Consider the following 288358-nt stretch of genomic DNA (forward strand, 5'->3'; position numbering starts at 1 on the left):
GGAGGAAGGAGAAGGAAAGCAAGAAATGGAGGGAGGAAAGGAAGGAAAGAAAGAAAGAAAGAAAGAAAGAGGGAAGGGACAGGAACAGAGGAAGGAAGCAAGGAAACTTATGAAAGGGGAGAGTAAGAGAGGAAGGACTGAAGGGAGGGAGGGAGGGAAGAAGGTAGGAAGGAGAAAGAAAAGAAGAAATAGAGGAAGGAGAAGGTAAAAGAGAGAAAGAAAAAGAGCAAGAAAGAAAGCAAGCAAGAAAGAAAGAAAATGAAAGAGAAATAAAAATAGAGAGGGGAATGAAAGAAATGGAAGGAGGGAAGGAAGGAGAGAAAGCAAGAGAAAGAAAGAAAGCAAGAGAAAGAAAAAAGAATGAAAGAGCAAGAGAGCAAGAGAGCAAGAGAGAAAAAGAAAGAAAGAAAGAAAGAAAGAAAGGCAACTTCAAAGAAAGGCTCACTGAGCATCTCTCACTCTCTCTCTCTTTCTATCCCTCTTTCTTTCTCTCTCTTCCTTTCTATCTCTCCTCTTCCTTTATCTCCTCTCTCTCTCCCTCTCTCTTTCTCTCCCCCCTCTCTCCCCCTTTCCCTCTCTCTTTCTCTCTCTCCCTCTCTTGCTATCTCTCCCCCCTCTCCCTCTCTCTCTCTTTCTCTCCCCCTCTCCCCTCCTTTCCCTCTCTCTTTCTCTCTCCCTCTCTTGCTATCTCTCCCCCTCTCCCTGTCTCTTTCTCTCTCTCCCTCTTTCTCTCTCTTTCTCTCCCCCCTCTCCGTCTCTCTTTCTCTCTCTCCCTCTCTTGCTATCTCTCCCCCTCTCCCTTTCTCTCTCTCCCTCTCTTGCTATCTCTTTCTCCCCCTCTCTCCCTCTCTCTTTCTCTCTCTCCCTCTCTTGCTATCTCTTTCTCTCCCCCTCTCTCCCTCTCTCTTTCTCCCTCTCCCTCTCTTTCTCTCCCCCTCTCTCCCTCTCTCTTTCTCTCTCTCCCTCTCTTGCTATCTCTTTCTCTCCCCCTCTCTCCCTCTCTCTTTCTCTCTCTCCCTCTCTTGCTATCTCTTTCTCCCCCTCTCTCCCTCTCTCTTTCTTCCTCTCCCTCTCTCTCTCCCCCCTCTCCCTCTCTCTCTCCCTCTCTTGCTATCTCTTTCTCTCTCTTTCTCCCCCCTCTCTCCTTCTCTCTTTCTCCCTCTCCCTCTCTCCCCCTCTCTCCCTCTCTCTTTCTCTCTCTCCCTCTCTTGCTATATCTTTCTCTCCCCCCTCTCTCCCTCTCTCTTTCTCTCTCTCCCTCTCTTGCTATCTCTTTCTCTCCCCCTCTCTCCCTCTCTCTTTCTCTCTCTCCCTCTCTTGCTATCTTTCTCCCCCTCTCTCCCTCTCTCTTTCTTCCTCTCCCTCTCTCTCTCCCCCCTCTCTCCCTCTCTCTCTCCCTCTCTTGCTATCTCTTTCTCTCCCCCTCTCTCCCTCTCTCTTTCTCTCTCTCCCTCTCCTGCTATCTCTTTCTCTCGGTGGTGGCAAGGTCGTCAGCTGTGAGGCGGAGCTCTGGAATGGAGCACTGACGGCGGCGGCTAGACGTGTTGCTAGACGCCGTAAATGCTGTCCAGCCGCTGCGGTCAGCGCCTCTGTTCCAGAGCTCAGCCTCCGCCTCACAGCTGACCACTCTGCCGTTGCCCCACGGCTACTACCCGCTGACTGCTGAGAGAAAGAGAGAGGGAGAGAGGGGGGAGAGGGGCCTACTACCCGCTGCGGCTGTCGCTGCCGCCGCCATCACCCTCCCGCTGCGCGCCGCCCTTCCACTGCCGCTACCCTCCCACCAGCCCCAAATCGGAGGAGGGGAGGGGAGGGAAAGGAGGAGCCACCCCGCCGTAGCGGCTTGTAGAAGAGGGGGGCAGCGGCGCGCCCAGCCGATTGGGCAGGTGTGTGTGTGTGTGTATGTGTGTGTGTGAGTGAGTTGCGAGGAAGGGGCTGGAGCAGCAGCCGCATCGCCCAACGCCGCCGCCCCGGGTATTCCAGGTTGATTTCATGGGGCCGGAACAAGGGATCACTTTCAAGCAGCAATCTCTTGGTCCCTGAGAGCAGCCTATCCCATGTCTCCAGCAAAGGGCAGCCATTCGTGTCCCTACTGGAATGCTCCGGTGGTGGTGTGTGGGTGGGTGGGGGTAAACACACACTCACTCTTCAGCTTTCTATGCATGTGCAATGTACCATGTTGCCAACCACAGATTTCCTTGCTTCTGCGCATGGTGCTCGGTTGGGAAAATTGCCCGGGAATCGAACGGCATGCGAAGGTCATGCCAGGACAATTTCCACAGAGAAGAAGCTCTGTGAAGGAATTTTGCTTCACTGCTTTTCCCGGGGGAATGCTGATACAGCAATGGGGGCAGGAAGAATGGAAAGGGGATCTGAAACTTTGTAGTGGAATGCTGAGTGGATCCAGGCTGCCCACACATTCTTAAACTGTCTGCTTCTCTTTAAGAAGGAGTCCCCCCATTTTTACGAGGCTTGGCAAAGCAGAGAGATCACCCGCCTTGGCTTTGATCTGTCCAGAAGGCAGGGCAACTGAGCTAGGTAGTGCTGAGTGGGGGCAGGAAGAACAAGAAGGGGAATAGAAATTTTGTAGTGGGATGCTGAGCAGAGCCAAGCTGCCCCTGCCTTCTTAAACGAAGCAAGTGGTTTAAGAATGTGGGGGCAGCCTGCCTACACTCAGCATCGCACTACACAGTTTCAGATCCCCTTCCCGTTCTTCCTGCCCCCATTGCCAAATCAGCATATCCCCAGGAAAGGCAGCAGAACAAAATTCCTTCATGGAGCTTTTCCTGCATGGAAATTGCCCTGGCATGACTTTCCTGGACTTCTACGGCTCCTTGGCAGGTGGGTGCAGCTGGCAGCAGGCAGTAGCAGATTGCCAGCCAGCGCAAGAAGCTCCGCATACGGCACCTGGCCATCTGCTACATTGGCCACCTCTCCAAGCTGCTCAGCCAGGAGACGCACCTGCTGTCCCACCTGCTCAAGCCACCCCGTTCCCAATCTGACTGCAGCGGGGCGGCTCAAGTAGGCAGGACAGCGGGCACGTTTCCTGGCCAAGCAACTTGGAGAGGTGCTGATTTAGTGGATGGCCAGGTACTGCATATGGAGCTTCCTGAGCTGGCGGGCATTCTGCCACTGCCCGCCGCCAGCCATGCCCACCTGCCAGGCCCACCGTAGAGGATATTTTCCTGCTGGCAGCTGCCAGCCAGGACTGATTGCTATCACGCCTTGCAGGACCTTGCAGTGCCTCACGCTCGCTGGACAAGGGCCATGCTCTTTGGGCCCACCTAGCAAGTGGTGCTGTTGTTGCTGGGTTGGGCGGCAAGATTCAGGCAGCCCAAAGTGAACGGAGCATTTTCCTTTCTCTGGGCCCTTGGAGAGGGAACAAACCACTTCACTTCCCCCCTCTCACCCACTTGGGTTTCTCTCTCTGGTGCAGTGTATGGGAGGCAGTCTTATGCCAGGTCTAAGGGAGGCAGGTGCTCCTCCTTGCCGCCTCAGAGTCCCTCTTTTTCTTTTACAGTCTTAAAATTTTGGATTTTTTTTATTCCCCTCACCACCGTTCCCACTAAGCTGCGTGCGTGCGCAATAGCGCAGGTGGAAATAGACCCCATGCACCAATCAAAATCCCCATGCAGAGGGAGGTACGCCAATTAAACTACTTCTCTCCTCAGCGTGGGAATTTTCGGACGCGCCTCCTTTTCAGAGAATCTGAAAAGCCTCGGCCGGCAGCCAAAGAGGCTATAGTTTGGGAGCTCCCCAGATCTGGTTAAGGTAGTAGGGCACTGCTGGAGTGCTGGGCTGGGGGTGGGGCCCTTACCCTTACCGCCGCCATGCCTGGAATGTCCTGTGGGCCCCCTTACGGCTGCTGCGCTGCACCACACCTGGAATGTCCTGGGGGGGCAGGCTTGAGCCTTGCCATTACTGCCACTGCGCCACGCATGTCCGGGGAGCCCCTTACTGCCGCCGCGCTGCGCCACGCCTGGAATGTCATGGGTGGGGGGGCAGGCTCGAGCCTTGCCATTACCGCTGCTGCGCTGTGCCATGAATGACCAGGGGGCTTACTGCCACCGCGCTGCACCACACGTGGAATGTCCTGGGTGGGTGGGGCAGGATCGAGCCTTGCCATTACCGCCGCCATGCCGTGAATGTCCTGGGGGGGCTTACTGCCACCGTGCTGCGCCACGCCTCAAATGTCCTGGGGGGGAGGCTCGAGCCTTGCCCTTACCGCCGCCGCGAATGTCCTGGCTGGGGGGGCAGGCAGGCTCGACCCTCATTCTTGCCACAGTGCCCACACACCCTCCCCCCCTGCCCTGGCCCTTACCAGTCCCGCCACACTTCTACTCACCTCCAAGAATCCTTTCATGGCTGGGGTGTGTATGGATCCGCCGGCCCCACCATCCCGATGTCCATCCATGGGGAGGGTCGCCGATGTGGAAAGGCAAACGGTGCGGCCCACCACCGAGTGCCTTGCCGTTCATGGGGGAGGGCGCCGATGCGGAAAGGTAATTGGCGTGGCCTGCCACTGAGCTCCTTGCTGTCCGTGTGGGGGGGGGCGCCAATGTGGAAAGGCAAGCGGCGCAGCCTGCCACCAAGTTCCTTGCCATCCATTGGTGGGTGGGGCGCTTTGTTTGTCTGTCTGTCTGTCTGTCTGTCTGTCTGTCTGTCTGTCTATCTATCTATCTATCTATCTATCTATCTATCTATCTATCTATCTATCTATCTATCTATCTATCTATCTATCTATCTATTTGTGTTCTATACCGCCCAGTCCCGAAGGGACTGCCATTCAGACACTATACTTTTCCACCCACACCGAAAAAAAATTAGAGGGAACACTGCCCCTCACCTCACCTTCTTCCTTCGGCAGCAACTGTCCTCTTCCTCTTCTTCCTCCTCCTCCTCACACCCAAATTTGGAGCTCTTATTTCTTTCCTAATGTGTTTGCATGCATTATTTGCTTTTACATTGATTCCTATGGGTAACATTGCTTCTACTTACAAACTTTTCTACTTAAGAACCTGGTCATGGAACTGTATTCTTGCCCTCTACCACCCCAGAGATAGTCTCCCCCACTCCTCCTGCCTCCAGACCACCAGGCAAACTGGCCCTTCTATTTATCTCACTCATCCCAACCATCCTCTCCTTCCAGACATATCCATTCATCTATCACTAAAATTAACCCATAATCCCCCGACCCCCTTTCCATTCCACCTCCCCTAAAACAGTAAACATAAAAACTTATTATTAATTAAAATCAGATTATAAACCCCCTCAACTCACTCATGCTCTCCATTCAGTCTATTCAGCAATCACCCATCCTTAAAAAGTTTAACCCCCCTATAAGTTAATAAAAATAATTAATTAAATAGCAACAATAAATAGGCACTGGCAATTAAATAGAGCAAGATCCCAGTAAACAATATTGTCCGCTCTGGTTAGAATTGTCCTCTCTCCAGTACATAGAGAGGAATAAAGTGCTAAGTGAAATGTTATCATTAGTATACAGCAGTAGTTCTTCTATCAGGGTCCCTTTGTAGGGGGAGGGGGAGTTCAACAAAGTTCATATTCCCATTCCCTCCCAGACCAGTCAAACGGAGATGTAACATTGCAGTTCAGGGAGAAACAGGCAGGGGTCGTTAGCATATTAGCATCACTAAGGATCCCCATCTGCAAATTTTTTGTCCTCCTCCCAGTGTTTTTTTTATATGGCGGCAACAGCAAAGCAAGTCTTCTCCTCATCAGGACCCACAGTATGTAAACTACCCTTGTCAGCTGCTCCCACCAAGGGCTAGCAAAAGCTTCCATTTGGACTCGTTCCCATCCCTCCAGCCACTCTCACTCGCTAGTGGGTCCCCAACACTGGTTTCTCTGTCCTCCCCCATGAGTGTAAGCGTCCATTCTATGTGTTCTGTTCCTGTCATCTTGCCTCTATTATCAGCTCATAAAAGCGCTGTCAGCTGCTCTTATCTGTGGTGGCTTGAGGCTCGCTTAGGCGTTGGTCTTTCTCCCATTCCTCCAGTCACTCTCACCCGCTGGTGGGCCAGTGACGCCGGTTCTTCCACTCTCCACTTGCTCAACAATACTATGGCAACAAACACCACTTCCCCCAGGCATCGGTCTCACTCTTGCCCCTCTAGTCTCTCTCACTCACTGGTGGGCCAGTGATACCAGTTCCTCCGCTTTTTGCTCTCTCATCAGCATGGCAGCAATACTGCTTCTCCCAAGTGTCTGTCTCACTCTCATCCCTCCAGCCGCTCTCACCCGCTGGTGGCCTAACGATGCCGGTTTCTCCATTCTCCACTCTCCATGCTCCTTCGTGGGGTCAGCAGTTCAAACAATCCAGGCAGCAATGGGCAGCGAGGAGCAGGGCAACTGAACACCAACTTAATTCCTCTCATCATGCTCCCCGCCCACCATCTTCAGCATCCACTCAGTTATCAATTCACAGTTCACAAACACTGCAACAGACTGGCCAAAGTTCCCAAAACGTCCCACACTAAACACACCAAAATTCCTGGTATCTTGCTTGATCTTAAAAGTTTTTTGCCAGTGCCGTAGAAGTTGTTAGAGTTGTTAAATTCACCATCATTCTCAGCAGAATCCATCCTCCTCACCTTTCTCCATGCTGCCTGAACTGGAAGGACATCTGGTTGGATGGAAAGTTTGTAAAACTTTGGCTCACAGAGGGACAAGGACCAGCCCAGCCCATCTCTGAGGGTGCATGGGTCTTTGTGGGCTATTAACCATTCTTCTTTTATGGTATTTCTTAGTTTGTCAAATGTTTCATAGGAAATGTCCGGCTCGGTTTTCATGATTACTGCTGCTGCCAATTGGTTTGATAGAATAACTGATTGTATTATTTGGGTCTATTACAGCTGGTAATCTGGACAAGGTATCTGCTAAAAATAATTCTCTCCTGGCAGATAGCGTAGGCCGCAGGGTATAATTAAATGAGTTGAAATACTGTGCCCAGGGGGCAGAACTGCATCTGGAGTGTGACGGCAGTTTTCCTGGAAGCCCTTTAAGATCTAAGTCCTTTAAGATCTAAGTCCTTTAAGATCTAAGACTTATTGAAGCCATACAAAGACACTTCACCTGGACCGACTGACTAACCGATGATTAACTAACTAATAATTAGTATTAAGATCTGATTTTTACTATTTTACCATTTTTACCATGTTATACTACTAATTATTAATTTTGTGAATTTTTCTATTTCTATTTATATGTATTAATATTGTGCCACATTTTATTAGCTTTTTACTTATTACTAATTTAATCTTTTTTAATATTGGGAGGGTTCGCTAATTAATGGATGATTGGAATGGAGTTAATCTTGTGCATGGAATGAATGATTGGCATGAGTGTGATGGTTGGGGTGGGTGGGAGTACAGTATGGATGAGATGATTGTGAGTAGTATGAATGATAGGTTTGGCCCACCTGACGCTCGGGAGACAGGAGAGGAAGGGGCACCGATCTCTGGGGTGGCAGAGGGCCGGAATATCCCTGTGTTGCTGGGGAGAGGCAGATACGGTGGGGGCCACAGAGTTAGCCGTTCCAGGGGAACGAGAGACCATTGCTTAATAACGGTCCCTTGTTCCGGCTCTGTGAGCCCAATCTTGGGTACTGGTGATGAGTGTAACTCTGGCCCTGGACTCAGGTTGCTGCTGCTCAATGCCAGGTCGGTGGTAAATAAAGCTCTCCTCATCCGGGATCTGATCTTGGATGAGGAGGCCGACCTGGCTTGTATTACTGAAACCTGGCTGGGCCCGGAGGGAGGTGTCCCTCTCTCTGAAATTTGCCCAGCCGGGTTTCAGATATGGCATCAACCTCGACCCCAGGGAAGGGGGGGAGGAGTGGCTATTATAGCCAGGGAGAGCCTTTGCCTGCGTAGACTCATTGCTCCGGAAATTGCGGGTTGCGAGTCTCTCTTGCTGAAGTTGGACTTAGGGGTTCAGGTGGGCTTATTTCTCACGTACCTGCCTCCCAGCTGCGTGTCAAAAGCCCTGCCTGTGCTACTCGAGGAGGTAGCCGGGTTGGCGGTGGAGTTCCCCGGACTCATTGTCCTGGGGGACTTCAACCTGCCGTCACTCGGCGAAACCTCTGGGCTGGCACAGGAGTTCATGGCCACCATGACAGCCATGGACCTGACTCAAGTAGTACAGGGTCCGACTCACAAGGGAGGGCACGCACCTGACATGGTATTCCTTTCCGAGCAATTGAGCAATGGTCCGAGACTAAGGGGCTTAGAAGCGTTGCCTTTGTCATGGTCAGACCATTTTCTGCTACGGCTTGACTTCCTGGCTCCAATCCTTCCCCGCAGGGAGGCGGAACCAATGAAGATGTTCTGCCCCAGACGCCTGATGGACCCAGAGGGCTTTCAGACGGCGCTTGGGGTTATTCCAGAGGCACTCGTCCACAGTTCGGCGGAGTCCCTCGCTGAGGCCTGGAACAGGGCTGCGGCAGGGGCTCTTGACCGGATTGCGCCTTTGCGACCTCTCCGCGGCGCTAGACCCCGTAGAGCCCCATGGTTCAACGAGGAGCTCCGGGTGTTGAAACGCCAAAAGAGACGTCTAGAGAAGCGATGGAGGAAGAGTAGGTCCGAATCTGATTGAACACTTGTAAGAGCTTTTATTAAGACTTACAAAGTGGCGCTCAAGGCGGCAAGATGCGCGTACCATGCCGCCTTGATTGCATCAGCGGAATCCCGCCCGGCTGCTCTGTTTAGGGTGACCCGCTCCCTTCTTAATCAGGGGGGAGTTGGGGAGCCCTTGCAGAGTAGTGCCGAGGAGTTTAACACGTTTTTCGCTGATAAAGTCGCTCAGATCCGGGCCGACCTCGACTCCAATTGTAAAACAGAGTCGACTGACAACGAGTCAGTCGAGGTGACTGGGGCACGTACTTGTCCACCTGTCTGGGAAGAGTTTGATCTGGTGACACCTGATGAAGTGGACAAGGCCATCGGAGCTGTGAGTTCTGCCACCTGCTTACTGGATCCGTGTCCCTCCTGGTTGGTCTCGGCCAGCAGGGAGGTGACACGGAGCTGGGCCCAGGAGATTACCAACGCTTCCTTGGGGAGGGGAGTTTTTCCATCACTCTATAAAGAAGCGCTTGTGCGCCCCCTCCTCAAGAAGCCCTCCCTGGACCCAGCCGTACTTAACAACTATCGTCCAGTCTCCAACCTTCCCTTTATGGGGAAGGTTGTCGAGAAGGTGGTGGCACTCCAGCTCCAGCGGTCCTTGGAAGAAGCTGATTATCTAGGTCCCCAGCAGTCGGGTTTCAGGCCCGGTTACAGCACGGAAACCGCTTTGGTCGCGTTGATGGATGATCTCTGGCGGGCCCGGGACAGGGGTTTATCCTCTGTCCTGGTGCTCCTCGATCTCTCAGCGGCTTTCGATACCATCGACCATGGTATCCTTCTGCACCAGTTGGAGGGGCTGGGGGTGGGAGGCACTGTTCTTCAGTGGTTCTCCTCCTACCTCTCTGGCCGGTCGCAGTCGGTGTTAGTGGGGGGGTCAGAGGTCGGCTCCGAGGTCTCTCCCTTGTGGGGTGCCTCAGGGGTCGGTCCTCTCCCCCTTGCTATTTAACATCTACATGAAACTGCTGGGTGAGATCATCCAAGGACATGGGGTGAGGTATCATCAATATGCCGATGATACCCAGCTTTACATCTCCACCCCATGCCCAGTCAACGAAGCGGTGGAAGTGATGTGCCGGTGCCTGGAGGCTGTTGGGGCCTGGATGGGTGTCAACAGACTCAAACTCAACCCGGATAAGACGGAGTGGCTGTGGGTTTTGCCTCCCAAGGACAATTCCATCTGTCCGTCCATTACCCTGGGGGGGGAATTATTGACCCCCTCAGAGAGGGTCCGCAACTTGGGCGTCCTCCTCGATCCACAGCTCACATTAGAAAACTATCTCTCAGCTGTGGCGAGGGGGGCGTTTGCCCAGGTTCGCCTGGTGCACCAGTTGCGGCCCTATCTGGACCGGGACTCATTGCTCACAGTCACTCATGCCCTCATCACCTCGAGGTTCGACTACTGTAATGCTCTCTACATGGGGCTACCTTTGAAAAGTGTTCGGAAACTTCAGATCGTGCAGAATGCAGCTGCGAGAGCAGTCATGGGCTTACCTAGGTACGCCCATGTTTCACCATCACTCCGCAGTCTGCATTGGCTGCCAATCAATTTCCGGTCACAATTCAAAGTGTTGGCTATGACCTTTAAAGCCCTTCATGGCATCGGACCAGAATATCTCCGAGACCGCCTCCTGCCGCACGAATCCCAGCGACCGATTAGGTCCCACAGAGTGGGCCTTCTCCGGGTCCCGTCAACTAAACAATGCCGGTTGGCGGGTCCCAGGGGAAGAGCCTTCTCTGTGGTGGCGCCGGCTCTCTGGAACCAACTCCCCCCGGAGATTAGAACTGCCCCTACTCTTCCTGCCTTCCGAAAACTCCTTAAGACTCACCTTTGCCGTCAGGCATGGGGAAACTAAACATCTCCCCTGGGCATGTTAATTATACATGGTATGCTTGTGTGTGTGTTTGCTATTACATGGGGTTTTCTTAAATCGTTAAATATTTTAATTAATTGGATTGTTGTGACTGTTTTTACTTGTTGTGAGCCGCCCCGAGTCTTCGGAGAGGGGCGGCATACAAGTCCAACTAATAAATAAATAAATAAATAAATAAATAAATAAATAAATAAATAAATAAATAAATAAATAAATAAATAAATAAATAAATAAATAAATAAATAAATAAATAATAAATAAATAAATAAATAAATAAATAAATAAATAAATAAATAAATAAATAAATAAATAAATAAATAAAGCTCCAAGGGAGGGGGGCAGCTGAAGCACGGCAGTTTGGGGACCCAATTTTGGGTCTAAACCAGTGATGGGCTCCTACAGGAATGGTCAGGAATGCGGTTCTGGTAGCAAAATTTGGAGCTCCACCACAGAGCACCCAATTTGCACTGAAAGATGTTGAAACAAAATGTATAAGCCATGCCCACAGTGTGGTAGCAAAAATTTTGGCAGCCCATCACTGGTCTAAACTGACCTGGAGGGTCGGGGAGGAGAGGGAACTGGTGCACCACAGGGTCATCCCCAAAATCCTGTTGGTAGCCAGTTCCCTGACCAGCAGCCATTTGGAGATGACATGTCACCATTAGCTCTGGAAGCGAAGCGGCAATAGAAAAGCTACAGAGAGATTCCAGGTGAGAAGTTTCCAGGTGAGAAGAAGCATCCAGGTGAGAAGTTTCCTTTTGTTGGTTTGATTATTAACTTTGGGAATTTTGACTGAAATGGAAGCGGCTAAAAATTAAAATTGAGTGGAATTTGATGAGGAAAGAGGTCTTGAAGCAGCGGAAGAGGCTGCTTCCGATTTGGCTGTGGGAGAAGCAATAGATGCGGAGACCTCTTTCTGAAGAGAGTTTTCACAAGGGAAAGCACCTTGATGAAAACTAAGTGACTATTGAGCAGCTTCAACCTTATTAGGACTATGGATATAATTTTTTCTTTACTAAATCTGGGATTTTCATTATTAATACTTTGAACTTTGCTATAACAATTAATAGTTTCTTCTTCTTTTTTGAAAATATTGCCATCTAGAGGCCACAAGTGCAATAATTAGCTGGAACTTTGTTGTTATTATTGTTATTATTGTTATTGTTATTGTTGTTATTATTATTATTGTTATTGCTGTATTTCTTTTCAACATTTTTGTACATAAAATAATATCTTGTTGCAAGTAGATGCTTCTTTTTACAAAAGTCAAATTAGACTGTCTCTGCATTTTGATCTCCCTTTTTTGGAAATGAATGGAAACTTTTGGCTCTCTTAGAAAAAATGTTCTCTTTGGAATTTTTAACTTTCTGGTTTTTTCTTCTCTTTTCTTCCTGATTATAGGATTGCTTTTTTATTTGAATCTATGGTCCTCATTTCATCTCAGGGGTTGCCACAAAGAAAAGGGAGTCAACCTATTATCCAAACTGGTAATGCAAGCTGCACAATGACCGGATTGATAACTTTGACAATGGGGAAAGGCCCCATGAATTTAGGCCCTAGCTTTTTGCTGGGAATTTTCAATCAAATGTATTTGGTGGATAAATAAACTTTGTCTCCCACTCGGAAAGGTTGTTTCTCTGCTTGCTTTTTTATAGATCTCTCCTGCATCAGTTAGCATTTTCTTGGCATTCTCCCATCCTTTCCTTAGTATCTCCATCCAGTCAGTCAGTGACATCAATTGCTGTAGGTAGGCCAAAACAGCACCTAGCTCCACGCTTGATTGTTGACATGGCTCCCCAAATCAACACAGACTGTGGAAACTTCACACTAGACTTCAAGCATTTGCTGTGTGTGCCTCTCCATTCTTCCACCATACTCTGGGTCCTTGGTTTCAAAATGAGATGCAAGTTTCTGCAGTTTGTTTTGATTTGGGGAGGCATGTCATCTGCAGGTGTTGGTCCACTGTGCTTCATTAAGTCCAGGGTCAATGCAGGAGACTTTGGATCACTTCATGCTTCCATCCACGTACGAGCTTTATGGGGATGGTGACTTAAATTTTCCAGCAGGACTTGGCACCTGCCTAGACTGCCAAAAGCACCAAAACCTGGTTTAATGACTGTGGGATTACTGTCCTTCATTAGCCAGCAAATTCACCTGACCTGAACCCGTAGTGAATCTATGGGGCATTGCCAAGAGAAAGATGAGAGGCATGAGACCAAACAATGCAGAACAGCTGAAGGCTGTTATTGAAGCATCCTGGTCTTCTATAACAGTGTTTTTCAACCAGTGTGCCGCGGCACACTAGTGTGCCGTGAGACATGGTCAAGTGTGCCGCGAAGCTCAGAGAGAGAAAAAAAGCAAGAGAGAAAGAAAGCAAGAGAGAAAGAAAGAAAGCAAGAGAGAGAAAGAGAACAAGAGAGAGAGAGAGAGAAAGAGAGGGAGGGAAGGAGAGAGAGAGAGAAAGACATAGAGGGAGGGAGGGAGAGAGAAAGAGCGAAAAAGAGGAAAGAAGGAAGAGAAAGAAAGAGGGATGGAGAGAGAAAAAAGGAAGGGAGAGAAAGAGGGAGGGAGAGAGAAATAGAGCGAAAGGGAGGAAGGGAGAGAGAGAATTTTTTTGTCCAAACTTTTTTTAGCCCCCACCCTCCCCCCGCTCAATGTGCCCCAGGGTTTTGTAAATGTAAAAAATGTGCCGCGGCTCAAAAAAGGTTGAAAATCAATGTTCTATAACACCTCAGCAGTGCCACAGGCTGATAGCATCCATGCCACGCCGCATTGAGGCAGTAATTGCTGCAAAACGGGTCCAAACGAAGTACTGAGTACAAATGCATGCTTATAGTTTTCAGAGGTCTGGCTATTGTTCTATGTACAATCGTTTTTTTAGATCACATGTAATATTCTAATTTTCTGAGATGGTGTTTTCATGAGCTGTATCCCATAAACATCACAATTCTGACAAATCATGATTTGAACTATCTTGCCTTGCATATCTCTCATATATTACGTTTCACCTTTTAAGTTACATTACTGAAATAAATGAACCTTTGCACAATATTCTAATTTTTGGTTTCACCTATTTGTTGAAAGAAACTTTTTAAATTACCTCTGTCTTTTGTTGCAAGTTCATTCTGAGCTATTGCTTTCCTGCCTTCATCTTTGCAGATTCAGACTATCTGCTGATATTCTGCCTTAGTTATGTATCCCTCTTTCTATTTCTTGTACTTAGCCTTTTTGTCTTTCAGTTTATTAGAGAGATCTTTGTGCAATCATGGTAGTTTCTTTTTGGATTTCTTGTTTTTCTTTTTTAATGGTATTCTGTTGGACTGGACTTTTATGATCATATTTTTAGTGCTTCCCAAGATTCTTGAGTTGTTTTCCTCTTTAGGTTTTATCTCTATGAAATTTTGCTTAGGCTCTCTTTGAGTTTGTTAAAATCAGTTCTTTTGAAGTTTAAGACACCGGTTGGATTATATTCTATTGCTTGTGTTTGTATATTTATTTATTTATCTATTTATCTATTTATCTATTTATCTATCTATCTATCTATCTATCTATCTATCTATCTATCTATCTATCTATCTATCTATCTATCTATCTATCTATCTATCTATTTATTTATTTTGCCGCCACTCTCTGTAGACTCGGGGCTGGAATTCCAGTATGACATGGTAACTCTCACCCAAGGTTCTGGTAACTTCAACTCCTTCTACCACTTCTGAATTAGTCAGCATTAGGTCCAGTATAGTTTTTCCTCTGGTTCCATCCTCTATCTTTTGGATGACAAAGTTATCAGCAAAGTTTGTTAAGAATCTGTTCAATGACCCACTTGCTGCAGAGTTTGTCTTCCAGTTGATATCAGGATAGTTAAAATCCCCTATTACTATTGTGATAAGTTTTCTACATACGTTTGTTAATTGATTAGCAAAGAGTTCATCTATTTCTTCTACTTGATTGGGTGGCCTGTAGTATGAACCTATAGCAATGTCACACCCCCACACCCTATTTTTATATTAACCCATATGGCTTCTAGGAGGTTTTCATCCTTGGTTTTGTATATTTCTGTAGAGTTATAGTGATCTTTTATATATAATGCAACTTCTCTTTTGTTAGGTCTGTTTCTTTTGAATAGTTTGCATCCTTCAATCACTACATTCTAGTCATGAGTTTCAGTAATGGCAACTATTTCATATCTGTCTTCATGTACTAATACTTCAATTTCATCCTGTTTATTCCCTAATCTTTGAGCATTAGTGCATAGGTATTTGAGTCCTGTATGTGTCTTAGATATGCTTTATATATCTCCCACTTTGTGTTCTGTCTGGGTTTTCCCAGACCTCCACACCCACTGAAAAAACAGCCAGACACTCTGGTAAAATCCAAAAGTATTTTATAGCAGGAAAAAATAAGCACAAAGGAAAACCTGTCTTCACAGCAGACAGGTTACAATACGTTACAACAGGGTCCTGATGTCCAGTCAATTTCACAAGCTTCTTGCTGGCACACCCCCCCAAGGTTTCAATAGTCCAAGGCACAAACCAGGATTGTAGCCACCAAAGTTCACAGACAGGTCTCACGAATCTCCAAGATAAAACTCCACAAGCCAGGAAGGGTGGGGCCGCCTTTTATCCTTTCCCAAGCACCACACCCAAACCCAGCTGTGACCTCTAATGCTGGAAATACCTAGCCAATTGAGTTCGTCTCTGATTAGCCCTCCTTTGTCGCATATCTATGATGTCATGAGCATCTTCCCCCAGGGAATCCAGGCTGCTTGCTGGGGAGAGCTCCCCCTGGTGGAACTCTGGCTGTCCTTCTTCTTCAGCCTGGGATTCCGCTTCCTCGTCAGTCTGCACCTCCTGGTCCTCAGCCTCTCCCTCTGAGCTGGAAGCCGACAGCAAATCAGCCATTCCCGGAGGGGTCCCAGGCTGAACCACAACACCATCCCCCCGCGGAAGGCCCCTCCCCACCTGCCAGCGGAGAGGACGCGGTTTCTGAGGGAACTGGGCGTGAAAAGCCCGAAGAAGATCGGGAGCGTCCAACAACGCCGCTTCCACCCAGGAGCAATCATCCGGATCCCCTCTACCCATTGCACCTTGTACTGGAAACACCCATCCACCCAACGGGAATCCACAACGTCATGTACCATAGCTTCAGGGAGGTGATCACGAACACACGGGGCAGGAAACACGGGAACATTGGGACGGAGCGGACAATCGGGAGGGACAGGGACTAGCAGCGAACGGTGAAACACAGGGTGAACCCGCAAGTTGTCCGGCAGGGTGAGCCGGTAAGCCACCGGATTAATCACCCGCTCAACGGGAAAAGGACCCAGGAACCGGGGATCTAGTTTGTGCCGGGGTAATTCAGAGGCTACATATTTCGTGGACAACCACACCTGATCCCCCACCACCAAGGGGGGCACATCCCGTCTGGAGCGATCAGCCACCCTCTTGTAGTCCTCCTTGGCTTTATTCAGGTATCTCTTCACCATCTCGTGAAGCGCCTGCAGCTCTGAGAGAAAGTCCTCAGCAGCAGGCACCGGGGAATCTAGGAGGGTCAAGGGAAAGAAGCGAGGGTGAAATCCATAATTTGCGAAAAAGGGCGTGAGCCGGGTCGATGAGTGACGGGAATTGTTGAAAGCGAACTCCGCTACAGGGATAAACCGGGACCAATCCGTCTGGCGATCCGCCACTACACACCGCAGGTATTGTTCCAATATCCCGATCACTTTTTCTGTACCACCATCGGTCTGGGGGTGCTGCGTCGAGGCGAGGCACATGGACACATTCAGGGCCGACATCAATTCCCGCCAAAACCGGGCTGTGAATTGTGTGCCCCTATCAGAGACCACTCGATCCGGAAGCCCATGTAACCGAAACACGTGACTAATAAACATTTGAGCCGTGAGTTGGGCAGTGGGCACCCTAGTGCAAGGGACAAAATGCACCATCTTGGTGAGCATGTCCATCACCACCATGACTACCGTGAAACGAGCAGAGGAAGGCAAATGAGTGACAAAGTCAATGGACACGGCACCCCAGGGTCTCTCAGGCGTGGGCAAAGGTTGCAGTAATCCCGGTGGGGCTCCAGTCACCCCCTTGGCCGTACGACACTGGACACAGGTGGCCACATAGGAACGCACATCATCTTGGAGGCGTGGCCACCAGAATGTCCGAGAGACTAGCTCCAATGTTTTAAACAGACCAAAATGCCCCGCCACTGGACAGTCATGACACTGGGTCATAATCAACCCTCTCACTGGGCCGGCGGGAACATACAGCTGCCCCCGGTACCGAAGCAGACCGTCTTGAAACGTCCATGGGGAATTGGGTGTTAACTCCCGCACTCTCTGCGCTACAAACCCATCCTCACGCTGCGCCTCCCGTAAACGGTGACGCAAGTCTACTGGGTCCTGAGTGGCAGCCAAAGCTGCAGGGGGTAACACTGTCTGCAGAGGGGCCAGCTCCTTCGGGTGCGTGTATTCTGGCTTGCGCGACAAGGCATCCGCTCGGGGGTTCTGGGCACTGGGAGTGTACCTGATGCGGAAATTGAACCGCGCGAAAAAGAAAGACCAGCGGATCTGTCTCTGGTTTAATTTCCGGGCCGTCTGCAAATACTCAAGGTTCCGGTGATCCGTCCGTACCTCGATTTGATGACGGGCCCCCTCCAGGTAATGCCGCCAATGCTCAAAGGCGGCCTTCACCGCTAAAAGTTCCTTCTCCCAAATAGTATAGTTCCTTTCCGAGGGAGACAGCTTCCGGGAGAAGTAGGCACACGGAAACAACATGTCACCGGGCCGATGGGCTTGGAGAAGCACTGCGCCATCTGAAGCGTCGGTTTCTAACACAAACGGCTGAGCGGGATCAGGATGGCGCAGAAGCGGTTCCGCCATGAATGCCGCTTTCAGGGCATCAAAAGCCCGCTGTTCCGCCTCCCCCCAACCAAATGGGACTTGTTTTTGTAACAACCGAGTCAAGGGCGTGGTTAAAGTGGCATACCCCGGAACAAAAGCCCGATAGTAGTTTGCAAACCCCAAAAGACGCTGTACGTCTTTCACCCGTCGTGGAGGTTGCCAAGACTGAAGTGCGGCCACTTTGTTCGGGTCCATGGAAATGCCACCTGGAGATAAAATGTGCCCCAGGAATTCGACGGTAGTCTGGAAGAATTGGCACTTCTCCAGCTTGGCATACAACTGCTGCTCCCGCAACCGGAGCAGGACCCGGCGCAAATGGGTCAAATGCAAGGCATGGTTCGGGGAATACACTAAAATGTCATCAAGGTAAATCACCACAAAATGGTCCAACATGTCCCGGAACACGTCGTTCATCAGATGTTGAAACATGGCCGGGGCGTTGGTGAGGCCAAATGGCATCACTGTATATTCAAAGTGGCCGTAACGCATGCCAAACGCTGTCTTCCACTCATCCCCGGCCCGCATCCGGACCAAATTATACGCACTGCGCAAATCGATTTTGGTGAATACCGTTGCCGTCCGCAACCGGTCCATGAGTTCAGGGATCAAGGGCAAGGGGTACCTATTCCGCACTGTGATGGCGTTAAGGCGGCGATAGTCACAGCAGAGGCGAAGATCGCCTGTTTTCTTTTTCACGAACAAAACAGGGGCAGACAAAGGGGACTTGGATGGCCGAATAAATCCCTTGGCCAGATTCTTTTCCACAAACTCCTTGAGAGCCACAAGCTCCGGCTCGGACATGGAGTACAAACGACCAGCCGGGAGCTTGGCGTCAGGGAGCAGGTCAATGGCACAGTCATACGTCCGATGTGGTGGTAGCCGATCCGCCTCTTTTTCGTTGAACACATCGGCGAATTCCTCGAGGCAACGGGGTAATTGAATCGCGGGAACTACTGGGCCGTGGGCTGCGCACACATGTCGGTGATGGTCCACGCACTGCAAACTGGAGAAGGTGACCAAGTTCTGATACCACACCACCTGTGGGTCATGTGCACGCAGCCATGACAACCCCAACACGAGGGGAAAATGAAGCCCCTTGGTAACATAAAACTGTAGGGCCTCCTCATGAGTTCCGATGCACATCCGCACCGGCAGGGTCTGGAAACGGATGGGACCAGCCAACAAAACCCGCCCATCGATAGTCTCCACAGTTAATGGCGGGGTAACAGGACAAAGGGGCAAGGAATGACGTTGGGCAAAGGCTTCGTCTAAGAAGTTCGTCATCGCCCCCGAATCCACAAGGGCCAACGCGGGGTAAGTCCGAGTCCGTTGCGCGATATGCAAGGTCACCGCAAGCGTCAGGTGTCGAGACGGTCCAAATTCGGGAGTCGTGGAGTCAGACGAAAGTGGGATCCCCGCCCGACCTAGTGTTGCCACCAAGCCGGGCCCCCCTCGTTTCCCGATCGTTCCGGCGACGGAGGACATCCAGACGAAGGCCCCGCCATCGGAGAGTTCAGGGCAGGAACGGGGACACCAGGGGTTGTCTCCTGTAACTGCACAGGGGACGCCACCTTGTGGTCATCCCCTGGGAAGTGCATCATCTGCGCGTTGATAAAAAGCTGCACCTGGCTCTGGAACGCAGAAAACAGCCGCCGGTCCCCCCAGAACTTTTCCGGCATCGCCACAAAACATTTCCTTTTGGGCAAAGGTGCTGGAGGTGGTACCACAGGTGCCGCCTGGGGTGGGGCCGCCTGGGACAAAACCTCCACTTGACGTTGTAATAACAAGACTGTCTGGGTCAAGTGAGCAATGTCCCCTCGCAACTCTGCAAAGACAGCCTGCATGTCAGCTGCAGAAACATCCATGGTGACAGGCAAAAACAGGAAGCCGACAAACAAAAGAAGTCCAACCAGGAACCAGCAGCAAAGAGCAAGGAACAAAACAACCAAACCACCCCTCCAAAATGAGCACCAGGTGTCTGGTGGTTGGTTGAGTTTTATTCTGTTCTGTCTGGGTTTTCCCAGACCTCCACACCCACTGAAAAAACAGCCAGACACTCTGGTAAAATCCAAAAGTATTTTATAGCAGGAAAAAATAAGCACAAAGGAAAACCTGTCTTCACAGCAGACAGGTTACAATACGTTACAACAGGGTCCTGATGTCCAGTCAATTTCACAAGCTTCTTGCTGGCACCCCCCCCCCCCCCAAGGTTTCAATAGTCCAAGGCACAAACCAGGATTGTAGCCACCAAAGTTCACAGACAGGTCTCACGAATCTCCAAGATAAAACTCCACAAGCCAGGAAGGGTGGGGCCGCCTTTTATCCTTTCCCAAGCACCACACCCAAACCCAGCTGTGACCTCTAATGCTGGAAATACCTAGCCAATTGAGTTCGTCTCTGATTAGCCCTCCTTTGTCGCATATCTATGATGTCATGAGCATCTTCCCCCAGGGAATCCAGGCTGCTTGCTGGGGAGAGCTCCCCCTGGTGGAACTCTGGCTGTCCTTCTTCTTCAGCCTGGGATTCCGCTTCCTCGTCAGTCTGCACCTCCTGGTCCTCAGCCTCTCCCTCTGAGCTGGAAGCCGACAGCAAATCAGCCATTCCCGGAGGGGTCCCAGGCTGAACCACAACACCTTGCAACCGAGTTATAATGGCATTCCTCATCAGTCACATTAGCCTGACATCTCTGATTTCTTCCCATCCTTGTAACAGCTATGAGAACATAGACTAACAGAATAACAAGGTTGGATGGGACCTTGGAGGTTTTCTAGTCCAAGGGTCCTCAACCCCTGGGCCACGGCCTACTACTAGATCGTTTATCCATTTGGAAACAGAGTGCAGAAGTGGTGGGTGAGCACATGCATGCATCCCCACTTGCACAAGGAGAGTGCATACTTTCAATTTGTGTAAGCAGTAGGCGTGCTTGCCTAGCACTCATTCAAAAGGAACTGTGCATGCACATGTGCTTGCCTGCCATTCATGCAGAATCCCCCTCCCCCCACTGGTCCATAAAGCCAGAAAGGTTGGGAAACCCTGTTCTAGTCCAACCCTCCGCTCAAGCAGGAAACCCTATACCATTTCAAGCAAATAGTTTTCCAATCTCTTCTTAAAAGCCTCTAATATGTTGGAGAATCCACAATTTTTGGAGGCAAGTTGTTCCACCAATCAATCATTCTAATTACCAGGAAATTTCTCCTTAATTCTAGGTGGGTTCTCTCCTTGATTACTTTCCATCCATTGCTTCTTGTCCTACCTTCAAGTGCTTTGGAGAATAGGTTGAAAGTCCAAAGCCATCGTTTTGAGTTAGAGACTTTGGCCAGCTACTCTTTTTCTTTGTGACAGCCCCTTAGATATTGGAACACTGCTATCATTTTATCATAGTTCATTTAACTAGACATACACAATTCTAGCAATCATTCTTTGTATGTTTTGTTGTTGTTCTTTGCATTATTTCTAGAGTTTCATAATCTTTTTTATATTATAATGACAAAAACTGAATGCAATATTCCAAGGCATCATAAAATGGTATTAATACTTCACATGATCTTGATTCTATCCCTGTTAATGCAGCCTAGGACTGTGTTGTCTTTTTAAAGAAGCTGCAGCACACTGCTCGCTCATATTTAAGGGATCGTCCATGGGGACTCCAAGATACCTCTCACAGTCACTACAGTGGCTGATTGAAGATATAATATTGTTGCATCATTCTTCTAAAGAACAGGATCTTAGAAAATAAATAGTGAGTAATTTTACAATTCAGAATTGCACCTGGTGGAACACTCTGATCTATTAAATCCCATTTGAAATGCAAAATAATTACTTTTTAGAGTGTAATCAATGATATTGTCTTTCTTTTACCTTAATTTATGCTTTTGCTTCTTCCAAAATCCTTCTCTGTCAGATTTGAAAACTGAGATTGCCCCAAGATATGTAATTTGTGCTTTAGTTTGTCAGAAACATAATGGAAGTTAAGATATACTGGTAATTCTTAAGATTTATGGCAATGCTGTTGGTTATAAAATGCATGACACATTTTATAAAATGAAGTCATTGGTATCCTAGAGAGGCTTCAGCAAATGTATTTGAAAGAAACTATTTTTGTAGCTTAAAATGATCATTGGCTATGGCACAATCTGTTCTGCTATTCAATTGCTGTGCAGTTCTCAAATACCCTTCTTTTCAGAAACCATATTAATAAAGTAGAGCATGTTTATCAGAGACATGTTTATCCTTTGATTTTTGACAGGAAAGAAATCATAGGTAGGAGGTTTGAGCAGCTGAGAAATGCATGAACTTCATGCAGATATCATCCTACCAAAAAAAGGATGGAAGAGATGATTGTGGTTCAGCAAGGTTTCTAAGTAAATCTTAACATTCTCCCTCAAAACATTTTGCACCTGCAGCGTATTTTTTATAAACTTACAAGAAAATAATTTACTTGAAATAAACAAGTTGCCCTATGTTTTTTGTTTAATTCAAGAAGCTAAATCAGCGGTCCTCAAACTATGGCCTGCGGGCCGGATACAGCCCGATGAGGCCATATATCTGGCCCGCGGCAGCGTACGAGATTTTACTGGTCTATAAAATAAGCTTCCAAATCTCCTATCCACTCTGCTGCTGAGCGTCTGGCGGTGGCAAGGAGGAGGAGGAAAGCCAAGGGGCGGGGAGGAAAGCGGGCCTGCAATTGGCCCCTTTCTTTGCCACCTTTAGGGAGAGAAACTGTTGCTGCCCTATGGCAGAGAAGCAACAGTTCCTCTCCCTAAAGGCGAGAAAGAAAGGGGCCAATTGCAGGCCCGCTTTCCTTTCCGCCCCCTGGCTTTCCTCCTCCTCCTCCTCCTCCTCCTCCTCCTCCTCCTCCTCCTCCTCCTCCTCCTCCTCCTCCAGGCCCTCAGCTACAGACCGTCTTGGTCCCTCCAGTGCCACTTTTTTGTTTTTTTTTTCTTCAGGGATTTTGCACCGGTGAGGTTTGTACGCGTTTGGGCACTTTTGGTGTTGGAGGGGGTGTCTGCTGCGGAGAGGGAGAGAGAGAGAGAAAGAGAGCTAGAAAGGGAGTGAGTGAGAGGGAGAAAAATAAAGCAAGAAAGAGGGAGAGAGAGAGTGAGTGGGAGAGTGCCGCTTTTTTGCTTCTTCACCGCCCCGCAGGGAGGGCACTGGCCTCTACCCTCAGCCTGGAATCCCTGCAAGAGTGGCTGGAGGTGCTGAAGGTGCTGCAGGGCCAATACCTCTGGGGCCATAAGCAAGCCATCAGGACCCCCCTCCGCGCACTAACTTGTTGACGGCCACGCCGTCTCAGATCGCGGGGAGGGGAGCTCATCCCCAGCCAGGTGATGGCAAGGCCCTCCTAATGCTTGCCCACTGCCCAGGCCCCACGCTTGGAGCCGGGGGTGACGGGCCTAGCCTCGGCTTACTTGGCCCTGGTGCAGCCGAAGCGCGGGGTGGAGTAGGCAGCGGTGGTGGCGGCTGCTGCTCCAGGCTCGCCCCTGAGCTGAGCTTCCTTCTGCTTCCATGGAGGCAAAGCTGCAAAGCTGCAAAGCTCACCTGCCACCTCGAAGGAAGCGGAAGGAAGCTCAGCTCACCTGCTCCTCCCCCTCCCCACCTCCTCCTCTGCGGTGAGTGGATGGGAGATTCAGGAACCCCCTGAATTTGCCTGAATGGAGGCAGCGGCAGTGACTTCAAGGGGCCAACAGCTGGTCCTTCTCGGGACTGCGTTGCTGCAGCCTCCGAGGTCATCGCCACCTCCATTCGGGTGAAGAGATCTCTTCAGTGGGCGGCCTTGGAGGCTGCAACAACGCAGCGCTGAGAAGGACCGGCTGTTGGTTTTTGAAGCCTCCACCGCTGCCCACTGTGGAGATCCCTTCGCCACCGCCTCCGTTTGGGTGAAGGGATCTCCATGGTGAGCAGCCTCGGAGGCTGCAGCAATGCAGCGCTGAGAAGGACCGGGTGTTGGTCCCTTGAAGTCGCCACCGCTGCCACCTCCATTCGGGCGAAGGGATCTCCGCGGTGGGCGGCGGCGGCTTCAAAGGACCAACAGCCGGTCCTTCTTGGCACTGCGTTGCTGCAGCCTCCAAGGCTGCCCACCGTGGAGATCCCTTCACTTCACAATGGAGGCGGAGGCGGTGTCAGCAGGGACCAACAGCTGGTCCTTACTCCATGCTGCATTGCTGCAGCCTCCGAGCTCCGCTGCTGTCCCCAGGTCATCGTAACAATGAAATGTCATAAGTCAGGGACCACGTAACCCGGGGACTACCTGTAATTGGAGAGAGAGAGAGAGAGAGAGAGAGAAAGCTGTTGCTGGAGAGAGAGAGGGATTGAGAGAAAGAGAGAGAAAGCAAGAGAGAGAGAGAAAGCAAGAGAGAGAGGGGGGGACAGAGAGAAAGAAAGAGAGAGAGGGGGAGAGAGAAAGGAAGAGGGAAAGATAGAAAGAGAGAGAGAAAGAGAATGAGAGAGAGAGAAAGCAAGAGAGGGAAAGAGGGATAGAGAGAAAGAAAGAGAGAGAGAAAGAGGGAGAAAGGGAGAGAGAAAGAAAGAGGGAGAGAAAGAGAGAGAGAGGGAGAGATAGAAAGAGAGTGAAAGAGAAAGAAAGTAAGAGAGAGAAAGAGAGAGAGAAAGGGAGAGAAAGAGGGAGAGAGAGAAGAATGGGGAGAGATAGAAAGGGGGAGAGAGAAAGAGAGAAAGAAAGAAAGAAAGAAAGAGGGAGAGATACAAAGAGAGTGAGTGAGAGAAAGAGAGAGAGAAAGAAAGGGACAGAGAGAAAGAGAGAGGGGGCTGAGGGAGAGATAGAGAGGGAAAGGAAGAGGGAGAGATGGAAAGAGAGAGAGAGAAAAAAGAGAAAGAGAAAAATGAGAAAATGATGAGGGAAAGAACGAGGGAGAGGAAAATGAAACATGAGAGAGAAGGAAAAAACGGAGAGGGAAGAGAGAAGTGGAGAGGAAGGAGGGAGGGAAGGAAGGAAGGAAGGAGAAATGAATGGAGTTTGTTGATTTAAGTTTAAATTTACTTGTCAATAAAGAAGTATAAATTCTTTATTACTTTATTACTTCTTTATTTTAAATATTGTATTTGTTCCCATTTTGTTTTTTTCTTTAAATATGGTATGTGCAGTGTGCATAGGGATTTGTTCATAGGTTTTTTTATATTCCGGCCCTCCAACAGTCTGAGGGACAGTGAACTGGCCCCCGTGTAAAACGTTTGGGGACCCCTGAGCTAAATCATATATTGATATAAAAATAGACTTAACATCTTACATTTGGATTGAAATAAAATGAAAAGACTGAAAGAAAAATTCGTTCCACAACCCATATTGTCAAATACCATAATACTTTGCTCCAAGCCTCTTTGCACAGATACATTTTTCAATTCTGTGTCTGAACTCTGTGGCAATGCTTTCTCAGAGTTGTCAAATGTTGTTGTTTATTAGGAAAAAAGTAACCTTTGAAATCTTGTAATCAAATGCCAGGAAACAGAGGCCATATTAGGATTCTGTCCATAACTGCTGGGTTGGCAATATATTGTCTGCAGGTGTTGCAGACTGCTACAAGAGGGAGCTAGAGTTTATAGCTTATTTCTCTGAGTCACCCTCTCTATTTCTTTTTGTCTGGCTATTCACTGTTAATGGCTACTCACTGTTAGGTTTGCTCTGCATTTTCTGTGCAATCTCTCTGTGTTGTAGTTATATATTATAGCTAAAATGTGTTTAGGCTTGATATCTTTGTTTGCTGATTATGACAAAGACAACTGGTAAGAAATGTACTTAATAATATTTAGATTGTTATTCTGACTTATTATGTGTATGACTTTAGACTGTTTATCTGAAGATGTTATTTCTCAAAGTAAATTTCAATTCAAGTTAGTATATCTGTGTGTGGCTGAGTAGTTTTTCACAACTAATCTCAATCTAAGTGCACAACCTTGATAAACAAGGATTACTCTGCTCATACATTAACAGGCCATGTGAGACAAACTGAGTGGTTTTTTAAAATTGCTTTAGCCACTTTTATTATTTTTTATAAATAATCCAAGGTGGCAAACATGCCTAATATCTTTCCTATTTTCCCCACAAAAAAGAAACCTTGCAAGGTGAATTGGGCTGCGGGAGAATGATTGTCTCAAAATCACAGCTGGTTTTCATGCCTAAAAGTAAGACTAGAATTCACAATCTCTTGGTTTCTGTTGTGGTTAGCTCTGGCCCAGCTCCTGCCCCAAGGACTGTGGATGTGGGGAAGACATCCACATGCTGTAGGACTGTTTTGCCCCCGGTGGAATCTGCTGATGAAGGCTCCTCTGACCAAGAAGACATGAGTGACAGGGAGGAGGAGAGTGTGGCAGACAGCTCAGAAGGAGATCAATTATCTAGCTCCTCCTTGGATTCAGAACAAGAGTTAATGATACAGCCACGCATGCGGAGAGTGATGCATAGGCAACAACAACTGAGAGATTATTATCAAAGAAAATGAGGCCACCTGTGGTTGGGTGGGGCTGTGGTAATTAGTGAGGCTGCTATAAATAGCAGCCTGTGGGTTTGGCCATTGTGGAGGATTATCTGATCGTTGTGTTTCGTGACTGCTTTACTGACTTTGACCTTTTGTGTGCTGATTTTTCCCCGCTTTGAAACTAAACCAGGGCAAAGTGTGTTTCACTTTGTGAAAGAAGGACTGTGAATTGCCTCACAGCTGCAAGCTAAGTATCACAGAACTGATAAGGGACTTGTACAAATTACCAGTTTGTTTGGAGACAAGTGCTCTTTGCTATACCAAAAGAGGGCTTGGTTTAAGTGAATTTTCATTATAAAGAACATTGTTTTGAATTTTCAAACGTGTGTGTGTCTGAAATTTGTACCTGTGAATTTTGGGGAGGAGTCTACCAGAGAGCCCGACAGAACAGTATAATCCTCCACCCCTTAGACACACACAGTTCCAGAGGGAAGTGTTTGGGATTGTTTGCTTCTCTTTTTTCTGGCATTTATCTGATCCTGGCTGCTGGTATGGCAGACATCCAAGCAGTCTTCAACGCTTTGCGTTTGGAGATTCAAGGGCTGACTCAGACAGTGCAACAATTACAGAACCAGGTGGAGGCATTATCTCAGCAGCCTGTCATTCCACCGGTGCAGCCAGCAGCTCCTGCCCCACAGCCCCTGCCAAGGAGGAAATGCTCTGTGGCTCTGCCTGAAAAATTCTTGGGCTATAGACACATGTTTGCAGCTTTCCTCTGTAAGGTGCAGTTGTTTATAAATGCACAACTGCCCCATTTTGCAAGAGATGCAGAGAAGGTGGCGTTCCTCTGCAGTTTGTTGGCTGGCCCTGCTGCTTCCTGGGTGTCTCCATTGCTGGACAGAGATGATCCTATACTGCAGGATTACATCGCCTTTTGCACCCAGTTGCACCGGCAGTTTTCGGATCCGGTGCGGGAGCAAACGGCCACGAGGGCGTTGAAACAGCTGAAACAAGGTTCGCGCCCCCTGGTGGAGCATTTAAGTGACTTTCGTAGCTTCAGTGGACAGGTGCAGAGAGCCTGACAGAACAGTTTTTAGCTTGTGTTTTAATCACTAAAACAAGCTGACTCTAAAACTTTATAGTTCAATCTGCTGGATTTGAGAACTACTGTTTTCAATTTATATTCTTCTTCTGACTTTATAACAAAAATTGTTTGGTGTTGTTGAACAGAAGGATTAATATATTTCTCTTTTTCCTAATTTTATAATTCAAATCATGGTGTTATAAAGCAGATAATTTGACTAGATCTTGATTAATTAGTAGCTATTTTCTGAAATACTGGTGTGTTTGGCCAGGCCTGATGGTGGGTTTCTCCGGGTTAGTTGGTTGGTGGAAAAATTAAACCCCCTATCTCCCACCTACCTGCGGTTAAAAGTGACTGGCTGGCTATTCTACGGTATCTTGGCATCTCTTAATACTTTCTCCAAAGTATCAAAATAAGCATGTTCACACACACACACACACACATATATACCCACCCAAAATAATTAAATATTTTGGGAGAATAGCCCAATACTATCTGGAAAAAATAATAAAATAATAATACAAATTTTGGTCTGGAGTCAGACAAGCACATGTATTTAAGTGAGAATTTAGAGTGAGGAAGGCTCTACTCTTAAATTAAGGCAAATTTATTTGGAATCTAAACTTGTTTGTAATATAACAATAGTCCTTGTGCAAGAGGTCTAGGCCCATCTAGCCATCAATAGCCCATCAGTTATATCCACAATGCTACAAATAGGAGATCAAGGCAGTCCTCCCATTGTTTTTCCTGTGTACCTAGCTTGCATAGGTAGACTGCCTCCATGCCAGGATAGAGTGCCTAATCTTCAAAGTAATGACCATGAATAGATTTGTCCTCTAGGAATTTGTTTTCTGAAGCCATCTCAACTAATAACCATTTTTTGGAATTATATATCATAGGTTGATTACATACCAAATGAAAAAAAATCCTATCAATTTTAAATTTATTAGTCAATTTCATTGGAGGCAAGGGCTTCAACTTCTGGTATTAACACTGTTCATAAATTCTATTCCAAAACAAAAGCTTCTTTCATGTGTAAATATACAAAGTAATCATCCATGTTTTAAAAGTAATGTCAACCTTGAAATTGTGAGGTTGATAAAAAAAGCTTAACAATAGAAATATAACAATATATGGATATATAAATATATTTTAAACGTGTGCTTTATTTTTTAAACCAGTATAAATAAATACAAAATGACAGAGGTTTATGTTTACTAAACATTGCATTTGATTGTATGACATTACACAGTGTCTGTCACAATAGGTTGACTGAAAATTGTGTCCTTTCTACTGTTGGTGCATAATTATAGAAGTTTGTTGAATACATTACTCCTGAAGCTGCATCCAGCCACCCTTTTCAGTGAAACCCCTGAGTACTTACAATTGAAAAAGAGTGTTAGGGGAGCCATTAAACCACAGTGGCTGAATTCTTGAAATTTTGCGAGAAAAATAAAATAAAGAAATCATTTCTCTGTTGATATATAAAACAAATGACAGACTTGCAAACATTCTAGTTTCTTGGAGTTTTTCTTCCCTCAGGAGAAAAATCTACAAAATGGTCTGAATAATAATAATAATAATAATAATAATAATAATAATAATAACAACAACAACAACAACAACAACAACAACAACAAAAACTAACAAATGACTGATTTCATTACATTACTTAATCACCTGAGATTCCTTAACTCTCCTCATGTTCACTGAAAGCTTGACAATGTTAATAGGCATTGAGTTTGTGATGCACATACATTATAAGATTTTCTCATTGCTTAAATCTTCATCCATGGATATGCCTAACATAATAGAATCTTAGCCAGTTTTATGGTGAAGCTGAGTTCAGCAATTGTGTAGGATGAGACTGATTAGAGTTCAATGTGGACTTTGTAGAGCAAAGGTACAGTAACTTTGCCAATAAAAACCATCTTTACTACTGTACTCCAAAACTGGCTATCATACTTCATGTTAGGAAAATCTATATCAGAAGATGATTATGCTTTTCACAGAGCATAAGGAGAAGATTGATGATCAGCCACTAAAAGGAGCTTTTGGATCTCCAAACACCTCAATATTCTTAACCATGGAAGGTCAACTGCCAAAGTTTGAATAGTGTACTTTTGTTAATGGGTATAATTAAAAGACACTGCCTAATTTAGACATTTTAGAAATAGTTTGTTTTCCAGGAAAAATTCTTTGCATGCCAGGAGATAATTTGCTGGAATTCATTTGAGAAGAAAAACCCACCACCTTTCAGTTCTCTTTCTGAATCACATGAAGCAATGACTAAGCAGTTGCAAACAACAGTAAATAAAGCAAACTTAGATGTGACTGAATATCTAAAATATCCAATAGCCACTCTGTCTGTGTCTGTTGTAATTGGGTGTGAATTTAATCTTGGTAGTTTAAGTTTTGTGAATCAAAGATTTCTTCAATTTTGTTAGTGAGGACCATTATTCTATTTCTCCTCTTCTTTCCACATATACTCAGGGCCACCATCAGGAATTTTGGGGCCCCATACAGCCTAAGTGTCTGCCCCCCCCGCCATTTAAAAACTATTTTAAGTCGCCAAGCCACTCCATCCCCCGGGGATCATTTCCCGCTTCACGCCAAGCAAGGTGGTCCCATAGGCCAGTGTTTCCCAACCTTGGCAACTTGAAGATATCTGGACTTTAACTCCCAGAATTCCCCAGCCAGCGAATGCTGGCTGGGGAATTCTGGGAGTTGAAGTCCAGATATCTTCAAGTTGTCAAGGTTGGGAAGCACTGCCATAGGCTATTTCAGGAACTGGGTTAAGCCGATTGTGTGGACTCATCCAGGAGAAAGAAAGAAGCGGGAGTGACAAGGGAAAGAAAGATCCTCCTGGCATCGGTCAGGCAGAGCGAGGCTTATTTACGGCTCCTTGGCACTTCTCCCTTCTTGTTGACAAAAAACCATGTGCTTTCTAGCGAGGGGAGAGGGGAGGGGGATCCCACACCCGGCAGCCACCGGTGAGGAGCTGGAAAGGACGAGGGGAGAGAAAAAGCAGGGTACCAGCAGTCAGGCGGGTGTCTTGAGGGGGCACTCCCATCTGGAAGGAAGGGAAGAAAGGTGAGGGCGAGCTAGGAAGGGAGGAAGGAAGGAAGGAAGGAAGGGTAAAAGGGGCGAGCAAGAGAGGAATGGGTGGATGAATGGACGGAGGGTGGGAAGGAAGGAAGGAAGGAAAGAGGGAAGGGACAGAAACAGAGGAAGGGTGCAAAGGAAGCAAGGAAAGGTGAAAGGGGAGAGTAAGAGAGGAAGGAGTGAAAGAAGGGAGTGAGGGAGGAAAGAAGGGAGGAAGGAGGAGGAAAGCAAGAAATGGAGGGAGGGAAGGAAGGAAAGAAAGGGGAAAGGGACAGGAACAGAGGAAGGAAGCAAGGAAACTTATGAAAGGGGAGTGTAAGAGAGGAAGGACTGAAGGAAGGGAGGGAGGGAAGAAGGTAGGAAGGAGAAAGAAAAGAAGAAATAGAGGAAGGGAAGGTAAAAGAGAGAAAGAAAAAGAGCAAGAAAGAGAATGAAAGAGAAATAAAAAGAGAGAGGGGGAATGAAAGAAATGGAAGGAGGGAAGGAAGGAGAGAAAGCAAGAGAAAGAAAGAAAGCAAGAGAAAGAAAGAAAGCAAGAGAAAGAAAAAAAGAATGAAAGAGCAAGAGAGAGAGAAAGAAAGAAAAAGAAAGAAAAGAAAGAAAAAGAAAGAAGGAAAGAAAGAAGGAAAGAAAGAGAAAAGAAAGAAAGAGAATGAATGAGAAATAAAAATAGAGAGGGGGAATGAAAGAAATGGAAGGAGGGAAGGAAGGAGAGGCTCACTGAGCGGATGCATGAAAAGAGGGACCTTGCCTCCCCCTCGCGCCTCACCCTTCCCACCCGGCCAGCCGCGCGCACTTACCTGCTACCAGCGCCAGCAGCAGGAAGGCGATTGGCTCCGGGCGGCTGGCGGTGTTCACGCCCCCCCCGAATCCCCGGCCCAGCACCTCCGGAGGCCGAAAGGTGCTGCTCTCTTGCCCTCGCAATCTTTGGGGGACACACAAGGCCGGCGGAGAAGCCAGCCAGGCTCAGTCCTCTCCCGGCTTCCCCAGCAGCGCGGCTTGGCTTCCGGAAGGCCAAGTCACCCCCGCGCTTTCTTCTGCAGCTGCGATCGGGGCTCCCTGCCTGTCTGCCGGCCTCCCTGCCTTCTTTCCTCGCGGGGGTGGGAAGAAGGTGCGGGCCGCGGTCAGAGAAGCTCCGCAGAGGCGAAGTTTGGCGAGGTGTCTCTGGTCCTTTTGCTTTCCTTGGCGTGCTTTTCCCCATCGCAATCTGGGTTGGGGAGTTTTTGGCGGGCGCCCCCCCCCATTTTCCAATTTGCCTGGGCCCGTGACGCCACTCCCAGTAGTACCGCCCTATCGGCGGCCCTGCATATACTTCTATTGCAATTAACTATATGGAAGTTGAAGTGGTGACTCATGAAAATGATATATTAAAAACCAGCTCTTTCTCATCTCAGTATATTTACATTGTATAGCATATTCAATATACAGTATTCTTGGGATGAAAGAAAGAAGCGGCATTGCTAGATAAGGAATTAAGGATTGTTACAATGTTTGCATGCTCACATTCTTTAAAATATTAGTAAAAAATTGATTGATCATGATTCTATTCACAATTGCTCTCTATAGTGTAGCTCACTGATGACGAAACCTTTAGGGACCGAGAGCCCAAACTGTAACCGAAAACTCACTTATCATATTTTTTGGACTATAAGACACACTTTCCCCTTGCTAAAAGAGGGTGAAAAATTGAGTGTCACTTATACACCAAATATAGCCCCGTGCATCCACTGGTCCCCACTCTTTGGTCTCCTTGCAAATCCCCCCTTCCATTTTCCCAGGCACTAAATGTGGCAGCCATGAAGCTCCAAAGAAATGATGGCCTTCAAGGATGACATATGGCTAAAAGGCTGTGAAGGTGGTTAGGGTTTATTAAAAACAGGGATGGAGAAAAAATGCCATTCGTTTCCCAAGGACCCACGGAAAGTGGAATTAAAATAGGTGTGTGTGTGTGTGTGTGTGTGTGTGTGTGTGTGTATGCGTGCATGAGGATGGTGGAGTGATTGGATCTTGTGATGAACTTGTTGGTGCAGGTGATAGGTCTTTGACTTTCTTTTGGGTGGGGAAAACCCAGGAACATTCAGATTCAGGTTTCTTCAGATGTGCTAATATGGCATCTTTAATAAAATGGATCTTTGAGGAATTGCCAGCCTCAGAGTTTTCCTTAGTTTGGGTTGTTACTTGGAATGCTGACATTAACCTGAATTGCTTTTTAAAAATTCAACCCAGCTGCCTGATCTCCAGGGTGCTTTCTGGGGTCCTGAACCCTGAGTGCTGATTTGACCCTCAGGCAGCGTAAAGACTCAGGGAAGATGGAGGCAAAGATGATGACTATGGAGGGATCCACCAGGACCAGCTTGAGGATTCTCCTCGAGACCATCTACTCCCCTTCTGAGTCTGTGATGCTGGCAGGAGAGGCTGCCAAAGCAGAGCACTGACAGGATATCCGGCCTAAACAGCCAGCACTCTGGCAAGCTGCTCAGCCAGATCATTTTCTGTCAGGTGAAGCCATGGTAGCCATGCTGCCCCAGGAATTGGAGATTGGAGCTGCACCACAGGAACCTCAGATGGGAGCAATCGGAGGAAAATAGGCCCATCCCCCATGAGTGGAGAACACTGTGACCTCCAGAACTCGGCAACTCCCAAGAATGGGTTCTCCAGCCACCATCATGGAGTTAATCACTTGCAGACCTACAGGAATGCTTTGATAAACTCAACATGGGCTGCATAGGACGATTGTCTCCCACCCTCCAGCCTGAGTCCTGACTCAGCCCATGTTCACCTTCCCAGGCCTGGGTCCTGCAGCAGCGCAGAGCGGAGTGTCAGCTTCGTTCCATTCAGTCCAGAGCCCATGGTTTACTGGAATCATAGCCTCTGTAGGAATCAGAGCAGCACAGAAGAAAGTTCTCTGGGGCAGTCCAGCCTGGCATGGTGAATTGCACCATTGGGGTTGCTGAAGCACAACACCCCTTTCTCCCCCAACCATCAGGCTGCCATCTGTTCATCAAATTCCCCCTTGCTAGGCTTTCTACCCTGGCTGGGAGTGGGTGCAATGTCAATGGATGCCTACACTGGCACCGGGTCCACTGCATGGCCCCCCAGCTGCTCCTCCCCATGGTTCAGATTGATGTTTGATGGAACTCTGGGGAAATTGGCCTATTTCCTCAACTGCATCTGGTCCCACACTGATGTTACAGAGATCAATGCCAGACTGATTGAGATATCATATCAGCTATCACTGACAGGATGAACGAAGAGGATGCAGCAGACTGGATAGCCCAACTGCACGGCAAAGCCATGCGTCCTGAGGGATTGGGCAGCATATAAGTCAAACAAACAAACAAACAAACAAACAAACAAACAAACAAACAAACAAACAAAGGGTCCCAGAATTGGATGATGTGGATGAATTTGTGCAAATACTCCAGCACCAATTAGAAGATATGGCCACAGACAAGAAGCAGAGCTCAAATCAAAGCCTTGAAACAAGTTGACAGAACATCGAAGCTGCTCTGGCCAGCAAATTGAGAGATTGGTCAGAGCAGCTTCTCATGCACCAATTCAGAGGCCCTAGACAATGACCTTAGGAAAGCTTATGGCATCAGAAAAGTTCCAGACCGCTTGCAGGACTGGTACAATTTGGTTGTGTCAACGGACCTACAGATTCACCTGCAGTGGAAACCCACTCCAGAAAGGCCTGTCAAGAGGACCCTCGGCCACTAGATCCTTGCAAGGCCAGCAGAACCACTATGGCCAATGCCAGCAGGGGCAGTCAAATGTTTCTGATGTGGGCAATATGCCCACAGGGCATCCAAATGCTTGGCTCCCACTCCAATCCCTCAACTTTGGACCCTATCTGCACCCAGGGGGAGGTAAAACCCTAGGAAGCCACCAGACCTGGGTAGATTCACCAAGCAAGCCATGGAGGTCCCTCCCTCCTCAGATGAGAGTGAGGAAACTGGCTCAGTGTCAATGACTCCAAAGGAGATGACTGAACTGAAGAAATGCATCAATGTGAATTTGACCGGGAGGAGGGGCATGGTCACTGGCCCAGCGAGACAGAATTCCCTACGCTTTTGAATTGGCCCAAAGTCTCCCTGCAGGGGAGGTGAAGAAGGGGACTTAGTGGACGGTCCATTTTTGGGTTGGCATACCCCACAGATTGCTTGCCTGCAGCCTCCACCAGTGGCATTGCGAAGTGGCCTCAGTCGCCATAGCTGCAGCTCCAGCCATGAAACAGAAAGAGAGTTTTTGGTAAGTTGGAAGTCATCTGGAAAGAAGAAATGAATCTTAATAGTTGTGCAGGAGGTTGAGTGGAAGAATTTTTTTTTTAAAAGTAGACCTGTTTTTTGAATAAGAGGAAAGAGATACAAGGAAGTTGGGGAAGGCGACTAATCAGTACCAGAATTGTTCAATGCTTATTGACTGGATTAGAAAGTGAGAGCTAAGAACCAGGTGGTGGCTTTTGGACTGCTAGATTGTTTAAGATCCGAATTTTAAAGAATTTAAGGATTCAAAACTTCAAATTTTTTTCCCCGTTTGGATTTAAAATTTAAGGTTTTTGGGACTAAATGGTGGTGCCATCTGTTGGCGGAAGATTTGCTGCTGGGAGAACTACTTGTTTACTTACCTCCCTTCTTAACCAGGGGGGAGTTGAGGAGCCCTTGCAGAGTAGTGCCAAGGACTTCAACATATTTTTCGCTGATAAAGTCACTCGGATCCGGGCAGACATTGGATCCGATTGGATAACAGAGTCGACTGACAATGAGTCAGTTGAGGTGACTGGGGCCCGTACTTGTCCATCTGTCTGGGAAGAGTTTGATCTGGTGACACCTGATGAAGTGGACAAAGCCATTGGAGCTGTGAATTCCGCCACCTGTTTACTGGATCCGTGTTTCTCCTGGCTGGTCTTGGCCAGCTGGGAGGTGACACGGAGCTGGGTCCAGGAGATTGCTAATACTTCTTTGCAGAGGGGGTCCTTTCCAGCTCCCTACAAGGAGGCACTTGTGCGCCCCCTCCTCAAGAAGCCTTCCCTGGATCCAGCCGTTCTCAACAACTATCATCCAGTCTCCAACCTTCCCTTTATGGGGAAGGTTGTCGAGAAGGTGGTGGCGCGGTCCTTGGAAGAAGCCAATTATCTAGGCCCTCAACAGTCAGGATTCAGGCCTGGCTACAGCACAGAAACTGCTTTGGTCACATTGATGGATGATCTCTGGCAGGCCTGAGACAGGGGTTTATCCTCTTCTCCTGGTGCTTCTTGACCTCTCAGTGGCTTTCGATACCATTGACCATGGTATCCTTCTGTGCCGGCTGGAGGGGCTGGGAATGGGAGGCACTGTTCTCCAGTGGTTCTCCTCCTACCTCTCTGGTCAATCGCAGTTGGTGTTAGTGTGGGGTCAGAGGTCAACCTCTAGGTTTCCTCAGGGGTCGGTCCTCTCCCCCTTGTGGGGTGCCTCAGGGGTCGGTCCTCTCCCCCCTGCTATTTAATATCTACATAAAACCATTGGGTGAGATCATTCAAGGGCATGGGGTGAGATATCATCTGTATGCGGATGATACCCAGTTATTATTATTATTATTTATTGGATTTGTATGCCGCCCCTCTCTGCAGACTTGGGGCGGCTAACAACAATGATTAAAAAAACAGCATGTAACAATCCAATTAATAAACCACTAAAAACCCTTATAGTAAAACCAATCATACACACAAACATACCATGCATAACTTGTAATGGCCCAGGGGGAAAGAATATCTTAACTGCCCCATGCTTGGCGATAAAGGTGGGTCATGAGTAATTTGCGAAAGACAAGGAGGGTGGGGGTCATTCTAATCTCTGGGGGGAGTTGATTCCAGGGGGCCGGGGCCACCACATAGAAGGCTCTTCCCCTGGGGTCCGCCAAACAACATTGTTTGGTTGATGGGACCCGGAGAAGGCCAACTCTGTGGGACCTTTTCGGCCGCTGGGATTAGTGCGGTAGAAGGCGGTTCCGGATGTATTCTGGCCCAATGCCATGTAGGGCTTTAAAGGTCATTACCAACACTTTGAATTGTGACCGGAAACCGATCGGCAACCAGTGCAGGCCACGGAGTATTGCAGAAACGTGGGTGAATCTAGGGAGCCCCACGATGGCTCTCGCAGCCGCATTCTGCACGATCTGAAGTTTCCGAACACTTTTCGAAGGTAGCCCCATGTAGAGAGTGTTGCAGTAATCGAACCTCGAGGTGATGAGGGCAAGAGTGACTGTGAGCAATGACTCCCTGTCCAAATAGGGCCGCAACTGGTGCACCAGGTGAACCTGGGCAAACGCCCTCCTCACCACAGCTGTACATCTCCACCCCATGTCCAGTCAACGAAGCAGTGGATGTGATGTGCCGGTGCCTGGAGGCTGTTGGGGTCTGGATGGGTGTCAACAAGCTCAAACTCAACCCTGATAAGACGGGAGTGGCTGTGGGTTTTGCCTCCCAAGGACAATTCTATCAGTCCGTCCATCACCCGGGGGGGGGGAATTATTGACCCCCTCAGAGACGGTCCGCAACTTGGGCATCCTCCTCGATCCACAGCTTACATTAGAAAACCAGCTGTGACGAGGGGGTCGTTTGCCCAGGTTCACCTGGTGCACCAGTTGCGGCCCTATCTGGACCGGGAATCACTGCTCACAGTCACTCATGCCCTCATCACCTCGAGGTTCGACTACTGTAATGCTCTCTACATGGGGCTACCTTTGAAGAGTGTTTGGAAACTTCAGATCGTGCAGAATGCAGTTGCGAGAGCAATCATGGGCTTCCCTAGGTATGCCCATGTTACACCAACACTCCGCAGTCTGCATTGGTTGCCGATCAGTTTCCGGTCACAATTCAAAGTGTTGGTTATGACCTATAAAGCCCTTCATGGCACCGGAACAGAATATCTTCGAGACCGCCTTCTGCCACATGAATCACAGCGGACGGTTAGGTCCCACAGAGTTGGCATTCTCCAGGTCCCATCAACTAAACAATGTCGGCTGGTGGGACCCAGGGGAAGAGCCTTCTCTATGGCAGTCCTGACCCTCTGGAACCAGCTCCCCCCCCAGAGATTAGGATTGCCCCCACCCTCCTTGCCTTTTGTAAGCTCCTTAAAACCCACCTCTGTCATCAGGCATGGGGGGGACTGAGATATCTCCCATTGCCTATGTAGTTTTATGTATGGTATGTTTATGTGTATGCTTTTTAAATAATGGGTTTTTAGACTTTTAATATTAGATTTGTTACTGTATATTGTTTTATTACTGCTGTGAGCCACCCCGAGTCTGCGGAGAGGGGCAGCACAGAAATCTAATTAATAATAAGAATAATAATAAGAATAATAATAATAATTACAACAACAATAACAATAACAATAATATCTGCTCTGTGTCCTTGGATGGGTGGGGAAGAAATTAATTGGAGAGCTGATATTTCTTGAAAAGGTGATAAAGATGAACAAAAGGAAACATTGTAAGCTTTGTGGTAAATTCTGAGTTGGCTTGAACTTTGAATGAACTCTTGGGAAAAAACCTTTGAAGTTACATTATATTTTATGAAATTGGTGGAAGCAATGTAATAGGCTAAGAGAATTATTTTCTAAATAGCTGAAAATATAAAAGTTGTATCTGCAAATATGGAGAAATAGGAGATTAAGGAGATAAGGGAAATGTTCAATGATATTTGTGGAATTATTAAAGAATGTAAAAAATCAATGAGAGACTATACTGGAATTACTAAAGAAATACAGGAAGTGGAGGATTTAAAAGAGAAAAGTGGAGAAGAGGATGCTGCAGAACCAGCGGACACGAAGAACAAGACACTGCTAAGATGGAGAATGGACAGATTAAAGGATATGCTATTAAATTGGCTGACTGTGAAACTTTAACAAATGATATTGCAAAAAGTGTTGAGAATTGTTTGGGCAGTGATTGGGCTATTAATCACATATTTTATTATGAGTATATTGTAACTAGCACAAGGGAAAAATTGAAAAGATGTGAGCAAGGGTATGGGTTGACCAGACCCAAAAAGAATGTAAAATTAAAAGTGAATTAGGAAAAAATATATAAAAAGTTGACATCTGCAAAAATTGAAGGTTTAAAGTGAAGAAAGAGAAAGAATAAAAAGGAAAAGGATATTAAAAGGGGATACAAAAAGACAAGAAAGAAAGTGGTTGAGTTCAAAGTTGTGCTTAGACTGGAGATACTGTATTAGAGTTTGAGAAGGGCTGATTAGGGCTTGTGTATTTTTTTAATTGTTTCTCTAATCTTAATTACTCTTTTTATTAGATATGCAAATTTAGGAATTGATGTTTAGTAATAATATGTATAAATAAAATGAATTTTAAGTATTATTATGTAAAAGGATGAACTTGATATAAGATTGATTGTTTCTCTCTCTTTTTTTGTGGTAATATGTAGTATGAGTTATTGCACCTATAAATATATAGGTGCAATAAAATTTAGAATTGTTTGGGAGATTAATGATGTTAATGATGACTATTAAGAATTGATAAGTATTCCTTTTATATGAATTGGCTAAGTATTAATTGGTTAAAGGGAGGGAGAGGGAAAATGTCAGAAATTTATTTGGTCTTATTTGTTCTTAATTTGTTAATATTTGATTGGCTATATAGGGTTTTCTTAGCTTACAGAAAAATGAGTAAAGAGAGGGTAGAGGCACTATGGCATAATCTTTAATTAGTCAGAAATATTGTTGATGTTATACTTTTGAAGGAATGTTAATGAGGGAATTTAATTAAAAGATAATGCATGTTACTACATAATATTAGAAAAAACTTTTGCATTTTTTTTTTTTTGATGACTGATATGAGTTACCAACAGAATATTGCATTTTATTTATGGAAAATAGATGGCATACTGTATTGTTTGAATGTATATTGACAGAAAAAACTTTTTTAAAAATTACACCTCCCACCCCCCCCAAAAAACACAATGTGAATTTGGCCAGGGGTTTTATCCAACCTGTAAAATCTAAAGTAGTGGTAGAAATCCCCATATTATTTAAAGAGAAGGAAGATTTGTGGGAAGAGGCTTCGCATGGATTTTCGCAGAATTAATACTGTGTGAGTGAAGAACAACCTATCCCCTCCCCTTGATGAAAGATATGCTAAACCATCTATCAAAGGGCAAAGTGTTCACCAAGTTAGACCTAAGAGAGGCTTATTACCAGATATGAATCTGAGAGGAAGACAAGTAGCCGCCCCGAGTCTATGGAGAGGGGCGGCATACAAATCTAATAAATAAAATAAATAAAAGTGGAAAAGTGCCTTCAACTGCTCCCTGGGCAGCTTCCAGTTCAGAGTCATGCCATTTGGATTCCAAGGGCCCCCTGCAGTCTTCATGAAGCTGATTAAATAAGTGCTGCATGAGCACCTGTAAAAGGGGATCCTAGTCTACCTGAATGGCATTCTCATATTCAGTGAGATGCTGGAAGAATACATAAAATTAGTGTGGCATATATTAAAAAAAATCCTGGCCTCCAAGTTCTATGTGAAACTTTCTAAGTATGAATTCCACAAGATCTCCCTAGACTACTTGGGCTACCATGTGTCAAATGAAGGAATCAAGATAGACCTAGGGAAAATGAAAGCGGTGCTAGACTGGCAGCCCCCTTGCATACGCAAACCACTCCAGAGCTTTTTGGGGTTTAAGAACTTCTATAGACAATTCATCCTCAGGTTTGCAGAGGTGGCCTTACCCCTGATGAAATTATGGAAGACAGGACCTCCTCCAGTTAAACTGCACCCGACTGAACTGCTGGCCTGGATGCTACACTGCCAAAAGGCATTTGAGAAATTAAAGCGGCTTTTCCCAGAAGAGCCGATCTCCAGCACCCAGACCCTGAGAGACAATTCATCATCCAAGCAATGCATGGCCATTGCAGCAGTGTTCCTCAGAGAGCATCCTCAGAGCCAGTTATTGCCTTGTGCATACATGTCCCAAAAACTGACTGACACCGAGTGGCAATGAGCAATTTGGGAGAAAGAAGCCTATGCAGTTCGCTGGGCACTCCTCTCATGGAGAAACTTCCTAGAAGGGGCCCAGGGGCCCTTCGAGGTCTGGACTGATGAGAAAAATCTCGAAGTCTTAAAGACATTCTGAAAGCTCTTTCTCAAGCAGCCCAATATTTTGACAATTTAATTTTGAACTGAAATTCATCCCAGGAGGAAAAAACCTGCTGGCCGACATTCTATTGAGAAACCTCAATTTGACAGTTGGCAGGTAGAGGTCATCCACACCATCATCCCCCCCCACAGCATGCAGTGCAAGTCACTACTAAGGGACAGACCAAGCAATGAGTCGACCCCTTGGAAGGAAAGTTGATAGCAGAGCTAAAAGCAGCATTGCCAACCAATCAATGGCTCAATGAGAACCGAGAGGTCCTAACTCATAGAGAGATTCCTTGACATCTTGCTTCCTCCTCTCCATAAAATGAGGCTAGGGAAGAAAGCTAGGAGGGAAGAATCTAAGGGGAGGGAAAAAGAGACCCCTGCAGATCCCTCTCTGAATAGCCTCCCACCCAGATTTCCTCTCCAATCCTCAGAACAGTTTCCACCCCCCTTTTTGGACTCTGGACCACTGGACCTTTATTTTTCCCATTTATTAGGAGAAATTGGAATTTTATTGGGTCTTCTCCCTGCACCATGGCAAAAGAAAAGCCAGCTGGGCTTCTCCTCCTAGAAGTTTCCCTTCTCATGCTCCCTTCCCCCTACTACCCCCCACTCAATTCCACTTCAGGACAGAGCAATGAACACTAGAAACATGTGTTGGGGCGACATGGGAGTGCACCTTCTGACCCTCCAGCACTCAGAAACTCTCTGTCTCCTCCAGGTCTAGCTTGCTGAGAAGGGGGGAGCAGCCCTGATGCCTCCACTGCCCCCCTGCCCCCCCGAGCCTCAAAAATGTGGCACGTTTCAAAGGTGGCAGCTTGCATCTGGATGTGCCGAATAGTGTCTTGCTGCAAGAGCTGGGCCAGGCCTCTCCACCCTCTGACTCACCAATGGGGACATTTCTGCTGGGCCCGCTGCCCCCCTCCCTCTGGGCTTTTGTGCTTGGTGCTCAGCTGGGGGAGGGGATTGCTGCCCCTTTTTTTCTCTTGGCCCTGCTGGTGAGGGAGGACGAAAACTAAGTTTGGGGGATGGCTCCCACACCACAATATTTGCCTCTCCCAGGCCTCTCTGCTGGCAGCAATAGTAAATGTAGCATGATGAAAGCAGAATGCTTTTGCCCTGCAAAGGCAAGTGCAGCGATGCTTTGCTCACACACTAAGGCTTTGCCCATCATCACTGCCAGGACAGGGCCACAGCTCTTTCATCCAGAGGTGAAATGCTACCAGTTTGGATCAGTTCACCCAAACCAGTAGTAAAAAATGTTACTGGTTTGGGCGAACTGATATATCTAATAATCAGTTGTGCCACACAATCTAGATTAGCCAGAGAACAGGATTTCCCGCTTTCTAGCTAATCTAAATTGTGTGACACAACTGATCTTCCCGTTACCATTCTACTTATTTTGTGTTTGGGGTTTTAATTCTTAACTTTGCAGACTCTGATGGCTTCAAAATGTTCATTTTTCAGTGCTGCACAGTAGTGCCTGTGGTGAACATGTGCACACAGCACATATGTGTGCTCCAAGCACACATGAAGCATACTGGTAGCAGACTTTAGAGGATTTCACTCCTGCTTTCATCCCTCTGCTGCGATGGGGCTACAGGGAGCTGCAGCAGAGGGTGAAAGAACCACATGGGTCGCATTGTGCCTCTGTTTTGTAATGGGTTTCAGGAGGGGGACGGGAGCCTGCTTCCCACATTATGAAGCATGCAAGTGAAAAAGTTCACTCAATCAATTCCATCTCCACAAGATCTTTTTCTTTCACAAGAAGTTGGAATTGATTGAATGAAACACGATGGAGAAATGCAATTGGAGCTGGGCTGGGGCGATGGCGTGCATTTCTACAGAGAAGGCTCTGCATGCCACATCTGGTATATATGCCATAGGCTTGTCATCACAGGTATAGCTAGTTCATGAGAGGACTACAGAGAGGCGCCTCACATAAAATGTCTTAAGTGCACAGCTCAAGGGGAAAAGACCTGAAATGAAAAGAAGTACCACTTCCCACAGACTATTTGAATGTACACTAAAGTTTATCATTTAGAAATCACTCATGTAGGTTGTAAAAATGTCTGAAGTCATTCTAAAGCAAACATCCCCAATCTGATGAACTCCAGATGTATTGGTAATATAATTCTCATGCATATGGCATTGGCATGCAGAACAATGCTCCAGACTGGAGAAAATAGTCCAACAATCCAAGACAGGATTTAATTAGTGGAAAGTTTTTAAATATTTAAAAAGTGGGCACTCCAAGCAAGAGTCATGGACTGTCTGTATAGCGATTATGTCTAAGGCATAGTCTGAGGATTATGTCTGCAGGCATTTATAAATGCTAACACAAATAGGGTATCTTCCTAGCTAAGTGACTATTGTTTTTGGTATCCATAAATACTAAGTTACTTGAAGTGAAAATAGAGGAAAATAGAGAATATTTACATTAATAATGCTATCCATTACAACTGAGCAGCAAAGGCATTTAGGGAAACAGAACTTATAGAATTTTGGGTTGGGGTTTTATTTCTGTAAGCAACTGAGAGTTGTTGGGAGTCCATATAAATTTTTATAAATAAACAGTGAGCAACCAGAATTCCTGCTCAATTCATTTTTGCCAATCTAGTTCTTAGACATTGGAAAATGTCTGTCTGTCTGTCTGTCTGTCTGTCTGTCTGTCTGTCTGTCTGTCTGTCTGTCTGTCTGTCTGTATCTATCTATCTATCTATCTATCTATCTATCTATCTATCTATCTATCTATCTATCTATCTATCTATCTATCTATCTATCAAACAGGATTTATATGCTGCCCAACTTCAGTGGGCTTTGGGCAGCTAACAAAATTTAAAACAGTATAAAAAGTTACAATATTAAAATAAGAATGTAGAAACAAATAATAGCCCTTAAAATAACATATATGTGCTCAGTCATTCATGATGCCAGGCCTGCCGGAAAAGTCAGGTCTTAACACTTTCTGGAAGGCCAGGAGGGTAGGGATAGTGCAGATCTCCAGAGGCATTTGGTTCCAAAATGTCAGAGCTGCCACAGAGAAAGCCCTTCCCTACAGTCCCACCAACCAACATTATTTGGCAGATGGGACCTGGAAAAGGCCAACTCTGTGGGCCCTTATTGGCAGCAGGGAAGCATATTTTAGCAGGAGGTCCCATAAATAGACTGATCCTAGGCCATGTAGGGCTTTAAAGGTAATAACCAACACTTTGAATTGCATCTGGAGACCAACTGGTAACCAATGCAGCTCACGGAGAGTTGAAGTGATGCAGGTGTACCTTGGTACATCCACTATGGCTCGCACAGCTGCATTTTGAAACAGTTGTAGTCTCTGAATGCTCTTCAATGGTAGCCCCATGTAGAGCGCATTGCAATAGTCAAGATGATGAGGGCATGAGTGAATGTGCGAAGAGCTTCCTGGTCTAGGTAGGGTCGCAACTGGTGCACAAGGTGAACCTGCGCAGAAGTCCCCTTAGCCACAGCTGAGAGATGTTGATCTAATCTCAACTGTAGATCTCTAGGAGGACACCTAAGTTGCAATGATAAATGTGCTTTGATAAATACAAAGCACATTGGGGTACAAAACGTTGACAAGTTTTGTAACAATAATGACAGTAATTTTAGTAAAATATGGAACAGCCAAAATTTTAAAATAAAAAGCAGCTTCCTTTGCTTTGAAAATATTTGATCCATTGGCTCAACAAATATTATATTCAACCTTGTCATGCTAGTAATATAACAATATTTTATTACTGTTATTCTTTTAATTCTACTCCTCCACAATAGATATTATTGGTTCTTACTAAAGTATTTTTCCTTTTCTCATTCAAATAAAGCATGTAGAAATGTCGCCTATTAGAAAAATACAATATTTATCTTATTTAGATCTTGGCTGCAAAAATCTTGATGACAAGAGTGGCAAAGAGCATTCTGCATCTCTTTAAGGAGTTCATAGGATTCTGCAACTCAGATACTAATTTGCTAATTTACAGTCACAGGAAAAAACTAGAGTAGCTGCCTCTTGCTGCCAGCTATTTGCTAACAAAGCAAATGCCCTAAACTATCAGAAGGCAAGCAGTAAATTCCTGATGTTAGCTGCTAGCAGCAGCAGCAGGGAGTTGTGAAGAGATAGTGCAAGCAATGAGCAACTCTTCATATTATATTTCCTAATGAACATTACTGCTTGCTCACTTGGACAGGTAAATTAATTGCAAACTGATTTTCTCTGGGCAGCAATTACTACTGCTGTCATCCGTAGGATCTACTGCTGCCAACCCACTATATAAGCAATTACCACCTGTTTTAAATGTGGTGGAGAAGTAGACAGAATCTTAATTGCATGGAAAATAGAAGTTGGGTTGGGAAGTGGAAGGCATCTCCTCCAACATTCCTAGCACAATGAAGTGAAGCTAAAGGTAAGGAACAAATAGGCAAACTCAAAAATGGGGCTAATTGACAATATAAGGAAAGTAACTTAGATGATCAATAATGTTTCTTGATTGTTGACTTTGTTCTCCGAGTGCAATAATTGGAGATAGCTAAACTTTTGTCCAAATTCATTATATCAAATAAACTATCATTCAAGCAATTTATGTAGGTCACTTAGATCGGGACTGGACAATGTGCACCTACCAGGAGTTTTGAACTCTACTTCCAACCATCTCGTCTCAATGGCAAATGATGAAAATTACAGTTCACTGACATATGGCACTGGTAATGAAAATTATAGTTCAGTGACATACGGTGTTATGGTTGGATTACAGCCAGGTCCCCTGGCAACAGACTGTGAGCCTGATGAAGTGGGGCCATCTGGGCATGGTCGGCCTGTGTGGCTGACAGAGGAGTCGGACTGTGAGGAGGAGGGAAAGATTAGGTGTGAGAAGCCTGCAGAGGCTATAGAACCCCCAACTGTGGCTTTGCAACATCTAACTGGGGCTTTGCCTGGATCTGATGAGGAAGAGGAGATGAGGGATTTGATACTGGATGTATGGGTCAGAAGGATGCGGGGGAGGCAAGAGCAGTTAAGCAGGCTCAGAAGGAGGAAGTGAGAACAGCTGTGCACAGTCTGTACTCTCAAGGTGTATATAAGGGGGAGAAGTTGGGAGGTTCCCTTTGTAGAAAATCAACGTTTGTTTCTTTGGAGGAAAAGATACCATGGTATCCTTCTGCACCGGCTGGAGGGGTTGGGAGTGGGAGGCACTGTTCTCCAGTGGTTCTCCTCCTACTTATCCGGTCGGTCGCAGTCGGTGTTAGTGGGGGGTCAGAGGTCGACCTCGAGGTTACTCCCTTGTGGGGTGCCTCAGGGGTCGGTCTTCTCCCACCTGCTGTTCAATATCTACATAAAACCGCTGGGTGAGATCATCGAGGGGCATGGGGTGAGGTATCATCAGTATGCAGATGATACCCAGTTATAAATCTCCACCCCATGTCCAGTCAGCGAAGCAGTGGAAGTGATGTGCTGGTAGCTGGAGGCTGTTGGGGTCTGGATGGGTGTCAACAGACTCAAACTCAACCCGGATAAGACGGAGGGGCTGTGTGTTCTGCCTCCCAAGGACAATTCCATCTGTCCATCCATAACCCTGGGGGGGAAATTATTGACCCCCTCAGAGAGGGTCCGCAACTTGGGCATCCTCCTTGATCCACAACTCACATTAGAGAAACATCTTTCAGCTGTGGCGAGGGGGGCATTTGCCCAGGTTCGCCTGGTGCACCAGTTGCGGCCCTATCTGGACCGGGATTCACTGCTCATAGTCACTCATGCCCTCATCACCTCGAGGTTCGACTACTGTAATGCTCTCTACATGGGGCTACCTTTGAAAAGTGTTCGGGAACTTCAGATCGTGCAGAATGCAGCTGCGAGAGCAATCATGGGCTTCCCAAAGTATGCCCATGTTACACCAACACTCCGCAGTCTGCATTGGTTGCAGATCAATTTCTGGTCACAATTCAAAGTGTTGGTTATGACCTATAAAGCCCTTCATGGCATCAGACCAGAACATTTCCGGGACCGCCTCCTGCCGCCCGAATCCCAGCGACCGGTTAGGTCCCATAGAGTTGGCCTTCTCCGGGTCCCGTCGACTAAGCAATGTCATTTGGTGAGACCCAGGAGAAGAGCCTTCTCTGTGGTGGCCCCGGCCCTCTGGAACCAGCTCCTCCCAGTTATCAGAGTTGCCCTCACCCTCCTTGCCTTTCGCAAGCTCCTTAAAATCCACCTCTGTCGTCAGGCATAGGGGAATTGAAATTTCCCTTCCCCCTAGGCTTATAGAATTTATACATGGTATGTTTGTATGTATGAGTGGTTCTTTAAATTGGGGTTTTTAAGATTATTTTTAATATTAGATTTGTTTACATTGTCTTTTTATACTGTTGTTAGCCGCCAATTGGACAATTATAGGATTAAGAATCTTGTTAGTAATTCTTGGTTTGGGAATCAATCTTAGCAATTCTGCCTCCCATTTTGAGCTTTCGCAGTCAAAAGACATTCCTTTGTCCCAGTTTGTGCTTTTCAAACTTTCTTGTAAATAGACTCATTTTGGAAACCTTGTGTCTGAGCCTTAATTTGAGATTAATTACAGGCCTTCGAGACCTGGAGGCACCAGTTGGAAGGAGCCAGGCATCAAGTCAAGGTTTGTACCGACCACAAGAATCTAGAGTTCTTGCACATTGCCAGGAAGTTAAACCAGGGGCAAATCCAGTGGTTGTTCTTCTTTGCCCAGTTCAATTTCCAGATCCAGTTCACCCTGAATTGGTGCAACCACCACAGGGATGCCCTGTCCCAGAAGCCCGAGTATCTTAATCCCAAAGAGCCAGCAGCGCTTCAGACCATCCTGCCCATGGAGTCCATTGCATGGACCTACGATGGTGGATTCAGGAGGTGCAATGGCAAGATAGATTTGTGGACCAGAGGAAACAGGAGCTCAGCCCTGACTCCCTCTGGATGTTCTCCAAGGGTCTGTTCCGATTCTGAGGGAAAATGTATGTCCCCGCAGGGCCGTGCTAAGGTTTGTTCCTGACTCAGTGTCATGACACCCCTGCAGCCGGTCATTTTGGTCTGTTCAAGACCTTCCATTTGGTCTCGTGAATGTTCTGGTGGCCTAGGCTTCAGCATGATGTCCATTCGTATGTCAACACCTGTGTCCATTGCTGTCAGGCCAAGGCAGCCACTGGGGTCCCTCCAGGACTATTGCAACCATTGCCAATGACTAAGAAACCATTGCCAATGACCAAGAGGCTGTTTCCATGGACTGCCCCTGTCCTCTGGGTTCACGGCTGTGCTGGTGGTCATGGATATGCTCACTAAGATGGCCCATTTTATCCCCTGCCAATGAGTGCCGACACCCCAGGCTACCGCCTGGTTGTTCATTCAGAACATCTTCCGATTACACAGCCTTTCTAATAAGGTGGTGTCAGACAGGGGAGCTCAATTTATGGCCAAGTTTTGGAAGGAGCTCATGTCGGCTTTGAACGTCCAGATTTGCCTGGCATCGACGCAGCACCCTCAGAACGATGACAGCACTGAAAAAGTGATTGGCATTCTGCAACAATATCTGTGGTGTTTTGTGAATGATCGGCAGAAGGATTGGTTGGAGTATCTCCTGGTGGCCGAATTTGCCTTCAACAACGCTCAGCATACATCCATGCAGACCACCCCATTCTTCACAAATTATGGCTACCGTCCTCACTTCTTCCTACTTACGTTCCTTGACTCTCCCATCCCGATCGCAGAGGACTTTCTGTCCGAGATAGAGTCTGTGCACAAAATAGCATAGTGCTATTTGACCAAGGCCAAGTATGACTATAAGCGATATGCGGACTGTTCTTATCGAAACATTCCCCCTTTGGCTGTGGGAGACTGTGTTTGGCTCTCAACCAAGTAGAGTCTTTGTAGTCTCCATACCACAAACTGGATCCACGCTTCTTGGGTTCCCCTCCCGGTTGAGCAGGTGATCAACCCAGTGATGTACTGCTTGACTTTGCCTGCCTCCCTTAAGTTCCATTCGGTCTTTCATCACTCCCTACTGGTTCTGGTTAGCCCTGATCGTCCACTTTGGCCTGTTATCCCATCCCCACCTGTGTCCTGTGTCCATGACTACCTGCCCAAAGTGGAGATCATCACCATCCGGGATTCCTGTTGGCTTCAGGACCATTTCCAATATCTTGTGCAGTGGACCAAGGGGGGACCAGACAATTGCATGTGGGTTGTAGCTCCTGACCTTATCCGTGCTTTCCATTTGTAGCATCTCTCCAAACCAAGTCCTCTGCGAAGGACCCAGGGGAGGGGCCTTCTGAGGAGGATAGTGTTGTGGTTGGATCACAGCCAGGTCATCTGACAACAGACTTTGAGCCTAATGAACCTACCAGGAGTTTTGAACTCTACTTCCAACCCTCTCGTCTCAATGGCAAATGATGAAAACTACAGTTCAGTGACATATGGCACTGGTGATGAAAATTATAGTTCAGTGACATACGGTGTTGTGGTTGGATCATAGCCAGGCTCTCTGGCAACAGTCTATGAGTCTGATGAACTGGGGCCATCTGGGTATGGTCAGCCTGTGTGGCTGTCAGAGGTGTTGGACAGTGAGGAGGAGGGAAAGACTGGGTGTGAGAAGCCTGAAGAGGCTATAGAACCTCCAACTGGGACTTTGCAACCCCCAACTGGGGCTTTGCCTGGATCTGATGAGGAAGAAGAGATGAGGGATTTGATCCTGGATGTATGGGTCAGAAGGATGCGTGGGAGGCAAGAGCAGTTATGCAGGCTCAGAAGGAGGAAGTGAGAACCACTGTTCAGAGTCTGTACACTCAGGGTGTATATAAGGTGGAGCAGTTGGGAGGTTCCCTTTGCAGAAAACCAACATTTGTTCCTTTGGAGGAAAAGAGCATTTGACTGTTGTTCAAACAAATATTGCTGCAGTTCTAGACAATTATAGGGTTAAGAATCTTGTGAGTAATTCATGGCTTTGAAACCACTTGTTTGGGAATCAATCTTTTCAAATCTGCCTCCCATTCTGAGCTTTGGCAGTCAAAAGACATTTCTTTGTCCCAGTTTCTGCTTTTCAACAAACTTTATTGTAAATAGACTCTTTTATTTTGGAAACCTTGTGTCTGAGTCTTAATTTGAGGTTAATTACTGGCTGGCTGCCGCCCGAGACAGAACATGGAGACCATGTTTTGTCTTTTACCTAGATTAAATATATACTTTAGAGGTGATAAAGACAAGTCCTAGGAGCAACTATAGTTATGTTTATCCTTATATTCACCCAGTACAGGTGAAACTCAAAAAATTAGAATATCGTGCAAAAGTTCATTTATTTCAGTAATGCAACTTAAAAGGTAAAAGATAATCTATCACAGAGACTCGTTACATGCAAGGCAAGATAAACGTGTAGCTCATAAAAACACCAAATCCACCATCTCAGAAAATTAGAATATTACATGCAATCAATAAAAAAATTATTGCACATAGAACAATATTGGACCTCTCAAACTATAAGCATGCATATGTACCCAGTACTTGGTCTGGGCTCTTTTGCAGTAATTACTGCCTCAATGTGGCATGGCAGAAGTTTTGGTGCTTTTGGCAGTGTGGGCAGGCAGGACTTAATGAAGCACAGTGGGCCAACACCTGCAGATGACATGGCTCCCCAAATCAAAACAGACCGTAGAAACCTTTACATCTCATTTGGAAGTATGGAGGAAGAATGGAGAGGCATACACAGCAAGATGCTTGAAGTCTAGTGTGAAGTTTCCACAGTCTGTGCTGATTTGGGGAGCCATGTCATCTGCTGGTGTTGGTCCACTGTGCTTTAAGTCCAAGGTCAATACAGCCATCTACTGAGAGATTCTGGAGCACTTCATGCTTCCTTCTGAAGCCGAGCTTTATGGGGATGCTGACTTCAACTTTCCAGCAGGACCTGGCACCTGCCCACACTGCCAAAAAGAACCGTTGTACGGTCTTCTCGATGCACTGGAAGGAGAGTCCAACATGGGTAATTCTCTAGTCCTATTGGTAGAGACTGAGTTTAAAATTAACATATTGTTAGGCACCGCCCCTTGCCTGCCCCCATGAGCTCAGTTTTAAAAATGAAGATAGTATAATCCAACACAATTTTATTGAACCAACACAGAAACAACAGTAACTATAATTTCCGAACCCAGAGTCCCTGAATCCAATCTAATGCTGGGTGGGTTTGGACTCTCCTTCCAGTGCATTGAGAAGACCGTTCAGGTAGGTACAATGGTTCTTCTCCACTGCATCTGGAAGGAGAGTCCAACATGGGATATACCCAAGTTCAGGTTCCATGGATGGGAGATTGTCATTTCAGGGTAGCTGGAGAGGAACTCACTCTCTGTAGAACCCTTCTCCCAAATGATGCCTCTGCTGAAACATAAGAGGCTAGTCTATAGTGTCTGATGAACGTAGAGGGTGCAGTCCAAGTCGCAGCCCGGCATATATCATCGATTGAGGCTTGTGTCATCCAAGCCGCCGATGTGGCTGCACTGCAGGTAGAGTGTGCGGTGACTCCCTGGGGAGGAGTCTGAGCTCTTGCCCTATACACCTCACAGATGCAGTCCCGGATCCAGTGACTGATTGACCTAGGAGATACTCTGAGTCCCATTTTCGGTTGTGAAAATGAAATAAACATCTCTGATTTCCTAAATGACTCTGTCCTTCTAATATATATTTTAACTGCTCGTCTGACGTCCAGTTTGTGCCACCTGAGCTGTGTGGGGTGGTTTCTGTGCTAACAAAAGTCAGGTAATACAAGTTCTTGCTTCCTATGAAATATCGAATTGACCTTAGGAATAAAGGTCGGATCTAAACGTAGAACAAATCTGTCCAGGTGGAAAATACAAAGGTCTGGACGGATAGACAGCACTGACAAGTCCGAAACTCGTCTAGCCGACGTTATTGCTACAAGAAAAACCATCTTGATAGAAAGAAATCTAATGGGAATTGTCCTCAAGGGTTCAAAGGGAGGGCCTATTAGTGCCTTCAGAACTAGTGATAAGTCCCAAGTTGGGAATCTATGAAGTGGCGGGGAGTGCTTGTTCATAGCACCTCTGAGGAAATCTCTTATCCAAGGATGAAAGGCCAAGGACCGATAGTCCTCTAGTCAAATAATGATCGCCAGTGCTGCCACTTGTCTCTTAAGGGTGTTTGGGGTGAGTCCCCGCTCAAGACCCGCTTGCAAGAATTCCAGTACCTTAATCACTGGAACCATTTCCGTGTTCATCTTTTTGTCGTTGCAGAATTTGCAGAAGGCCGACCACATTGTCTGATATATTCTAGACGAGGATGGACAGCGGGCTGCTTGCATCGTGGAGATGATCTTGTCAGGTAACTGATGTTCTCTCAGCCTACTCCATTCAAATGTCAAATGGCTAATTGGAGTCATTGAGGGTCCGGGTGACAAAGTGACCCCTGGCTGAGGGAGATCTCCTTGTCTGGGATCCTCCATGGGGGAGAGATCGACAGGGCCACCAGGTCTGAGAACCATGGGCGGCGTGGCCAGTGTGGTGCCACGAGTAGCACTTCCGCCTTCTCCAGTAGTATTTTGTCGATGACCTTCTGTATCAGGTTTGTTGGAGGAAAGGCATATAAGAGGTTGCGTGGCCAACTTGAGATCAGGGCGTTGACTTTCTCTGCTTTGGGCAAGGGAAACCGGGAGTAGAATCTGGGGAGCTGTGCATTGATGTGGGATGCGAACAGGTCCACCAGTGGTATGCCGAAGCGCAACGTGATCTCTTGGAACAACTGTGGATCCAGTCTCCACTCTGTCGGGTCCAAAGTGGTTCTGCTTAGCCAGTCGGCTTGGTTGTTGTTGACACCGGTGATGTGCTCCGCAGACAAGGAGGCCAAGTTGTTCTCGGCCCAATTGAAGAGGGCCATGGTCTCCTGCATGAGGCGCGGTGATCTCATGCCTCCCTGGTGGTTGAGGTAGGCCTTTGTTGCGACATTGTCCATTAGGACTAATACGTGCTTGCCCTGAATGAGCGTCACAAAATGTTGGAGTGCCAGGAACACTGCTCTGAGCTTGAGGAAGTTGATGTTTACAGGGTTGAGGGCCTCCCTGAACCAGAGACCTTGTGCGACTTGAAGGCCAATATGAGCGCCCCTCTTCCTGAAAACTTGGCAGTGTGCAGGGTGGCATCGGCCGAAAACTCCACAGCTGTCAACAACTTGCTAAGATCTTGCCTTAGTCTCCCCTCCTCTGGTCCAAGCCGGGATAGCATGTCTTCAATCCATACTATGGAGGCCCTGTTAAAGAAGGAGGCAGCGGCCGCTGCATGGAACCCCCAGCTGGACATCAGATGTGCCTTTTGCAGGAGGATTTCTGGCTTCAGGTTGTCTCCCATCTCAGTGGGAACCAGGGCATTAGACACTAGAGTGACCACTGGCTGGTCGATTGGGGGGAATTGAAGCAAGGCCTTGACTTCATCGTCAAAGGTGTAGAATTTCCTTTCCACCACCGATGGGCCTTGAGCCGCTGCTGGATGTTGCCACGGTCTTTTGATGCTTTCCACAAAAATCTCTGATGCCGGGATGTGGTCTGTTTCAGGTTTGGGTTCTTTGAAGGGAGAATAAAGAAGCATTATTAAGAGAAGAAACTCACTTAGAGAAAATATTAAAAGAAAAAAGGGATGATATAAAGGCACAAGCAAGTAATAAATACAGAATGTTATCACAGGCGGAAGAGGGTGTGGTAAAAGGATTAATCAGATGGTGGCAAAATGAATTACAAATAGACGAAAGAGAGATGAAGGATATAGTTGAAAATATACAGGAAATAAAGAATACAAGAGTTAGAGAAATGAGAAGGAAAATTTTATATAAGTGGTACTATACACCAACACAACTTGCATATTTTCAGAAGAAGGGGAAGGGCACCTGTTGGCATGGATGCCAAGAGAGAGGAGTTTTTATGCATATGTTCTGGGAGTGTTCAGTAGTACAGAAGTGCAAGATGAAATGAACAGAATGTTAAATATTAACTGGACAATCACAAAAGAAATGGCAGTACTAGTAAAAAAAGGGAGATTTAAGAGAATTTAGAGAAATAAAAGTAGCAGCATTGGAAAGCGCTCAAGCAGTAATTGTATTGGGTTGGAAAGAAGCAGCAAAATGGACGATACAGAATTGGTATCTGTACATGGTGGACCACATTCACTTTGAAATTATGGAGGTGAGGATGAATATGTACAATGAAAATAAATTGAAGAAACTAATGGATCGATGGGACATGGTGAGAGGTTATATGACAAGTAGTATTTGTGATTTAGTCATAAAGAATAAATTAGAATCACTCTTTGATATGTAAATAAAATGCAGATCCAAGCTTAGAAGAATGTTAAAGATGTTTGTACAGACCCTCCAATTGTTTTATGTTGTATGATGTGCAGTCTGTGTGTGTAACATTTAAAAAACCAATAATTTTTTTAAAGGTTTGGGTTCTTTGAACAGAGTGGTGGATCTGGATGTCTCGGTGGTCTGTGAGGGTTTCGCTGAACCTGGCAAGTCCACTGCCTGCTTTGCCTTGTGCAGCAGGGTTCTAAACAATGAAGGCTTGAATAGACCTGGCGCCAATGGTTGTTCTGGAGATGTCTCGTCATCTGACAGGCCATATTCTTTGTCACTGTCTTCAAGTAAGCCTGGTTCCTCTGCCATAGACCCTAGACCTGAAAGGGACGGTGCAGACCAGAGATCCCGATTTGGGGCTTGACGTGGTTGTTCAGTACCTTGTTGTACCCCAGCTGCCATGCCCTGTGAGTAGACATTCGTAATCAAGTCCTGTAAGGCTGGTGACATATCCTGCCAGGTGTCAGCCTGAGCCCTGAGTCCAGCAGCTGTAGGGGTGAATGTAGCAGGTGGGCCACCCTGGGCTGGGGAGAAAACCCCCACAATGGTCTCGCCTGACCTGCAGATCTTGGTCTGCTCATGGAAGGAGGGCAGTGGGATAATGTCTGATGGTCTGGAGACCAATCTCTTTCGGTTGTCACATCCCCAGGGCCTACCAGTCGTGGAGTTGATGACCAAGGGAAATGGTCAAGGCTTAAGGGTGGTCCTGCCTTAGTTAGGGAAGTTGTGTGGAGGGCTGCCTCCAGCTTCTGCTCCAAGGCCTGTATTCGTTTTTCGGCCTCCTTGAAGGCTGAGGAGGATGAGGCCTGTGTTGACTTAGTCTTTGACTTCCCCTTGTCCTTGGGTTTGGGGACAGGGGTAGAAGGGGCCGCCTGATCCCCACCGACAGTTGCCTGGTCCATGGTACTCACAGTTGTATGGATTTCAGTCAAATATCTTATTAGTAGCAATGAGTGTTCAGTCACTCTCCTTCCACTTTCCTCACCAAGATCTCATAAAATGGTCACCTGCCCTCTATCAGACTGTGCTTGTGTCTCTCTGCCCCCAGCCTTTATTTTCGCGCCCTTTTTTATTCCTTAAGGAAGTTCCCCAACTCAGCAGTGGTGGCGGTAGTTCCCAGCAGCTCACGGCCGGCCGCCGAACATAAGGGAGACAGTAACGTTCTCCTCGCCGAACCCACTTTGCCGCATTCTGCCTTGCTGGCTTCAGCAGTCCGGCAGTGAGCAGCTCCTCAGTTGTAAGGCTGACTTCTGAGGGCCATTTGATCTTTGGGGGACTCCGAGTCCCCAAGCCTCCCAGGAGGGGGGGCGGACCCCCCCCACCTTCGGCTCACAGCCAGGTTTGGCCTTGGAGGCCGGTGACCCAAGGCTGGCATCCCTTAAAAAGACAGTACCCTCTGAGGGAAGAGGTCTCACGGGGGAAATCGTAGGGAGTGCTGCCCGCAGAGGGCAGAGACCCCATCCTGATCTTCTACAGCATCTGAAATATAAAAAGAAAGGAACAAGAAGAAAGGTTAGTCAATGTACAATTTTAATTTATTTAACTAGCTTAAACTCATATGTCTCTTCAGTTGGACTGAGTTTTTAAAACTGAGCTCATGGGGGCAGGCAAGGGGCGGTGCCTAACAATATGTTAATTTTAAACTCAGTCTCTGCCAATAGGACTAGAGAATTACCCATGTTGGACTCTCCTTCCAGATGCAGTAGAGAACACCAAAACTTGGTTCAATGACTGTAGGATTTTTGTGCTTGATTGGCCAGCAAACTCACCTGACCTGAGCCCCATAGACAATCTATGGGGCATTGCGAAGAAAAAGTTGAGAGACATGAGACTGAACAATCCAGAAGAGCTGAAGGCTGCTATTGAAGCATCCTGGTCTTCCATAACACCCAAGAAGTGCCACAAGCTGATAACTTCCATGCTATGCCACATTGAGGCAGTAATTGCTTCAAAAGGGGCCCCAACCAAATACTGAGTACATATACATACTTATACTTTTCAGAGGTCTGATATTGTTCTATGTACAATCCTTTTTTTATTGATCGCATGTAATATTCTAATTTTCTGAGATGGGGGATTTGTGGTTTTCATGAGCTGTACCCCATAATTATCACAATTCTAACAAATCGTGGCTTGAACTATCTTGCCTTGCATGTAATGAGTCTCTCTCATATATTACGTTTCACCTTTTAAGTTATATTACTGAAATAAATGAACTTTTGCACAATATTCTAATTTTTAGAGTTTCAGCTGTACATCATTTTTATACTTTCAGTTTATCTGGCAGTTGCATTGATATTTTATACAGACTTTTCCCAATTTAATGCCCTCTTGTGTCACTACTACATACAGCTGCTCTATCAGGAGAGTTTCAGAAAATGGAAATTTTAGTTCTTCATATCTGAAAATGCATCCTTTTTTCCATAATTTTGCTCCTCTTCCTTCCTTGCTTTAAGGGTTATGTTTTTAATTTAATTTAATTATTCTTATAGTTTATTGACTTCATTGGTTCAAATTAACAGTGGCATGGATGTTATTTATACAGCTTTTGTAGTTCAGTCAATAATGTAATTTACAACTTTAACTATTAGTTTCAGCTGTATCTATCTAAATCTTCCCATCATATGTCTTTATTGTTTTGTGCTTATTTTCTTATCTCTTGTTCTGATGCCACCACTAACTCTCTTTTATGGCTTAAAAATTGTTTAAGTCTCTAAAATTATGGAATAGAGTAGAACATAGGAGAGAAAGATGATAATACAGACATTTAGTTAACATAAAAACAAAAGAAATAGCTTTAATTTAATAACTAAAATGATTTTCAAATAAATTCACTTATTTCTATATCTATATCACCAGTTCTAATCTACCCTGATATCTAAAGTAAAATTAACTCTGAGTTTTTGAGATAGAGGATCCACAATGGAGTTCGGAAAAGTCAAGCTGGCAGCCAATCAAAATAAAACAGTATATACCTAGGCTATGAAAATGGTCTTCCACCAGATCTAGCCTTCCATCTACATATCCCAACCACTTCCCTCAAGTTCCTATCTCCTGCTGGAATAAAATACATTCTTTGTGTTGCTATGTTTTGATTGGCAGTTCTCCCCCTGCCCCATATTATCACCTTTTCCAATTGTATTCATCCTTCAATATTGTTAGTGAATCAGCTCATGAAGATTTGCTTCATGCAAGAAACAGTTAACTTCAAGTTATAACTAAAATTGTCAAAACATAGAGTTTCCTCCATAATATTCCTAGCTGCTGCTTGAAGTTCTTAGTAGCTGTGAATTATCTCGGCTGGAGCTCTGTGGGAATCAATAGCTGATCAGTAACTAATCTAAACTATGTGTCTAGCATTTATTGAATAAACTACATATTGCAGGATTTGCACAGGATTTATATAAAGCTTTACATTTGATTTAATAAATTATAACAATTGGAAATTGGTAATCTGCTAAATGAAAAATCATTACAGTTAGTGCAACATCTGAACCCTGTTTGATCTGCACCCTCAAGACTTATGGGGAGATTACTGGGGGGAAAAAATCAAGATCTTTGCCTGAACTTTTTTGTTCCTAAACAACTAGACTGATTGGTAGAGGAGTGAGTCCAGTAGGAATTATACTTTTAGTAACTATGAGAATGATGTACCATGCACACTTAGAAATGACCCCCTTGCTCTGGAATTCAGACCTGACTCCAGCAGAATGGGATACTTCGCCACTACCAACTTATCACGGCCAACTTGCCATGGGACAATACAACAATTCAATTTAATTATTTATAATAATTTTAAAAAATATTTTAATTTTTGTCATTTACATTTCATTTCCCCCTTCTTTTTGCAACATTTAATTATTTTATTCCAGAGGCCCCAAAGATACCCTGACATCATATATTTGTGTTTTTAGTCCTTTGATTGTGTGAAGAAATTACAATATTTATTGAATGAAAAATCAGTTTAGCCAGACTGCATCAGATTGATGCTACTGAAACTTAAGTAATGCAGCTATACTCTAATATATTGTATTTTTGGCAGTCACTTTTCCATATTACAGCAACAATCTGCATGACCTTCAAACACTCATTAATAGATGCATGAAGCATTTCCGTAGCAGCAGATGTTTATAGTAAACATCTATATGGGTTATAGAAAGTTGGTTTTTTTTTCTAATGAAAGTGAATATATTAGGAGTTTTAAGGTTACAAAATAGCTCTTGGTTTTCTCTTTTGTTAGGGTTTTCACAGCAAATGGTAACATTTCCAAATGTTTCAAATAAAGTAATATAGTTTTCCTAATGTTTTCTGATTGTACCATTACTTGATTGGCTGGGGCAGGGAGTATCCCTTAGCAAGTGAATAAATATAGACTGTGCGGAAGAATAATCCAGTGGCAGTAGAAATAGTCTTGCCTTGTGGAGCTTCCCAGGATATAAATAGAATTTGACACATATCACTGTAACATTAGCCTCTTTGCAATATATTGACCTTTTACAGGTCTTGTTTCATTTAGTAAAATGGTTGGGATGTGGAAAAAGACATCCATTTGTTTTTGCCAGAGAACTTATTTTCTAGTTTCACAGCTTGTGTTTTTTCTGATTTCTACTGCTTACAATAAAATGCTGGGCATGTATTTTAAATATAGATAATTAAAAGTGAAATTGTTCCAGTTACTTCAGTTATTTTTCCTCTATTTCACTCTAAGGAATATTTAAGACAGATTTGTATGAACTTGCTGGACAGAGAAAAGTAGGTTTATTTTTTCCCTTCCAGAGTAAAAAAAAAATTGCTCTGATCAGTGAGTTAATTGGCTAGATGAATTATATTTCAATAAACATAAAAGTACTGTAGGTACCTTATAGGACTTTGGCTTCAAAATGTAATCAATTTCCACATGCATATAGTCCTTGACATATAGACACTTCCAAAATGTCCATAGCTAAGCAAGACAGTTTTTAATTTGAGTTGTGACTTATTTTATGATCTTTATTGCCACTGTTGTTAAGCAAATCACTGCAATTTCTAAGTGAATGATATGGTTATTAAGAGAATCTACCTTACTTCATTGTCTTTGCTTGTCAGAAGCTGGCTGGGAAGGTTACAAGTCATCACATGACCCCCAGACAGTGCAATAGTCATAAATACTGTACATGCCAATTGGTAAGGGCTCGAATTTTGACCATGTGACCATGGAGATGTTGAAACGCTTATGTGAAAACCAGTCATAAGTCACTTTTTTCAGTTCTGTTGTAACTTGAAACGGTCACTAAATGAATTATTGTAAGTCATATAACATGTTTATCCTATGCCTACCTAAACTACAGTGCTGTAAGAATCTTATTCAAGAAGGAGTTCAATTATGCACATCTTTATAGTCGAAATGTGAGAGCCAAATTTAAAGTACTTTTAGCATCCAATTTAGGAATAATATATAAGCAAGAATGTGTCTGAAAAATATAATTGAACATTTTTTAAAAAAATCATATCTACAAATTTTATCAGAACCTGCTATGGAAATGCGTTTTATGGACCCTTCTGGCTTAGTCCACTGCAGAACTTTAAATTGTTTGATTCGTTCCTCCCTTCTGGCACCACATCTTATACCTTTCAAGAGGGCAGTGATAAATGTTTACTATGTTTTATTATATTAGAACAGTTCCTTTAAAGATTATCTCATGAAAAACTGCAGCGTTAAGAATTCAAAACCACTTTTCTGAAGAGTTCAACTGATTTCCTTGATTTATAGTTTATAGTAGAGACTTCAGAAAGAGAAATTCTAGCTGAAGATTGTGCCTTATGTTACATATTATGTATGGCTACACATTGAGCCTCCTTTTGTGTACTAATAGTGTACAGCTTGGAACAATGGCTCATAGATTAAGACATTCTACAACATACACATTTGTGAGACAAAATTTAGGCATCTGAGGCTTGTTTCATGGATTTTGGTAGGACTTTCTAAACTATTCCTTTCCCAACCTGCCATTAGATCTCCTAACATATCATAGAATGCTATCAAATGTAGCATAGGGGAGCAGGAATAATAATAACAATAACAACATCAACAACAACAATACCTATTGAATAACATTAATAAACCCTACTGAAAAGTGATGTAATAGATAACTTGAATGTGTTTATATGTATTACTAATTTTGTTTGTTTTTTCTTTAAAAATGCTAGAAAATTATGTTGTATTAAAATATATAGGGGATTAATTCCACTTTAAAATATTTATTAATTCAGAAAAGAAGGCAACTGCGAAATGACCATAGATCAGGGTTAGGCAAAGTTGGCTCTTCGATGATATGTGGACTTCAACTCCCAGAACTCCTGAGCCAATCATGCAAGCTCAGGAATTCTGGGAGTTGAAGTCCCCAAGTCATAGAAGAGCCAACTTTGCCTACCCCTGCCCTAGATTAACAGTGATAACTCTATTTAGCCGTGCATAAATTTCAATTTCTTGGCCATTGTTGGTTTGCTTTTGTTTAACAGCTTGCATATATGTTTCTATTCAGAAAAAGAAAAAGAAGAAAGAAAAAAAGAAGCAATAGAAATAAAAGTTAGATGTAATGGCTACGATCCATAATAGCCGACACATGGAACTGAGTTATTGCTGTACTGAAAGGTTTATATAGCTTCTGTGTCCAAAATGTACACTTACTGCTTCTTCAGCCTTGACAGTTGACCTTTCAATGTGTGGGCACACACTGCCCCAGGGGAAGCAGCATTGACAGGGCAGACACGGCAGTATGCTATTTAATAACCCATCTCTATTGTCTTTATCTCAGGTAGCAACCCAAGTTGACAATATCATTGTATTGGGTGGATGTAAATGTCACTGTACTTTATATGTGAAGGCCAATCCACAAACAGTCACATTTCCCCCTTCACATGGTGCTCTGGATGCTCCTGGTTTTAATTTGAAAACAGACATCCAAATCCTATTGTTATAATCAATATGATTTTTTTCTCTTGGCAATATTTAGGGGTGATGATTTTTTTTTTTTTAAAGCAAGACAAACCAGCTAGTCAGACTGTTGTAATTTGGTCAACCACACGGGTACTATCCATATCCACCATTTCAACACATTCTATTTCCTCCCGATTCTCAGGAGTTTTCTTCTCTTTCCTTTTTTTCTTTGATGGTGGCAGAAAAGTTAGTATCACAGGTAAAATGGCAAAACAATGAAAGAAGGTGACTAATGCTATCAAAAACAAGCACCTGAACAGTGTACGGGTCAGATTTGAAGGCACAGTTGCAAGAGGAATCAGACCACCAATGTAGCAGAGGTAGCTCTGTAAAATGGCTACCCCATGCACTTCCAGGGCATTCTTTACCCATTTAGTTCTTGTAAAATCTTTGCCCAGGACAAATGTTGACAAGAGAGGTGCACAGTTGTCAACAGTATAATTAATTCCATAAATTAAACACAACACAGAAATACAGTCTAGCTCAACTTTCCACAGGGTCATAAAACCTATAACTCCAAATTCGACCGAGGCAACGGTGAGTGTGAGCCATACATTGATGAGAGAATCTGCCACAAGGAATGCAGAGAAGAAGAGCAGGAATAAAGCACTAATACAGGAGTTCTGAAGGGGTCCTCCCACATAGGAGGCATAACGATCCATGTAGACAAAGGATGGGTTGAAAACAATGAACTTCACTTTAGATTTGAGAGACAGCTTTCTTAAGGTTTCCAGGAGGCGATAAAGCTCTTCTCGTTTAGTATCCATGGTCTTAGCTACCAAGAACATTCGAGAAGCTACCACTTCAACTTCATTGTTGTATTTTTTGGAAAAAATGATATCCTCTGAAAAATGGGCATATTGGGGAGCTTTCAGAAAGGAGTTCCTCAGCATATCGGTAAAATTCTTTTTAGATAATCCAGTTGATATGTTGAGTTTTCTCAGATAATTCAAATAGCTCTCAAACCAAGATATCCTTACAAACCCCTTAGTATACTCCAGCATGTCATCTTGAACGGTCACATTCCAATATTCTATTGATTCATAAATATAAAACCCAATGACAGGGCTGTAATTGCTGAAGTATTTCTGCTGAACAGCAGTGTATTCCATGGTTTGTGTTGCAGTTGCTACAATGTTACTGAGGTCTGACTCTTCGCTGACCTGCAAGTAGCCCATTAAGGCAAAGGAAATATAAATAAGGTAAAAGAGAACTACAAAAGGTTTGACATATGTGTTTGTTATCCAGTCACAGTAATAACGCTTTAGGAAACAGACCAAAAGATGGCTTTCGTAACTGTTTGTTTCCTCTGACTCTGCTGTATCCTCACTAAATTTGGCTGTCAGAAGAAATCTATACCAAGCAGGCTTCTCTTGCAATACCTCTGGTTTTGGTACCTTTTGGCAGAAGATACTATGCTGGTAGTTGTTTTCTATGTAGCCAGTAAACACAAGGCTGGAACCATAAAAGGAGAGTACATAGAGGTAGTTGAAGAAAATTGCAATACAAGAATTGCAGCAGAAGATCCTGGCTGCTTCAATGTTGGTGAAAGGGCTGGCACCAATCCCAAAAGTCACCAGATACATGGCAGTGGTGAGAGAAAAGGAGAGCATGGAGTCTGCGAACACAGCTGCAGTTCTTTCTTTTACATGTTGGTCTTCTCTAGTTTTCCTCCAGGAGGACAACATTTCAAAAGTTCCATATAATCCGTGCCCTGGAATGAAGAAAAGAGCAACTGTAATGCTGTTATATAGTTAGAAAGTCAGATGATTCCTGCAAATAAAGATATAGCTAATTGTGCATTGCATGACCTGGGTAATTTAGGAAGAATTATTCTGGTGTAGGTAAATGTTCATATACACTGACATGAAAGTTATTTTTAAAAATGGAACCACAGTAATTATTGACGGAAATAATCTATGCCAGAAAATTTGTAGCCAAGAATTATTATGCTAACAAGTTATCCAATTAAAGCTAAATTATACATTTTTTATGTCATGGCTTTACTTTGTGATGATTTAAGAGCAACATAGTTAAAAAACCTTCAGTAATATTTTATTGATACTGCAGTTAAACAGAAAACTTAAACATGAAATTTATGTTATGTGGAATGCATTGAAGATTTATTTGAGCCATGGCACAAATATTTTTTCTTATTTGTTTTCTTTAATAAACATACTCAGAAAAAAGCCTTGTGGATGCTGTCAAAATGTACAGATGTGTCTTTTCACACAATGAAAATGCTTGTTTTTAAAGCGAGGGCATATTTTGACATTAATGTTTGAAAATGGATTTAGCTTCATATGATTTAGATGACTATGATCATTTAATCATTTTTAATCATTGGACTTGTACTGTATTCTGTTGTTGTGAGCCGCTCCGAGTCTCTGGAGAGCAGCGGCATACAAATCTAATCAATAATAATAATTAATTAATTAATACATAATAATAATAATAATAATAATGATAATAATGCTGATGACGATGATGATATGTCAATATTTATTTTCAAAAGTAAATTAAGGTTCTGCATCAGCCACAATGCTGTGTGAAACACAAAAACTTGTTTCTAAAAGTCACAAAAGTAGGTTAGATTGATTATCCCTTGAATTCATAATTCTGTGCAAAATTCTATACATATGGAACCAGGAGGTTGCCTGGGCTAGACAATAATTTAGATCAGTGGTTCTCAAACTTTCCAATGTTGCGACCCCTTCATATAGTTCCTTCTGTTGTAGTGAACCTCAACTATAAGTCTAGCACCAATTCTCCCAACAGAGCTTTAAGCTGATTGGCAGGAAAGTCAGAGGGACACCCCCACTGTAAACGCCTGATTGGTCGGATTGTAAAAATATGTTCCAAGGCGCCAGAATAGAAGCTTTGGTTCCTAACATCATGGGAAATAGTCTTTTCCCATGGTCTTAGGCGACCCCTGTGAAACGGTTGTTTGACCCCCAAAGGGGTCCAAACCCTCAGGTTGAGAAATCACATGAATGATGGACATGAATGAACTGAAATATTATTATACTTTTGCCATAAATAAACCTACAGAAGAAATATGCAATATATTGATCACTATATATAAACTTTTAAGATATAGAATGTATAGTCTGTTTCACTAGACTAGTTACATATATATTAGTTTGATTCTATAAGTAACTACTCAATACTAAATCCAATTGGTTTTTATGGCTAAATTCAGTGGGGTTAGTGGTGTCATGGATGACTTACCATGCACCCCTACTCTCAACCAGATAACAGAAACAGGGAGGGAAAGGATTGGAATTCAAGCACCCAGCATCGGAGATTCTGTCAGACGAAAGGACAGCATGGAGAGGCTGGGCTGGCTGTTGCCATTGAGGAGGAGACCCATGAGAGGAGTGAGGATGCTGGAGAGGATGTCAAGGCAATGCCGAGGCGGTGCTAAGGGTGTTTGGAGGCCGAGCAGTGCCATTTGGCGGACAGAGAACCAGAGATGCCACCCGGAAATCAGTGACATCACTAAATCTATCGAGGAGTGACCAGCGAGAGCCGGGGGTCTTGTGAGAGCTAAGAAGCCTATGACAGAGACAGTAAGAGGAGACCTGGGAGTGTCGACTGGTGGCACCGGCCAGCACCAAAGAGCCGGAAAAAGGGTAATTAACATCAAGAAGAGACTTTTTTACCCAGGACTAAGACATTCCCCTCGGAACTTTGAACATTCTAATTAATCCAGAACTTCGTAACTAAGAACTCAACACTATTTTGCTGCTGATCAATTTCTTACATTCTATTCTATATATATATATCTTTATTTTTAGATTTTTAGATTTTATATTCTCCATTTTGTGCTTTAATAATTAACATATTTTTAACTAAATTATTGGGGGGGTTTCTTAATTGATGAATAATTGGAATGAGTTTAGGAGCATATATGGAATGAATGAATATTTAAAATAATAATTATTTATTTATTAACTTCAGTATATATATTTCTTAATAATATTTAATAATTAATATGTTATTCTACTAAAATTCAGAAGTAATATAGCTGAATTGGTATTTTAGTATTAAGAGTAATTGGCAATTTAGTATTAATTATTAATAGAACTGTATTTATTAAGATTTTAGTAATCAACATTTTACCTAATTTATTGAGGTGGGTTTTTAATGATGGATTTTTTGGATAACTGGGAAGGTAGGTATGGAGTGAATGATTGGGGTGCTAAGTATGAGTCAAATGGAAATGGTATGAATGAGAATAGTCTACCTGGCGATAGAGAGACAGGAGGGATTGGGATATCTATCTCCGGGGTGACAGAGGGCCAGAATATTCCGGTCGTGCTGGAGAAAGGTAGATATGGCGGGAGTCACGGGGCGAGCCATTCTGGAGGAAAAAGAGATCGCTGCCTAAAAGCGATCCTTTGTTCTGGCCCCGTGAGCTCAACCCGGGGTCCTGGTGACGAGTGCAATCCAGGCCCTGGGCTCAAGCTGTTGCTGTTCAATGCCAGATCGATCAAAAACAAAGCTCTCCTCAGCCGGGATTTGATCCTGGATGAGGAGGCGTGTGTGAAACCTGGCTGGGCCCAGAGGGAGGAGTTCCCCTCTCGGAAATATGCCCAGCTGGGTTTCAGATATGGCATCAGCCTCGACCCCAGGGAAGGGGGGGAGGAGTGGCTATTGTAGCCAAGGAGAACCTTCACCTGTGTAGAGTCGTTGCCCCTGAGATTGCGGGTTGTGAGTCACTCCTTGTGAATTTGGACTTAGGGGTTCAGGTGGGCTTGTTACTCACGTACCTGCCTCCCAGCTGCATGTCAACAGCCCTGCCTGTGCTGCTCAAGGAGGTGGCCGGGTTGGCGATGGAGTTCCCTGGACCCATTGTCCTGGGGGACTTCAATCTGCCATCACTCGGTGGTTCCTCTGGATTAGCACCATGTCAGCCATGGACCTGACTCAAGTAGTTCAGGGTCCGACTCACAAGGGTGGGCACACACCCGACATGGTATTCCTCTCAGAGCAATTGAGTAATAGTCTGACACTAAGGGGCTTAGAAGCATTGCCTTTGTCATGGTCAGACCATTTTCTACTGTGGCTTGATTTCCTGGCTCCAATCCTCCCCCACAGGGAGGTGGAACCAATTAGGAGGTTCCACCCCAGACACCTGATGGACCCTGAAGGCTTTCAGAGGGCGCTTGGGGTTTTACCAGATTCACTCGTCCACAGCTTGGCAGAGTCTCTTGCTGAGGTTTGGAACAAGGCTGCAGCAGAGGCTCTTGAACAAATTGCGCCATTGCGACCTCTCTGTGGCACTAAACCCTGTAGAGCTCCATGGTTCAACGAGGAGATCCGGGAGTTGAAATGCCAGAAGGGACGTCTAGAGAAGCGATGGAGGAAGAGTACGTCCGAATCCAATCAAACACTTGTAAGAGCTTTTATTAAGACCTACAAAGTGGCGCTCAAGGGGGCAAGATGCGCATACCAATGCACCTTGATTGCATCAGCGGAATCCCACCTGGCCACTCTGTTTAGGGTGACCTGCTCCCTTCTAAATCAGGGGGGAATTGGGGAGCCCTTGCAGGGTAGTGCTGAGGAATTTAACTTGTTTTTCGCTGATAAAGTCGCTCGGATCCGGGCAGACCTCGACTCCAATTGCATAGCAGTATCGGCTGACAATGAGTCAGTTGAGGTGACTGGGGCTAAACGTCTTTGTCCATCTGTCTGGGAGGAGTTTGACTTGGTGACACCTGATGAAGTGGATAAGGCCATTGGAGCTGTGAGTTCCGCCACCTGTCTACTGGATCCGTGTCCCTCTTGGTTGGTTTTAGCCAGTTGAGATGTGACACGGAGCTGGGTCCAGGAGATTGTCAATGCCTCCTTGGGGAGGGGGTCCTTTCTGGTCCCTTATAAGGAGGCACTTATGTGTCCCCTCCTCAAGAAGCCTTCCCTGGACCCAGCCGTGCTTAATAACTAACGTCCAGTCTCCAACCTTCCCTTTATGGGGAAGGTTGTTGAGAAGGTGGTGGCGCTCCAACTCCAGCGGTCCTTGGAAGAAGCCGATTATCTAGGTCCTCAACAGTCTAGATTCAGGCCCGGCTACAGCACAGAAACTGCTTTGGTTGCATTGATGGATGATCTCTGGCAGGCCCGGGACAAGGACTTGTCCTCTGTCCTGTTGTGTTTGGCCTTGGGCCAGCTGCTGCCCCCACATCTTTGAGAGATGTGTCACAGAGTGATTGCGAAAGCATGGCTGACAGCCAGGAAAATGTGGCAGACAGCTCAGAGGATGTAGCAGATGGTTCAGAGAAGTTGTCAGACAGCTCAAAGGAACTGGCAGATAGCCCAGGGGACTTGGCAGGCAGCCCGTCGGATAGCCTCTCTTCTCTGAATTTGGATGCCGAACAGATAATCAATATGCGTAGCTGGAGAGCAATGCAACGTAGGACTCAATTAAGAGATTATCAATGGTGATTCTGGTGACACTTGTGTTTGGGTGTGGTTCCCATAATGAGGGCTACAGTTACAAAAGGGAACAGAGGCAGAGGCAAACTGTGGATGTTTATCTGTGTGGTTTGTGTGGCTTTGTGGTTCCTGCTTTGAAGTCTCTGCTCTGCACCTTTGGATTTCAACCCAGCATTGTCAGGCAAGTGGGAGTTGAAAACTCTGGGACTAGCTGCTGCTCTCATGCTTTGAAAATTCGGAGAACTCTTGGAACGTTTCTGCTACGTGAATTTTGTGTTTGTTTGCTTTTTCATGCACCTTGTATTTAGCTGAATTTTCACCTCAAATTGTGTTTTACTCCTGAAAATAAGGACAGTTTTCTTTAGCCTTTTCTTTTATGTTTAATACAAGTTTGCTGATTAGCAATGCAAGTGTGTGTCTGACCTTTTCTGGACAGTTAATTAACGCCTGAGCCCGGTCAGGCAGAACTTGTCCTGGTGCTTCTTCACCTCTCAGCAGCTTTCGATACTATCGACCATGGTATCCTTCTGCGCCAGCTGGAGGGGGTGGGAGTGGGAGGCACTGTTCTCCAGTGGTTCTCCTCCTACCTCTCCGGTCGGTCGCAGTCAGTGTTAGTGGGCGGTCAGAGGTCGACCTCTAGGTCTCTCCCTTGTGGGGTGCCTCAGGGGTCGGTCCTCTCCTCCCTGCTATTTAATATCTACATGAAACTGCTGGGTGAGATCATCCAAGGGCATGGGGTGAGGTATCATCGATCCACAGCTGACATTGGAACATCATCTTTCAGCTGTGGCAAGGAGGGCATTGTCCCAGGTTCGCCTGGTGCACCAGTTGTGGCCCTATTTGGACAGGGAGTCATTGCTCACAGTTGCTCATGCCCTCATCACCTCGAGGTTCGATTACTGCAACACTCTCTACATGGGGCTACCTTTGAAAAGTGTTCGGAAACTTCAGATCGTGCAGAATGCGGCCGCGAGAGCCATCATGGGGCTTCCCAGATTTGCCCATGTTTCTACAACACTCTGTGGCCTGCATTGGCTGACGATCAGTTTCCAGTCACAATTCAAAGTGTGGATTATGTCCTTTAAAGCCCTAAAGGCATTGGACCAGAGTACCTCCGGAACCACCTGCTACCGCACAAATCACAGCGACCGATAAGGTCCCACAGAGTTGGCCTTCTCCAGGTCCCATCGACTAAACAATGTCGTTTGGCGGGCCCCAGGGGAAGAACCTTCTCTGTGGCGGCCCTGGCCCTCTGGAATCAATTCCCCCCGGAGATTAGAACTGCCCCCACCCTCCTTGTCTTTCGTAAATTGCTCAAGACTTACCTATACCACCAGGCATGGGGGAGTTGAGACACCTTTGCCCCAGGCTTTTTATATTTTATGTTTCATATGTATGTGTTGTGAGCCACCCCGAGTCTTCGGAGTGGAACGGCATACAAATATAATAAATTATTATTATTATTATTATTATTATTATTATTATTATTATTATTATTTTGGCTGTAGCGAGGGGGAGCATTTGCCCAGGTTCGCCTGGTGCACCAGTTGCGGCTAGATTTGGACAGGGAGTCTTAACTCACAGTCACTCATGCCCTTATCACCTCGCGGTTCAAGTACTGCAATGCTCTCTACATGGGGTTACCTTTGAAGAGCATTCAGAAACTGCAAATTGTGCAAAATGCAGCCACGCGAGCAGTCATGGGATGACCCAGACATGTACATATCTCTCCAACACTCTGTGGACTGCATTGGCTGCCAATTGGTTTCTGGACACAATTCAAAGTGTTGGTTATGACCTATAAAGCCCTATATGGCATCAGACCAGAATACCTACGGGACCGCCTTCTGCCGCATGAATCTTAGCTATCGGTCAGGTTCCACAGAGTCAGCCTTCTCCAGACAGTGTTGGTTGGCGGGGCCTGGGGGGGGGCTCGGCCCTCTGGAATCAACTCCCCCAGAGATCTGTACTGCCCACACCTTCCTTGCCTTCCACAAGAGTCTTAAGACTCATTTAGGCTGCCAGGTTTGGGGCCATTAAGGTCCTTGCCCCCTAACCGATGAATGTGCTGAGAGAAAGTTGATTGAATGGAAATGACTGTTTTTAATTATTTTCAGGTTTTTTAAAATTTATATCTAATTAATTGGATCTGAAATGCTATACATATATGTTGTAAGCCACCCCGAGTTCTCAGAAAGGGGCAGCATAAAAGTTAAATAAATAAATAAATAAATAAATACCCCCCCTCCAATTAAGGAGGGAGGGAATCACCCTAAACAAGGCAGCTGGGCAGGATTCAAATTTCTTTTGGGACAATAATCCAACCATATAACGAAAAGGGACATAATCCAGAGAAAAATATATCATAGCTTTTCATTTCCTCACTTGCAAGAAATCAAGTTTAGAAGAGATTTTTCACATTGAACATGAAAAGAATCGAACTTTTTTTTCTTAGCACCTCAAAAAGAGGCAGCTTGATTTTTGCTTCTGTAGTAGCTATCGAGAGACAATGGATTTGTGATCAGGGCAATGCAATTAATGTTATATTTGATTCTCTGGTCTAAATCAGAGTTCTATGATTGCTTCCTTAGTTAAAGATTGTGGGTTACAGTTTGACTCAGATACATACTTGTTACATACTTATTATTACATACTTGTGCGTCATTATTTTTATCTAACTTTTTAAAGATAAACTTTTATCTATCTTATTTTTTTAGATAAACTTTTTTTATCTAACTTTTATCTATTTTTATCTAAATATTTAAATATTTTAAATTGTCTGATTGCTTATGATTTGTTACTACATGTTGTGAGCCGCCCCGAGTCTTCGGAGAGGGGCGGCATACAAATCTAAGTAATAAATAAATAAATAATAAATAATAAATAACTGGTGTACCTCATATAGCCGTGATGGCAAACCTATGGTATGAAGGCCACAGGTGGCACGCATATCCATATCTGCAGGCACATGAGCTGTTGCTCTAGATCACCCCTCACAGGAGTCTCCACGTGGCCCCTTTTAGATGCCAGATAAATACAGGGCTTTTGCAGAGGTTTTGGGCCTGTGGAGGTCTTCCAGGGGAGCAAGGAAGGCAATTTTTACCCTCCCCAAGCTTCAGGAAAGCCTCTGGAGCCTAGGGAGGGTGAAAAACGGACCGATCAGGCCCACCAGAAGTTTAGAAATGGGCCATTTCCTATGGATATTATTGACTGATGACTTAAAATAAGAAGATTGGTATGTTGGAGCAATCTCGATTGGATCGGCTGTTTTTCTGGATTCTCGGCTTTGTTTGCTAAAACCTGCTGCAAAAGAGGAACTTTTACTGGGTCTTTTTCACTATTGCTTTTGAGGATATATTTGAATACATACATCTGGATTTGGATTATAATTATTTTTATTTGACACTTTTGGATTAGAAGATTTTGGATTTTGGACTTTGGCTTGGCGTTTGAATTACATTTGGATTAAACATCGGAGAACTGAACTATATAAAATTGGATTAATTTTACCCTTGGAACTATTTCGACAATTTTTTTCCAATATAAGACATACCCCGAAAGTAAGACATAGTGGGGCTTTTGGGGATAAAAAGAAAGTAAGACACTATCTTACTTTCGGGGAAACACGGTAAGAGTAATAACAATAAATTTTTAGCAAGCTTGTTAAAGTAAAATAATATTTTTATAAATAAATATTTTAAAGTAAAGGAATAATTTTATAAATATATAGCCATTTGAATTAAAATTTCCTCCTTTTCCTTTTCTTACATCTAGCTATTTTCCCCCTTTTTCTGCCTTTCTTTGATATTTGGTAAATCTATTATTGCAAATTTTATATTAATTAATGTTTTTTTCTTTCAATGTGATTAATGATTATATATTGTTACCTTAAAAAAGGTTGAAAATTTTTAAAGTAAGATTTAGTGTATAAATTTTTAGTATTGATAAAGTATAAAGAATATTAAGTGGATCAAGTTGTAGCAAAGGAAATAATATCTAATGTATTCTTCTTAAATATATTTCTTTAGATCTTTTCCTTTTTTTCTATTACAGTCTTAACAATTTTGATATATTGTTTTATCTGTGTTATTTTGAAATTTGGGTAAATTTTTTAATAGAAATATAAGGAGTAAATATAAGCTTCAAAAGTAGGATTGTATTGAGGTTTACTGGAGTTTTCTCCTCTTTTTCTTAAAAAAAAACAAAGTATAAATTAAATTAAACCAATAAAAAATCAAATATTAGAAGGGTAAGGAAAGTCCACGAAGGAGTACTTTTTAAGAGCAAATTAGGATGTCGAGTACATCCACATATACAAAGACTATCAAAAAACAAACTTTAACTTCGGCTTCATCACCTCAAGTATCACCTCAACCATCTACTGTACATCAAAGTGTCTCTGCAACCATGTCAGCTAAAGAAAAAGAGAAAGAAAAAGCACAAGTGCAACCTACTCTCCAAACAATACAGGAGACACTGAATACAATGAAAGATTTTATGTTAAAATCCCAAGACGACGCAAACCAACAACGTGAAGGTCTTAAGGCTGAAATAGGGGAACTCAAAGCCGACATGGGAAAGATGAAGGAGAAGATGAAAGAAATACAACAGACTTTAAAAGAAAGTGAACAAAGAATAAAGGTAGTAGAAGAAAAACTGAAAAAGTAGAACGAAGAATGGATTACTTTGAAGATAGATCTGATTCTATAAATAGAAGATATGATGAATCAATTACACATCTTGAAATTCAATGAGCATCTTATGGTCCGAGATTTCAGAATATAATAGAAGAAAAAGATGAAGATCTACAAGCAAAAATGGGAGAAATAGTAGGAGGAATCCTTCAGGTGGATCCTATGGAACTGATAAAAGATATTGATGAAGTCTTTCAAGTACAAACCAGCTATGTATGCAGACATAATTTACCAAGAGAAGTCCATATTAAATTTGTCAGGAGAACCACAAGAGATAACATTTTGAAATGGACAAGAAGTGAAAAACTACAAGATAGAGGAAGAGAAATTACAATACTGAAACAAGTTCCAAGAAGAGTAAGAGAAAGCAGAAGGGATTACTACTTTTTGACCAAAATCTTGATCAAGGAAAATATAACCTTCCGCTGGCTTATTCCAGAAGGACTCTCACTATACTGGCAATCACAAAGAGTTAAAATAGGAAATATTGAAGAGGCAAGAGCGTTTTATGAAACTAGTGGAATACGCAAATTCAAACAACCAATGAAAGAACTACCAGAAAGAAAAGAAGACGAGTCAGGAGACACCACCTAGGGGAGAGAGGAGGAATCAGGGGCGAGAAGAAAACAACCTCAGCGCGAATCGGAAGACCCCAAGAAATATTACAAATGACCATGTCAAAAGACTTTAAAAAAATTTCTGTAAATGTTAATGGATTGAATGAACTGAGAAAAAGGAAACAAATATTTGCTAAACTTAAAAAACAAAAAGCACAAATAGTAGTACTACAAGAGGTTCATATTAAAAAGACAAATCGGAATTTATTATTGAATTCAAAAATTGGAAATATGCATGCCGCATTGGCAGATCAAAGAAAAAGAGGGATAGCTATGTATACTGAAAACTCCATAAATTCCAAACAATTATATGCAGATCAAGAAGGTAGAATTTTAATTGTCCAGATAAATATCGAGCCAAAACCGCTTGTCATTGTCTCTATTTATGCTCCAAATGAAAATCAAAGGTATTTTATAAGCAATTACATCAAAAAATAAATATTGAAAATATGATTTTAATTGGCGATTTCAATGAAATTTCAAATAGATTACTAGATCATTCAGGGGGGGGGAAACAAGAAAAAGAAAAATATATTACCCCCTACTTTTCAAAAAATGAAATCTGAACTATTGCTGTATGATATTTGGAGGGAAAGACACCCACAAATTAGGCAATATATGTTCTATTCAAACCCCCATAAAGTATGGACAAGAATAGACATGGTTTGGGCTTCAAAAGTAATTTCAGAACAAATAAAAGAAATTGAGATTGATGTAAATATATGGGCCGACCACAATCCGTTAGTGGTGTATCTGAAAAGTAATAAGAAATATCCAAATTGGCAGATGAATAGAAATGTTATAAGAGATTTAAAATATAAGGAATGGATTGAAAAAGAATTAATGATTTTCTTTGAAATAAATAAAAACTCAGAAACTTCCCCTCAAAATTTATGGGATACAGCAAAGGCGTACATTAGAGGATTAACGATTTTTTATACAACGAAAGTAAACAAAGAAAAAAAGATACAATATGAACAATTAACAACAGAATTAAAACAATTAGAGGAGTTATCGCAACATAATGCTAAAAATAAGGAGATCAAGGGAAAGATAGAATTGGCTAGGCACAAAATTAATCTTATAGAGCAAAGTCAAACAGCAGAAAAGATTAAAAGAGCTAAACAGCATTACTTCGAACATGCGAATAAACCAGGAAGATGGCTCGCATATAAATTAAGGAAACATAGACAATCTAAAATAATTAAAGAGTTAGTAGATGAAAATGGAATTGTAAAATATAATATAGATGAGAAAGCAAAAATAGTACAAGACTTTTATAAAGAATTATATAAAAAGGAGGATACTAATGAAGAAGAGATCTTTAACTACTTAGAATCTTTAAAATTACCACAATTAACTGAAGAACAACAGGAGAGTCTGGATAGTCCAATAACAATTGAAGAACTACAGCTAACTATTAAAAAGCAAAAAAATAATAAAGCAACCAGGCCCGATGCCATACCGGCAGAATGGTACAAAATAGAGAGTGATGTAATAATAAATAATATGTTGAAAATTTTTAATGAAAGTAGAATGAATGGTAAAATTCCTACGTCTTGGTTAGAATCTTCATAAATCAGGAACCGATAAAGAAAAGATAAAAAATTATAGGCCCATATCATTATTAAACGTAGATTATAAAATATTTACTTCTATTTATGCAGCTAGACTCAAAAAGATTTTGAATGGGAAAATACACCAAGATCAAAATGGGTTTTTACCAGGTAGACAAATTAAAAATAATCTTAGAACGATTATTAATACATTAGAATATTACGAACAACATTTTGGAAAGCCAGTTTCTTTAATGTTTCTTGACGCTAAAAAAGCTTTTGATAATATGAATTGGACTTTTATAAAAATGCAATTAAATAAAATGAGATTTGGTACAAAATTTGTAAATTTGATTGATGCAATATATTCTAAACAAACGACAAAAATTATATTAAATAATGAGCAATTAGAAAAATTTGAAATATTTAAAGGAGTTCGGCAAGGTTTTCCGATTTCACCTTTATTGTTTATTTTATCATTGGAAGCCTTATTGATAAAAATAAGAGCCGACCAAAAAATAAAGGGTTTGACCATTGGGAAAGAAATATATAAAGTCCAAGCCTTTGCAGATGATTTGACGTTTATTACGGAGGATCCGATTACAGCAGTTCCAACGTTGATTCAGATGATTGAACAATATGGTAAAGTTGCAGGATTAAAAATAAATAAGAGTAAAACACAATTCATAGTTAAAAATATGACTGAACTTCAAGAAAGAAAACTTGAAAAGATAACAGGTATGAAAATTGTTAAAGAAAGTTAAGTATTTGGGGATATGGATAACTTCTAAAACTATATTTTAAAAAAATGTTAATTATATGAAACTAAGTGAAGAAATTAAAAGAGACTTAGAAATATGGAACAATTTAAAAATATCTTTTATGGGGAGAATTGCCACAATTAAGATGAACATTTTACCTAAGATATTATTTTTGTTTCAGGTTATACCAATAAATCCAGGGGGGAATTTTTTAAAAAAATTAACGACATTAGTTAAAAAATTTCTATGGCAAGGGAAAAAGGCAAAAATAAAGATAAATATTTTAGAGGATATTAAGGAAAGAGGAGGATTTGTGTTACCAAACTTGAAGTTATATTATCAGGCAGCCGCCTTAACATGGATTAGAGATTGGATAGCATTAGAGGATAAAAGAACATTAACTTTGGAAGGACACGACCTAATGCTTGGCTGGCATGCCTTCATATGGTATGACAAAGATAAAATACACACATATTTTAAAAGACATACAATAAGAAAGTATTTATTGGAAGTATGGAAAGACGTTAAGAAAAACCACTTTTTAACTATTCCCGATTGGGTTTCTCCATTACAAACAATAACCTACCCCAATTTGATACAGGAAATGAAAACTATAAGATATAAAGATTTACTAGACGACCAAATGAAATTAAAACCAAGAAATAAATTACAGGAAGAAGGGATTAAAATTGATTGGTGGCAATTTATTCAGATCCAGTCTAGATTTCAAAGAGATAGAAAGGCATATATTTTTAATAAGAGTAAAAACTTAAGTAATTTATTGATTAGTAACCAGACTAAATTAATTGGGAAAGCATATAAATATATGATTAGACATAAAAATATAGATCTAACTTTAAAGGATAATATGATAAGTTGGTGTAAAAATATAGGTAGAGAAATTTATAGACACATGGGAAAATGTCTGGATTTCTAATTGGAAAATGACAAAGTTGGTATCGCTAAAGGAAAATCAAATTAAGATGTTCTATAGGTGGCACCTCCCACCAAGTAGAATAGCAAAAATGTTCCCAAATATGTCCCCACTTTGTTGGAAGTGTAAAAAAGAAATAGGTTCATATTATCACCAATGGTGGAGTTGAGTTAAGTTAAGATATATTGGAAAATGATAGAAAGAATAATAAAAGAAATAGTAAAGCAAGAGATAGAAAAAACTCCAGAATTTTACTTACTGGGTATAACCAAACAGAAATATAAGAAAGATATTTTACATCTAGTTATTCATATAACGACAGCGGCCAGGATAGTATATGCGCAAAATTGGAAAGGGGAAGGTATTCCCAAAGAGGAAGAGGTTATTAAGAAAATATTAGACTGCGCTGAAATGGATATGATGACAAGACGGTTAAATAACCAAGAAGAATCAGAATTTTATGAGATTTGGAATAAAGTGTATATATGGATAGATAAGAAGAAGTAAAAGTTAAAACTAGGATAGAACTGTAGAAGTATTGTGATGATTTAAATTTTGAGTTGTTATTTTGTCTATATAAGAAGGTTTTTTACATAAGGTTAAACAAAATTTCTTCTTTTCACTCAAATTAATATGAGGAAAGGAGCCCCCATCCCGGCAGCTTCAGGGGGCTGAGGAGCTCTTTAAGAGCTCCAAGCTGCAGGAAGGGTGGGGGCTGCTGCAATCTTGGCAGCTTCTGGGGGCTCCTTTCCTCATTGCTTCCTTTTATTACCTGTAAGCAGCTTCAAAAACGTTCTCCTTCCCTGTGGCTGCAACAGCAGCGATTTCCCTTCCAGTAGCAAGAGCGACGGGAACGTCACATAATGAAGGGAAGCTGCTTTGGCTCCAGCAAGTGTGAAGTGCATGCTGTAATATGCTACCTGAATGCTAAAGGCATGAACGCTACTGTGATGGACGCCCAAGATTTGTATATGATGAGTGCCCAAGATTTTTCTTGCCAATTGCTGAGTTTTGAATTTTCTGGCTGAAGGAGAATGGGTATTGCACTGACACTTGCTCTTTGGAGTACGGTGATAAGCCCAAGTTTCATCTCCTATCACTATATAGTTAAAAGAAGTCTTGACTTCAATCTTGAAACAGTTAAGAAATTCTCGGGCGGCACTGACTGTTGATTTTGTGCACTTCAGCAAGCGTTTATTCCCCTAGCATTCAGGTAGCGTATTACAGCGCATACTTTGCACTTGGCGGGAAATGGAATGAGGAGGTTCAACTCTAACCTCCACCACAATGCCAGTCAATGATCTACTGATCATTGGCACTGCTCATTTGCTTCTGCTGGCTTCCCGCTATACGATAGTAATACCAATTTCCACGGCAAACATTCCCTGTGAGAGCTAAGTGCCTTGTAACCTTACTTTCTGGATAACCCTCATAGTTTTAGAACACACACTACAGCTATTATCACTTTTATTCTACTGAAACTTACTTGTTTTAAGATGTTAGTAACTTGAGCAAGGTATTTGTTCAATTTTTCCTGCTTTTATCACTACTCATGTGATGTTCATGTTTACATATGTTCTTTATACGCATATTATTTCTTCAACTTAGGTAGTTTACATGTGCATAGAAATTGTCAACTTATTTATTGTGATTTTTTTGGTATTGATGATTTATCTCCATACAACCTCTAGGGAAGGGAATATGGCTGGAACAGCTATTTACCAAAAGGTTGACATAGCCATAGAAGAAATCCTGCTGAGAGGCAGGATGCAAGCTTGGCATTCTGTCTGATCTTTTTATTGCTTTCTGGGGGCATGTGATCTTTCCTTAAATCCTGCTGTTCTGTTCAAAATGACTATACATTTGTACTGTTCAGGTTGTATATGATCCGGAGCAAAAAAGGTTTAATTTAGGTACTTAAATTTGGTCTTTTTGAAAACCTTTTTTCACTGAGATAATAATTTGAACTTTTCTGAACACAATGAAAGTAAAATTGAGATGAAAAAATTAATGCTTATATTTTTATTTTGCTCGCAAAAGGCTGCCCCTAGCATTTTTGTGAACTTTTTTCCATTTATAGCCTACAAACTGCATCAAATTTTGCTATATTTGGTGTTGGGTTACTAGTTTGAACATTTCTGAACATAATGAAAGGAAAATTGAACTGAAAAATTTGATGCTTATTTGTTTATTTTGCTCAGAAAAAGCCCCCACCAGCCTGTGCTCATTTTTTTCAGTTTATATAAAAATTATGCTGTTAATTTCAAAATTACATACTTGTTTTTAGTAAAATGGATTTCTTTCATAAAGTTAGTTGTCTGGCCATCATGTAGTTGCTTTTCAAAAGGATATTCCAAATATTTTCTGCCAAATCTGTATAAAAACTGAAAATAATGGCACACAGCAAGGCTGAGGGGTGGTGGCCCTTTTCTGAGCAAAATAAACAAATAAGCATATTTTTTTCAGTTCAATTTTCATTATGTTCAGAAATGTTCAATTTATTATATAAATATCCTAGGGTGAAACATTTCTTGAGATTTGGAGCCCAAAAGAGAAAAAAACCTGGAAAAAATGCTCAAAATCATGGGGGGGGGGGGCTTTTCTGAACAAAATAAACAAATAAGCATTAGTTTTTCAGTTCAATTTTCATATCATTATGTTCAGAAATGTTCAAACTAGTAATCCAATCCAAAAAGTTTTCAAAAAAGCTGGAACCTTCAGGCTAAAAAAAAAAAGTAAAGTGGCAATGATTGCACACAGCCAAAATGTGGTTTTTGGCTTTCTGGGTGAAATAAAAATACTGTATAACCATCAATTTGAAACCTTAGAGAATATTTTTCTGATGACCAGCAATGTTCAGTTTAGTAAATCAATGCCTAGGGTATTAAAAATTTTTCGGATTTGGAGCCTTAAAAAAAAGGTAAAGTAAAACTGATTGCACACAGCCGGGGGGGGGGGGGGGCTATTTCTGAGCAAAATAAGCAAATAAGCATCAATTTTTCCACTTTAATTTTTATATCATTATGTTCATAACTGTTCAAACTAGTAATTCAATGCATAAAGTTTTAATAATATTTTGACTTTGGAGCCTGAAATATATATAAATTGAAAAAAATGCACACAGTGGAGGGGGGGACTTTCATGAGAAAAATAAACAAATAAGCCTCTATTTTTTCAGTTCAATTTTCATATTATTATGTTCAGAAAAATTCAAATTATTATCTCAGCCAAAAAAGGTTCATAAAAGGTGGAACTGGCAGGATTTGGAGCCTAAAAAAAGTAAAGTGAAAATGATTGCACATGGCTGGGGGGGGGGAGGCCCTATTTCTGAGCAAAAAACCCCAATAAGCATAACTTTTTTCAATTCATTTCTATTTTTCTAATGATCAGGGATGTTCAAAATAGTGATCCAACACAAAAAGGGGGAAAAAGTTTGAACTGGCAGCCTGAGCTAGATAAAAATGAACAAAATTGCACAAAAATGCTAGGGGAGGCCTTTTGTGAGCAAAATAAAAATATAAACATTATTTTTTCATCTCAAGTTTACTTTCATTGTGTTCAGGAAAGTTCAAATTAGTATCCCAATGGAAAAAGATTTCAAAAAGACCAAATCTAAGTACCTAAATTAAAGCTTTTTGGGTCTGGGTCATATACGACCTGAACAGTACAAGTGTGACTTTTTTTGCCCAGCAAAAACTAAGACCCCCCCACCCCCAAAAAAAATTTCTCAAAAAAAGAGCCCCTCACATGATATGATGTCATGAAATTTCAAGTTCTAGATATGCAGGGAAAATTTATTACAGGGTCTCAAACATGGCTTCGGGTCACATACGACCTGAACAGAACAGCAGGCTTTTAAGGATATATTGTGAGATAAGGGAGACCAGCTGGTGTGGTGCAAATGGATGTAATGATTACTTCTCCTGGGTGGGAAACTGTCCTTTGTCAATTCACTGAGCACAGGAGTCTTTTGTCTATAGGGCAGGGGTCCCCAAACTTTTTACACAGGGGGCCAGTTCACTGTCCCTCGGACTGTTGGAGGGCCGGACTATAAAGAAAACCTATGAACAAATTCCCATGCACACTGCACATACCTTGTTTTAAAGTAAAAAACAAAATGGGAATGTACTATTTAGAGGGGGGAGAAGGTCTGAAATTTATATATGTTTATATTTTCTTTTTAATTTTCTTTTGTTGACATCTGATTGGCTATACAAGGTTTTCTTGGCTTATGAAAAATGTATAAAGAAAGAAGGAAGCACTTTGGCATAATGGTTAATAAGTTAGAAATATAATTGGTGTTGCACTTTTTGAAGGAACATTAAGGAGGAAATTTAATTAAAAGAAAATGAATGTAACTGGATGACAAAATTAGAAAAAAAACTTTTGCAACTTTTTTTATGATTGATATTAGTTACTAACAAAATACTGCATTTTATTCATGGAAAATTAGATGGTACACTGTGTTGTTGGAATGTATGTTAATAGAAAATTTTTAAAAAATTACCACCACCCCTAAAACAGTCCTTCCTTCCTCTATCCCTCCATTCATTTCATTGTTCCTTCCTTCCTTCCTTGTTCCCTCCATTTCTCCTTCCTTCCTTGCCTCCTTCATTCCTCTCCACTTCTCCTTCCCTCCCTCTCTTTCCATTTTCTTTCTTTCTCTCTCTCTTTTCCCTGTGCTCTTGTCACTCACTGGCGGGCCGGATAAATGGCCTCAGTGGGCCACATGCGGCCCACGGGCCGTAGTTTGGGGACCGCTGCTATAGGGATTCTTCAGCCATCCAGGTCATGGTTTTCCCAAATGTGCCTTTTTCAAAAGGCAAATGGACTTTCTTGGTTTTCAGAAAGTCCAATTGCCTCTTGAAAAAGCACCATTGGGAAAAGAGTCTCTTGCATTGATTCAAGTGGGCAAGGCACATGATTGCTCACTGATAATAAGTGGATCCTCCTTCCAATTTTTTAAATTTGTTCTCATAATAATATGGCAATTATAGAAAGTTAGCACCTACCCAACTCCTAGAAGAATGAAATATTTTGAGTAATATTAAATAGGAAGAATATATTTCCCTGGATGAAGAATGGAGAAATATGTTTCCTTAGAGGGAGAAAGCACCTTCTTTAAAAGCCTGTAAAAATGTCAGTACAGTACTTAAGAGATAAAGACATAGTTATATTCATAGTCAAAAATACCCTGCAGCAAGGTCTGAGCAAAGGCAGAATGGGATTAGCCCTCACTCAAGATGTTAATTAGTCTAAAGAACTTGGTATTTTGTAGCCCAAATATGCCCCATCCACTTTCTGGAGAGTTTAAATGACCTCTCTACTAAAGGGTTTCACTTTATGAGCAACAGTAACTGATAGTTATCCTTGTATTTTAACTATTTTAATTCTTCAATGTGCTCTATCAATTTGCCTGATTTTAAAATCCAGGTTGCAGGTATTGCTGAAGAAAAGGAAGGAAAGTGACTTATGACCATTCTTCACATTTATGACAATAGCAGCACCCCCACAGGCAAGCAAGGCAAAGTGCCCCTCAACATAAGTGACATTCAGTTGGCCTTGACTACCCAGTCACACCCAACTAACCATACCCACCCACCCAGTCATTAGGGCAGAGCTGACAACTTTGTCATTTAAAAGTTAAAGGAAGGGATTAGAGTTAAAACTATACTGGGCCTCATACTGATTAACAGAAAAGTGATAGAGGGAGTTGAAGTTGTTAGAACCTCAGGCAATAGTGACTATGTAATACTGGAATTCAATATTATTTATTTATTTATTTATTTATTAGATTTATATGCCGCCCCTCTCCGTAGACTCGGGGTGGCTATAATGCAGACACAAGCAATAGAATATAATCCAACCAGTGTCTTAAACTTCAAAAGAGCTGCTTTTAAAAAACTCAGAGAAAGCCTAAGCAAAATTTCATGGATAAAAATCCTAAAAGGGGAAGACAACTCAAGAAGCTTGGGAAACAGTGAAAAATATGATCATAAAAGCCCAGTCCAACAGAATATCACTAAAAAAACAACAACAACAGGAAATCCAAGAAGAAACCACCATGGTTGCACAAAAATGTCTCTGATAAACTGAAAGACAAAAAGGATAAGCACAAAAAATAGAAAAAGGGAGGCAGAATATTAGAATAATGCAGAATATCAGCAGATAGCTCGACTATACAAAGTTGAGGTCAGGAAAGCAAAGCTTTAGGATGAACAAAGTGTTGCAACAAAACCCAAAGATAATAAAAAAGTTTCTTGCAAGATATAAGTAAGAAGAAAAAAGTCAATGAAGCAGTTGGTCCACTAAAGAGAGAAGATGGTAAGGAAGTAACAGGCAGTAGAGATAAAACAGCTGCTTAGCTCATTCTTTGCATCATTCTTCATACAAAAAGAAACTATACCCAACCTACCAAAATATAGCTATAAAAGACAGACTAGAAATAAAAAATAAAATAAGCAAGAAAATGGTAAGAGAACACCTGTCTGACCTTGATGAATATTAATCACCAGGACTTGATTGATTACATCTCAGAGTTCCGAAGGAGCTGGCAGATGTTATCTCAGAACCACTGTATTGTATCTTTAAAAAATCTTGGAGCAATAGGGAACTGCCAAAGAATTGGAAAAGAGCTGATCTGTTTCTGATCTTTTAAAAAAGAAGAAAAACAGACCCAGGAAACTATAGACCAATCAGATAATACTTGGGAAGATACTGAAACAACCTCCCCCAGACCTGTGAACATCTAGAAACATATAAAGTTATAACTAATAGCCAGCACGGATCTGTTAAAAACAGATCATGCCAAACCAACCATATTTCATTCTTTGACAAAGTGACTTCATTAGTGGAGCAGCGAATTGCCATGGACATAGTATATTTAGACTTAGTAAGATTTAGTAAGTCATTTGACAAAGTAGATCACAATCTACTTCTTGGTAAGCTAGAAAAATGTGGGATAGACAGCATCACCACCAAAAGGATTTGTAACTGGCTGATAAACTGGCTGTGATAATGGTATTGTCAACCCTGAAGTGAACCTGGGTGAGGCCATCCTTGTGGCATTACTTGGAATCAATGTTCCCCCTAAGCTGCGCTGTGCACTATAGCGCAGGAGGTTTGAGACCTACACGCAGCAGTTTACAATTCCAGCACAGTGGTCTGACCAATTGGCAATTAGAACTGTTGCTGCTCTGCAACCATAGGACAGCAACAGTTCCTCTCTAGTAAAGGCGGGAAAGAAGGGAGCCAATTGTGGGCCCGCTTTCCTCCCTGCCCCTTTAACTCTGGAGCGGTCTTTCTTGTTTAAGGCTCAAGCTCACTGGCTAAGGTAAGTAAGCTAAAACTGTTGGGAGGGCGCGGCCATGGAGCCTGATCCCCGCCAGCGGCCACTGCGGCCCTCCTGCTGCCGCCCAGTCCCTTTTCCATCTCCCCTTCATCCCTCTGCCCTGTCTCTGGCAGTCAAGGGTTGGGTGGGGGGATGGGAGGGTGGATGCAGGTAGGGGGGAATGTCCCCTTTTAAAGCCTAACCCAGTTGCACCAACAGAACTGTTCACCCAGTTGCGCTTTCAAGTCTTCCTCCCAGGCTTTTGCCCCAGAACAAAAGGGAATATGGAATGGTGGGGAGTGTCTCCCGTGTCCCTGTTCATCTCGCTCTATGGCACTTGGCAAAATATCTTCCCCCCATTCACCTACAAGAGGGGTAGCAGGAGCAAGAGTTTATTGTGAGGAGGAGGAGGTGGGCATGGGGGATAGTAAACTGGCCGCTGCCGTGCGCTCTGCTCTATTAACCACAGAACTGGTTTCTCCTCATGGCTTTGCCCTGATGTAATTCAAATACGGCAACAGTTCCAATTCAAAGTGGGCTCTTGAGCACAGAACCTCCCATAAAAAAAGAGCTGGCGAAGAGAACCAAGGGCGGGCCCCAAGGTTTCCCAAAACAATGATTCCCACTTTTGTAATTTCTTGCGAGTGCATGAGGGCTGCCAATTGAGTACTACTCTCACTTTCCCTGGGTCTATCTCGATCCCATACTTGGAGATATGGTATCACAAATATTCTAGTGAAGTCTTGTGGAATTTGTATTTGGAAAGATTCTCATATAATTTGGTGGCTAGGAGTTTTTTCAAAATTTGTTGCACCAGTTTCACATGCTGTTACAGCATCTCACTAAAGATGAAAATATCATCTAAATAGACAAAGCATCGCCTTGAATTGGAAGCTTCCCCGCAGGCAATTGAATGCAGTTTTACATTCATCCCCCTCCCTGATCTGGATGCGATAGTATGTTTCTTTCATGAGGGAAAGACTTGCTGAACACATACTGCATTTATCCTCTGGAAGTTAACACAAAATCTAACCCCCATCTTTCTTCTTCTTGAATAGCATGGGGGCATCAAACTTTGATTTTGCTGGTTGGATGAACCTCCTCTCCAAATTGGCATTGATATACCTCCTCGGCTCTTCCAGTTCCTTTGGGGACATGGAAAACATCTTTGGCTTCGGGAGTGTTGCACCTGGCTCGAATTCTATCATGCAGCCCATCAGCTTTTTTGGGGGAAGTTCATTATATTCTTTCTCGCTAAACACCCTAAGTCTCAATATTCTCTCATCACCTTCAAGGAACCTGGTGGAGTGCCGTCGCTCATAAGGGCTGCCAATTGAGTCTCAGTCAGGGTGGGTCACAGGCATCGACCATTCTTGGTGTTTTGTCAAATCTGGATCTTGAGCCTGTCCTCTAGGGCAGGGGTAGGCAAAGTTGGCTCTTCTGTGACTTGTGGATTTCAATTACCAGAATTCCTGAGACAATCATGCTAGCTCAGGAATTCTGGGAGGGTTTTTTTTTTCAATATAAGATTTTTATTTTTTTCTCCACCATAAAATAAAACAATATACAGTTATAAATACAATAACAATGCTTACAATCAATCATATACAAACTTTTCTTTTCTCATTACTCCCTCAATGGAGGTTCTTATCTCTCCCCGTGTAAATTTTTCTGTTAATTTTATACAATATTAGCAATTCTTAAGTTTCTAAATTAAATTTTCCCCTCACCGTCTTACTACAAAAAGTTACAACAATGTAAAGAATAATAAAATCTCTTTTATCTAAATTTTAATCTTATATCATATAGCTAATTAAAAATTATCTCTCTATATATATATATCTTTAATAAAAGAAACTATTCAAAATATATCACCTACATCATAAAATAAAGTTCTATATGTTTAAGTCTAAGCAATAAGTAAATGTTATGTTATATCATTATATAGTGCTACCACCATTTCTCATCTTTGCCATCTGGCTTGCAAAGCTTAAATCAAATTCTCTTGTTTCAATTTTTCCAAAATTAACCAATTATGTAATACATACATAATATATATCTTAATGTTCTATCCAATCATAAAACTTCCCCCAAATTTTATAATAATCCGAGTCTTGTTTATCTTTAAGTTTCAAAGTCAATCTACTCATCTCTGCACAATCCATAATTTTTCTCAAAACTTCCCTTACCGTTGGTATCCTATTCAATTTCCAACATTGTGCATATACAATCCTAGCTGCTGTAATTATATGTATAATTAAATACATCTCTTCTTTATCAAAATTATCTGGTAAAATACCCAGAAGGTGTATCTCGGGTCTAAGATCAATAGTCTTTCTTAAAATCTTCTGAATACAATGTTGAATTCGTGTCCAAAATTTATGTGTTTCTGGACAAGTCCACCACATGTGATAGAATAATCCAGTTAACTCGCTGCATTTCCAACAGTTCATCAACAAATTCTGAAACATTTTCGGTAGCTTTTGTGGTGATATATGCCACCTATAAAACATCTTACACATATTTTCCTTAAATGCAGTTGACATTGTCATTTTATAATTTCTCTCCCATAATTGCTGCCAACAATCTTTGTCTATCGTATAGCCTATATTTCTCATCCATTTTATCATTGTGTCTTTAACCTGCTCAAATTCTAATTCAATCGATAAGAAGTATAGGTAAAATTTTTTGATCAAGTTAACATTCTGACCCAATAAGATTTGATCTAGTTCTGGTTTTTTGTAAGTTAATACCTTCTGTTTTAATGTCTTTCTCAAATCTTGATTGTAACTGTAAATATATAAACCAATCCAATTTTATGCCTTGTTTTTCTATTATTATTATTATTATTATTATTATTATTATTATTATTATTATTATTAATTAGATTTGTATGCCGCCCCTCTCCGCAGACTCGGGGTGGCTCACAGCAGTAATAAAACAATATACAGTAAGAAATCTAATATTAAAAGTCTAAAATAACAAATCTAATATTAAAAGTCTAAAAACCCATTATTTAAAAAGCATACACACAAACATACCATACCTGTCTCCAGGTCTTGAACGTAGTTTTGATGGGAACAAGGGGCTGCCATCGTGGCGTGTCTGAAGGAGCACGGGCCCTACCCCGACATCTGAGGTGTCAGCCTCCACCACAAAGGGACAAGGGTCTGGATACTTTAGAATAGGTTCCTGCATGAAAGTTTTTTTCAGAGTCAGGAATGCTTGCTGCTTGGCATTGCCCCATTGGAACTTGACTCCCTAGGTCAGGAGTCAGTTGAGGTATACAGTCAGGGTGGCAAACCCTGGGATTAATGTTTGGTAATAGTTCACAAATCTCAAAAGTCATGGAGGTTTCCATGTTTGCAAGGTCTCGAGTTTTCTTGGGTCCATGGCAATGCCTTGGGGAGAAATAATATGTCCCAGGAACTCAATGATAGTCTGGTAAAACTGACATTTCTCCAGCTTAGTGTAAATGGTGGTGATCTCTTAGGCATTTCAGGACTTGTCGTAGATGCTGAAGGTGACATTCCTGCAAGGGGGAGTAAATCAGGATGTCATCAAGGTAAACCACCATGAATCAGTCCAATAAATCTTGGAAGATGTCATTCATAAAGTGTTGGAAAACAACTAGGACATTGGTAAGTCTAAAGGCATGACCATATACCCGGAATGGCCATACCAAGTCCCAAATACAGTCTTCCAGTCATCCTCCTCTCAGATGTGTAACAGATTGTAAGCACCTTGCAGGTCGATCTTGGTGAAGATGGCTGCTGATGGCTACCGATCAAAGTCCCTCCATGAGTTTAGGAATCAAAGGCAAAGTGTACCAGTTATGCACTCTAATGGCATTCAACTTCCACGTAGGTGCAAATCTCTGGTTTTCTGTTTTACAAATAGCACTGGGATGGACAAAGGCAATGAGGAGGGAGGGATGAAATCCCTAGCCAGGTTTTTGTCCAATGCAGGTTTTTAACGCAGCCAATTCAGGTTCTGACATTGAGTAAAGACATCCCCCGGGAAGCTTGGGTTTGGTAGTAAGTCAATGGCACAGTCATAAGCAAAGTCTGAGAGGTGGGCCAGTAGGGTGATATCAGGTTGGGCTGGCACCTGGGCTGCGCAGATTTGGCATATGCAGTCCATGCATTGCAGGCTGGGAAAATAAATAAAGTTCTGGGACCTCAAGATGTGAGGATCATGAGTTCTGACAGGCTAAGCCAAGGAGTAAGGGAAGACGAAGTCCTTTGATAATATAGAATTGGATGGCCTCCTATGTTGTCCAATGGCTAGGTGTACTGGTTGGGTCATAAATTTGATAGGTCCAGACAACAATACACACCCATTTATTGTCTTGACTATCGTAGAAACATAGAAACATAGAACATAAAAACATAGAAGACTGATGGCAGAAAAAGACCTTATGATCCATCTAGTCTGCCCTTCTACTATTTTTTGTATTTTATCTTTGGATGGATCTATGTTTATCCCAGGCATGTTTAAATTCAGTTACTGTGGATTTACCAACCAGGTCTGCTGGAAGTTTGTTCCAAGGATCTACTACTCTTTCAGTAAAATAATATTTTCTCATGTTGCTTTTGATCTTTCCCCCAACTAACTTCAGATTGTGTCCCCTTGTTCTTGTGTTCACTTTCCTATTAAAACACTTCCCTCCTGAACCTTATTTAACCCTTTGACATATTTAAATGTTTCGATCAGGTTCCCCCTTTTCCTTCTGTCCTCCAGACTATGCAGATTGAGTTCATTAAGTCTATCCTGATATGTTTTATGCTTAAGACCTTCCACCATTCTTGTAGCCCGTCTTTGGACCCGTTCAATTTTGTCAATATCTTTTTGTAGGTGAGGTCTCCAGAACTGAACACAGTATTCCAAATGTGGTCTCACCACTGCTCTATATAGCAGGATCACAATCTCCCTCTTCCTGCTTGTTATACCTCTAGCTATGCAGCCAAGCATCCTACTTGCTTTTCCTACCGCCCAACCACACTGCTCACCCATTTTGAGACTGTCAGAAATCACTACCCCTAAATCCTTCTCTTTTGAAGTTTTTGCTAACACAGAACTGCCAATACAATACTCAGATTGAGGATTCCTTTTCCCCAAGTGCATTATTTTACATTTGGAAACATTAAATTGCAGTTTCCATTGCTTTTTAATGTTTCCAAATGTAAAATAATGCACTTGGGGAAAAGGAATCCTCAATCTGAGTATTGTATTGGCATGGTAGGTTTAACTGGGCATGGTAGGTTTAACATGGTAGGTTAGTATGGTAGGTTTAACTGGGCACAAGCATGGAGATGAGCATCCATGAAATTGGTGGTGGCTCCAGAATCCACCTAGGCATGGGCTGGGAGGGTTAGATTGTGGATCTTGAGAATTATCTTGGTTGCTAGGATCAGATGTCTCAGGCGTCCAAGGTTCTCATCTATAGAACTGAAACTTGGCTTGGTGCCTGCCCGACCTTATGTTTCCACTAGGCCGGGCTTTGGTCATTTTCCGGCAGGGTTGCCTTGAACTGTTGAACTGGACCACGGGCTGGAACCAGAACAGGAACTGCGGCACCATGTCTCTTTTGGGGGTAGGCAATGGCAAAATGTCCCACCTCTCTATAGTACAGGAAAAAAACTTCAGCTCAGCATCTGGCTTTCTTAGCTTCAATCAGGCGAGATCTGGTGGTACTGAGATCCACAGGCTCATCTCTGGCAATGGGTGCTGGGCAATTCCAGGGTATGTGGGTGGCAGCTGGAAAACATGTCTTGGTGCAGGGATGGGCGGATTGACAGGTGTGGCCTGGATTCCCCGGTGAGGAGCAGGAACTGGTCTGTTGTCCTTGAAAAATTGTGTCTGTTCCCTGGGTAGATTGAATTCTGGTTTCAATTTCAAAACATAGCTGATACAAAGCATCTAGTGTAGGAGGAGTAGCAGAGTGCATGACCTCAGAATTTTGGCAGACAGTCCATCTTGGAACATCTCTATTGGAGCTCCTTCATTCCAATTTAGGTGAGCACTTGAATGACGGAACTCGGCTATGTAATCAGTTGCACATCTGGAACCTTGTCTTATCTTACGTAGTTGACTGGTGGCATTCTGGATGCGAAAGGAGTCAGCAAACTCACATTGCATCAGCTGGCAGAACCCTGCATAATCTTGTAGAATAGGGTCTTGTCATTCTACCAAAGGAGAGGCCCATTCTGCCACTGGTCCAATTAACAAACTCAAGATAAAAGCAATTTTCATCTCATCATGAATAAAGAAAAGGAGATAATTTTTTACGGTCTCCACTGAATCTCTCGGGCAGGGCCAGATGGCATTTTAATCTCAGAGGAGGCAGGAGTGCAGCAGCCACGGTGTGTGTGTGTGTGTGTGTGTAATCTGCTGCAAATTAGCTATTTGGTTTTGGAGGGCTGCCACAATCTGTTGAAGGTCTTGGATATCAGCTTGCATTTGTGCCATGACATCAAGAAGCCTGGGCAGTGGATTGAGTGGATGGAGAATTAATCTGTTCTGTACATGGGCCTCAGAGCGAACCCCAAGTCAGAAATCACTTATCTCATGATAAAATCAAACACTTTATTTGAACACAAGCATACATATTGATACACAGGGTCTTTTAAAATGGCACAAAAGAAGTTATTTTTCTCTAGAACTAGCTGTAATCTCTGTCTGGGAGGAACGCCAAAAAATCAGTCTTATCTGCATTCCTTAAATAAAGTCCATTCATTTACTTAAGCATATGCTTTTCCTCACCAAAAGCTGTCCCCAGCATAGCATCCAACAAAGAATGCCTTTTTGAAGCAGAAATCATGATTTTAAAGCTTTGTTCAAGCACACACCCCGTTTCATGTCTCTTCCATTGAACAACGTTGATTCTCCACACCCCATTTTCCCACAATCCTTTTCCTTTATACTGCCTGGAAGTGACATCACACCTCAAAGAGGCTAAGGCTGTAAGCTAATACCTTTTACTCTGTAACTCCTCTCGCCTTCGGAGCAATCTTCTATAGCAAGGCTCAATCCAATCTCTCCACTCTTATGTGTTCCTCACTCTCTGACTGGGACCACTCCCCAATTTTCACATCAGGCCCCTCTAGTGGTTTCTCAGTCTCACTTAAGTCACCTTCTGCTTCGCTCTTGCTCTTTGCTTCATCTGGCACCTCCCCTGGCCCAGGGTATCCAGAGGGGCCTGGCTCATCTTTCTCAGAATCTGACATGACCTGAAGTGGACAGGGAGCACTCACAACAGGTGTGGTCAGACTGGCCACAGGGCAGCTGAATGCTTGGCCACAGCACCCCATTCTCACCCAAGAGCCAAGCCATGTCAGCAGCAAAAAGGAAAGCTAGAAAAGCCTCATAACCGGGATGCTGGGCTTTGCAAAAAATGGAACTATTCCCTCCTGAGGACCCTTCTGAGGACCCAGAAGCCTTTCCTTCAGGACCTAGTCCCAACTGGGATGAGTGGCCCAGTGGAGAAGAGGATCTTATGGTGAGTGAACCAGTCCCTCCATCCCTCAAGGCAAAGATTAAAATAATAACCATGGGGGAGGAGGGGGATATACAGGCCCTGATAGATACGGTTGCTCAAGATACCTAATCAGCAAAGCAGTAGTAGATAAATTAAAAATACAAACTAGACCGTTAGCCAACCCCATCCATTTTCAACAGGTAGATGGGTCCCTCGTAGGGGAAGTGCCAGCCACCACCCTGACGGAGTTTGTAGAGTTGCAAATAGGCCGACACCATGAATTCCTTCACTTCATAGTCGCCCAGACGATATCAAAAGCAGTCATATTAGTCTGGCCTGGCTGGACAAATGGACCCCCACTGCAAGCTTTCCCTCCACATCGGGCCTACCTCTCTCCCAGAGGCCTACAGGAGAAAAGTCCCTCCAAGGAGGAAATGTTCCCAGGTTTCAAAAAAGTGCCCATTGAATACTGAGACTTGGAAAGGGTTTTCTGTGAGAAAGATTGCAATGAACTACCCCCTCACAGACCAACAGACTGTGCAACAGAATTTAAACCAGGGATAACTCTCCCAAAGCTCAGAATGTATGCCATGTCACATAAGGAATTGGAAGAGCTGAGAAAGTACATAGACACCAACATAAAAGGGAGATTCATTCAGCCAGCTAAATCAAAGGTAGCAGCCCCAGTTCTCTTTAAGGAGAAAAGGGATGGAGGGAGCTGACTAGTGGTTAATTTTAGAAATTTAAAAGTGCGTACAGAACATTCACCAAACTGGATTTGAGAGAAGGTTATTACCGCATTAGAATAAAGGAAAGGGATGAGTGGAAAACTGCTTTCAACTGCCCGTTGGGGAGTTTCCAATTCCATGCTATGCCATTTGGCCAAAAAGGGTCCCCGCTGTATACATAAATGAAGTCTTACACTCCTATCTTTACAATGGCGTACTCATTTATTTAGATTATATTCTTATCTATAGTCAGAATCTGCAATTGATGAGGCAAGTCTTAAAGAAACTTTTGGCTGCTAAACTCTAAATAACACTTTCCAAATGTGAATTTCACAAGACGTCGGTAGACTATTTGGTATATCGCATATCAAACAAAGGCCTATAGATGGATCCAGGTAAAGTGAAAGCTATGCTTGATTGGCAAGCTCCCCACATGAGCAAACAATTACAGAGTTTCCTAGGATTTGAGAATTTCTACCAACAGTTTATTCCAGCTTTCGCTGAAGTTGCCTTGCCCCTAACGGAGCTACTAAAGACCAGGCAAACCCCTATTAAGCCCAAACCATCACAACCTATTAGGTGGACAATGGAATGCCAAAAGGCTTTTGAAAGGCTCAAAAGACTTTTTGCAAAGGAGCCAATCCTGCAGGACCCTAACCCAGAGATCATGATCCAGTCAGATGCCAGCGATGTAGCAATAGCAACTGTGTTGTTACAAGACAATGGAAAGGGACAGCTACTACTGTGTGCATACCTTTCCAAAAAAGCAGGCCCCCACTGAAAGGAGGTGGGCCATTTGGGGAAAGGAAGCCTTTGCTAACACTGGTAGCACTGGTGATGTAGAGGCATTTCCTAGAAGGTGGAACATTTCCTTTCAAAGTGTGGACTGATAAGAACCTTGAGGCATTAAAGACCCCTTGGAGGCTTTCTCCTAAACAAGTACGATGGGCCCAATATTTCAGATGTTTCTACTTCACCCTCAAACATATTCCAGCCAGAAATAATCTCCTTGCTGACACTTTGTCACATAAAGGCCGCACCAGACTTCCGGGGGTGGGGCGAGGCCGGCGCGACGTGCAGACTTGGGGCTCCAGAGCTGCACTCAAAATTTTCCGTTTGTTAACCGTGATAACAGAGATAGTTCCTCACGGTCGAGCGAGCTAAAGAGAGGGGAAGTCTCAAGTGGGGGGGGTGGACATGCAGACCCCCCCAACGAGAGGCACAATCCCCGTGAACAGACAGAGGAAAAAGCTGAGGTTCTCCTTCAGCCCAAAGGCCCAGCACACCAAGCAATCATCGGGCAAGTCAAAAATACAAACGGTAGTATCAGCGAAAACGGTGAAGTACGACTGCAACTTACTTACGTACCCAAACTAGAGGTGTGATTTTGGTGATCTTTATTTTTGGTGCGTTGTGAGTCTCCTGAAGTGTAAAAAAGCGGTGAGCATTGAGAACGGAGCAAAGACAAGAGAAAGCAAAAGGAAGTTGAAGTTGGGGAGCGGAAGTGAATGGCAGATGGTGGATAGCGAAAGAAGGAGAGCAGAGAGTGCAGAGAGGGGTGAACGTAGTTTCCCGTGGCGTTTCCGGAGTTTGTTGGGGTGTGGTACAGAAGAGCTGTCGGAATATCGAGCATCCCTTGAAGGAAGGAGACAGAGATGGAGATGAAGAGACGGAGAGATGGAGTTCGGAGTGACGGAGAGTGGAGAGGCGGCCAGAGGTTAACTCAATGCAGTGGTGTGAAAGTAAAAGAAGAAGATATTGCCAGCCTGTTTTGTTTTTGTTGGATTTGGAAAGAAAGTCGGTGTGTGTGAATTTGCGAGGAGACAGCCAGGAGGGACAATGACGAGCCAACTGAACGGAAGTGTTTGATGACAAGAGAACTGGAGTTTTCATCTCTTTTTGTCTTTTATAAACCCAAATTGAACTTATCTTAATTACCTATTAGAGAATTAACCTAAATTAATTTATAACTGATTAGTATTACAATCTCTCATACATTAATTTACTACTAGAACTCCTTACTGTTTTGATTATTTGTCTATCTGATAAGTATATTCATTTAACTGTAGCATTTATTAGAATTATTGTGTTTAATTAGACAAGAAGATAATATTTATCGATATCTATTTATATTTATGATAATGATAAATTGACAAACTGATTTATTTAATTATATAAGCGATTTAACTATTTCATTGATTTATTTATTGGGCATTTTAATTTTAATTACTTGATGAATTGAAATTTGACAAGGAATTAACCTGATTAGCGGCCAAAGTGATTGTTTAATAGTGAATTATTTGAGGAATTGAAATTTTAGTCTGTGAAATCAATAGTGGTAATATAAGATTGTATAATTAGCATTACTTATGCTTATGGTATATTGTGATAGACACTATAGTATGAGGAAATAGGGGGAAAAAAGAAATGGTCTGAGACAGTACTGAGGGACGGTTCAAACATATAGATATATACAATTTAAATACAAACACAACCAAATAAATTTAGAAATACTGTATATTTAATATATATGATATTTAAGATTTAATAGCAAATACAGTTAGATAAATTTGTGAATATTATGTGATATAAGTGATTGGAGTGATAGTATAACTGATAATTTGTATGAATAATTTTATTAGACTTATAGTAATTTATATTTATAGATAATACCTATTTATATAATATTTATTACTCACCATATACTATTTAAAAATATTAATTACACTTTTGAGAATATTTTGTAGTCAGTGGATAAGAGGAAAACATCACTAAAATAACTGTTTTAAAATACTTATACCTTACCAACTGACAATTAACTAAGCACACGGTAGATATTTTACTTACCCTACAACTTTAAACACTAAACAACAAGGAGAACACATTAAGAAAGATGTGGAATATTCCTTTAAGTATGTCAACAACTTTTACCAAAACACTAAAAAAAAACCAACTTCAGCAGGAAGCCCAAACGTCTCAAGCTCGAATTTGAATACGGAGAGGACATCTACAGACAGAGTCAGTTACCAACTCTTCATTCAATACATGCCTCACTTGAACTTATACAAGAATTTATGGCAAGAAGCCAAGAATCAACAACCATAACACAGCAAACAATGAAAAGAAACCAGGAAGAAACTAACAAGAAATTTGATGAATTGGCAGGGAAGATTGAGGGATTAGAGGCAAGAATGGAAGGTGTCCAGGATGCGATTAATAATCATGAACAAAGGATTAAAAGCACGGAAGCTAACATAATTAAAACTGATGACATCATTGTACATGCTGAAGGAAGACTGAAAGCGGCAAATAAAGAGCTGGAGGGAGCTATTGTGGTGTTAAAGATGGAAAAATCCTCGTAATTTCTCCGTTTCCTAAACGTACCAGAGCAAACAGAAGATCTACCAAGTAAAATGGTGAAGATATTAACAGATAATTTACAACTAGATGAAGATGAAGTGAGAAACCATATAGATGAGGTCTACAGAATTCAGACTAACTATGCAAAGAAAAACAGAGTCCCAAGAGAGGTACACACAAAATTAAAATTGGACAGAAATCAGCAGTCTTGATGGTGATATATGCCCCAAACTTAAACCAGACAGAATTTTATCAAAAAATAATTGACCAAATAACACAATTAGGAGGAAAAAATATATGTATTATAGGAGATTTTAACGCAATTCACAACACACAAAAGGATTACAAAACAGTAAAGATAGGAAAACCTTACCAAACAAATTCTTTGAAATGGTGAGAGAATTTAATCTATTAGATTTATGGAGAGAAAGACACCCGGGAAAAACGGAATACACTTTCTTTTCACCACCACAATAATCATGGTCAAGGATAGTCAGGGCTTGGGGAGATTATGGTTTGGACAATTGTATAGAAGAAGTTGAAATTGGACCTAATATATGAGTGGATCATCACCCAATCATAATTAAAATAAAAGAACCCAAAAAAGATTTCCTAAAATGGTCTCTAAACCAGACTTTACTCAAAGAAAAAGATTATATTGACCACATAAAAAAGGAATTAATTTTTTTTCTTCATGACAATTGGAATGAAGAAACCTCCATACAGAACCTATGGGACACCATGAAAGCGTACATAAGGGGTGTGACAATATCACATTTGGCCAAATTAAAGGAGGCAAACACGCCACAATAGAGGGAAAAAAACAAATTGCTATCAATAGAAGATCATAAAACATATATAACAAAAACGGAGATGGGTGAATTAACAGATAGTGAAAGAAGAACACTAAACAAGGAAATTACGATGATAAAACTAGAAGATATAATAAGGAACTTGAAAAGCAACAAATCACCAGGCCCCGATGGTATTCCCAGTGAATTCTATAAAGAATTCATCATTAATTTAGGAGAACTTCTATTGGTGGTATACAATGAGGTGTTAGAAAAAGGATTAATACCCAACTCCAGGACAGAAGCAACTATGAGCCTAATACCAAAAAGTGAAACAGATAAACATAAAATACAAAATTACAGACCCATATCGCTACTGAATGTAGACTACAAAATATTCATGAGTATCATGGCAAACAGATTAAAATCAATTCTAAACAACAGGATACACTCCGACCAAAATGGTTTCCTACCCGGTAGATTTATCAGAAACAATACAAGGGCAATCTTGGACGTCTTAGAATTTTACGAAAAGCACTCTGAAAAACAAATGGCCCTCATTTTTTTAGACGCTCAAAAAGCGTTTGATAATTTGAACTGGGAATTTATGAAGGAATTGACAAAGCAAATGAAATTTGGCTCTAAATTTATTACAATGATTAAAACTATTTACCAAAAACAATACACAAGAATTTCAATCAATGGGGCCGCAACTGAAAAATTCCAAATTGAAAAAGGGGTCCGACAAGGATGTCCACTATCTCCTTTATTGTATATCTTAGCTACCGAAACAATGTTAAAGCAGATTAGATCTAACCCAAAAATATGAGGGCTGAAAATTAAAAACCAGGAGTTCAAATTGCAGGCATATGCAGACAACTTAGTCTTCATATTAGAAAATCCAATGGAACAGGGAAACAAATAATGGAGGAGATAGAGGAATTTGGTAACGTAGCAGGACTAAAAATAAACATTCAAAAAACCAAAATTATAACCAAAAACATGAATAAAGAACAAGAAAAAATTCTAGAGGATATATTGGAAATTAAAATTGCTAAAAAGGTTAAATACCTAGGTATCATATTAACAAAAAAATGTAGTACAATCAAAGAAAACAATTATGAAGCACTGTTGAAAACAACAGAGAAGCAATTAATCGATTGGAATAAACTCCAAATTTCTTTATTAGGAAGAGTAGCAATGATAAAAATGACAATTCTACCAAAATTCCTCTACCTCTTCCAAACGATACCGGTAAAACTAGATAATCATTTCTTCACCAAATTAAACAAAAATATCTCCAAATTTATATGGAACAATAAAAAGCCTAGAATAAGATTGATATGGTTACAGGATAAAACTAGACAAGGAGGACTGGGTTTACCAGATTTTAAAATCTACTATCATGCAGCCACCCTTCTTTGGATCAAAGACTGGATAGAAATTAAACGTGAAAGACTATTAGCATTAGAAGGCCATGATATGCTAACCAGTTGGCATAATATCTTGTGGAATCAAAACCAAAAAATCCCAACATATTTAAAAAATCATATGATTAGAGATGCCCTAATAGCAACGTCGCTAAAAATTAAAAAAGAACATTACACAAGAATTCCCAGATGGTATTCCGGCATGGAAGCCTTGACACACCCGAACACAACAGAACTAAAAAAAATGGTAACTTATAATCAAATATTAAACTCAGAAGGTAATATCAAATCAAGAGAAGCTTTAGCAGAACAAAATATCAAAATTGATTGGTGGCCTTACACGTTAATACATATTCAAAATGGCAAACTAACTTAAAAAAAGAAGGGATACAGGAAAAAGATAGAGATTTTGACAAATTGATATTAGGAGGAGAAAAAAACTTCATAACAAAAACATACAACTATTTAATACACTATGAAATGGAAACAGAATTAGTGAAAGTATCTACCGTGTTTCCCCGATAGTAAGACCCCCCCGATTGTAAGACATATGGGGGGTTTCAGGGGGGTCGGCTTATATAAGCCATACCCCGAAAGTAAGACATATGTCTTACTTTCGGGGAAACACGGTACTAAAAGCGAGGGAGCAGTTCGCAGCGCCCTGGCGGCGGTTCCCTCCGCTTTGACGGCGCTGGTCCGCTCGCTCGTCCCCGCAACCGACCCACATTTCCGGGTTGGCGAGCCTGGATTGTTTTTCCTGCGAGCGCTGGTCCCCGCTAAGCCTTCGCTTAGCGGGGACCAGCGCTCGCAGGAAAAACAATCCAGGCTGAGTGAGGCTTCGGACCAGCGCCGTCCTTCGCCTCACATTTCCGGGTTGGCGAGCCTGGATTGTTTTTCCTGCGAGCGCTGGTCCCCGCTAAGCCTTCGCTTAGCGGGGACCAGCGCTCGCAGGAAAAACAATCCAGGCTGAGTGAGGCTTCGGACCAGCGCCGTCCTTCGCCTCACATTTCCGGGTTGGCGAGCCTGGATTGTTTTTCCTGCGAGCGCTGGTCCCCGCTAAGCCTTCGCTTAGCGGGGACCAGCGCTCGCAGGAAAAACAATCCAGGCTGAGTGAGGCTTCGGACAGCGCCGTCCTTCGCCTCACATTTCCGGGTTGGCGAGCCTGGATTGTTTTTCCTGCGAGCGCTGGTCCCCGCTAAGCCTTCGCTTAGCGGGGACCAGCGCTCGCAGGAAAAATAATCCAGGCTGAGTGAGGCTTCGGACAGCGCCGTCCTTCGCCTCACATTTCCGGGTTGGCGAGCCTGGATTGTTTTTCCTGCGAGCGCTGGTCCCCGCTAAGCCTTCGCTTAGCGGGGACCAGCGCTCGCAGGAAAAATAATCCAGGCTGAGTGAGGCTTCGGACCAGCGCCGTCCTTCGCCTCACATTTCCGGGTTGGCGAGCCTGGATTGTTTTTCCTGCGAGCGCTGGTCCCCGCTAAGCCTTCGCTTAGCGGGGACCAGCGCTCGCAGGAAAAACAATCCAGGCTCGCCAACCCGGAAATGCGAGGCGAAGGACGGCGCTGGTCCGAAGTTGTAGAAGCGAGCCGAGCGGGCAGCCGGAGCTGCGCCCTCCTTCGCCCGCCTCCTTTCCGGCAGGCAGGTGGGGCTGCCCAACTGCGCAGAGCGGCTCCTCCCCTCCAGACGCGTGTCGGGGAAGCGGGTCGGTTGCGGGAACGAGCGAGCGGACCAGCGCCGTCAAAGCGGAGAGAACCGAGCAGATCAGCTGCTGGGCGGCCTCCATGGGTCTTCCCGACTTCACCCTGTCAATTTGGTTAGTGGAGGCGGGAAACGGCAGGGGGGGGGGTATGTAAGACATACCCCGAAAGTAAGACCTAGTGGGGCTTTTGCGGGTAAAAAGATAGTAAGACACTGTCTTACTATCGGGGAAACACGGTATGATTAGTTGGGCAAGAAATATTGGATATAACATCTACATTGACCAATGGGAGGCAGCGTGGAAAAAGAATTATAAAATAACCAAATCAGCAGCATACAAAGAAAATATTATAAAAATGTTTTACAGGTGGCATATATCACCATCAAGACTAGCCCAAATTTATCCCAAATTAAAACCAAACTGTTGGAGATGTACAAACATAAATGGAACATTCTTCCACATGTGGTGGACTTGTCCAAAAATCAGAACAACATGGATTAAAATTAGAAATTGGATATATGAAATTACTAAAATTAAACTACAATTCAAACTAGAGATTTCTTTACTAGGTATAATAGATTTAAGAGTTAAGAAAGAAGAATACGATCTAATACAACACATAATAACGACAAGCAGGATCATTATAGCACAAAACTGGAAGAAACAAGAATCACCAACAGAGAGAGATTTGATCAAAAAAATGCTTGACTGTGCTGAATATGATACATTAACACAAAAATTGAAAAACGATAAAAAATCACAAGATATAGACACATGGAAAAACTTTTATAATTGGGTCAATGATTGGGGGGAAAACAAACAGAGGTATGGAATGAAAACACAATAACAATCCAAATATAGACAAACATCACTTTATTTGTTGACAATTCTTTTCAACTGGGATATTATTGTTATTTCAATATAAGAATAGATATGTATATATGTACAATTTATAAATATATATGTATGTTATTTTGCTGATATGAATATCTGTAAAAGTATAATAAGATATGCTGCAAAGAGGCAGCAGGGGTAGGGGTGGGATGGAATTATATATTGTATTGTTCTTTAACAGAAAAGTTATAATTGTACTCACAAACTATGAACACAATGCTCTGTTTATGTGTGTCTTTTATATATGTATATAATTTAATAAATTCTATTTTTAAAAAAAGAAAAGAAAAGACCGCACCTGTCCGCAACAGAAACCAGACTAGGAGACAACCCTCACAAGAGGAAAAGGATTGGGAGAACAAACTGAAGTCAGCTTTGCCAACCGACTCATGGTTCAAGCAACCACAAGGAAATCCTAATGCTGAGGGAAGCCTTGGCTTGGAAGGGAACCAAATTATATGTACCTGCTAGCCTGCAATTAGAGATTCTCCAGCTATGACTCCAGACTAGGGGGCCACTTCAGGTACCTAAAAATATTGTACCTAGCGCAGAGGATGAGAGCAGAAGTCAAAGACTATGTAAGGAGCTGTGCCACCTGTGCCACTAGGAAACATAGACCCGGCAAACCTCTTGGGTTGCTGCAGCAAGTCGTCGACTCCTGTAGACCCTGGGAAAAAATAGTGATAGACTTCATCGTGGAACTCCCTGAGATCAAGGGTTACACAGTTATTTGAACTGTTATTGATTTATTCTCTAAACAAGCTCATTTAATCGCTTGTTTGGTACTACCCACTAACAGACATCTGGCTAAGCTATTCCTAAAACATATTTACAGATTGCATGGAGTCCCCATAGAATCATATCAGATCGGGGCGGGGGGTGTCCAGTTCACAGCCAGATTCTGGAGAGAATTTGTTCATGCCATTGGCTCCACCCAAAAACTTAGCTCAGCTTTCCACCCTTCCACTAATGGAGCCCTTGAAAAAGCTAATGCTCTAGTGGAACAATACCTCAGATGTTATGTGGGCTACCAGCAGGACAATTTGGCTTAATTTCCTTTTGTGGAAGTAGCATACAACAACCCAGTACACAGCAGTGCAGGACTAACTCCTTTCCAGATCACCAATGGACAAGATTTCATCCCCATGCCTAAACTACCTAAAGAACCTCTTTCATCACCTTGATGGAGTTGATGGAGAAATTAAAGCGAGGATGGGAGGACACCAAGAAAGCACTTGTTGAGGCAGTGGAAGCCTACAAGAAGCAAGCAGACAAGCATCGATCACTCCAACCCTCTTTTAGAGTGCATTCAGTTAAAACTGTCTGGGCCCAAAATTTCTAGGCTCTTTCCCAATCATGAAAGTGATCAACCTAGTCATGGTGCAGCTTGCATTACCTAGAATCCTAGGGAAAATGCATCCCATATTTCACTTCAGCCTGCGGGTCCATCATTTGGCCACATACACAACCACCCTCTCCCCCTATAGTAATACAGGAGGAAACCCACTATGAAGTAACAAAGATTTTGGATTACCGCTTTTTCTGGTACAATTGCAATACTTAATTCATTGGAAGGGGTACCCTTTGTTGGAAACTACCTGGACTAAGATTCAGGATGTCAAGGCTGATAGGTTAATTGAATGATTCCATGAAAAATATCCAACCAAGCCTAAGTGTCCCCTTGGGGGTGGGGAGAGGGGGTTAAAAGCGATACTAACCTCTGTGTGTTTATTCTGTTGTTTCAGGAGTTGCTTCTTCTTTGTGAAGTGGGATGCCTGTCAGGCTGAAGCCATCATTTGGAATTAGAGACTTTGGCCTGCCACAGTAGAATAGTATCATGGTAACTGTTCTGCCGGCGTGTCCAAACCACCCGTAACTACAGGGTAATTAGTCCAGAAAGACAAACACCACATGATAGAAGGAAAGCCAAAAGTCTTTATCAACAGAAAAGCAGAAAAAAGTCCCTTTTTAAATGTCAAAGGGATTTTCTGGTATACACAAGGCACAGGTTAATTGCAATCCAATTTCTCACCCAGTAACTGGGAAAATTGAGTCCACTTCCAAAGTGCAGAAGGTCCACACACAGTCTTGAACAGGAAAATAGCAAAAACCATGATCTTGACGAAACTATGAATCAGATAAACTTCCACAAGGCTAAACCAGCACGCTGTTCTTTTTATCTGTAGCACTAATTACATCAGCCCCACCCAACCACAGGTGGCCTCACTTATCTCCTGTAATAATCTTTCAGTTGTTCTCTCCTATGCATCACTCTACACATGTGTGGATCTGTCATAAGTTCTTGTTCAGAATCCAGGGATGTTAAGGATGATTGATCTCCTCCTGGGCTGTCTGCCAAACTCCCCCCTTCCTTGCTACTCAGGCTTCCTTCGTCAGAGGAGCCTTCATCGGGAGATTCTATCGGGAGCAAAACAGACCTGTGGCATGTGGATGTTTCCCCCACATCCACCTTCACATTCCTTGGGGCAGGAGCTGGGCCAGAGCTAACCACAACACCAACTGGGAAGGGAAGTTGCATGAGAGAAAAAATCACAACAAATTCCTTTTTTAGAGTCCAAGGTCATCCTTTGTTCTGCACCAGCAGATGTAAGGAGGAGGTCGGTGTAATCCCTGCACTCAGACTGGTCCTTATGATGAACTGTGGGTGTGGGGATGGAGGGTGAAGCTTAACCTGGGTGGGGTACTGGAAGTTATTATCGAGATGGCAGCAGTGTGACCAACATGACTGATAATAAATCAAACCTTGGATGAGAGATTTGGATTAGAATCTGATTTATTTCTCAAATGCTATTTGGGGTGCTGACAGTTGTAGTCTGTAGTTAGTGGTGGTGTTGGTGGTCTGTAAATAGAATATAGAGAATATAGTTTTGCTACAAAGAAAAAGTAAAATTCTTCTCAAAAGTTCCTGCTGTATTGTCTTCCTTCTTCAATGTATTCAGTTCTTGATATCTTGGCTGCTGTTGACCAGTAAGCTTCTGAATGCAACCCTGACAGGAAGTGCCCACTTCCATGTCCCTGACTGAATGATGAAAACCTTAAAGAAAGGATGGGAAACCATCTAGAGTGTCACACTGAATATTGACAGCCCCAGAGACATTCAGAGTCATTCAGTAATTAAATAGTTAACTGTGTGTGTATTTTATTAGATCCTCCCATTATGATGTAAAATCCTGCCATGTCATTATACCTCATATCCGTCTTCATGCTTTTCTCCATATTTGCTAGTTCATTCCTGTCTTAGCAGCCATAATGTGAAGATGTATTTTTCATTTGTCCCTCGTGACATGTTTAATTTTGTACTTTTATAATAAAAAGAAATCTTGCTTTAAGAACAAATGTCTGTGCTCTCAATCCATCACCTCCAGGATGATTTAAGGTTCAAATGGACTTTAATTACCCCCATTCTGACATGGCAGCAGAGGTCGGTTTAATCTCTCTTAAATATACAACTAATGAATCTCTGTAATGCCTGCTAAGTGTAAGAAAGAATTATTTACAGAGTCCTTCTTCACCCAAATGTCAGATCAATTAGATGATATTCAGTCTCTCATAAATAAAACCAAAGAAAAATGGTCTCCAACCATGGAAGGACAAACCTCTGATGAAACCGAAACTCCAGCAGAAGCAGCCTTCTCTGCAACAGATAATCCAGAAACACACCAAAGCGTGAGTAAGATTTACGATCCTATTTCAAGTGCCGATATGGAAAAGATAACTGCTATTTTGGTTCTGTAAAACTAGGAGACAGCTCAGGTCAGCCGATTTATGACCCAAGCAATCTAGAAGGTGTTGTAATGAGCTCTTCCGAGCCATGTAGCCAGGCAATTTCCGAATGCAGTGCGTCCATTCAACATGGCGCCTCACTAAAGGCAAAAATGAAACTGAGACATTCTGATGTCCGAGAGTCTGTAAGGAGTTCAGTTAGCAGTCTGGATTCAATAAATGATATTGGCAGAGTAAGTAGCTTAATAGCACGCTTAGAACAAACCCTTCAAGATACCCAATCCTTTGTCTCAGACTTCTATCAGCAGAGTGGAATTAATCTAGATGAAAAAGAGAAACAAACAATGCACTGTTGTCTGGATGACATTTTTAAATATACAAAGAAGTTAAATAAATTAAGAGATATTCAAATGACTCTATTAGAAAAAGAACTAGAAGCAGAGATTAAGGGGGATGCCAGAGCTGAGATAATGGAAGGATCTCAGAGTTTAACTGCCACGTATGCAATGTCTGCCGAAGCACAGGGAAATATAAACAAAGAAGAAAATCTCAAAAGTTATCCTGTTATCTGGTGGCCAAATAAAGAATTGCAGCCTGTTCAAAAATAAGTTCAAAAAAATCTAAAAGTTATCCTGCAGCACCATCTAGTGGAATACAAGATATTAAATATAAAACTGTTTCTCATCTAAAGCAATTGCCAGCTTCTATTCCAGATCAATCTTTGAAGTATGGAGAACATGTTGTTCATTATTATCCTTCAATTAAGCCACAAGTACCGCAAGCAAGCCAAGGTGCGCAGATGCAAAAGGACCAACAACCACAAGTTCCAGTTCTTCAAATTCAACCACCGCGGGTCCAAGCACCCCAGAGGCCACAACCAGTAGCAGTACCCACTGCAGCTCAAAGGCAAGTCGTTACTTTATCACCATTGAAAGGTGAGTCAAGATTAAAGAATAATGGACAAAATTATAAAACTTGGTTGCATGAAATAAGATTGATTTTACTTGCTGAAGGTGTTGATCATATGGCTTTTAATCCACCCAATAGACAGTGGACTGAAGAAGAAAGAGCTTTAAATACAGAGCGACCATTTTGATATTTATGTCTCTGGACACAGATCTATCAGTTAGATTTTCACATGATATCATTGCAAATGACTTGATCACAGCTCTAGATGAACTTTATAGATCAGTTTCAGAAGAAGGAACATGCTTGTTGTTTACTGACTTTTTTACTGCGAAATTAAAGCCTGGAGAGAAAATTGCTCCACACTTATCTAAACTTCTAGCAATGCAAAAAGATCTGATAGAGAGAGGCTATCAGATAGATCAGATACAAATGAATACAGCAATAATCACGTCCCTCAATTATGAATGAAAAGATGCTATTACAAAATATAATAACATACATTTAGCTCAATGCACAACTTTGAGAGTTTGTAAGCTTTTAACAGAAGAAAAAATGATTATGCAAAGTACACTCAAAACTACAGCACCTGTTTACAAACCTACAATGAGTCGTGGCTACCAACAAAGGGGCTACACTCCAAGATATCCACGGCACAATCAGCCTAGAAGAACAGATTTTCAATGCTCTCAATCTGGTGATTCTCAACGTTCTCAATCTGGTGATTCTCAACGCTCCCAATGTCCTGCTCAGCCCAGAGGAACAGATCCTAGGGGTTCCAGAAGCAGAAGCTCCAGCAACTACAGATCATCTCAACAAAGTTCTAGAGGTGAGCCACATCCTTACATCAATTCTTTGGTCCTGAACAATGTTCCACAAAAAAGTGAACAGTATGACATTCGACATTTATGGACATTAGACAGCGGAGCAGCTTTTCACATCAAAGAGAATTTTTCACAGAATTTCATAAGACTGATATTAAAGAATTACATGCAGTATCAAATCACTTATGCAAAGTTGAAGGAGAAGGAACTGTCTACATAAAAGAATTAGACCAAATGATTCCACATGTTCTATACGTTCCATAAGCTACAAGCAACTTACTCAGCACATATCGCTTAAATGAAGATATAGATTCTGAAGTGACTTTTAAACTAAATGAAGGCTACATTGTCAAGAACGGAAAAGTCATTGCTACTGCTTTTCCAATTAGAGGTGTTTACTACTTAACGCCAAAACCTCCAGTAAAGGTTGATGTAAGTATAAAAGTTCCAAAGAGCGAAAGCACAGGTCCAGAGAAAAAACCTGTTGCCACTATAGAAACAAAGGCTCCTAAAGCCAATGAGGTTCAAGAAGTTCCGCTTGATATTGCAAATGTTAAACCTGTATTAACAAACAAATCTTTTCATTCCAGGTGTGTTCACTGATGGCACCGTTGTTTGGGCCATGCATCTTATCCAGTCCTATCCAATATGCTTGAATTTGTGAATGGTTTTAAGGTTGATAGTAATTGCAAAATTCATTTAGACTGTTCTGTTTGCAACTCTTCTAAATCTAAAGCAGCACCTATTGCTAAGCATGCCACACGTTTGTCTACACGCATTTTTGATTTGGTTCATACCGACATTGTCGGTCCATTTCGGCCTACTAAAAGTAATTGTAAGTATTTCTTGACTATTGTTGATAGTTATTCTAGATATGGGTATGTATACCTAATGAAACAAAAATCTGAGACTTTTCAGACTTTGCTGCAGAGGTACTAACTCAACATGGTGTCCGCATCAGAAGAATACAAAGTGATTGTGGTGGAGAATTCATGTCCCAGCAATTCCAAGGATGGATGAGGAGAAATGGAATCCATCATCAAGCTTCAGCCCCTTACTCGCCAGCCCTTAACGGTATTGTAGAACGACGGCAAGGCGTTTTACAGACTATGTTCCATTGTCTTCTAGAAGATGATGATCTCGACAATTTCTACTGAGGTGAAGCACTCAGGTATGCTAATTACATTGTTAACCACACTTGGAGCAGTGTCTTAAATCAAACTCCTTACTACATGCTTTATGCAAAGAAGCATGATATTCAAAACCTCCACATTTTTGGCACATATGCCATGGTTAACATTCTGCTGGTTCAAAGAAAGAAAGGAGGTCCAGTAGCGGAAAGACTGAGATTTATAGGTTTTGATGAAAGTTCTAAGTACTACAAATTTGCTGACAGTAATCACAGAGCTGTTATTTCCAATTCAGCTAAATTTGAGGAAGATACAAACTGGTCCAGAATACACAGTAATGATACTTCAGTTTATTTTCCTAAGGATGATGTTCAAGGTACAGCGCAACCTGATCCACAGGCAGCTGTTCCAGATGTTGTTTCTACAAAAGGTGATACACAGTCTTCAACAGTCGCAGATGATATTCCTAGTGATGCAATTGGAGATGGAGATGACCAAGATGAAGGATGAACCACAGTTCCAAGACGTTCGGAGAAAACCACAAAAGGAATTCATCCAAAGAGATACCAACAGCAAGTATTACTCAAACCTTTTCCTTTTCTTTGTAACAATGTTAGACTTCCTCCTGAGAACTTTTCTCAAATAAAACATTTACCTGAGTCTGAACAAGAAAAATGGTATGAGGCTATGGAAAATGAACTGGACAGTTTAAAGAAACTTAAAGTGTTTCAATATGGTGAGCCTCCAACGAACAAGAAGATTATTGGTACACAATGGGTCTACAGAATTAAACAAAAACCAAATGATGAGAAAATATACAAAGCAAGATTAGTATAGCACAAGGCTATTCACAGGTGTATCCCGAAGATTACACAGATACATTCTCCCCTACAGTTAAAAATGAAAGTATCAAAATTGCCTTAACCACAGCTATTGCCTTGAATTTAGAAGTTTATCAATTTGATGTTGAAACTGCTTATCTGAATGCTGATTTAAATGAAGAAATCTACGTGAAGAGCGCACCCGGGTTCCAGGATCGAAAAGGGGATGTCTGATACCTGCAAAAAAGTCTATACGGATTGAAACAGTCTGCCTTCATGTGGCACCGTAGTCTCATTGACAAGCTAAATTCAATGGGCTTTATTAAGTCTGACTCTGATGAATGCGTGTTTACAAAAGGGCAAGGTAACGTTTATGAAATTATACTTGTTTATGTTGATGACATTGTTTACATTGGTCCTAACAAACATATGAGTGAAGTTTTTGCAAAAGGTTTAGAAAGACATTTCACATTGAAAAGCTTAGGGCACATGCATGATTATTTAGGGGTTCAGATTGAAAAAACTGAGAAGGGGTTTTGCCTTTCACAAGAAAACAAGATTGATCAACTTTTGCAAAATTGCAACATGACAAATGCACACCCATGTCACTCTCCAATGCAAACTTATTTTTATAGGTTGACACAACAAGATAGTCCTCAATTTGAAGACCAAACACTTTATCGGTCAGTCATTGGGTCACTGTTATACATTAGCAAGACCCAACATTTCACTTAGTGTGAATCTTTTGTCAAGATACGTTGGCAAAGCAACTGCATTTCACTGGACATGCATAAAGAGACTGCTGAGATACATGAAGCACACGAAGAACATTAAGTTGTTCCTAGAGCCGAAACACGACAAGTTTCCTGAGTGAATTTGTTATGCAGATGCTGATTGGGCAGGTGATAAAGAAACACGAAAAAGTACTTCTGGTTATATAATGTTTTTGAATGGTTGTCCAATTTATTGGAAAGTTAGAAAGCAGAATTTTATTTCTTGTTCTTCCACTGAAGCTGAATATACTTGTGTTTCTGATTGTTGTAATGCATTAACCTGTGTTTCTGCTCTCGTTGATAGTATTTGGGGCGATCCCATGAAACCAATTGTTATTATGGAGGACAATGTTTCAGTTACGTTCATATCTGAAACTGAATATGTTGGATTGCGTTCACGGCACATCGACATAAGATATAAGAATGCAAGAGAATACGTAAAACAAGAATTCGTGAAATTACTTTATGTGTCTACAACTGAACAAATTGCTGACGTGCTGAATAAACCACTGCCAGCTGACCAACACGAATACCTATCCAAGAAAATGTGTCTTATGTGAACCAATGTCCCTGATGACTGCCAAAGAAGGAGTGTCACGCTGAATATTGACAGCCCCAGAGACATTCAGAGTCATTCAGTAATTAAATAGTTAACTGGGTGTGTGTTTTATTAGATCCTCCCATTATGATGTAAAATCCTGCCACGTCATTATACCTCATATCCGTCTTCATGCTTTTCTCCATATTTGCTAGTTCATTCCTGTCTTAGCAGCCATAATGTGACGATGTATTTTTCATTTGTCCCTCATGACATATTTAATTTTGTACTTTTATAATAAAAAGAAATCTTACTTTAAGAACAAATGTCAGTGCTCTCAATCCATCACCTCCAGGATGATTTAAGGTTCAAACGGACTTTAATTACCCCCATCCTGACAAAGAGATCACTGACTAATGCTGCCTACAAGAAGCAAGCTTACAAGCACCAATCACTCCAACCCACTTTCCAAGTGGGGGATAAAGTTTTCCTATCCACAAAATACAATGGTTCCTCTACTTACGAACTTAATTCATTTTGTGACCAGGCTCTTATGTAGGAACGTTCGTAAATAGAAGCTATTTTCCCCATAGGAATCAAGGTAAAAGCAAATAATGCATGCAAACCCTCACTGCCCCTGTCCCCAGTCACCACTTCTCCTCACCGCCCGTCTCCACTCTATTCACCTCAACTTGTAGGGAGGTTCTCCTTTGCCTCCCCCCACTGGGATTCTCTTTGTGCTTGCCTGCGCCGCTGGGATGCCCCACCCCCAGACTTCCAGCAAGCACGAAATGAAGAGAATCCCAGCGGGGGGAAGGAAAGGGGTACCCCAGCAGCTAGTCGGCAAGCACGAAATGAAGAGAATTACAGTGGGGGAAAGCAAAGGGGTATCCCAGTGAGGCAATGACAGGCGCTTCTGCCAGCAACATAAGTCTGGAGGTGGGGCATCCCAGTGGCGCCAGCTCGGGTTCATAAGTAGAAAATGGTTCATGGGTAGAGGCAAAAAAATCTTAAACATCTGGTTCGTATCTCGAAAAGTTCGTATGTATAGGCGTTTGTAAGTAGAGGTACCACTGTATATCTGATTGAGATTGCCCAGCAAAAAGCTAGGGCCTAAATTCCTAGGTCCCTCCCAATAGTTAAAATAATAAACCTGGTCACCGTACAGCTTGCATTGCTCAGAATATTGGGGAAAATCCACCCAGTGTTCCACTTCAGCTTAGTAAAACCAGTGACAAGATCTGAATTAAGACTATAAACCCTGCCACTGCCTCCCCCCCCCCATGGTGATACAGTGGAAGATGCATTATGAGGTGAAGAAAATCTTAGACTCCCAAGTATTTAGAGGCCAATTACAATACCTCATTTATTGGAAGGGGTACCCTTACCTGTCTTAATCCACATGGGTAAAAAATTGGAAAGTGAAAGCAGACAGATTAGTCAAACAATTCCATGATAACCATCCAGATAAACCCAAGGGTCTCTCTGGGGGAGGGAGGGGTAGTTAAACTGATTAACCCCTTGTGATCTCTCTCCACTGCAGGATATATCTTTTTCTTGAGGGGAGGCCAACTGTCAAGACACTGCAGAAGTTGGTGATAAATTAACAGCTTGCCACACTATCTATACAAGATCTGATGTGGTGGGAGAAGTGAATATAAGGCATTCTTCAATCGCATTCCACCGTGGTGGAAGTGAAGAAAAGGCTGCCACACTGACACACTCTGTATGGACGATGTGTCATGTTTGTGGGTGGGGGGAACAAGGAATGTAAACTTTCAATTGAGTGAGGAGCTAAGATTCAGGTTTCCCTGTGTGGTACCAGAATGACTCGGGAAATAAATTGGAGCTTTATTTATTTATTTATTTATTTTATTTTATTTGACTTCTATGCCGCCCAATCCCAAAGGAGTCAGGGCGACTTTGAAATACTTTGACTCAGAGTCTGACTTAATTCAGATGTTATCTAGAACATTGACATAAAGTGGAAACAAGCCATGGACAAGGAAATTAAATCCATGGATGAACATAAACAAACTCAAAGCAATTAACAAGTAGCTGTGAAGTCGTCACAGCTACTCTCCTTCAGACATTGTCCAACTCACACGTTTAACTATGATTTACGTTCAGAGTCCTGATATCAAAGCACTGATATCAAATCCAGAGAGTCAAGCCACATCCACTATCACAAACAGATAATCTCCCACACTGAGAGGCCGGCACGCTGCCCATTTAACAGCAGCCCTAATTAGTTGAACCACACCCAACCACAGGTGAACTCTCTTATCTCTTGTAATACCTACGTAGCTGCTCTCTTCTATTCATGGCCCTTCGCATGTGTGCGTCTATAACTGCTTCATCAGAGTCCAGCGAAGATGAGGAGGAAGAATTGCTTCCTAATCGGCTGTCTGCCATGACCCCCTCTGAAGTTCCCATTTCACAGTCATTCCCTCCTTCTGATGATACTTCGCTGTCCGAAGCAGTCAGCAGTAAAACAGGCCTTTGACATTGGGAGGATTCACCCACATCCACCCCCAGAGTCCTTGGGGCAGGAGCTGGCCCAGAGCCAACCACAACAGTATTGTATATAAAGAAGTTTCTTATATACCTGTATAATTGAATCCTATTGAAGTTCATTTATTTGTGTGCTGGTCAGTTGTGTGCTGCAAACTCTGACAGATTAGTATAATACTAGCAATTTGCTGTGCCTAAGAAAACCAGGTGCTGCTACTAACAATAGAGGCAACAGGTCCAGAAGAGATAGCATTATGTGAGAGGAGAGACATTAGCCCCCTTTTTTCATAATTTTCTTTCCTCTCTCTTGAATAAGCTGACCATTGGACAGGGAAACTTCTGCATCAGGTGGGAATTTCTCCGGAAGGCCTAAAATCATAATAGGCTCAGACTCAATCCCAACAAGACAGAGTGGCTGTTGGTTTTGCCTCCCAGGGACAATTTCAACTGTCCATCCATCACCTTGGGGCAGGTCTTTACCCCCTCAGAGAGGGTCCACAACTTGGACATTCTCTTCGATCCACAGCTGAGTTTAGAAGACCATCTCTCAGCTGTGGCAAGGGGGGCATTTGCATGGGTACGCCTTGTGTGCCAGTTGTGGCCTTATCACCTCGAGGTTCGATTACTGCAATGCTCTCTACATGTGGCTGCCTTTGAAGAGTGTTCAGAGACTACATATTGTGCAAAACGCAGCTATGCAAGTTATAGTGGGGCTACCAAGATCTGCCCACATTTCAACATCACTCTGTGAGCTGCACTGGCTGCCAATTGGTGTCTGGGTGCAATTCAAAGTGTTATTATGACCTATAAAGATCTACATGATTTAGGACCAGACTACCTTCGGGACCATCTTCTGCCTCATGCATCCCAGTGATCGGTTAGGTCCCACAGAGTCGGCCCTCTCCAGGTCCCATTGGCCAGACAATATTGTCTGGCAGGACCTAGGGGAAGAGCCTTCTCTGTGGTGGCCCCAGCCCTTTGGAACGAACTCCCTCCGCAGATACATATGCCCCCTCCCTCCTGGCCTTTCATAAAGCTCTGAAGACCCATCTCTGCCGGCGGGCATGGGGGCCATGTGCGATTAGATTGTCTTTAGCCGATATTATGAATGATTGAATATGATGAATGTGTATTTTTATATATGGGGTTTTAAATACTTTTTGTAATCTGTATCAGTCTTTTAAAGTAAATTAGATTTTTTAATATATTGTTGTATTTATAATATTGTGTGCCACCCTTAGTCACTGTGAGAAGAGCAGCATAGAAATCAAACAAATAAACAAATAAACAAACAAACAAATAAATAAATAAAATCAGCTGGCCAGCACACACATGCACGATAGAGCTGTCATAGGGCAATGCCTCACGTGCCCTCAGTTATGGCTCTTCGTGCCACCTGTGGGATGCATACCATAGGTTCACCATCACAGCAGTATATCGTAGACACTATCATCTTTCTAACTTTTATTACATTATGTTCCATAGAGGTCTGAAATAAATCCACAGCTAATCTACAATTAGAGTATTATTACCTCTTCAGAACAATAAAGCAACAGAAACCTAACCACTTTTCAATTTCCAATGATGAGAATTACTGGAAGAAATTATGTAAAATTTGGAGTTAAATTTTGATGTATTTGATGCTGTCTGAGTTCGGATATTTTAGTTGCATTTCATTATCCAATTATTAACATGGGGTGATGATGATGTCACCTACCATATTTTTCGGTGTATAAGATGCACCTTTTTCCTCCCTAAAAGAGGCTGATAACTGGGGTGTGTCTTATACACTGAATGCAGCTTTTTTCTAAGCTTTTCCCCCCAGCCCTAACTAGCTGCTAATGATCTTCCCAGCTCTTACCTTGGAGGCTCTTTCATTGTTCCTCTCTGTGAAGAATGTTTTCCAAGCCCTAAGTCTTTGCAGGGTTTTTCCCCATTATTCTAACTTGCTCTGAAGAAGTTTCTTTCCAGCCCTAACCAGGTACTAACAATGTTCCCAGCTTTTACTGACTTGCTAGCTATTTCATTTCCAAGCCCTGTCTTTGTAGGGTTGTTTTTTCATTGATTTACTTGCTCCAGATGTTTCTTTCCAGCCCTAACTAGGTGCTATTAATGTTCCCAAGCTATTTCATTTTCTCTCCATGAAGAATGTTTTCCAAGCCCTAAGTTTTTGCAGGTATTTTTTACCATTGGTCTAATATGCTCCAAATGTTTCTTTCCAGCCCTAACCAGGTACTAATGATGTTCCCAGCTCTTATCCGCTCACAAGCTCTTTCATTGTTACTTTTTGTGAGGAATGTTTTCCAAACATTGTCTTGGTAGTTTCCCCCCCATTGCTTTACTTGCTCCAACCCTAGCCAGGTGCTAACAATGTTCCCAGCTCTTACCGGCTTGCAACCTCTTTCATTGTTACTCTCTGTGAAGAAGAATGTTTTCCAAGCCCTATGTCTTTGCAGGGTTTTTTCCATTGCTCCACTTGCTCCAACTGTTTCCTTCCAGGTGCTCCCAGCTCTTACTGGCTTGGAAGCTCTTTCATTGTTACTGTCTCAGAATAAAGTTTTTTTTAAGCCCTTAACCAGGGGAGAAAATAATGTGCTGAAGCTGACCAGACTAAGGATGCTAGCCAGATGAATACCTGGTAAACAGATTCCTTTCCCTATTTTCCTCCTCAAAAACTAAGGTGCGTCTTATACTCCAGTGCGTCTTATATTCCAAAAATACGGTAGTTGGTTAATATCAGTAAACAATCAAGCTTAGATAGCAACATCTAGTTCTGATATTTGCTTCTACAATAATCCAGCCCCAATCCATCTATTTCAATTTTCTCAGAGTTCAGTGGGTGGGCATATTTTTGGCAATGAGAGATAACTTTTGCAATACTCTGTTCTACAGTTCCTAATCCTGAGGGTTTGTGAGTTTGTATTTTCTAAAAAGCATATATAACAGCTGACCTAGTTGAATGCTTGATTTATTTAATGGAAAAGACAGAGAATCACTCCTTTATACTTTCAATGTAAGTTTCAACAATATGTTCTACAATATTTAGTAAGTCCTTTTCAATGCACTTTCCTTTAGAAAATTACTGCAAGTGTTTCACCATAAAATATTTTACACTCTTCCTTAACACAACATACTTGGAGGCACTTAAGAAACAAAACATTTAAAGGAATGAACTACAATTCCCCGCATCTGTCATGAAATTTGGATGCTTCGTCCCATTTAGTTTGCTTATGAAAAATAAAACAAACTATAGCATTTGTGTTCTTTTCATATTATACATTCAATGAATAGAGCTCTACTTTTTCAAACTTAATTCAGATCTAAATTTTAAAGTGAAATGGATTAGACATATCTTGTACTTGAACTTAGCTAGATTGGATGGTCTTGGTATATCTATCCCATCCCACTTATTAAACTCCTTGTATTTTAATGTTGAATATACCATAGCAAAGTAAACATAGATACTGATAGACAATTTCTGAAGATTTATTGACTACAAAATAAGCATAAATAAGGTACCCCAAATCTGAATGATTGCTAATGATTAAACAAAATGAGAGGGCTAGCAAATTGCTAGAGTTATTTTGTCATAATAAAGTAGATCAAATAAATATTGCAGATAAATCCAAAGTAATAACAGAATGAGATATAGTTACCTAACACGATGAAGGGAATTCCCAGGAAGGTAGAATTATATTTTCCACCAGTCAGATTAATGATTCCAGCTGCAGTGAGAGTGGCCAGAGTCACAGTTAATAAGCCAAGGAAGCCAAGCCAAGGTTTGCTGCGAACACAGTCTTGCATGGAACAACAGAGCATTGCCAAGATCACCACAAGGACTAGGCTTGTGGTTAGGTAATGTTCTGATATCCTACTTGTCTTCTGGAAGTCTTTTTGAAGGGATGATGAAGTGAAAGGATACATTGTGACATTATGGTTGGATTTCTGGAAACCTTCTACTATGTCACAGAAGTTGGATTCCCATTTTTCTGCTACAATGTCATTTAAGGAATTGATTGCCTGCAAGTAATAGGTAAGCTGAATGGCTTCGGCAGACTTCACCCGATCTTTGCTGTGCACAGTGACTCCACCAAGCTGGTGCCCATTGTATACTTCCCTGCCATCCTTTAAATGTGTGGTTGGATATCTGATAGCAAAATTAGTTTGATTAGACAAGCGAGCAGCCTTCAGTTCCTTCAGGATATGTACAATATCATCCACTATGCAGGACTTGTCATTATTTAGGATGCAGATATGAGCAAATGTGTAATTGAAACCAGGTCTTTGTACTTGGATTTTGGTCACAGCAGAATGCAACTACAAGGGAGAGAAAAAACCCCCCACACATGTTATTTATCATCTGATAATCTTGCATTATATCAACAGAATAGGAGCGGCAACTAGAACACTATAATGTTTTTTCCCCTTATATATCCAACCAAGAAGAATTTAATAACCAAAACAGTAATAAATACCCTCTGAAAATAAAAAAAAATGCATTCAAGTACAGTGATACCTCGTCTTATAAACACCTCTTCATACGAACTTTTCATGATACGAACCCGGTGTTTTAAGATTTGTTTGCCTCATCTTAAGAACCATTTTCATCTTACGAACCCGAGCCTGGGTGCGTGGGCTCTCTTACTGCCGCAAGGATTCCCTTGCCTCATGACTGCTGCCGGTGGGATTCCCCAATGGACAGCGGCGGCACCCCGCCTCCCCCTCCCGCAGGCTTGAGAACTGTCTTAATTGGAAATAAAAGCTGTGAAAAGAGAAGCAGAAGCGAGGAGGAGAGACATGCGCCCTCCTCCTCCTCCTCCTCCTCCCAGAACATACAAGAGGCCAAAAAAAGTGAAAAGGCTTCTCAATCAGCAGGAAAGAGCACAGCTATTGGGGATGAGGGTGTGCAAGAGCGGTGGGGAGAAGAAGGAGGTGGCAGAATGAATGCCATGCAGCTCGGGGCCACAGAGCTGCCCCCAGACCCAGTTCTGTAGTATGACCCCCCCCTTCCAAACTTCATGACCAAGTTTCTTTTTTTTCCCCTCCCTTGGCTTCGGAGGCATGTTAATGGAAGGATTTTTCAGTCCCTCCCACCAGGCCTGTGTGGAAGTCAGGCTGATGGGAAACCCCACCGGCAGCTGTGCTTGACACGGGACCAGAACTCGGAGTGCTCCTGGCACACGTGAGGAATTAGAAAGGGTCAGTATGGGCAGAGCTGGGCAGAGGAGGAAGAGAAAGAAAGGAGGAGGAAGAGGAGGAAAGGAAGAGGAGAAAGGGAGGAGGAAGAGGAGAAGGAGAAGGGGAAGGGAAGAAAGGAATCCCCTAACCAGCCCCTATGCCCCTCCCCAAAGTCCCTTCATTCCTTCTTTCCCCAAGCTGTGCCAGCTATGCCCTGCGCTGCAGAACACACAGGGGAAAAGAGATCGCTTTCTTCCCAGCCCTGCATGCCAGCAAAGGGGGAAAACAGCGGAGGAAGAGGAGGGGGCAGACGTTTGGACAGTGGTGGAGGAGGAAGAGAAAGAAAGGAGAAGGAGGAGGGGAGGAAGCGGAGGAAAGGAAGTGGAGAAAGGGAGGAGGAAGGGAGGAGGAAGCGGAGAAGGAAGAGGAGGAATTTCTCTGCCTTCTTCCCAAAGCCCCTTCGTTCCTTCCTTCCCCAAGCTGTAACAGCGCTGCCCTGTGCTCTAGAAGACGCAGGGGAAAAGAGATCACTTTCTTCTCAGCCCTGCATACCACCCCCCACACCTCCTCTTCCTCCGCTGTTTTCCCTTGCTGTTTCCCCCCCTTTGCTGGCATGCAGGGCTGGGAAGAAAGTGATCTCTCTTCCCCTGTGTCTTCTGGAGCGCAGGACAGCGCTGGCACAGCTTGGGGAAAGAAGGAACAAAGGGACTTTGGGAACGGGGAGGAGAAATTCCTCCTCTTCCTTCTCCTCTTCATCCTCCCTTCCTCCTCCTCCTTCTCCACTTCCTTTCCTCCTCTTTCTCCTCCTCCTCCTTTCTTTCTCTTCCTCCTCCACTGGCGTTCAAAGGACCGCCCCCCATGCCTCCTCTTCCTCCGCTATTCCCCCCCCCCATTCCCCCCATTTGCTGGCATGCAGGGCTGGGAAGAAAGCGTTCTCTTTTCCCGTGTCTTCTGGAGCACAGGACAGTGCTGGCACAGCTTGGGGAAAGAAGGAATGAAGGGGCTTTGGGAAGGGGATGGATAAATTCCTCCTCTTCCTTCTCTTCCTTCTCCCTTCCTCCTCCTTCTCCTTTCCTCCACTTTCTCCTCCTCCTCCTCCTCCTCCTTTCTTTCTCTTCCTCCTCCACTGGCATTCAAAGGACCGCCCCCATGCCTCCTCTTCCTCTGCTGTCTCCCCCGTTTCCCCCCTTTGCTGGCATGCAGGGCTGGGAAGAAAGCAATCTCTTTTCCCCTGTGTCTTCTGGAGCACAGGGTAGCGCTGGTACAGCTTGGGGAAAAAAGGAACGAAGGGGCCTTGGGGAGGGGGGGAGGGATTGGTTACAGGATTCCTTTCCTCTCTTTTTCCTCCGGTGGGAGAGGAGGTGGGGGGCGGTCGTTTGGACACTGGTGGAGGAGGAAGAGAAAGAAAAAAGGAGGAAGAGGAGAAGAAAGAGGAGGAAAGAAGGGGCGGAAAAAGAGAAGGAGGGAGCAGGGCTGTCAAGGAGTGTGGAAGCTCTGCTGGCTGACAAACCACCAGGCAGCTCCCCACACTGTCAATCCACCCACGAGGCTCCTTCCTGGCAGCCTACACTGTCTTCCCCCCCTCCACCCGTCCCTGAACAAGGATCTGAATGCCAGCAGTAATGAGGCAAAAGGGGTGAGTTTTGGGATTGCACGCATTATTCGTTTTTACATTGATTTCTATGGGAAACATTGTTTCATCTTACGAACTTTTCTACTTACAAACCTTGTCACAGAACAAATTAAGTTCGTAAGATGAGGTATCACTGTATTGTTATCATTCTCCAATACTATTTTGCACAACTTAATTAACTTATGGCAAAGGAAACACTCTGGGTCTCAATTTGTTGGTCTGTCTCTTTTAACATCCAAATAGACTTTCTCCACCTTTAAGAAAGCAAACAAATTTCAGTTTAGAAGTTATCTCTCTATAAGGAGCAAGAAACAATTTTGTTGGAATCTGATGAAAAACTGCTTTCTTATCTAAAAGAAAATGAAACACATCAATAATATTCCCTGTTCTGCCGGCGTGTTTCAACCGCCCGTAATTACAGGGTAATTAGTCCAGGAAGACACACACCACACTATAAAAGGAAAACCCAAAAGTTTTTATAAACAGAAAAACAGAAACAGCTCCCTTTTTAAATGTCAAAGGGATTTTCTGATACACACAAGGCACAGGTTAAATGCAATCCAATTGCTCACCCAATAACTGGGAAATTTGAGTCCAATTCTAAAGTCCAGAGTCCACACACAGTCTTGAACAGCACAAAAACCACGATCTTGACGAAACAATGAATCAGATAAACTGCCACGAGGCTAAACCAGCACGCTGTTCTTTTTATCTGTAGCACTAATTACAGCAGCCCCACCCAACCACAGGTGGTCTCATTTTCTCTTGTAATAATCCTTCAGTTGTTGTCTCCTTTGCATCACTCTACGCATGCGTGGATGTGTCATTAATTCTTGTTCAGAATCCAAGGATGATACAGATGATTGATCTCCTCCTGGGCTGTCTGCCAAACTCCCCTCTTCCCTGTCACTCACGCTTCCTTGGTCAGAGGAGGCTTTGTTGGCAGATTCCATTGGGAGCAAAACAGGCCTGCGGCATGTGGATGTTTCCCCCACATCCACCTGCACATTCCTTGGGGCAGGAGCTGGGCCAGAGCTAACCACAACAATTCTCATTCCATTAACTACAATTGTGTTTGAATTGAAATAAATCCCTGGTTAATGCATGGTCAAATCTGTGTATTTTTCTTGGCAACAACATACTAATTTGTCCAAGATGTTTTCTGACTCTCCAATCCAATCTACAGTCCTGATACTTTATGATAGTCTCCCATCCAAGGACAAGCTAGGTCCAGTGGTCACATTACTATGTGGTTGCTGAATGATAGATTGACCAATATTCAACCCACCTTTGGAGGTGGATTATTGCATTTAGGATACAGTGATACCTCTATGTAAGAACGCCTCTACTTATGAACCTTTATAGATAAGAACTGGGTGTTCAAGATTTTTTTTGCCTCTTCTGAAGAACCATTTTCCAGTTACAAATCTGAGCCTCCAAAACTGTAACTGGAAAAGGCAGGGAGAAGCCTCCTTTGGTCCTCTCTAGGAATCTCCTGGGAGGAAACAGGGCCGGAAAAGGCAGGGAGAAGCCTCCTTGGGGCCTCTCTAAGAATCTCCAGAGAGGAAACAGAGCCTGAAAAGGTGGGGACAAGCCTTTGTGGGGCCTCTCTAGGAATCTTCTGGGAAGAAACGGCCTCCACCCTACCAGTGGTTTCCCCAATTGCACACATTATTTGCTTTTACATTGATTCCTATGGGAAAAATTGCTTCTTCTTACAAACTTTTCTACTTAAGAATATGCTCACAGAACAAATTAAGTGGGTGGGAGGAGGAGGTGGAAGAAGAGGAGAAGGACAATCACTGCCAAAGGAAGATGGTGAGGTGAGGTGAATAAAAAAAATCCAAAACTTTAAGGCTTAAAAAAAAGAAGGACTCTGAGGCAGCGAGGAAGAGCACGTAGCTCCCTTACACCCAGCGCAAGACTGCCTCCCATACACTGCACCAGAGAGAGAAACCCAGGCGGTGGATGATGGGCGAGGACTCCCTGAGCCTCTTCCTTCTTGGGCCACGAGGGAACTGCAGCTCCAGAAGTTGTGGCACCCCCGCCATAGTTCCCTCTAAGCTGAGCAGTGAGCAATCGCTCACTTAAAAATCATCATCAACTCAGAGTTTTCCAAACCTGCCCAGAAGACGAGAGGGAAAGAGTGAGAGGGAAGGAGAGAGAGAGGAAGAGAGGAAGAGAGAGAAACAGATAGAAAAAAGAGAGGAAGGAAAAGAGAAAGAAAAAGAATGGGAGTAAGGAAGAGAGAAAGAAAATCAAAATCTAGTTTGAAACTAGCTCAACTATTTAAGTGGCAGTTTGATATTGATAGAGTTGCCCTATTATGAACTCACTGTTATAGACACACAGTACAGTATTTTATTTTGAAATTCTCTGAGGCAAAACAGGGTGGGTTTTTTATTTATTTATTTGTTTGTTTGTTTATTTATTTATTATTTCTGTGCCGCCCAGCTGCCGCTCAGACACTATACTTTTCCGCCCACCCCCAAAAGAAATTAGAGGGAACACTGACCCCCGCCAACTAGTCAAGGAGAGAGAGAAGCCGTCAGGCAGGTGGAATAGGGCAGAAATTATTTGTTTAATAGAGTGATGGTATTCAGGAAAAAAACTGTTCTTGTGTCTAGTTGTCTTGGTGTGCAGTGTAATAGTAACCTCTCCAGCCACAAGGGTTTGTGGCTCCTGGTGTTTTCTGTGGGAAATGTTTTCCTTCCTTCTTTCCTTCCTTCCTTCCCTCCCTCCCTTCTTCCTTCCTTCCTCTCTTTCCCTCCCTCTCTTTTTCCCTTTTCTTTCTTTCTTTCCACTTCTCTCTTTCTTTTCCCTCTCTCTCATTTCTGTGTACCTCTCCCTCTCTCTCCTCCTTTTTGCTCTCATTTCTCTCACTTTCTTGTCAGGTTTCTCTTTCTTTCCTTTTCCTCTCCCCTTTTCTTTCTCTCCCGTTCTCTCTCTCATATGTTTCCCTCTTCTCCTTCTCTCCTTCTCCCTCTCTCAATCTTTCCCTCATTTCTCCCTCACTCTCTCTCTTTCATTTCCGTTTTTCTCTTCCCTCCCCCTCTCTTTTTCCTTCTCTTCTCTTCCCTTCTCTATCTCATTTGTTTTGTTCTTCCTCTCCCCCGTTCTTTCCCTCCTTTCTCATTTTTCTCTTTCTCCTTTTCTCTCACATTCCTTCCCCCTCTCACTCCCCCCTCTCTTTCCCTCCATCTCTGTCTTTCTGGGGACAAGCCAGCAGTCTACCCACTTCTTCTTAGCTTGTCCTCTGTTTCACGCAGAAATTGCAGCACTTCCGGGTTTTACGGCCAGCCAAACAGGATCACCTCTTCTGCACTCTGCGCTGTGATCTGTCTCTGGCCAGGTTCTGCCCCCCAAGATGCGACAAGGGGAAGCTTTGCCTGGTTCTCCACAGCTTAGGAATATTGCGAGTCTGCCTGGTAGCCCCTGGCAGGAGGCAGGTGGCTCAGCCCTGGGGATGCCCCCGAAGGTGGGAGATTGGAGTGGGGGCTGATGGAGCTGAGTCCCTTCCTGCGGGACAATCAGCATCACATTGAGGACCTCCTCTGCGTCTGGATGTGCCGAGGGGAATACTCCACGCGAGCGGCTCCCTCTGGGTGGTAGAAATGAGGGGACAAGCCCCTGAGTTAGCAGGTCCCAGCAGAGACACTGGTGGAGGCGGTGGTGGTGTGTGTGTGTGTGGACGTGATATTCCCGGTGCTGCTGCTGCTCCTCGAAGGGAAACTGCCGCCTCCACCACTGTCCCCACATCCTGCCCAGAGGGATGGAATCTGCCAGAATGCTGCAGCCCCCCCGGCGCCCCTTTGGGATAGTAGGGCTAGAGCAGAGGGGCAGCTGCAGGAGACCCCCCGCATCATTTGGGAGCTCAGTCCCAGTCTTGAAGTGCCCCCCTGCTTGAAGCCACCCTCAGATTAAGAGTCCGAGGCGACTGGCACATCCTGAGCCTCCCTCGGGTAGAGGAGCTGCGCAGCCCTGGGGGAGGAGAACTTTTTTAAAAAGCAGGACATTTTTCAAAGGCCCTGGGACATGGGACAAATAATCAAAAAGCGGTTCTGTCCTGCCAAAAGCGTGATGTCTGATCACCTAGGTTAATGGCAATTACTGTACACCATATACATACTTCCTTGGAACACTAGCAGTGTTTTCAGATGTAAATTCTACGTAGAGTTCTCCAAGCAAGTCATATTAAAATCAAATGACACTGTGTTAGATCCTGGATCAAAGATTTTGTTTAGTTTTGACATAAATCACATATAAAGCATAATATTTTATAATAATTAATTTGTTGTTGAAAGATTATTTGTTGTAGATTTGAAAAGGTATAGATCAGGTCAGATATGGTATCTCCCTTTCATCAACACAGTTTGTAAAAGTCTATGCTGAGTAGAGCAGTAGTTGTAATCTAAATTATAAATAATAATAAAAAAAACCCTTTACCATAACTAATTAAAAACATTCATAATAAGAATATCCAATAAAAAAATCTAGAGAAGTTTAATCTCTTCACAGCAATAGCATGAAAAGTGAGTTCATTGAATCCTGGCACTCCAGAAGCAATTCCATCATTGACCTACAACTAGCCTACAAACCTCTCAGAATCCAAATCAATTGCGCAATCAACCAGAGATAGCACTGACTCTCAACCAACCCACGCAAACTCCCTACCAGCAGTTCACCTCCCAATGGCCCTGGCCAGATGTACAGATGAAACTCAAAAAATTAGAATTGTTGACTCTCTGAGAGAGGGTCCACAACTTGGGTGTCCTCCTTGATACACAGCTGACTTTAGAAAACCATCTTTCGGCTGTGGCAAGGGGCACGTTTGCCCAGGTTTGCCTGGTGCACCAGTTGCAGCCCTATTTGGACAGAGAGTCTTTGCTTATGGTCACTCATGCCCTTATCACCTTGGGGTCCGACTACTGCAATGCTCTCTACATGGGGCTACCTTTGAAGAATGTTTGGAAACTCCAAATCGTCCAAAATGAAGCCGCGCAAGCATTTCCAAGGCATACCCATATTTCACCATCACTCCACAGAATGCACTAGTTGTTGATTAGATTCCAGACACAATTCAAAGTGTTGGTTATGACCTACAAAGCCCTACATGGCATTGGGCCAGATTACCTCTGAGACCGCCTTCTGCCCAGTCAGGTCCCACAGAGTCGGCCTTCTCAGGGTCCCGTCAACCAGACAATGTTGTTTGGTGGGGCCTAGGGGAAGATCCAGCTCTCTGGAATCAACTCCCTCCAGAGATTTAGAGTTTCCTTGCCTTCCGTAAAAGTTTAAAGACCCATTTGTGCCGCCAGGCTTGGGGCCATTAGATCCTAGCCCCCGATCGACAAGTGTATTAGTATGTTTTGTTGACTGAACGGTGATTAATGTTTTTATATCATAAAATATTTATATTAATTATATCAGAGCTTTTTAAGTCTTTTTAGCCATATTAATTGAATTTTTAGATGTATTTGTTATATTGTTTTGATATATTGTGAGCCGCCCCGAGTCCTCGGAGAGGGGCGGCATACAAATCCAATAAATAAATAAATAAAATAATGCAATTTAAAAAGTGAAACATATATATGAGAGAGACTCATTATACGTAAAGCAAGATAGTTCAAGTCATGATTTGTAATACTTGTGAGGAATACGGGGTGCAGCTCATGAAAAACCCCAATCCAGTCTCAGAAAATTAGAATATTACATGCAATCAATAAAACAAGGATTGTACATAGAACAATATTGGACCTCTGAAAAGTATAAGCATGCATATGTACTCAGTACTTGGTTTGGGTCCCTTTTGCAGCAATTACTGCCTCAATGCGGCATGGCATGGAAGCTATCTGTCTGTGGCACTGCTGAGGCGTTATGAAAGACCAGAATGCTTCAATAGTCACCTTCAGCTCTTCTGCATTGTTCCATGTCATATCTCTCATCTTTCTCTTCACAATGCACCATAGATTCTCTATGGGGTTCAGGTCAGGCGAGTTTGGTGCCCAATCAAGCACAGTAATCCCACAGTCATTGAACCAGGTTTTGGTGCTTTGGGCAGGTGCCATGTCCTGCTGGAAAATGAAGTTAGCATCCCCATAAAGCTAATCTGTGAAGGAAGCATAAAGTGCTCCAAAATTTCCTGGTTAGAAGACTGCATTGACCCTGACTTAATGAAGCACAGTGGATCAACTGCAGCAGATGACATGGCTACCCAAATCAAGACAGACTATAGAAACTTCACACTGGACTTCAAGCATTTTTCAGTGTGTGCCTCTCCAGTCTTCCTCGATACTCTGAGTTCTTGGTTTTCAAATGAGATGCAAAAGTTGCTCTCATCAGAAAAGAGAACTTTGGACCATTGAGCAACATACCAGGTCTGGTTTTTTTAAGCTCAGGTAAGACGCTTCTGATGTTGTTTGTTGTTCAGGAGTGGCTTGACAAGAGGAATACGACATTTGAAGTCCGTGTCCAGGATCCATCTGTGTGTGGTGGCTCTTGATGCACTGACTCCAGCCTCAGTCCATTCCTTGTGAAAGACCACAACACTTTTGAATGGCTATTTATCTATCTATCTATCTATCTATCTATCTATCTATCTATCTATCTATCTATCTATCTATCTATCTATCTATCTATCTATCTATTAGATTTGTATGTCGCCCCTCTCCAAAGACTTGGGGCGGCTCACAGCAATAATAAAAGAATATACAGAGAACAAATCTAATATTTAAAATCTAAAAACCCATTATTTAAAAGAACATACAACACAACCATACCATACAAAAAAGTATATAGGCCTGGGGGGAAATGTCTCAATTCCCCCATGCCTGATGGCAGAGGTGGGTTTTAAGGAGTTTGCGAAAGGCAAGGAGGGTGGGGACAATCCTAATCTCCGGGGGGAGCAGGTTCCAGAGAGTCGGGGCCACCACAGAGAAGGCTCTTCCCCTGGGTCCCGCCAGATGACATTGTTTAGTCAATGGGACCCGGAGAAGGCCAACTCTGTACGACCTAACCGATCGCTGGGATTCGTGCGGCAGAAGGCGGTCTCGAAGATATTCTGGCCCGATGCCATGAAGGGCTTTATAGGTCATAACCAACACTTTGAATTGTGACCGGAAACTGGTCGGCAACCATGCAGACTGCGGAGTGTTGGTGTGACATGGGAATACCTAGGAAAGCCCATGACTGCTGTCGGAGCTGCATTCTGCATGATCTGAAGTCTCTGAATACTTTTCAAAGGTAGCTCCATGTAGAGAGTGTTACAGAAGTCGAACCTCGAGGTGATGAGGGCATGGGTGACTGTGAGCAATGACTCCCAGTCCAAATAGGGCCGCGATTGGTGCACAGGCGAACCTGGGCAAACGCTCCCCTTGCCACAGCTGAAAGATGGTTCTCTAATGTTAACTGTGGATCGAGGAGGATGCCCAAGTTGCAGACCCTCTTTGAGGGGGTCAATAATCCCCCCCCAGGGTGATGGATGGACAGATGGAATTGTCCTTTGGAGGCAAAACCCACAGCCACTCCATCTTATCAGGGTTGAGTTTGAGTCTGTTGACACCCATCCAGAGCCCAACAGCCTTCAGGCACCGGCACATCACTTCCACTGCTTCCCTGACTGGACATGGGGTGGAGATGTACAGCTGGGTATCATCAGCGTACTGATGATACCTCACCCCATGCCCTTGGATGATCTCACCCAGAGTTTTCATGTAGATATTAAATAGCAGGGGGGAGAGGACCGACCCCTGAGGCACCCCACAAGGAGAGACCTAGAGGTCGACCTCTGACCCCCCCACTAACCGACTGCGACTGACCGGAGAAGTAGGAGGAGAACCACTGAAGGAAAGTGCCTCCCACTCCCAACCCCTCCAGCCGGCGCAGAAATATACCATGGTCGATGGTATCAAAAGCCGCTGAGAGGTCAAGGAGCACCAGGACAGAGCATAAACCCCTGTCCCGGCCCGCCAGAGACTATCCATCAATGCGGCCAAAGCAGTTTCCATGCTGTAACCAGGCCTGAAAACTGACTGCTGAGGGCCTAGATATTGGCTTCTTCCAAGGACCGCTGGAGCTGCAGCGCCACCACCTTCTCAACAACCTTCCCTATAAAGGGAAGGTTGGAGACTGGACGATAGTTATTGAGTTCGGCTGGGTCCAGGGAAGGCTTCTTGAGGAGGGGGCGCACAAGTGCCTCCTTGTATGGAGCCAGAAGGACCCCCTCCCCAAAGAAGCATTGACAATCTCCTGGACCCAGCTCCGTGTCACCTCCCTGCTGGCCAAGACAAACCAGGAAGGATACAGATCCAGTAAACAGGTGGCGGAACTCACAGCTCCAATGGCCTTATCCACTTCATCAGGTGTCACCAGATCAAACTCTTCCCAGACAGGTGGACAAGTACGGGCCCCAGTCACCTTGACTGACTCATTGTCAGTCGACTCCGTTATGCAAACAGAGTCGAGGTCTGCCCGGATCTGAGCGACTTTATCAGCGAAAAATGTGTTAAAGTCCTCGGCACTACTCTGCAAGAGCTCCCCAACTCCCCCCTGGTTAAGAAGGGAGTGGGTCACCCTAAACAGAGTGACCGGGCAAGATTCTGCTGATGCAATCAAGGCAGCATAATAAGCGCATCTTGCCACCTTGAGCGCCTCTTTGTAAGTATTATTATTATTATTATTATTATTATTATTATTATTATTATTATTATTTATTAGATTTGTATGCTGCCCCTCTCCGAAGACTCGGGGCGGCTCACAACAGCAATAAAAAACAGTATAACAATGGGACAAATCTAATAATAAAATATATAAAATCCCCAACAATTAAAAACCATACAGCACATACACACCAAACGTGAAATATAATAAGCCTGGGGGAGATGTCTTAGTTCCCCCATGCCTGGTGATATAGGTGGGTCTTAAGTAACTTGTGAAAGACAAGGAGGGTGGGGGCCGTTCTAATCTCCGGTCTTAATATGAGCTCTTACAAGTGTTTCATCGGATTCGGACTTACTCTTCCTCCATCGCTTCTCTAGACGTCTCTTCTGGCGTTTCAACTCCCAGAGCTCCTCGTTGAACCATGGAGCTGTACGGGGTCTAATGCCATGGAGAGGTCGCAATGGCGCAATCCGGTCAAGAGCCTCAGCAAGAGACTCTGCCAAACTGTGGACGAGTGTATCTGGAATAACCCCAAGCACCCTCTGAAAGCCCTCTGGGTCCATCAGGCATCTGGGGCGGAACCACCTAGTCAGTTCCGCCTCCCTGCGGGGAAGGATTGGAGCCAGGAAGTCAAGCGGCAGTAAAAAATGGTCTGACCATGACAAAGGCAACACTTCTAAGCCCCTTAGTCTCAGATCATTACTCAATTGCTCAGAGAGGCATACCATGTTGGGTGCATGCCCCCCCTCGTGAGTCGGACCCTGTATTACTTGAGTCAAGTCCATGGCTGTCATGGTGGCCATGAACTCCTGCGCTAGCCCAGAGGTTTCTCTGAGCGATGGAGTTCCTCTGGTGGGATATGCATTCTTATAAAGCAAGAGTTGCAGTGGTAGGGGGAGAAACTATAAAATGAAGATACAGGGTGCGTTCCAAAAGTAATGCAATTGAATTTCCTGCACCGCTTCTATTGGTCAGAGTGGGACTGAAGCACTTGGACTAGGGGGGGGATGCTAAGCTTTGCCACGAAACCATTCTCAGTGCTCTCCAAGCTGTAGAAGTGGCAGGACATCAGTTATTGTAAACCTCTGCGCACCGACCATGTCACCAAAAAAATGGAATCAACGATCAAGAAATGTTATGTGATTAAGTTTTGTGCTAAACTGAAATTGAACCTGATTATTTGGACAATGTCATCATTGATGATGAAACCTTGGTTTTTGAATACGATCCAGAAACAATACACCAAAGCTCTGAGTGACACACCAACCAGTCTTCCAAGCCCAAAAAGGCAAGAATGAGCAAATCAAAAGTGAAAACAATGCTTATTGTCTTTTTCGACAGTAAAGGAGTGGTCCATAAGAAGTTTGTTCCTCAAGGACAGACAGTTAATGCTGCCTACTACTGTGCATGTGCTGGAAAGACTCCAAAAAAGGGTCATCAGGATGAAAAAAGCCATCTCCGCTACCTGGCAACTCCATCATGACAATGTGCCTTGCCACAACACGCTACGAGTCTGCGAGTTCCTAGCCAAACACCAGGTGCCAACGCTGCCCCACCCCCCTATAGTCCTGACATTGCCCCAGCAGACTTCTTTTTGTTCCCTTGGATTAAGGCAGCCTTGAAAGGACCCCATTTTTCTCCCATAGAAGAGATCCAATCAGCCGTGATGAAGACCTTGCGAGAGGTCCCTGAAGACGCAATTCAGGGCGCTTACCAGTCATGGCAGAATCACTGGAAAAAATGTATAGTGGCCCAAGGACAGTACTTTGAAGAATTTTAAGTGTTTGTGCAAATCTGTTCAATAAATTACTTTTTTTTAAAAAAAGTGCATTACTTTTGGAACGCACCCTGTAAGTATTTGTACTTTCTAGCTGTCAAATTTGAATATGAAAAGTTCAAGTTAATACTGGTAAATGTGTATATCCCTCCAAACACATCCCGGTATTATAACTCTGAATAATATATATCTCTCTTGTACCCTCAGTCCATAGTTATATTACTTGGAGATTTAAATGCTAGGTTGGGTCCCTCTTTGTATGAGCTCACCTGCAAGAAGGGAGTCCCAGGGAAGTTTTTTGTTAACCATCCTCAGTGGCACTTGAGAGATTGCAAAAATAGTGCTGCTGGCCTGTTCCCAGTCTCCTTCATTTTTAAGGGTAATTTCCAAATTCTGGGAGGTAAGGATAAGAATTGCATGTATCCATATACATACCACTTGGCCAATTCAAGCAGTGTGCTGGATCTTTTTTGTGTGTCTAGAAATAAATTCGACCTCTTCGGAGGTCCCAGTACATCTTATTGACAATAGCAGTCATCAGCTTGAACAAGCATGGAAAAGTGATAATATACTGAAGGAAGTAGAGGTAACTGAAAAAATAAGAGCCTGTGCTGAAATTGATAAATTAACATATGAACTTAAAAATAAAGAAGATTAGACTGGAATAGATTTTATTGTTGGATTGAAAAATGGAAAAGTTCAAAATAGATAGTTAAAAGAAAAGATGTAACAATTAAGGAGAAAGAAATAGAAGTTTAGGTATTGGGGGAAAGAAAAAAGGGAGAAAGAGTAAAAGACCTATTTGAAAGGATGTTTAGGAATTGTAAATGAATTGTTAATATTCATTTACAATAAGTATTAAGTTAAGTTATGTCTACTACAGCAAATAAAATTACAATCACAAATCCCCTGGTTCACCAAACTAACAAATTTTGTAAAAAGCTGTGGCCTTTCTGTTTCTTGTGTAACAGGAGAACAACTCAAAAAAAAAAAAGAACTGCCCCCCAAAATAAGGGTATAGAAGCACAAAATGATATACAGTAGCTATCCTTAGTAACATAATGTGGATAACGTGAAATAGCTGAATAAATCAAACATACTTTTCAAGTAGACAGCTATTTGATGTTACAACTGCCAAAACATCTTAGTGTTGTGGCTTGCCAGAATCCCATGCAGCTGGGAGTGGATCCCGCCCAAGAAGAGAGTGATGTAGTGATGCACCTGCAGCCAGTGCAGTTGGTACCTAAGTTGTACAGTGAGGAGGCTGGAGAGGACTTGGTGCTAGAGGCAGAGATTCAGCTAGAATCTCCCCAAAGGCCCTGATGGAGGGCGATAAAGATGAGCTTAAGGTTGACATCTTTCAGAGCTGCACCTCCAGGGGAGCCCCTCAAGACATTCAGTGCTGGATGGTGTTGGTCCTTTCAGAGGGTGCACAAGATGTATCATTAGGCCCTCAGCAGTGAGGATTCAGGCCCGGCTACAGCACGGAAACTGCTTTGGTCGCGTTGATGGATGATCTCTGGCGGGCCCAGGACAGGGGTTTATCCTCTGTCCTGGTGCTTCTCGACCTCTCAGTGGCTTTTCATACCATCGACCATGGTATCCTACTGTACCGGCTGGAGGGGTTGGGAGTGGGAGGCACTGTCCTTCAGTGGTTCACCTCCTACCTCTCAGGTCGGTCGCAGTCGGTGTTAGTGGAGGGTCAGAAGTCGACCTCTAGGCTTCTCCCTTGCGGAGTGCCTCAGGGGTCGGTCCTCTCCCCCCTGCTATTTAATATCTACATGAAACCGCTGGGCGAGATCATCCAAGGGCATGGGGTGAGGTATCATCAGTATGCGAATGATACCCAGTTGTACATCTCCACCCCATGTCCAGTCAACGAAGCAGTGGAAGTGATGTGCCGGTGCCTGGAGGATGTTAGGGTCTGGATGGGTGTCAACAGACTCAAACTCAACCCTGATAAGACGGAGGGGCTGTAGGTTTTGCCTCCCAGGGACAATTCCATCTGTTTGTCCATCACCCTGGGGGGGAATCATTGACCCCCACAGAGAGGGTCCACAACTTGGGTGTCCTCCTTGATCCATAGCTCACATTAGAGAAACATCTTTCAGCTGTGGCAAGGGGAGCGTTTGCCCAGGTTCGCCTGGTGCACCAGTTGCGGCCCTATCTGGACCAGGAGTCACTGCTCACAGTCACTCATGCCCTCATCACCTCAGGGCTCAACTACTGTAACGCTCTCTACATGGGGCTACCTTTGAAAAGTGTTCATAACAAACATGACAATAAAATTAAAAACCAGAGAGATCTATTAAAACATAACTGAACACACTCAAAACTGTAGAAATGGTGGTAGACTTTAAGAGAAACCCTTCCACCCTTCCACCTCTCACAATACTAGACAACACAGTATCAACAGTAGAGACCTTCCAATTTCTAGGTTCTATTATATCTCAACACCTAAAATGGTCACCTAACATCAAAAACATCATCAAAAAAGCACAACAAAGAATGTTCTTTCTGCGCCAGCTCAGGAAGCTCAAACTGCCCAAGGAGCTGCTGATACAGATCTACAGAGGAATCATTGAGTCTGTCATCTGCACCTCTATAACAGTCTGGTTTGGTGCTGCAACACAACAGGATTGACACAGACTTCAGAGGATAATCAGAACTGCAGAAAAAACAATTGCTGCCAACCTGCCTTCCATTGAGGACCTGTATACTGCACGAGTCAAAAAGAGGGTGGGGAAAATATTTACTGACCCCTCACATCCTGGACATAAATTGTTTCATAGAAACATAGAAACATAGAAGTCTGACGGCAGAAAAAGACCTCATGGTCCATCTAGTCTGCCCTTATACTATTTTCTGTATTTTATCTTAGGATGGATATATGTTTATCCCAGGCATGTTTAAATTCAGTTACTGTGGATTTATCTACCACATCTGCTGGAAGTTTGTTCCAAGGATCTACTACTCTTTCAGTAAAATAATATTTTCTCATGTTGCTTTTGATCTTTCCCCCAACTAACTTCAGATTGTGTCCCCTTGTTCTTGTGTTCACTTTCCTATTAAAAACACTTCCCTCCTGGACCTTATTTAACCCTTTAATATATTTAAATGTTTCGATCATGTCCCCCCTTTTCCTTCTGTCCTCCAGACTATACAGATTGAGTTCATTAAGTCTTTCCTGATACGTTTTATGCTTAAGACCTTCCACCATTCTTGTAGCCCGTCTTTGGACCCGTTCAATTTTGTCAATATCTTTTTGTAGGTGAGGTCTCCAGAACTGAACACAGTATTCCAAATGTGGTCTCACCAGCATTCTATATAGTGGGATCATAATCTCCCTCTTCCTGCTTGTTATACCTCTAGCTATGCAGCCAAGCATCCTACTTGCTTTCCCTACCGCCTAACTGCACTGTTCACCCATTTTGAGACTGTCAGAAATCACTACCCCTAAATCCTTTTCTTTTTCAGTATTTGCCAACACTGAACTGCCAATACAATACTCAGATTGAGGATTCCTTTTCCCCAAGTGCATTATTTTACATTTGGAAACATTAAACTGCAGTTTCCATTGCTTAGACCATTTATCTAGTAAAGCTAAATCATTTACCATATTACAGACGCCTCCAGGAATATCAACCCTATTGCACACTTTAGAGTCATCGGCAAATAGGCAAACCTTCCCTACCAAACCTTCCCCTATGTCACTCACAAATATATTAAAAAGAATAGGACCCAGAACAGATCCTTGTGGCACACCGCTTGTAACCTGACTCTGCTCAGAATACTCGCCATTAACAATAACTCTCTGATGTCTACGCTTCAGCCAGCTGCAAATCCATTGAACTATCCAAGGATTAAGTCCAATCTTCACTAATTTATCTATCAGCTCTTTATGTGGAACCGTATCAAAGGCTTTGCTGAAGTCCAGGTAGCTAAAATGCACGGCACCACCTTCATCCAACACCTTTGTGACATAGTCAAAGAAATCAATGAGATTAGTCTGACATGATTTGCCTTCAGTAAAGCCATGCTGATTTGGGTCTAATAAGTTATTGTTTTTTATATGCTGATTTATCCTCTTTTTGAGTAGAGTCTCCATCATTTTAACTACAACTGATGTCAAGCTAACTGGCCTGTAGTTACCAGCTTCTTCTCTACTGCCCTTCTTGTGAATAGGCACAACACTGGCCATTCTCCAATCCTCAGGAACTTCTCCTGTTAACAAGGATTGGTTAAACAAATCAGTCAGGGGGGAAGCAATGACAGATCTGAGTTCTTTAAGAACTCTGGGGTGGATGCCATCTGGACCCATTGCCTTATTTATCTTTAATCGTTCAAGTTCTTCTAAGACATCGGCTTCTAAGATCACTGGAGCTGAATCCGTACAGCTGGAAGCAATGCTATATCCCTCTATAGTATTATTTTGTAAGGTGTCTTTTGAGAAAACTGAACAGAAGTAGCTATTGAAATGGTCAGTGATCTCCTTATTCCCATAAATGCATGTATTATTCCCGGTACTAAGCTTCGTGATGCCGCAGTTTTTCTTCTTCTTATCATTAATATATCTGAAGAAGGTTTTATCCCCCTTCTTTACAGATTTGGCAATTTCTTCCTCTTTTGAGGCTTTAGCAGCATATATTATCTGTTTCGCCTCCTTCTGTCTCATTTTATATACCTCCCTATCAGCTATACTTCCAGACTCTTTATACCTCCTATAGGCAGCCTTTTTTTCATTGACTATAGCCCTTACATCATTGCTAAACCATAGCAGTTTCTTCTTCCTTTTACCTTTAGTTATTTGTCTTACATACAGTCCAGTGGCTTTTAAGATGGCCTTTTTTAATACAGTCCACTGGATGCTCGCTCCTGCCATTTTATCCCTCCCCTTTAATTCATTATCTAAATATTCTCCCATTGCATTAAAATTTGTTTTTCTGAAATCCAATACTTTGGTTGCATTATAGGATTGCTCACAATGAGTTTTTACATCAAACCACAAACATAGATGGTCACTGCAACCTAAATTTTCTCCCACCTTGACATGTGAAACCCAATTCCCATTCGTAAAAACTAAATCTAGAATATTCTCCCCTCTAGTTGGTGTCTTAACCAGCTGTGCCAGAGCTGCTCCTGTAAAGGCCTCTACTATATTCTTACTTTTGCATGTAAGGGCACTGGGGATATTCCAGTCAACATCAGGCATGTTGAAATCACCCATAACCACAATATCTCCCTTTACTGCCATTTGGGTAATTTCATCCACCATCTTGTTGTCATATTCCTCGGATTGCCCTGGAGGCCTATAGATCACCCCAATTCTAATGACAGAACCTTCTTTATTTTGCATGCAAATCCAGAGAGTCTCTAGATCTTGACACGTGTTTTGAATTAGTGTTGTTTTTAGACTTTCTTTAATATAAATGGCTACTCCACCTCCCCTTCTCTCTATTCTATCCTTCCTATACAGTGTATATCCTGGTATGGATATTTCCCATTCATTAGAATCCTTAAACCATGTCTCAGTTATGGCAACCAGGTCCAAATTATCTCTAGTTATTATGGCCATTAATTCACAGAGCTTGTTGCTCAAGCTTCGAGCATTTGTGCACATTACCTGAAGAACATTATTTTCGTTATTAGTTTGCCCCTTATCATCAACAACTACATCTATATTATTTGCAGCTCCCTTTTCATAAGCTTCCAAAAACTGCTTTATCCTCATTGGTCGGGGACAGAAATCACCCACATCAGTTACATCTCTGTCCCCTTTACCTAGTTTAAATGCCTGTCCAAAAAAGTTCTGAATTCCTCACCGAGCACCTGGGTACCTCTGTATGATGGATGCAAACCATCCCTCTTAAACAACTCCCTATTAGACCACCTACTGACATCATGACTTACATAGCCAAAACCTTCAGCTTTACACCACTGCCTTAACCACACATTAAACTCTCTGATACACGTTGTTTTATCCTCTTGGCCACAAACCGGTAACACCTCTGAGAAAGTCACTGAATCAGTTATTTTACCCAGCTCCACACTTAGACATTGAAAATCTCTTTTTACTACATTAACATTTCTCTGGGACAAATCATTTGTGCCAAGATGCACCACCACATCAACGTTATTACCTTTACTCACAGTCTTAACAATGTTTGCAATCCGTCTCCTGTCCCTGCTGGCAGTGGCCCCTGGGAGACACCTCAGCACCTTAACCACATCCTTGCTCTGTCCCAAATCAACACCTCTAACGGTCGAATCACCCACAAGAAAATGTGTCCTCTTTTTATTTCTACTAACTGTACTTGATGGTTTGGTGACATTTACGACAACTTCCCCTTTGAACATCCCCTCATTCTCTGCCTGAGGGACCTTGCTAATATCTCCAACATCCTTACTATTTAAATCCGCAAGAACACTATAGGAATTCGATACAGAGAGACCAAAATTGCTATGTTTTTGCTCAACTGCACGCAATCTTCCTGAACCGACAGTTGTCCACACAGCCCTCCTCCTCGGGGGGCGCTGTGGAAGTGGAGGCTGGACACATGGCTGCATTACAGCACGTGGCTGGGACAATCTTTCCACTTCTAACTGCAAGCTACAAACTAAGGACTGCAATCTACAGATCTCGCCATCTAACCTAGATGTCCTTATGCAAAGAGGGCAGTACCCCAAGTTCCACAAGGTACTACGGAAGACAACAGCCAAACAAATGTTACACTGCACCAAGCCAGTCATCTTAACAATGTATTGAAATACAAGTACTTAGCAGGAAAATCCACAACCCCTATTGCTACCAAACTTTGCTGATTTTGGTTTATAGTTATATGATTTGCGCGCCGTTAGGCGCACGGGCCACTACCTTCCTCTCCTTCTCTGTGATCTGAAGTGCAAATTAAAATGGCTTTTTCCTGCCTTTTATACTTCCCAGTCTAATCCTGCCCCAGCCTAATCTGATTGGTCTGTGTTTGAAAACAAACTGCTAATAAAATTGTCTGTAACAGCCAGTTATAAATGCCCCTTCTCCTTGAATTCAAAAAATGCAAATGCAAAAAGTAAACAGCACTACCTTCCTCTCCTTCTCTGTGATCTGAAGTGCAAATTAAAATGGCTTTTTCCTGCCTTTTATACTTCCCAGTCTAATCCTGCCCCAGCCTAATCTGATTGGTCTGTGTTTGAAAACAAACTGCTAATAAAATTGTCTGTAACGGCCAGTTATAAATGCCCCTTCTCCTTGAATTCAAAAAATGCAAATGCAAAAAGTAAACAGCACTACCTTCCTCTCCTTCTCTGTGATCTGAAGTGCAAATTAAAATGGCTTTTTCCTGCCTTTTATACTTCCCAGTCTAATCCTGCCCCAGCCTAATCTGATTGGTCTGTGTTTGAAAACAAACTGCTAATAAAATTGTCTGTAACAGCCAGTTATAAATGCCCCTTCTCCTTGAATTCAAAAAATGCAAATGCAAAAAGTAAACAGCACTACCTTCCTCTCCTTCTCTGTGATCTGAAGTGCAAATTAAAATGGCTTTTTCCTGCCTTTTATACTTCCCAGTCTAATCCTGCCCCAGCCTAATCTGATTGGTCTGTGTTTGAAAACAAACTGCTAATAAAATTGTCTGTAACAGCCAGTTATAAATGCCCCTTCTCCTTGAATTCAAAAAATGCAAATGCAAAAAGTAAACAGCACTACCTTCCTCTCCTTCTCTGTGATCTGAAGTTTCAACTCCTACCCTCAAAACGTCACTACAGAGCACTGCACACCAAGACAACTAGACACAAGAACATTTTTTTTTCTGAACGCCATCACTCTACTAAACAAATAATTCCCTCAACACTGTCAGACTTTCTACTAAATCTGCACTTCTATTCTACTAGTTTTTCTCATCATTCCTTTCACCCATTTCCTCCCATGTTGACTGTATGACTGTAACTTGTTGCTTATATCCTAAGATTTTTATTAATATTGCTTCTTCATTGCTTATTGACCCCTATGACAATCATTAAGTGTTGTACCACATGATTCTTGACAAATGTATATTTTATTTTATGTACGCTGAGAGCATATCCACCAAGATAAATTCCTTGTGTGTCCAATCACACTTGGCCAATAAATTCTATTCTACTCTATAAAATAAAGTTGATAGAAGAAGAACAAATGGCAGAAAAAATAAAAAGAGCGAAACAAGAATATTTTAAACATGCAAACAAACCAGGAAGATGGCTAGCTTATAAATTAAGGAAAGAAAGAAAAATTAGAATTATTAAAAAATTAACAGATAGTAAAGGTGTAATAAAACATAGAATAGATGAAAAGAAGGAAATAGCATTAGAGTATTATAGGAAATTATATGAAAAAGAAGAAATAAATGAAGAGGCGATTTCGGACTATTACCTAAATTAACTGAAGATCAACAACAAAAATTAAATAAACCCTTTACAGAAGCAGAATTACAGCAATCTATTAAAAATCAGAAAAATAATAAAGCTACCGGCCCTGATGCAATACCAGCAGAATTTTATAAGCTAGATAGTGAAATACTTTTTTGAAATATGTTGGAGATATTTAATGAGATAATAGCAGATGGTAAATTACCTAAAATATGGACAGAAACTTTAATAACATTAATACATAAACCGGGAACAGAAAAAGAAAACATTGAAAACTACAGACCAATTTCATTATTAAATGTAGATTATAAAATCTTTACATCAATATATGCATTTAGGTTTAAAAACATTATAAATGAAATAGTACATGAAGACCAGAATGGATTTTTACCAGGTAGACAAATTAAAAATAATTTGAGGACAATTATAAATACCTTAGAATATTATGAGCAACAGCCCAAAAAACAAAACAATATTTTTTCCACAATTAAAATGAATATTCTGCCCAAAGTATTATTTCTATTTCAGGTAATCCCAATCAATCCAGGTGGGAATTTTTTAAAAGAATTAAACAAGATTACTAAAAAAATTATATGGCAGGGTAAGGAACCAAGAATAAAACAAAGTTCATTAGAAGATCGGAAAGAGAGAGGTGGGCTAGCCCTCCCAAATTGGAAGTTATATTACCAAGCATCCGCATTGTCGTGGATAAAAGAATGGCTAACCCTGGAAAATAGAAGATTATTAAACCTAGAGGGCCACGATTTAATGTTAGGCTGGCATGCCTTCGTATGGTATGAAAAGTCCAAAACCCATTCATACTTTAACAGTAATATAATTAGGAAGACATTAATAGAAGTTTGGAATGAGATTTTAAAAAATCACTCTTTAGTAATGCCGGAATGGATCTCACCGATAGAAGCCATCTCCCATCCTAATTTATTAAAAGAAGGGGAAATATGGAAATATAGAGATGTACTTGAAAATCAATTAAAACTGAAAACAAAACAAGAATTACAGGAGTCAGGGGTGGAAATAGATTGGTGGCAGTACACCCAGATTAACTCTAGATATCAAAAAAACACAAGAATATTCATTTTCAAGAAGGATAATAATACAGTTGGGAAATTATTAATCCAAAACCAAGGAAAATTGATTGGGAAATTATATAAATATTTAATAATTATAAGACGATAGGTTGGATATTGAAAGATAATATGATTAGTTGGTGTAAAAATTTTGCAAAAGGAAATAAATTTAGATACATGGGAAAAGGTTTAGCTATATAACTGGAAAATAACTAAATCAATTTCCTTTAAAGAAAATCAAATTAAGATGTTTTATAGATGGCATCTCCCACCAAATAGGATTTCAAAGATGTTTCGAAGTGCCTCACCTATTTGCTGGAAATGTAAAAAAGAAATTGGCACATATTTTCATGCGTAGTGGACATGCCCAAAATCTAAGATCTATTGGAATAAGGTAGAAAATTGGTTAAAGGAAATTACAAAGCAAGAAATCAAGAAGACCCCAGAATTTTTTAAATTAGGCATTACTGATGTTAAATCTAAAAAAGAAATATACTACTTAATAATTCATATATTAGTAGCGGCAAGAATAGCATTTGCACAAAAATGGAAAGAAAAAGAAACTCCAAAAGATGAAGTCTTTAGAAAAATTATGGAATGTGCGGAATTAGATATTATAATAAGTGAGGCCTCCGGTAAGTCAGAACACTTTAATCAGAACTCATGCCAGGCTGGCAGGTACAGGCTTAGAGTAAGAAAAACATTACAGAAGCTTTTATACACATAGCTGCCTGAGGCAGCAACCAATTAACAGCAGAGAAACTTCCCACTTACAGTGTATCCAGGGAGGCGCGCCAATCAGCACCTTGGATAGCCCGGCTCGCTGAACTCCTAGCGGCCGGCTGTTAATAAACAGACAGACATAACACTCCTCTCCCCTTGGCTCGCGCATACATAATCCTTTAAGTAAGATGGTCTGCGGCTAATTCTCTCTGAACGACTTGGCTCTGCGCCGCGGGGCGAACCTAGAATTAACCCTTCCGCTTTCTGACTTAACTCAGCACTTTGGGGTAGCTCTGCCTCTCGCCCGGCTCCAGCGGTTGCTTCCCTGGTTCTGCAAGCCTCGATAGAAGGCTCCTGGAACCCATCTTCGAATTGGTCCTCGTTTGTCCGTTCTTCCCCATCAGCACTCTTATCCAGGCGTACCTGATCCAGGTGCCTTCTCCAGACCCTGCCATCTTTAAGCATCACCTCAAACGAACGGGGCCCCAATTCTCTGCTAATAATTCCTTTTTCCCATGTCTTGTCTCCGGAATAAGACCGCGCATACACCACATCTCCCACCTGTATGTTCCTTCCTGACTTATCCGGCCATTGCACCCCCAAGGTGTAACCAGGGTGCAACCTATCCAGAATAATCCTCAGTTTCCGGCCCATCAATAGCTCGGCCGGGGTTCTACCCGTGGACACACATGGAGTCGAATGCTGGGCCAGCAACACATCTGCCAATTTCTCTTTCCACAAGCCCTGTGGCATCTTCTTCAAAGCCTCCTTAACCATCCTAACTGCCCGTTCTGCCTGACCATTACTGGCCGGATGCCACGGCGAGGACAAGGCATGCCTAATACCCACTGATGCCAGGAAGGACTCAAACAGAACTGAAGTAAACTGTGGCCCATTGTCCGAGACTATCAGATCCGGAAGGCCATGCGTGGCGAAAAGGCCCCTTAAAACATCTATCACTGTCTGAGCCTGAGTGGATCCTAACTGGGCCACTTCTACCCACTTGGAATAGGCATCAATTGTAATTAAGAATGTCTGGCCCATAAACGGACCTGCCAGATCTATGTGCACTCTAGTCCAGGGTCCTGATGGCGGCTCCCATGCCAATGGCTCCGCCCGCGGTGGAAACGGTCTGCTCTCCTGACAACTCATACAATTGGCCACTCTCTGTTCTACTTCCCTGTCTATACCAGGCCACCAGACGTAGTCCCGGGCCAATCCCTTCATCCTCACAATGCCTGGGTGGCCCTTGTGTAACATAGCCAGCACTTCATTCCGTAATCTGCCTGGCACGGCGACTCTCTCACCTCTTAGTATGGTGCCCTTCTCCACCGAGAACTCCGACCTGCAGCGCCAGAAGGGAACGAGAAGATCGGCGGGGGTCGAATTCGGCCATACCCGCAGCACCCACTGCCTCACCTGTGACAAAACACGGTCTCTTCCTGTTTCTCTGGCCACATCCCTTGCAGACAAAATTGAAGACCCTTCAGATAAAGCAAAAACTGAGCAGGACGGGGCGGGGTCGGACAATAATTCGGCCAGGGGGCATCGGCTGAGGGCATCAGCATGGGCTATGTGGCAACCCGGTTTGTAAATCAAGGTATAATTGTAATTGGCCAGGAACACAATCCATCGAGACATACGTGGTGAAAGAACGGTGGGACTCTGGCGGTTACCAGCTAATAATCCTAAGAGGGGCTGATGGTCAGTAACTAACTCGAAACTCCGCCCATAAAGGTATTCATGGAATCGACGGACTCCAGCGATGAGTGCCAACGCCTCCTTGTCTATATGCCCGTAGTTCCTTTCGGCCTGGGCAAGGGTTCGAGAAAAGAAGGCTATGGGCGCCTCCGAGCCATTTGGCAGACGATGACTTAGGACAGCCCCGACGGCGTACTGCGAGGCGTCGCATGTTAAGACCAAGGGTAACCCCGGGGAGTATTGAGCCAGAACATCATTTGACAGGAGAATTTTCTTGACCGCCCCAAACGCGGCTTCCTCCCTCGGACCCCAATGCCAATTTGAACGGGAGTCCAGCAGCCTGTGAAGGGGTTCGGCCACGGATGCCTTATGCGGAATAAAAACCGCATAGAAATTTTAAAGCCCCAAGAATGCCTGGAGTTCAGCTTTTGAACGGGGCCTGGGGGCATCCTGGATTGCCCGAGTTTTCTCCAAAGTCGGGTGTATTCCTTTTCCATCTACTCGGAATCCTAACAACTCAACCTCCGAAACTCTTGGGTTTGAGCTTCAACCCCGCCCCTTGGAATTTAGCTAATACCCTTCGAACTCTGGAGAACAGTTCGTCCATGGAACTCCCCGACACCAGGACGTCGTCAAAATATGGTACAGTTCCCTCTAGCCCATACAATAACCGTTCCATTAACCCCTGAAATATTCCCGGCGCAATGGAGACCCCAAACTGAAGGCGATTACATCTGAAAACCCCCCTATGGGTAACGATAGCCTGGGCGTCTGCTGTTTGGGGGTCCACGGGAAGCTGCTGATAAGCTTGGGAAAGGTCAAGCCTCGCAAAGACCTTGCCATTTCCCAGAGTGTGGAGCAGCTGCTGCACCACCGGCAAAGGATAAGAGTGGTGGGCTAAAGCCCGGTTGACAGAACATTTGTAGTCCCCGCATAGTCTTATACCCCCATCCCCCTTAAATGCAATGACCAATGGGGTCTCCCACGCTGCTTGGTCCACAGGCTCCAGTACACCTTGAGATATAAGACGGTCCAGTTCCGCGTCCACCTTTGGTCTGAGAGGAATGGGGACCCTGCGGGCTTTCAGCCGCACCGCCGGTACCTGGGGGTCAAGGCTGAATGAAATAGGGCTACCAGTGTAACAGCCCAACCCTTCGTTGAATACTGAGGGAAACTCCTTAGCAAGTTTCTCAAAGGCTGCAACCCCATGTACCAAATTAACCCCCGTGACAGATAACCCCAATGCATTAAACCAATTTAACCCCAAAAGAGTTGAGAAAGGTCCATCCACCACTATTAAAGGCAGCTTGCCCACAAAAGATTTGAATTTAACCATAAAACGACCCTCCCCCAAAATTGGAATTGAAGAGCCTTGGTAGTCTCTGAGAACTGAGCTGCAGGGCTGAAGGTGATTCTTGCTTAACCGAGGGAAACAACGCTTCAAGGTAGACCATGAAGCCAAAGAGTGCGCTGAGCCAGTGTCAACTTGCATTGAGCACCAAGTGTTTCCCAGACGAAAATCAACAGAAATTTTCTCTGTGCCGCTCGACGTCTTCCTGACATACGAGGTAGCTTGACGCGGAAAACTGTAGACGGTGTTGCATTCATCCCGGCAGTTTGATGAAAATTGCTTTTGCCAGCGAGAGTTGTAATTCTGGGACTCCCTCTGCTCCCTTCTCGGGGTTGGTGGGGATCTACGGGAACGGCAGACCCTCGCAATATGCCCCCGGGCACCACATCGCCTGCACGCAGCGTCCCTGAACGGACAACTCGATCTAAAATGGCTTCCCCCGCAGCCCCAACACGGAGACAGCGGAGGACGGGGACGGGCAGCAGGCAGATTTCGGCTGCGGTTAGCTGCCAGCCGGCAGACCTCTTCCTCCTCCCCGGCATTGGAATCCTCCTTGTCTGCCACAGGCGGGGGCTTATCTGGAAGCGGCAGACCTTTGCTTGTGACATTTACCGAGCTGTCCATGGCAAGGTTGACAGCTCGAACGCATGGGCTTCTGCCAGAGCCGTTTGAAAAGTTAAGTCTTGGGTGGCCAGGAGATGCCACTTAAGGCGTCCATCCCTCACCCCAAAAACCAATCTATCAAGTAAATAGTCATTTAGATCGGTGAATTTGCAGTATAAAGCAGCCCTGCGGAGAGCGGCGACAAAATCATTGATTGACTCCCCTTCTGCCTGGTTCCTCTGGTAAAACTTGTATCTCCGGGCACAGCGGGACGGGGCAGGGGCATAATGATCCTGCAGCGTAGACAGGAATTGCTGCCACGGAATGTCATGTATTGAGACTGGGGCGAACAGAGCCCTCGCCGTCTCAAACATCTCTGGGCCACAAAACCCAAGGAAATATGACCTCTTCCTATCCCCTGATATTTCAGTATATCCATTAGAAATTAGAAAACAATCGAAGCGGGCCACGTAGGAGTCCCACGTCTCCCCTTGAGGGTCGAAAGGGGGAAAGGTCAGCTGTACGGACATCCTCACTTACTGTATATTACTTAGTAAGACTTCGCATGGATTGCTTGCCTCTCGTCGCCAGTATAATAAGTGAGGCCTCCGGTAAGTCAGAACACTTTAATCAGAACTCATGCCAGGCTGGCAGGTACAGGCTTAGAGTAAGAAAAACATTACAGAAGCTTTTATACACATAGCTGCCTGAGGCAGCAACCAATTAACAGCAGAGAAACTTCCCGCTTACAGTGTATCCAGGGAGGCGCGCCAATCAGCACCTTGGATAGCCCGGCTCGCTGAACTCCTAGCGGCCGGCTGTTAATAAACAGACAGACATAACAGATATGATGACAAGACGGTTGAACAATCAAGTGGAAACGGAGTTTTATAAAACTTGGGAGAAAGTATACAATTGGTGGAATGAAAAAAAGGACTATTAAAGATATTAAGATAATGCATGGAATAGTTAAAGTTATTAGGTTGAATATATTTTATAGTGATATTTAATGGATAAGTTTAGTTTTATTACTTGATTATAATTATCTTAATTACAGTTATATAATGAAATTGTTTGAATGTCTAGATTCATGCATTATTGTAGTATACCAAGAGATATTTTACTAACAAATTTTACTTTTCTGTATTGATCTAAATTATAATTAGTCTTTCTTTTTTGTATTAGGAAGACTTCTATGCTTAGCTCCTTTACATGTTAAATGTTGTTTGTCTTCTTTTGTGTTATATTTTTAAAAATCAATAAAAATTATTAAATAAAAAAATGAAAAGTGTTCGGAGACTTCAGATCGTGCAGAATGCAGCTGCAAGAGCAATCATAGGCTTCCCTAAATATGCCCATGTTACACCAACACTCCGTAGTCTGCACTGGTTGCCGATCAGTCTCCAGTCACAATTCAAAGTGTTTGTTATGACCTATAAAGCCCTTCATGGCATCGGACCAGAATATATCCAGGACCGCCTTCTGCCACACGAATCCCAGCGACCAGTTAGGTAGAGTGGGCCTTCTCCGAGTCCCGTCAACTAAACAATGTCATTTGGCGGGACCCAGGGGAAGAGCCTTCTCTGTGGTGGCCCCGGTCCTCTGGAATCAGCTCCCCCCAGAGGTCAGAATTGCCCCCACCCTCCTCGCCTTTCGTAAGCTCCTTAAAACCCACCTCTGCCGTCAGGCATGGGGGAACTGAGATATTCCTTCCCTCTAGACCTATACAATTTATGCATGGTATGTTTGTGTCTATGTTTGTTTTTTAATAAGGGTTTTTTACTGGTTTAAAATATTAGATTTGTTACATGCTGTTTTTATTATTGTTGTTAGCCGCCCCGAGTCTACGGAGAGGGGTGGCATACAAATCTAATAAATAAATAAATAAATAAATTAGCCCCAAGGTGTTGTGGTTAGCTCTGGCCCAGCTCCTGCCCCAAGGAATGTGCAGGTGGATGTGGGGGAAACATCCACATGCCACAGGCCTGTTTTGCTCCCTCTGGAATCTGCCGACGAAGCCTCCTCTGACCAAGGAAGTGTGAGTGACAGGGGAGAGGGGAGTTTGGCAGACAGCCCAGGAGGAGATCAATCATCTGTATTATCCTTGGATTCTGAACAAGAATTAATGACACATCCATGCATGCGTAGAGTGATGCATAGGAGACAACAACTGAAGGATTATTACAAGAGAAAATGAGGCCACCTGTGGTTGGGTGGGGCTGCTGTAATTAGTACTACAGATAAAAGTGCAACCTGGTGTTTTAGCCTCATGGCAGTTTATCTGATTCATTGTTTTGTCAAGATCGTGGTTTTTCTGCTGTTTTGTGCTGGACTTTAGAATTGGACTCAATTTCCCAGCTATTGGGTGAGCAATTGGATTGCATTTAACCTGTGCCTTGTGTGTACCAGAAAATCCCTTTGACATTTAAAAAGGGAGCTGTTTCTGTTTTTTTGTTTATAAAAACCTTTGGGTTTTCCTTTTATCGTGTTTTATCGTGTTTTATCGTGTTAAAGGTTTATAAAAACCTTTGGGTTTTCCTTTTATCGTGTGGTGTGTGTCTTCCTGGACTAATTACCCTGTAATTACGGGCAGTTGAAACACACAGGCAGAACACAAGGTAGCAGAGAAACTGGCACTGAAAACACTGACGGTGCCAATAGCATTTTGCCAGCTGGATGGGTCAGTATCTGGGGGAGGTCCAGCTCACTTTGTAATCAATGGAGATTTGAATGAGGGATCACCAAGAGACACTGAGTTTTATTGTAGCCCCTGGAAAGGAGCAACCCCTCTTGCTTGGATTACCCTGGCTCAAAAAATGAAACCTTGTTGAAAAAGGACATAGAAATTTCTGTGGCCTGTTGTCTTGTGTGTTCTTCGGTTAAGAGCACTGTCGAGAATCCTGATGGACTTTTCCAGAGTTGCCAGTACTAGTGGCTCATGGAAGGAAATATCCATGGACTTCATTGTCATGGACACCTGAGAGCAGGAGGAGCACAATCATTTAGGTGATCACAGACTTATTTTCCAAGCAGGTGCACTTTGTACCCTGCTCCAAAATCCCCTCAATATCACTCATGTCAAGGAGTACCTCACCTGGGCCCTCCCCTCCCAGCCATTCCTTATAATGCTCAGCCTCAACATATCTATAGTCCTGTAAAAATGTTGTTTACCTTGTTTCAACTTTATTATCTACATAGTATAGATATACTTTCATGGACCACTGAAAGGAGGAAATGGCTCACATGCTTTGCCCAAGTATGTGACAGACAACAGGCTTTTAAGGGACTGCCACAAAGAAGGTTGGGGCAATGTATTTTCCAAAGAAGCAGAAGGCAAACAAGAAGCAATGGATAGAAACTGAAGAAAGAGAGAAGCAACCTAAAATTAAGGAGAAACTTCCCGACAGTGAACAAAATTAACCAGTGGAATGCTTGTCATTGGAGGTTTTAAAGAAAAGACTGGACAGCCATTTCTCTGAAATGGTATAGGATCACTTCCAAAGTCCCTTCTAAGTGTTATTCTGTTATTCTGACACCTTTCCCAGGCCCCCCACTCCAATTCAAAATGTGGCTGTGATAGTTGATCAGAGCTTCTGTGTTTTTATGTGCAATAGTTTAGGATCAGAGCTAAGTTATCAGCCTTTCTATTAATACTTAAAAGTGCTCTCCTGTAGGAACTCTGCATGATCAAATTCAGAGATACCCAATCGTTCTGGCACCAGGGACTGGTTTCATGGAAGACAACTTTAACTGGATCTGTGTGTGTGAAAGAGAGGTGAGGAGGGGAGACAAGTATATAGTTTGGGAAAGATGCACAGAAGTGATAGATTAAACAGTTGGTGGGCCATGCATGGAGTAAAATAAATGTGGGATTGTTACTTAAGGCCTGCCACCAGATGATTTAGCTCCAGTCCAGATGAAAATCAGAATAAACACCCAGAGAATACTTCACTAGAAAGAGCTCTCTTTTGCTCCAGGAAAAAAATCAGAATAAAGAACTGAAAAAGCCTTCACATGAAGAGCTTGCAGCTTGCAACATTTTAACGAGGTGATATTTGCTCTTGGTTGAACACCCAGACATCTCATTAAAGCTAGTATTCCTTTCCCTGCTTGGGGGATTGGAATGGTGAGGAAGAAAATGGCACACAAAAAAATCTCATTTGCTGTTTCTTAGCTCAGCTGAGGCTCCATTCTAGTGCGGGAATCAGCTGAGCTAATAAACAACAGAATATATGAAATGTGAAAGATGGGGGAGGCAGGTGGGTGGGGCCAATCAAAATTTTCCCTACTGATTCTCCAAACCAATTTTAAAAAGTCCCTACCTGGACACCAGAACTAGTTTGAACTGGTAGCATTTCCCCCATCACCTATATAATTTCAGATAAATGACTAGTCACTTTTTAAAAATCTCCAATGACAGAATAGCCATGATTTCTGAAGGCAAGCTGTTCCACTGGTTAATTGTCCTAACTGTTAGGAAGTTTCTCCTTAATTCCAAGTTGCTTCTCTCTTTAATTAGTTTCCAACCATTGTTTCTTGTCCTGCCCTCTGATGCTTTGGAAATAACTCCTCTTTCTAGCAGCCCTTCAAATACTGGAATACTGCTATCATGTCACCACTAATTCATCTTCTCTTTAGATTAGCCAAACCCAAATCCTGCAGCCATTCTTCATATAGTATTTGGCTTCATCTTAGTTGCTTGTCTCAACATCTTTTTTGTAGTATGGTGATCAAAACTGGTTGCAGTATTCCAGGTGTGGTCTTATTATGATTTTATAAAGTGGTACTAATATTTAATATGATCTTGATTCTATGCCTCTTGTTTATATAGGTGAAACTCAAAAAATTAGAATATCATGCAAATGTTCATTTAGTAATGTAACTTAAAAGGTGAAACTTAATACAGTGATCCCCCGTTTATTGCGTCCCCAACCATTGCGAACAGGGTACTTCGCTATTTTTCAACCCGGAAGTCAAAAATACCATCTACGCATGCGTGCCGGGCACGCATGCGTAGATGGCAGCGGCTTCCCTGGGTCTTCCCCCTCTTGCTGGCGTCAGCGAGGAGTTTCCCCACCGCCCACGCAAACTCCTCGCTGCCGCCCGCCCTTCGCCCGCCCACGCCGTTCATTCTCGCCGCTTTTGAGCTGAGTCCGGGAGCGAATTCGCTTCCGGACTCAGCTCAAAACCGCCGATAGCAAGCGGCAAGGAACGGCTTGTCTCGGCGCTTTCGAGCTGAGTCCGGTCAGCTCGAAAGCGCCGAGACAAGCCGTTCCTTGCCGCTTGGTATCGGCGGTTTTGAGCTGAGTCCGGAAGCGAATTCGCTTCCGGACTCAGCTCAAAACCGCCGATAGCAAGCGGCAAGGAACGGCTTGTCTCGGCGCTTTCGAGCTGAGTCCGGTCAGCTCGAAAGCGCCGAGACAAGCCGTTCCTTGCCGCTTGCTATCGGCGGTTTTGAGCTGAGTCCGGAAGCGAATTCGCTCCCGGACTCAGCTCGAAAGCGCCGAGAGCCAGCACCCCCCGGACCCCCAACCCGGGTTTGGGGGGCTGCTAGGAAGCCCTCCATGCCGGCGGCAAACAGCCGCCCCGCCCCCAATCTTCGGCTCCTCGCTAGCGCTGTGGGAGTAAAAACGCCATCTGCACATGCGCAGATGGTGTTTTTACTTCCGCAGCGCTACTTCGCGAAAACCCGCTCGTTGCGGGGGGTCCTGGAACGGAACCCTCGCAACGAGCGGGGGTCTACTGTATATGAGAGATACTCATAACATGCAAGCAAGATAGTTCAAGCCATGATTTGTCATAATTGTGATAAACTTTTGCATCTCATTTGGAAACCAAATGAAACCAGAGTATGGAGGAAGATTCTTGAGGTCCAGTGTAAAGTTTCCATAGTCTGTGTTGATTGGAAGAGCCATGTCATTTGCAGGTGTTGGTCCACTGAGCTTCATTAAGTCCATGGTCAGTACAATCATCTACCAGAAAATTTTGGAGCACTCCATGCTTCCATCCACATACAAACTTTATGGGGATGGTGACTTAAATTTTCCAGTAGGACTTGGCACCTGCCCACACTGCCAATAGCACCAAAACCTGCTTCAATGACTGTAGGATTACTGTCCTTCATTGGCCAGCAAACTCACTTGACCTGAACCCCACAGATAATCTATGGGGCATTGCCAAGAGAAACATGAGAGACATGAGACTGAACAATGCAGAAGAGCTGAAGGCCGCTATTGAAGTATCCTGGTCTTCCATAACACCTCAGCACGGCCACAAGCTGATAGTGTCCATGCCACACTGTATTGAAGCAGTAATAAATGAAGTACTGAATAAATATACTTTTATTATGCTTATACTTTTCAGAGGTCTGATATTGTTCTATATACAATTCTTTTTTATTGATCACATGTAATATTCTAATTTTCTGAGATGGGGGATTTGGGGTTTTCATGAGCAGTACCCCAAAATTATCACAATTATGACAAATCACGGCTTGAACTATCTTGCCATGCATGTTATGAGTATCTCTCATATATTAAGTTTCACCTTTTAAGTTATATTACTGAAACAAATGAACTTTTGCACGATATTCTAATTTTTTGAGTTTCACCTGTGCAACCCAGAATTGTATTAGCTTTTTTGGCTGCTGCCACACACTGCTGGCTTATATTCAAGTGATCATCCACTAGGACTCCAAGGTCCCTCGCGCACTTGTTTTTGAACCATGTCATGCCTAATTTGTATTTATAGTTTTTATTTTTCCTACCTATCTGTAAGTGTAAAAATGTATTTTTCACAATATTAAAATTCATTTTGTCAGATAGGGCCCATTGTTCAACTTTGTCAAGATTATTTTGGATCCTGAGCTTGTCTTTTGGGATGTTGGCTATTCCTACCAGTTTAGTGTCATCTGAAAATTTGATGAGTTCCCCTTCTATTCCCTCATCTAAATCATTTATGACGATATTGAGGAGTACTAGGCCTAACATGGAGCCTTTTGGTACACCACTGGTTACTCCTCTTCATGTGGATGTAGGATTAAGGACTACTCGAATATGGTTTATCAGCCAACTACAAATCCATCTGATGGTAATGTTATCTATTCTACATTTTTCTAGCTTAATTGTGGTCTACTTTCTCAAATGCCTTACTGAAATCTAGGTATGCTGTGTCCACAGCAATTTATTTTTTAAAATTTATTTATTTATTTATTTATTTATTTATTTATGTTGAGAAGGGTGGATTAGAAGTGTAATAAATAAATAAATAAATAAACAAACAAACAAACAAACAAACAAACAAACAAATAACTGTCCATCACTTAACTGGACCCTGTAAGAACAAGGTCTAGTTATCTTGGAAATCCAGCCCGGTTCCCAATGCAGATCTCCTCCCCCATAATTTTGGGCATAAATTAGATCTCCCTGAGAAAACCCTCACAAAGGACTGGAGCCATCCTTTCAGTACTAGGGGAATATGTAGGAGGAATACGATCCAATTTTGTACCAATACGCTGGCCCATAAGAACCTCTGCAAGGCTTCTGTTTGTACTAGGACAGGGGGTTGAGTGTTGAGCAAGCAGATAGACATTTATTTTACCCTGCCAATCTTACCCCCTTAAATGGCCCAGGGCCTCTTTGGCCGCCCTTTCTGCCCTTTTTGCCTGGCTAGGATGCCAAGGGGCATTAATACTTGCCTGATGCCCTAAGGTGCCAAAAATAATTGGAATTGGGAGGATGTAAACTGTGGGCCATTGTCACTCACTAATGTGTCAGGCAACCCATGGGTTGCAAAATACCTTGACAAGGTATTAATAATACACTCAGAGGTGGTGGACCTTAGGACATCTACCTCAACCCATCCAGAATAGGCATCTACAAGTACCATAAACTGGTGACCATGTAAAGGGCCAGCTAGATCAATATGAACCCTAGACCTCCCATGCCCTTGGGGATGCTGCAGGTGGCATGGGCCTGGAATTTTGGCAGTCCGGGCAGAGATTAGCCCACGTCTGGATGGCCTGCTCCAGCCCTGGCCACCAAACATAACTCCGGGCTAAGGCCTTCATGAGCACAATGCCCAGATGTCATTCATGCAGAAGTTGTAAGACTGTATCTTGGAGTGTAGAATAGAATAGAATAGAATTTTATTGGCCAAGTGTGATTGGACACACAAGGAATTTGTCTTGGTGCATATGCTCTCAGCATACATACAATAAAATATACATTTGTCAAGAATCATGTGGCATGACACTTAATGATTGTCATAGGGGTCAAATAAGCAATGAAGAAGCAATATTAATAAAAATCTTAGGATATAAGCAACAAGTTACAGTCATACAGTCAACATGGGAGGAAATGGGTGATAGGAATGATGAGAAAAACTAGTAGAATAGAAGTGCAGATTTAGTAGAAAGTCTGACAGTGTTGAGGGAATTATTTGTGTAAGAGGAACTACAACTCTTGATTGTAGGGTAAAGGAGGCACCCTCTATGGGTCGAGAGCTTACACTGGCAAGCACCAAACATCAATACAAAACAATGTACGCACTGTGCACTGTTATATGTTTGTTTTATGTAACTATTTTATAAAAATCAATAAAAAATTTATTTTAAAAAATCAATACAAAACAATTTATACTGAATACAAAGAGGAGCTTAGATAATTTTGGAGGCTTAGTGTTTTTAGCTGGGGATTTTAATATACAATTAACAACGGGATGGCAAATAGAAGAATGCTGCACTTAAACAAATTTAATATGGTGGACCTTCATCGGCATCTTCTGAATAGAGGTACCTTTTATTCTGCAAGACATAACACGTTCAGCTGCATTGATTATATATTAATGAGTAGGACAGGGAATGTGCAAGTTAAAAAATCTGAAATTAAAAGCATATGGTTGTCAGATCATGCCTCATTAATAGCGGTGGTTACAATGGGTCAGGCAAAGAATAAAAGAATCTGGAGATATAATACAACAGTAACTGCAAATGAACAAGATAAATTTAAATTGCTAATGGAATTATATGAGTAATAAATTATGTACGGCAGACTAAGCAATCAATTGTATGGGATGCATGTAAGGCAGTTATGAGGGGACATTGCATAAGCTTAGAAGCTGATATAAGGAAGAGATGGGGAGAGAAAGGGAGGCTAAGATAAGGGAAATAGATTTGATACAAGAGCAATTCAGAGTTACTAGAGGAAGGGAATCAAATACTTTATTGAAATTAAAGAAGAAACAGTTGAAAATGTTTGATGAGCTACAATGGAATAAAATGAGAATGTCACTGAGACAAGGGATTATGGGATGGGGGACAAAATCAATGAAACAAATGGTAAGATATTTAAAGAAGAGAAAAGAAAAATCCTGTATAATGACATTAAGAGACTTCAGTGGGGAGGTGAGATATGGTAAAGATCAGTTGGAGAAAATAATGAGGAACTACTATGAAGATCTTTATAAAGAATGTTGAGTGAATGTTGGAGTCATTAATGTTGGGGGAAAAGTGAATGAGGAAAATAGACAAATGATAAATGCAGAAATTACACAAGAGGAAATAGCTAGAGTAATTAAAGGGTTGAAACCAGCCAAAGCACCGGGCTCTGATGGGTATACAGGGGAATTTTATAAGACTTATATGGATGAATTGATACCGCATTTGGGGAAGTTGTTTAATAATGTACTTAAAACTTATAGTATCCCACAGACTTGGAGAACAGTAGAGATTATTACCATCCCAAAAAAGGATCGAGATTTAAGGGACCCGGGTTCCTATCGTCCTATCAGTTTGGCAAATCAGGATTACAAAATGTTTATGAAGGTATTGGCGAACAGACTTGAGAATATTTTGCCGAAAATTATTGCGGAAGATCAATATGGGTTTGTAAATGGAAGGAAGATAAGTGAACCAATAAAAAATGCTAATGTGATGCAATATGTTACTGTAACCAAGAGGAAGTTGGGCATTTTGAAATTAGATGTGTATAAAACCTTTGATAAAGTCAATCACAGTTATTTATATAAATTGTGTAAGGAGTTAAATATGGGGGATATATTTTGTGAGATCATAAAGGCAATTTATAGTGAAAATGTAGCATACATAAGAGTGAATGTACAAAGAACACATAGTTTTAAAATTCAAAATGAGACCAAGCAGGCTGCTCGTTATCCCCAATGTTATTTGTAATGGCAATAGAGACATTAGCCAATATGATAAGACAAGATAAGAAAAGTCTTCGGAGAGGGGTGGCATACAAATAAAAATAAAATAAATAAATAAATAAATAAATAAATATATATATATATATAAAAATAAATGGAATGGAATGGAATGGAATGGGATATAGAATTGGAGATTTAAAAATAAAATTAAATCTATTTGCAGATGATGCAATCATATTGACTCAAACTCTGATAGAAATGATTAAAGGAATAAAGAACATATTACAAGATTTTAAACAACAACCGGGGCTATCAGTCAATATGACAAAATCAGAGATTATGTTTCTGAATGTTGGTCCCAGAGAACAGATACTTACTAGGAAAGAGTCTGGATTGAAGTTGAGACGAAAGAAAATGAAATACTTGGTGTTCTGTCTGGGTGCCCCCAGACTTCAACACCAACTGGAAAAAGCAGCCAGACACACTGGTAAAAGCAAAAGCACTTTATAGTTTGAAAAATAAACACAGAGAAAAACCTGTTCTTCCCAACAGGCAGGCTATGAGGCTTCACAGCAAAGTCCTGACGGCCAGACAATACAGCAGACTTCTTGCTGGCACACACACCACTGTAGAGAATAAGCCCCCACGCCTTTTTCCCCAAGGTTTCAGCCTTCAAGGCCACAAGTCAGAATCAGAGACGCCAAAGATCACAGCCAGGTCCCAGGACTCCCAAAGATAATACTCCACAATACAGGAAGGGTGGGTCTGCCTTTTCAGCCTTTCTGGGGAGAACCACACCCAAACGCAGCTGTTACCTATTTAGGACTGGAAGTACCTGGCTAATTGTCCCCTTCGTTGTTCTGCTCTTCTCTGCCTGTGATCGATGATGGCTTGAGCATTTTCATCTAAGGACTCCAGGCTGCTTGCTGGGGAGAGCTCCACCCCGGGGGACTCTGGCTGTTCTCCCTCTCCCTCGGCCTGATATTCCTCCTCCCCTTCTGCCTGGGCCTCCTCCTCCTCCTCCTCCCCCTCTGAGCAGGGAGCCGGCAGAGGTTCAGCCGTTCCCTGAGGAGCCTCAGACGGAATCACAACACTTGGGAATATGGTTATTAAGGAATTTGGAGAAAATGGTAGAGGTTAATTACAGACAGATATGGATTAAAATGATAAAACATATGAAGAGCTGGAAAAAGAAAGGGTTAAGGAAAATGGCAAAGGACATTAAAAATGATGATAATCCCAAAGATGATGTATCTGTTTCAGGTAATGCTAGGTGCTTTACCTGGGGTAAAATTAAAAGAATGGGATAGAAGACTAAATTTTTGGATAGAAGAGGATAAAAGGCCAAGAATAAAAAAGAAATGGCTAATTGTAGTAGAGAAAGATGGGGGCTGTGTAGCCCATGCTTAGAATTATATAGTGATGCGTTCCAAGTTGAAAAATTAATGGACTTGCAAGTATGTGGAACTAAATGGGTAAAGTTGGAAAAGGAGATCAATGGGATAAGTAATAGAGAGTCAATATTTACAAGTTGGAACAAAAATGATGTAGATAAATTAATAGGCCCTTTGAAAGGGACCTTAGAAATCTGGAAAAAGTGTCAGGGGAAAATAGGATTAAATAAATCTAAGCTCACAGCATTGTATGTTATAAAGAGAGATAACAAAACAAATCTAAATAAGATAATAGGTGGGCTGAAGAGTAGGGGCATAAATAGGATAGAAGGATCATTGAACCTACCTGAACGGTCTTCTCGATGCACTGTGAGAAGAGTCCAATGTGGGTAATATTTCAGCCTTATTGGTAGGGACTGAGTTAAAATTTACATATTAGAGAAGTCCTGCCCTCTAGCTGCCCCAATAGGCCAGTCAGAAAAAACAAAGACATGGTGTAAAAGAACAGTAACTTTATTAACCATATGCAATGGAAAGCACAACTGAACCTCAACTAAAACAGCACTCCACTGCCTGGAGGGTTGGGACTCTCCTCGCAGTGCATCAAAAAGACCATTCAGGTAGGTTCAATGGTCCTTCTCCAATGCACTGCTACAGAGAGTCCAATATGGGATATACCCAAGTTCTAGTTAACTGAGTGGGAAGGCTGGACAAGAGGTGATGGAGAAGTGCACACCCTTTGTAAAACCTGCCTCCTAAAGAATGCCTCAGCCACCCAGCAAAAATTGAGGAGAAGAATTATAGATTAATATGGAGGAAAATGTTGAAACAGATGAGGAGCTGGAAAGAGAAAAAGTTAAGGAGAATCTCTAAAATAAGAGCTTTAAAAAAGATGATAGTTCCCAAAATGATGTACCTATTTCAGGTGCTGTTAGGGGGGCTATCAACATTTAAGTTTAAAGAGTGGGACAAAAAACTTAATTACTGGATTGAAGAAGATAAGAGAACAAGAATAAGGAAAAAGTGGTTAATTGCGAATGAAAAAGTGGGGGGATGGGGAGTTCCTTGTTTGGAGCTGTATAGGGAAGCTTTTCAAATGGAAAAGTTAATGGAGTTGCAACTATGTGAAAACAAATGGGTGAAATTGGAAAAACAGATAAATGGGATGAAGAATAGAGAATTAATTTTTTTATAAAGTGGAATAGGAGCGACTTAGGTAAATTAATAGGTCCCATGAAACGGACTATGGAAATTTGGAAAAAATGGCAGGGGAAAATAGGATTATATAAATCTGAACTATCATTGCTTTATGTAATAAACCGAGATAATGAAACAAATTTGAATAGGGTTATAACAGAGTTGAAGGGAAGAGGGACAACCAAGATAGAACAGTTATACAAGAAAGACGGCAGGCCAAGTAGAAATCGTATAGAATGGTGGTTAGGTAAGGAAAGATGGCTACAAATAAATGCAATATGTAAATATCTTAATGAAAGGGAGAATAAAGAAGTAGTATTGAGGGAAGAGACAGGGTTAGAGAAAATAATAAGAGAAAAAAGTGAGGATAAAAAGGCACAAGCAACCAATATATATAAGCCATTAGTGCAGTCAGACGGGGACATGATTCAAGGATTGACCAAATGGTGGCAAAATGAGATACAAGTAGAGGTACAAGAGATGAAAAATATAGTAGATATAAGGAAAATTAAGAATACAAGAATTAGGGAAATGAGAAGGAAAATATTACATAAGTGGTATTATACTCCCGTTCAACTCGCACACTTTCAGCAGAAAGTTAGGGGTAATTGTTGGCATGGCTGTCCAGATAAAGGAGTGTTTATGAATATGATTTGGGAATGCCCCATAGTGCAGGAATTTTGGCAAAAAGTGCAAGAGGACATTAATAGAATGTTAAATATACAATGGACAATCACTAAGGAAATGGCAGTATTAGTTAAAAGCAATGCGATGGGAGAATTTAGAGAAATAAAACATGCAACAATAGAAAGCGCTCAGGCGGTAATAGTTTTGGGTTGGAAGGATGCGACAAAATGGACAATGCAAAATTGTTACAGCTACATGGTGGACCATATTCAATTTGAAATGATGGATAAAAGAATAAATTTGGATAATGAAACTGAATTGAAACAACTGATGGGATGATGGGACAAAGTAAGAAGATATATGACAAGTAGAATCTGAGACCAAGCTACAAGAAATAAATTGGAATCACTCTATAATATGTAAATAGATAATTTGCTCTTGGCTTACAGTAGGTTATATAAGAAACACCCCCGATATGGTGGTGGGGTATGTGTGTGTCGGGGTGGCGGGCATTTTTCACCATGCACTGTTTTTTGTTGTGTGTATATTAAACTTGTTAAAAATCAATAAAAATATATATATTTTAAAAAAAGAATGCCTCAGCTGAGGCAAATCAGTCAATGTGGTAATGCCAAATAAACGTGGATGGAGCTGCCCATGTTGCAGCTTTGCGAATGTCTTCAACAGATATTTGGGTGGCCCATGACGCCTTAGCTGCTGTGCTGCATGTGGAATGGGCAGTAATTCCAGTGGGTAGTGGGTGAGAGCCTGCCTTATAGGCATCTACAATGCAGGCTCTAAGTCAACAACTGAGAGTCTGTGTGGAAACTCTTGAACCCATGGACGATGGATGGAAAGACACAAATAAAGTCCCTGTCCTCCTCAATGAATCCCTAATGCCCTGTGAACATCTAGCTTGTGCCATTTTATATTAGAGGGATGCGTGCCGTGGGTGCAAAAGTCTGGCAAGACAATATATTGTGATCTGTGAAACACGGTGTTGAGTTTCAGGATGAAAGCCGGGTCCAGACGTAGCACGACCCTGTCGGGGTGGAAATGACAAAGGTCTGGGCAGACAGAAAGTACAGACAATTCGGACACCCTCCTAGCTGACATGATGGCCACCAAAAAGGCCGTTTTGATGGAAAGGAAGAGGAGGGAGACCTGTCTCAGAAGTTTGAAAGGTGGAGCCATAAGGGCTTGTACAATCAATTGGAGGTTTCAAGTAGGAAAATGATGAATGGCCAGGGGATGAAGGTTAGTTGGCCCTTTGAGGAAATCTCTGATCCATGAATGATGAGAAATGGATCTAAAGTCCTCCAGTCTAAGTATTGTAGCTATAGCAGCTACCTGCCTGTGCAGGGTATTGGGCACCAATCCCTTGTCCAGCCCTGTCTGCAAAAATTGAAGAAGCAGGACTACAGAAAACTTCTGAGGATCCAAAGACTGTGCCCTTTAGAAATTGCAATAGGTTCCTCACGTGGACTGATAAATCTGGGCTGTGGGTGGGTGACAGGATGCCTGCATGGTTGCGATGACATTGTCCGGCAGATTGGCATGCTTCAAATGGTCCCCCTCAAGTGCCAGATGGCAAGTTTCCACCACTGAGGGTCAGGGTGCAGTATTGATACCTGACCGAGGGAGACTCTGTGACCCGGAATACGCCACAGTGGGGATACCGACAGGCCCATGAGATTTGCAAACCAAGGGTGTCGAGGCCAATACAGAGCCACTAATAAGATCTTTGCTTGTTCCAAGAGGATCTTGGCCACAACCCTTGGAATGAGGCACATAGGAGGGAAGGCATACATGAGTCCCTCCAGCCAAGGGCTCCACAAGGCATTGATTCCTTCTGCCCCTGGAAATGGGAAACGGGAGAAGAATTTCAGCAACTGGATGTTGTCTTGTGTTGTGAAGAGATCTACTACCGGCCTTCCAAATTTGTGAGACATTTCCTGGAATATCTCTGGGGCCGAGTGCCACTCTGCGGGGTTGATCATTGAGCGGCTCAGCCAGTCTGCCTGAACATTCAACACACCTGAAATGTGTTCAGTCCAAAGGGACCTCAGGTGTGACTCAGCCCATTGGATCAGTGACTCCGCTTCCTGCACGAGTCAGTCTGACCTCGTTCCCCCCTGGTGATTGATGTGAGAATGGGTCGCCACGTTATCCATTAGAATATGGATGTGGCAACCCTCCACCAGGTGGGCAAAGGCTTGCAGGGCCAAGAAGACTGCCCTTAGCTCCAGCAGGTTGATATTGATGTCGGAAAGGTCCTCCGCAGTTCAGAGGCCTTGTGCTACCTGCGAGTCAGAATGGGCAACCCAGGCCAATAGGCTGGCGTCGGTGGTTATAGTGACTTCTGGATGCCTCTGGAAGGGAGAGCCGCATTGTAGGGCCAAGGATGTCCACCATGGAAGTGACTGCCTGACCTCTGTAGCAGGAGACACCAGTCGGTGGGAATGACTGGTTCATGCCCTTTGGAACGGGAGCAGGTACCACTGTAGAGGCCTTAAATGAAGGCGTGCCCAGGGAACTATGTCGAGGTAGGAGACAAACATTCCCAGGAATTGAGAAAGTAAGGCCAGAGATACCAGTCTCTGGTGTTGGATGAAAAACACCATTTGTCTGATTTTCTCCTGACAATCAGGAGACAGGTATATGGTACAAGTCTGAGTGTTGATGAGTGTGCCCAGGTGGGGCAGGCTTGTAGTAGGAGTCATGTGACTTTTTGGGTGATTTACTGTAAAGCCATCCAGCTCCAATGTATTGTTTGTGGTCCTGCTGGCAGCTGCTGGACAAGATGACAATGTCGTCCAGATATGCCATGAGACGTAACAAGCGGGTATGCAATTTTGCAGTTAGCACATCGAGGAGTTTGGTGAAAGTTCTTGGGACTAATGAAAGCCCAAAAGGCATTGCCTTGCATTGGAAGTGATATCCATCCAGGCAAAAATGGAGAAACCTTCTGTGGTTTGGGTCATGGAGGTAGGCCTCCTTCAAGTCTATCAATGTTATCCAGTCTCATAGATGAATAGAGGCCAGGATAGTCCATAGCGAATGCATTTTGAAATGCCGATAATGGACATAGAGGTTTAACTGTCTCAAGTTCAAAATCAGACAGCATCCGCCAGAGGCCTTCAGGACGTCCTGAACCTTCTGAATCAGGTTCTCCACCTTCTTGTCCTCTGGCTTCAAGCCATCAGCCAGATCAGATGGAACTAGTGCGTTGGACACCAGACTTGCCACGGGCGTATCAATGGTAGGGAGTTGAAGCAGCTGTTCTACCTCTGGATCGAAAGAGTAGAACTTTTGCTCTGAGGATGAAGGCCTCAATGCTGCTGTGGGATGCTCCCAGGGGTGCTTGATGTTATCAACAAAAATCAGAGAGGATGGAATGGTGTCGGATTCTTTTTGAGGTTCAGTAGAGAGGTGCACTGCCAGTTGGATCTTTGAGGTAGTCCCCAGATCCACGATTTGCTTAGCCTTATGTAGCAAGATTCAAAACAAGGAAGGCTTGAAGAGACCAGTAATATGGGCTGTTCTGGTAGGCTGCCCTCATCTTCTGAGAGGTCATCCTCAGGGTCACTGCCCATGTCCCTCAGTCTGGGGTCCTCAGTGAGAGAATCTTGCAATGAGGGTGGTAGAGCTGGGGCTGACCACAGATTTTTTTGGAGAGGTGATTGGAAGCAGGTGAAGTGCATTGTTGAACTGCAGTGTTGCCCTGGGAATATGTGCCGACAATCATGTCCTGGACAGAGGGGATATGTTATGTGTGGGTATGATTGCAATGTTGAGTGTTGATTGTGTATTACTGTTTGTTTTTAAGATAATGGGTTTTAGCTGTGCCGGTGGTAGTGTAAACTACTGGTAGGTCTAACCTTGCCGGAGTGGTCAAAGCAGAGGAGCCAGACTAAACATACCTAACCCATTTAAACTAATGGAGAGACAAAACAAAAAGAAGTCCATACTGGCTCGGTCGTCACCCAGGATAAAAAGGACCACGGTGGCTACTGTGAAACCTGGGCAGCCATCGACAAATGAGCTACAGGAACAAAACAAACAAATCTTACAAATCAAAAAGCAGCAGAAATTCTCAATGTCAGAAAATTGCACAATCATGAAGTGTTATTACAACTCGGAGCCTGAAAAATGTGGATATCAAAGACGATGTACCAATTATGGAAACAAGAACAATGGAACTTCGACTGGCCGATCAGCGACGACTCATAATCAGAAACCAAATGTTCAGTGCAGTCGAATTAGAAGAAATACAGAAAATTTGTAAAATAGAAACACCAAAATCTGATCTGGCACCAATAGAAGCTCCAATAAGATCTGGAGTCACTGCACAACTGGAACCTGATGAAAACCTGGAAAGGCAGCAAGAACTGAAGGACCAAATACTTGCTCATGCAGGGTCCAACGCAGAGCGAAAGAGACTGCCAGCCTTAAAAAACATAAGCAATAAACGACTTGTCCCACTGATGGAAGATATTAACTCTGCACTTGCAACTGTCAATGTAACTTCAATTGAACAATTGAATCAGCTTGCCTACAGTACAGCTGTGATAGTAACTGAACAACTAGGGTTACTGCAACAGAAACCAATCGGAAAACCAACTGGAAAACCAAAATAGAAAATCCGACTAGAACTGAAAATCAAAAACTTGAGATCAGATGCAAGTGACTTGAAGAACATTAAGGAGCAGAAACTTAACAATCAAAAGATCAAAGACTATTTGACAAAAAAGTACTGGCTTAGTACAAGAAAGATCGAGGAAGCTCTGGAAATTGTAAAGCAGCAGATAATAGAGACAGCCAGGAAAATTGAGCGATATGAAGCTAGGATCACCCAGTACAGGCAGAATCAAACATTTCAATCCAACCAGAGGCAGTTCTACCAGAAACTGCATCAGCAAACAGATAAGAAAATTGAAAAGCCAGAGGTGAAAATAACAACAAAGTTCTGGAAAGATCTCTGAGAGGTCGAAAAGGACTATAACAGGACTGCTGGGTGGATAAAGGAGTTTGAAAAGGAATTCTCAGGGAGCAATATACAACAGCTGGAGATAACACCTGAAATGATTGCAGAAAGAGTGAAGAGGGTAAAGAACTGGACATCCCCTAGCACTGATCAGGTGCATGGTTTTTGGCTTAAATACCTGACCAGCCTGCATGCAAAAATGGCCGAATTGTTCAACAAAATGCTGCAGACAGGAAATATCAGTGAATGGCTTACAACTGGCCGAACATATTTAATACAGAAAGACGCAGCGAAAGGAGCCATACCAGGAAACTACAGGCCAATAACATGTTTGCCAACCATGCTCAAACTTCTGACAGGTATCATAGCTGACAGAATTCAGGACTACCTAGAAGAAAATGACATCATGCCAGTGGAGTGAAAGGGCAATAGAAGACGAATCAGAGGTACGAAAGACCAGCTCCTAATTGATAAAATGATTTCAGAGAACTGTAAGAACAGGAAAACAAACCTATACATGACCTGGATTGACTACAAGAAAGTCTTTGACTCATTGCCATGTAGCTGGATCATAAAATGCCTGGAAGAGATTGGAGTTAATGAAAACATCAGGAAATTCATAGAAAAGGCGATGAAATATTGGAAGACTGAGCTTTTTGTTGGGAATGAAAGCTATGGACTGATCGACATCAGAAGGGGCATCTTCCAGGGGGACTCTTTGTCCCCATTGCTATTCATCATTGTTATAATCCCGCTGCCACTCATCCTACAGGAAACAAACCTAGGCTACCAAACCGCTAGGAATTCACCAAAACTTTCACAACTGCTGTATATGGATGCCTTGAAGTTGTACGGAAAATCAGAAACTGAGATACAGTCACTAACCAACACTGTGTGAATCTTCAGCAATGACATCAGCATGGAGTTTGGCCTGGATAAATGTGCCACAGTGGCACTGAAAAGGGGGAAAACACTGAAAGTGAGGGCATTGAAATGCCAAATGGTCAAACCATCAAGTGCCACCAGCCAGAAGCCTACAGATACTTGGGCATCTTGCAACATGGTCATGTGAAAACTGTGATCAGCAAAGGGTACATCCAGAGGACCAGAAAAAGTTTGAAGAGCAAACTGAATGGTGGCAACACTATCAAGGATATAAATACTTGGGCCATATCTGTCATTAGATACATAGTGAACTGGACTCAAGCAGAGCTGGACAACCTGGACAGGAAAACCAGAAAATTAATGACAATCCATCATGCACTACACCCTCGCAGTGATGTTGATAGGCTGTATTTACCAAGGAAAATAGGCAGCAGACGACTTTTGCAATTGAAGCAGACAGTGGAAGAAGAGAAGCATGCATTAGCTGACTATGTGAAGGAGAGCAAAGAGTCAGCGTTGATGGAGGTCAACAATAGGAAGCTTCTCAAGGTGAAGCAAACCAAGGACCAGTATAGAAAAACTGTAACTCAATGTCGTATGGACAGTTGGTGGAACAAAGCATTGCATGGCCAGTTCTTGGAGAAGATTGAAGGCAAAGTGGATAAAGAAAAGACCTGGTCATGGCTTACAAGTGGAACACTCAAAAAGGAGACAGAAGGACTAATACAAGAACAGGCCATTAGAACAAATGCTCTCAAAGAGCAGACTCTGTGTAAAGAAACAGACGAAACAATCAATCACATACTCAGCTGCTGCAAAAAGATCGCACAGACTGACCACAAGCATCGACATGATGCTGTGACACAGATGATCCACTGGAACTTGTGCAGGAACTACCATTTACCAGTGGCAAAGAACTGGTGGGATCATAAGCCTGAAAAAGTGGTCAAAAATGAGCAAGCAAAACTACTGTGGGACTTCCGACTTCAGACTGACCGAATTCTGAAGCATAACACACCAGACATCCTGATTGTGGAGAAAAAGAAAGCATGGATCATTGACATCACAATCCCAGGAGACAGCAGAATTGAGGAGAAGTAGCTAGAGAAATTAGTTAAATACAAAGATCTAAAAATTGAGCTGCAACGACTGGCATAAACCAGTGAAAGTGGTCCCAGTGGTACTTGGCACGCTGGGCGCAGTGCCAAAGTATCTCAGAGAACATTTGAAAATTGACAAAATCTCCATCTGTCAATTGCAAAAGGCCGCTTTACTGGGATTGGCAAACATAATTCACCGCTACATCACGCAGTCCTAGGTGCTTGGGAAGCGCCCGACTGGTGATGAAATACGAAATCCAGCATAGTGATCTCGTTTGCTGTGTTGTACTGACATAATAATAATAATAATAATAATAATAATAATAATAATAATAATTATTATTATTATTATTATTATTATTATTATTATTATTATTATCATCTGACAGGAGCCCTGGGGTGTGTGCAAACCAGCTGCCATCGAGGTAAAGGTAGCCGAAGCGGTTTGAGCCCTTTGGAAATGCTGAGGCGGCTGAGCCCAGAACTGGGAGGCTGTCATGGATAAGCCCGGTCTGGCATTTCCTTCAGGTGGCACACCAGGAACTACTGGATGGTAAGGAGACCAATCTCTTGCAATGGCAGAGCCTGCCAATTCTGCAGTCAATAAATAATCATAATAAATAATAAAGTTATTGTTCTTTTACACCACATCTTCATTTTTTCTGACAATGCATTTGAGAACAGTTATATGAGAATGATGGAAGAGTTAGCAGAAGTTGTATAAAATGGTGATTGGGGTAAGAGAGATGGTTGCAGACAAATGCAATATATGCATATTTGAATGAAAGAGAGAATAAAGAAGTACTACTGAGAGAAATACAGAATTAGATAAAATTTTAAGAAATAAATATGACAATATAAGGTCACAGACAGGTAATATATATAGAACGCAGATAGATGAGTTTGTAATCCAAGGGTTAACCAGATGGTGGCAAAGTGGCAAATAGATGTACAAGAGATGAAGAATATGTGGAGAGTATAAGGAAAATTAAGAATACAAGGGTTAGAGAAATGAGAAGGAAAATATTACACAAGTGGTATTATACACCTGTACAGTTCGTGCATATTTTAAAGAATATTAAGGCAGCCTGCTGAGACAGATGTCAGGAGAGAGGAGTGATTATGCATATGTTTTGGGAGTGCTTGGTAGTACAGAAATTTTGGGAAAAGATGCAAGATGAGATTAATAGGATGTTAATTATAAAATGGGTGATTACAAAGAGATGGCAGTATTAATAACAAGGAGAGATATGGGGAATTTCAGAGAAATTAAAGAAGCAGCTACAGAAAGTGCCCAAGTGGTAATAGTTTTAGATTGGAAGGATGCAACAAAATAGACAATACAAAATTGATATCGGTACATGGTGGAATACATTCAATTTGAAATTATGGAAATAAAAATGAATATGATCAATGAAAATAAAGTGGAAAAACTGATGGGAAGATGGGATAGGGTCAGAAGTTTTATGGCCAGTAGAATTCGGGGCCGAGCCATAAAGAATAAATTGCAATCACTATATTTTGTAAATATGTTGATGTTCCCGGTTTTTAAAATATTGGTGGAGGGATTGAATGATTGATGTTGGGTGGTGGGAGCACAATTTAATGTGCACTGTTTTTGTGTTGTGTGTATTTGTTTATTTTTATATCATTAATTTTTTTTTTAAGAGACTACATGTATTTGCTATGTGTTGAACCAAATGCAGAGGACATTTCCCTTTTTAATGATTAACCTGGATATATTCAGAATGCCTTTTCAGAATGACCAGTTATCAAGAAATGATTCGGTGCAAATTGTGAAGTAAATAGGCAATAGGCCACTGGGAGGTAAACAGGGCCTTGACAAATGAAACTAGAGTTTTCTGTATTCTATGTAGCAATGGAAAACAATATACTAATAGTTTTTGTATTAAGGATTTAATTACAACAGTGAATACAAATTAACTGAGTTTAAAAGAAATTACTAAGAATATGATAAACTAATACTAATGTAACTGACAGGTATGGTATAATAATTGAAACATACCGGTATGTGGTTCTTAAAGTGTGCTGTTTATCCTTCAAAGTCATTTGCTATTTTGTTTTTCTAGTCTATGGGTTTCTGACTTTGTCAATTCATTCTCTTATCCCATGGCTACTGAGGAATCAATAGGCCTAGACTTGAAATGATGGTCCTTTGCATTAGAATGATAGGCCCAATTCTAGAATGATGGTCCTTTGGGAGAACCCAGGCAGGTTAAACTTTGGATGATACCTCTGCTACTGAATGACAGGCTTGAGAATGAAACAATGACTCCTGAGAAATGAACAGCAAGAGTAGGACTACAATAATAGACCCAGGCTAGAAAGGACTTTTACTCCACTGCACATTGTATTGTTTCTGTTCTCTATTACATAAATTTCCTTTGTATAAACTATGTTTATATAATAACTGTCTATATTGGGGAAATGAAAAAATATGGAATGACTACCGAATTTTTTGGTGTATGACACACCTTTTTCCTCCCTAAAAGGGGGTGATAATTAGGGTGTGTCTTATACTCTGAATGTAACTTTTTTTACGGCCCTAACTAGCTGCTAATGATCTTCCCAGCTCTTACCTTGCAGGCTCTTTCATTGTTTCTCTCTGTGAAGAATGTTTTCCAAGCCCTAAGTTTTTGCAAGGTGTGTTTCATTACTCCAACTTGCTCTGAGTAAGTTTCTTTCCATCCCTAACCAAGTGCTAACAATGTTCCCAGCTCTTACCTGCTTGCAATCTCTTTCATTGTTAATCTCTGCCAAGAATGTATTCCAAACCCTGTCTTTGATTTTTTTTTTCATTCTCTATTTGTTCCAAATGTTTCTTTCCTGCCTTAACCAGATGCTAACAATGTTCCCAGATTTTACCGGCTTGCAAGCTCTTTCATTGTTACTTTCTGCCAAGAATGTACAGGGGGTGGACATAAATATGGAAACACCTTGAAAAATAATCAAAATATCTTTTAATATAGTATTGGTCCACCTTTTGTGGCAAATACAGCCTCAATTCTCCGAGGTATCGATTCATACAAATTGTGAATTGTTTCCAAAGGAATTTTAGCCCATTCTTCAGTTAAAGCACCCTCCAGTTCTTTTAGAGACAATTGTGGTGGAAATCGACTTCTTACTTGAATCTCTAAAATCGACCATAAATGCTCAATAATGTTGAGGTCTGGTGATTGTGGTGGCCAGATGAAATGCTGAACTTCAGTAGAATGTTCCTTTAACAATTCTTGCTCTATGGATTGGTGCATTATCATCTTGAAAAAGGCATCCCCTCTGGAAACAGTTCATGAACCATAGGATGAATTTGGTCGGCCAAAAAGTCCTAAATAGTGATGGCTATTAATTCTTCCATGAAGGGAAATCATTGGCCTGGTGGATTTCCAAGAAATAGCACCCCAAATCATCACTGAACCCCCGCCATGTTTGATGGTTGGGAGAAGGCAGTCTGGATGAAATGATTCTTTTGGCTGTCTCCAAACGTAAACACGGCTGGAGGTCGGAAAAGGGTAAATGATGATTCATAAGAGAAAATCACATTTTGCCACTGCTCGAGGGACCATTTCTGGTGGTTTCTATACCACTCTAAATGCTTTGAAACATTTGTCTTTGACAGCAGAGGTTTTCTAATTGCAGCTCTTCCGCGGAATCCAGATTTGTGAAACTCCCTTCAAACAGTTTTTGTGGAAACTGGGTTCTGTACATGTCTATTGAACTCTGCAGTGATTTTAGGAGCTGTGGTCTTGCAATTCGCTCTAACAATTCGCTTTAGAGTCCGACAGTCTCTCTTAGACAACTTTGACTTTTGACCAGATCTGTGCTTGGCTGAGGACGTTTTCGCTTCTCTTTCAAAAGCAGTCATTACTTTTGAGATATTACCTCTTGAAATGCCAAACATTCGGGCACTTTCTGTTACCCTAGTCTTTCTGTTACATTAGTCTCCGAGTCTTCGGAGAGGGGCGACATACAAGTCTAATAAATTATTATTATTATTAATTATTATTATTATTACACTAGCGCCTGCCATTCAAGCACCAACAATTAAGCCTTTTTGAAAGTCTGAGAGGTCTGCCATTTCTAGAAGGTTATAACCAATTTCCTTAAATTTCTGTAAAACAAAGGTAATTTTAAAAAACATATCAAATAACAGAACTAAAAAACATTAAAATATGTCAAGTTTTGATTGATTTGAACATGTTCAAACATTATGATGCCAAAAAATCAAGTGTTTCCATTTTTCTATCTACCCCCTGTATTCCAAACCCTGTCTTTGTAGGGGTTTTTTTCATTGCTTTACGTGCTCCAGATATTTCTTTCCATCCCTAACCAGGTGCTATTAATGTACCCAAGATCTTTCATTGTTACTCTCTGTGAAGAATGTTTTCCAAGCCCTAAGTTTTTGCAGGATTTGTTTCATTGCTCTGAGTAAGTTTCTTTCCAGCCCTAACCAGGTGCTAGCAATGTTCCCAACTCTTAACTGCTTGCAAGCTCTTTCATTACTCTCTGCGAAGAAGAATGTTTTCCAAGCCCTAAGCCTTTGCAGGTTTTTTCCCATTGCTCTACTTCCTCAGACTGTTTCTTTCCAGATGTTAATGATGTTCCTAGGTCTTACTGGCTTCCAAGCTCTTTCATTGTTACTCTCTCAGAATAATTTTTTTAAAAACCCTTAACCAGGGGATAAAATAATGTGCTGAAGCTGACCAGACTAAGGACGCTAGCCAGATGAATACCTGGCAAGCAGTTTCTTTTCTCTATTTTCCTCCCCAAAAACTAAGATGTGTCTTATATTCTGGTGCATCCTATACTCTGAAAAATATGGTATATCAGTGCAGATTGCTCTCCGATAAACACAATAAAGACTTTAAGACTGTAAAACAGATGTTCTATACATTCCTAATTTATCATATGGAAGTTAAATCTTGTTTAGGAAGGATGGAACAAAAGAGGGAGACATACCATAGACCTCTTTCAGGAACAGAGCCAATGAAAAGGGCTGTTTTTGTCAGCGGTAAGGCCAAACCATCAGTTACAATCAGTTGGGAAAATAAAGTCTTAGCAGGGAGAAGATAAATGAAAAGCAAAGCACTGAGAGGAAGAAAACTATTTGCTGATTGTCTGTGAGGAGTTTTAGGACAGAATGAAAAGCAATCTGCACTGCTTCCCTCAACATCTTGAATCTCCAAAGACCTATGCAAGGGTTCCCTTTGTAGACTTTAGTTCAGCATTCAATACCATCATTCCAGATGCGCTCCTAACAAAGCTAAACCAGATAGTGGTACCTGAACAGGCTTATAAGTGGATCACAAGTTCCTAACAGACAGGAAGCAGCAGATGAAGCTAAGCAGAAGCACATCAGATACCTGTACAATTAGAACAACTCCCGCCCAAGGTTGTGTGCTCTCTCCACTTATCTTCTCTCTTTATACCAATGACTGCATCTCAAACAATTCATCTGTTAAACTACTGAAGTTTGCAGATGACACAACAGTGATTGTTCTCTTTTGAGACAATGATGAATCTGTATACAGATGGGAGAGTGAACAACTAGCCTTGTGGTTCAACCAGAACAATCTGGAACTGAACATACTCAAAACCATAGATATGGTGGTAGACTTTAGGAGAAGCCCTCCTATACTACCACCTCTTACAATACCACACAGTATAAAAAGTAGAGACCTTCAAATTTCTAGGTTCTACCATATTTCAAAATCTAAAATGGGACACCTAACATCAAAAACGTCATCAAAAAAGCAGAACAAATAATGTTCTTTCTGCACCAACTCAGAAAGCTCAAACTGTCCAAGAAGCTGCTAATATAGCTCTACAGAGGAATTATTGAGTCTGTCATCTGCACCTCTATAAGTGTCTGATTTGGTTCTGCAACCCAACAAGACAGACACAGACTTCAGAGGATAATTAGAACTGCAGAAAAAACAATTGCGGCCAATCTGCCTTCCATTGGAGACCTGTATACTGCGCGAGTCAAAAAGAGGGCTGTGAAAATATTTAAAGACCCCTTACATCCTGGACATAAACTTTTTTAAAAAATTTTTTATTAAGTATTAACATTAAAAAGGAAAACAAAAAGGATATAATACATGGTATAACAATAGTATCACGTATAGAAAAGAAAGAAAAAGGTGAGGGAAGAAAAATATGGGGTTAAAGATAGGGAAATTGGGGGTAGATAAAAGTGGGGGGAGGATGTGTCAGCTATAGGCTGGCACTTTGGTGTCATATGACCAGTGGTTTCAAATGGGTGGTATGTGTAGATATCCTCTCAATTATATTTGTTAAGATGATGGTACACAATTAATAAAAGTTAATATATCAATAACAATAACAATTAAATACTATGATTATTTTATGTTTGTAGTCAGTAATATACAATTGGTAAAGGTTAGTACTGTATATCGATACCGATTAGATATTGTGGCTATTTTGTCTTTGTAGTCAATATCAAGGGTTACATTCATAAGGTTTAGTAATAGTGTTCAGTTTGTCATGATCAATGCCTTTTGGGGCAAAAATTATAAAAAAAATTCATTTCATTTTGTATTGAAGGTGGGGTTTTGACTAAGCTTTTTGTTCTTTTTTTATGATGGTTAGATTTTTTTTTTGAGATAGTCAATGATACTATTTCTCCCAAGCCTTGTAAAAGTCAGATTCATTCCTATTTTGGATCTCCATTGTCAGTTTGGACATTTCTGCACATTCCATGTTTTTAATTAAGAGGTTTAAGGTAGTTGAAACTTTTTCTGCTTCCAAAACTGAGCATATTCAATTATCATGGCAGTGAGGATGTGTAAAATAATATACCAGTCTTCTTTTTTGACATAAACTGTTTTAACTCCTACCCTCAAAATGATGCTATAGAGCACTGCACACCAGAACAACTAGACACAAGAACACTTTTTCCCACACGCCATCACCCTGCTAAACAAATAATTCCATCAATACTATCAAACTATTTATTAAGTCTGCACTACAATTAATCTTCTCATCGTTCCTATCACCCATTTCCTCTCATTTATGATTGTATGACTATAACTTTGGTGTTTGTATCCTTATGATTTATATTGACTGTTTCCTAATGTGATTTGATTGCTTATTTATACCCTGTGACTATAAGTGTTGTACCTTATGATTCCTGATGAATGTACCTTTTCTTTTATGGATACTGAGAGCATATGCACCAAGACAAATTCTTTGTGTGTCCAATAACACTTGGCCAATAAATAATTCTATTCTGTCTTGTCCTGTCCAACCCTATCCTTCCCTACCTTATCCTATCCGGAACATGAACCTGTTATGGTCTAAATATATTACCCCCCATTTTGCTCACAAAATTTTCCCATTTCTCACAAAACATTATTTTTTACCTGAATGCCCTCAAAAGGAAAAACATGTCCATTGTACATATGACATACTTCTGTATAAAAAGGCATTGTATCTGTTTATTTAATACACTAGGGGTCTAAATAAAGATAATCATCAATTTGTAATAATATATCATGCATCTGGCCACAGCAAAAAATCGGATAAGAATGTGGACAAAAAAATAGGCGAATATATGTGCCCCAGGATAATTTTCAGGATCCAATCTGGGTGAATCACCGGCGACCCACCCAGATTAGATTCTGTAAAAAAAGAGGATAAATTATAGTATAGAATATGCTTAAGGATATACTGTACATAGAAACTTACTTTCTAGGTATATAACCATATTGTATGAGATTTCTGAGACCCCCTGAAACCACAGTATAATCAAGCAGTAGAATACAACACACAATAGCATAGAGAAGGTAGCAAAGACTATTGTCAATTACCCTGTCATTCATTATGGATGATGGCAGTGGTGAATTGCTACTGGTTTGCCCCAGTGCAGGCAAATTGATAGTGGCAGTGACAGAAGGCTCTTCCCACCCACCCAGACATCATCACAGATGATTTGCACATGTGCAGAAGCTTCTGTAATTGTGCAGAAGTGGCACATGTGCGCACATCTCCAAACCAGTAGCAAAGGTAAATGGATTACTGGATGATAGTCTCACTGGTGGTAAATTGCTTGGGCTGGGACAGGCACCACTCTAATTAGCAGTGAGGTAGATTTTGAGAGATATACCTACAAATAATCAACATTGCTAACAGAAGAGGGTTTTTTGGTATTCATAACGCAAGGGCTGTCAAGTTGAAGAAGAGAAACTCCACTATACTCCCAGGCACTAAAGAAAATATGCATATTTATTTGCACATAATAGGGCCTGTAGTACTTCAAATTCCACCATACAAACTTTTTTTATACATTTCAAAATACAGTGGCACCTTGGTTCTCAACCACAATTCGTTCTGGAAGTGTGGTTGAGAACCGATTTGGTTGAGAACCGAAACAATTTTAAATAAATTCCCCTCCTCAGTTGTCCCTCCCTCTGGCTTGCCTGCTTCTGTCCCCATGTCTCTCTCTTTTTCTCTCTGTAACTTGCCGGCTTCAGTTCTCTTGCTCGCCCCTGGCTCTCTCTCTCTCTCTCTCTCTGCAGCTTGCCCACTTCTATCTTCAGCTCTCTCGCTCGCCCGCTACTGTCCCTGGCTCTCTCTCTCTCTCTGTGTAGCTTGCCGGCTTCTGTCTTCAGCTCTCTAGAGTATTCGAGTTCCAAATATTTGTTCGGATTCCAGGGCAAAAGTTTCTTGAATTTCCTGGGTGAATACTGATTTGTTCGAACTGAGAAGCGTTCGAAAACCGAGGTACCACTGTAATCGAATTACAATAAAAAACAGCATTTGGTTAGTAAATCAAATATAATTCCCCCCCCCAAAAAAGTCTAATAGTTCCAAATTACAATATTTTCGATATCAATCATACCCCCCAACTTTGATTTTTAATTTTGTCATCCGGATGTCCACATTTCTATCTAATTGAATTCCACATTGATTTCCTTTAACCTTATTGCAATAATTTCATCTTATTCTTTCAAACACAATTAAACCATTGTGTTTATTCCCCCTTCTCATGTATTCTGAAAACCCTTACTATCTAAGTAAAGCTAAAGAAATTATGAGCTAATAATAAAGAAGAAAAGAAAATATAATAGTAAGAAAAAGAAAAAAGAACCAAACACAATTACTATTTAAAAAGTTGAAACTAATCAATCTAGAAAGGGGGGGGGGAAAGAAGGGAAAAAATCCATTATTTTAGTTAACGATTTATCGTAATATTACATTCATATAGCCTATGACTTCTTATAAAATTAAATCAATACTTCAGTACATACATTATACCTTACCACCTTAGCATTTCTGTATGTATTTCAATATTTCCAAACTTAATTAATAGTAAAAAAGGAAAAATAAAAACATGGAACATTTCAAAAACATTAACTCGCATCAGTCTTTTACTATTATAAATGTAAATTTAACTATAAATTATTCATATAATTTTATCCTTCTCATACAATTTTATAAATTCATTTGTCATTCATTTATTTTAAAAAGAACAATGCTAATTCTAGTTGTAACATTACACCATTTCATTTAAGTATTAAATCATCCACCCTCAAATTTCCATTCCTCTTGCCAAACCCCAGTTGTTTTATATCTAATCTTTCTTATCTTTTTAAAATCAGATACTTTCTTCCCCTCTCTCTTTCTGCCAAATGAAACAATTTTTTCAGGTTTTCCAAATTCCATCCCAAATTCTTTCTTATTTTGCCCATTCGAAGGTGTCAGATCACATATATTCTCAATACAAGTGCTTATTTTCATATAAACATCAAACCTGTGACCCTCCCCCCTCTTTAATCAAACCACCTTCTAAATCATTTATCTCTTGGGATTCCTTCCTTCCTTGTTCAATTTCATGAATAAATTCAATTGACAGTACTTTTATATTAACACCATTATGTTGCTGTTGAGGAATCTTTTCCATCTGATCATAACTCCTCTCTTCTTTCTCCTCTCCATCATTTTCTATGTAATCTTGGTTCAGCCTTCCAATTGAAAGTACAATATTAGGATTTCTGTATTCATTTCTCCAATCAGAAATATCTTGCATACAGTCTTTAAAAAGATCTCTTAATTCTTTCATCTCGTCCAAATTTAAAAAGACCAATGTATCTCCAATGAAACCAACTATCTATCCTTCTCAAGAAAATCCCAGCTGCTCTTTATCACTTGTTATGGAAACAGTCAACTAAGCTCCATCACATGAAGTTCATAGTCAGTGAATAAGAAAAACAAATCCAACCAAATACTACTTCAGCTTCGCCAGCAGATGTCTCCAGTACAAAATCTCACAATCACTTTCGATTATTTTAAATTCTTTTCAGATTTTTCCAGTTTAAATTCTGCTAGTCTCCAAAAACAAATTATTAGTCCAAAACGTAAAAAAACAAAGCAGATGTATAATTCATGGGTTTACAGTGGTCCCCCGAGTTTCGCGATCCCGATCTTCGCTAAACGCTATTTCGCGATTTTTCCACCCGGAAGTAAAAACACCATCTGCGCATGCGCGCCCCTTTTTTCTATGGCCACGCATGCGTAGATGGTGGAGTTTGCGTTCCCCCGGCAGATCAGCTGCTGGGCGGCTTCCCTGGGTCTTCCCCCTCTTGCTGGCGGGAGGGCGAGCGGCGGGCATCAGCGAGGAGCCGGGGTTTCCCCTTTGCGTGGGCGGCCAGTAAGACCCCAGCGCCGCTTCCCAGCTGAGTCCCGAAGCCAAACGCGGAAGTTCGCCTTTGCCTTCTGGCTTCAGGACTCAGCTGGGAAGCGTCGCGAGCGAATGGCGTGGGCGGGCGAAGGGCGGGCGAGCGGCGGGCGCACGGGCAGGCAGGCGGCGGACAAGCAGCGGGCAGACAAGCAGCGGGCGGACAAGCGGCGGGCGCGGCAGTAGCGAGGAGTTTGCGTGGGCGGCGGGGAAACCCCAATCTTTGGCTCCTCGCTGCTGCGGCGGAAGTAAAAACACCATCTGCGCATGCGCAGATGGTGTTTTTACTTCCGCACCGCTACTTCGCGAAGAATCGATTGTCGCGAGGGGTCCTGGAACGGAACCCTCGCGATAATCGGGGGACCACTGTACTTGATTTTTTAAAAGCCTTTTAGTGTTGAATAAAAAACCTTTTGCTAGTCTGGCTGCTTTCACACTTCGTTCTAACTTAATAATGCAACAATAGTAAAGTCGGTATCAAGGTTTTCTTCCAGTATAAAACAGCTCACCTTTCCATACAATCCCCTTTCTACTCCACCTCCAGCACAAAAACTTGATTTCTTCTCCTTCCAGATGACTCCTGATGCTTTGTTTATCTCTTTCTAGCACGTAGCCGCTGCGACTATGGCATCTGAGGCCGTTTCACCCACTGCCGGTCGAGGTTGGTTGCTAGCCCACCGTGGGGAATGCTGTCCCCAAAAATGGTGGGCGGCAAAGATCCCTTGTTCACCCCCCGCTACAGAGGGGTTCTGGGCCGATCCAAACAGGAATTGGCACCCTCAAACAGTGGGGAATCAGCCTCCCCCCACCAGAGCACAAGGGTGTTGTCTTGTCGCGGTGCCGGCCACGCCCCTCTCCCCTAGTACTTCAAATTAAAAGGAGGATACTGTCTGTAACTTCTTAAAACACTGTGTTACTTCTCAGGATTAAATGTCTGCTCTCTGCACTTGTTGCAGAATCCTAAGAAAAAGCAGACATGAGTACACATAACCAAGATAGATGTTTAGAGTTGATACTTGTACTATTCATGAGATAACAACCTTACATTGTTTTCATCAATAATACAAACAAAACTTATAAATTTACTAGAGAGAGTAAGTACCACTTGGATTAATCAAACATTTGAACTGTGAATTAAAGCCTAGAGAGAACATATCTGGCCAGGAATTTGAAATGAGAAACGGTCACTTTGACAGTTAGTACTGTTAATTAGTTAATGTTGGCAACATTAGGAATGGATCTGTGCCTGAAACGATGCTGAATTGAGAGAGAACCTGGTTGGGAAAAATCCTGATAAGTTAGAATCATCAACTGCAGCAAACTGCACAACGATGTCCCCGAGGGATGATAGAAATTGAAGCAGCAGCCCTGCCCAGAAGGCTTCAGGATGAGGTCTTGCTTTGCTTTGAAGGTTGAAGTCACAGAACAGAAAAGGCCAAATTCAAAGGGCAAGAGCTATCTGAACCAGGGTTGTGCAAGGGAATAGTATGCATGATCTGCATATAGTTATATCTGTTTAAAATAGGAAAGGTAGTGCCTTTGGGATAAATACATCCCCTATTAAATATACTAATTTTGTTCTTCTAGAAAGTTTATTTCTAGTGGTAATGTTAAACTGTATTTTTGTCCCCAAAGCAGATTACAGTACTATGGTTCTTCCAGATTAAATCCAGGATTTATTTTGGACTTTAAAACTGTCAGATTTTAAAAAAATCTTAAGTGTTGTTTGGGAGCTTAATTAAAACTATGCCATGGAATTTCAGAGTACTAAACTATATATTTTAATAAAAGGCAAAACAGGAAGACTTTACAGGTGGCAAAGTGCATGTGTATCTGTCAGAGTTGTGGGAAGCTGTAAATTAGCTGATGTGGTCATCTCCTTTACAAATATTAAAGCACCAGCCTGTCCCCATAAGCACAAATCTTGCAGTCCAAGACTAATTCCACAGTTAAATCTATATCCTAATTCCCACATTTAAGTAAGAATTAAGAACTCAGTTATGATTACTGCTGCTATTAATGATTACTATAGAATAATTCTAGGGTAATTTCAGTAATAGTTGTAGAATGGGCAATATTTTCTGTATTTCAAAAAACAGCTTGAGAGTCCTCATTCTTTAGTCTAACTGTACTTGAGATTTAAATATGTTTTTATTTGCTTTGCGGTCCTTTGTGCAAAATATTTTAGAGGGAAATATGGTACATTGTTACTCTAAATTATGGTGTGTCATTAGACATGTGGCAATAAATAGATCATCATATAAAATTAGGAGTATCTGATTTATTTTTCTCCAGCAGAATGAGTAATCTGACAAGAATAGAAAAGCATTGTTGATATGACAGTCTGACACTTGTGACAGCCCTGTGGAACTATAAATTTTGCCCTCTAGTTTACAGACTGACTTTGAGGCCGAGGACAAAGAGCAATCTGTACTTAGAAGAACTATAGAGGATGCTCAATGTGGTCAGAGTTAAAAACTCTCATGATGGAACAATTTGTTTCTTCACAAAACCAGAGCCATGTGATTATATGAAAATTGTCACCAGAAGACTTTAGGTTCTCTAATTCAGTGTTTCCCAACCTTTTTTGAGCCGGGGCACATTATTCATGTTTTCAAAATTCTGGGGAACACTGAAGGGGGGGCGGGGGGGCTAAAGAAAAGTTTGGACAAAAAAAAATCTCTTCCTCCATTTCACTCTATTTCTCCCTCCCTCTTTATCTCTCTTCCTTCCTTCCCTTCTTTCTCTCCATCCCTCTTTCTTTCTTTCTTCCTCTCTTTTTTGCTCTCTTTCTCTCTCCCTCCTTCCCTCCCTCTATGTCTTTCCCTCTCCCTCCTTCCCCCCTTTCTTTCTCTCTCTCTTGTTTTCTTTCCCTCTTTCTCTTGCTTTCTTTCTCTCATTCTCTCTCCCCTCCTTTTTCTCTCTCTCTCTTTCTCTCTCGTTCACCACGCCAGCAACAGAGAGAAAAAGAAAGAGCGAGAGAGAGCCGGAGAGAGAGTGGAGTGCGCAGCAGCCATCAGCCTCCTCGCCCTCCCAGACGTCCCCAGCGCCCGGCCTCACGCCGCCTCCCGTTAACCCGGCCGAAAGCCACACAGTCCCGGACTCCCGGATCGCTTGCTTCTCCGGCCAGCGCGGCACTTTCCTGGGCAGATGGTTTTGCTGACCGGAGAAGCGAGCGATCCAGGAGTCCGGGACTGTGTGGCTTTGCGCCATGAAGAGAAATCGGCAGCAGGGAAAAGTCGGCCGTTTTCTCTTCATGGCGCAAAGCCACACAGTCCCAGACTCCCGGATCGCTCGCTTCTCTGGTCAGCAAAGCCATCTGCCCAGGAAAGCGCCACGCTGGCCGGAGAAGCGAGCGACCCGGGAGTCCGGGACTGTGTGGCTTTGCGCCATGAAGAGAAAACGGCCGACTTTTCCCTGCTGCCGTTTTCTCTTCATGGCGCAAAGCCACACAGTCCCGGACTCCCGGATCGCTCGCTTCTCCGGCCAGCGCGGCGCTTTCCTGGGCAGATGGCTTTGCTGACCAGAGAAGCGAGCGATCCGGGAGTCTGGGACTGTGTGGCTTTGCGCCATGAAGAGAAAACGGCAGCAGGGAAAAGTTGGCCGTTTTCTCTTCATGGCGCAAAGCCACACAGTCCCGGACTCCCGGATTGCTCGCCCCAAGGCAGGAGGCGGTGGCGGAGGAGAGTGGGCGGATCGGGCGGGCAATGGGGCAGGGCGGAGAAGCCAGGGGCGCGTTTGGCCGGAGGCACCGTGGGGAGGCAGGGGCAGGGAGGTGCGGCAGTAGGTGCCTCCGGCCAAACGCGCCCCTGGCTTCTCCGCCCTGCCCCATTGCCCGCCCGATCCGCCCACTCTCCTCCGCCGCCTCTCGACGCGGCACACCTGACGATGTCTCGCGGCACACTAGTGTACCCCGGCACACCGGTTGGGAAACGCTGCTCTAATTAAACAGAAAATTTATCTCCTTGGGGCTTTGAAGGGAAAAATGTTGCAAATGTCAATGGCACAAGTCCCAGAAGCAAAATTTAAGAGGTTGTTTCAAAACAAATCCATTTTCCAGATTCTGCTCTGATTGTTTATCAACAACTGAATGTAAAAAGTGACCAATGTGAAGATGAGAATACATCATAGATACTGTAGATTGGTTCAACTTTAGAGGGAATGTGTTACACTTCAACAAATCCACTGATTATTGTAATAGTGACATTGCACAAATCTGATTCTGTATGGCTATCTGGTACCTGCAATAATAAAAAAAAATCCATCCCACTGTCATAACCAAAGAATTCATTGCAAGATTACAGACAATCTGGAAACGAAGCATCGTATTTTATTCAGCTATGTATTTGCATGTGTGGTGTAGAAAAAAACTCTTAGTAAAAAAAGATGAAAAGGACTTCTTATTTCGCACTACTACTTTCCTGAGGCTTTTTCTTTCTAAGATATGCAAAGTGAAAGGGTTAATGACTGGTAGTCCATAATTTGAACATTTTCAGCTTTAGTGGAGTGAATGTATATTAGGAAAGTGGAAAATTAAATAAAACGTTGTGAATATGGTATTACTTAAATGTAACAGCCAAGATTTGTGACAAAAAATTCATTTAGGTTTGTCAGTACTCTTTTATGTTGACCCTTGTCAAATGTGGCACAATAAAATATAAAGACTGTGTTAGTACATTGTACATAACCTACTTGGCCATATAGTAACTAACAATGTTAGTCTGTAAAATATAAAGACTGTACCTTTAAGGAAACATCACTGGTTGGCCATAAGAGAGCGCCAATACCTTCCCTTTGTGGGGAGTTATGTTGTTAGAGATACATTTGTGCCTGTGGGCTGTATTCTTGCTGTGTATTCCTTTTTAGCCTGTTACTAATTCTATAATGGCTATATTCTGCAATAAAGCAAAAGGAAATTGAGGTCTGATCTATTTTTATATTGCATCATTTTTAGGTTTTCTATTTTAAATTTATATTTTTGAACAGATATCCAACATAGTTATAGTACAATACACAAAGTTAGGTTGAAACATGTTTATTCCTTTAAAAAGATTATGCATACCTGAATGTTGTTTTTTATTCTATTTATGATTTAAGTTTGATTGTACCCTTCAAATAGAAAGAAAAATCCCTGCATTATTTATGGTAATGGTATTTAAATATCATACATTTTATCAGATGTATGTAGTTTATGAAAAAAAGATGCAATATAATTATGATAGAGTTTTGAAGCTTTGGGGTATAATATTTCCCTTTTTTGCTGTCCTAAACCATTATGTTACATGCTTCTACAGTATATAATATGAACAAATGTTTTCATCACATTAAGAAATTGTTAATTTATCTGATTTTGCTATTCTATTACTATTGATTATGTGCCATCAAGATTTTGTTAATTCTTAGTAATCACACAAATAGTTTTACTCCAGGATGGCTGTTCTTTACCTGATCTTTCAGGTCTATGCTAAGTATCAACCATATCTTAATGATTGACTGATTGATAAACTATTAGAGTATTATATGGTTGATTCTGTATATTTGTAAATATTAATATTGTTGTATATACATTGATACTAAGTCTAAGTTATTGTCTGGCTAACCCACATTACTTACACCCACAACAACTCTACTTAATGTATGTTGAAGGTTTCGCAACAAGACATACTAACATACTGTATATTTTATTTATTTATTTGTATTTATATGCCGCCCACTTCAAAAGGACTCAGGGTGGCTAATATTCCAATACATTAATTATAAATATTGTATATTTATACATATAGATATGCAGGGCTTGTTGGTTTTTGTAGTTCTTGACAGTGTAAATAATGATTCTAGTAATTTATAATCATATAATTTCAGAGTGTTTTGATATAATGTTAGCACTGTTTCCCCTAAGGTGCGCTGGGCAGGAGTCGAGTGCTATTCCGCCCACCCATGCTCTCTCCTTGGCTAGTTGGCAGGGGCACCACACCTTCTGGAGCTGCAACTCCCACATGGCCCAGAAAGGAAGAGGCTCAGGGAGCCCTCACCCACCATCCCTGCCGAGACAGAGAGAAGCTGAGACAGAGAGAGAAGCCAAGAGAGAAACACACTCGGGGGGATGCGGAAGGCAGGCAGGAAAGCAGGCAGGCATGGGGCTGCGGGCAGTACCTGCCGGTCATCTGATCCCAGCCCAGCCCCAGAGCCACGTCTGGCAGGATTCGAGGGAGAGAGGTAGGTAGGTAGGTCAACAGCCTTCCAGCACCACCTGCCAGCCACCCACAGGAGACCCGCCCATTGTGAGCAAGGGTTTTAGGGAGGGGGAAGCATAATGTCCCACGTACTCCCATGCTTTAGTTCACTCTAGGAGCTGCTCAGCAGGAGCTGGAGCAGCGGAAGCTCTGGGATCTGTAAGAGAGAGAAAGAAAGAAAGAAAGAAAGAAAGAAAGAAAGAAAGAAAGAAGGGGAGAGGAGAGGAAGGGGGGAGGAAGAGAGAGAGAGGGAAGGAGGGAGAGCGAGAGAGAAAGGAGGAAGGGAGGGGAGGGAAAGAAATAATAACTATTTTGGAAAGCTAAATCATAGTTAGTAAATGAGAAAATTATATGGAGGACTAAGTTGATAGAGAACCCAGAAGACAAAATATTTTTTTTTTACTGGAGGTGGCATTATATACCTAGAATAAAGACTTATTTTTATGAACAAACTTTTATAAATAACAACAATTTTTGAGAGAGTTATGGATAGGCTTAAAATTTAAATACACAGCATCAGTGTGCAAACTATGAGATGAACTAGTCTAGAAGGTTAAAGAGGGTAGAAGAGGAAGTAGAAGGGGAGGAAGAGAAAGAGAGAGAGGTAGAGGAGGAGTGAAGGAGTAAGTAGATAGGAGGAGGAGGGAGAAGGAGGGAGGAGTGCAAGAAAGAATAAGAAGAGGGGCAAAATGTGTTATTATGTGGTTTGTAATATTGGAAGGTACTGTATATACATGTGAATTTGTTTTGTGGAGAAAAAATTAAAAAGTGGAAAAAAGATCACTCCCTGCTGAGGCTGTACTTTGTGGGGACAATCCCCTGCTGCAGGGAGGGGGAGCTGATTAGGTGGTTCTGCCCCAGGTGCTTAATGGACCCTAAAGGGTTTCAGAGAGAGCTTGGGGAAATACCTGACTCGCTTATCCGCAATCCAGCTGAGTCCCTGGTGGCTGCCTGGAATAAGGCTGCATCAGGAGCTTTAGACTGCATTGTGCCTTTGCAGCCTCTTCATGACAGTGGATCTTGGAAAGCTCCTTGGTTTACCAGGGAACTCCAGGAGATAAAATGCCATAAGAGATGCCTGGAACGACGATGGAGAAGCAGTAACTCTGAATCAGACAGAACACAGGTAAGAGCCTTTAAGACTTACATCTTTCCACTTTTATTGCATCCGCAGATTCTGCCCAGCCACCCTGTTTAGGGTGATCCATTAGCTTTTGAACATGGAGGGAGCGGTGGAGCTCCTGTTGCTGCCTCCAAGCCTTTTCACAGCTTTTAGCAGCTCCAGAGAGGTGAGAAGCCCCTGCCTCAGAAGATTCGCTGCAGTTTCCCCTTGTGGTGTTTTAGATTAATTTTTGTTGCCCCAGAGGTATGCATGAGATGAATGGGATTGGTATGAATGATACATTTGACCCACCTGGCGATGGAGAGGCAGGAGAGGAGGGGGCACCTATCTCTGAGGTGGTGGAGGGTCGGAATATTCCGGTGCTGCTGGGGAGAGGCAGATATGGCGGGAGCCACATAGCTAGCTGTTCCAGGGGACGGAGAGATTGCTGCTTAATAACGATCCCTTGTTCTGGCTCCATGAGCTCAACCGAGGGCACTGGTGACGAGTGTAATTCTGGCCTTGGGCTCAGGCTGCTGCAACTCAATGCCAGGTTGGTGGTAAATAAAGTTCTCCTCATCCGGCATTTGATCCTGAAGGAGGAAGCCAACCTCGCATGTGTGACTGAAACCTGGCTTCTTGAGGAGGGGGCGCACAAGGACTCCCTCCCCAATTGGTAATCTCCTGGACCCTGCTCCGCGTCACCTCTTGGCTGGCTGAAACCAGCCAAGAGGGACAAGGATCCAGTAAGCAGGTGGCGGAACTCACAGCTCCAATGGCCTTGTCCACTTCATCAGGTGTCAAACTCCCCCCAGACAGATGGACAAGGATGGGCCTCAGTCACCTCGACTGACTCGTTGTCAGCCAACACTGCTATCCAATCGGAGTCGAGGTCTGCCCGAATCCGAGCAACTTTATCGGCGAAAAACAAATTAAACTTTTCAGCACTGCTCCGCAAGGGCTCCCCAACTCCCCCCTGGTTAAGAAGGGAGTGGGTCACCCTAAACAGAGTGGCCAGGTGGGATTCTGCTGATGCAATCAAGACAGCATGGTACACGCATCTTGCCACCTTGAGCGCCACTTTGTAAGTCTTAATTTGAGCTCTTACAAGTGTTCGGTCGGATTCAGATTTACTCTTCCTCCATCGCTTCTCTAGACATCTCTTCTGGCATTTCAACTCCTGGAGCTCCTTGGTAAACCAAGGAGCCCTCCGGAGTCTAGTGCCATAGAGAAGCCGCAGCGGCGCAATACGGTCAAGAGCCTCCGTTGCAGCCCTATTCCACACCACAGCAAAAGACTGCCAAACTGTGGACGAGTGAATCTGGTAAAACCTCAAGTGCCCTCTGAAAGCCCTCTGGGTCCATCAGGCATCCGGGGCGGAACCACCTAGTCGATTCCACCTCCCTGTGGGGAAGGATTGGAGCCATGAAATAAAGCTGCAGTAGAAAATGGTCTGACCATGACAAAGGCAACACTTCTAAGCCGCTTAGTTTCAGACCATTACTCAATTGCTCCAAAACGAATACCATGTTGGGTGCGTGTTCCCCCTCGTGAGTCGGACCCTGAACTACTTGAGTCAGGTCCATGGCTGTCATGGTGGCCATGAACTCCTGAGCTAACCCAGAAGGACCGCCAAGTGATGGCAGATTGAAGTCCCCCAGGACAATGAGTCCGGGGAACTCCACCGTCAACCCAGCCACCTCCTCCAGCAGCACAGGCAGGGCTGTTGACACATAGCTGGGAGGCAGGTATGTGAGCAACAAGCCCACCTGAACCCCTAAGTCCAACTTTACAAGGAGGGACTCACAGCCCGCAATCTCAGGAGCAACAAGTCTACGCAGGCAAAGTTTCTCCTTGTCTATAATAGCCACTCCTCCCCCCTTCCCTGGGGTCGAGGCTGATGCCATACCTGAAACCCGGCTGGGCAAATTTCCAAGAGAGGAACTTCTCCCTCTGGGCCCAGCCACGTTTCAGTCATACATGCCAGGTCGGCCTCCTTATCCAGGATCAAATGCCAGATGAAGAGAGCTTTATTTACCACCGACCTGGCATTGAATAGCAACAGTTTGAGCCCAGGGCCTGGATTACACTCATCACCAGTACCCCGGGTTGAGCTCACAAGACCAGAACAAGGGATCACTTTTAAGCAGCGATCTCTTCTTACTCCAGAACGGCTAGCCCCATGACTCCTGCCATATCTGCCTCTCCCCAGCAAGACCAGAATATTCTGGCCCTCTGCCACCCCAGAGATAGACACCCCAACTCCCTCTGCCTCTCCACCGCCAGGTGGACTATTCTCATTCAGACTATATCCATTTGCCTCATACATAACATCCCACCCACCCCAATCATTCATTCCATGCATACCTTCCCACCCATCCAAGAAATATGTTAAAGGGTTAAATGAGGTTCAGGAGGGAAGTGTTTTTAATAGAAAAGTGAACACAAGAACAAGGGGACACAATCTGAAGTTAGTTGGGGGAAAGATCAAAAGATCATGAGAAAATATTATTTTACTGAAAGAGTAGTAGATCCTTGGAACAAACTTCCAGCAGATATGGTTGGTAAATCCACAGTAACTGAATTTAAACATGCCTGGGATAAACATATATCCATCCTAAGATAAAATAAAGGAAATAGTATAAGGGCAGACTAGACGGACCATGAGGTCTTTTTCTGCCATCAATCTTCTATGTTTCTATGAGATGCCCTATTATAAACATGTTTAACAATAAAAAATAATCATTATAGAAAAATCCCAGAATGGTTATCACTTATGGAGGCACAGATGTACCAAATACATTGAATATTGATAAAATCAAGAGATACAAAGATTTATAAGATGGTCAAGGGAAACTGAAAACAAGACAGCAGATTAAAGAACAGGGTACAGACATTGATCAGTGGCCATACTATGCAAATACAGTCTAAATATAAAACAATTTGGAAAAATATGGATTTCAAAAAGAAAAATACGAATTAGATAAAATTTTACAAGGTAAAGGAGATAACCAAGATTTATAATGATCTATTGAGATACAAATTGGAAGAGGAAGAGGAAGTAGAAAATATGACAATTTGGGCCAAAAATATAATATAGATTTAGATAAATGGGAGAAATTATGGAATAAAAATTATAAACTAACGATGTCTGTAGCCTATAAGGAAAACATGTACAAAATGTTTTATAGGTGGCATCTTCCACCTGCATGTGTAACTAAAATGTTCCCAAATACAACATCAAATTGTTGGAAATGCAATCAAAGCCAAGGAACGTATTACCACATGTGGTGGACTTGCCCAATATCTACAAATTATTCTATGGATGTTTTCATTATTAATGGCTACTAAACAGAGAAATTTTAGTTTTTGGAATCCAATTGTGGAGTGCTGGGAACATGATTTAGAAGGTTTTTCATATCTGATGAAGATTTTAACATTTTCTTTACATGATTTAAATTGTTAAGATACAGTTAGTATTTTAATGTATTTATTGTACCATTTTATTGTCTTCCATGTTCTATATTGACCGTTTTAAAAAGTTCCTGTGAACAATCAGAAAACTATTTTTGGTAATCAGTTGTATAAATGACATCTGTGATCCAGCTTCAGGAAAAGCAGGGCTGAAATTTTAATACTAATGCTAATAATAATGAAATGGAAGAGGATGTACAATTCCCAGGGGGAAAAATTAGCATTTTTTCTCTCATCAAAGATTCATTGTCTACATAATATTTCAAGAAATTTGTTTCTTGAAATCTGTTTCTAGAAATCTGTTTCTTTCACTCCCCGAGTGCAATTTATTAATGTAAATTAAGTGTAAAAAATAAGATTTGCATCATATATTTATATTCTAGCAAAAGCTGCTATCCAGAGCCACTTGAGTGCATGAAAAATGGGTCTCTTTTTTGCAAACAGTGTTCAAATTCAGGTGGTTAATAACTCTGTATATCTATATTTTTAAAACTGAAACATGTATACGTGGCCAAAAACACAGGAAGTAGAGTACAGTAAATATTGCTGTTTTCCCTAAAATTTCTGGACTTTAGTAAAGGGATTGGGTTCCAGTTCTAGTAAATATGTGATGAACATAAATATGAACAAATCTTTGGATTAAAGATGAATTCCATGCATAAAAAGCTTCTGTGGAAGAAAAGATGAAGTAATTGTTGGTTAAGGGAATCAATTATCTTAGATGAATACTTTGAAATGACACAAACAATTAATTTACTTTTACTGCCAGAGATGCTTTTGGAATTATCTGTTCTTGTGCCAAAATAACTTCATTGACTTGATCCCTGTCCATCTTGATTTGAGTAGAATGCAGCTGTCATCTCCTGGGCAGCAAAATATCTAGCACTTTTCAGGAACACCAGAACTAGTATCATGCAGCAGAACTTGCAAACTGGTTTCATACAGGGAGGGTACAAAAAAGGGCAACAAGAATGGTCAAGGAAATGGAGCACCTCCCTTATGAAATCAGGTTGCAATGCCTTGGTCTCTTCAGTTTTGAAAGATGGCATTTAAGAGGTGACTTGATCAAAGTGTATAAAATCATGCATGGGATAGAAAAGGTGGATAGAGAAACATTATTTTCTCTATCACATAATACTAGGACGAGGGGGCACTCCCTAAAGCTGATAGATAAGAAAGTGAGGACAAATAAAGGGAAATACATTGCTCAAAAAAATAAAGGGAACAGTTAAACAACACAATATAACTCCAAGTAAATCCAACTTTTGTGAAATCAAACTGTCCACTTAGGAAGCAACACTGACAATAAATTTCACATGCTGTTGTGCACATTCAACTTTGGACAAAACAAAGCATTCAATGAAAATATTTCATTCATTCAGATCTAGGATGTGTTATTTGAATGTTCACTTTATTTTTTTGAGCAGTATATTTCTTCATTGGTTTACTTCCAGAAGAGGTCGTGACAGCTGTCAGTCTGGATAGCTTAAAGGCAGGATTAGGTAGCTTCATGGATGCCAAGTGTATTGGTGGTTATTGAAATGGATGTCCATTGCCGCCTCTATGTTGATTGAGGCAGGTAGGATCTCCTTGGGTACCATTTGTTGGGGGTCAAGGGAAAGAGGAGGTTGGGAGGGGGAGGGGTCAATTACCATGGCAACATGGGGGTGCCCTCGTTCCCTTGAGGGCAGCCCCGGATCCCCACCGTCCGGGGGTTTCGGTTTTGCTGAACCGAACCCGACCCTCCCTGAAGGGGAGATGATGCAGGGGACGCTATCAGGGGCCTGATAGTGGGTCGGCAAACCCCCGCCAGGTGAACCGACCTGGTCTCACGCCGGCGGTGGTGGGAGACCGGACAGGCAGCCATGCCTGAGCCAGCACCAGCCATGGGAGACAACGCAGGCGATTGAAGAAGACAGATAACATCTGGAAAGGGAATAAAGGTGAAGAAATTTTAAGTGGTGTGCTGGTGAGTTGGAGTGCTAAGGAAGCTAATTGGATTCATTTGAGAAATTGTTATGATCAGAACTAGGAAAAGCCAGAAATAGATTGCAGTGGCTGCTGGTGAATGGAGGCGCATAGCGAGAGCATAGATCAGCGAAAATGCCTAACTCTCTTTCTTCTTTTTGAAGAGTTTTATAGGCTGTTAAAGATGAAGTTGCAATCGGAGCTAATTTGGTGTGTATTTTGACAATGGTTTAGGGTTTTTTTCATAAGTGTTCCCATTTATGTTTGAGGAAATGACGTGTAGTTTTGGAGTCGACGTGTTGTTTGGGAGCTGATTCGTCATCTTGGAGTTGAGAAGCAAGTGCAGTGGGAAGGCCTGAATAATATCATTATGTGATGGAGAAGCTGTGTAGAGCTACTATTTAAGAACTTGCTAACAGAATAAATCACCACATACTTTGAGACACCTACGGAGAAGATCTGAAGTGGGAGCTTGACATTCTATATTAAGTTTAACATCTATAGTATCATCCTAGGAAAAGAAGAAGAAAAGAAGAAGAAAAGGTTGTATTAATAGAAGAAAAAGAATCTGTTAGAGCCATGGACATACTATTTGATAAGAGACATTATACTGTATATTTAAAAGCTCAAATACATTAAAGTTATTAAATTTATTAGCAGGTATACCTATGGAGAAAAAAATTTGGTTTTGAATTTTGTTTGATAATAATATGGATTTGACTATATTAACATGATATTTTATGGTATTAACATCATGTGTGAAAGAGCGTTTTGAAAGGTTTATATTATATTATATAAATGCTTGTTTCCTTTTTTATCTAGGCTAAGATGGTGATTATATGAAATTTGATTGGCACAGATTTTAAAAAAGGGTGATATAATGGTAGAGGGAATGTTTTTCGTTTTGGAGATAATAAGGTTTGAGGAAAGGGAAATTAATCATTATAATTAAAGACATTTTTGTTCTATATGATATTGGGTACAATGAAGTTTTGCTGGAAAATAAATTTATTTATTTATTTTTCTTTATACTTATTGATAATTTGTTTTAAAATAAATAAATAACATTTGAAAAATTTTTAAATTTAAACTTAGGCTTTAAGATATAAACATTGAAATACTGGAATTTGGAACTATTTAATTTAAGAAGGGAAAGGAATAGGAATATTTCTTTTTATCTTTCATTTTTATTTGTGAAGAAGGCAGTTAAGGTTTATGAGAAATACATGGTTATATGGAAATATATGGATATGAATGGGAAAAAGGAGTGAAATATTATAAGCGATGGTAAGAATATAAGAAGGTAATTTTAAATTTTTGGGGCAGATAATGACTTTCTATAAGATTTAAGATATAAGTAGCACGAAACAAGTATTGAAAATGGAACTAATAATGAAATAATGGAATGAATTTACATAGATAAGAAATGAACTGATTTTTTATTTAAGTTATCTTCTAATGAAAATATGTTATTTACTTTATAGACTTAAAACTATTAAAAATATGGATCGAAGAAGGGGATCAATTTAAACAGAATAGGGCATGGGAATTCTTCTGGGTTTGCAGTGATAAAGTTAGAGTAGGGCATAAAAAATTTAGCTGGGCATACGGCATTATATTTATAATTAGATCCCGGTTGGATATTGGAGGGCTTTCTTCCTTCACTTTAAATTTTTTCTTATGAATAATGATGGAGAAATTACCTCAGATATTTAAATTTCAGATAATGTGGATCACAAATTTTGTAGAGCATATTATTAATTTTTGAAAGGTTATAAATTGGGTCAGGATTAGGGAAGGGGAAGTTTCTTTTTTGTTCACTGGGATCAACAACTTAACTAGGACATGATTCCGCTGGGTATGCAGCCACAAAACTAGACTAGGGCACGATGATTCAGCCGGGTATGCAGCTTTATATATAAAAGTTGACTCCAGTGGGCTATCAAGGAAATTTCTTTCTTTTCTTTTTTTGCTCAGGTTGGAGGATTCTGATGAGTATGTTCTTCTTTACAAAGCAATTTTAAAACTTTGCAAATTTTGGAAAATGATATAAGGAGATAGGTGGAGAAGTCAATGAGAAGAAGGGGAAAGTTCTTTGCTCTTTCCCCCTCTTCCTTCTTTTTTTTGTTTTGCGCTTCTTTTTTCTTTCTTTTTCTTTTTGCTCTGCTGTGTCTTCACATCTATATTTATCTTATCTATTTAGTGTAAATTTCTATTTTTTTGTCTTATGCTTTTTGTTTTCTTAATTCTTTATAGAGCTAATGTTATTTTGTTTTTAAACCTTTTATTTTTAATTTTTTATAAAAATGAATTAGTAATTAGGTTTGTAATTGGATTCATTTGGCAATATTTGGTGATATTACTTGGTTTATTTTTTCCCCTTTTGACTACGCTAATGCAAGATTTTTTAAAATTGTTTTTTCTTTTTTTCTTTTTTCAATATTTTTTTATTAATTTTCTTAAAATTGACACACAGACTTACAAACATTCAACATAAAGTGTGGGGATGTATCTTCCCCGCTTTTCTCAAAAGTATAAGTGCAGATACAGAAAAAGGAATACATAGTTAAATACATAATTCAATATTACTAATGCAAAATTACCTAATAAGGAAAAATTGATATTATAAAAGAGAAAAATAGTTGTAACTAATATAAAACCAAACAATCTTATCAATTCTATGTATATAAACTAATTCTAGTATTATTCTTAAAAAGAAAAAGGAAAATTTAAACCCAAACATCTATATTTATTTTTAATTTTCTGTTATTTTTTTTTCTTATCTATCCATACATAAACTTTGTTCCATGTTTCATAAAATTTCGTTTCTTCTTGATCGTTTAAGCGTCTTGTCATCATATCCATTTCCGCGCAATCTAATATTTTTGTGATAACTTTCTCTTCTTTGGGGATATTTTCCCCTTTCCAGTTTTGCGCGTAAATAATCCTTGCCGCTGTGAAAATATGTATAATTAAATACAAAATTTCTTTTTTGTAATCTTGGTTAGTAATTCCTAGTAAGCAGAACTCCAGGGTAATTTCTATGTTTTGCTTTACTATCTCTTTTGTCATTTTCTCTATCATTCTCCAGTACATTTTAGCTTTGTTACATGTCCACCATTGGTGGTAGCAGGATCCTATTTCTTTCTTACATTTCCAACACAAAGGTGATGTCTTGGGAAACATTTTTGCTATTCTACTTGGTGGGAGATGCCATCTATAGAACATTTTAATTTGATTTTCTTTTAAAGAAACTGATTTTGTCATTTTCCAGTTGTGCATCCAAACTTTCTCCCATGTGCTATTTCTTTGCCTATATTTCTACACCACAGTATCATACTGTCTTTTAAAGTTAAATCAATATTCTTGTGAGCAATCAAGTATTTGTATATTTTCCCAATTACTCTGTTTTGATTTATAGTAATTAAGTCACTTAATAAATTTTTATTTTTATTAAATATGTAAAGTATGCTGTCTTTCTGGTATCTAGATCTAATCTGTGCGTAGTGCCACCAATCGATTTGTATCCCTTCCTCTTGTAATTTAATTCTAGTTTTTAATTTCATTTGATCATCTAACAAGTCTTTATATCTTATTATTCTTGTATCCTTGATAGAATTTGGATGTATTATTGCATCTAATGGGGCAACCCAATCCGGAATTGTTAAAAAGTGGTTTTTCTTTATATCTTTCCAAACATCAAATAAGTATTTTCTTAGTGTATGTCTTTTAAAATAAGAATGGTTTTTATCTTTATCATACCATACGAAGGCATCTGTTTTAGAAGACACTTTTAGTATAGGTTAAAAGAAGGTCCCGTTGATTTAAAGAGTAAAAGCAGTAAAGTTTAATCTTCTCAAAATTTATAGAATCTCAGTTTTCCAAACGATTGCAATTTAATTATCCAATGTTGGAATGAAGTCGATCCGTCTCTCGCAGCCTAAAGGAAAATATAAAGCCTCTCCGCTACGAATCCGACAGAACAGCCGTTAATCCAAACAAAATGATCCAACGAAGTAATCCAAATAAGGTTAATCAAATAATCCAAATGTAGAAAAATCCAAAATAGAAGAAAAGTATTTTTTATATATTTATTCAAGTTTTATGACTAGATAGTAAGCAGTCTTAATCCTTCCGCTAAAAAAATCCGAGCCCGGACTTCATTTTCTAGTATTTTTTTGTAACCAGTTGCTTCAAAAAAGGAGAAGAATATTCAGTCAAATAATGTCATTTTATATATGTTAAAGCTTTTAGTGTCTCATTTTGAAATCCTTTAAATTCCCCTTGTTTTCAAACGTTTGACAGTTCAAGTCCAAATTCGAGACAATAAGTGAAAGTAGTGAAAGTAAGTTCCGGCTGTTGTTTTGCGCCTGGATACAATGTTTTTAGACAACTTTCTCTTTCGCCTTCTTTTAAAACTTTTTTATTCTCCACTTTCTTTTACTCAGATCTTCTTATTTAACATGAAACGTAGGGGGAAAAAAAATCTTTTTACCTTGGTTATGCTTTCTTTAGTGTATTCCTTTTTCAATAAAAGTAGCTTTAATCTCTGCTTTCACTTTTCTGATTCTCTCTTGCTTCCCGCTGGTTTGGTGGGATCGCAATGGCCGCATCCTCTTGCGAGAGGACCAGTGCTCCCTGTTCCAGAGCTGCAGGACAGACCCCCTGCATCCGGAGCCTCGGCGACCGCCCCTCGGACAGAGGGAAATCCCCTGTTCTAGGATCGAGCCATCCGGACTCGATCCGATCGCGTTGGGGCGACCTCTGGAAGGGTGGAAGGAGTCTCAAGGCAGAGCCCTGCCAAGAGACTCCGCTGCGGTCCTCGACGAAACCGGAAGTCTCAAAATTGTTTTTTCTTTTAGGGGTATTTTATTAATAGGCGTTAATTATATGTAAAGGGTATTGACTATACATGAAAATTGATATGGAAGCGATTAGGAGAGATTTGAAACATTTCAGCCTATTCAATGTGAGACACTAGAATTTGGAACAGCTTAAATTGGGTTTTAGTATATTTGTATAGCATTTAAAAATTGGGCAGATATTTTTATCCAGATGTCAAAAGTGAAGGTGGTAGCACTTGGCTTGTATACTATAACTTCCTGAAACTGATTCATTGTAAAGCAATTTGATGTTGTCGTTATACTTTTTACTGTATTGTGATTGGAGAGAAAAAATAAAAAAATTCTTTGCCAAGGGAAAGAGGAGGTTTTGCCTTCTCTTTCTGCTCACTTTCTGGGCCACCGTGTGACACAGAATGCTGGACTCAATGGGCTTTGGCCCGATTCGGCATGGTTCTTCTTATGTTCTTAACTCAGGGTAGTATTTTGAGGATTACAGCTTGAGAATTTAGATTGAATATCCTGGTAGTAATAAATGTGTAAATAAGCAAAGGAAAACAAAACACTGCTTTAAAAGTGAATTTACTATTATAGGTTATAAAGAATCTACCCTGTATTTGATACTAACTGATGGATGGATGGATGGATGGATGGATGGATGGATGGATGGATAGATAGATAGATAGATAGATAGATAGATAGATAGATAGATAGATAGATAGATATGGACAGACAGACAGCTGGATAGACACAAGGCAATTGTTTTCAGAGCACACTGGTACCTATACTTACGAACTTAATTAGTTCCGCGACCAGGTTCTTAAGTAGAAAGGTTTGTAAGAAGAAGCAATTTTTCCCATAGGAATCAATGTAAAAACAAATAATGTGTGTGATTGGGGAAACCACAGGGAGGTTGGAGGCCCTGTTTTCTCCCAGGAGATTCCTAGAGGGGCCCCATGGAGGCTTCTCCCCACCTTTTCTGGCCCTGTGTCCTCCCAGGAGATTCCTAGAGGGGCCCCACAGAGACTTCTCCCTACCTTTTCCGCCCTTGTTTCCTCCCAGGAGATTCCTAGAGAGGCCCATGGAGGCTTCTCCCTGCCTTTTCCAGTTGCAGTTTCAGAGGCTCGGGTTTGTAAGTGGAAAATGGTTCTTGAGAAGAGGCAAAAAAATCTTGAACACCCAGTTCTTATCTAGAAAAGTTCGTAAGTAGAGGCATTCTTAGGTAGAGGTACCACTATATTTTGTCAAATTATCTCTTATTTGTTTGGGGCAACTATGCTCCCTTTGTTGTCCAAGATAGATTATAGGAAAGAAGATGCCAATTCTTCAACTAGTTAATATTCAAAAAAGCATTTAAAACAATAAACAAAAAATCCACCTCATCCTTATTGACCAGTTGCTTCTAACAGCAGCAGCAGCAGTAGCAACAGCAGCAAAAAGTTTCCTAGACACACAATAGTGAATTCTAGCAATTTAGTTCTATTGGGAAGCTACTGCTCAGAAATTCTATTGAGGTTCCATTTTTAAAATAAATGTATTATTGTACTAAGCACACTTTAATTAATAAGTAAGAAGTATATTCTACCTAACACAAGGAGACCTTTGTGTAAGTATACATACAGCCCCTGACTTATGTTCACAATTAGGAATGAAACTTATGTGACTATAATTGATTTTACATCCATTTTTACTGTGGTTATTAAGTGAATCATGCAGTCATTAAGTGATTTGGTTTTCCCAAATCATCTTTGCTTGTCAGAAGGTTGTAAATGAGAATTGGTTGCCAAATATCCGAATTACAATCACCTGACTGTGAGGGGTTAATTTCGAGGAAGGGTCATAAGTCATTTTTTCTGAAGCTTTGAAAAATCATTAAACAGTGACGGACCATCTGTAACAAGAAATATGATCATTCATTTAAAAACAAAAAATGGAATCATTTGCCAAGGAGTTACCCCCAAATATCTGCAAGCGAAGGTGTAAAATGTATCTCAATATTATATTGTTGTATGAAGATTTTAAAAATTAATTACATTAACTTGGACTCAAAAGCAAAAAAATGCAAAATAATTTCTTCACTTCTGCATTTTCAAACAATTAGCAATAAATAATTAGAAATATTTAAAATGAAGCCAGAAATTAACAACCAGCATTCCAGAACTGTTCATGATAGTTCTACACATAAAATAATTTCATGGACTTTTATTTAACACTGGAAGATAAGCAGCAGATCTAACATTAGTATCTGAGATCCACCATGACCTGGGAGAGCTTTCAATATAGTTTAGCTACTGTTTCATGCATTAGCTTTCTGCCAAGTCTGATTCATTACTTCAAAAATAGTTCTTTGCTACATCCCAAGAGCAACATCCATCAACAGGAAACTGATCTGAATCAAAATGTTTGCACCAATTAGCACAATTTGTCAATCAGATAAAACCACAATGGCTTGACATCTAAAAAATGGGGAGATGAATTTTTCCTTTTAAAATTTAAAATACTGTGTGGGTGTGTGTAAGCAAGACATTAGTAACTTCTGGTTTTGGTAAACTAAATCATTTTCACATCTTACAAGTGAGATATTTCAGATATGTTCAAATATTTGGTTACAACATTGGTGCCAATGTCAGCTTTTTTGACATGAAAATTGATAAAAAAGGGAAAAATGGTTGCTGAATATTGGAATATATACTTTTATATAAATATATTATAGAATGGACATTTATATTTAATCTGAATAATACTATAAATCAATTTCTATTTGGACCATCTTTTCTAAAGGAACCTTTTTTCACAAGTGTAACAGAATCCTATGCGTGTTATTTGGAAGTAAATTCTACTTGTTCCATGTGATTTACTTCCATTAATAGCATTAGTTATTACAATTTAAGTTCATATCATTCTTTGCTATATTGCATAATTCAGCATCATTTCTTTGCAATCTATCAAGAACTGCATTTTTTTTTCTGTCTCTACTTGCTTAAGTCTAACCTACAGCATCTTTCTGAATTAGGCCATACATTTGATAGAACATGGCACTAATTTACTAAAAAAGCAATTAAACCAAGCTTTTAGACAATTAAGACTACAGAACAAGAGGTAACATTTAATGTACCAGATGACTTCAATGATTTCAAGAGCTGATGGTATTGAAATAACAATGGTGCATAGTTGACTATTATATTAACAATAACTATTTTAAATTATGTTGAATATGATGCAATTTTCAACAAATCAATTTTCTTTTCAATAATTGTTTTATTGCAATATTGTTCATTTGATAAGATAGTTATTTATTGCTATAATTGTAATTGAGATTCTAGAGAAAGCACACCAGAAAAAGAATCTCACCTCTCTTTACCGGCATCTGTTTGCAATGTATTTCAGAGTAAATATAAGCACTGATATTTCTGAGGGTTTTTCTAGTTGACAGTTTTTTCCAGGTGAAAACATTAGTTATAACTGCTACGTGAGATTGTGTGTGTGTGAGAGAGAGAGACAGAGGGGGGGGGGGGAGAGAGAGAGAGAGAGGAGAGAGAGAGAGAGAGCTCTGTAAAGGCTGATAATGAATTCCATTGCAAGTTTTTTTGGTGGAACTGGCAGGACTCTATGAATATGTATTTTCTCATTGCAAGAGATACTAAAGGTCCAATGAATGTGATTACTTTGTCATCAAAGCTTATCAAAATGTTGTTTAATGCTAAAAAGTAAATGTGGATGCTTAAGGCCATCTCTCTCTCTCCTCTATCTAATCTTCCTTTCTTTTCATCAACTTGAAATCCATTCCATCCATGCATTTTTTCATGTTTTTATCTCAAACCTGTACTGAGAAGTAAGTCACAGTTGTAAAATAGACAATATTGACACAAATATTGCAATAGGGAGGACTTTTATACAGTTCAGGAACAATTCAGTAAAATTTCCTGAATTACATTACATAGTAAATAACTACACAAGGAAACTATATAAACAATAATTTCTTCTGATTTCAAATCTTATGTATGTAAAAGTAGCATGTATCATTTTTCAAAATGATGTGATTAGGATGCTATGAAATAAATATTTTGGAAATAAAGCCGCTCCTGTATTTAATTTTCAATATAGCCATTGTAATCAAAGGATCGTCTTTGAGTAAGTTAAGAGTAATCTACAAGTGTTACCCATCAATGTTGAAGTTTTGGTTGAACTCCAAATTAGCAAAAGTGGTTGTCACTAAATCACCTTGTAATGGAGGAGCAAGAGGTGGGGGGAGTGTCGTTCTTTAATTCATAACCCCCCCATCACCTCTAAAGGTTAAGGAATCTGTACAGGTATTTTCCACTGCAACCATAGTTAACCCAACTGTTGCAGAATTATGAACTGCAAATCAGAACTACTCCAACAGACATGCATGATTAATATTCAATTGACATTCTACACATTTTAAAGGATCCAAGCAGGAAAGCAAAGAAAGGATTTCAGCAAGGGGTGGAGAAGAAACGGATGACTCATCAAGAACGGCTGGTCCTTACCTTTAAGATCAGATCCGTGTGATGTTGGTCCAGCATATTCGCCTTGACAAAGGATGTGATGATGACTCTGCCGTATCTCCCTGGAGTCTGCAGATCGGAATATAGTCGGTGCTTGGAACGGTTCACCGGGAAGAGGCTATTGACTAGGTTCCTCTCGATCTTGGCCAAGCTGTGTTTGGGGGCCAGCAGGTGTTCCACGCTTTCCTCGATTTGGTACTTGCTGAAACTGGCCCCCAGCAAGATGGAGATAAGCACGGGCGCAGAGGCAAAGAAGACCGGGTGGCTGGCAACGAAGTGGCCGAGTCTGGCGAAAGACGTTCTCAGCCCTCTATGCAAGACCTGCCGCAACATTCTAGTGCAGAAGCAGCTCAGGAGGGCGAGGTGCGCACGACGGAATCTGAAGCTCTCCCAGAGCCCAGGAAAAACCATCGAGGAGCCCAGGCAGGCGGGAGCTTCCCTTGTGGGTTGAAATTGACCGAGCAGACAACTCGCACTCCCCCTTTCTGCGCGTTGGGTGCTAAAGCTCTTCGTCTTCCTCCTGGCTGCCGAAGGGAGTTTCCCGGCGCCCCATTGTCTGACTTTAAACAACAACAGGGATTCCGAAAGGGAGGAGGGCGAGGGCGAGGGCAAAAAATAAAATAAAATATAGGGAGAGGGGGTTGTTGGTCAGCGAAGAAGCTAAGATATTATTGATGGCAAAACCTTTTTTCCCTGCACTTCTTATGGTGGTAGCATTTTCTGCCAAACCAAGTGGGTGGGTAAGGATTGTTTACCCGGGAAAGATATAGGGGAATACACAAGTGTGTGTGTGTGTGGAGGGGGGGGGGTGTTTGTCAGGAGTGGGTGTATGCTGACTAACCCAGTTAAGCACAGAACAGAGCTCCCGAGACCCTGGGGCTATGGTTGACTACACACCTGCAGAATTGAATGGGTGGCTTTTCTCTCCCATCCCTCCATCCCCTCGCGTTTCTAATCGAGGCCAGGAAAGAGACTCGCCCCTTCCGCAGCCCCGAAAGTAGGAGAGATTTGCCGTTTCAAAGCCCTCTTCGCCGCCGCCACCGCTGCCACTAAGGCTGCACCCGAGTTAAGGGGCAGGGTTTTTGCCGGCTTTTTCATGGCAGTTATTGATCTATATGAGAGACTGGTGGTTCAGAACGGCGATTAGGCGGAGGAGCGCCTTCTAGCCCCATCTTCCCAGGCTAATTTTCGGCACTGGGATCCGGACAGTCGCACCGGATTAATATTAAACGAGTTAGCACAACCCCTCCCCTCCCACAGTGTAGGCAATTTAGCGGGAAATCCCGGCTGGTGACTGTCAATTACCGGTGGCCAATCCCTTAATCGGACCTTACTTGTTCGTTCAGGATTGCAGTTTCAAGGAAACTATCCCGCAACTAGGATGGCTGTAATTGTTATTACTTTGAAAAACGACCTGATCCTCCTTCAGGTGAGATCCATGTCAGCGCCGCCGGCATGTCTCATCCAAGCGAAATAGCTGCTGCCCATGTGTCGGAATACCACCAAGGAAAAGAGGGGAGCGAACAACCAACCGATCCCTGACGCACGGCAAAGTTTTCGAGTCTCACCTTTGAAGCAGTCCCCGAAGAAGCCCGTTTGGGAGAGGTGGATTTATCCGCACGCAAGCAAACGTGGCTCCCATTGTTTCCCGACCGGAGCAGCGCAGCGATACAGTTTTCTGTATTTAATTGGTTTCAAGCGATTGCTTTTCTTTGTTAACGCATGGTGAGGATTCGGCGGTTTAAATGCCAGGGATCAGAAACGTCTCAGCAATTCCATGAATTTCTCTTATTTCCCTCCCACCTGCTTCTCTCACTTGCTCCATCTGTCTCTTTGCTGTCCCCCCCCCCCTTTCTTTTCGCACTGATTCTGTCTGCCTAGTTTCGGTGCGTCGCGGGTTCAATGATCTTGCTGGTGCTAGAGGAGAAACTACCCAATCTCTTGCCTAAATGGGCATGTGCGAATGCTTTGCACATGCCCATTAACAAGATGACGCCGCACAGAAGCCGGTGCCCTTAATACTTTGCCCGAAGCTTGTCTAAAATTCCCCCTTTTCTCTCCAAGGAAAAAGGTGCTATCAGGCAGACGGAGAATGGAAGTTAATATTTGTGTAGCTCAACGTTTCTCAATGCAGTAGAAATGGGGGCTTGAGAATTACCAAACAAGTAATACTGTTACTACTACTACTACTATTACTATAAAACAACAATATCTAGTGTCCTTGGGAAAGACTCCATAAGTGAATAAAATGCTCAATCTAGTCTAAGCATCTGGCTGACTGTGCAGTGAACCATAATAATATAAACTGTGGTTAAAAAGATTCAATATTACATTCCAGGTTTGCGGAAAGAACTCAGTGTGTATGAAGGTGAACACAAGCTAAAGAATCGGCAACTGTGATTTCACATTTTTTATAAAATAATAATAATAAATAAAAATAAAAATCACAAATATCATTGACTGGCACTGATGGCTGATACAGCTTGCTGCCAGCATGCTAGGCATCAACCAAGTATTTTCTTAAAATATATGATGATCCGAATAACACAGTCTTTTTTGCAGTTCCATTGGTGTTATTGCAGGAAGCTGCAATTTATTGATGTATTTTGTAAAATTCTTGGACATAGTAACAAGTGCCACGACCCAATAATACTGTTAGATATTTCATCCATAATCACATGGTTTTGGTGGCTAGGTTACAATATTTCATGATTTTTTCAAGTTCTTTTTCTTTGACTCTGGTGTCTCCTGGTAAAGTGATATCAATAAATTATATGCTTTGTTTTTTGACAACTTTAATATCTGGTGTGTTGTGTATTTGATCCGTCTGTATTTGATCAAAAGGTATATAAAAAAACCCTTTTCATTTCTTTCTTGATGGTTTCCATCTTAAGTTATTAAGATGCCCATGTCAAGTTATTATCACATTTCCTTCAATGTTTTTCAAGTGCTGTCCAATGCTCTCTCTAATTTTTTTTCAGTGCGTACGGAAAAGTATAGTGTTTGAACATCTTCATGCCTGAGCACCTGAATATTTTTCACAGATGTCACCCAGGACAACTTGTTGCCTAACAAGCCCAGCATGGGGCTCCGTGATGGGGTCCTTTCCCACTATGTTATTCTGTTATTCTGGTTGCCTAATTATTGACATCACTAGCATACAAAGATTCCAACTGAGATTAGCATGATCAATAATTAAAAGAGCAGAAGACTACAAATAGGCAAACTTAGATCAGTGGATTTGCAAGGGAAAAAACTATGTTAAGCTTATTTACATCTTATTTGTTAACTAAACAAATTTATGAGTGGAATTAATAGATATTAAAAGATACAGTATACAGTATTTGCTCCTGACTAGTATATAATGTTCACAGAGGCTTCATTTTAATGGAAAGCTACAATTATTTGCATGTTTCTTTGGATATAAATGCCAGCTATCAGTGAAATATACTAATTATCTTGCTAAATAACGGTCTAGTCACTAATGTATCATACATTTGCTGATTCCTCCAGTTCAAAGTTTTGAAATGTAAATTAGCATATTACTTAATGTTCAATTTTAAGTAAGTTTTAAGAGAACTGTCTAAAACAGCTTATCTGCAATTTTGTTCAGGAAACAATCTTTATTGCCCAAAAGCAATATCAGTAAATCTGACCAAGCCCAACATTTATTAGAAAATCTGAGTATCTCAATATACCTTTTTGTGACAGTTTCTATCATTTTCCAACCATAGTTGATAAGGGGAAAAGTTTCCTACTGTTTTGAGCCTGGAAATGAAATCTGTGGCATCTCTCTGCTTACCCCATCCCTCCCCAAACAAACTCACTTAGTGCCTTTTTTACATCTTATTTGTTAACATGCAAAGAATTGTAGCTTTCCATTAAAATGAAGCCTCTGTGAACATTATATACTAGTCAGGAGCAAATACTGTATACTGTATCTTTTAATATCTATTAATTCCACTCATAAATTAGTTTGGTTAACAAATAAGATGTAAACAAGCTTGCAGTCTCTCTGGCTTCACATTTTGTGCCTGATTCCAGCTAAAACAAAGAGACCCTATCATTATTAATCTGAACTGGATTGAAGGGTCATCCAGATTGCAATACAGTAATCTGAACTAATGATGGAAACATATTGGCTATTTACAATGTAAATAGTCAATATGTTGGCTACTTTAGTTGTGTTTATTCAATTAAACAAATGGTTTGGCTCCCTAGGAAACTTGGAGCAACAAAGCTACTACATAGCCTGAGCAAAATTGGGGGGGGGGAGACAGCTTTTAAGGCAGAATACAGTAGAAGCAGTCCCATAAATTGGGATCTATTCCCAAAAGAAAGTGACTGCACCTGGAAATTTCTCATTTAGCTGTGAGACAAACAAAAAACAAAAAACCAGTCAGCGGGACTTCTGCTTCTAAGCAGGAGAGAAAGCCACAGTCACCTGAAGTGGTTCCCCTTGAGTGTGGGGAATCTCCTTTATCAGGACTCCCCAAATGTGGCAACTTTCACATTTGTGGACTTCGACTCCCAGAATTCTGGGAGTTGAAGTCCACAAGTCTTAAAGTTACCAAGGTTGGTGACTCTTGGTCTAAGGAGTTTCATGTCACTTTAATAATGAATTGGAACTCTGCATTCAAACACTCCCTTCTCTGACTAACTGCCAATCCGGGGGCACTTCGTCTCTCAGAACCCTCCAAAGGAAGCATTTTACCTAGGTAGCATCGTGGGGACATCGCTTCAGGAGAGACCAAAGTTAAGTGACAGAGCAGGCTGACCAATGGAGTCCAAAAGTGATCTATTGGTGGAGTTTCCATGCTCCTTTGAATCAATGGATTAAGAATCTCTCAGTGTTAGAGGTGGGGTTTCTGTTAGGGAGAGAAGAGGTGAGTGGGTAGCAGCAGCTGCAATATGGAAGCGACCACGTGATAAAAGGCACTTGGGCCACCTGGAGTTCTTTGCTTGGTGGGAGTGCAGGTAAGGTGAGTTGGTGCTTGTCTAGTTCTGTCAGGAGCTGGAAGGGAGTCCTCCCCACAGAATTTTTGCTCCATCATGGGGAGCAAAAGAGTCATGAAGAGTTGTACAGCTTTGGTGAAGCACTGTTGTTTTGGGGGAACAGTAGTTTGAGCAGAGAGGTTGCATTCTGAGGAAACTCTTTTTTTCTTTCTGGAAATGGTGCCTCACATTTCGGTCCCAAAAAAAAACAATGGACAAACTGGAAGTACATTTTTCTGAACTTTCGGTTTGCCCATTGGACATTTTTTTTACCTACCAGGTTTGCTATCACTGCTCTAGGTCTTCTCTGCTTTCCTTACTTTCTCTGCTAGTTTGTGTTGTGAGTGAGCCTAGATCAACTTTGATAATGTCAGATGATGAAGAAGATGAACCAGGCCCACCTGGGTACACTAGGCCCATGGCCTTGCTAGCCAATGCAGAGGGTAAAGAGGAGATAGACAAGGGTGGAATGGGAGTGCAAAGAGAGAAGGCTCAGAAAATCTTGGTCTTCTGCTTTGAAAAACTGTTCACCTGAAATGTTGAGTGGGGCAGGAAGCAGAGTGGGTGGTGGGTGGCGGGCGGGCAAATGTGCAGGGCAGGCAGTGAGGCAGGCAGTGGAGCAGGTGACAGGCAGGCAAATGGGCAGGGTAAGAGGCAGAATAGGCGGTGGTTGGCAAATGGGCAGGGCAAGCAGTGGGGCAGGTGGTGGGTGGTGGAGCAGGTGGCGGGCAGTGGACAGGCAAATGGGCAGGGCAGGCATCAGAGTGGGCAGTGGATAGGCAAACAGGCAAGGCAGACAGCAGAGTGGGCAGCAGGCAAATGGGCAGGGCAGGTAGCCAGTGGGCGGTGGGCAGGAAAATGGGCAGGACAGGCGGTGGGTGGGCAAACAGGCAGGGCAGGAGCTGGGCAGGCAGCGGAGTGGGCAGTGGGCAGACAAATAGGCAGGGCAGGCAATGGGGCAGGCAGCAGGCAGCAGAGCGGCGGCAGTAACTTACCTGATTTTTGTTGATTTTCAGCCATTTTTGCTTCTGGGAATCCTGTGGTGTGTGCATGCACATGCTCCTCCCAGCTCATTCCGGTAGTGCTGGGAATGGTGGTTCATTGCTGAGCTGACTGGACTTTTGGTAAGCTGTCAGTGATAATTGACGTATTGGGGACTTATCTAGTTGGGACTGGAATGATTTAATCTTTGGTGCAGCTCCCAGAGTAATTACTCAGAGGCTTCAGCTTGGAATGCCATACTACAGAGATCTAACAAAGCTGCCGTAGGATGAAATGATGTGTTTTACTTTTAAAATATGCTGTGAATAAAGTTTGTTTAAGAAGTTGAGAGCATTTCCATTCAGAGTACGCCCAGCACAGAACAGTTTATTCCTTTCCTATTAAGCTGCATTGTTCACAAATGTCTTGTGCTTGTTCTATTGAGTTAATTCTGACTTTCTTCTCCTGCCATGTTATCAGGAGTCCCTCCAGCATCAGCCATCTAAACATTATAGTATCCTTTATTAGTCTTTTGATTAGGAATTGGTATTGTTTCCTATTTTCTCTAATTCTGCGGGGGACTTGTTTCAGTATAATTATTTTCTGGTCCTTGTAGAATATTGCCTCATTCCTAGACCATTTATAGATATCATCTCTGACCGCTCTCCTCACAAATCTTACATGCATCTCTCTGGGCACATGATGTCTTCTGGCATAATTTGTGTGCATGTGGTAGATTTCATTGTTTTCTCCCCTTGTTTCCAATCCTTTTTTGCTAATATCTCAGCCATCTTTTCACACAAATTTTCTCCCTTATCTTCTACAATGTTTTGGAATCTCAAATTATATAAGGCACATTCCGTCTAAATGAGTTATGACTTCTTCCAAATTTTTAGAGGACGCAGTGTTTTTCTCTTTTATACCATTGATCCTTCCTTCAATCCTTTCTATTTTATCTTACATTATTTTATGAATTATTTTGTTTAAGTGGACAAAAATGTTTTGAGTTTAATCAGGACAGTATCAAACAAAAAAAATATTTTTGGTAACACATTCATTTTCATTGATGCAATTTTCCCACACGTGATAACTGTAGTTTGGACCATCTTTCAAGATCATTATTTTCTGTCAAATTATCCTTCTTTATTGAGCTTTACTTTGCTGATAATATTAATCTTAAATATTTTACTTTTTAAACTATGTTGATATCTAATATAGTCTCTAATTCAGAATTTTGTTTAGAAGTCATATTTTTAGTTATTAAACTGAATGAAGCTTTTTTTGCCCACTTAAACAAAATAATTCACAAATTCATCTGGACAAAAATAAAATCGAGAATCAAACTCAAAGACATCAGGACCACAAGATGAGGGGAGGATTGGGCCTCCCAAACTGGGAATTTTACCATTTAGCTGGATAGTGCTCAGAAATAGAAGAATACTTACACCCAAAGGTTTTAATTTACAATCCGGATGGTACCTTTTTCTGTTTGGAGGGAGAAATAAAATGCACACCTATTTTAGACATCACTACATAAGAAAACATTTAATAGATTCATGGTGTATAATAAGGAAGCAACATTACGTACAAATCTCTAAATAGTTATCTCCCACAGAATCAGTATGCAAATGCATTGGACACAAGTAAATGCATTGGACACAAGTAAAATATTAACATACGATCAACTACTGGATGAACACAATCAATTTATCTCAATACAAAATCTACAAGAAAAAGGAATTAATGTAGATTGGCTGCATTACCTGCACATTAAATCTAAATATACTGAGGACAAAAGTAAACAAGGATTTAAAAAATACAATTTAGATAAAATATTTTTGGGCACTGATGATAAACTAGTTTCCAAACTATATAATTATTTACTACAATATGAAATGTCAGAGGAGGAAGTAAAAGGTAATATGATTATGTGGGCCCATAAGAATGGGGTAAAATTTGGACTATCAACTACAAATTCACTCTGTTGACAACATACAAACAAAACATTTTACCGGTAGCACCTCCCCCTGGCACGTCTGGTCGAAATGTATCTGAACATCTCTCCAAAATGTTGGAAGTATAAAGAAGGTATAGAAACATACTACCATCTATGTGGCCATGTCCAAATGTGAAAAACTTCTGGACCAAAATTAAAAATTACCTGGAACAAATCACCTCCAAACCAATCCCATTCAAACTGGAACTATTTCTTCTCAGCATATTAAAAAAAAATAGCAAAAGAAGATAGATACTTAATCCTGCAGATATTAACAGTGGCTAGATTAATTTATGCTCAAAATTGGAAAATGGATATAACCCCATCAACATTAAATCTAATTAATAAGATACTAGAAACTGCAGAAATGAATAAGATGACCTTAGAACTTCTAGACAAAATGGGACAGAATTCTACAAAACCTAGGACAGGTGACATGTCTGGCAGAATTTTAAAAAACCCTAAAAATTATAAAACAGGTTTAACACAAATTATAATAAAAAACAATTGATAACAACAATAAACTGGTTAGTTACTCCACACGATTCGAAAGAAAGATGAATGAATATATACATAAGTAATCTTACAAGTCCTATAGCCAACAATCTGAAATGAACAGACAAATCGATGTTAAAACCAATCTTTATTAGTCTAAAGATCTAAAAGATCTAACAATCCAATAATTGAATAGTAAAAGGAATATATATAAATATTCAGGATAGTTATACTATCCTGTATAGTTATACAGTTATATAGTTATACTATCCTAATATGCTGTAGAAAATAATAGTCAACAGGATGGTTGATGTTCATGTTAATCGTTTTGTATTCAAGCTTTGACACAGATTTGTACATATTGAACTTTTTATGTATGTATATTTTGTATTGTATTTGTCTTTTTATGTAAATATTTAATAAATATATATTTTTTTAAAAGTTAATTGGCTAAGTATTATAGATTGTAATATTAAGTACTGTATATTAAGTATATTTATCAATCATACCACTATAAACTTAGTCAGATAGATAGATAGACAGACAGACAGACAGACAGACAGACAGACAGACAGACAGACAGATAGAATTCTTTATTGGCCAAGTGTGAGTGGATACACAAGGAATTTGTCTTGTTGCATATGCTCTCAGTGTACATAAAAGAAAATACAGTGTTACCTCGTGATACGAACCCCCTGTGATACGAACATTTCGAGATACAAACCGGGGGTTCAGAAATTTTTTGCCTCTTCATACAAACTTTTTTCGACTTACGAACCCACCGCAGATCGCAAAATGGCGCTCTGCTGGGCACCGCTGCCCGGCTGTCACCTTTTAAAACAGCCGGGGGGCTTCTCGGCGTTCTCCTGAACCTGAACCCGAACCCGAACTTTTCGGGTTCAGGTTCGGGAGGCCACTGAATAGCGCTGCCGCCTGGCTGTCACCTTCTGAAACAGCCGGGGGGCTTCTCGACGTTCTCCCGAATGCCAAACCCGGAAGTTCGGCAAAAGTTCAGGTTCGGGTTCCGGAGGCCGTGGAGAAGCACCCGGCTGTTTCAGAAGGTTACAGATGGGCGGCACTGTCCAGCGGAGCGCCGTTTTTGTGATCGACAGTGGTATTTTGGGCCGATCTGGAGGCTGAAATGGAAGTGGGGAATCCCAATAGGGAATTACATGTGCGGAGCTTTGACGTCACGAAGACGTCCTTCCTGGTCGGCCGAAATGAAGCGAAGTGTCATTTTGCAATTTCCCCCCCTTGCACGCATTAATCGCTTTTACATTGTTTCCTATGGGAAACATTGTTTCGTGTTACGAACTTTTCACCTTATGAACCTCCTTCTGAAACCAATTAGGTTTGTAAGACGAGGTATTACTGTATAGGTTTGTCAAGAAGAACAGTTGAACTTATCTGAACGATCTTCTCGATGCACTGCGAGTAGAGTCCAACAGGGGTTATTCTTCAGCCTTATTGACTGAGTTAAAAATTAGCATATTTAAGACTACATCCTGCCCTCTCAGGCCAGTCAATAAAAAACAAAGGAATAGTGTAGAACAACCAAAATTTTTATTAACAGTAAACCAAGTGCATAATGTGAACCATGAAAGGAACTTGTGCCCCTGGGTCAATTTAGGCCGGGAGGGTTTGTACTCTCCTTGCAGTGCATTGAGGAGACAGTTTGGGTAAGTTCAACGGTTCTTCTCCAATGCACTGCTCCGGAGAGTCCAATGTGGGATATACCCAAGCAAGTGAACTAGGGCGGGACAGGCTGGACCAGGAGCACTGAAACACACACCCTCTGCAGTACTCTATGTCCAAACTCAGCTTCCGAGCTTCCGCTGAAGCAAAGGAATCCAAACAATAATGTCTCATAAATGTTGTAGCCGCTGATCAGGTTGCTGCCCTACAAATGTCCTCAAATGGAATCTGAGTGGTCGAAGCCGCGGAAGTAGCCACGCTCCTTGTAGAATGAGCCATGACTCCGCTTGGCAAAGGGGTACCACTGACTCTATAGGCCTCCATAATACAAACTCAGATCCATCTGCTAATGGTTCTTGCAGAAACCTTTGCCCCCATGGAAGATGGGAGAAATGAGACGAATAGAGCCTCAGTCCTTCTGAATGTCTTAGTGCGATTAACATATATTTCTAATGCACAATGAACATCTAGCATATGTCCCTTTTGCTCTAGTGGGTCAGCACCATGCACATCGAAGTCTGGAAGAACAATGTCCTGGGACCTATGAAATATGGTGTTAACTTTAGTTAGAAAAAAAGGGTCCAACCTTAGGATTACTCTGTGTGGATGGAAAATACACAAATCAGGACGGACTGATAATGCCGCCAATTCTGAGACCCTGTGAGCCGAAGTAATGGCTACTAGAAAAACCACTTTAAACAACAAGATTCTCAGAGCAACCTCTGCTAAAAGCTCAAATGGAGGTTCCGTTAGCGCATTTAGGACTAAGGGGAGATCCCATGATGGAAATCGATGAGCAACAAGTGGAGACAAATTTGCTGCACCTCAGAGGAAGTCCCTCACCCATGGATGATGCAAAATGGGACATAGGGAGTCAGGCTGCAAGACTGTGGCTATGGCTGCCACCTGCCGGCGCAAGGTATTCAGCGCCGAACAATTGTCCAGACCTTTCTGAAGAAATTCTAGGACATGGATGACTGAGGATGATTATGGCAATAGTCTTTGTTCCATGCAAAACCTTCCATTGTAGGATTTGAAGCTGCTACCCTGTGGACCACCTCTAGCTGTCCTTCCAAGGCTTTGATACGTTTCTCTGCCTCTCTCAATGCAGTGGAGGCCTGAGAACTCTTGCTCTTGGATTTAGAGGCTGTAGTTTTCTCCCTTGCCAACTGGGGATTAGCCTCATTTGTGCTGGTTGGTTATGCTGTGACATGTTTATGACAAAGTACTCACAAATTGTGGTGCACCAAACAACTCAGCTGCTGTAGCCAAAAGCTAGCCAGAAAATGGCTGACTGGGTGAGCGCACCCATGAGGCATTCCCCTCATAGAAACAAGGCAGATCTGCCTGGCTACAGGCCTTTGTCCAATGCCTGAAGGCAGTCCTGGCTGGTTAATGTTTTTCCACCAACCAAACTGAGGGACCTAGGATCCCAAAGGTCTTCTAAAATTACCCCGGGGGGGGGGGGCAGAGCTTATCCAAAATGGCGGGTGCCAACTACGGGGGCCTTGAGGAGCTCTCTCTTGCTCTCTCCCCTCAGGCTACACCTTCATGAGGCCTGCTAGGCCTATTGGTGACAGTGGAGATCGTAAGGAGGTTATCTGCCCTCCCGATTGTCACGCTGAATATTGACAGCCCCAGAGACTTTCAGAGTCATTCAGTAATTAAATAGTTAACTGTGTGTGTGTTTTATTAGATCCTCCCATTATGATGTAAAATCCTGCCACGTCATTATACCTCACATCCGTCTTTATCCCTGTCTCCCATATTTGCTATTCATTCCTGTCTTAGCAGCCATAATGTGAAGATGTATTTTTCCTTTGTCCCTCGTGACATATTTAATTTTTTACTTTTATAATAAAAAGAAATCTTGCTTTAAGAACAAATGTCTGCGCTCTCAATCCATCATGTCCAGGATGATTTAAAGTTCAAATGGACTTTAATTACCCCCATCCTGACACCGATCTCTCATACACACACTGATCTTCGGGAATTCCCCTCTCCTCCTTTTCTGATGTGAGGGGAATCCTTGGCTCTGCCGCCCCTCCGATCCTGTAGCCGTTGATCGCCTGTTGCAAGGGGTATGATCGCAGACGTCAATGACCCCCAGGCGACCCCCCCTCCGTCCAGAGCAGTACTCCTGGGAGTAGAGGTTCTGTTGGGGGTAAGTAAATGAAAAACATGGGGGGGCAATACCTTGGAAGGCAGAGGCCCCCCACTTCTAATTCTTCCTCTTGGAAAGGGAAAGAAAAGATAAATTATTTTAGAATATTTTTACCTATGAGGTAAAGAAAAGAAGAAAAACTTATATGTCCCTACACTATCACTAAGTTTTTAAGATTGGCTTGAGAGGGCAGCTAGTGGGTGGGATGTAGTCTTAAATATGCTAATTTTTAACTCAGTCCCTGCCAATAAGGCTGAAGAATAACCCACATTGGACTCTCCGGAGTAGTGCATTGGAGAATCATGTGGTACATTTAATGATTGTTATAGGGGTCCAATAAGTAATAAAGAAACAATCAATATTAATAAAAATCTTAGGATACAAGCAACAAGTTACAGTCATACAGTCCTAAGTGGGAGGAAATGGGTGATAGGAATGATGAGGAAAAAAACCTGGTAGAAATAGAAGTGCAGACTTAGTAAAAAGTTTGAGAGTGTTGAGGACATTATTTGTTTAGTAGAGTGATGGCGTTCGGGGGAAAACTGTTCTTGTGTCTAGTTGTCTTGGTGTACAGTGCTCTGTAGGGATGTTTTGAGGGTAGAAGTTGAAATAGGATGCAAGGGGTCAGTAAATATTTTAACAGCCCTCTTTTTGACTAGTGCAGTATACAGTTCTGATTATTCTCTGAAATCTGTGTCAGTCTTGTTGGGTTGCAGCACCAAACCAGACAGTTATAGAGGTGCAGATGACAGACTCAATGATTCTTCTGTAGAACTGTGTCAGCAGCTCTTTGGGTAGTTTGAGCTTCCTGGGTTGGCACAGAAAGAACATTCTTTGTTGTGCTTTTTTGATGATGTTTTTGATGTTAGGTGACCATTTTAGGTCTTGAGATATGATAGAACCTAGAAATGTGAAGGTCTCTACTGTTGATATTGTGTTGTCTAGTATTGTGAGAGGTGGAAGGATGGAAGGGTTTCTCCTAAAGTCTACCACCATTTCTATGGTTTTGATTGTGTTCAGTTCTAGATTGTTCCAGTCGCACCACAAAGTAAGTAAGAGGGAAAGTTAGTAAGAGGGAAAGGAAAGAAACATAAAATAAAGAAAAAATTAAGTAGAGAATAAAGAGTACAGAGAGTTACTAAACAGGATGAAAGATAGAGAATAGATATAAGGTCATCAGTTTTATAGAAAAACATTTATATATTATTTTCTTTTTCCTTTTAACTATACTTATCGTCAGAGGTGGGCTACTGCTCAGATGGAGGGGGGACACAGTGGGGTAGCAAAAATGGAGCTCCACCTCAGAACACCCAATTTGCACTGAAAGATGTTGAAAGAAAATGCAGGGCGTCCTGCATAAGCCACACCCATGGTGAGGTAGTAAAATTTTTGGTAGCCCTTCACTGCTTATTGTCAATAATTTTTTTCTTCTCTGTTTTTTTTCATTTGAATTTCCACAAGTTTAAAAGGCAAAAGGGTATATTTAATCCAGCCCAATCCAATTTGTGTCCTTTACTCACGTCCCTTTCTGTGTGAATCCTTCAGTAATAATCCCCAAGTGTCTGTTATACACTTAAAGCCAACCTTTTAAACACATTCTTCGGCTCAGTCTTTGTAACAGCAATGGCTCATGCCCAATATTTCCTGTTCATATCACAAATAATTAAAATGATCTAACACAAATTAACTTTACTGAAGATAATTTTGGAAAAAGCATTATACAGCCTAAAATCACCTCTATCTATTGGACCTAATGGAGCTATATGCCTACTTCTTAAAAAAGCTTTCCTCGGCCTTAGCAGAACTTAAAAGCATAATATTTGAAATATCTTTGAAGACTGGCTCCCTTCCCAACCTCTGGTCACTAGCCATGGTCACCACTTCAAAGAAGGAGACCCCAGGTTAGTTTATAGACCTATCTCTTTATATTGTGTCACCTGCAATATTATAGAATCAATCATAAAATGATCTATTACTCTCCACTTTGAAACAATCTAGTGTCAACCTATAGCCATCAATTACCACCACCACCCCCGGTTTCTATTGAAGTGAGCAAAAGCTGGCACCAAGGACTGAACAAGGGTGAGCAGGTGGCAGCCAATTGCCTAACAGCCACGTGGTTCTTGGACAAGTCTTTAAAGCATCCACTGCGAGGGGAGCAGGAGGTGGAGGAAAGGCCTGAGCAGGTAGGGACCTGCCTGGTGAGGGCAGAGCAGCATTTGGGTGCTGCTTCTGGACCTGGTGGATGCAGGCCTGGCATTGGTGTGCTTCAAGATTAGAGCTTATCGGCTATATTGCTGCCGGGAGTCTCAGCCTGGCTAAAGCGCCTTTTGAAGAAAGAGTGAGGCTGCAGTCCATTGTGACCCTCTTTCCCCCTGCAACACAATCCAGCCAGCAGTGCCCTTATTCTCATCATGTTAGGAAGGAGGGAGAAGAAGAAGGCAACCACCTGACAGGCTGCTTGCCTCTGCCGCCTTTTGATGGATTAGAGCTTTAAGGCAGATAGTGGGTTATAAAACTGATGCTTGGCACAAAGCGGGGATGGGCAGGCCTCTGAAGCAAAGTGCTCCTTCATGGGGGGATGGGTAGCTGGATGGCTAGGAAAGTTATTTGACCCTTTCTTCTGGAGGAAGAAAAAAACAAACTTTATGATCTTGCAAGCAAGGTTCTTGGACACGACTGAGATTGCAAGAAGCCCCAGCAAGTTTTATATTGAGGCGGGTTGTTTATAGAAGGAAGGAGGGTTCTCCACATGCTCCAAGGGGATTTTAATAATTTGGTTTTGTAATTTTTAATTTTTTCCCCTTCATGGCCCCCCTTTGAGCACCATGGGCACTGGAACAATGTACTGGCTGCATCTCCCTCTCCTCAGGTACGTTCAAGAAAAATTATTGTACTCCTGTATATCAGGAGAATGGCCTATCAGAAAATTGGTATATCTATGCTAGAAGAACAAAAGTAAAGGAAAAAGTTTTTAATAACAGACTTTTTAAAAATGAAATGAAATACTCATTGAAATATGTTGGAATTTACACAGAAATATCACTGCAAAATGATGCATCACTGAACACACAGATTATAAAACATAACCCCAAACCATTGGAATATGTTAAGGCAGGGATCCCCAACCCTGCCAGCAATTGTGGGCCAGCAACTGTTCTGGGCAAACAAGTGAAGCCCCATCTGCGGAATGCAGGCAGAACATGAAACCTTGCTCCCTCTGATCCACAGAAAAACCTCTCTTCACAGAAGCAGTCCCTAGTGCCCAAAATGTTGTGGGCTGCTGTGTTATGACATGTCTCCTTTGGGACTTTTTAACATCATAACATTGTCAGTACCAAAATTTTGAGACTGACAGGGCATTTTTAAAAAATGATCTCAGCAAAGGAATTCTATTGTATCTCATAATCCTGTGACACTAGCTGTTTGTCTCAAAAAATATAGGCTTACTGAGGAATATAGACTTTTATGATAATTTGTTAACAAATGGAAAGACTGTATGATATTAATATATTAGAATGGAAAGGGGAAAACTGAGGTTAAATTACTCTCAGCCATGGGAGCTAAACCTCATCCATAGAAGCTCTATGACCGAGAATCAATTATTCTGTCTCAATCCAACCTATTAAACAGAGCTGTTGTAGGGAAATTAGGTCTTGTATTATGCTTAGATCAGGGTTGGGTTCCTCCTGGTTTGGACCAGTTCACCCAAACTGGTAACGGCCCACTGGTGACATCACAATGACATCTCTGAACATGATCAATTGATGCTAGTCCGTGGGTGCCACCATCTTTTTTAAAATTGTTTTTTGAAAAAAAAATTGAGGAGAAAGAAGGAAAGAGAAAGGGAGAAAGAAAGAGAGACAGAGAGAAAAAGAAAGAAAAAGAAAGAGGAAGAAAGGAAGGAAGGGAGAGAAGAGAGAAAGGAAGAAGAGGAAGGAAGCATCATAAACTGTCAACAGTCATGGCTTCAGAAGATACTTTGAAGATACTTTGAAACAGCACAGCAATTTCTCGGAGATCATCTAGTACAACCCTGTGCTGCAGCAGTAAAACTTACATTGTCTGGATTATTTTGGTACCTCTAACAGAGAGGAAAATTGCTAGAACAAGGCTGCCATGCAGAGGAAGGCAGAGATAGCTGCCCCGAGTCTTGGAGAAGGGCAGCATACAAGTCTAAATAATAATAATAATAATAATAATAATAATAATAATAATAATAATAATAATAATAGAAACATAGAAGCATAGAAACATAGAAGATTGACAGCAGAAAAAGACCTCAGGGTCCATCAAGTCTGCCCCTATACTATTTCCTGTATTTTATCTTAGGATGGATGGATGTTTATCCCAGGCATGTTTAAATTTAGTTACTGTGGATTTACTAACCATGTCTGTTGAAAGTTTGCTCCAAGGATCTGCTAATAATAATAATAATAGTCCTTGACTTATCATTAGTGTTGGGCAAACCCATTGAAGTTCGGGTTCGGCGGGTTCAGATGAACTTGCCGTCGGAGTTCGGGTAGGTTCGCCAAACCTGAACCCCATCCCCAACCCCAACACCTCTGGCCTGGCGGGAGGTGAAGCACTGGAGGAGGGGGTGTCAGGCTCCATCAAACGGGCGATGGCTGGGAGCCGCCGAAAATCCCTGCCCTAGTTCTATCTCATTTCGATGGCTCCTGGCCATTGCCTGCTTGATGGAGCCTGACACCTCCCCCCCCAGCGCTTCGCCTCCCGCCAGGCAAGAGGGCTCGGGAGGCCAGTTCTGACGGGCCGGCTTTTGTGGATCCTGGCAGGCAGCTTCAAGTGGGCGATGGCCAGGAGCTGCCAAAACGAGAGAGAACTAGGGGCACAGATTTTTGGTGGCCTCTGGCCATTGCCCATTTGAAGCTGCTCACCAGAATCCTCAAAAGCCGGCCTGGCAGAACCTGCCTCCCAAGCCCTCTTGCCCGGCAGGAGGCAAAGCGCTGGAGGAGGGGGTGTCAGGCTCCATCAAGCGGGCGATGGCTGGGAGCCACCAAAAATCCCTGCCCCTAGTTCTCTCTTATTTCTGTGGCTCCCGGCCATTACCTGCTTGATGGAGCCTGACACTTCCCCCCCAGCGCTTTGCCTCACACCAGGCCAGAGGGGTGGGGAGGCAGGTTCTGCTGGCCGGCTATTCAAGATCCCGGACAGCAACTTCAGGTGGGCGGTGGGCGGGAGGGGGAGGCGGGGAAGGGATGAAAGGAGTATTATGCTAATCCAGAGAGGAGAGGAGAGAGTGTGAGAGAGGGTCCCGCTCCTCTTCCCTGCTGTACTAGGGACCGGAGCTTCTTGGAGAAAAGTTGAATGGCAAGGAAAGGTACAAAAGCTTGTTGAACTGGAACCAGCAGCTCGAGCACCAGCGGAGAGCGTGCTTCCCTTCCTTCCCTGGACAGAGCTCTCTTCACCAGGGTCTCTCCCTCTCTTTTCCTTTGAGAAGATCGCACCCCACCTTTACTCCAGGGAGAGTTGCCCCTCCAACCTGAAAAGACCGTGATCCAACTAGCCTCAGACTGAATTCCTTCCAGCAGACCTTTGGGGAGACCTGTGCGATCGATTGCGGGGGGGGGGGGAAGATCATGAATCTGGCAAAGGGCATCTCCAGAGAAGTTGCCTTGGGCGTGTCAATCTCTTTGCTCTGCGCTGAGACCCTGGTTTGCCTGACTGAAGTGAAGGGATGTACTACCACCACCCTCTGCCTCTCTCTTCTTACTGCAACTGGTACAACCGGTCGATGTTTTCTACTCCTTTTACATGGAATTTCTTCTTGGGACTTCACTCCTCTCCACACACACACACACCCATCCCCGCTGCCCACCCCCATATTGTTCCTCTTTGCCTTATTTCCAAGATCTGCAGAATTCCTATGGATTTTAGCAATCTGGAATTGCTCCACAAAACAGCTGGAAAAACAGGGTTGCTTTTACGTAGAAGCGTGCGTTTTGTTTGATTTTTGGTTGCTCCAAAGGTTATTCAGTAAAATGGGGGGAGCGCTATTTCTGGACAGATTAAAGGCAAGGCAACCCAGAAGATGCAGCACTGTGAGGGAAGGGGAGGGATTTCTCACCTGTCCTGCCAAGTATTGGGTTTGCAGAGATCCAAAGATCCAATCCATAATGAGGGTTTCTTTCCCCTCCTAAATGCTTGGAATAGATTGGGATGAAGGAGGGAGGGAGATGCGGGTTATCCATTCCCCGGGCTGGCCTTCTCCCACACCCGGGTACCCTCTCTCCAGTTCAGGGATGAGGAATTTTCCCTCTGAATTCCTCGAGCCGAACGCACCTCCTCACTCGCTGGCTGACTCGGAGCCCTCCCCGCCTTCCCCCCTGCCCACCAGCCACTTGAAGCTGCCGGCCAGGATCCTGAAGCGCTGGGGGGGGGGAGGTGTCAGGCTCCATTAAGCAGGCGATGGCCAGGAGCTGCCAAAAATCCCTGCCCCAAGTTCTCTCTCATTTCAGTGGCTCCCAGCCATCACCCGCTTGATGGAGCCTGACACCTTCCCCCCCCCCCCAGCGCTTCAGGATGCCATCCGGCAGCTTCAAGCAGGTGGTGAGCAGGAGGGGGAGGTGGGGAAGGCTCTGAGTTAGAGTCCTCCCCACCTCCCCATCCCACCCAACACCCGCTTGAAGCTGTCGGACAGGATCCTGAATAGCCGGCCAGCAGAACCTGCCTCCCCATCCCTCTGGCCCTGTGTGAGGCGAAGCACTGGGGGGGAGGTCAGGCTCCAGGTCTGGAGTTGCCCCTTCTGCCCTACAAGCTGTGTTGACAGCTTGAGCCTCAGAGCCCTCCCCGCTTCACCCACCCACCCACTGAGGTGTTCGAGCGAACGCCGAACCTGAACACGGACTTCTGGAAAAGTCCAGGTTCAGGTTCTGTATGCTGAACCCCGCAAAGTTCAGCACAGACCCAAACTATGCAAGTTCAGTTTGCCCAACATTACTTATAATCACAATTGAGCCCAAAATTTTGGTTGCTAAGCAAGAGTGTTGTTATTTGTGTTTCATCATATTTTACTCAATCCATAACATTTCCTGAATCTAAAGTCATGTGTAAGCTAGGGAAGAACATCTGAAGGCATGTATAATGCTTTAATGTACAGATGTTATGGTTAAATGTGTGTTAGAAAGTGGATTCTGGGTGTGTTTTTCCAAATGCAGTAAGTGATGTTGAATGAGTTCAGTTCTAGAAGAACTCTCTTTAAATTTCATTCCCTATGTGGGCCTTGTGAAGAGCGGCACGGTGCTGTTCTTCTGAGTTGTTACCCTGTGCTGACCCTGCCTCATCTCCATTCTCTGTGCTTGGGGATCAGTGGGGGGAGGTAATTGCTCATCATTGGAGCTACATCGCTCCTCTGAACTGCTGTGCTGCATGCCGTGTCCTCTCCTTTGTCTGGTCAGCCTATGCCCAGGGCCGCCGATAGGGCGGTACTACTGGGAGTGGCATCACGGGCCCGGGGAATTTGGAAAATGGGGGGGGGCGGCACCCGCCAAAAACTCCCCAACCCAGATTGCGATGGGGAAAAGCGCGCCAAGGAAAGCAAAAGGGCCAGAGACACCTCACCAAACTTCGCCTCTGCGGAGCTTCTCTGACCGCGGCCCGCACCTTCTTCCCACCCCTGCAAGGAAAGAAGGCAGAGAGGCCGGCAGACAGGCAGGGAGCCCCGATCGCAGCCGCGGAAGAAAGCGCGGGGGTGAGTTGGCCCTACGGAAGCCAAGCCGCGCTGCTGGGGAAGCCGGGAGAGGACTGAGCCTGGCCGGCTTCTCTGCCGACCTTGTGTGTCCCCCAAGGATTGCGAGGGCAAGAGAGCAGCACCTTTCGGCCTCCGGAGGTGCTGGGCCGGGGATTCGGGGATTCCCCTCCTGGAAACCGGGCAGGGGGCGGAGTGGCTGTCTGGGCCCCCTCGGACTCTCTTGGGCTTTTTTCGGCCCCACTCGAGGGGAAAAGCGGTCCAGGCCCCGGGGCCTCCAGGGATGGAGGGCGCTTCATTCAGCCCGGAAGGGTTGCGGGGTTTCCCAGGGAAAAGCTCTCTGCCCAGCAGGAGGAAAGAAGGGGCGCCTGTCTCATTCTGCCACTCTAGGAAGGAGCAGTCATTGGTCCAGACTCTCCAAGGCAGGTGGTGGAAATTGTGGCGGAGCGGTTTGCAGCTGGGCAGAAGGTCTGAAGCAGCCGAGGAGCTCCGTTTCTCCCCTCCTGGAAACTGGGGCAGTCGGGGCGGAGTGGCTATTTGGGACACCTCGGACTCCCTTAGGCCTGTTTCGCCTTCCCCCCCTCGAGCAGGGAAGCCGTCCAGGCACCAGGGTCTCCCGGGATGGAGGGCGCTTCGTTCAGCCCGGAGATCCACCGGCGGCGCTTCCACGGTTTCGATGGCTTCTTTTGGGCGGGCGCTAGCTTACTCGCTCGCCTTCCTGCTGCTGGCGCTGGTGAGGGCTGGGTTCTTTTTCACTCTTTCTTTCTTTCGTTTCTTTTTCTTTCTTTCTCTTTCTCTTTTTCTCTCTTGCTCTTTCATTCTTTTTTTCTTTCTCTTGCTTTCTTTCTTTCTCTTGCTTTCTCTCCTTCCTTCCCTCCTTCCATTTCTTTCATTCCCCCTCTCTATTTTTATTTCTCATTCATTCTCTTTCTTTCTTTTCTCTTTCTTTCTTTCCTTCTTTCTTTCTTTTGTTTCTTTTTCTTTCTTTCTCTCTTTCTCTCTTGCTCTTTTATTCTTTTTTCTTTCTCTTGCTTTCTTTCTTTCTCTTGCTTTCTCTCCTTCCTTCCCTCCTTCCATTTCTTTCATTCCCCCTCTCTCTTTTTATTTCTCTTTCATTCTCTCTCTTGCTTTCTTTCTTGCTCTTTTTCTTTCTCTCTTTTATCTTCCCTTCCTCTATTTCTTCTTTTCTTTCTCCTTCCTACCTTCTTCCCTCCCTCCCTTCCTTCAGTCCTTCCTCTCTTCCTCTCCCCTTTCATAAGTTTCCTTGCTTCCTTCCTCTGTTCCTGTCCCTTCCCCCTTTTTTTTCCTTCCTTCCTTCCCTCCCTCCATTTCTTGCTTTCCTTCTCCTTCCTCCCTTCTTTCCTCCCTCACTCACTTCTTTCACTCCTTCCTCTCTTACTCTCCCCTTTCACCTTTCCTTGCTTCCTTTGCACCCTTCCTCTGTTCCTGTCCCTTCCCTCTTTCCTTCCTTCCCACCCTCCATCCATTCATTCACCCATTCCTCTCTTGCTCGCCCCTTTTACCCTTCCTTCCTTCCTTCCTTCCTAGCTCACCCTCGCCTTTCTTCCCTTCCTTCCAGATGGGAGTGCCCCCTCAAGACACCCGCCTGACTGCTGGTACCCTGCTTTTTCTCTCCCCTCGTCCTTTCCAGCTCCTCGCCGGTGGCTGCCGGGTGTGGGATCCCCCTCCCCTCTCCCCTCGCTAGAAAGCACATAGTTTTTTGTCAACAAGAAGGGAGAAGTGCCAAGGAGCCGTAAATAAGCCTCGCTCCGCCTGACCGATGCCAGGAGGATCTTTCTTTCCCTTGTCATTCCCGCTTCTTTCTTTCTCCTGGACGAGTCCACACAATCGGCTTAACCCAGTTCCTGAAATAGCCTATGGCAGTGCTTCCCAACCTTGACAACTTGAAGATATCTGGACTTCAACTCCCAGAATTCCCCAGCCAGCATTCGCTGGCTGGGGAATTCTGGGAGTTAAAGTCCAGATATCTTCAAGTTGCCAAGGTTGGGAAGCACTGGCCTATGGGACCGCCTCGCTTGGCGTGAAGCGGGAAATGATCCCCGGGGGATGGAGTGGCTTGGCGACTTAAAATAGTTTTAAAATGGTGGGGGGGGGCAGACACTTAGGCTGTATGGGGCCCCAAAATTCCTGATGGTGGCCCTGCCTATGCCCCCTCTCCTTCCCAGGTCTGAGGGACCCAGGCCTGCTTCATCCTGCTCCTCTGGTCATTCCTCCATTGGCCCTAGTTCCATCTCATCCTTCTCCTCTGACTCAGGCTCTGACACGGCCATGGTATTGCAAACAGCAACAGAGAATACCTGCTTTTCACATTTCAAAATCCCATATTTCAATAGATTTAACTGTTCTATTACCAACTTTTCATTTTATGATCCTTTTAAAGCATTGTCCTGTCCAAAGGTCTCCAATATTCTGCAAATGTTTTATAAGACAAACTCATGAACAAATTAATGTTTATCTAATTTGGGAGACTCAGAATAGGACTTTTTACCACAGCAACTAGAAATCAGGTGTTCAGGTACAGGTATATTTTCACTGAGAATTGCAACATTTTTTTTAACAATGGATTTGTTGCGGTATCTTCTCACATCCATTTAATGTCTGTTTTAGAAATAGCATTTTTACTTAACTAGAGATAGATAATGTAGAGGGGAAAGGAAAGAAATATTTTGGTTGATTGCTTTTTGTTTGTTTATGAATGTCAAGATAGAGAAGCATATAGTATATAGAGATTGGTATACAATGATATGCCCTTTCTCAAGCTAGCCTCCAAGTGTGTGAGTTAAGACCACCCAGTGACGTATTTGGACTGAATCTGAGGCTTTAAACAGACTTTGTACCCATCGTTACCCCTCTTTGATGAGGGAAGTGATAGATTCTGAATGCTACCCTTCTTCTATGTACATGGAATATACTGAATATCCCAGTTGTCTTGAGCAGGCCCATGTACAGGGTCAGCCTTGGAGGCTAGCATCACCCCTTGAGAAAGGGTGTATCAGTGTATACCAACACCTCTTCTCCAAGAGCAGTGGAGCTAGGTTCCAAGTGTGTGGGACATAGTAAAGCTAAGCCCCTTTCAATTGGGAGGAGTACCTGGGTCTGCTTGAGACCTCTATGCAAGAACTATCTACTGTAGTACCCCTTGGCCAACCATCAACCCTTGTTGATGGTGGATCCATATGAAAGGGATGGAGAGTCCCTCTCTGGTGGTGTCAATGGCTAGGAAGCATGGTCTAAGCAGGAAGGGAACCCAAGATGGCTTGATGACTTGGAAGCAGGGGTGGGCTACTTCCTGGAAAAGGGGGAACACAGTGGGGTAGCACCCAATTTGCATTGAAAGATGTTGAAAGAAAATGCAGGGCATCCTGCATTAGCCATGTCCATAGTGTGGTAGTAAAAATTTTGGTAGAACTTCATTCCAACTCTAGGACCCAGCAGTTGGGGCAGGAGTCAGATATTGAGGAAACTCAAAGCGACTAGTTAATAGGCTAATGTCTATTATACAACTTCATAGTGAATTAATTATTGGAATTAATTATTGGTTCTTAACTACTAATCAACTACCAGTACCTGGTATTATTACTTAAAATCAATAATGAATCAACCAAGACCTAATTAATTCGGTTGTTGGAAGACCCTTTATCAGCTGTGCCATTAATTCCTAGGCCTTGATCGTTCATAGGCTTATCGATACACAATGAGAAGGTGATTTTGACTGACTGGCGTACAGAGCCACTATTTCAACCAATGTGCTTATAGAGATGGGAGTGATCCACCAGTGGGTGCTCCTCCCCAGCCCTGCATTCATTCATCTAGGGCCTCCGTTCCCTGGTCCCCTGAAGGGCCAACCTTAGTTGTTGTACGATTGGTGGAAGGAAGACCTGGGGCTTTGAGTTTCCTCAATATCTGACTCCTGCCCCAACTGCTGGGTCCTAGAGTTGGAATGTTAGATATTTGCCATCACCACTGTTCCCGGCCCCTTAGTTTGGTCCTGCTGGAATTCCTGTGAGATTTGAAATGAAATGTACCATCTCTGGTACATTACCAGTATCCTTGAAAGGGGGGACTTTGGTGCCCCTGTGTATGATTTGGGCACCAGGAAGGGGCTCATGAGAGGTCATTTCCTCCACAGTCCCAATCAAGCAGCCAACAAAGCCCTTGAGAGTAACCGGATGCATAAGCCACATAGCTAATGGGTGCTGCCGAGACCCGCTCTCCACATGGCCCAATTTATATGGCTGATGGGAGAACTTCCGGAAGCCACTGGAAGTGATAGCAAACAAAGAAGGGCTCTCTAGGAAGGTGCTCTGCATATGGGGCAGTTTGAATGGCTGCCGGGAACGCCTTTGTTTACACTCCAGTGTATACATCCCTCCATGTGGATGTAGTTCCATTGAGTGCAGTTGTTTAGCCAGTTTTGAATCCATCTGGTGGTGTAGCTGTCTATCCCACATTTTTCTACTTTATTTGGTAGTATGTTATAATCTACGTTGTCAAAAGCCTTACTGAAGTCGAAGTAAACCATATTGACAGCATTCCCCTGGTCCACTAATTTTGTAAATTTTTGTAAATTTTTAGCCAAAAATTTCTAGTTTGGGAGCATGTCCACCAAAGATGGTAATAGGTCCCTATCTTTTGTTTACATTTCCAGCAGAATGGAGTTATAGTTGGGAACATTTTGGATAACCGAGCTGGTGGGAGGCGCCAGCGATAGAACATCTTGTAGATGTTCTCTCTAAAATTAGTGGCTATAGTTAATTTGTAGTTCTGAGTTCAGATTTTATTCCATTCTGATAGATTAATCATGGAACCAAATTTCCTTTAACCTCTTCTTTGAGGCGATCATATTGTAAGAGGAATTTATAAAATTTTGAGATTATTTGTTTGTCAGGGCCAAAAATAATTTTGTCTAAGAAATTCCCTTTTTGAAAACCTACTCTTATCCTTGTCTTTGTTATATCTTTTCTGGTTTGGCTGAGGTAAATCCATAAATCTCTTCTCAAGGCTTTGCATTTCAAACAAATAAAGCTTTTATTCTCTTTTACACAGAATAAATGTCAACATTTACATTGCAGCATTGTGAGATTATAGCACAAATAAATCTTACGATGCAAAGTCACATTCCAAGCTAATGAGCTGAAAGATGCAAGCTATAAATCTCTTTAAACAGTGCAAGGGTATTCTCAGTAATATTAGCTTTGTTCAGAGTTCTTTCTAATCTAAACTAGCACAGTTTGTCATGTCTTATCAAAAGCTTATTTTTCTGGAGCGAGGAATTTGCTACATTTCAAATACACAGCTTGTCCAAGAACAAGTGTCTCTTCCGATCATCTCCGGAAATTATGTCTCACCTATTGCACAATTCTAACTCTCAGATTCAAAACTTTTTCCCAGTGATTTCCTCTCTTCTTTTTGCGAATATCCTGAATCTAGAATTAACCCAGGGACTGTCAGCTAACCCCCTCATTCTCTGAAGACATGCTGACTTCTAAATCATTGTCTCCTATGCTCTCACCCCCACTGCCTTCTGATAACCTTCTTAATTCAGGATAAACTAAAGCTTCTGTTTTCTCATCTTCAGAATCTGACATTTCCTGTGGCTGACTTGAATACTTACAAAACCATGCCTCTCCACATTGCCCCTCACCTCTGGTGGATGGAGGGGATTCAGTTTCAAAGGAAAATGAACATGAACGTCAAAAATCAAGTCCGGGGCTTCAAAGTCTCGAGCATCCATCCAGAAGCAATTGCCATGGCTACCCCCTGACCATTCCACCAGGTACTGGAAATGGTCATCGAGCCAACAAGAGTCCTGGATGCCAGTAATGTTCAAGTGGGGCAGGGGAATGCAGAGTCTGGGCAGTGGGCATGGAGCAGAGGGAACAACAGGATCTGTATCAGTAGGATGAAGTGGATAATCAGGGTTGACTGGAAGAAGGAGGGAGCAATGAAAAATGGGGTGTACACGCATGGAGCTTGGCAAAGTCAGATGCTAAGTCACTGGGTTTATGACCTTTTTGACAGGAAAAGGTCCTAAAAAATGCTCAAGTTTGTGGCTGGGTTTTTCGGAGGAAAGTTACTTGGTGGAGAGACAAACCTGATCACCTATGGTCAATGGTGGAGTGTCTTTACAAGAACAGTCAGCAAATATTTTGTAGTCACCTTTGGCTTTGTTCAAGGAATGCTGGACAAGATCGTGAATGGTGTGCAGCTCAGTCAGGAAATCTCTGGCAACTGAAACTGGAGAATCAGAGAGCGTGAGCAGAAAAAAATCGAGGGTGGTAGCCAATGTTCCTTCTAAGCTGTGTGCACGTGCGCACAGCAATCAGAAAGCTTCCGCGCACCAGTATTTGAAGTGGTGCACTTGTAAATTGCTCACTCACTTGGATGCTGCTCGCTCACTCACTTCTCATTCCCGAAGAGGAAGTTTGGCCCCGTCCGTCCCGGACAAGATGGCAGTGCCCATCAGGCACTTCCACCCTTTCTCGGAGGGATAGAGTCCCTCCTTTGGTTGGCTTTGCTGATCCTGGGCATTGAGGACGTCGGCAAATAGCAGTGGGGGATGGGTGCTGCCGAGGAAGAAGCCAGCCAGAGAGTGAGTGGAGTCGAGAGGCGGGACAGAGCTCGAGCCGGGGCTGGGAAGGCAAGCTTGGGTGGGGAATCGGGGCTCTGTGTTTTTTTAAAACTAGGTTTGCGGAAGAACCTCCCAGGGCTCTTGGGGAGAGCTTCAGGCCTTGGCTGGAGGGAAAGGCTGGCTGGAGGGGCGCTTGGGCCAAAGGGATGCCAAGCGGTGGCCATCCCTTCCTTGGCTGTCCTGAGTCCGGGTAGGAAAAGTAGGGGGAGGGGCAGAGGGGTGTGGGACCCAGGGAAGTGGGCAGCAATGTGGAGACCCTATTTAGGAAGGCACCGGGAAGAAAAGAAAGCACCACATCTGTAAGAGAATTGATTCCTGAGCCAAGCCCCTCACAGGATTCTCCAGGTCTGGCATTTGGACGTGATTCAGGCACTGCAGGATGCAATTGCTGGAGTCCTGTGTGTGCAGATAGGGTGGGATAATCAGGACCCCAATTGTAGAGGCAGGGAAGCCACTCCCCCCAAGAGAGAGAAAAAGAAAGAGTGGAGAGAGAGAAAGAAAAAGAAAGAAAGAAAGAAAGAGAGAGAGAAAGGGGGAAGAGAGGAAGGAAGGAAGAGAGAAAGAAAGAGGGAGGGGGAGAGAGAAATATAGAGGGAGGGAGGGAGAAAGGAAGAGAGACAGAGAAAGAGTGAGAGGGAGGGAAGGAGGGAAAAGAGAGGGGGGAGAAGGAAAGAGAGAGAGAGATAAAAGAGGAAGGAAGAGAGAAGGTATGAAAGGGAGGAAGGAAGAGAGAAAGAGAAAAGAGAGAGGGGAAGGAAGAGAGAAAGAGAAAGAAAGGGGAGAGAGAGAGAGAGGAAGGGAGGTAGGTAAAGAAAGAAAATCAAAATCTAATTTGAAACTAGCTCAACTATTTAAGTGGCATTTTGATACTTAGCAGAGTTGTCATCTGGTTATCTGCTATCCAGGCGTTTTGTGGAGGATTTACAAGGCCATGTATGTAATCAAAAAGCAAATTGATCATGTTTAATGTTTCTATGCAGGGTAATGACGAATTCCCTTCTAATTTTATTGTAAATGTATTGTACAGATGTCATATTTTCAATTTTAAAAAAATCAGCAACCTTTTTCTGAACAAATGTGCTATGGAATGATGATAAAATATATATTTAGGTGTTGTTTAATATTAGGATGTATTAATTTGTAAAATTGGATTGGAATTGGAACTATATAGAATTACATAGGTAAAATTAATGGAAGATACATATGATAAATAAAGGGTTTATGATATGTACTGTATGATTTTATGTCTTTGCATTATGAATTTAAAATATACTTGGAAATGTAAAAGATTGATGAAAGTTTATAATAGTAAATGCTAAGTGCCTGAAAATTAATTGAGCTTCGAAATATTGAATGAAATTATAGAAAAGTAAATATGGAAATGTATTAATTGATGCATTGGTGTTCAGATAGATTTTAATAGTATTATTAGATTACTATAATACTATGATAAATATTTAAGAAATGAAGATTTTAAAGCATGGATTTATTAATAGTTGTGTTTTTGGTTTTGCTCATTGATTTAGTTTTAATAGTGATAGATTTTGGTTTTGTTTTATTATGAATTTATTTTAATAATAAAGGGAATTTTTTCCCTATTTATTTATTTATCCATCCATCCATCCATTTATACTTCTATGCCGCCCAGTCCCAAAGGGACTGCCACTCAGACACTATACTTTTCTGCCCACACCAAAAAAAAATTAGAAGGAACATTGGTGGTAGCCGTAATTTGCGAAGAACGACATGGTCTGTGTGGAAGTGTGTTCAGAGTTGTTAAAGGCGAACTTGTCTAAGGGAAGGTATTTTGCCCAATCTTTCTGTCGGTCATGGACGAAACAGCAGAGTATTGCTCCAGGATGCCAATGATTTTTTCAGTACCCCCGTCTGTCTGGGGGTGATGGGTAGAAGCCAAGGAAACTTGGACCTGGAGTGTGGTCATAAGTTCTTTCCAAAACTTGGCAGTGAATTGAGGCCCTCTGTCAGATACTATGGTGTCAGGAAGGCCGTGTTGTCTGAAGATGTGCTGGATGAATAGTTTTTTTTTTTTTAATATTTTTATTAATTTTTTATTACAACAAACAAACAAAAAAATCTTAAAGAAAAAGTGCCCAACACCAATAAACCCCACCACCATTTAGGGGGTTAAATTATTTACAATAAATTTCAATTTCTTCCTTGGCTCCGGTTTACATTTCTTTACATACAAAAAGTGATTGGAATTTATTTTTCACATAGTCGTCATAAATTCTACTTAAGATATAATTTTTCACCTTATTCCATCGTGCCATCAGCTTCTCCAGTTTATTTTCATCAAAGTTATTTAATCTTATTTCCATAATTTCAAAGTGGATGTGGTCCATCATATACCAGTACCAATTCTGGATTGTCCATTTATTATTATCCTTGCACCTTAGTACCACTACTGCTTGAGCACTTTCCAAAGCTGCTGTTTTGATTTCTTTAAATTCTCGCAATTCCCCATATTTAACTAGTGTTGCTAATTCTTTCGTGATTATCCAATTAATGTTTAGCATATTGTTAATTTCATTCTGTACTTCCTTCCAAAATTTTTCAACTTCAACACATTCCCAGAGCATATGCATAAAAACTGCTTTTATTTGGCAACCATGCCAGCAATTTCCTTTTCCTTTCCTCTGGAAGTGTGCTAGTTTTACTGGCGTAAAGTACCATTTATGTAAAATTTTCCTTCTCATCTCTCTAATTCTTGTGTTCTTTATCTTATATATATTTTCTACTACTTCTTCCATCTCATTTTCATTGATCTGTAATTCATTTTGCCAGTATCTTGTTAGGCCTTTAATCACTTCCTCTTCCACTTGTAGTAACATGCTATAAATCTTACTAGCCTGTCCTTTTGAATCATTAATCTTTTCTTTCAATATTTTCTCTAGACAGTTTTCTTCTCTCAAAAATGCTTCTTTAATCTCACTTTTATTCAAATATTTGCATATTGCATTAATCTGCAACCATTTTTGTTCGCCCAACCACCATTTGAAGTGAGTTCTATTAACTCTTCCATCTGTCTCACATAATTGTTCTATTCTCATTATGCCTTTATCATTTAATTCCTTTATAACTCTACCCAGATTAACATCATTATTTATATTCAAAACATGCAAAGTTGATAATTTTGAATTCCTATTTACTAATTTCCCTTGCCATTTGGACCAAATATCTAGAGTTGCTTTCAAAGGATCGGCTAATCTATTGATTTCTATTTTACTCCATTTTTTAAATAAAATCTCTTTATTTTTAATATTGTTAATCTCCCTTTCAAGTTTCACCCACTTCTGTTGATGATTGTAATTCCATTAATCTTTCTATTTGAAATGCTTCTCTATAAATTTGGGCACCCCCATCCTCCATCTTTTTCTCTGGCAATCAGCCATCGTTTCCTTGTTCTAGGTTTTTTATTTCCTTCAATCCAAAAGTTCACTTTATTGTCCCATTCCCTTAGTTTTACTCCTGGGAAGGTACCTGGTAAAACTTGGAACAAGTACATCATTTTTGGAATAATCATCATTTTAAGAGCTCTTATTTTGGCCATTTTTCTCAAACTTTTATCTTTCCATTTTTTAATTTGCTTTTGCATTTTTTTCCATATTAAATCGTAATTTGCCTCAGCAATTTTGTTTGGGTTTTTGAATAACCAAATTCCTAAATATTTCATTTTTTTACATCCTAATTTCAATCCTGAAATTTTTCATATCTCGATTTGCTCTTTGGGACCTGTATTCAAACAAAATATTTCTGATTTCTCAATATTAATTGAGAGACCTGATTGGTCTTTAAATTTCTGAAGTACAACCATTAATTTTTCCATCATTTCAATGGGGGTTTCAGACAATATTATGGCATCGTCTGCAAAAAGATTTAATTTCAATTCAAGTTTTCCAATTCGGTAACCCTTCCAGTCCTTATCATTTCTAATTTTAGTTGCTAGAACCTCAATTGCCATTGCGAACAAGATGGGGGAAAGTGGGCATCCCTGCTTAGTTCCATTTTGGATATTAACTTTCTCCGTTCTATTTCCATTTACCCTAATATAGGCCGTATTATCCTTATAGATGTCTTTTATAATTTGACAGAAATTTTCTCCCATATTTAATTCCTTACAAATTTGAAACAGGTAATTATGGTTAACTTTATCAAATGCTTTATACACATCTAACTTTAAAATGCATAATTTCTTTTTGGTAGTGGTAGTATGGTGTAACACATTAATAACATTTCTAATTGGTTCATGAATTTTCCTTCCTTTAACAAATTCATATTGGTCTTCACCAATTATTTTTGGTAAGATACTCTCTATCCTATTTGCTATAATTTTCATAAATATTTTATAATCCTGGTTTAATAAACTGATGGGGCGATAGGATCCCGGGTCTAACAAATCACGATCTGGTTTTGGGATAGTAATGATCTCGGATGTCTTCCATGACTGTGGAATATTGAAGGTTTGAAGTGTGTTATTAAATAGTTTCTCCAAATAAGGTAATAATTGAGTCACAAAAGTCTTATAGTATTCCCCCATAAGTCCGTCTGGGCCTGGAGCTTTGGCAGGTTTCAACCCATTAATAACTCTAATAATTTCATCATTTGTTATTGACCCATTTAATATTTGTTTGTCTTCTTAGGTTAGTTTCTCCTTAATCTCTATCTTTTGCAGAATGACCTGATCTTTTTAATATAACTTTTCATAACTCTTTCATTATTTTTTGCAATTCATCGTTACTACGTTTTATTACACCTTTTTTGTCCTTTAATGCAACAATACAAGATTTTTCTTTTCTTTTTTAAAAATAATTTGCCATTTGTTTCATTGATTTATTCCCCCATCCCATAATTTTCTGCTTTACAATCAATCTCATATTATTCCATATTTGTTGATCCATAAGTCTCAGTTGCTTTTTAATTTTTAATAAATTATTCCACTCCCTATTTCTTGTAATTTTCAATCTTTCTTGAGTTAACTCAATATCTTTAATTAACTTTTTCCTTTCTACCTCACTTTTTTTTAAAATATAGATTTCAGTACTAATACAATTCCCTCTCATAAAGGCCTTATGTGCATCCCAAATTATTGATTGCTTCATATTTCCCGTATCATTTATTTTAAAATATTCAGTCAATTCTTTTTGGAGTTTCAATTTATCTTCTTCTCTTCCTGACACAAGAGGATTATATCTCCATATTTTTTGTTTATTGTTTGAATCAAATACAATCACTGCTGGATGAATAGTTGAGCGGTGATTTTTGCTGTAGGTATACTGCGGCAAGGAATGAAATGCACCATCTTGGTTATGACCTATAAAGCCCTTCATGGCACCGGACCAGAATATCTCCGGGACTGCCTTCTGCCGCACGAATCCCAGCGACCAGTTAGGTCCCACAGAGTTGGCCTTCTCCGGGTCCCGTCAACTAAACAATGTCGTTTGGCGGGACCCAGGGGAAGAGCCTTCTCTGTGGCGGCCCCGACCCTTTGGAATCAACTCCCCCCAGATATCAGAGTTGCCCCCACCCTCCTAGCCTTTCGTAAGCTCCTTAAAACCCACCTCTGTCGTCAGGCATGGGGGAATTGACATGTTCCTTCCCCCTAGGCTTATAAAATTTATGTATGGTATGCTAGTGTGTATGACTGGTTTTTAACTTGTGGTGTTCTTAAAATTAATTTAATATTGGATTTGTCTTGTATTGCTGTTGCTGTGAGCCGCCCCGAGTCTGCGGAGAGGGGCGGCATACAAATCTGATTAAACTATAAACTAACTAAACTAATATGTCCACCACCACAAGCATGGCTGTAAATCCAGCAGAGACAGGTAAACAAGTCAGGAAATCCATGGAAATGGCCCTCCAAAGTCTTTCAGGTGTAGGCAATGGCTGTAGTAATCCTGGAGGGGTGTGTGTGTGTCTCGAGGCTGTCTCAGCTTGGCAAAAACAGATGCAAGAGTTTACATAGGATTGGACATCATGGCAAAGTTTTGGCCGCCAAAAAGTTTGGGATATAAGGCGTAGTGTCTTGAAAAGGCCAAAATGACCAGCTGCAGGGTTATCAGGGCACTGGTTGAGGATGAGGGCTCGGAGTGACCCTGCTGGAACACATAACAGGTCTCGGTAACATAGCAGGTCTTTGGAGAATGTCCATGGTCAATCACGGTCAAGGTCTTGTTTTCTCTTGTCTACAAAGGCATCTTGGTGTTTCACTTCCTGAATTTGTTCTCGAATATCTACCATATCTTGTACGGCTGTGATTGATGCGAGGGGTAGAATGATATGAAGCAGCAATGGTTCTTTGGCTTGAGTGTACTCAGGTTTCCGAGATAAGGCATCAGTTTGCTTGTTATTCCACTTGGAGATGTAGATGATTCTGAAGTCGAATCTGGCAAAGAAAAAGGACCATTGGATCTGTCTCTGGCTTAATATCCTGGCAGTTCAGAGGAATTTCAAGTTTTTGTGGTCAGTTCTAACCTCTACTTGGTGACGGGCTCCTTCCAGGTGATGTCTCCAGGCCTTGAACGTGGTCTTGATAGCTAAGAGTTCTTTTTCCCAAATGGTGTAGTGACACTCGGCTGGGTTTAATTTTCTGGAATAGTAAGCACAGGGAAAAAAGGGTCCTCCACCTTGGCGTGTTTGAAGAAGTACGGCCCCCACTCTGACATCGGAGGTGTCGGCTTCTACAACAAAAGGACAAGATGGGTCTGGGTACTGGAGGATAGGTTCTTGCATGAAAGCTTTTTTCAGGGTCAGGAGCACTTGTTGCTCTGCATCGCCCCATTGAAATTTAACTCCTTTCTGGAAAAGTCGAGTAAGGGGCGCAGTCAAGATGGCAAAACTCTGCAATAGTTGACAAATCCCAAAAATCTTTGAACATCTTTAACTCAACATTGGGGTTGCCATGTTTGCAAGGCGTCGAGTTTTCCAGTGTCCATGGCAATGCCTTGGGGAGAAATAACATGTCCTAAGAATTCAATGGAAGTCTGGAAAAATGGACATTTCTCTAACTTGGCATAAAGGTTGTTTTCTCTTAGGTATTGCATAACTTGTTGCAGGTGTTTCAGGTGAGTTTATCTGGAAGGGTAGTAAATCAAAATGTCATTGAGGTAAACCACCATGAATCGGTACAAAAAATCTCTAAAGATGTCATTCATGAAATGTTGAAACACTGCTGGAGCATTGGTAAGTCCAAAAGGCAACATAGTAAACTCGAAATGGCTGTAGTGAATCCGGAACGCGGTCTTCCATTCATTCCCTTCCTGGATACATATCAGGTTGTAAGTGCCTCGCAAATCGATCTTGGTGAAGATGGCTGCTGTTCTAAGACGCTCCATGAGTTCAGAGATCAAAGGCAAAGGATATAGGTTACACACTGTAATGGAATTTAAATTTTGATAGTCGCAACAAAGGCGTAGATTTCTAGTTTTCTTTTTAACCAATAGCACTGGTGCAGATAATGGTGAAGAGGAGGGTTGGATGAAAACCCTTGCCAGGTTTTTGTCCACAAAGCCTTTTAACATGGCCAATTCAGGTTCCAACACTGAGTAGAGGCGCACCCCAGGAAGCTTGGCATTTGGCAATAAGTCAATGGCACAGTTATAGGGTCGATGCGGGGGTAATTGGTCTGCCTCTTATTCTCTGAAAACATCGGCAAAGTCCAAGATGTCAGGTGGCAGGGTGCTGGCAAGCTGGGCTGGAAGTTGGGTTGCACAGGGTTGGCATATGTGGTCTACGCATTGAAGACTAGGAAAAGAAATGCAATTCTGGGACCACACAATATGGGGATCATGGTTTCTTAGCCAAGCTAAGCCAAGGACTTTAGTGAAGTGCAGGCCTTTGGTATCATAGAATTGGATGGATAGAACTATGATGGAAGGTTTGACTAGGCACAAGGGTATGACATGGAATCAAGCAAAAGTATCAATCATGAGGTTGGTAGTGGCCCTGGAAATCACTGAGGCATTGGCAGGGAGGGTATTGGGTGGGTTTTTAAAAATTATCTTGGTTGCTAAGGTCAGGTGTCTCAAAGGTCAGTTGCTAAGGTCAGTTGTCTTCTGTCGAACTGGAACTTGGTTTGATACCTGCCCAGCCTAACGTCTTCTTTAGGCTGGGCTCTGGTCATTTTCCAGTAGGGTGGCCTGAACCTGTTGAGCTGGGCCATGGTTGGGAACAGAGCAGGAACTGTGGTACCATGTTTCTTCTGAGCACAAGCAAAAAGGAGATGTACAGCTTCCCCAAAGTACAGGCACAGGCCTTCAGCTCGGCATCTGGCTCTCTTGGCTTCATTCAGGTGAGGTCTGGCAGTGCCTAGGTGCATCAGCTCATCTCTGGTTAAGACAGCTACACAGTTTCCGGGGTCTACTAGCATCTGAAAGGTATCTCTTGGCGCCAGTCTGGGGCCATTGGCTTGGAGTCTTTGGTGAGGAGCTGGCACTGGTCTATAGTCTTCCATAAACTGGCCTTGGTATCTGTTCTGCCGGTGTGTTTCAACCGCCTGTAATTACAGGGTAATTAGTCCAGGAAGACACACACCACACGATAAAAAGAAAACCCAAGTTTTTATAAACAGAAAAACAGAAACAGCTCCCCTTTCAAATGTCAAAGGGATTTTCTGGTACACACAAGGCACAGGTTAAATGCAATCCAATTGCTCACCCAATAACTGGGAAATTGAGTCCAATTCTAAAGTCCAGAGAGTCCACACACACAATCCTGAACAGCAAAAAACCATGATCTTGACGAAACAATGAATCAGATAAACTGCCATGAGGCTAACACACCAGACTGCACTTTTATCTGTAGCACTAATTACAGCAGCCCCACCCAACCACAGGTGGCCTCATTTTCTCTTGTAATAATCCTTCAGTTGTTGTCTCCTATGCATCACTCTATGCATGCGTGGATGTGTCATTAATTCTTGTTCAGAATCCAGAGATGATACAGATGATTGATCTACTCCTGGGCTGTCTGCCAAACTCCCCTCTTCCCTGTCACTCACACTTCCTTGGTCAGAGGAGACAGATTCTACTGAAAGCAAAACAGGCCTGCGGCATGTGGATGTCTCCCCCACATCCACCTCCACATTGCTTGGGGCAGGAGCTGGGCCAGAGCTAACCACAACAGTATCTGGTCATATGGGTCCGGGTAGATAGCATTCTGGTTTTGATGTCCAGCTGGGCAGAACAGCACCTTCTGTCCCTTACTGCAGAACACATCTCTGGGGTGAACAACAAGAATGCTGACTGACTCAACCACCACATCAACCAAGAGGAGTGGACCCTGCTTCCTGACATCTTCCGGCAAGTGGTTTTCCTCGTCGCAGTGACTTCAGCCCATCAGATCTCTAAACCGGCAGCACTTTCTATGTAAAGTGACCTCTGTGCCTTCCATCCTGGCAGGGTTGCATTGAGGTTGGACCCCACCTTCACATCTAAGGTGAACTCATATTTCTATCAGGCACAGGAGGTCATCTTCCCTTGTTTCTTTCCTTCCCCATCTACAACTTGATATGAAGTGAGTGTTAAACATATGTATTTCCCGTACTTCTGACTTTCGCACAACTGAGGCTCTTTTCAGTCTGCCTCTCTGGGAAAAAAGATCTCTTCCCAACAGTGGGGCACTGGATTCATGCAGCCATTACTTTATGTTATGACCTCCGTAATCTACTTTGCCTGGGGGGGGAGTCCCTGCCCATTTGACATGCAGTGCAGTGACTTTGGCTGCGTGGACTGTTCGAGCATCAATTGAAGAGGTCTGCCAGGCAGCCAGTTGGGCTTCTTCAACTCCATTTGTCTGCCATTATAAACTTGACTCTTTCACTGTAGGTGAAGCGGACCTTGGCCATTGGGTCTTGCAACTGATGGCAATGGGACAAGGGGTCCCAGCCAGGGTTGAATGACCCTCCCTAGTTGAGCTGCTTTGACATGTCTCATCCTTGGAGACTAGCTCCACCCACTGTGGAGAATGGGTGTTGGTACTCACCTGATACACCCATGTTCTCACATAGTGGAACTAGCCTCCAAGTCCCACCCCTTTGGGGGTCTGGCTGGCTGAAATGATTGTATATGTGTATATAGGGTGTATAGATTGTGTGTATATATTGTGTGATTGTTTTTTGTTATATAAAGTTTTTCTATGTTGGAAGCAGAATCTGTCACTTTCTGTGCTGAGTTCTGGGTTGTTGTTGTAGACACTGCTGATGCATATGATGTTATCTTCCTCTTACCCATCTATATCAGTTCTTAGGCTCCAAGTATTTCTAATCCAATATTGTGTTTTGTTGTAATCCAATCAGTGTACAAGAAACAAAAATAATAAAGGAAGAACAAAAAATAGTTCAAAATAGAAAAAAGGCAAAAGGAAGAAAAAGGTAAAAAAAATAATCCAAAATGTTTTAAAAAGATAAAAAAGAGGAAAAGTTAAAGAATAATCCAGACCCCCAGTAATCCAAACCTTTTTAAAAAGAAAAAAGAAGCAACAATCAAAAAAGCCCCTGAAAAAGGAGTAAAAGTAGAAAAAAGAAGGGGGGGAAGAAAAAGGAATCCAAAAATTTATACTCCAAAATCCCCAAAAGAAAAAGTAGTTTGCATCAAGGATGAATCAAAAGAAAAAGAAAGGAAAAGGAAAATGAAGCTATTTCTTCACACTTTTTCTGCCTTAATCCTTCAAACCAGATCAAACAGAAATATAATTTGTTCTAAAACAAAAATGTATCCGGTCAAAATAACACTTTCTTACGGTGACCACTCAATATATATCTTCTCTTATCAATTATAATAACAGTTTGCAGGTGCATTCCAAGGTCTGCAAAGCTATAATATATCCCAACTTTGGTCACTAGATGACACTGTGACCCAGCCAATAATCCCAAAAGTCCAGCAGCTATACTTCAAAATGTACAATGAAACGGAAAATCATATACAAAAACATGTTTCCACAGGTACTAAAGTCAATAAATTCAAATCTATCCTGAATTAAGGCTCTATGGCTCTTCTCTTGCCTTATTTATCCAAGCCTTTTATTTTTGGCTTTTTGGCTTCTTCCACAGTTGAAATCCAACCAGAAAGCAATCTTGAAAGTGAAACTGCTCCCCCTTCTCAGCAGCCAGTCCTCCAAAAGGTTTTAGATCTTTAATTTATCATGCTAATTCCAGCTATTTCCTCTCCATCAATAATAATAATAAAGTAAAATCATTTTAAAAATCATCTTACCAGGTGAATCCTTTTTCTTTCTTCCAATTTTTCAAGCTGAAACCACCCCAGTTAAAGGCGATCTAAATCACCTCTTCTCAGCTGAATGTTGGGAGGCTCTTAACGGCATCCTTGGGGGTCTGCGTTTCCTCTTCAGGTGACCAATTCATGCATCTCCTCCTCACTTCCCCTACAGAAAGGCTCTGGCTAGATTTCTTTTGATTTTGAGCCCCCTAAAGCTGAAATTATCAAGGTTCCCTCAGATCAAGGAAACTTTGTACCACTGGAATACTTTGGCTCTGCCCCTCTCTCCTGGGCACCATTTTCACCAAACTGGACATGGCTGAGACAGACCAACAGCTCCGGGTGGAAAAGGCAACTGCTGAGACCCAGAATATTGTCACCCACTGGAGTGCTTTCAAGTGCCACCACCTCAAGTTTGGTATTGTATTACCTCCCAGCCTTTTCCAAAACCTCATGGAGACTCTGCTCTTTGGGTTGCCAGCAATGTTCCCTCTAATTTTTTCCCGCTGTGGGCGGAAAAATATAATGTCTTGAGCGGCACATTTTCATGCCTGGGCATGGATCAATTAGAAACAAAAGGGAGTCATGTCACGTGACCTCAGGACACACAGCAATGGTAATAGATATGAAACGGCAGCAAAGTTTTGATCCTGCGATCATTGGGCTGCTGCAAAGGTCCTAAGTATGAAAAGGGTGCATAAATCACTTTTTTCAGGGCTGTTGCGACTTTGAACGGTCAGTAAATGAACCATTGTAAGTCGAGGACAACCTGCCTTCCCATGGCTTTGAAAAAGACATGTTTGGGGCTGTGTAATATATAATTCCACTTGGTGTCACTGTTTCATTGTTTAGTGGCTAAACTTTAGCTGATGCGTCTTTTCAGGGGGGTTTTCTGTAGTTGGCCCATGGGCTGCGAGTTTGAGACCCCTGCCCTAACACAATTGATCTTAAGAAAATAGTTACAAATTGAAAATAAACACACAATTAGAAAAAGAAGGAATAAAGGTAGACTGGTGGCCATGCATGCAAATAAAAACAAAATTTGATGAAGACAAAAGAAAAATACGAATACAACAAGAAAAATCCGAACTTGACAAAATAATATTAGGACAAGATAAAAAATAATATCTAGGTTATATAACTTCCTTTTAAAATATAAAATGAAGGACCGCATTGTGAAAGGGAATGTTCTTAACTGGAACAAAAAAATTGGATATAATGTAAATTTGGACAAATGGGATACAATATGGAATAAAAATTACAAAATGACCAAAACACTAGCATATAAAGAAAACTTATATAAAATAAGTTTATAAGTTTAGGTGGCACCTTGCACCAGCAAGATTGGCACAAATGTACCCTAAACTCAAACCACACTGCTAGAGATGTAAAGAAAAATCAGGAACCTATTTCCATATATGATGGAAATGTCCACACATTTAAAAATTCTGGAATAAAATACAAAATTGGCTAATGGAAATGACTAAATTGGAAATAAACAAAAAAACAGAAACCTTATTGGGAATAATAAATTAAAAAAATGGAACAAAAACAGTACTGTTTAACTCTGTATGTATTAACTGCAGCTAGAATCCTAATAGTACAAATTTGGAAACAAAACAAACTACCTGATGAACAAATATTGATTAAGAAAAACATGGATTGCGCAGAAGCAGATATGTTGACTCTAAAACTAAATAATAAAGAAGAACAATTAGAAACCAGAATATTATAAAACTTGGAATTCATTTTATGAATGGTTAGAAATAAGAAAATAAAAATAAAATTACAATATAATCATCCATTAGTTATAAAAGTAAGAAAAACAATATTACTAAAATAATAACTTGTTGAAGGTATATAATGAAATAGATAATTTGAATTGATTGAAATATTGTAATATTGATTGAAATAAGGTGGTAAAAAGCAGAACAAATGTGTATATAAAAGTAATAACCAGAACAAATTTTTATACTGACTGTAATAGCCATAAGAAAATTATTTTTTTTCAGATAATGAGTTTAATTGACTGAAATATTTCAATATAAATATTTTTTTCTATTTTTTCTTTTTTCTTTTTTCTTTGTTTTGTAGATGTGTTTGTGTTAATATTTGTTTGTATGTTATATTTATGCATATTTTTGTGTGTTGGTCTTTTTTAATGTTTATATTTAAAAAATTTTTTTTTAAAAAAAATAAAAATTAATAAAGATAAAACTAAACTTTTAATTAAAAACATGACAAAAAAACAACAAAAAAGAACTAGTTGGACTATTGAACATAGAAATCGTAAAGAAAGTTAGTTATCTAGGGATCCAGTTATCAGCAAGATGTATAACAATCAAGTAGGATATAATTAGACTATCTTCAGGACTATCTTCTATCTCATGTATCCCAGCGGCCAGTTAAGTCCCACAGACCTAACTGGCCGTTGACCAGACAATGTCAGTTGGTGGGGTCTAGGGAAAGAGCCTTCTATGTGGTAGCCCCGACCCTATGGAATGAACTCCCTCCAGAGATACGTACCGCCCCATCCCTCCTGGTCTTTTGTAAAGCTCTCAAGACCTACCTCTGCCGGCGGGCATGGGGGCCATGAGTGGTGAGATTGTTTCCGGCTGATACCATGTAAGATTGAATTGGACGAATGTGTATAATTGTATATGGAGCTTTTAATAGTTTTTAGTAATTTGTATAATTTTTTATAGTCATTTAGATTTTTTTACATATTGTTCCATTTATGATATTGTATGCCACCCTGAGTTGCCTTGAGAAGGGCAGCATAGAAATCTAAAAAATAGCAATAATAATAATAATAATAATAATAATAATAATAATAATAATAATAATAATATATAAAGTTAAAGGGAACAAATAGAGAAAGATTTGGATAAATGGGAAAATCTCCAGATATCAATGATGGGTAGGATTGCACTGATTAAAATGAATATATTACCTAGATTACTATTTTTCTTTTTGACAATCCCAATAAAAATAGAAAAAATGTATTTTAAAGAGATAAGTACAATGATTTTGAAATTTGTTTGGTGAAAGAAGAGATTGAGACTAAGCTTAAAATTACTACAAGATGCTATCGACGCCCAAAAAGTATTTGACAATGTTCTATGGGATTTTATGTTAAAACCACTAGATTTTATGGATTTCAGACAAACATTTTTAAGAGCAATTAGAGCTATTTACACAAACAATTTGCTTATATTATAGTTAACGGAGATGTAATACCTAAAATTGAAATTAAAAAAGGAACAAGACAAAGATGTCCACTCACACCCCTTTTATTCATTCTAGCCTTAGAAGTACTCACTTTAATAGTAAAAAGCAATAAAGAGATAAAGGGTGTGAAAAGTAAAAAAGGAAATATATAAATTACAGGCTTTTGCCAATAACATTGTTTTTATTCTTGAAGATCCTTTGGAACAGTCCCAAAATTATTAGATACTTTAGAGAAATTCGGAAATGTGGCAGGACTAAAAATTAACAAACAAAAAACTAAAATTATAGTCAAAAACATGAAAGAGGAACAAAAAGAAAGACTAACTACAAAATTAAATATTCAAATAACAAAGAGGATAAAATATCTAGGGGTTAATTTAACAGCCAAATCTAAAAACCTAAAAGAAGACAATTACAATAAACTAAATGATAAAATTTAAAAAACTTAGAGAAATGGGGGAAGCTACAACTCTCCTTTATGGGAAAGATTGCAACGATTAAAATGAATATACTCCCCAAAATCCTCTTCCTATTTCAAACTATACCTATAAAATTAAAACAAGACTATTTTTCAAATTTAAATAGACTAATCAGTGAATTTATATGGAAAAACAAGAGACTTAGAATTCGGCTAAAATATTTAAAAGAAACAAAAGAAGATGGTGGATTGGGCCTACATGATTGGAAGGACTATTATAATGCATCGGTTCTAACGTGGATCAAGGACTGGATACAACAAGATAATACTAGACTGCTTGATCTAGAAGGCCATGATCTATAATCAGGATGGCATTCATATCTGTGGGAGAAGAGACCCAAAACACATAAATACTTTACAAACCACCTGATTAGAAACTCACTTCTGAACATTTAGCTAAAAATAAACAAACAGACTTATCGGGCTATCCCAATTTGGTTTTCACCATTAGAAGCCTATGTCCGTCCAAATTTAGGAAAAACAGGTAAAACAATAAGATACAAAAATATGACAAAAGAAAATGGGAATATTAAAACAAAAACAGAACTAGAGAATGAAGGTATAAAATACCTTCAGATTAAAACAAGGTATGTTAAGGAAGAGAAAGAACCAGGAATTGAAAAAGAAAAGATATTAGACAAGATACCACTAGAAACACAAGAAAAATCAATCAAAAAATTATATTGTTATTTACTAGCCCAAAAGACAGAAAAGGCAAAAATAAAGATGAATAAGGAAAAATGGAATCAGAACTTTAGACAAGATATAGAGTCAGAAGAATAGCAACTAATTTGGGAAAGAAATTATAAATTGATGCTAGCTACAGCCTATAAAGAGAATTGGATAAAAATGTTTTATAGATGGCATACGACACCTGCCAAGCTAGCCAAAATAGATATAAAGCTGTCTTCTAAATGTTGGAAGTGCAAGAAAGAATATAGTTCATACTATCTTTTATGGTGGGAATGTGATAAGGCTAAAGATTTTTTGGGGGGAAATCGGAAGCTGGTTAGATGAAATTTTGGGAATCAAATTAGAAAAAACTCTGAATGCTCCTTATGAGGAATATTTCGTCAAGAACTGGAAAAAAAATTATACCTGGTTATTCATATAACAATGGCAGCCAGGTTAGCATATACACAACAGTGGAAAAATGAAAGAATACCACCGGAGGGGGAGATATAAGAGAAAATTACATCTTGTGCAGAGATGGACAAATTAACTTTAGAACTTAAAAACAAGGAAGAGTCTGATTTTTCAATTGTTGGGATTTATTTTACTTCTGGTTACAGAAAAGGCCAAACTGACATAGTATACGAAATTAACAAATATAAAGAGTAATTACCTGATAAAAATGTTCAATGGAATTATGGAGATTTAAGATATTTAGACTAATTAAAACTATTACTTTAAAAAAAAAATTAATTATTATTTAAAATAGGCAACAAAATGTACATAGTTAGTATTGTTATACAGATTTCCCTCACACTTGTCCATTTTTTCTTTTTAACCCTGGCATTCTCCTTGGGTCTAAAAGTACCCAAAATGAAGTTTGAGACCCTGAAAAATTTTTTCCTTGCATATCTGAAACTTGAAATTCCATGACTTTTTCTCATTTGAGGGGTTCTTTCTAAGGGTGGTGGGTTTTTTTTGGGGGGGGGGGGTTCATAGTTTTTGCTAGGCAAAAAAAGTTACCAATGTTTCCCTCTGGGTCCTTTTAGACCCGGAGTATAAAAAGGTTGGTTCTAGCTACTGAAATGGTCTTTTTGAATACCCTTTTCACTAGTATACTAATTTGAACATTTCTGAACACAATGAAATGAAAATTGAAGTGAAAAAAATAATGCTTATTTGTTTATTTTGCTCATCAATTCCCCCTCCCATTTTTGTGAAATTTTGTTCATTTTCATCTATATTAGGCTGCAAAATTTTACTTTTTTGACCATCTTTGGCATTGTAATACTAATTTGAACATTTCTGAACACAATGATATGAAAATGGAAATGAAAAAATTGATGCTTATTTGTTTATTTTGCTCAGAAATGGGCCTCCCCCCCACAGCTGTGTGCACTTTTTTCAATTTATAGATAGAATAGCCTGCCAAATCAGACTTTTTTGACCATCTTTGGCATTTGCATACTAATTTGAACATTTCTGAACATAATGAAATGAAAAAAAAATGTTTTGAACACTTGTAGTCCTCTGGGTCATTTATTTATTTATTTATTAGATTTGTATGCTGCCCCTCTCTGTAGACTCGGAGTGACCCGGAGACTCATATGTGACCCGGAGACTCATATGTGACCCGGAGTAAAAAAGGTTGGTTCTAGCTACTGGAATGATTTTTTTGAATACTTTTTTCACTATTGTACTAATTTGAACATTTCTGAACCCAATGAAATGAAAATTGAAGTGAAAAAATTAATGCTTATTTGTTTACTTTGCTGAGAAAAGCCTTCCCGCCCAGCTGTGGGCAATTATTTCAATTTACAAATAGATTAGCATGCAAAATCCTTTTTTTTCCCCATTTCATTTTTCATTTGTTTTTGATCAGGGATGTTCAAATTAGTGTACTAGTGAAAAAGGTATTCAAAAAAACCATTCCAGTAGCTAGAACCAACCTTTTTATACTTTGGGTCTAAAAGGACCCGGAGGAGCACAAGTATATAATCTTTGCGAACATCATTTTTTCTCATTTCAATTTTCATTTCATTATGTTCAGAATGTTCAAATTAGTATGCCAATGCCAAAGATGGTCAAAAGGTTCTGATTTTGCAGGCTAATCGAGATAAAAATGAACAAAAATGGGGGGGGGGTTTGAGCTTTTATGACCAAAATAGTGGGTTTGCACCCATTATATGCTTTTACATAGATTCCTATGGGAAAAACTGCTTCTACTTACAAACTTTTCTACTTAAGAACCTGGTCACGGAACGAATTAAGTTCTTAAGTAGAGGTACCACTGTATTGGAAATGTCAACAAATACCAGGATCTTTTTATCACATCTGGTGGACTTGCCTAGAAGCTAAAATGTTTTGAACTAAAGTCCAGAATTGGATTGAAAAAATGTTAAAACAAAAAATAGAATTAAAACCTGAGATTTCTTGTTTATTCTTCCAGATAAGTTCGATAAAGAAGACACATATTTAATTATAAATATAACAAATGCAACAAGGATTGCTTTCATCCAGAAATAGAAAGGATGTAAGATCACCTCAGAAGAGGATGTGCACAAATACATTTTGGACTGTGCAGAAATGAATAGAATGACAATGAAATTTAAGGACAGACAAAATTCTAAATATTATAAAGTTTGGATGAAATTTTATAATTGCATAGAAAATGAATATAATGAGAATTTGGATTGAATTAATCACAAAACTAGAAGAGTGGGCGTGGTAAAGAAATGAATTAACCCAGATGACAAAACTATAAAAATATTTTTTAAGAAAAAGGTAAATAGAATTTGTAATGTGTATACTAATGATTAAGAGATTAAATGACAATAATCACTTATAAAGATAATGTATGGGAAGAGAGGGGACACTATATTAAATGTGATTTAGCTAGTGATACAACTATAAACAGGTTCAATACAAAATTTTAAGTAAACTGTGGTCATTCAAAGGACAGTTAAGAAGGAGAAGGAGGAAGTAGTTTGTGAGAAGGTTGTAGGAGAGTGGAGAGAAGAAAGACAGAAGAGTGGAGAGAGGGGAAGGAAGGTAGATAAGAGGGATGGTGAGAGTAGGTGGGGAATGAGAAAAAGAAAAATGATTACAGACTGATAACTGATTAATGAGTTGCTATAAATATAAAAAATATTATTTAAGATGTATGTAACTGTGTAATTATGGGTGTTTGTCTTTGAGATGTATGCAAGGTATATTGATACTTGTATGAATATGAAATAGAAAAGAAAATGAATAAAAAATTATGGGGAAAAAACCTAAATGTAAACTGCTCCAAAGTCAACTGCAGAAAATACCACTTCAGCAATAGAATGATCAATGCCTGGAATGCACTACCCGACTCTGCGATTTCTTTCCCAAACCCCAAAAACTTTAACCTTAGACTGCCTACAGTTGACCTCTCCCCATTTCTAAGAAGTCTGTAAGGAGCATGCATAAGCACACCACTGTGCCTACCGTCCCTGTCCTACTGTCCTATTGTCCTCTTTTATTATTATTTTTTACTTATGTTTATACACACTACCACTATCCTATACATGTTTGACAAACAAACAAAATAAATACTATGTTATAACTTTGCATTTGGGAATTTTCTAGTTCTCTCCCTCCCTCCACTGCACCCTCATTTCATCATCACTTACCTGTTTGTTCCTACAAAGTATTTGGCAAGGATGAGCATTTCCCTTTAAGGAAGGCTTCAGCAATCCAATTGTCTTCTCTGGAGCAGGAAGGGGATTACTATATTTAATAATGTGCCACCCCAAAGATGGCTGCCAAGGCTTCCTAGAATATCATGCCAAAATATACTTGTCTTATATTTAAACTGGACCTGCTGCAGCTATAGGAAGACTCTGTCACACCATTACATTGATTTCACAGACAGAATGGAACCAAAAGAGTCCAGGCACCAATGAGGCAGCTTTGAGGATTAGGAAATACCGGGGTTTCCCTAGCAACAGGTTGAATTATAGTTAGGAAACCATGAGGTTTCCCTAGTTACAGACTGCTGCTAATGAGCGTAAGAGCATCACTGGCTTCAGTGTGGCAGTGGAACAGCAGACATAGGCTTTTGCTCCCCCCACCTACCATTCCTGCAATATGGAAACAGAATGGGTAGCAAAATCATGTTTAAAGGAATATTGTAGGGATCTGGCAGAAGAAATGTCTTTGAAGAGATTTTGCTGCAGAATCTGGATCCCAGATAACCCAAACTACAAATTTGTGATCCAAGTGCTGAATTGAACAGCTAGGAGTATGGCTGAGGGATTAACCCATCCATGCCCAGCTAAAAGTGAGAAAGGTAAGGACAAATTGTCTGCATACTACAGGAAAATAATGACAAAAGGTGTTCACCCTGGGACAAAATTATATAAATTATGCAACTTTTGGTGAACTTTTAAAGAGGCTTACATGCCATTTATAGCCATGTAGCAAATTCTCCTCAAATTTTAATTTAGATAAATTCTACAGGCATAGAAGCATGACATTAAATTTAAATTTCTTACAGGGTAACTCTGCATTCACTGAGAAACAAATCCCTTTACTTTGCAGCACACTTGAACAATTCTGTATTCTTATTTTTTTTTTACATTTGGACTCATGTAAGTTACATAGTATCAATATAATTTTCTCATAGTGCACTTGGAAATCATATGCTGCCCTGCATTCATTCTAGGTTTATTTGCAATTTGCCCCTCCATAGCAGGGATATGCAATCTATGCCCTGCGGATGCTTTGGACTTTGTACTGGTCCACTTGGACCATGTACTAATATCAGTGTGACCAGTACAAGAGGCTGCATCTTGAAGATTCCCTCACTCAGAAAAACTACGGTTGCAGCTGTTTTCTGTAATTCCATATAATTCCAAGAGACGGTTTATGGATATCACCATTTTGTAAAATACATTTTAAGAATGTTTGAAACTAGGGATGTACTGAAAGGAGTTGGGAGTTTTCCCCCTTTTAAAAGATGGCATCAATTCTCTTTATTTATTAATTAAAAGTACAGTATATGCAAGCCGTTTTTACTAGTACTGGAATAGGGCTGATCAGGCATCTTAAAGGAACACTTAAAGATGTTTTGTTCAAGATGTCTTTTATATTCTTTTATCATTACTATTTAAGCTTCCTAGTAGCACATTTTTAGAATTTGAAGCTAATTTTCTTTTTCTCTGTAATCATATATTGGGAGGAAATACTCTAGTGTTGGAGTTCTTCCATCTGGGATGCAACAATCAGCACTTTGAAGAAATAATTGAATAACAAAGCAGAGCTGCTGGAAAGAAGCATTTCATGACAAGGAAGTAAGATGAGTGACATTCAGCGAGGCTAACTAAAAATGTTGACATTCAAATATGAGTTTACGTGCTCTATCTAGTCTGAAATTTATTTTTGGTGAAGTTTAATTCTCCAAAGTGGGTGGAGCTAGCCTCCTAGAAGGGGAAGACTCTGCCCTTTAGCCAATCAGGACCGAGACAGAAGTATAAAAACATCTCTGTACCATCACACTCAGTACTCACCTGATATGCCCCTTCTCATAGGGTGGAGCTAGCTTCCAAGTCCCTCCCTTGTCTTTAACCTGGCTGGACTATTTGGGAGAAGTAATAGTGGAGTCTTTGGGGAAACTCAGTTGATCTATCCATGGTCCCTCATCAAAAGAAGGTATGTGTGATGGTACAGAGGTGTTTTTATACTTCTGACCCGGTCCTGATTGGCTAAAAGGCTGTGTCTTCCCATTCTTGGAGACTAGCTCCACCCTATGAGAAGGGGCGCATCAGGTGAGTACCAATGGCCATTCTCTGCTTGGTGAAATTTAATCATGTGTATATTGATGGGATAATTTCTGCTATTCATCTTTGTTTGGAAACAAAAGGGTTAATCTCTTTTCCTGAAAAGAAGCAGGGTTGATAAATCTGGCTAGTTCCTGAGTCTATTTGTTCTGATAATCATTTTAATAAGCAGCAGCTATTGTGTTTGCTCTTTTGCTACATTCTAAAACTAATTGCATTCTTTGTAGTTTGGCTTATCTCAAGGATTTACACTTGAGCTTGTCTGGGGTATGAGCTCTGGCAATAAGACAGACAGGACTTTTCTTCCCTTGTGTAAATGGTTGTGATCTAATTATTTGTATTGTGTTTGGATTATTTACTGTCTCATGTTTTCTTCCTCTATCTTCCTCCCTTCAACCCCACCATTTTGTAATATTACTGATGGTTCAGTAATTAGTACAAGTATGTAATCAAAAGCAAATTGATCATGTTTAATGAATCTATGCAGGATAAAGATGAATTATCTTCTAATTTTATTGTAAATGTAAATGTATTGTACAGATGTCATATTTTCAGTTTTTTTAAAAATCAGCAACTTTTTTCTGTACAAATGTACTATGGAATGATGGTAAAATATATATAATATTAGGATGCATTAATTCGTAAAATTGGATTGGAATTGGAACTATATAGAATTACATAGGTAAAATTAATGGAAGATACATATGATAAATAAGGGGTTTATGATTTGTACTGTATGATTTTATGACTTTGCATTATGAATTTAAAATATACTTGGAAATGTAGAAGATTGATGAAAGTTAATAATAGTAAATGCTAAGTGCCTGAAAATTAATTGAGCTTGGAAATATTGAATGAAATTATAGAAAAGTAAATGTGGAAATATATTAATTGATGCATTGGTGTTCAGATAGATTTTCATAGTATTATTAGATTGCTATAATACTATGATAAATATTTAAGAAATGAAGTTTTTAAAGCATGGATATATTAAGAGTTGTGTTTTTGGTTTTGCTGGTTTTTTTTAGTTTTAATAGTAATAGATTTTTGTTTCTTTATTATTAATTTATTTTAATAAAAAAAGAAGGGAATTTTTTTTTATTAATTAGGAACAGATTGTATAAATGTTTTTAGTTTCTTTTAAGAAGAATGTATAAGAAGGAGGAGTAGACATGATAGCCTATCTGGATTTGTAATAGGATAATGATACTAATTGAAGTATAAAATAACAGAATAACACAGTGGGAACTTATTCTGCCCCAAATAATTACACAATAAGTTGTCTTGGGTGACATCTGTAAAAAGAATAAGGCCCTCAGGCATGAAAATTTATTTATTTATTTATTTGTCACCCAGTCCCCAAGGAACTGCCGATCAGACACTATAATTTTCTTCCCACACCGAAAAAAAATTAGAGGGAACATTGCACTCCTAGCCCCTCCAGCCGGTGGAGTAGGATACCATGATCGATGGTATTGAAAGCCGCTAAGAGATCAAGAAGCACCAGGATAGAAGATAAACCCCTATCCCGGGCCTGCCAGAGATCATCTCATCAGTGTGACCAAAGCAGTTTCTGTGCTGTATAAAGGGAAGGTTGGAGACAGGACAATAGTTGTTAAGTACATCTGGACCCAGGGAAGGCTTTCTGAGGAGAGGGCACACAACTGCCTCCTTGTAGGGAGCTGGAAAGGATCCCTCCCTCAAAGAAGCAATCTCCTGGACCCAGCTCCGTGTCACCTCCCTGCTGGCCGAGACCACCCAGGAAAGACACAGGTCCAACAAACAGGTAGCAGAACCCACAGCTCCTATGACCTTGTCCACTTCATCAGGTCAAACACCTCCCACACAATAGAGCTAAGATTAGCCCTGAACATTACTGAACATTCAAAATATACTATTTAATTCTATGTATAGTTGCCATATGTGTAAGGTTACCAGATTTTAACATTGCTAAAGAGGGGGGGGGGCTGGACAGGGGGGGAGGGGGGCATCTTGATTAAAATTTTGGTGTACTGTATTATTTGGTGTATAAGATGCACCGGTGTATAAGACACTCCTAGATTTTAGAGGAGGAAAAGAAGGACAAAAGTATTCTGAATCAAATGGTGTAGTATTAAATAGTAATAATAGAATAGAATAGAATAGAATAGAATAGAATAGAATGGAATAGAATGCTTTATTGGCCAAGTCTGATTGCAAACACAAGGAATTTGTCTTTGGTGCATATCCAGCTCACCTCGCAGGCGGAATCCCGAAGCTGGGAGGAGTGGGAGTGGTGGGTGACCCCCATCCAGTGATGGGCTGCTGCCACCATGGGGAGGGGGCGCAGTGAGGGTAGTAAGTTCATGCAATATTTATTGAATACTTAATAGTTTTTTAAAATTGTCCTTCCTTCTCTAGTATCTTAGCATGATCCTTAATTACTTTTAAAATAGGAAATAATTAAATAGAATAGAATTCTTTATTGGCCAAGTGTGATTGGACACACAAGGAATTTGTTTTGGTGCATATACTCTCAGTGTACATTAAAAAAAGATACATTTGTCAAGAATCGTGGTACAACACTTAATGATTGTCATAGGGTCAAATAAGCAATGAAGAAACAATCAATGAAGATACAAGCAACAAGTTACAGTCATACAGACCTAAGTGGGAGGAAATGGGTGATAGGAATGATGAGAAAAAACTAGTAGAAATAGAAGTGTAGACTTAGTAAAAGGTTTGAGAGTGTTGAGGGAATTATTTGTTTAGTAGAGTGATGGCGTTTGGGAAAAAACTGTTCTTGTGTCTAGTTATCTTGGTGTGCAGTGTAGTGTAGGGGGTGGGTTTGTGGCTTCTGGTGTTTTCTGTGGGAAATGTGTCTCTTCCTTCCTTCCCTCCTTCCCTCCCTTCTGCCTTCCTTCCTTCCTCTTTTTCCCTCCCTCTCTTTCCCTTTTCTTTCTTTCTCTCCACCTCTCTCTCTTTCCCCCTCTCTCATTTCTGTGTATGTCTCCCTCTCTCTCCCCCTTTTTGCTCTCATTTCTCTCACTTTCATGTCTGTTTTTCTCTTTCCTTTTCCTTTCCCTTTTTCTTTCTCTCCCCTTCTCTCTCTCATTTCTTTCCCTCTTCTCCCTCTCTCTCAATCTTTCCCTCATTTCTCTTTCCCTCTCTCTCTTTCATTTCTGTTTTTCTCTTCCCTCTCCCTCTCTTTTTCCTTCTGTCCCCTTCTCTCTCTCCTTTGTTTGTTCTTCCTCTCCCCCGTTCTTTCCCTCTATCAGTTTCTCATTTTTCTCTTTTTCTCTCACATTCCATACCCCTCTCAGCCCCCCTCTTTCCTCCATCTCTGTCTCTCCAGGGACGAGCCAGCAGCCTACCCCACTTCTTCTTAGCTTGTCCTCCAGTTTCACACAGAAACTGCAGCACTTCCGTGTTTTACAGCTGGCCAAACAGGATTGCCTCTTCTGCGCTCTGCACTGAGATCTGTCTCTGGCCAAGCTCCTCCCCCCAAGATGCAATGAGGGGATGTTTGCTCAGTTCTCCACAGCTTAGGCATGTCGCGAGGTTGCCCACTAGCCCCTGGCAGGAGGTGGGCGCCTTGGCCCTGGGGATGCCCCCAAAGGTGGGATATTGGAGTGGGGGCTGATGGAGCTAAGCCTCCTCCTGCGGGACAATCAGCGCTGCACCATGGGCCTCCTCTGTGGCTGGATGTGCCAAGGTGAATCCCCCTCATGAGCGGCTCCCTCTGAGTGGCAGGAACAAGGGGGATGTGCCCCTCAGTTAGCTGATCTGGGTGGAGACACTGGTGGTGGTGGTGGCGGCGGTGTGTGTGTGTGGATGTGACGTTCCTGGTGCTGCTGCTGCTCCTTGAAGGGAAACCACTGCTGCCACTGTCCCCTCGTCCTGCCCAAAGGGATGGAATCTGCCAGGATACTGCAGCCCCCCCCCCCCCGGTGCCACCCGGTGCCCCTTTGGGAGGACGGGGCTGGAGCAGAGGGGCAGCTGCGGGACGCCTCTTGCATCATTTGGCGGCTCAGTGCCAGCCCTGAAGCCCCCCCCCACTTGAAACCACCCCTAGATTAAGAGACCGAGGCAACTGGCATATCCTGAGCCTCCCTCGGGCAGAGGAGCTGCGCAATTGCTTCTGGACCACCGCACCCAGGCTCCCTCCGCAGCCCTGGGGGATGAGAACTTTTTTAAAAAGTTGGACATTTTTCAAAGGCCCCAGAATGCGGGACAAATCATCAAAAAGCAGGACTGTCCCACCAAAAGTGTGACATCTGGTCACCTTACATATGTGTACATATACATTACACACAGGCACACAAAAATATACCTTATTTACTATATGAACTGTATGTACACAACACACACACACAGCACTTCTAAAATTATACACATTCAACCTCATTTACTGTGATAGGAAAAACATACTCAGAGTCTAGGAGGGAAAAAAAGAAAAAAAATCAATATTTTTCTACTGGTTCTGTGTAGCTGACCAAATTTTTTCTACTGGTTCTTCATACCTGACCATACCCATAGGAGCCCATCGGTGGTTAAGAGCTTGATAATTAGTAAAAAAACCTCTGTGGTTCCTCCCTTACCTTCCATGACTCAGAAGAATGTCTTTAATTGTTAATCCAGGATTGCCTCTTAGAAAAGGCCATGGAACCAGAGATATTATTACTTCTTCTTCTTCTTCTTCTTATTATTATTATTATTATTATTATTATTATTATTATTATTATTATTATTATTATTATTTTATTAGATTTGTATCCCGCCCCGCTCCGTAGACTCGGGGCGGCGCACAACAATAACAAGAACAATGTAAGAACAAATCTAATAATTTAAAAAACACTAAAAACCCCATTATTAAAAGCAAACACACACACAAACATTCCATGTATAAACTGTATAGGCCCGGTGGAGATGTGTCAGTTCCCCCATGCCTGACAGCAGAGATGGGTCTTAAGAACTTTACGAAAGGCAAGGAGGGTTGGGCACAAGGAGGGTGCACTTTTGTGCCTAATGTCCCTGTCCTATTGTCTTATTATCCTTTCTATTACTATGTTCTACTTATGTTATGTTACATTATGTTATGTTAATATGCATAATACTTATGCAAGTTGAATAATTGAGAAAGCCAAAGAATACAAAAAGGAAATCCATATGTCCCTCATATGATTATAGAAAGATCTTTGATCATGTTGCCTATATCAAACTATGGAATGTGCTTAGAAAAAGGGAATCATTATCCTCAAAACCCCCTTACATGTCAGAAAGTCACAATATTAAATACAGTGGTACCTCTACTTATGAACTTAATTCGTTCCGTGCCCAGGTTCTTAAATAGAAAAGTTTGTAAGAAGAAGCAATTTTCCCATAGGAATCAAATGTAAAAGCAAATAATGCATGCAAATGTGGAAACCACAGGGAGGGTGGAGTCCCTGTTTTCTCCCAGGAGATTCCTAGAGAGGCCCCATGGAGGCTTCTCCCTGCCTTTTCCAGTTACAGTTTCAGAGGCTCGGGTTTGTAAGTGGAAAATGTTTTTTGAGAAGAGGCAAAAAAAATCTCGAACACCCGGTTCTTATCTAGAAAAATTTGTAAGTAGAGGTGTTTGTAGGTAGAGGTACCACTGTATGGTGAAACCAACTGGCTACAGGTTGGTAAGAATGAGACAAGGCTTATAGACTCTCCTCTTATTTATTCAATCTATATGCTGAATATATATTACAGAAAATACGATTTCAGCAATAGAGTGGTCACCGCCTGGAAATCATTACCTGACTCTGTTGTTGCCTCCCCCAACCCCAAAATCTTCAACCTTACAACCTTGATCTATAAGATTAAATATAAAGAAAAAATTGATCATGACAACAGATACAGAAACCAGCCTTAGAACTGATAGTGAAGATACTCTATTGAAATATGGGAGAGGGGAGATTTGACTATTAACATTAAAAAAACTCATAAAGAAACTAGAGCTTGGCAGCCTAGTGATGAAGACTCTGAAAAGGATGTTTAGACTCTGTACAAGCAAGATAGGAAAAATATTGAACTTCTGAATTTTGCTAATAGAAAGAGTTCTGTTAATGCCAACAAAATGAAAAAATGGATCATAGAACAAATACACCCAGTTATCACTTAAGGCACAGATGACCACATTCAAATTATCACACTTTGGAGACATTATATAAAGATCTTGTCCATTAAGAAGTCTATAACTCTGAGAAAATGTAACAAATAGAAAACAAATAGCAGCAAAATGGGTGGACTTAATTAGAATGCTGATAGATGCACTACTGGAAGATCTGAAGAACTAGGTTGGATACAGATTACCCTACTCAATTAGTACTCAATGGCTAAAGAATGAAAAGTGGTGTGATATTTGTCTATGCTTTTAGGGCAAGGGACAGAAAAAGTTACATCAGGAATAGTTTGCTGAACAGTAATAGTTACACATCAAATGATGTTTTTGCGTGTATTTATACAAATACATCTCTCCCTCTCTCTCCCTCCTTCTCCCACTCCATATCATTGGTTTTTCTCTACTTTAGACCTGATCTTGATGATCTCTTGAGCTCTCTATCTCCATGAATAGTTATTAAACATATTTACAGAAAAATGTGCTAACAAATATAAGAAAGATATTCCATCTGGTTCTTTGTTTGGCCAGTACACCAAGACTTCACATAGACTTTGCAGGACCATTCCACGCTCAGACCTTCCTTATAGTTGTAGACGCATACTCCAAATGGCTAGAAGTGATCCTGATGAATTCAACAACAACCGTAGCAACCGTAAAAGCGTTGCACAAACTATTCTCTACACATGGTTACCCTGATGTCATTGTCTCTGATAATGGCCCACAATTCAGAGCCAGGCAAATGGAAGTGTTTTTAGCGGAACTGGGCATTAGGCATGCCTTGACCCCCTCATTCTCGCCAGCCGCCAACGGCCAAGCAGAACAAATGGTAAGAACTACCAAAGAAGCCCTCAGTCGAATTACAGGGGGGGATTGGCAAAATAAAATTGACCAGTTCTTAGTTTTGCAACATATCACACCCAGTGCAACAACCAACAAAAGCCCAGCTGAACTACTCATGGGCAGGAAACTTAGATGATGATGATGATGATGATGATGATGATGATGATGATGATAATAATAATAATAATAATAATAATAATAATAATAATAATAATAATAATTTATTAGATTTGTATGCCGCCCCTCTCCGAAGACTCGGATTGGATTGGATCCAGCTTGGATTGGATCAATCCAATATATTTAACACTGTCAGAAAGGATTTTAAAAGCCCCAGAAAGAGCCTTTGAAGTAGGGGACAAAGTTTACGCAAGAAACTTTGACGGGGGCCAGAACTGGCAACTGGGAACAATTATACATAAGGAGGGCATAAAAGCATACACGATTACATTAGACGATGGACAAGAATGGAGGAGGCACATCGACCACTTCTGACAAAGGCTAGAAAGACACAATTACCAGCTTACAGAAAATAAAGACATTAACTCTCCGATTCTCGCAGGAAACAGCAACACCCAGCGAAACCAAGAAATCTTAGATGTCCTACCTTTGTCACCGCAGAGCTCAAGCGAAGGGAGCAGCAAGCTCCAGGAAGCCAGTGTTGGTATTGCCTGCTCGACATGGAACTCTGTGGTGCAGGCCGTGTTACCCGGGCCTACACAGAGCCATGGAGCAGACAGCGAGCTGACCTCCCCAGCAGACATTGAGGGAACAACTGAACTGCGCAGGTCCAGCCAGGAACAGCAGCGGCGGATCCGATTGTCACCTGGTTGAATGACTGACAGATTGTTCAGACCTATGAGGGGAGGGTTTTTCAGTATTCATGGTTATGGGGGTGTCAATCATTATTCAAATTACCTATTGGTAGATAGTTTAAACTGATTGGTTAAGCAGTGAGCGGGAAAGTACAAACAGCTGTCAAAGCCATGCCTCCCAAAGGGAAACCCGAGCCGCGTGTCGTTACATGTTGCTACAAAATGCTTTCTTTGTTGCAAGCTGTGGATTCCTAATAAATGAATCTAACCAGACCACTGCGTATTCTCTCACAACTTAAAAGATATCATAAGTAGACCTCAACCATGAGAGACAACATGAGAAAACACATCCAGAAAATCACATTGTCTGATTTTTAATGAATTTATTTGCAAATTATGGTGGAAAATAAGTATTTGGTCAATAACAAAAGTTCATCTCAATACTTTGTTATATATCATTTGTTGGCAATGAAAGAGGTGAAACATTTTCTGTAAGTCTTCACAAGTTTGCCACACACTATTGCTGGTATGTTGGCCCATTCCTCCATGCAGATCTCCTCTAGAGCAGCGATGTTTTGGGGCTGTCGCTGGGCAACACAAACTTTCAACTCTCTCCAAAGATTTTCTATAGGGTTGAGATCTGGAGACTGGTTAGGCCACTCCAGGACCTTGACATGCTTCTTACAAAGCCACTCCTTCATTGCCCTGGCGGTGTGCTTGAGATCATTGTCATGCTAAAAACCCAGCCAAGTTTCATCTTCAGTGCCCTTGCTGATGGAAGGATGTTTGCACTCAAAATCTCATGATATATGGCTCCATTGTTTCTTTCATGTACACAGATCAGTCGTCCTGGTCCCTTTGCAGAGAAGCAGCCCCAAAGCATGATGTTGCCACCTCCATGCTTCATGCGCTTTTTTGAATGTAACTCAGTATTCATGTGTTCTTTGGATGTAACTCAGCGTTCTTTCTCCTCCAAACATGACAAGTTGTGTTTCTAACAAACAGTTCTACTTTGGTTTCATCTGGCCATATGACATTCTCCCAATACTCTTCTGGATCATTATTTATTTATTTATTTATTCAGTTATTCAGTTATTCAGTCATTCAGTCATTCAGTCATTCAGTCATTCAGTCATTCAGTCATTCAGTCATTCATTTATTAGATTTGTATGCTGCCCCTCTCGGTAGACAAATGCTCTCTAGCAAACTTCAGATGGGTCCGGACATATACTGGCTTAAGCAAGGGGACACATCTGGCACTGCAGGATCTGAGTCCCTGGCAGTGTAGTGTGTTACTGATGGCAGCCTTTGTTATGTTAGTCCCAGCTCTCTGCAGGTCATTCACTAGGTTCCCCAGTGTGGTTCTGAGATTTTTCCTCACCGTTCTTGTGATCATTTCGACCCCATAGGATGAAATTTTACATGGAGCTCCAGATTGAGGGAGATTATCAGTGGTTTTGTATGTCTTTTATATTCCAATTATTGCTCCCAGAGTTGATTTCTTCACACCAAGCTGCTTGGCTATTGCAGATTCAGTCTTCCCAGTCTGGTGCAGGGCTACAATTCTGTTTCTAGTGTCCTTCGACAGCTCTTTGGTCTTCACCATAGTGGAGTTTGGACTGCAACTGTTTGAGGTTGTGGACAGGTAACTTTTATACTGATAACAAGTTCAAACAGGTGCCATTACTACAGGTAATTAGTGGAGGACAGATGAGCCTCTTAAAGAAGAAGTTACAAGTCTGTGAGAGCTAGAAATCTTGCTTCTTTGTAGGTGACCAAATACTTATTTTCCACCATAATTTGCAAATAAATTCGTTAAAAATCAGACAATGTGATTTTCTGGATGTGTTTTCTCATGTTGTCTTTCATGGTTGAGATTTACTTATGATGTCAATTACAGGCCTCTCTCATATTTTTAAGTGGGAGAACTTGCACTACTAATGTCTGACTAAATACTTTTCTCCCCACTGTATAACAAAGTTATGATGCCAAAATGTATTTAGTGATTAATCCCAACATTATTTTCAGGTATATTTGCCATTGTTTTGGGTCCCCCCCCCCCCCCCATTTATGAATGAAGATCAACTTTAAAACGTAATTGAATGCAGGGAAACTCTGAACATAAGATGAAATCTAGAAAAATGAAAATTAGACTGCCAGTGCAAAGATATCAAGTTACCGTATTTTTCGGTGTAAAAGATGCACCTTTTTCCTACCTAAAAAAGCCTGATAATTAGGGTGTGTCTTATATTCTGAATGTAGCTTTTTTCCCTAGCCCTAACTAGCTGCTAACAATCTTCCCAGCTCTTACCTTGCAGGCTCTTTCATTGTTTGTGAAGAATGTTTTCCCAGCCCTAAGTCTTTGCAGAATTTTTTTCATTGCTCTAACTTACTCCAAGTAAGTTTCTTTCCAGTCCTACCCAGGTGCTAACAATATTCCCAGCTCTTACTGGCTTGCAAGTTCTTTCATTGTTACTCTCTGCAAAGAAGAATGTTTTCTAAGCCCTAAGTCTTTGCAGGATTTTTTCCATTGCTCTACTTGCTCTGACTGTTTTTTTTCCAGGTACTAATGATGTTCTCATCTCTTACTGGCTTATAAATTCTTTCATTGTTACTCTCTCAGAATAAAGGGTTTTTTTAAGCCCTTAACCAGGGGATAAAATAATGTGCTGAAGGTGACCAGACTAAGGACGCTAGCCAGATGAATACCTGGTGAGCAGATTTCCCCCCCCCCCCTATTTTCCTCCCCCAAAACTAAGGTGCATCTTATACTCCGAAAAATACGGTATGTCCTCACTATAATATTATGCCTATTAGAATATGAATTAATCTTTAAAATTCTATTCTTTGCATGCCAAGAACTCTATAAGACTGGATATAGATTCAGATAAAATAATATTTTTATATTTTAGAAAATAAATGATCAGCACTTGAATCTTTCTTTATCTCAGTGGTACCATGAAATCTACATAATAATGAAGCCTGGTTAAATTATTCACATTAATTTAAAACCATTATTTAATGTAGAGATGATGAGCCAGCAGTTTCTTCATTGCCCTTCATTATACAATTCTTCATTGTGAAATTCTGCTGAATATAGTTTACAATGACTCAAAATGTGAAATGCTGCTTTGATATAATTTAGTTGGTCATAGCACAGCATTATCAGTCTGAAATCTGGGGAAATGAGGAATGGGGAAAATACATAAATAAATGCAAATTATTTAGTAGCTGGCAATGGATATTTTAAAGGAGTATGTGAAAGTCGGTTGTGTTGGGGTTTTTTTGAAAATCTAGCATGGGAATAAAACCATTTCCCCAGATTAATGGTGTGTAAGGGCATCCATGGGCTTACTGTCAGAAATATTAAAATGCTGGCATAACCATTTGATCAAAGATATAACCTTTTCTGATCCTCCTTGCAGATACCCCTCATTATGTGGCTAAAAAAATTAAGTTATAGTGACATTATTAATATTTCCAATAAACAGTCTGGATTTTATACATTTTGTATACAGTAATTTGGCTTGGGGGTAGGGGCAAAATATTTTGAACAACTTTCTTCAGTTTCTAAACCTAGGATGAATGTCTGTTATTAATAATCTTCACCTTTTTGCACTGGACTTGTGCTGCTAGTTAGAATAACTTTATATTTTTAAAAAGTTTAGCAATTAACTAGCTTGTATATTTTTTTCCAGCTTCAATAAGAGATTTGTTCATTTTCAGTAAAAGAAGTGAGATTCTATCTCACTTCCAGTGATCAAATTAGAATCACTAAGATATATGCAGGTGCTATTTTTTCAACCAATTATAATTCAAATTTCTATATTAGTCATTTCTTATTATATATTCTGTATTTGTATGAAAGTTTCATTCACACAAGATCAATACTTATTCTGGTTTTAGAATTCTAGTGTAAATCTGAGATTACTTAGTTATTTTATTTTATTTATTTATTTATTACTTGGATTTGTATGCCGCCCCTCTCCGAAGACTCCACATCGTTGGGATGGAAACAATTAGGATCAAAGTAGATATCATATGTGATAGTGGTTTAGCTTAAAGTGTTAACCTAAGACCTTAACCTAAAGTGAAGATACATTTCTAGCTGAGAACATGATCCCTGTTGTATCAAATCATAGGCTCATATACTGTAGTACAGCATTCTGTGTCATACTGTAGTCAGTTGGATAATTGGGAAAGTCGGAACTTTGGACTGGAAAGTGATTTCCATATTTCACCAGAATGAGCCTAAAAACATAAGGGAACTCTGAATTTAGCACTATTCTTTATAGAACTGAATAATTAAAATTAAGCAGAAATGAAAATGAAAAGAAGATTGCGATCAGCTAATATAACTTTTGATATTTAATTCCTTGCTGAAAAAAAGGAATCGCATTTTCTAGCATAATGATTATTTCTATAGCATTCTTTGAAATATCTATTTTGATCATCCAATGAAGAGAAGAATTTGAGAACCTTCTATTTTCAAAATGTTGATTTGCTCATCATTATTTAAAAAGAACAATTGGGATAAAAGATTTTTACAATAAGGTAGTTGAATGGCAGTGGCAGTAATTAGTGGTGAATGGTGGCGGTGGCAATTGGCAGCAGTGGCAATCAACAGCAGTCAGCGGCAATTGGCAATGGTGGCCATCAGCAGTGATCGGCATCGAATGGCAATCAGTGGTGGTGGTGATTGGTGACAAGCAGTGGCAATCGATGGCAGAGAATGTCAGTGGCAATAGGTGGCAGTGGCAAATGATGGCAAACAGCAGCAAATGGCAGTAAACAGTGACAAACGGCAGCAAACGGCAGCAAATGGCAAATGGCAGTGGTGGTGATAGACAGTGATCAGTGGTGGTGATAGGGGTGGGAGATAGGTAGCAGTGGTGATAGGCAGGAAAAGGTGATCAAAGGTGGTAGTGAATAAGTGGAGGTGGCAAATGGCAGCAAACAGCAATGAACAATTGTGGCAGCCATAGACAATGATTGGTGGCATTGATACTGTAGGTGGCAAATGGTGATAGGCAGTGACAATAGGTGGCAGTGGTGATAGGTGGTGGCAGCAATCCCCGCCACCTAGAACAACTGATCAGCAATGATGGCAAATGGCGATGGTGGCAATAGGCAGCAATAGGTGGCTGTGGTGATAAGTAGTGGTAGCAAATGATGGTAAATGGCAAACGCAGTGGCAATGATCAGCAGCAATTGGTGGCAATTGCCGGTAGTGAAAGGTGGCAAATGGCGATCAGTGGCAGTGATATAGGTGGTAGGTGGTGGTGATGATAGGTGGTGGCAATGATCCCCACTACCTAGAACAACTGATTGGCAGTATTCCAGGGGATTGATCCAACCACCAATCAGCTGCCTTGGCAGCGAAGGCTCTAGCATTCCCCAGTGGCTCAGCTCAGTTTACCAGGGTTGGGTGCAATGGGCCATGTGCTGGGGCTGCATTAATGTGCTGAAGCTGACAAGGCTGTTTGCTGTTTGCTGCAAGGATGCTAGCCAGATGAATACTGGATGGATGCTGAGAGGCGAGGCAGATTTTTGCTTTCTTGTTTTCCTCCTCTAAAGCTATTGTGTGGGGTGAGTTTGAGCCTGCAACTCCTCAGGAAATGGACAATATGTTATTCATCTTCTTAAGAGTATTAATTTCTACTCTAGCTGTTTGCATGCAAGGAGGATTTTCCCCAGCCACTCACTGTATTTTCTCGTTCTGACATTTTGGATTTAAGACAGTGTGATTCCCCCCACCCCCCAGAACTATTCATTCCTATTTATAGAGGAACGTTATAGAACAGCCATCAACGACTGACAGTCAAATAACTTATTTGAAATTTATAAGAGGCTCCTTTTTATGAATTTCATTTTAGAAGAGGAAAGTAACAGCTGAATGTTGGCATTTTAAGAACAAAATAAAGAATAGAATAGAATAGAATAGAATAGAATAGAATAGAATAGAATGCTTTATTGGCCAAGTCTGATTGCAAACACAAGGAATTTGTCTTTGGTGCATATGCTCTCAGTATACATAAAAGAAAAAGATGCATTTTTCAAGAATCATGAGGTACAACACTTAATGATTGTCATAGGGGTAAAATAAGCAACGAGGAAACAATATTAATAAAAATCTTAAAGATACAAGCAAGGTATTGTTTGTGTTGGACCTTTGCTGTTCTTATTTTTTGTTTGCAGATTCTTGCTGTTTATTGAAATTCCACCAGATGTTAAATAGAAGAGGAGAAAAGACCAATCCCTGAGGCACCCCACAGAGGAGGGGCCTAGGAGTCAACCTTTGTCCTCCCACTAACACCGACTGTGATTGGCCAGAAAGGTAGGAGGAAAATCACCATAAAATGGTGTCTCCCACTTCCAACCCCTCCAGCTGTCGCAGAATGATACCATGGTCAATGGTATAGAAAGCGGCTGAGAGGTCAAGAAGCATCAAGATAAAGGAGTGTCCCTGTCAAGCCCAAGGTTAATATGTTAATTCAAAGGCTGGCCTGACACAGTATGACAAAAAATAAATAAACAAATAAATAAATAAATAAATAAATAAAGTGAGAGAGTGAGAGAATATGCCACGTAGCACACATTCCTTCACGCAGAATCCAAAGTAACTGAACACAGGAAGGAATTAGAAATCCCTGCATTGGATTTGTCCACATGGATTACCCTTGTGGATGTGGGGATGGGAGATGAGCTTTTGACCTGGATGTAATCTTAAGGGACCTTAAGTTGGAATGAAGCATGCTGAATCCAAATTAGCTTTATTAATAAATATGACTCTATGCTAGAGAAATAAGACATGGAAGTTCATTATTTTTCTCAGATGCTTTTTTTGTTCACTTGACAATCTATTCCAACCTACCCTTCTAAAGAATGCAGTAGGGAGTATCCAGGAATGTGGAGGAGTTTGGAATTTTCTACACACCTGGAATGCAACATCACGGAAGATAAAGGGGGGAGGAACAGCTTGAATTAACTAAGCCAGAGACAATGTACCAATGTACTTCCACCCCCCCTTCCCAGTTGGCTCCGTAAGTGAATTGTGAGATAAAGGCATGCTCTATTACATCAAAAGAATTCCTTTGTGGAGGATTTTAAAAATCTGCTCAGGTCCCTTTCTCCTGTTCCTCTGACTGGAAATGAGACTTTCCTAAATTGCATAATGAGAAGGCTCTTCATTATGCTACACTGAATAGTGGAGAATTAGAGGAGTAAAAAAAAAAGGATTCAAATAAAACCTGGCAGGGAAGCCTGTGCAGCATTTAATGAAAACTGTTTGGTCCATAATTTCAAATGTGCCCTTGATCCAAAGTTGAGAGAGGTGTATGAACAGCAGGTGGATGGCTCTCTAGTTGGTGGAGTTCCCGCTACACTCCTGACTGAGTTAGTGGAGCTGCGGATAGGCCAGCACTGTGTACTCTTGAGATTCATAGTCGCCCCCAAGATGTCGGAACCAGTTATATTGGGTCTGGCCTGGATGAACAAGTGGGTATCGTAAGATTTTCATCCCCTTGGGCTCTAACCCTTTTCTAGAGACTGACAGGAGAAAATCTCCTCCCAGGGAGGAGCCAGATGGGTCCTTAGCAGCGTTTGCAATGAAGGAAGGAACACTTCCAGATCTCCTGAAGGTGCACTTGGAATACAGAGACTTGGGAAAAGTTTTCAGTGAGGAAGATTGCAATGAATTTCTCCCTCACAGACCTACAGACTGTGCGATAGAATTTGAACCAGGGGTAACTCTCCCAAAACCTAGGATGTATGCAATGTCACCGAAAGAATTGGGGGAGCTGAGAAACTTCATAGACACCAATTTAAAGAGGGGATTTGTCCAGCCTGCACATTCCAGGACAGCAGCCCCCGCTCTCGTTAAGGACAAGAAGGATGGCGGTTACCGCTTAGTCGTGGACTTCAGGAAAATTAATGCCATGTGTGTGCAGAACACTTATCCCCTCCCCCTCATGAAGGACATTAAATCATCTAGCCAAGGGAAAATACTTTACCAAGTTGGACTTGAGGGAGGCTTATTACTGCATCAGAATAAAGGAAGGGGATGAGTGGAAAACCACTTTCAACTGTCCATTAGGGAGTTTCCAATTTGGGGTGATGCCATTTGGCCTGAAAGGGGGCCCTGCCGTGTTCATGCAGTACATAAATGAAGTCCTACACACCCACATCTACAACGGGGTTCTCGTGTACTTAGATGACATCCTTATCTACAGCCAGAACCTCCCTGACCACATCAAGTTGGTGAGGCAAGTCTTGAAGAAGCTTTTGTCTGCTAAGCTCTATGTGAAACTTTCCAAGTGCGGATTTCACCAGACGTCCGTAGACTATTTGGGATACCGTATATCTAGCAAAGGCATAGAGATGGACCCAACCAAGGTGAAGGCAGTATTTGATTGGCAAGCTCCCTGCACACGCAAGCAATTACAGAGTTTCTTAGGATTTGCAAATTTCTACCGGCAATTCATTCCAGCTTTCACAGAAGTTGCCTTGCCCTTAACCGGATTACTAAAGACTGGGTCAGCCCCTACTAAGCCTAGACCCTCTCAGCCAATCAGGTGGACGATGGAATGCCAAAAGGCTTTTGAAAGGCTCAAAAGACTTTTTGCAAAAGAGCCCATCCTGCAATATCCTGACCCCGAGCGGAAGTTTGTGATCCAGTCCAACGCCAGTGATGTGGCAATAGGTGCGGTGCTATTACAAGATAATGGAAGGGGACAATTGCTGCCTTGTGCATACCTTTCCAAGAAGCTGACCCCCACGGAGAGGAGGTGGGCTATTTGGGAGAAAGAAGCCTTTGCTGTATGTGTAGCGCTGGGAACATGGAGGCATTTTCTGGAAGGCAGAGCCATTCCTTTCGAAATGTGGACTGACCATAAGAACCTGGAAGCATTAAAGACCCCACGGAGGCTTTCTCCTAAGCAAGTACGATGGGCCCAATATTTCATGGTTCAATTTTATACTGAAACATATCCCAGCTGGGAAGAACCTCATTGCTGATGCTCTATCACGAAAACCACAGTACAATAGCAAGAGAGAGGAAGAAGTGCATCCGATCATCCCATGTCTTTCCCCGCATCTTGAAAGGAAGAAGAAAGCTGCACCTGTTGTCACCCGAGACCAGACCAGAAAACAGGTTCCACCTGGGAAGGGGGATTGGGAGAAAAGATTGAAGTCAGTTTTGCCTACTGACCCATGGTTCAATGATCATAAGGAAATCCTAACAGTGAGGGAAGGATTGGCTTGGAAAGGGACCAAGCTGTATGTGCCTGCCAGCCTGCGACTAGATATTCTCCAACGGAGTCATGACTCCAGACTAGGGGGCCACTTCGGGTTCTCGAAAATATTGAATCTGTGTCGGAGACAATTCTGGTGGCCCAGAATGAGAGCGGAAGTCGAAGACTATGTGAGAAGCTGCGCCACCTGTGGAACTAGAAAGCATCGGCTGGGAAACCCCCCTGGATTGCTGCAGCAAGTAGCCAACCCTACTAGGCCCTGGGAAGAAATAGGAATGGATTTCATAGTGGAGCTCCCCGAGAGCAAGGGTAACACTGTTATTTGGACTGTCATCGATTTGTTCTCCAAACAAGCCCATTTCATCACTTGTTCGGGGCTACCCACAGCCAGACATTTGGCTAAGCTGTTCCTAAAACACATTTACAGGTTGCATGGAGCCCCCCACAGAATCATATCAGATCGGGGGGTCCAATTCACAGCCACATTCTGGAGAGAATTCGTCCGCACCATTGGTTCCACCCAAGGACTCAGTTCTGCGTTCCACCCTTCCACAAATTGAGCATTAGAAAGAGCTAATGTCCTAGTGGAACAATACCTTAGATGTTATTTGAGTTCCCAGCAGAACAATTGGGCTGAATTGCTGCCTGTTGCAGAAGTAGCATACAATAATTCTGTACACAGCAGCACGGGATTAACTCCTTTTCAGGTTACCAGTGGTCAAGATTTCGTTCCCATGCCAGAATTACCTACAGAAACTCCTTCATCCATCTCGTGGGTGGAGTGGACTGAGAAGCTGAAGAGAGGATGTGAGGACACGAAGAAGGTGCTGACAGAGGCAGTGCAAGCCTACAAGAAACAAGCAGATAAGCACCAATCTCTTCAACTGCTTTTTCGAGTGGGAGATTAAGTTTTTCTGTCTACCAAATACATTCGGTTAAGGCTGCCTAGTAAAAAGCTAGGTCCAAAATTCTTGGGGCCTTTTCCAATAGTGAGAATAATAAACCTGGTCACGGTGCAGCTTGCATTACCTAGAATCCTAGGGAGGATCCACTCTGTATTTCACTGCAGCCTACTTAAGCCGGTGATCAGATCCAATGTTAGGCCACATGCACAGCCGCCCCCTTCCCCTGTAGTAATTCAAGGGGAACCTTATTACAAAGTGAAAAGAATTTTGGATTCCCGCATTTTCCAGGGAACCTTGCAGTACTTAATTCATTGGAAGGGGTACCCTCTGTCCGAGGCTACCTGGGTAAAGAGTCAGGACGTCAGTGCTGATAGGTTAGTCAAGCAGTTCCATGAAAATTATTCAAACAAGCCAAAGGATCCTGGAGGGGAAGGTAGGATGGTTTGGAACGGTGCAACCCCTAGTCTCAGGGGAGGCCGCCTGTCAGGCCCAAGGTTAATATGTAAATTCAAAGGCTGGCCTGACACAGTATGAGAAAAATAAATAAATAAATAAATAAATGAAGTGAGAGAGTGAGAGAATATGCCACATAGCACACATTCCTTAACGCAGAATCCAAAGTAACTGAACACAGGAAAGAATTAGAAATCCCTGCATTGGATTTGTCCACATGGATTGCCCTTGTGGGTGTGGGGATGGGAGATGAGCTTTTGATCTGGATGTAATTTTTTTTTAAAAAATATTTTATTAATTTTCAAAAAACAAACACAACAGACATAACATACAACCTTTAGTGGAGTTAATCTAAAACTATATCAAAGTTTATAAATATATATATAAGAAAAAGAAATTATGTTTATATTAGTAAATAATTACCATCTAATACAATTCTACTACTAATTCAAATATTCAAAATAATATATCAACACACCTATCCCTTTTTCCTTGTTTCCCACCAAGTATATACTTTCTGCCAGATATCATAAAATTCTGATTCTTCTTGGTTGTTTAACCGTCTCGTCATCATATCTAGCTTGGCACAGTCTAGGATCTTCTTAAGAATATCTGTTTCTTTTGGAATCTCAATATCTTTCCATTTTTGCGCAAAAGCTATCCTGGCTGCTACTAATATGTGAACCATTAAATAATATATGTCTTTTTTGTATTTATTATTTGATATGCCTAGTAAAAAAAATTCTGGTGTTTTCTTGATTTCTTGTTGTGTTATTTCTCTCAACCATTTTTCTATTAAATTCCAATATTCTTTTGCTTTTGGGCACGTCCACCAACTATGGTAGTAGGTACCTATTTCTGTTTTACATTTCCAACAGTTGGGTGAATTAGTTTGAAACATTTTTGAAATTCTACTTCGTGGTAAGTGCCATCTATAAAACATCTTAATCTGATTTTCTTTCAAAGCAGTTGACTTTGTTATTTTCCAGTTATACATCCATAACTTTTCCCAGGTATTTAATTCTATCTCTTTATTTAAATTTCTACACCAACTAATCATGTTATCCTTTAATATCCACTCTATATTTTTACAATTAATTAAAAATGTATATGTTTTTCCAATCAGTTTTCTTTGATCTGTTGTTAATAATTTACCTAGTATATTGTTATCCTTTCTGAGTATATATGTTGTTTTATCTTTATGAAACCTTGACTTAATTTGTGTATATTGCCACCAGTCTATGACCACGCCTGCTTCCAACAAGTCCTGTTTTGTTTTTAAATTCCACTGATTGTCTACCAAATCTTACCTTCTTGTACTAAATTTGGGGGAGTTATAGTTTCAATCGGAGATATCCATTCGGGCATGACTTAAAAATGATATTTTTTTACGTCATTCCAAGCATCTATAAGTGCCTTTCTAATAATATGTCTCTTAAAGTAAGAATGCGTTTTATACTTTTCATACCATATAAAAGCATGCCATCCAGCATTAAATCATATCCTTCTAAGTTCAATAATCTTCTATTTTGTAAAGTGAGCGATTCTTTAGTCCAAGTCAGAGTTGCAGCTTGATAATATAACTTCCAATTTGGACAGGCAAGGCCTCCTCTTTCTTTTATATCCTCTAATGCACATTGTTTTATTCTAGGTTTTTTGTTTTGCCATATAATTTTTTTTGTTATTCTAGTTAATTCTATAAAAAAATCTTTTCCTGGGTTTATCGGAATTACTTGGAATAAAAATAGTACTTTAGGCACAATATTCATTTTAATTGTAGAAATCCTGCCTAACAGTGACAATTGCAAGTTATTCTAGATCGCTAAATCATTTTTAATTTGTTTTAAAAGTTTGGTATAGTTATCTTCTTTTAATGTCATAGACTTTGCTGATACCCAAATGCCTAAATACTTTACTTTTTTAGTTATTTTCATGTTTGATTTAATTTCTAGTTGTTTTGTCTGAAAATCTGTCATGTTTTTAGTTAATATTTGTGTCTTGTTTTTATTAATTTTTAAGCTGGCCATTGTTCCATATTCTTCTAGTAAGTTTGTTAACTTTAAAATGGAATTTATTGGGTCTTCTAATATAAAAACAACGTCGTCTGCAAAGGCCTGTAATTTATATATTTCTTTCTTAATTTGTAAACCTTTTATGTTTTTATCTTTCCTTACATTTATCAATTAAGCTTCTAGTGTTAAGATAAATAATAGTGGAGAAATAGGACAGCCTTATCTAACACCTTTTTGTATCTCAAATTTTTCTGTTTGATCATTATTAAGAATAATTTTAGCTGTTTGAGTAGAGTATATAGCATCAATTATGTTAAAGAATTTAGTTCCAAAATTCATTTTGTTAAGTTGTAGTTTCATAAAGGACCAATCCACGTTTTCAAATGCTTTTTGTGCATCTAAGAATATTAATGCCATTTGTTTTCCTGGATATTGTTCATAATATTCTAATATATCTATAATTGTTCTCATATTATTTTTAATCTGCCTGTTTGGGAGAAATCCATTTTGATCCTCATGTATTATTCCAGTCATAATATTTTTTAATCTGTAAGCATATACTGAAACAAAAAATTTTTAGTCCACGTTTAATAATGAAATAGGTCTATAGTTTTAAATTTTATCTTTTTCAGTGTCAGGTTTATGTATTAACATTATTAGGGTTTCTGACCATGTTTTGGGAATTTTACCGTCTAATATTATATTATTAAATATCTCTAACATGTTAGTTATGAGTATGTTACTATTTAATTTATAAAATTCCACAGGAATAGCATCAGGACCAGTGGCCTTGTTGTTTTTTTGACTTTTAAGTGCTTGCTGTAGTTCGGTCATAGTGAATGGGGCATTTAATTTCTGTTGTTGATCTTCTGTTAAAATAGGTAAATCTATTGAGCTTAAAAAATCGAAAACTTTGTCTTCATTTTTATCTTCTATTTGGTATAAATTTTTTATAAAATTCTAACGCTATGTCCTTCTTTTCCTCGATTCTGTGTTTAAGTATACTTTTACTGTCTTCTAATTTTTTTATTATTATTGCCTCTTTTTGGTTTCTTAATTTAAATGCTAACCAACGCCCTGGTTTGTTAGCATGTTCAAAATATTCCTGTTTGGCCTGTTTAATTTTTTCTGCTAACTGTTCTTGTTCTATTAAATTTATTTTGTGTTTAAGTAACTCCCTTTTCTTTTTATTCCCATCTTCACCTTGGCTACTTTGTGATAACACTTCTAAATCTTTTAATTCTGTCTCCAATTTTTGAAGTTGGTATTTTTTTTCTTTATTCTTTTTTGCTGCATAGGATATTGTTAAACCATGTATATATGCTTTAACTGTATCCCATAAATTTTGTGAAGTGGTATCTGTATTATTATTTAAATTTTAAAAAATTCCAATTCTTTTTGTATCCAGTCTTTATATTGAGGATCTCGCAAATGTTTCTATTCATTCTCCAATACCTTGGTTTTTTATTTCCCTTCCTTTCGAAATGTGGACTGACCATAAGAACCTGGAAGCATTAAAGACCCCACGGAGGCTTTCTCCTAAGCAAGTACGATGGGCCCAATATTTCATGGTTCAATTTTATACTGAAACATATCCCAGCTGGGAAGAACCTCATTGCTGATGCTCTATCACGAAAACCACAGTACAATAGCAAGAGAGAGGAAGAAGTGCATCCGATCATCCCATGTCTTTCCCCGCATCTTGAAAGGAAGAAGAAAGCTGCACCTGTTGTCACCCGAGACCAGACCAGAAAACAGGTTCCACCTGGGAAGGGGGATTGGGAGAAAAGATTGAAGTCAGTTTTGCCTACTGACCCATGGTTCAATGATCATAAGGAAATCCTAACAGTGAGGGAAGGATTGGCTTGGAAAGGGACCAAGCTGTATGTGCCTGCCAGCCTGCGACTAGATATTCTCCAACGGAGTCATGACTCCAGACTAGGGGGCCACTTCGGGTTCTCGAAAATATTGAATCTGTGTCGGAGACAATTCTGGTGGCCCAGAATGAGAGCGGAAGTCGAAGACTATGTGAGAAGCTGCGCCACCTGTGGAACTAGAAAGCATCGGCTGGGAAACCCCCCTGGATTGCTGCAGCAAGTAGCCAACCCTACTAGGCCCTGGGAAGAAATAGGAATGGATTTCATAGTGGAGCTCCCCGAGAGCAAGGGTAACACTGTTATTTGGACTGTCATCGATTTGTTCTCCAAACAAGCCCATTTCATCACTTGTTCGGGGCTACCCACAGCCAGACATTTGGCTAAGCTGTTCCTAAAACACATTTACAGGTTGCATGGAGCCCCCCACAGAATCATATCAGATCGGGGGGTCCAATTCACAGCCACATTCTGGAGAGAATTCGTCCGCACCATTGGTTCCACCCAAGGACTCAGTTCTGCGTTCCACCCTTCCACAAATTGAGCATTAGAAAGAGCTAATGTCCTAGTGGAACAATACCTTAGATGTTATTTGAGTTCCCAGCAGAACAATTGGGCTGAATTGCTGCCTGTTGCAGAAGTAGCATACAATAATTCTGTACACAGCAGCACGGGATTAACTCCTTTTCAGGTTACCAGTGGTCAAGATTTCGTTCCCATGCCAGAATTACCTACAGAAACTCCTTCATCCATCTCGTGGGTGGAGTGGACTGAGAAGCTGAAGAGAGGATGTGAGGACACGAAGAAGGTGCTGACAGAGGCAGTGCAAGCCTACAAGAAACAAGCAGATAAGCACCAATCTCTTCAACTGCTTTTTCGAGTGGGAGATTAAGTTTTTCTGTCTACCAAATACATTCGGTTAAGGCTGCCTAGTAAAAAGCTAGGTCCAAAATTCTTGGGGCCTTTTCCAATAGTGAGAATAATAAACCTGGTCACGGTGCAGCTTGCATTACCTAGAATCCTAGGGAGGATCCACTCTGTATTTCACTGCAGCCTACTTAAGCCGGTGATCAGATCCAATGTTAGGCCACATGCACAGCCGCCCCCTTCCCCTGTAGTAATTCAAGGGGAACCTTATTACAAAGTGAAAAGAATTTTGGATTCCCGCATTTTCCAGGGAACCTTGCAGTACTTAATTCATTGGAAGGGGTACCCTCTGTCCGAGGCTACCTGGGTAAAGAGTCAGGACGTCAGTGCTGATAGGTTAGTCAAGCAGTTCCATGAAAATTATTCAAACAAGCCAAAGGATCCTGGAGGGGAAGGTAGGATGGTTTGGAACGGTGCAACCCCTAGTCTCAGGGGAGGCCGCCTGTCAGGCCCAAGGTTAATATGTAAATTCAAAGGCTGGCCTGACACAGTATGAGAAAAATAAATAAATAAATAAATAAATGAAGTGAGAGAGTGAGAGAATATGCCACATAGCACACATTCCTTAACGCAGAATCCAAAGTAACTGAACACAGGAAAGAATTAGAAATCCCTGCATTGGATTTGTCCACATGGATTGCCCTTGTGGGTGTGGGGATGGGAGATGAGCTTTTGATCTGGATGTAATTTTTTTTTAAAAAATATTTTATTAATTTTCAAAAAACAAACACAACAGACATAACATACAACCTTTAGTGGAGTTAATCTAAAACTATATCAAAGTTTATAAATATATATATAAGAAAAAGAAATTATGTTTATATTAGTAAATAATTACCATCTAATACAATTCTACTACTAATTCAAATATTCAAAATAATATATCAACACACCTATCCCTTTTTCCTTGTTTCCCACCAAGTATATACTTTCTGCCAGATATCATAAAATTCTGATTCTTCTTGGTTGTTTAACCGTCTCGTCATCATATCTAGCTTGGCACAGTCTAGGATCTTCTTAAGAATATCTGTTTCTTTTGGAATCTCAATATCTTTCCATTTTTGCGCAAAAGCTATCCTGGCTGCTACTAATATGTGAACCATTAAATAATATATGTCTTTTTTGTATTTATTATTTGATATGCCTAGTAAAAAAAATTCTGGTGTTTTCTTGATTTCTTGTTGTGTTATTTCTCTCAACCATTTTTCTATTAAATTCCAATATTCTTTTGCTTTTGGGCACGTCCACCAACTATGGTAGTAGGTACCTATTTCTGTTTTACATTTCCAACAGTTGGGTGAATTAGTTTGAAACATTTTTGAAATTCTACTTCGTGGTAAGTGCCATCTATAAAACATCTTAATCTGATTTTCTTTCAAAGCAGTTGACTTTGTTATTTTCCAGTTATACATCCATAACTTTTCCCAGGTATTTAATTCTATCTCTTTATTTAAATTTCTACACCAACTAATCATGTTATCCTTTAATATCCACTCTATATTTTTACAATTAATTAAAAATGTATATGTTTTTCCAATCAGTTTTCTTTGATCTGTTGTTAATAATTTACCTAGTATATTGTTATCCTTTCTGAGTATATATGTTGTTTTATCTTTATGAAACCTTGACTTAATTTGTGTATATTGCCACCAGTCTATGACCACGCCTGCTTCCAACAAGTCCTGTTTTGTTTTTAAATTCCACTGATTGTCTACCAAATCTTACCTTCTTGTACTAAATTTGGGGGAGTTATAGTTTCAATCGGAGATATCCATTCGGGCATGACTTAAAAATGATATTTTTTTACGTCATTCCAAGCATCTATAAGTGCCTTTCTAATAATATGTCTCTTAAAGTAAGAATGCGTTTTATACTTTTCATACCATATAAAAGCATGCCATCCAGCATTAAATCATATCCTTCTAAGTTCAATAATCTTCTATTTTGTAAAGTGAGCGATTCTTTAGTCCAAGTCAGAGTTGCAGCTTGATAATATAACTTCCAATTTGGACAGGCAAGGCCTCCTCTTTCTTTTATATCCTCTAATGCACATTGTTTTATTCTAGGTTTTTTGTTTTGCCATATAATTTTTTTTGTTATTCTAGTTAATTCTATAAAAAAATCTTTTCCTGGGTTTATCGGAATTACTTGGAATAAAAATAGTACTTTAGGCACAATATTCATTTTAATTGTAGAAATCCTGCCTAACAGTGACAATTGCAAGTTATTCTAGATCGCTAAATCATTTTTAATTTGTTTTAAAAGTTTGGTATAGTTATCTTCTTTTAATGTCATAGACTTTGCTGATACCCAAATGCCTAAATACTTTACTTTTTTAGTTATTTTCATGTTTGATTTAATTTCTAGTTGTTTTGTCTGAAAATCTGTCATGTTTTTAGTTAATATTTGTGTCTTGTTTTTATTAATTTTTAAGCTGGCCATTGTTCCATATTCTTCTAGTAAGTTTGTTAACTTTAAAATGGAATTTATTGGGTCTTCTAATATAAAAACAACGTCGTCTGCAAAGGCCTGTAATTTATATATTTCTTTCTTAATTTGTAAACCTTTTATGTTTTTATCTTTCCTTACATTTATCAATTAAGCTTCTAGTGTTAAGATAAATAATAGTGGAGAAATAGGACAGCCTTATCTAACACCTTTTTGTATCTCAAATTTTTCTGTTTGATCATTATTAAGAATAATTTTAGCTGTTTGAGTAGAGTATATAGCATCAATTATGTTAAAGAATTTAGTTCCAAAATTCATTTTGTTAAGTTGTAGTTTCATAAAGGACCAATCCACGTTTTCAAATGCTTTTTGTGCATCTAAGAATATTAATGCCATTTGTTTTCCTGGATATTGTTCATAATATTCTAATATATCTATAATTGTTCTCATATTATTTTTAATCTGCCTGTTTGGGAGAAATCCATTTTGATCCTCATGTATTATTCCAGTCATAATATTTTTTAATCTGTAAGCATATACTGAAACAAAAAATTTTTAGTCCACGTTTAATAATGAAATAGGTCTATAGTTTTAAATTTTATCTTTTTCAGTGTCAGGTTTATGTATTAACATTATTAGGGTTTCTGACCATGTTTTGGGAATTTTACCGTCTAATATTATATTATTAAATATCTCTAACATGTTAGTTATGAGTATGTTACTATTTAATTTATAAAATTCCACAGGAATAGCATCAGGACCAGTGGCCTTGTTGTTTTTTTGACTTTTAAGTGCTTGCTGTAGTTCGGTCATAGTGAATGGGGCATTTAATTTCTGTTGTTGATCTTCTGTTAAAATAGGTAAATCTATTGAGCTTAAAAAATCGAAAACTTTGTCTTCATTTTTATCTTCTATTTGGTATAAATTTTTTATAAAATTCTAACGCTATGTCCTTCTTTTCCTCGATTCTGTGTTTAAGTATACTTTTACTGTCTTCTAATTTTTTTATTATTATTGCCTCTTTTTGGTTTCTTAATTTAAATGCTAACCAACGCCCTGGTTTGTTAGCATGTTCAAAATATTCCTGTTTGGCCTGTTTAATTTTTTCTGCTAACTGTTCTTGTTCTATTAAATTTATTTTGTGTTTAAGTAACTCCCTTTTCTTTTTATTCCCATCTTCACCTTGGCTACTTTGTGATAACACTTCTAAATCTTTTAATTCTGTCTCCAATTTTTGAAGTTGGTATTTTTTTTCTTTATTCTTTTTTGCTGCATAGGATATTGTTAAACCATGTATATATGCTTTAACTGTATCCCATAAATTTTGTGAAGTGGTATCTGTATTATTATTTAAATTTTAAAAAATTCCAATTCTTTTTGTATCCAGTCTTTATATTGAGGATCTCGCAAATGTTTCTATTCATTCTCCAATACCTTGGTTTTTTATTTCCCTTCCACATAATTGTCAATGGGTTATGATCTGCCCAATTGTTTGTTTCAATTTCAGTATTTGAAACATGTTCGGAAATCTGGGTTGAAATCCATGCCATGTCTATTCTAGTCCAAATTTTGTGTGGATTTGAAAAAAAGTATACTGTTTATCTGTAGGGTGGCGCTCTCGCCATAAATCTTGTAGTGTTAATACTGAAGTGAGTTTCCCAAAAGTTGTAGGTAGAATTGTTTTCTTTTTCTTGTCTTTCTTATTACCTGAATAGTCCATTTGGCTATTGGCTATTGCATTAAAATCTCCAATTATAATCATGTTATCAATAGATAGCTGTAGTATTTTCTCCTGTAATTCTTTATAAAATATTTTTTGCTTTACGTTTGGGGCATAAATCGATATACTGACGAGAGGTTCTGTTTCTAAATTTATTTGCAAAATTAAAATTCTACCATCATTGTCACTATAAAGTTGCTTAACCTCAATCATTTCATCAATATATACAAGCTATCCCTCTCCTTTTTTTTCCAGCTAAACTTGTAAACAAATTACCTAATTTAGGGTTGCATAATAAGTTTCTACTCGTATTTTTAATATGAACTTCTTGTAAAATCATAATTTGCGCTCTTAGTTTTTTAAGTTTAGAAAATTTCTCTTTTGCTTGAGTGATTCAATTCATTTACATTTACAGAAAAGATTTTTACATCTGAGTACATTTCTATTTGTAGTATATTTTTTTGGTTCTCTAGGTTCTCGAAGTCTGGTGCTTAGTACCAATTCTTGTTGTGGTTGTGATTGTTTTTTCTTAGGACCTTGAGTCTCTTCCTCCCCTTTGGAGGTTGCTTTCCGCTCCTCTCCTCCTGCTCCGATTTATTTATATGATATGTCATGTCTATACAGGCCGGATTGCTCGTAAAAGGGTCTTGCTTCATCGACAGTCTCTAGTTTTATTCTGGATCTTTGCCAATAGAAAGACACTGCTTCTGGAATCAGCCATCTGAAAATTATTTTTTCTTTGATTAAAATTCTTGTTAAGAAGTAAAATTCTCACCTGCTTTCACGTACTCTTCTTGGCACTTGTTTTAGTATTATAACATCTTTGTCTTTGTATTTTAAACTTTCATCTATTGACCAGTTCAAGATATCATCTCTTATGTTTTTTCTAATAAATTTAATGTGTACCTCTCTTGGTAGATTTTGTTTTCTAGCATAGCTAGTTTGGACTCTGTAAATTTCATCAATCTCCTTAATTACTTCCTGTGGGTCCATCTGTAGAATCTCGTCTACTATTTCTGCCATTTTCGAACCCAAGTTTTCATCTTTTTCTTCATGCACATTTTGGAACTTCAACCGATGTGAGGCTCGTTGTAGTTCTAAGTTGGTAATAGCTTCGTCAAATATTAATGAAAAATAAAAAAGTTTAAAAAGATATAGCCAATAATTAATAAAGGCAAGAAAAAACAAAAATTGAAAAGAAATAAAAGAAGGAATATATCAACAATACTTAGGTAGGTTATATATATAAAAGAGTGCTTCCAACACTATGCAAACTTAATTTTCAATTGAAAAATATAGAACTATAATATCAAATATAATACCAAATCACTAGATCACTAAGTCAATTAATATAATAATTATTATTAAACACTCATTTAAAATCCATTAAAATAAGAAGGGTAAGTGAAAGGGGGAATGAAAAGAAAAATACAATTATTTATAAATCTGCTTTGGCACCAAATCTATTTATGTTCTAATTTTAAAAAAAAGAAAAAGAAAAAAAAAACCCTAAAGAAGGGGAGAGAGGAGCACAATGAAGAAAAAACAAGCTGAAAATATGTTTAGAGCAATTTCTATATATCTTTAAACCGAATCTGAACAATCCTGAAACATAAAAAAAGAAACACTTGGTATCAAACTATATAAGGGGATACAGAAGTGCAAGGAGCCACCAGAAAAAGGGGGGGAAGAGAAAGAATTTAGCAATTCATTTATAAAGTTAAAGAAGACTAATTTATATAAAAAGAAAAGATTTTTTAAAAGGGGGAGAAAAAGGGGAAAAAGGAAAAAAGGTACTTAAACCGTTTCAAATAATATCCAAAATGTTTTTAGGTTATTCTTCTCGTGGTTAAAGTGAGGCAATTCAATCTTATATTTCTTTTTCCCCCCAAAATCCAGGTTAAAAGTAAGTTAAAAATGAATCAGTGTTCAATGTTCAAATTTCATTTAATATTTATAAGTCCAGTATTTAAGTCAATGAAATGTTCTTATTATTCTTCAAAGAAAAAAAGGAATCAGGTTTTAATCCAATGAGTCTAATATAGAGTCCAAATAATCCAAATAGTGCTTTAAACTAAAAAGAAAACAAGTATATCTTCATTGACAATGTTTTCCCCAAAAACACAAAAAGAAAATCAGAAAGAAATAAACCATAATCCAACAGAATATGATATTAAAAAAGAAAATAGTAAAAGTAAAAAATTCAACGTGTCCAGATCAAATCATCTTCTTTGTTCTTGTAAACTATTAATCCTCCATCTTGTATGCTATTTAGGTTTTTTTTCTAAACTGCATTCAGTGCTGCAAACATCTCATGCGCAATCCACTTTCAAGGCAAATTGAAGAAAAAAGGATACCGGATATTTTAAATTTGAAGTTCAATTTAAACAGTTCTTATTCCCTCGGTTTCGATGTACAGTGATCCCCCGGGTATCGCGATCCCGATAATTGCGAATGGGCTAAATCGAGATTTTTCAACCCGGAAGTAAAAACACCATCTGCGCATGCGCGCCCTTTTTTTTTATGGCCACGCATGCGTAGATGGCACCGGGCAGATCAGCTGCTGGGCGGCTTCCCTGGGTCTTCCCCCTCTTGCTGGTGGGAGGGCGAGAAGCCCCCCCAGCACCCGCTCGCCCGCCGTTCGCCGCTCGCCCGCCCTTCGCCCGGCCACCCACCGTTCGCTCGCTGCTCGCCCGGCCACCCGGGTACGGGGGGGTGCTGGCAAGCCCCCCATGCTGGCGGCGACGTTTTAAAACAGCCGCGCGGCTTCCCAACTGAGTCCTGAAACAAACGCGGAAGTTCGCCTTTGACGTTTATCTTCGGGACTCAGTTGGGAAGCCGCGCGGCTGTTTTAAAACGTCGCCGCCGGCATGGGGGGCTTCCTAGCAGCCCCCCAAATCCGGGTTGGGGGTCCGGGGGGTGCTGGCAAGCCCCCCATGCCGGCGGCGACGTTTTAAAACAGCTGCGCGGCTTCCCAACTGAGTCCCGAAGACAAACGCGGAAGTTCGCCTTTGACGTTTGTCTTCGGGACTCAGTTGGGAAGCCGCGCGGCTGTTTTAAAACGTCGCCGCCGGCATGGGGGGCTTCCTAGCAGCCCCCCAAACCCAGGTTGGGGGTCCGGGGGGTGCTGGCAAGCCCCCCATGCCAGCGGCGACGTTTTAAAACAGCCGCGCGGCTTCCCAACAGAGTCCCGAAGAAAAACGTCAAAGGCGAACTTCCGCGTTTGTCTTCGGGACTCAGTTGGGAAGCCGCGCGGCTGTTTTAAAATGTCGCCGCCGGCATGGGGGGCTTGCCAGCACCCCCCGGACCCCCAACCCGGGTTTGGGGGGCTGCTAGGAAGCCCCCCATGCCGGCGGCGACGTTTTAAAACAGCCGCGCGGCTTCCCAGCTGAGTCCTGAAGCGAATTGGCTTCAGGACTCAGCTGGGAAGCGGCGCGAGCGAGCGGCGTGAGCGAACGGCTTGTCCGCCGCCTGCCTGCCCGCGTGCCCGCCGCTCGCCCGCCCTTCGCCCGCCCACGCCGTTCGCTCGCGCCGCTTCCCAGCTGAGTCCTGAAGCGAATTGGCTTCAGGACTCAGCTGGGAAGCGGCGCGAGCAAGCGGCGTGGGCGGGCGAAGGGCGGGCGAGCGGCAGCGAGGAGTTTGCATGGGCGGTGGGGAAACCCCAATCTTCGGCTCCTCGCTGCTGCGGCGGAAGTAAAAACACCATCTGCGCATGCGCAGATGGTGGTTTTACTTCCACAGCGCTACTTCGCTAAAAACCGATCATTGCGAGGGGTCCTGGAACGGAACCCTCGCAATGATCGGGGGATCACTGTACTAAATAACCTTCCAGGAATAGAGTTAAAGAAAAATTTGGATTGGTATTCTGTTTGCCGTCTTTAAGATTACATGAGCTGAGGCCGTTTCCGCTTACCAAAGTCCGCTCATGTTGGCAAAAATTCTTTTTTTCCCCTAATTTTTCTTCGCCTTATTTTAATTTATTAATTCAGCATATGAATTTATTTGTGGGGGTAATGATCACTTTACCTTTAATCTTCATTCTTCTCAGTTTTCTTTATTTCTGGACACTCTTTAGGACTTCTCCAGTTTTTTTCTTTGTTCTTCCTCTGCGTGGAGGTGCTGCTATGGCCAAGTGCCGGTGGAATCCGGCCCCTGGATCTTTGCGCCTGATGCTGCGGGGCAATCCTGCACTTGGGGGTGGCGGCAAACACCCCCTCCAATGCACGGAGACCCCATGTTCTTGATCGGGCTCTCCGGGCCCGATTGTACCGCTGGATCGTGACCACCAGGGCAAAAACGGAGATCTGGGGACAGAGCTCCATCTCCAGCCTCCCGACGTAGCTCACTACCCCTAAATCCTTCTCTTCTGAGGTTTTTGCAAACACAGAACTGCCAATGCAATACTCAGATGAGGATTCCTTTTCCCCAAGTGCATTATTTTACATTTGGAAACATTAAACTGCAGTTTCCATTGCTTTGACCATTTATCTAGTAAAGCTAGATAAATCCTCCCTCGAAGGGAGGTGGAACTGATTAAGTTGTTCCGCCCCAGGCGCCTGATGGATCCAGAAGGCTTTCAGAAGGCGCTTGGGGCTCTTCCAGATGCACTCGTCCACAGTTCAGCAGAGTCTTTGGCTGAGGCGTGGAACAAGGCTGCAGCAGAGGCCCTTGACCGAATTGCGCCGCTGCGACCTCTCCGCGGCACTAGACCCCGTAGAGCTCCATGGTTCAACGAGGAGCTCCGGGAGTTGAAACGCCAGAAGAGACGTCTAGAGAAGCGATGAAGGAATAGTAAGTCCGAATCCGATCGAACACTTGTAAGAGCTCATATTATGACTTACAAAGTGGCGCTCAAGGCGGCAAGATGCGCGTATCATGCCACCTTGATTGCATCAGCGGAATCCAACCCGGCCACTCTGTTTAGGGTAACCCGCTCCCTTCTTAACCAGGGGGGAGTTGGGGAGCCCTTGCAGAGTAGTGCCGAGGATTTTAACATGTTTTTCGCTGATAAAATTGATCGGATTCGAGCGGACCTTGACTCCAATTGTAAAACAGAGTCGACTGACAACGAGTCAGTCGAGGTGACTGGGGCTAAAAATCTTTGTCCATCTCTCTGGGAGGAGTTTGACTTGGTGACACCTAAAGAAGTGGACAGGGCCATTGGAGCTGTGTGTTCTGCAACCTGTCTACTGGATCCGTGTCCCTCTTGGTTGGTTTCGGCCAGTCGAGAGGTGACGTGGAGCTGGGTCCAGAAGATTGTCAACGCTTCCTTGGGGAGTGGGTCCTTTCTGGCTCCTTATAAGGAGGCACTTGTGCACCCCCTCCTCAAGAAGCCTTCCCTGGACCCAGCTGTACTCAATAGCTACCGTCCAGTCTCCAACCTTCCTTTTATGGGGAAGGTTGTCGAGAAGGTGGTGGCATTTCAGCTCCAGCGGTCCTTGGAAGAAACTGATTATCTAGGTCCTCAGCAGTCTGGATTCAGGCCCGGCTACAGCATGGAAACTGCTTTGGTTGCATTGATGGATGATCTCTGGCGGGCCCAAGACAGGGGCTTGTCCTCTGTCCTTGTGCTTCTTGACCTCTCAGTGGTATCCTTCTGCACTGGCTGGACGGGTTGGGAGTGGGAGGCACTGTTCTTCAGTGGTTCTCCTCATACCTCTCTGGTCGGTTGCAGTCGGTGTTAGTGGGGGGTCAGATGTCGACCTCTAGGTCTCTCCCTTGTGGGGTGCCTCAGGGGTCAGTCCTCTGCCCCCTACTATTTAATATCTACATGAAACTGCTGGGTGAGATCATCCAAGGGCATGGGGTGAGGTATCATCAATACGCCGATGATACCCAGTTATACATCTCCACCCCATGTCCAGCCAACGAAGCGGTGGAAGTGATGTGCCGGTGCCTGGAGGATGATGGGGCCTGGATGAGTGTCAACAAACTCAGGCTCAACCCAGATAAGACAGAGTGGCTGTGGGTCTTACCTCCCAAGGACAATTCCATCTGTCCGTCCATTACTCTAGAGGGAGAATCACTGGCCCCCTCAGAGAAGGTTCGCAACTTGGGCGTCCTCCTTGACCCACAGCTCACATTAGAGAAACATCTTTCAGCTGTGGTAAGGGGGGCGTTTGCCCAGGTTCGCCTTGTGCACCAGTTGTGACCCTACTTGGACCGGGAGTCACTGCTCACAGTCACTCATGCCCTCATCACCTCGAAACTCAACTACTGTAACGCTCTCTACATGGGGCTACCTTTGAAAAATGTTCGGAAACTTCAGATCGTGCAGTATGCAGCTGCGAGAGCAATCATGGGCTTTCCCAAATATGCCCATGCTACGCCAACACTCCGCAGTCTGCATTGGTTGCCGATCAGTTTCCGATCACAATTCAAAGTGTTGGTTATGACCTATAAAGCCCTTCATGGACCAGATTATCTCAGGGACCGCCTTCTGCTGCACGAATCCCAGCGACCAGTTAGGTCCCACAGAGTGGATCTTCTCCGGGTCCCGTCAACTAAAGAATGTCGCTTGGCGGGACCCAGTGGAAGAACCTTCTCTGTGGCAGCCCTGGCCCTCTGGAACCAACTCCCCCCAAAGATTAGAATTGCCCCCACCCATTCTCCAATCCTCAGGAACATCTCCTGTTAACAGGGATTGGTTAAACAAATCAGTCAGGGGTACTGATTTGTTTCTTTAAGAACTCTGGGGTGGATGCCATCTGGACCCATTGCCTTATTTATCTTTAATCGTTCAAGTTCTTCTAAGACATTGGCTTCTACGATCACTGGAGCTGAATCCGTACAGCTGAATCCGTACTTTCGATAAGGATGAAACATGTAATCATACACATAATTATGGCAGCTAGGATTGTTTATTCTCAGAACTGGAAATTAAATAAGGTACCAACTGAAAGGGAAGTTTTGAAAAGAATTATGGACTGTGCAGAGATGAATAAATTGATGTTGAAATTTAAAGATAAGCAAGATTCTGATTATTATAAGATTTGGGGGAAGTTTTATGATTAGATAGAGATTTAAGAGATATGTGTGTATTTTAATTAGCTAATACTGAAAATTTGAAACAAAATAATTAATTTAAATATAGTTATCCAGATGGCAAAGATAAGAAATGGTGGTAGCACTAAATAATGATTTAGTACAATTCTTAGCTAATGATTTTGATTTGAATATATAGAACTTTATATTATGGAGTAAATGATGTACTAAGAGAGGTTTTCATTTTACATATATATAGAATCTCTATTACTTATATGTTAGGATATCTTATTAAGATTTCGATAGAAGAAATTTTGTTAATGTTCATATTGATGCAATGTAAGGTTTTATAGTGAGGTGGAGTAAAATATTTTTTTAGTCCTTTTAGTTAGAGTTTTAATAATTGATATGAATGTTACAGATTTTTTTGTCTAGAAGAGTAATGAGAGGTAAGAGCCTCCATTGAAGGTTTAACATGGAAAAGAAAAGTTTTATATATTTTTGATTATAAGTATTGTTTTAGTGTTTGTAATTATGTATTGTTTTATTTTATGGTGGAGAAAAATAAAAAAATTATACTGAAAAAAAATTCTTCAGAGGAGAAGTAAAATGGGAAACTATCAAAAAGAAGGGAGAAAGGTCCTTGAAATTGCCTTCCTTATAAGTTGACCAAAAGGTGTATATTAATATTCAACCTTCCTGCAGTCTGTGATCTGCAGCTTCTCTGACTTCTAAAATTCAGTTAAATTTTAAAATTAGTAATCACAAGGGATTCCCTCCAGTAAAACTTTTTTCACACCAGCTAGTTAGAACAGTTAGGGAGATTGCACAATGATAAGTGTGTTTGCCTACAAACAACAAAAATGTATTTTGCTATCTTGCAATTTTATTTGGATGCTTAAGCTGGCTGTTGCCAAATATAGTAGTAAGTTCAAAAACATCACCAAAAGATATTTTAACATATCCTAAGGGCAGATGAGAAAAGCAGAAGCCTCTTAAAATGTAAAGATTCAGAAAACAAAATATAAGATTTTCAGAAGAATATTAATTCAGATGTTGTTACAACACACAAAGGACAAGCCATCTTCCAGAGAATTCTATGCATACATACTGTATATTGTGTAAATGCATTGGGGAATTATAAATGAATAGTCAGATGAGAACTGGAACTGTAGATTTACAGATATCACAGATTATACTGGGAAAGCTGTCTATTTGTTCAGCATTATTTTTTCTTGAAGACTACGAATGATCTATTAAAAACTTCTAATCATTGGAAGATGTCATGTGGTCACGCCTCTGAGAAATATTCTGATAAAAGGAGGGCATCATAGAGACATATTTTCTTAGAAATATACATGATTACACTGCCAGGAAACATTTGAAGAGGCTAGGCATCATATTGTGATTCTGTGGTTGTTCCTTGAGCCAAACATAGATTTTACAAGATAACAGTGTTCCCTTTTCTGGCACACAATAATAGAAAAATGGAATCCTGCAGATATTAAGCTGCAGGTTACAGAAAAAGCCCATTATATACAGAGGATGCAAACTGTTCACACAGTCTGATAAGGAAATGCAATCGACATTTCAAGATCTGCAATTATCTCCTCACAGAAAATTTTGAAAGACTTTAGAAAAGACTGATCACCTTCAGTTAGGCACCAATAAATAAGATTGCTTCCAGTAATTGGTACCTATTTTTACCAGACCAAATATCAAATAACCAACCTTATTTTACAATTTGAGGCAACATTATGATGGTTCACCCTGCATGAGCACTTCCAGAGCTGGAAAAATGGCTAGCATTTTCAGAGCAATGAGAATAAACTCCTGAGATAGCGGGTTGTGAGTCGCTCTTCGTGAAGTTGAACCTAGGGGTTCAGGTGGGCTAGTTGTCTCCCAGCTGTGTGTCAACCCAGAGGACTTGCCAAGCAACAGTAGATTCAAGTCCTCCAAGACAATAAGTCTGGAGAACTCCACTGCCAGCTCGGCTACCTCCTCGCGTAGCGCAGGCAGTGAAGTTCTCAAGACTTATTGTCTTGGAGGACTTGAATCTACTGTTGCTTGGCAAGTCCTCTGGGTTGGCGCAGGAGTTCATGGACACCATGGCAACCATGGATCTGACCTAAGTAATTCAGGGTCCAGCTCATGTGGGGAGCACACTCCCGACATGAGCAGTTGAAATTAAGGGGCTTAGATATTGTACCTTTGTCCTGGTCAGATCATTTTCTGCTATGGCTTGATTTCAAAGCTCCAATCCAGGGAGGCGGAACTGATTAGGTGGTTCCGCCCCAGGCACCTAATGGAGGGCTTTTAGAGGACGCTTGGGGTTTTACCAGATTTGCTTGTACACAGTTTGGCAGAGTCCCTTGCTGCGGCCTGGAATACGGCATTAGATCCTGAAGCTCTCATTGGTTTACTGAGGAACTCTGGGGGATGAAACACCAGAAGACATGTCTAGAGACATGTTGGAGAAAAAGTAAATCTGAATCTGACCGAAGATTTGTAAAAGCTAATATGGAGACTTACCAACTGGCACTCTGGGCAACAAGATTCATGTATCATGTCATCCTGATTGCATCTGTGGAATTCTGCCCAGCCATCCTGTTTAGGGTGACTCCGTCCCTCCTTAACCAGAGGGGAGTTGACAAAGCTTTAACAGGGTAGTGCTGAGGGTTTTACTAAGAATTTTGCAGATAAAATTGCTCAGATCTGGACAGACCTTGGCTGCAATTGGAATGCAGTGTCATCTTACAATGAATCAGTGGAGGTGACAGGAGCCCATCTTAGTTCTGTTGTGTGGGAAGAGTTTGACCTGATGATACCTGTTGTGTTCGTTTTAAAATATTCACAGAAATTCTGTGATTGGTTAAGACGCGGCTATTTAGAAAATAGCCGCGAAGGTTAAATCGTTGTCAGTTAAAGAAAGCCCGCCGTTTTAAGAGAGTATAAATAGGGCAACGGATTAGCCGTTGCCCTCAATTCGGAAGCTGCTGTTCCAGTGCTTGTATTCTGTCTTGTTATGAATAAACCAGTTCTGTTCAAACCTCCGGAGTCCTGACTTTTCAGTGGCGACGAGGAGGTCGAACTCCCGCGAACGCAGCCATGAACTCGGCCATGGCTCCACCTCCGCCAGTATTCAACTCCGAAACGGAACCTTGGACCTCGTACATGTCCAAATTCACATTTTTCCTCAAAGCGAGCAATCTACATGACGCCGATGATGAGAGAAAGAAAGCTATATTCCTCGCTTATTGCGGCACAGAAGTCTACAGCTTAGCCTCTACGCTCGTTGACCCAGACACTCTGGAAACCATCGCATGGTCAGCTCTACAAGCAAAACTCGCCGCACATTACCAGCCGACAACTCCTGTCTGCGTATACCGCCACCAATTCGCGCAAATGCGGCAAGCGGACGGAGAATCTACCAACGATTTCATTACTCGGCTCCGCGCACTTCTTCCAAAATGCAAATACAAGGATCCAGAGGAACAGTTGATTGACCGCCTCATTTTCGGATTAACCAACATCACGCTACAGAAGAAATATTTAGTAGATGAGGATGCCTCCCTCCAAGACATTCTTAAGGCAGCAAAAGCCTCCGAGGTATCTGAAACATCTGTTGCCGAGATTAAACGAGCAACCTCAACCGTTCATCACATCCCCGATGAATCGACTTGGCACGCCTGCTCTCCCGATGAGAAACACCTGGAATCCACCACTCCAGACGACACCTGCCTCCAAATCCGAAGAGCTCCCGACCACGACGCCAAAGAGACACCCCGTTCAGACAGATGCGCCAGCTGCAACGGAAATCACCCACGTTTTCACTGCCATTTCAAGGACGCCTATTGTCGCCGTTGCCAGCGCCGCGGCCACATTGCTGAAGTCTGCCGCGCCGCCAACCCAACTCCGGCAAATCCGCAAAACCAACGACCGTACTTCTCACCAAGGAATCGACGACCGCCGTTTTCACGCAACGTTTCCCGCCCGGCTGACAACTCTCACTCTCCAAACCAACGAGGTAACTGCCCCTCTTCTGTAAACTTCAATTTCCCCACTGCGGAAAACAAGCTATTTGTTTCTCTTTTCCTCAACGGCCTTCCCTGTGAAATGGAATTGGACACCAGCTCCAGACATTCCATAATGCCTTGGGGAAAACTTAAATTATATTTACCTCGTGTAAAAGAGACTGATTTAGAACCTTGGGAACCGGGTTTGAGTGATTTTCAGGGACATAAGATTCCAGTATTAGGATGTTTAAATGTGCCAATTGCTTTTAAAAAGTTTCAAGGGTTTTTACCTCTCATTGTGGTAGACGGTCCTAAACACACTTTATTGGGACTTAGATGGTTGCAACCCCTAGGCATTGAAATTTCAGGGGTTAACAATGTATGTGACTCTATTGACTCAAATGACTTATTGAAAGAATTTCCCGAAGTTTTTTCTAGCACACTGGCAGCCCCATTTCATTTAATTTGGACCCAAACATTCCTCCCATCCGTCTAAAGCCCCGCAGAATTCCCATCCCACTTTTGCCTAAAGTGGATGAACAATTGGACAAATTAATAGCTCAGGGCATCTTGATTTCCACTGATCATGCTAAATGGGAAACTCCTATCGTAACCCCTGTTAAACCGGATGGATCTATTAGAATTTGCGCAGATTATAAAGCCACAATAAATAAAGCCTTACAGCATAACGCCTACCCAATCCCAGTCGTGCAACAACTCTTGCACACATTAGGAAATGGGTCCATCTTTGCGAAGTTGGACCTGGCCCAGGCATATCAGCAGCTTCCCGTTGATCAAAACACCTCTGAGGCCCAGACGATTGTAACGCACAGAGGTGCCTTTAACTGCACCCGCCTCCAGTTTGGAGTCTCTACCGCCCCTGGCATTTTTCAAGGTCTCATGGAACGGATTTTAAATAATATTCCAGGGGTCGTCCCATATTTTGACGACGTATTAATATCGGCCACATCTAAATCAGAATTGTGGGATAGAATCAGGCGCGTTTTAACTAAATTTAAAGAAACAGGACTCCATTTAAAAGCAGACAAATGTTCCTGGGCATTTCCAAATGTAGAATTCTTAGGCTTTACAATAGATAGATTTGGAATTCACCCCACAAATGACAAAGTTGATGCTATAAGAAATGCTCCCACCCCCTCAAATAAGACAGACTTGCAAGCATTCCTAGGACTCCTTAACTTTTATTCCGTCTTTCTTAAACAGAAAGCGACGGTGGCAGAACCGCTCCATAACCTTCTAAAGAAAGACTCTGCCTGGACGTGGGGACCAAAAGAACAAGCCGCTTTTACCGCAGTAAAAAATTTACTTTCATCCAACAGTGTTTTAGTACAATATAATGTAGCTATGCCTTTATCCTTAACGTGCGATGCTTCACCGTTCGGCATAGGAGCTGTCCTCAGCCATAATTTTCCAGACGGCACAGAAGCCCCAATTGCCTATTACTCTAAAACTCTCTCTTCAGCTGAAAGAAATTATTCCCAACTCGACAAAGAGGCACGAGCCATTGTGGCTGGAGTTAAACGATTTCATTACTACCTCTGTGGTCGCTCCTTTACTTTAATTACAGACCATAAACCTCTTTTAGGCATTTTGGCGGGAAACAAACAAACTCCCGCCTTTCTTTCCCCTCGCATGACTCGGTGGGCTATTTTCCTTGCCGCTTACAATTATACTTTAATCCACAGGGGGGGGGAAAGATATAGGGAATGCCGATGCATTAAGCAGGTGCCCCCAAACAGAATTGGTCAGTGATCCTGCCCCTGCTTCAAGCATTTTATTAATTGAAACAAGTAAACAAAATTTATTAACAGCGACAGAAATAGCCAATCAGACACAAGTAGATCCAATTTTAAAATATATTAAACAATGGATATTAAAAGGATGGCCAAATGAACAGCAATCAAATCAATTTCAACCCTTTAAGAACAGACAGCTTGAATTAAATGTGTTAAAAGATTGTATATTATGGGGAGACAGGGTTGTTATTCCAAAATCCTTACAGAAGCAAGCATTGCAATTATTGCATATAGGTCACCCAGGAATAGTCAAAATGAAAACTATTGCCAGAAGTCATTTATGGTGGCCTGGGTTGGACAGGGACATAGAATCATGGGTTGGAAGTTGTGCACCCTGCCAGAGAACAAGACCCAACCCACCAAAAGCCACACCATCAGAGTGGCCAACACCAAGAGGGCCCTGGTCCAGAATACATATTGAATTTGCAGGACCAATCAGGGGCCAATCCTTTTTACTAGTTGTAGATGCATATTCCAAATGGCTGGAAATTGAACTCATGGCATCTACAACTACTAGTGCAACCATAAAAGCACTACGGAAAATGTTTGCCACACATGGCATCCCAGACATTGTGGTCTCTGACAACGGGCCCCAGTTAACAGCCCGTCAAATGGAACTATTTTTTGCAGACCAGGGCATAAAACATGTGCTCACTCCACCTCATTTTCCCCAAGCGAATGGGCAAGCAGAACGAATGGTTAGAACCACAAAGGAAGCATTAAACAAAGCACCATTAGGAGATTGGCAACAACAAATCGATGAATTCCTAACCATTCAGCACATAACGCCATCAGCGTCCACGAACAAAAGCCCGGCAGAACTTTTAATGGGCAGAAATCTCCGCTCTAAATTAGACAGAATTCACCCAAATTACCAAAGTGACCAAAAAGAAGTTAAATTACAAAGCGAGAGACAATTTAACATTGGGGATTTAATTTACGCTAAAGACTATGATTCAAATGATAAATGGAAAGAAGGAACGGTATTAGAAAAAACTGGTTTAAAAACATATATCATAATATTAACAGATGGGCGTAGTTGGCATCGGCATGTCGATCAACTACGCAAAAGAATTAAAACTAACTCAGACATTTTGCCTACTATAGAAAAACCAATAGAGGACTTACCAGAACCACTTCGAGACTCCAGCGATGGCTGCCTGTTGCCCCTGGCGGCCGGCGGAGATCAAAATGCATCATCGCAACCAGGCCCGTCAGAGACTAGCCTTAGCGGAGCAACAGAGCCGGCCGTCCAGGCAAGCAGCTCCCAGCAAAATGAACTGCGCAGGTCCCAGAGATCTGTAAAGCCGCCAATCCGCTTACAGGACTATGTGACGTGGATTAACACGTAATCATGGTCTCGTCTAAAGAGGGAGGGGTGTTGTGTTCGTTTTAAAATATTCACAGAAATTCTGTGATTGGTTAAGACGCGGCTATTTAGAAAATAGCCACGAAGGTTAAATCGTTGTCAGTTAAAGAAAGCCCGCCGTTTTAAGAGGGTATAAATAGGGCAACGGATTAGCCGTTGCCCTCAATTCGGAAGCTGCTGTTCCAGTGCTTGTATTCTGTCTTGTTATGAATAAACCAGTTCTGTTCAAACCTCCGGAGTCCTGACTTTTCAATACCTGATGAAGTGCACAAGGCCATGGGAGTTGTGAGTTCTACCACCTGTTTGTTCGACCCATGTCCCTCCTGGCTGGTTTTGGCCAACAGGAAGGTGACACAGAGCTGGGTCCAGGAGATTGTCAATGCTTCCTTGAGAGAGGGGTCCTTTCTGGCTCCCTACAAGGAGGCAGTTGTGCACCCCCTCCTCAAGAAGTCTTCCCTGGACCCAGCTGTATTTAATAACTATTGTCTGGTCTCCAACCTTCCCTTTATAGGGAAGGTTGTTGAGAAGGTGGTGTCGCTCCAGCTTCAACGGTCCTTGGATGAAGCTGATTATCTGGGCCCTCAACAGTCAGGATTCAGGCCCGGCTACAGCACAGAAACTGCTTTGATCGCACTGATGAATGATCTCTGGTGGGCCCAGGTTAGAGGTTTATCCTCTATCCTGGTGCTCCTTGATCTCTCAGCAGCTTTTGATAGCATTGACCCTGGTATCCTTCTGCACCGGCTGGAGGGGGTAGGAGCGGGAGGCACTGTTCTATGGTGGTTCACCTCCTATTTCTCCAGCCATGTGCAGTTGGTGTTGGCAGGATATCAGAGGTCCCTCCCTTGTGGGGTTCCTCAGGGGTTGGTCCTCTCCCTCCTGCTGTTTAATATCTACATGAAACCACTGATACTCAGCTATACATCTCAACCTCATGTCCACTCAGTGAAACAATAGAAGTGATGTGCCAGTGTCTGGATGCTGTTAGGGTCTGGATGGGTATTAACAGGCTCAGACTCAACCCTGACATGACGGAGTGGCTGTGGGTTCTGCCTCCCAAGGACCATCTGTCTGTCCATTACCCCAGGAGGGAACGTCTGACCCCCCCAGAGAGGGTCCACAACTTAGACATCCTCCTTGATCCACAGCTGACTCTGGAACATCATCTTTCGGCTGTTGCAAGGGGGGGTGTTTGCCCGGGTTCACCTGATGCACCAGTTGCGGCCCTATTTGGAAAGGGAGTCTTTACTCACGGTAACTCATACCCTTATCACCTTGAGGTTCAGCTACTGCAATGCCCTCTACATGGGGCTGCCTTTGAAGAGTGTTCAGAAACTGCAAATTGTTCAGAATGCAGCCACATGAGTGATCATGGGCCTTCCCAGATATGCTAATATTTCTCCAGCACTCCACGATCTGCACTGGTTGCAACTGGTTTCCAGACACAATTCAAAGTGTTGGTTATGACATATAAAGTCCTACATGACATCAGGCCAGATTATCTGTATGACTGCCTCCTGCCACATGAATCCCAGTGACTGGTGAGTCAGCCTTCTCCAGGTCCCGTCAACTAGACAATGTCACTTGGTGGGGCCTAGGGGAAGTGTCTTCTCTGTGGGGGTTCCAGCCCTATGGAATCAGCCCCCCCAGAGATCCGTACTGCTCCCCCTCATCGCCTTCCACAAAGCATCTAAAGACTCACTTATGCCGCCAGGAATGGGGCCCTTAGATCCTAGCTCTGGCCAAAGGAATGTAATGTAATGTTCACTGTGAAAATGGTAGTGGCTGATTTTAATATTATACGGTAATTGTTTTTAAATTAATTGGATTACGATGTTGTATTGTTTTTATATGTTGTGAGCTGCCCAAGTCCTCGGGGAGGGGTGGCATAGAAGTCCAATTAATAAATAAATTAAATAAATATTTGTCCTCCTCTCTCCCCAGTCTTTCTCATTTAATTATTTATTGATGAAGGCTTTCTTCGTTGTTATTTTTTCTCACTATTAAAATGGACCATTTTTAGGGTAGACTAGTTATTTTCGTGGTATTTTCCTATTGTTTAAGGGGGAATAATTTATTTCTTGCTGAAGGAACTACAGAACATGAAAACTACTAGATTCTACTGTTGTTTCTGTTACTGCTTTTCCCTAAAGTGGGTTATTTATAAACAAAAATAGTGGTTTCTCTCAGCTTTTCTCTATCTGGATAGGCTAAAATACATTCTCCAGTGGGCGGAGCTATCTTCCAATAGATTGGGTTATAATGGTCTTGTGATGTAATAAGGATTGAATCAATAGTACAAAAGGAGAGGACCCTTCATGATTACCCCTCTTTGATTCAGTCAGTGACTTTAGGACGCATGCTTTCTCCTTCACTGGACTACAGGCTTAGGCCTAACTTTCGCGTAACTTTCTCATAACTCAACAATCCATTGAAAAATAATACAACTCAAGGATATGTTATTGGAATCAAGGATTCAGGACAGCAGAGCATAACTGACAGAAGCACCAAGCCGATTGGTCCGGTAGGGCTTTGAGAGTCGGCAAAGTCTCCCTTCCCCTCTTGCTCCCAATGTGGCACAAGTAAGCTAAGTCACATGCTGGGGAGGGGATGGAGAAGCGATACCCCCAAGGGATGGCACAGCCATATACCTACTTGCCCTTCCCTCGTCCATGTCCTTCACAACGACCATCGGGCCGAGCCATTGGGGGGGGGTGAAGTTTGTTGCCTCCCCCCACTTTTTCATCGGCCATGCTCCTATCTTGGGCTGGGACAATGGGGGGAATAGGAAAAGAAACGCTCGCTGCCATTCGCCGATACTGCCAGGAGGGGGGTGGATTTATTCATTTTGTCCCCCTCACTCTTTTCCCTCCGCTGCTGCTTCACCACCCTTTTTCTCACATCCTGGCTTTAACTGGATGCACGGACGTGGGGCATTATGCTCCCTTTCACTTTCCTTCCTGGGTTCCAGAAGGCCTTTTTAAATGCCTGTGGAGGCGTTGCCGGAATCAGTCTCCGCCAGTCATCCATTGGCTGTGTTTGCAGGCTCATCTGGTAGCTTGGCAATGAATCATTTAAGGGGAACACAATCCCTGAAGGCTTGCTCCCTGTTCCACAGCCTCCTCTGGGCTTTAGAACATTCATAGGCCGAGGGGGGGGATCTTATTCCCGAACCAGCCTTAGACAGCTGCTACAAGCACTTCACCCCTCCCTCCTCCAGTTGGTTTTTTCCTCTAAGGAATTCCTTTGTCTTCGACCATGTGGTTGCTGAACCGAATGTGGCTGGGTGAGGGAGGAGGAGGCGAACACAAGGGGGATGAGGGGATGGATACTCCCACCCACCCCCTTTCCCCCCTCATCCTCCCCCCTGCATACCCCTCCTTCCTCCAAGCAGGGAGGAAACCAAAAGTAAACTCTTTGTTTTCCAGCACAGAAAGGCTTGGGGGGGAATAACCCCCTCCCTCTCCAAGTACCGTTCCTTTTGGTTCATCTCATTGGATGCTGTTGGGATTATTTTGCTACCGCTTGTGTGCTTTTAGCAATACCAGCCCCCCTTTATATAGCCCATATTGTTTCATATGGTTAAGAATATAATATGTTTATGATTTTTTTAAAAAAGGAAAAAAGAAAAGAAACAGAAACACAAAGGGGAAATGAACTTGATACTACGGTACCTTCCAATTATGATAATAGTAATGTAGGGAAGAATATCTCCCCTTAAATTAGCCAAAGGAGGAGGAGAGCAAGGGATAATTTTACCTTGTTCATTGCAACATGGGGGGGGGGGGGGGCTCCAGCATACCTCATTGAGGCTGCAACCGCTGGGCTCCTACCTCCCTTATAACCCTATGTTTTTTACAGGTCTACACATGTACATTTAGATCCCACGCATAAGCATGGCTTACAGA

General features: G+C 41.8%; 1 protein-coding gene across 2 annotated transcripts; it reads right to left on the minus strand.

Annotated features, from left to right (window-relative positions):
- Nucleotides 1-60510: 60510 nt before the first annotated feature.
- PTCHD1 (patched domain containing 1) lies at nt 60511-195138 on the minus strand. 2 transcript variants are annotated; one of them, XM_070750717.1, is made up of 3 exons: nt 194773-195138; nt 114120-114780; nt 60511-62218 (listed from the first exon to the last, which is right to left on the minus strand). In XM_070750717.1, the coding sequence occupies exons 1-3, from the start codon at nt 195121-195123 to the stop codon at nt 60564-60566; spliced, it is 2667 nt and encodes an 888-aa protein (XP_070606818.1). In that variant the 5' UTR covers nt 195124-195138; the 3' UTR covers nt 60511-60563. The 2 variants fall into 2 exon arrangements, with proteins under 2 accessions (XP_070606818.1, XP_070606817.1); XM_070750716.1 differs by lacking the exon at nt 194773-195138 and adding an exon at nt 123178-123253.
- Between the last annotated feature and the right edge of the window lie 93220 nt (nt 195139-288358).

This window comes from Erythrolamprus reginae, chromosome 4 (assembly GCF_031021105.1).
Source record: "Erythrolamprus reginae isolate rEryReg1 chromosome 4, rEryReg1.hap1, whole genome shotgun sequence".
Classification (NCBI taxonomy): Eukaryota; Metazoa; Chordata; class Lepidosauria; order Squamata; family Dipsadidae; genus Erythrolamprus; species Erythrolamprus reginae.

Coding starts and splice junctions, on each gene's coding strand:
- PTCHD1 (XM_070750717.1), bottom strand. CDS start 195,123: ATGTTGCGGCAGGTCTTGCATAGAGGGCTGAGAACGTCTTTCGCCAGA. Junction 114,781..194,772: donor ACACGGATCTGATCTTAAAG/GTAAGGACCAGC, acceptor TCTCCCTTGTAG/TTGCATTCTGCTGTGACCAA. Junction 62,219..114,119: donor AATTCCCTTCATCGTGTTAG/GTAACTATATCT, acceptor TCTTCATTCCAG/GGCACGGATTATATGGAACT.